Genomic DNA, 288,358 nt, shown 5'->3' on the forward strand with positions numbered 1-288,358 from the left:
AAACTTTTCTTATGTATGCTGAAAGGCACAATGAAATTGCCAAGAGCACTCACAGAAATCATAATAGAGTTTTTATATTTTTCATTGAAACAATCTAATTAAAGGGCGCATGTCAGAAAATAATATCATAACTGCTAAAAATGCTGCTAAAACTTATCTCTTATTCTGTTTTAATTCAAGTGCTTAGTTTGGCTTTTACACATCATTAGTGGAATAAAACTGTGTTTTGAGTTTAGTACATATTTAATTTGAAGTGCTGAACTATTTTGCTTCAGTCTATTCTCTTTACCCACCCCTGAATATGCTTCACTATTTATCTCAGTTTCTCAGTTAAGTCTTTACAGCAATATCCATTCACTGGTAAATACAAAATTGAGCACACAAAAAGATTAATTTTGTAAGCACGTGGGGAGCACAGAATATAAAGTTCCTGTTGTAAATTTTTCCCCAAATGAGCCATATTTTTCCTGTAGTTTTGATGAAAGTGTCAAAAGTCTTGTTTTCTGCCATCTCAAACCAGCTGGCTTTCTCAGCCCTGCAGGGTGCAGTGCTGAGTGTACCAACTGACTTTGCAGACTAAAGCACCTGCTGTGATGAGTCACTTCTACAACATTCTGCAGCACAGCAAAGAAAGTTGATCCAATATTATAATTCCATCAAAGTTTAAGGAAGTGTCATTTTCAGGATTTATGTTCCTTTGACATGGCAGTAAAAGCATACAAAAAGTTAAGAACATTTATCCAAAGGTTACAATCTGTCACTGTCATATAGCTCAAAACAAGAACTAAAGCTAATTTAAATTAGAGGCCAATATTTTGAATTGCATGACTATAAGGAATCTTGAGAGTAAATTATTTTGTGCAGAGGTAAAATAATTGTGGATCAAAAGTGAAGATATTTAAATTGTGACAGTATTTTTAATGTAATTAGAGTATGCATACATCAAAATTGAGAATTTTAAGGGTTTTGTTGGGGTTTTTTGTTTGTTTTTATTTGGGGTTTGTTTGGTTTGGTTTTTTTTACTTCTAAAAGTATCACAAACCATGGGCCAGGGTGGTAAGGGATGAGCAACTTTGATTTGAGACCATTCAACAAATTCACTTCCTTGAATAAAGTTATCCTATACAAGTTTCCATCTGAGTCAAAGACATTATCCAAACTTAGAAAAAAAAAGCCTTGAGGCTACTGATCAATTCCATCAATAAAAGCAGGATTGAAGGTTATATAGATTTTTACTATTGAATAGTTAGCATTACTAGAGCTCTTCAAAATTTATAAGAGCTTTTTAGTTTTGAAGACTGAAATGCTCATAATAATGTGAAGTGCTCTCATAATTTTAAATCACTCTATACTGCAGATTCCCAAACTCTTACTACTGCTCAGTTTCAGCTGCTCATCTGTTATCACCAATATGTTGGTTTAGAAAAGTGGTGCACTGCCTTTTTTCACCAAGTCTCAAAACCTCACTCTAATCATAGGATGAAATTAGCTAGACCTTATGAATGATGTCCTTAAAAATGCAAAAGCAATAGACCAATAAAAGAAGCCACTCAATGACCTTGATAGAAACTTATTGTCTGAAATAAAAACACAAATGTCTTGTTTTATGAAAAAAAATCATATTTTTAATATGGAAATTAAACAAACTGGAATACACTTAGCTGTAACATTCTCCTTTCCCTTGTTAATACAAATATTTTTGCAAGCAATCTACTATCAAGTAGCTAATTGACTCTTCTCAATTCAAAAAATATGAGAAATGACAGTGAGAGATGTACGCTAGTATGTTAAGAGCGAGTTTACAGGGAAACCATACAAAACACTGCTAAAACCTGCTTTCTCTTTACCTAAATGTAGAATCAAAGATTCATTGAGGTTGGAAGGGACCTTTTGAGGTCAACTAGTCAAATTTCCCTGTTTGAGCAGGATCAGCAGGTTGCCCAGGAGCCTCTACAGATGAGATAAATGGGCTGACAGGCACCTCACAGTTCAACAGGGAAAATACAAACTCCTGCATCTGGGGAGGAACAGCCCCAGGCCCCAGTCCACAGCAGCGAATGACTTGCCGGAAAATGGCTTGGCAGAAAAGGACCTGTGCGGCCTGGTGGCACCAAGCTGAAGGTGAGCCAGCGATGCACCCTTCCTGCAAAGGTGGATGGTAGTTGTAGCAGGCACAGGGATTGCAAAGGAGGCCCCGTGGAGAGCAGAGGCCTAATGATAGGAAATGCTAAGTCATGGCAAGCCCCTGTCTTCTGCCTTTCGAACCCCTGCTTATATCTCTGTAAGCCCATAGGTCACTTCCCCTTAACCCCTGCTATTGGACAATTTCTGATCCCCCTATACCCTATAAAACTGTTTTAGCCTGGTTCTGTGGAAGAGCTGTCACTGGGACCCTTCACAGAACACCCAATAAAGACATCGGTGCGGAAGATGATGGTATCCTAGGATGCGTTGAGGAAAGTATTGCCAGCAGATCAAGAGACGTGGGCCTTCCCCTCTGCTCTGGATAAAACATCATCTAGAGTTGGGTGGGTGCAGCAGAGACATCGACATACTGGAAAGAGCTCTGAAAAGGGGCACAAAGACAATTGGAGTCTAAATTATCTCTCCTATGAGAAGAGGCTGAGAGCTCTGGGACAGCTTAGCCTTGCAATGAGAAGATTCAGGGGGGAGCTTATCAATTTTTATGAATATCTGAAGGAAAGGTGCAAAGAGGATAGAGCTGTGCTCTTTCCAGTGGTGCCCAGTGACAGGACTAGAGTCAATGGGCACAAACTGCTGTACAGTGGGTGTCATCAGGAAACTGGCACTGGGAGGCTAAGTGGGCACTGGTATTGTTTGCTCAGAGAGGCTGTGGAGTCTACACACGGAGAGAGTTGAATGCTGTCTTGACATGGTCCTGGGCAACTGGCTTTAGGTGATCTTGCTTGAACAGAAGAATTGTGCAAGATGAGCTCCAAGGGTGCCTTCCAACCTTAACCATTCTGTGATTCTATTTTTAAGCACTAGGTCCCACAGAGCACCTTTTCTTCTTGTATCCTTGATCTACTTCTGTCAGAAAGCTGTCAGTACCCTCCAAAAATCTTCTAGATTGCATGTGCCCTGCTGTGCTGTCCTTACAACTGTGGGTAAAATTCCTCATGAGGGCCAGGGTCTGTGGACACAAAGATTCTTTTGGTTGTTTGAAGAAAGACCCATCTATTTCTTCCTGATCAGGAAGTCCATAGCACATACACACTGCAACAGCAGCCATATGCCAGTGTAGTGTCCTCATGTTATCTTTGTTGCATTCAACACCAGTGAATTAAATTAAATTCTTTAAATAAAGAAATTAATGTAAAGAATTAAATTGATCACTTTAAATTAATCTGAAAGCATATTTTTGTCTCTGAATTTGGAGGAATAAACAAATGTAGCCATGGTTGATTGGATAAAGGAATAAATAATAAAGTTAAGAAACACCTAAAAAAAAAGTGTTTTTTTTTCTATTTTCTGATTCAGATGGAACTCTGAATGGCTACCACTATAACTTTTTAGTCTAGTCTCATAAAAATTAGGCCCTGAAGATTTGCATTTGCTTTTTCTACAGCAAGAGAGAGGTAGGTCCATACTGGCAACCTCCTGTTGGGGAAGCTTTTCTACTGGAATGTCTTCTGGGCTAGTGCAGTCTCCCATTGTACTTCATTCCTGGGCCTTTGATGAAGTCATGTGGCCTTGCTTAAGGTGTCATTTTTAAGAATGCGGTCTCACTGGTTGGATTGCTCATGTGACCCTGAAATACAGCTGCAAAATTGACTGGATATACCTCACATAATTGAAGAGATATTGGTTTGCAACTAACTTTTTTGGGTTTTTTTCCCCTGTGGAATTATCATCTTGTTTCCTTAGAGAATAATAATAAGGGACAGTGTAGTCCCACATCATAACCAAGGAGTTGCTGAAACAGGAAGAAAGTAATTTGCTACCAGTGAGATTCAGTGTGCTTATGACTGTGTGGCGTACAGCACTCTATCTGCAAAAACTGAGGGGTTTAAACATCGTGCGCTTCCCTTGGGCACTCAGGTAAAGCAAATACCCATCCACTTGAGTTTGAATTGTAGGTTTCATGGAGGTTTCCCCAGAGCAGGTATTGCTCAGCTTTAGAGGGCAACTGCACTCATATTCCCCCTAAACTTCTACCATACAGCTTCCATGCATGCTGAAAAGTAGAAAACCCCAAGAAAATGCATCATTTCTGCTAGCTCTGAAAGGGTTGACAGTTTTGAAATGTGTCAAGTAGAACTTAATATTTAAATGCTGAATTTAGATACTGACTAGGAGAAACTGAGACAAATTTGATTCCCTCCTCATATGCACTGTCAGGAAATACTTAGTGGTTCATATGCAATAGGAATGGAAATGAAAAGCTTATTTATGTATCAGAATTATTTATTCAACACCTTCATTTACAGAATCTGTATCTTTATGCCTATGGGTGTGTAGAGATTTTTCACATATGCTAACAGGTCTTCAGTAAAATGTAATCTGATGAATTTTTACAGCATTGTAAAGTGGAACAAAGAACATTTTAATGGGCAGTAGGTTCACAGCCATTACCAATGCATGTTCTTTCATCTTCTGCCAGCTTTTAGGGATCAGTGTGGAGACATTTGTAGCTGCCTTTAGTGTTAATGCATATAGCAGAAGGATGGCATGGTGGATTAATTTCATTTTCACATTCATTGATGTCTGCAAAATAAGTACACACTGATCAATAACAATTACAAATTACAAAGGGATTACTAATTTCTCATAAATACTTTTTACAAGGATTCATAAATGAAAGGCATTGTACATTTTCAATGAGACAGATGATAAAAATCTGTATTGTTACTGTTTAAAGGACAAAATACAGGGTTGTTATTGGTTTGTTTTGATTTTTTTTGTTTGTTTTAAAGCTGGAGATGATGAAAAAAAATGTTGCTTTCATAATCCTCCAAAAGCCACAAATGGAAATTGGATGAATTTTCAAAAATGCAAATCCTAAACTTGAGAGCTCTTCTTGCATGTGTTTATGTCCTAAGATTTGACTTTATTCTCCATAAATGTTTTCATCCTGTGCTCTATAGACATAATGAAAATAATAATGCAGACACAGTTCTGTACACGTCCACACATGATTTTGAGAAGTCAAATTTTCAGGTTAGCTTTGGTTACAAAATTTATAACCACAATTTGTGATATCCCTGCAAGAATGGTTGTTTCAAGATGCTATATAAATTCTGTAAAATGACAATATCCTAGCAGAATGTTGAGCAGATAAACAATTATCCACTGGAAAATGTGCATACACATACTGTTCTTGAGGTCTTTCAAGATCTTTCACTCTCACTTTCTGGTTATGCGATGAAATGGTAAACAGCAGTTGCATATTTTTTGCAACTTTCTTCTTTCTATGTAATATTTACTTGCATGAATGAATTTAGTTGACTAAAAGTAGGTGTCCACCGTTATTTTAGGTACTTTCCAATTGATTCTGTATATCTGACACCTTGTTTAATGTTTCTGACCAGTGGACCTGTGAAACATTGCAAAACCATATGTAGACAAGTAGTCAAGTCTTCAGTGTTTTCTCTTTTTGGTTTTATTCCTTTCCTTCTCTATCACAATGTTTGATCTACTACTTCAATGCTAGTAGTTATTTTCAATCAGTATTAGAAATTGACCTGTATTTACTGACTTAGTTTATCATTGTCACTGAGACCACTTTCCATCATCAGAAATAGGATCAGCCTGATTCTCTCACATTTTAGTACAAAAAAGTAGCTGTGCATAAAGATAGTTGTCAACTAAGATGATCAAAAGACTAACATGGAGGAAAAAATCTAAAATTTCAGAACCCTTAAGAAACAATAACTTTCATAACACTTCTTTGAAGCAGGAAAAGAATCTGTTGTTCAGGATGAAGATTTCTGTGTATTACTCACTTCAAAACTAAATTTTGAGTCAATGTTCACTGCCTTCATCATCATCCAGGAAAGAAAACCTGCACCTTTGCCTGCATTGTAATTCAAATGTGCCAATTCCACTTCTACAGATACGTAGTCATGCTCTCTGCTAAGTAACTAACACTTCTTCATCTCACTAAATAGTGCATGTCAGATCTGACCAGTCTACCCTGCTAATCAGAGAGCAATAGTTTACTAAATAAAAATAGTCATCTATCAGGAGTATGACATCACTTAATATAAAGGAAGGTGGCATATTCTAGCACTAAATGACTTCCTGAATCAACAGAAATGATTTCAGTCAAAGCCCAAGTTAGTAAGTGGGAATTAACAGCTCTCAGAATCCTATGCTTTTGCCAACAAGCCACTCTGTCTTTTCCAGAGCAGCATATAATTTTGAAACCATCTGCAGAAATGCTAAGCTCTATCCTCCTCATTATATTGCTTGATTTATCCCTAATTTGCTGAATATTTAAAAGAATGGGAACATATTGCACAGGCATGTGTGGAACAAAGTGCTTTCTACTGTAAAACTCAAGCAGCATCTGCATAAGTGGTTTTTGATGGTTTTTCCTTTAATAAAGGCATTGCTTTTTTAATATATGCAGCAGCTTGTTTTCCTATAGCAGATATACAGTCCTTTGTTTACATTACTGAACATATTAAAAGAAACTAGGACAAGGAATGATTCACTCATTTAACTTATTTATTTCATTCACTGCCAGAACATTAATCTATTGAAAAGGTTTTATTATAATTCATTGAACAGCTTTATTTCTTTATATAGTATTTATGTGGGAGGAATTCAGTGGATAAATAGGGTGTGAATAAAGGAAAGAGCTGCAAATTTAATTTGACTTTTTCCATACCAGGTATACAATTAGAATTAAGAGCTTTCTATTCCGCTATCACAGAAATACCGATAAGCAGACTTTATTGTGGATGAGCTGCAGCACTTGCACTCAAATTATTTTACCACCTTCCATAATACATTCTGAAACACAGCCTTTTTGGGTTTAGTTTTCTCTCATGTTCTTATAAAGCAGAGGAATGTGAATGTGCACACACACGCACACACTTACATATATTCATATATATGTACACACAGCGCCATTATAAAAGCACACATTTGAAATGTGAAGAGAGAATTTGTTCTTCATAACATGAAGAGTGAAAGTCTTGAATAATTTGCCACATTCTCTTTCTAACCTATTCTATTAAACAGTAAAAGGCAAAAAGAAAAGAGAAGATTAAAGAATTATTAAAATAACAGAAAAGATTTCCTGTGAAAATGTGCCAGAAATATGTCCTTTTGCTGAGTTTTTCACCCGCTCTACTTTTGTACCTGCAGAAGTAATTAACTTCTGGCAAATCTTTTCACAGCTATTTGGGAGAGGGAGGTTGGACATAAAGTGATTATTAGTTTCCTTAATTTCATTTATTCACTTCACAGAATGTTTTTTTTCACTATTACTAAAATTATTCGGATGACACATGACCTAGTGGTGCATAGTTCAACTTTTATCTAGAGTATCCATTGAAACAATGCCAGAAAAATGACAACTATCTGTCATGCTGTTATGTTCAATGTAGGAGGAAGCAATGTATAATTCTGATTTGCTGCCTTTTTCCTCACTTTCTCCTCCCCCTCCCTCCCACTGGTTGTTAATAGACTTGATTTTTGCTTAATCGGGCAATTTTTAGTGCCATTTTCCTATCATCAACTTGATTGCTGAATCAGGATGGGTAGAAATTGAGATAAATTGAGATAGAGATTCTGGGAGAGGGTTTCACATTTTTGTGCTATTACACCTATAACCCCAGGATGCTAACTACAAGAAAGCATAGGAGTGAATTCACATCTGATGAGCTATGGTGGACATTTGATGTTAGAAAACTCATAAATAAATAAATAATAATAATAGATACCTATACAATCTGGGGCCTCAAAGTTCCATCCTTTGCTTGTGCAGGTTAATTGTTCTTCTCCTTGTAACTGAAATCCATAGTGACATGTATAGGTCACTGTAGATTTTCCAGATTCTGAGCAGTATACAAAATCACCATTTTCCACACTCTTTGGTGTTCCACATAGTTCATCTACAAATAGAAAGTCTGTATTACAGGCTTTTAAAACATTAAACATTTGATATCCCATGTCAAACTATGACATCCCCTTATACTTACAAATGGATGGTATTCTTCATTACTGTTATAAACATTACCTTCAGTGAAAATTTTCACATGTTTTAAGGTGATCAAGGCTTTCATTGTTCATTTATGGAAAAGAATTTATATGGCATACAACAGGTTTGACTTGTGATCCTCACAAAACTAACATTGCAACATAAGAAGGACGTGGACCTGTTGGATCAAGTCCAGAGTAGGGTAACACAGATAATCAGAGGGCTGGAGCTGGAGGGGCTGGAGCACCTATCCTTTGAAGAAAGAGGCTGAGATAGCTGGGGTTGTTGTTATTGCAGCCTGGAGAAGAAAAGGCTCCAGGGAAACCTTTTTGCAGTCTCCTAATTTAACCAAGTCTTTTCAGAACGACTGGCACATAATTTTTACCAGAACCTCTTGCAGTAGGACGAGGGATAATGTTTTTAAACTAAAAGAGGGATGATTTAGATTAAATATAAGGAACAAGTTTTTTACAAGAGCATTGTAGCAGCAATCCCCTGAACAGGGAATAATGAGCATTGACTCCATGATTGCAGAAGGCTGATCAATCACTTTATTGTTACTGCTACTACACTACTCTATCCTATACTATATTCCACTATATGAAAAACCCATAACCCTTGCCAGACAGCTTTGAACTAATTGGTCAATCAATCAAAACACCATCCCAGAGTCCAATTAACAAATCACTCTTTGGTAAACAATCTCCATAACACATTCCACATGTGCACAACAACAGGTGCAGCAAGTAGAGATATGAATTGTTTTCTTTGAGCTTTATCACAGCTTCCCAGGAAAATCCTGGGAGAGAATTATGTCTGCCTCTGTTCAGAGAATATGTCATTGCCACACAAGAGTGCTCAAACACTGGCGCAAGTTGTCCTGAGAGGTGAATGCCCCATCCCTGGAAATATTTGGATTCAGATTGCACAGGGGTCTAAGAAATTTGATATAATTGAATATGTCCTTGGTGGGACATAATTGATATAATTGAATATTGCAGGTGAGTTGAACTAGATGTCTTATAAAGATCCCTTCCAAGCCAAAATGTTCTATGATTCTATAATCCCACTTCTAAGTGATAGAAATACTAAAGGTCTCACCCAGACCAGTAATTTAAGATCTACCAGAACCAAGGTCAGAACTTCAACTGCTCTTTACTGTCCCTCCCCTCCCCTGCTCTCTCCTCCCCTCCCTTCCCCTCCAAAATGATTGGTAACTACAGATTACCTTCCTGATAAAATTCTTGCCAAGCTTCTAAATTCATCCCAGGTATATTGTTACAATGCTTAAAATCCTGTGGAAACTTTCCAAGTTGAAAAGCATCTGCTGGCACTTCAGAAATTCCTGTGTTGTCACAAATCACGCGGGACAGTGAATGTTTTTTGAGTTCCTGCTTTTGAGCTTCTGTGAAAACATCATCATTTTCCCACCAAAATCTGGAAAGAATAATATAAACTTTTTCTGAAAATATCAAATTCAAAGGGCTGGCTATTTTTACTTACGCAGTAAGTAAGTATGTTATATAAAAGACCAAAAATAAGAATTACAGTAAAATAGGTGAATATAACAATAAGAAGAGTAAATGCCATGACCATACAGAACCAGTCATAAAAAGGCTAGTGTGAGTCTGATATGCTGGTCAACTTGGGTCTTGCGTTAAAGCCAACAGAATTGCTTTTCATTGATTAAACTTGTCCACAAAAAAAGTTACAATCCTGAGACAAAAACTTGAGACAGACTTGATTGGACTGGGTCCTTACTCCTATGCACACTGATATGTGCTGTTCACTCATAAATTGTTAAAGCATAAATTACAGAAGACTGAGAGGAGTAATCATAATAGATTTCCCCATACTAAAGCTTTTGAATTCTGCTTGCTCTTACTGAATGGTTGCTAGGAAAACAGGTATTGTTGAATGCTTCTCTGGTTAACTAGGACCATTTAATTTGCTAAGAAACCTGTAGATATGCAGATTATTTATAGCAGAAAAACATAAGACAGTAGTTATGTTTTTGATCATACAAAAAGTAAGCTAAGAGGACTGTCTGGAATAGACAAGACCTGTTTATTTTTGTCAGGAGTGTGGCGTCAGAACAGAGGAACCAGTTGGTGCTACAAAAGTGTATTTATTAAATGGTGACATTATATAAAATATATATGTATGCCTACACATATACATTCAAAGGTTAAAGGAAAGAAAACAATGAGGGGAAAAGGAAAGACAAACATTTGCATATAAAGAAGTATCATTAATGGCAAAAATACTTCTGGAGAGCTTGATTTAAAATCTCTATTAGTAAATTAAATGGTGATAAGCACTGCTACACTGCTTAGTTCCCTGTGGTGCTCAGGCCAGGCCAGTTAGGATTTTCCCAAATGCTAGGCAGGATTTGGGGTAACATGCCTGAGCATAGTCAGCAGTAGAGTATGGGAGTGATCACACTATAGAAACTGAGTTCAGGTTTAACAGAGGACTTATGATTCATAATACAGGGGGCTCACGGCTGAGGCTTCTAGAAAGTCTGTGAGGTTGTGGGTTTTTTTTCCTGAATAATACAGAACAGCAATATTGACTGTGGACTCTATGCAAACCTGGCACACGTGCAGTATTTGAAGATTTTTATGAGCTGCCTGTAAAGGTGCCATACAGATGGGAAGTCTGATAGTTGTGTTTGTGTTGTGGGGAGGATGAGGACTGCCAGTGTGCCCTAGGGTGGCTTTTCAAGGCAAATTGGATCCTGCTGCCAACAGGAGCATATCTGGTGGATAAGGTAAGTGCATGTGAAATTTTGGAAAACTGGCTTTATTTGTAGGCCAATAGTTACCTTCAGAAGCCTAATTTGTTAAAAAACCCATCCCACTTTGCCTAAATTGAAGAAGGAGGCAATGTACAGAACCAGGGGTGGAGCGAATGTTCCATACCTCAGCAGCACTGTGTCAAGAAATGGGGAGAGATGGGGGGGCTAAAGGGGAAAAAAGAAAGAAATTCCTCCTATACCTCGCCTGCACACTGTTCCTAAACTACTCAGAGCATCCTGAAACCTCTCTCATTATTCCAAGGCCACTTCCTATAAACAAAGCTATCAAAGACATTTCTCCACTCAGCTCTACATCTGTCACATCCCCTTTCATGTACATTAAAACCTATTCTACTTTCATCACAAAATTCAGTTTTATCTACAGGCCTAGATGAAAAATGATTTTTTAATATACCAAAGAGATAGGTGTTTACTTTAACAAACATTTTGGTTTATTCCATTCTTTCTGCATCAGGTGACCAAATCCCTTTGCAAAGTATGTCAGAACTTCAGAAATTTTGCCCAAATATTTCAAATACTGAGATTGCAAAAATGTTCAGGGGAGGAAGAGGTGGAAGAAGGCTGATGGATCAGAAACAAGTTATTTCAGGTGATGTGGTTAAGAAATTGCCTGAGTAGGTAGAAGAAAACCTTTTATTTTTTGTGAGATTACTGAAAAAATGATTTAGGGCTATCAGAATTCAGAGTTTAGATGACAATTCCAGGTAGTCCTGATTTCTGAACTTAAAGAATACATTAGAAGAATTACTTTTAAATCCCTGCATACAGACCTGTCAATTGGGATATCTAGTGTATGCAGTGTCCCTGGTGCAGTTATAGGTAACACCCAACACTACCTGGCCAGATGCTTTTCCATTATTATGTGACAACTATAACGTGTTGTTATATACTTCTAAATTCTCTTAGGTGGTTTCTTTGTTATTAATGACAGAATACCATTTAATATTTAAGTTAACTGCCACAAACTTTGTGGCAGAAACCTGGGGAATTCTTTTATTGTTAGAGCTCTCTTTTTCTCAATTTGGAGTTAATGTATTAAATTAGGCTTATGTTTATTTAATGCAGGTAGCATTATAAGACACTGAATGTTAAGTAACTGTGTAAGGTACTGAATAATAGAATGGAGGATGAAAAGACTTCCATAGATACTCTTTCCTCAGATAGGGAAAACTATGCCTGTACAATTCAGAGGACTTTCAACCATGTTTTTAACACAGATGAGTAGAATGTTTGTTGTCTATACAGTTTCTGCAAATGAAATGTTACCTTTATGATTAGCATTGCTTTTTCTTGTGAGCTAATTAATTAACATTTTTTAAAGTTCAGATTTAAATTCTGCCTTGGATGATTATTTCCATAATGGTTATTTTCCATAACAGTGACTTAGAGGAGCTTAAAGGTCATTGTAAGAACCAGAAGTACTTAAACACCCCTGCTAGCATGGTGTGAGCAGTTTTAAATTAGTTGTCTCATGAGATCCAAAATTACTGCCATAAGTACATGACAGAAATAAAAAAAGTTTGGTTTTTTAATTGCTTCATGAGCAGAAGCAAGATATAAACTGCTTCTTGTGCCCCGTTGTGACCTAAAGCTGCATTCCTCCTGCTTTTCTGGTATGAAGGATTGTACTGGCACAAGATCCTGGTGGCACTTGTGCAGGGTTGGTTGAACTGATATCCTATGCTGTGTCCAGTGAGGTAACTCTGGGAACACTCTGCAGTCCCAATTCACATAAGGGCAAGTATGTGGTGTTTTTATTATCCCCTCTATGAGGACTGAATTGCAGCTTTTTCCTATCCCTTCTGACTTCGCTGCAGTTGCCAAAGAAAAATATTGAGGTTCTTCCAGCCCCTGAGCCCAGTGCAGCCCTCAGGGGGAATAAATCCTGCACAGTCCTACATCCATCCCTGCAGGAGCTACTGGCCCCTGACACAATTAACTCCTGGTGGCACCTTGCATTTTCAGCAGGAGTGCTCAGCTGGACACCTCAGTACCATAGAAACAAAAAAATTTCATGTCATCTGTAATTGAGACTATGTAGCAGCCAAAGAAGAATAATCAAAAGCTCACCTGACAAAACTGAGGGAGCTAAGACAAAAATGTGCAAGGGGTAGAGAATGATTTGTTTGAAGCATATTTAAGTGGCTGTAAAATCTCCATTGCTACTGCGTTTCTACACAATTTGACTCGTAATAAACTCACCGGTCACCATCCCTTAGTGCTTTCATTTGCTTTCCAATTATACATGCAAACAGGGGACCAGTCCTTGCACCTGGAAGAAAGTCTTCCATGAGACCACCAAGCCAAACATCAATGTTGTTAGGATTATGGTACAATTCCATGATTTTTTCAGTGACATTGGGATTGGTTATTACTGTATTCAGGTCAGCGTGAGTTTCCAGTTTTGGCAAGCCACAGAATTCTCGCCATTCATTGTAACCTGCAAATGTGATGTTTAAAGGAAGATTAGATTTGTCTGTTAGACATGATATATGAAATTTAAAAATTTATGAGGACTGGATTTTGACAATCTTGATCATAGTCATAGACAAGTATAAAAAAGGTCTACTATTACTGATTAAATTGATGAGAGAAATTATGGCAGGCTCTGAATTAAGGTCCAGCAGTCTTTCTCTAAGAAGGTTTATCCATGGTCTGATGGGCTATTAACTCCTTGACTGTTAGTTCAATCTTACCCTGGGCTGACTGGAGTAAAAAATGCAAAAAACAGTGACAAACATGTAATTATTCTCAAAATGCAGAGTGTACCTAACTAAGCCATCTATAGCACTCCTGAAGACATCTGTCAACACCTTCTATGGTTGGTGGAGCTGGTGAGGCTGTGCCTGAATTGACCTATCCCACAGGCTGAGGACAGCCTGCTGATGGGGAGTGGCTGCTTCAGGCAGAAAGCCCCACTTCTCACAACTGGTTCCAGCTGGTTTTAATCTGGTTTTAATCTCAAAACTGTCAAATACTTTCCATCAAAGTTAAGAATATTAGCAATGTATATTTTAAAAGAGCCTTAACTGACTTTTCTGATTACAAAAGCTACTATTTAAAAGTTTACGATTACATCGCAAATATAAGCAGTTATACTTCAGTAAGCAGTTGGAAGAAAAACTCAAGAAAAATCAATAGACCTGGGAGTCCATGATCACGGCCACGTTGTAAATTCAATGACGATAAATCAAGTGAACCATTATTGGACAGCACAAACAGTTTTTCTGTTAGCTCCTCATTCAGCAGTTGATCTTGTACCTGTAGTTTTGCTGGATGTGCTAGAAGACCCCTTATTAAAGGATCCAAGCCTCCTTTAAAAATAAAAAAAAATGATGCTATTATAGCATATATGTAAACCATTATAACTTTCTTAGCAAATGTGAATACATATATGTTTCCATGTTTTTAAAACATTGTCCACATAGGTTTTTACATTCAGACACACACAAAAATCTCCTTTAGTTTAAAGAAAAAGTAATTGTGGTATGAAGGAGGAGCTTCATCTTCTTAATAAATTCATACACAAAAAATTCCAGAAATGTCTTCATCATCACTCATCTTTCTATTGCTGATATATCAAACTGGCTTGATCTGGAGAGTAATGTTCTTCCAATTTAGTCAACTATTTAATTGAGAAAAATAATTCAAGTTCTTTTTAGTGCTCTGGAACCCAGTCAACAACTTTAAAAAATGATTTAATTAAATAAATGCTCCAATTCCTAATTCAGGATAAGTTTCTTTGAAAATGTTATAGTATTCTGGGGAGAAAAAGACCAAAGAACAACAGAAGCAGTTTAAATAAGACCATACCTTCTTTAATGAGTCTCCAGGGACTAAAGAAAACTTGATGCAAATGAAGATTTGGGAGTTCAGGATCATCTAAATACTGTGGATTCAATCGCCTTACTATTGGTTGGATTGTTGCATGACCAAAACGAAAAGCAGCTGTTGAAAATACATTAGAAACTGTAGGATTCACTGTGGGATCATAACCTATATAAAGGCCAATATACAGATTAAAAGCATCTGGACCAATGATTTTGGGAATGTAATCTCTTAAAGTAATAATCTGAAAGAAAAGAAAAAGAAACATATTTCAGCTTTTCTATAGATGAATAGTAACTAATCCCAGGTGCTAAATGCTTTTTTTCTTCGTTCATCTGTGCCCAAGCATTTGGCATAAGTAAGAGCAGTATTACCTGGAAAACAATATCAGTCTTATTTTTCCAGCAAGGGGACAAATGACCAGAGAGAACTGGTGGTGCAGCTCAGAGCAGTACAGCAGTCAGGCCCTGTTAGATCTTACCATAGATGCTAGACCAAAGCCTCCTGAGCAGAGATTACCAGTGCTGCTCATTTACAAACCACAGGGGTAATCCAGCTCACAGGAGGTGCGTTGAGATTAAAAATGTAAGTTATAATGGCCTTAAAAATGGCAATGAAGGCAAGAAGGACTATAATATCTTTCAAGAATGCTTTCTAATGTGAACAGATGCTATTTTCAGGCATATGTTTGTGACACAAATCCTTTTTTTTTTATAATTTGAAATGATGAGGCTTTAAAATACTGGTGCCCAAAATCTCCTTGTAGACATTTTATACTAAACTTAAACCAATTTATAGACTTCTAAAAAATACACTTCAAAAATGAAAAGACTGATAAACACCTTCTGTCAAATCCTTTTATAATGTAATAGTATTATAGTGGCATGGAAAAGCATAGGAGTAATCATGACAAAAGGAAAGAGGGGAAAATATTCTAATGTACCAAATAAAATGAAAAAGCATTATGGGTTAAAGATTATGCTGAACTCAATAAAGCAATATGAGATAAATATGAAGCATAATGAACTCAATAAAGTACCTCATAGATTCAGTATAATATGCAGTAAATATACGGACAAATGTACTTTGAACTTGATATAGTGCATATTGAAAAACTAGCTGGCATAAAGTGACCTTATAAAAAAATCTGTATTTTTATTGTAGGCACAGAGCACAGACAAGCAAACCTTTCCACAATTTGATCACTTTCCTCAGAAAGTAGAGGTTTAGTTTTTCAGGTTAGGTTGTGCAGTGAACAAAATATATAAAAGACAGTATGTTAGAATCCCTTTTGCATCTCCTTTAATGCAGCATATGAAACAAATGAAATTATTGCAAGAAACTAATACTGACACTGTCATTTGAAAAGCTAATCTTTTGCTTTATTCATAAAGGTTTTGCAAGACAGCAGTTCTAATTTTAGATATAGTTTTTACAATCAAAGACCTCATGGAGGAGTAGGTTAGTCATGGATACAAAAATCCTGGCATGACTAATTATTTGGCTTATTTTAAATGAAATCCCTAGCTAAGCTGCTCAGAAAGGCCAGACTCCCTGAAGGAAAGGGCAACTCAGATTTTCCATTTGCTCCAGAGGCAACGTCTTCATTTCTAATTGCCTTGATAGGGAAAGAGGCGTTGCCATTTCAAGAGACAAAAATTAAAAGGCTAAGGGTAAAAAGGGGTCTCATGCCTGCCTCCCCTCCCCTAGGAGAGGCATCTGTTTGATAGAAACATTCAAAGGCTAAATGAGGCTCCATCAAGTAGAGGTGAGTTTTAGACCATACAGGCTAAAGTTGTTACTAATACAGAAGAATAAAATACTGCTTCTGGAAGATGCCAAGAAGCCCATATGAAATGGCATCAAGCATTTGTGTAGTCTCTGGATGTGGACAAATTTGTCTGTGTGAAGTCAAGGAAAGGCTCACTACAGGTTCCTACAACTGACTTACATATAAATTTGAAAGAAGATGTTAAGAGCTGACAAGCATCAAAATTATTTTTGTTAAAATTCTTTTGCATGCAGTTCCTTCTCTCAGATAATGACATAAAATGTTTATTTGCTTGCATAAATAAGCACATTTTCTTTCAATAGAGTAACACACTTTCTTTCAGTAGAGTATTCTTTCTTTAAATGAGATTCTCTTGTGGAAACAAAGGAATGTGCTTGTTACAAAATATGTCAATAAAATCAGACAGCAAGCGACTCTTTGGGAAAGAAATCACAAGCTAGCATAATGAATGGCTCCATCATTTCTGGCTTACTTTGAGTCTGTTTGTTAAAAAAATGTTAACTTTTGTGTGTTTGCAGGAGCATTAGGAATGTATGCGGATATCCTAAGTCTGAACCTGCAAGTTACTGCATGGTCTCAACTCTGTCACATTTATGAGATTAGTGGTAATCCAGATTCCTCTTAGGCTACATTCATCACCTCATAGCATCACATCCAAACTCTGCAGAAGCCTCATGAAAAAATTTTAATCAGTCACATCAATATTTCTACTATCTCATGACAGTCGTTGTTCCAACAGTTTAATTTAGTGGAAAATTATGACAGATGAGCACTGTGTTTTAAACAGAGGCCCATATGCTTGATGCTTTAATATGACCTTTTTATTCTATATAACCATATATTAACTGAGAAATTAAGATCATTTAAATGCTATTCATTTAGTCATACCAGAGAAAATAAAACACTAATTTCTTAGCAATTCTGCCAATAATTTGGTAAGTATCCAGATAGAAACAGCATCTGAGAGTCAGAAAAGGCTTTGTATAGATTTTGCATCATATCATGAATCCCATGTGCACTGTTTACAGAAAAAGTAATTGAATCCTGACCTCTAAACAATAGAATACTGCAAGTCAGTCAGGATATTACTCTTAAAGGCAACACTCATTCAGAAGGCAGAATTACAGCTAAACATTATTGTCAATTAGATGTAAAAGATCCAGAAATTCTTACCACTTTTCATAGGGTTCAGGAGACTTTCCTTTCAAAAGCCTCTACAAGTATACCCCAAAGTGGGTGGGAGTGGGACACAATGGTTGGAACAGGAAAACAAAAAAAAAAAGGTTGGACGAGTGAATATAAAAATATGTGAACCACCATAAGGATGAGTAAGGCCAAAAGTGTGTCTTGTCATTGCCATTGGCCAGCTGTAACTGTAGAAGAATGATATCTCATTTGAGATAGTGTAGTGTCAATTAAATGAAGCTTCAGCACTTGGAAAAGATTGCAGAAAAAAATAGAGAACTATCAAATATAGCAATGATGTTTAATTCATTAAAGTGCTACGCATGGTTAGTTTGCAGTTCTCATTGAAAATACTAAAGGATTTACAGATGATGAAAATGATGTTAAAGTCCTAAACTATTGGGTAAAAGGTGATTTTACAAGAGTTTAATTTTTAATAAAAAAAATGAACACATTATTATAGTTTTGTTAATAGTCTAAACGATACACTTTATAAACATGAGTTCTGACATTATTCAATACATACTATTTTATAAGACATATTGTTTATCTATTTATTCTTTATAATTTCAAGTTCTGAGAGGAGCTATCTAATAATCTAATTTCACATCCAAGCAGTTAATTTATATAAGTCTCAGAAGAGAGACTTTAAACCACTTTCAACCCATGCCTTGGACCATGTAAGATGCTCAGAGAACACAAGCAGATGCAGAAGGAATCGAAATAAACACCTACATGTACACTGAAAACTAAAAGCAGTTGTCACCTAAAATTGGGATTAAGTGGGAGCAACTGCATTCATTCAGAGATCGTTCTCTGGTACTAAATCTGGTAATAAATCAAAGAGAATTGGATTCAGATTGATCTGCAGAAGTCCTGCTCCATCTGATTAGTGCCAAATAATCCATGTTTCATAATCCAAATGGCACATCGGGGGAAACTGTCTCCAGAAAGAGCAGCATAGGTGTGTGCAAACTTCGTATGTATGAGATAGTAATGTTAAGACTAGCAGTTGCATAATTGAACATTTTTTCTTCACATATTAAATGACAATGAAAAAATGTTTTTTTGCACAAAAGATGAGGTAAATAAGAATATGTGTCTTTAACACTGTATACTGCAGTATATTAACTTTATAAAGTTCAGCATGTGTCATTCCCATGAAATAGAAAGGACAGCTACTACTCCTTATCAGTGAAACTGTATAATGCAGCCAAAAAAAACTTGTTTTGTTCAGGATATCAACAGACAATTGTTATGTTTGCTAACTTTGGCAAGGTTCTATTATCAAATACTTATCACTAGAGATATTTATGGTGCCAGAAAAACATCCAGGAAGAAAAGTATGGTCTAAATAGGTTTTTTTTTTCTTTATTCTAGAAAGAAGAAAAGGCTTTTTTATTCAATTCTCTATAATTACACACCCACAGGGAGGACTCATGCTTGAAAGTATTCCTTCTGCAAGAAGAGAATTTTAGAAATGTCTAGCAACTGAAACAAAACTTGATCATGGAAATCTCAAGGTAAGTTCAACCAGAGCTGTCATTAGTGTGCCAGTTAACATACCACACTAATAGAGATACTCCAATTATCTGTCCTGAATGAATGTCTCTAAACCAGCTAGAGATAACTCAAACCCATTTCTAATGAGCCACAGGCAAATCTCATTAGTCTGTGATACCAGCAGAGATAATGAGCAGTGCTGATCCATGCAGTGCACAAAGCTGTTTCTTTCAGGCTGTTATGTTTGTGGTGCAAACCAGAAGGGTATAAATGCACAGAGATCTGCTTTTGGACTTGCAATTTTCTTCTAGCAAGTATTAACAACTATTCTGACTCTTCAATGCCATTCTTTTAATGAAAATGGCATATTTATGGCAGAGGAGCTGACTTGGTTAAAGCAAACAAAAAGCCAAACATTTCAAAAGAGTTGACTAAAAACAATAAAGTGAAGTATGTTACTTCTCTGAAGTTATATGGCTTTGAGTGCAAGTATTAATGCATTAGATAATGTAGGTGGTTTCTTAAAGGAAAAGTGCTTCATAATCTATTCCACTGTCTAAAAATTGTGGCAGAAAAAAGGAAAATTTTTTTATCGGAAAAGTGAAGTTTTATTGCATCCTTCCCTAATTTATCTTGAAAAGAGTCTCCTTTGGTACTGAAAACAAAATATACTGTTAGAATCATAAAACATGTCTAATGTAAGCATTCATATGGACTCTTCTGTATTTTGCCATTCTTATTTCTCCTGCTATCTCCTGTCAACAGTAGCCCCTGATGTTTGTGCATTATTACTTCATTGAGAACTTCACTGGCATTTTTACATGGAGGATTTATTATTTATTATATACCTGTGAGAAAGTAAACATTTTGTACATTATATAAATACAGAGACGTACATTACTGTTAAACAATTTCCCTTACCAAAAAAAAGAAAAAAAAAGTCTGAAAAGGCCTCTTTTATAGACAAAATAGACATTGGAGTTGCCTGCATAAATATGTATCAACTGTCATGAAAATCAGAGCACTAAGGTGCCTAGACAGACTAAGCACCGGGACCTTGCATTTAGAAAGTGGAAAGCAAAACCAACTTTAAACATGCCATATTTGAAGCACCGAAATAGGTGGGAAAGAAAAGGTAGCGTGATCTCAAAAAGCCCTCACAGAAGCATGTTTGAAGCTTTGTGAGCTCTCTTGTGAGACATCCACTGCAGTGTGTAGACAAGCAAGCCAGCAGCCCACCTGATGCAGAGCGCCGACAATTTTGCGTGTCTCTTGGTAGACGGTCTCGGCGCTCCAGTGGCCATTGATGCGTTTGAGGGCTCGCGCCAGGCGGTTGTGCTCCCGCAGCCACAGCGTGTGCATGGCAGCCAGGGATGTCACCTCGCTGGAGCGGCCGTCCCCAGCCAGAAAACATTCCACCCTCTCACCTCCGCCTGCGCTTGGGTCCTGCGCACAAGGGGATGGGATCTGGTCTGTAAAAGGCAGGTATTCCCGATGGTTATCATAATACTTTAAGTTTACTCTAAGAAGGCCTTCTTTGCTTGTTAAATTCCTCAGTTTGTTTTCAACAGCACGGGTACTGCCATAGACTGTAGAGGCATCAAGGAAAGAAGTTAAGCCATTGATCTGTTGTCTTGTATTTAGCACAGATGTATTTCCAAACAGAACAGCATGATCACCAGTGCCGCATGCGGGAGATGAGCGGTAGAAGGGCAGGCAATCCATCCCTGCAGATAATGTATCATTGGTGGTTACCTGCATACAAAATAAGGATATTTTCTGAGGTGAGGAGAACAGCTGTGGATGCTGAATTGAGTCTTGTCTAAATATTTACCTTCTCTCTCTCAGTTTTTCATTGCTCAGACCTCATCTACAGGAGTGACATATTCTAAATATGTATAGATTATTTTCCTTTAGACTGAAGGAAAAAGATGAATCTTTTTTACACAGAGACAAATAAACCCCAAAACATTTACTCTATCACAAGCTATTGATGTAATACATCTACATCTAAATGAGTCTGGCTTTACAATGAAAATTCATCATAAAATGTATCAGAGTGAAGACGTGAACATCTGGTCAAATTCTGTTCTACTGAAGAACAACTGAAACAGCAGGTTCACCTGTTTGCATCAAAACATAATGAGTTTCAGTGTCTGAAGCAGTACTCTGTAAAAGCTTTGGTTCAATACTGAATTCTAATCCAGCTTCCTAACTAAAAAGGACAGACGTAAATATTCATTCTGCTTTCTGCCAGTCCCCCACAAGTCTTCTGCTGCATTATTTTGCTGCAACAGCTGTCTTACAAGTACTGAATTCTGACCATCTTTATAAAAAGCAAAGGCTGAACATAGACTTGGCTAAATGAAAGATTGCCCAGTCCTTTATTGATTTGAACCCCATGCAGTTGAGACACTGAGGTCAAATAATGAGGTTCAAAAATCTGACTAAGAGAAAATAAATGTTTTGTACAGACACCTGAGCTAACCCTTATTTGTATTCTATCTGCTTGCTTTTCATTTTTCAGAACTCTCCGGCAGAAGACAGTGAATGCTGCATATGTGATGTAATTTCTTCTTCATTTTTCTAATATTGCAGAGATCAGTCTGCAAAGATAAAACAGTCATTAAATTGGGGTTAACAGTAACAAAGCAACTTTGGAGTGAAATTAATTAACTTTACCTCGCATGTTAAACCAAGTAAAATCTTCTTGCTACTGAGAGCTCATGTCAGTAGAGATTGATAACAACAAATCATTTACATTAGGAAATGGTTTAATTTTGTTTGGTAAAGAAATTCTACCATTATTTCTTCATTGCCTAGGTTTTAGCAAATCAAGGTAGGTTATGTTTGAAGAAAACAAGTAATTTTTTCTACTGATTTTTGAAATCAGTAATTTCTCTGTCTTGTGTTTTCTATTTAGCATTTGTTATTATGTCTTTTGCTATTAGTGTGGCTTCTTTTTCCCTTCAGCTGGTAATGTAAGCAGGTAGCTCATCTCATAATACAAATGTCTGAACTTGACAGCCACAGCCCTGCATGTGTTTGAGTGTGTCCTGCTTCTAGTCATCAGGAGATATTCCAGGAAGAATTCAGATATCACCGAGAAAAGAATGTAGGAGATGCCTTTATGCTGTTAAACAGCAAGGCTCACAGCAAAACATATAAACACTGAATAAAGTTCATACTGTATAATCTTTATTAAACTGCCTCTGCAATTTCAATTCAATCTGTTCTGGTCCCAGTGGAGAAAAAACAGCAGTAATGAACATTAAGGGACTGGCAGAGCTGCATTATGCTGTCTTTTCCCTTTTCATAGGATTAGTGGTTTGCAGCCAATAGCTGAATGTATAAAATAGAGGTTCCTTCTATTATTATTTAGAGACATTAAAAATAATCTGAGTGAAAAAAGAGACCCTTTTCTGCTGAAATGGGTACTGAGTAACATTTTTTTTCAAAACGGATTACTGAAATTATTGTGATTCTTTTTTGTGTATAATTCTAGAGGGAAAAAATTGCAACAGAACCCTGATTGGCCACAATAGTTTTCCTGTATAGCTGCATGTTAATTTAAATTGTTATTATATATGCATGGTCAAACCTAGTTATGGTGAAATTCTTCTATGTGAAGGAAAATGAAAGGAAATAATTGTTTAAATGTACTGCAATATCTAAACTGTTATTTCAGTTAATGAAAAATCTTGCTTATTTTGAATTCATCCTGTGGGAAATGACCTTGTAAATGGTTTTTTTACTGTAGATTTTAAAGCAAACCTAGCTTATGGTCTCTGAAAGTTTGAATAAAAGGAAAATAATAATGCTTGAAGAAGAGTCTATGATCCCATCTGACAGCAAGCTGCTGCTTCTGAAACAGAAGAAGAAGGCAGGAACTCACTTTGCTGGTTGTTGAGTGTAGATGACTGATCTATTTGTAGCTGAGACAGTAACCTGTCATGTTACATGTCACATTTTTCAAATCACCTCAATTTTCTGTGGCTCTGTTTCTTTTCCACCTTTTTTTACTAAAAAAAAGAAACCTGCAAGCTTTTCTGGATTGCATCATGATAAATGTATGTGTTGTGTCTATCTTAGCAGCAGCAGCGTAATTAATACTGAATAAAGTCAGTAGCTCTCTTATGAAAGCCTTTCTAATGCTTCTTAATGTCTCAGCCTTAACCTGAAATAATAATCTGAGGAATGACAAGTTTTCTCTACAACCCTGTTCTGCATGTCAGGCTGTAATAAAAGAAGTGTAAACTAAAGCTAGTGGATTTGGGGTTTTTTTCCCATTAGAGGACCCTGTAAATATACAGCAAAAAGAATGTTCAGTCTCTACCAGAAATTACAGGCTCTATGTGAGAATTTCTGAGAGAAATTCTATAGCATTTATTATAAAAATATCCGGAACAGAAAATCACAATGGTTCCTGAGAACCTGTGAATCATTTACCTACGCTTCCTATTAATATCAATGCACTATTGCAGCTTTTGATCCTTCATTGAATTGCACTGACTGAATGTTTTCTAGGCAGATTCCCTAACCTGTGCAGTCAGGAGCCTCCTCTCCCTGCTGAAACCCCCAGAGAGGATGTGCAGATGCAGGCACAGTTGTCCTTTTCTGTGGGTGGATTCTCCTTTGGGTGCTGCTTTTGTCAGAACAGCAAGAGTGCAAACTGCAGCCTCTGTGTCTACACTGCTGTATAATATGCTATTGATTTCACTGCCATTGGAAACCAGCCATATTTTCTTCATACACAAAATTAATGTATAAAACAGACTGTGGCAGTTTTCCAAATATTTATTATGTGGAGATTTATTTAATTAAAAATTCTGAAAGAAGAGCAGCTCTAGAGGGTAATAGCATTTTGTTTCAGTGTTCAAAAATTAGCTCCTCTGGTCACATTATTTACTGCATGTACTGCAACAGCCCTTTCTTTTTCTGAACATATAAAACAAAAGCAAAAGAACAACCATCTTTGTATCTGTCCATCAAAGCTGTGAATAACAGGTTATAACAAAATGGAGCTGAAAAATTAACCATGTAAAGGGGTCACAAGTTTGGAAATGTATCTAATACTTTCAGGGTTGTGATTGAATTTCTTTGTATGTCCCCTGCCATGGCCAATCGTGGCTACATTGAAGGTAGCCTTGAGCCATCCTCCTGCTGGGCTACACTGCTGAGTAGGAGGAGCATCCAGTGCTACATTTAGCTATACATTAAATATTCAGTGATAGATTTAGTACATGTGAACATGACTTGCCTTCAAGAGCATCCTTGAAACATGCTCTCTGAACCTCATCACAGCTCCAAGCCAGAAATCCAAAGTCTGTGCCTCGTTTAGAGCACTGAAGGATCCACTTGCAAGTCTATGCCATATCAATCTGTGCACCTTTTATCCCTCTGCACTGAATGCCTCTACCACATGAATAATGTTAGCCTTGGAATCTTTTTTAAAGATCTCTTATGTTGTCTCCTTTTTAAAGTAGATGGAATTTCGAGACTTGAATTAGTCAGGGTTCAGTAATTAGACTACTGTGGTCCCTGTGATCCACATTTCATTCAAGTTATGGGAAACAGTATGAGTCTCCTCTCAATCAAAAAAATCCATGTAGTAATAAAAAAATGTGGGGGTTTTGCACTTAAAAATCAATATTAGTCATGCTATTTCAAAGAATTTATTGTAAACACAAATGACTTTTGAAGATTTTTGCAGTTTTACAGCTACAAAAAACAGACTTTAAAACAGGGAGTTTTATGTTTAATATATGTTTTATAAACATATATTATGATATATGTTTCAGATGGATCCATCTTCACATCATACAAAGCACTGCTGGTCAGGGAGTGGATGTCCACCCTCGCCTCTCTGGGTAAGACTTTAGGAGGGGGAATGTTTCTATGAATATTACTTAAAAACATAAACAGAAAAAAAAAATCATGTCCCAGATGGAAATTTGAAACACAGTAAACTAGAGATTTTTGTCAGAACTATGGCATACTTTTAGTAATCAGGGCTGCTCTGGCTGATTCAGGTTACTCAGTGCTCTCAGTTGCTCACTACCTGAAAGAATGGGGTTCTTTAAGAAACCTCTTTTCTTTTTGAATGCTCTCAAGATATGTTTGCAACTTTCAAAAGTCCACATCTCGAGGGTGAGAGGGTCTAGATTTACTTGCCTGTGGTCAAATTCTAGTAATTTATTAATTTCACTTAACCTTCCCTGTATTTTAAATTCTCCCACCATATAGAAGACAAGCCACCTTTTAACACAACCTGATTTGGTTCTCTTTACAGTTACCCAAATATTTTCCTCTACATTTAATGAAAGGGCAATGAGGCACTTAAAGAAAAGGAGACTGTGGAATGTTTATCAACTGCAACTTGCTGGGGCAGAAAAGGTTTTCTATTCTGATAGAAGCCCTACATGGCAGTGCATAGAAAAGCTGGTCAATAATCTAGCTCCAACAGTAAGTAAAGCAATTTAGGTTGCTCTGACTTGAACATTGCCAAGGGCTGTGATGAGCATGGGGCTTTCCTTTAGCCTGAGTTGGACAGGCTGTGCTTTGAGAAACAAAAACATGGTTTTACTTTGCTACCCAATTTTTTGAGTGAAAGAAGGACTATACTTTTAAATTAAGTGATCAAAATTACAGTATCCTAAATTTATACCTATTTATGTTTCTTCTAGCCCTCTAACAAGCTTTGAACTCATGTTTTCCATCTGCTCAAAGCAAAGATGTGATATATGTAGGTTTCAGCAGCTCCCTGGAGATAATTTTTATACATACATTGAAAAGGTAGCTCTCTTTGACAGTTTGCATTAACTGGGAGAATTATCTTTGCTTTCAATGAGTAACGTTAAGATCCTTTCATTTTATCTGGCTGAAAATGTAAATGACTACTTTGCTATATTCCCAAATGGAACTCAAAACCTCAAAGCATAAGAACAATAACATTAGGAGAGACTAGTAAGGTTTCTCTGCAGCATAAACCTTAGGTTAAAAAATGATGTTTTTATTAAGTACATTAACTATAGCTTATTATCTCTAAAAAAAAAAAATCAAAAAATTAAATATTTACCTGTTTCAGTTAATAGTTGTATTGTTTTCTATTTTTCTATCATTGTCAATTCTAATGTTTCTTGACTTTACTCACCTATAGAGCCTGGAATTTCTCTTGAAGAATTTTAGTTGGAATCTTACCTTTATTGGAAAACATGGATTTTGTTTTTCACAAGTCATCTGGCACTCCATCCCGCTTAGGAAGGTAGTTCTACTTGTGCTCTGGGGTGTGAATGCAATGTCATGGTCTATGTACTGGCCCCATACCATAATGATATCAGAATACAGGCTGTCTTCAGTAACAGCCTCATTAGGTACATGAATAATTTTTCTTGTTACTTCACGAACCTGAGAAAAGAACCAATTTACCTTGAGTGTTAAACAGTTTTTACTTCTCACAATGTGAGAAAACACTACAAAGTAGGGGAGACAGTGATAAAATCTATCTTGCCCAACTTTATGTTGTAGAGTGCTTCTAATGGTTTGACTAAAACCAAACTAAAACTAAAAAAAGAATCCAATAACAATATAAAATCCAGCTTCTACCAGGTTCTTATTTCTGTTCAGGAGCTGACACCAAGGTGCCACAAACAGCTTCAAGGACGTTTCAGCTGAGTTTTTCTATATGTTTCCCAGTGAGCAGTGTATCTTTGATCTGTTCCTTTCCAGACAATTTTGAAAACCACACATCTATTTTCGACACTCCAAAGGTTTTCTTTCTATTTATTCTGTTTTCTCCTCCTTAAACAAAAGGATTTGCTGGAAAATCTCAAATCACTGTTGATACTCAGAAAGTCTGAGAGGCTCTGTATGTGAATGAAAGAGCATATGCAACCCAGGACATGAGGTAGGTTGCGAACACATGGTAGCAGAAAGTTCAGCTTCCTTTTCCCAGGTGAGGAGAAGCCAAAAAAATATTTCTGATGCAGTTCTGTGCAAGATGCACAGAGATATAGATGCTCTCTGAGGAGGAGCACATGGAGACATCTATGCTACGTGTCCAGCCTATATTAATAACCAAGCAAAACGATAAGGGCAAAATCAGCACTTAGTTTGTGGAGATGTTAAGGGTATCATTGTTCACAGATTCCTCCCTCATGCTGCAAAATATTCCCTGGCAAATAGCAGCTGCCTTGGAAGTCAAGCAATTGAAAGGGCAGCACATAAAATCGACTAACAGAGCCTGTAATAAAAACAAGGACTATATAATGAATGTATAAGGAAGGTTCAGTTAAATAGAATTGGTAAGGACAACATGGGACTTCTTAGGAACATCAGGATTTATACTGAAATAGGTGAGAGCAAGCTAACTACAGCTCATCAGGAATCCAAATTTTTAAATCAGTGTTTTAATGGCTTTGGTGGCCACAAATGTTTTTTTGAAATTAGTAAAATTTTTTGATCACTGTTTTGCTTTATAGTAATCCTCACACTTATCTAGCACTTTCACAATATTTTCACGTTACTTTTGAAAGAATATAGTCAGATAGCTAAAAGTACAAAAAAAAAGGAAAACCACTTAGGAAAATAGCTTTACCTATTTTGCTCCAAAACACAGCAGAGAACCTTGCTGATGGTCAGACATTGATGATCAGATTCGGTACAGTTATATAATCTTTTTTTAAGAGAGTTTTGCTTTACAAGAGTGTACCCTAATGAATCTAGAAAAAGGCAGTTTGTACTATCTACTGGAAATTTGCCTGTGTAAATGTCAGGTTTTTATCTCTGAGTGCTAAATTGTGCAACTTAGAGACAATGTTATTTAATTAATAACACGAGTTGTAGGTGACATTAACACTAAATTCTCCTGATTATCCTTATTAAACATACAATGGTTAAAATAGCAAGACTTTGAGTCCATTAAAAGTCAGGTTTCAAAGCAATGATGACAAATCACAAATTGTAAATCCAGCCCAAATCATTGCACACTGCACTGGGGAATTTTTCTCCCAGTCCTCTGTGCAAATGCTCTTTTTTCAAACTTCCCTCTATGGCAGGTCTGCTATTTTTTAAGTATATGAGGTGCTATAATCCATAAAGATTGCAATACTTTCTAAGATCAGTAAGTTTGACAAGCTAACAAATGAAGTCATGATTTGACAGCAATTCTTGCTCAGTTAAGGCTTGCTAGCCTATGAGGAATGGCATACATGCACACACCTACACACATGCTAACATGTCCCTGGGCTTTATATCTGTTTAGTTAACATCCAACATTTTCCCCCTCCTTCCCTGAATAGAGGTGCCATTATTAAAACAAAGAATCATAAAATCTCTGGAAAATGTAGGCTGGAAGGAAATTCTGGAGACCACAAGGTGCAACTTCAAATTGAAGGCAGGTATTAGGTTATTAAGAGCCCCATGAAGACAGATCTTTGGTATGAGGGATATGCCAGAAGTTCTCTAGGCTGGAATCCATATTCCATCAAAAACTTTTTCCAACATTTATTATGCTCACAACAATTTCTTGTTTCAAGACTAAGTTCTCTCTGGAAAAACTTGTGACCATTTCCTCTTGCCATGGAAGCATGCATCCTTGTAGGCCTCTCTTATTTCTACAATTTCATCGCAGGAAGGTCAGAATTAGGTCCTCTGTGCGCCTTTTCTCTACCTGAGCAATCATCACCCTGTGTCTGCTGGCTGCCTGGTGCCTGTCAGGCCAGGCATTTGGCTGGCTCCTGTCCTGCCTCTCTCCCTTACAGCACTCTGGAATACTGGGCTGCCCCTCAGGAAGGTCAGTGCCCCCTGCGCTGCTCCATGGGCTCACCCCAGCCAGGGGCAGGGAGCCTCTCACCATGGGGCTGAACTTGTGCTTTAGCAAAGCCTCTGGCTTCTTAACCGAGCTCCACAGATACTTCCTTTACTGATGCAAATGGAGGTCTGGGGTGGCAGGTGTGATAATGTGTGTTTCAAGTGATCTGGAGGTGCACTTCCTCACCGAGGGGAGCGGGAATCCATTGTATCGGACACTGGGATCCCATCCTCGAGGCTGGCTGAGGCCATCCTCATAGGCTGCTGGAAGCCACCTAGCCAAAGCTGTGTTGGATGCCCCCCATCTAGGATGTTCCCTGTGAAGAGAAAAACAAAATGAAAAATCCCCCAAAAGCAACAGCAGCAGCAGAACCTCTGAATAAATAAAATAGAGACATACATACATACATACATACATATATATTATATTATATTATATTATATTATATTATATTATATTATATTATATTATATTATTACATTACATTATATTATATTATATTACATTATATTAATGTTCCAAATATAAGACCAGATCATAAAAATAAAATAATATGAAATAATCATCAGTCACAGAGCAATATGCCATTATAATAAGATGTTCATGTAGCAATCTTTGAAACGGCGTAAAATACTTGTCTTCATGCATGCCAATATTAATTTTACTCAAAAGGAAAATAATGAAAATCTAAATTGCTAATGAATTATTACTATTTTACTCGTTTTTATAACCTGTTTACCTTTTGACATTTTTTAAATACTTGCTGGGAAGGTGAGTTCCTGATAGTGGCCTCATTCCCCATAAAGTCAGATATACTCTCAAGCACCTTTCATAGCATCTCTAAAAGGATGTTTAAGAGCAACAAAAATGCTCTTTAAAAAGATGTGTTAGAGCAACAGAGAGGAAATAAAAACTTAGGAAAAGATGAAGAAACACTTCAGTGTGAAGGAAAAGAAAACCTAAATGAAAATTGGACACTAGTCATAGAGAAGAAATCATTTAGCAAGACCAAAGGAGCCAGGGCTGAGGAGATGGGAGCTGAATCCAGTGGCAATGCTGCCTCTGGTTGAAGCTATGCTAATTTCTTGGGTCCATCTATGGGAGAGCCTGTGCACAAGCCTGGTCACAGAACTATGCTGCTACGTTGTCAGCACTAACTGCAGTGTATTTTTTCCTCACAAAAAACTTGCTTTTCTCTGAATGTCACCTGCCTGAGCACATCTTGGCATCATTGCATACCAGTTTGTCACCCCACAGCCAGCCTACCTGGAAGGGAGAAGGGCAGTAAAAAAGTGTAGTCTAACGTGTAAAAGTAAGAGGGTAGCAAGTATCAGGTCATATTTAATTTGAGGGTCAGCAAATGATTGTTGGTGATTTCTATTTATTAGTATAGTCAGTGAGTCTTGGGTTTGACCCAATTAATTTTCCCTCTGTCATGAGTATTAGAAATTTTAGGATTTGTTCTTTTTGCTTATTTTTCAACTCGTCCTGTTCAATATATTTCATAATTGTTAAATAGATGTCAACACTGAAAGGAAGAAATTATTTTTTCGCAATGCATACAAGTTGACTAAAGTTGTAAAGTAAGCCACAAAGAACCAGAAATATTTCTGGAATATTGGTAGAAATATATAGTGTTAAAACATACATTTACATATCTATCAGGATGCTAAACAATTATATTAATTTTTCATTGATCTCCAGCACACTGAGGAGACTCAGTTTGCCAAGCTATATGGTGCTGTAATGCACTTAATTATCCACAATAATTCACACTTGAAGGTTGAAGTATGCTTTAATAAAGCATTCAAATTAGTTACACTTGATTTGCCTTTATTGGAATTGCATAAAATACTGCACATAGTGTAGTGCTATTTCACTCAATTAAAAATAATGAAATGTTAATGTAACTGCTTAACTGGTGATTTTTCTCCTGATTGCTTTTGTATTTTAGCAGATCACTGGAATGCTACTTTAGTAAAACCCCTCTCACATGCCTTTTTATTATTGCATTAAACATGTTAATGTTTCGGAATCTTGCTCGAGATTCCGGTTGGTTGAAATAATGAGATTTTGCTACCATACAGCTTTATAAAGTACCCAAATTTGATTACTATATATTCTGTTTATGGAAGGTGGGAGTTTTCATTTGCTTGTGAAATACTGGAATTGTACCATTTGGATTTTGTTTTGACTGCCTGAGAAGCAACCTGGAGTCTTAAGCTGCCATTTGCTATCCAAATTTTTATCTTTTGAATCTTATTTTAATGTTCTGCCTAGTTTCAAGTAGATTGAATCAATGCCATATGACAACTTAATAATTGGAGTTTGTGATGTTTTAGATTTGCTGAGCTATCATGCGTGTAACTTCTGGAAACATGGGACACTTCTGGAAAATAAGCCTGCTACTAATTGAACACTGAGTTTGCATTGAGGTAAAGTAGCTAACTAAAGGAAACATGTCCATTCCTTGTTCTGGAAGTCAATCAGGATTGCTCCTTCTTTCCACTGGGTGAGCCATACTCAAACTTCTAACTGCTGGTACTGCGCCTCCAGAGTGAGCATAACATCCTTATCTGAGAGAATGGTTAATGACACAACAATGAAATAGAAATGCTGCAGATAAAATTCCTCCCAGACGCCCCAAATATTAGGTGTACAAAAAGTAAGGTAGTCATGGAACAACAGGTCCATCAAGCCAGAAGGACAGACAGTTTCTGGGTGCCATCCTGTCATTTCATTCTGTTTCTCACTACCAGGAACAGCCAAAGATGCAGCCTTGCAGTAGACATATAACTCTGAAAGCTCTGATGAGGTGAAGCTAATTGCACTGTGAGAGTCCCTTCCTTTAGTACCTGTAATTCCTTCACCCTTTGAATTCCTTTCATTGTACTGGACGCTAAAAAATACCTAGATCAATGCTAGCTTGTTGGGATTAATAAATGGGGAAAAAACCTCTTTGGATTTTCCTTTTGTTCCTTTTTCTTAATTTTAAAATAATGCAATTTTATTTTGATTGTTTAGGCAGAAAGGAAACTAAAATCTGTTAATATCTCTTACTAGTTAAAGAGGATAATATCTCTGCTGGGAATGCCTGATGTTATGTTGATATTGTCCATAGAAGGTCATGTTTATGCTATTCTACCACATTTTTGTTCTAGGAAGAGCACACTAAAACAAAGCAATCTCAGTGCTAAGGAAAACATCCTTTGCAATTGATCTTATTTGTCCCAAACATGCAAACTGATTTAGCAGGACATCTGTAAAGCATTTTCTTGCTCCCTTCTAAACTAAAAATTTTGTTTCTAAATTTCACTCATGAAATGCAGAGTTTCATGATCTATAGTACAGCTGTAGATTCAAACAGAGTGAACAAAAGTGCAAATGCAACATAGGTCTTGATGTATTTTCTGCCTGACAGTGGAAGCTGTAAAGCAAGTAAAAGCACAGACTCGTATTTCATCTAATGTCTGAAGTCCTCAAAGCTGGCTTACATCATAGAATATGTTATTTACATTACAGCGTTATGGGCTTTTTAGGCTGATGTATTTCAGTAGAACTAGAGGTATTTCAAGGGGCTCACAAATTTTTAGACTCAGTTAAGATCTGATTCACTGTTTTCAACTCCTTTGGTTTTGAAGGGTTTTTTGTCACCTTACACCTTTTACATTTAGAGCACAAAGTCTAAAATACTACCAAATATGACTAGTGGGTTTATGTGGTACAAGCATAAAAATGTACGCAGTAGAACAGAGTGACTACAGACCAGACTCAATAAATCATATTTACCCTACCCAGCTTTAGATATCAGACTGAAATGCTTGTACACATCCTAGTATTGCCAGCCACTGAAGAGAAAAAGGTCTTTTACGTTTACCTATAGCAGAGTGCTTCTCTCCATCACTAGGGAGAAAGACTAAACAGCCACCCTGTAAATTAAGAGCTTCATCCACGTTGTCTGTGTTCAGCTGCACAAATCTTGGCCAATGTATTCAAGCCCTGATGGAGATGTCAGTGAAAATATTGTACTAGCTGCTAGTTCAGACTCCAAGCAACTCTGAACATGCCTGGGGGGAAATTATGGATATCCATATAGTTAGATTTATAACACTGATGCATATCAGGTTGTGTCCTTTCAGCAAATAGTCTGTCAGGCATGTTCCTTGCAAATGACTTGTGATGTAGCAAAACAGATTCATCTCATAAAATCAGACTCACTGAATAATAAAACTGCAGAATTGTACTGTTCTTTATTCACCACATTGCAGAGTACCTTAACCTGTACAATGATGAAGGCCTTCCATTTTCATCTCTGTATCACTTCACTTGTAAACTTACAGCCCAACTTTCAGTTTGTGACCTTAGGTCTATGTATCCAGAGGCTGCTGAGTAGAAATATTGTTTACACTTGCACTTAAAAGGGCCCTCATTCTCAGTTTTACACTCATTGCATTGGAGGGTTCTGAAAAGACGAGCACATCTATTGTGTGGGGTTTTGCAGGAAACAATTGCCAAATAGATTAGGCAACAAATAGATACTAGTTATAAAAAATATCCACTAAACATATAAAAACAGATAGGTAAAATTAAAAAGAACACCTAGGACTTTTTGATTCATGCTTTCTAACTGTTAGAATTGTGGGAAAATAAAAAAATATTTCTCCTTGGGAAGTAATATTGTTTTCCTGCTTTATATAATTTTATCCAATTCAATCAAAAATAAATGCTGGGTTAGAATTAAGTTTGCATTTTATATTGAAGAAGGAATCTACTAAATCATTTCTCTCTAACTATAAAGTTCCTCACATAATCCTAGAAGCTTTCAGAGGGAAAGCCTGTTTACAAAAAGTAGTGCACCAAAGTGTAAATGATGAGTTCTTCCTCCAGGAACTTTCACTGGCACCTCATTTACAGCCACTGATTAACACCAGTCCCCCTTCACCAATTTCCTTGGAAAAAGTAAACACAGCTTCTTGGGTTTAAAGAATGGGAAGGAAGGATATTTCAGGACACAATTTTTATCATACATACCTGTTATTGCAGGCACCAGTGATGAGTCGATATTCATTAGCTAAGCAATTATTTGGACACTTTGGTGGCAACATATAAGGCAGGCATCCAGAAATTTTAGCAACCATAGTGAGCAGATCAGCTGATAGATGATCTGAAAGGAAGAACCCAGACAAGCAATTTGCTGTATTGGATTTAGCTGCTAGAGTAGAAAAGGCATTATTGTCAGCTGCATCTACAGAATTCTCCCTCTTCCTCGGAAAGAGCACTTAGTGAGAAGTGCTGCAAGAGGCTGTGTCAGGGACTTAGAGGAAGAGCTGGTTTTATTGGCTGATGCATAGAGAATGAGAAGAAAGAGGTTCAGCAATAGCTGAGAACTGAGGTTGACCCCCTTGCTGCTTCCTTCTTTCCCTGTGTTGTAGTCCTTTACTTGCATGGTCCTTGTGTTTACAACAAAGCTGTAAAAAATGCCATTCAAGGACAAAAGTATATGCCAAAGAAGAAAAATGTGTGACTGGAAAGTTGCAGAAATCTAAAGACCTTGCAGCTGACTATAGAATTCAGTGTTGAGTGGAAGAGAATCAGAATTATTAGCTGGAATTTGGAAGCTAGGTAAAGTCAAGTCCCTTTGTACCAGTAGACAGCACGTTATAAATATATTTCTGATACAATCCAAGATGGGTCTCCCAGTGAGCATCTGATGATGAGGGACAAAGCCACACTATAGTGTAAGCTGCAGAGAGCTGGTACCTATTCTCACCTCTGCAGGTATGGAAATATGTGTGGCCAGTGGGAGGTGGATGTACCCATGAAATAGGAGCAACCTGGGCTAGAGGAAGGTGACCCTGTCATGGCAGGGGGCTGGAACTAGGGGGTCCCCAAGGTTCTTTCCAACTCAAACCTTTCTACAATTCTATGAATATCCTTCCTGAACTCAGAGAACCCTTGACATTCAAAGTGGCTACAATCATCAGGTGATGAAAAAAGAGGGTAGAGGTAACATACAACTGCCCCTGTCTCCCCACTGGCTAATGCATGCCACCCAGTTCTGCCCATTCAACTCTGAAGTAAGCTGCTTTAGTCCATTGTTCAAACCAAAATATTAAGCCACAAAAACAAAGAACAAAGGTTCAAGAACCAAATCAGCTCAAAACGTGTTCTTCTGAGCAGTTAGAACCTGCACAAAGCAGTAGTGAGAACAGAGGGAGAATAGGTTGTTGGACTGGCTGCATAATCTTGTCATTATGTACTAGTAACTCGTGCCAAATTTGTGAAGAGAGCTGTACTTCTATGTTAGTTCAGGTTCAAAATTATACTCGGAGCCCAGATCCCCAGTTATCTGGGCTGCCTAGGTAGAGACTCATATGTTTTCTTTAAAGTCAACTTAGTTCTGTAATTCATGTAAAACTATTCTGTTGTGGCACATAGACTGTACAGTGTCTGTTCACATTCTGTTAACATTGTTTCAGTTCTGAAAATTAGCAAGAGCTTTGTGCACTTCTGAAGTTTAGAAATCCAACTTCTTTTGTATCGCACAGCAAAAAATAATTGCATCTGTGTACATGTGTGTGTATATAAATATATGCACAGACATATATAGATAAAGATATATTTTTACTTCTACAAATGTCCCATTAGTTTACTAAACCAGATATTTTTGCAAGGAAATAAAATAATAACTGTGGTGTGTGCTTTATGTTTGTTTACAGCACTCTAATGCTTCTATATCTTGGAAAATAATGTTCTAATACTAAGATAGAACACTTTGTGTAAGTGACAGAATTAAATTATAGGGGGAAAAAGTCAATGGCTCTGATATTTTGATCCTTCCAGACACCAAACAGACATCTTGAAATTCATATCTAATTAGCAGCAAGTATTTCACTTTGACAACATTGAACTTTCTCTTTCTTTCCCCATCTGATATGAAAAACCCCAGTTTAAGTGGAAATAAATCCACTGTACAACAGCAGTGCATTATAAAATTAGTTTTGGACATAAGAACATATATTATTTAAAGAGAGATATGCATATGTTGAGAGGAAGTGTGTTTGAAAAGGCCAGTGCCATAGTGTGGTAGAAGTTCAAGCACTAACCCAAACTGCAGGGGAAGACAGACATTTCACTGCAAACAATACGCTTGCAACACTGAGGATATGCAGGCTGATTTATAGGCAATACAAATACACAGTCACAAGTCCACAGAGTCCCAATAGTGCAACACTGCTCTCCTCAACTGTAACACCACCCACACTCCAGCAAAGAAAAATGTAAACCTATCTGAGGTGTTTTCAAGAACAAAAGAAAGTGAAAAATAAAATAAAAGTGAACTTAACTGAACCTTAATCTAAAAGACAGCATTCAACAAATCAATAGGGTGGTTTGCCAATGTCAATACACTGTATTTACCAGTTGGATGCAATGAACGCTTGTGCCTCTGGCAAACTTTTTGTTTCAGCATCTGAATTGACATTTCCATTCGTTCAGCTGCTTGGGAAATCTCTTGACTCTCTTGTTCAGGAAATTTTGAGAAAGCCAACAGTAAGGTAGGGGTTGCTATTTCACTTCCTTGGATCTTTCTATAATTGAGAAAAATACAGAAGGTTTTGCAATGTGTATGTTTTTAGAACATTTTCATAACAATAAAGCTGTCTGTCCTGGATATGTTGTAAGTTTAAGGTATTTAAGGTATTAAGGTATTTTGATTGAAGAGAACACTGAGAAAGCAAAGAGGAAGGCTGTTTTGTGACCTTGTTCTGCAAGAAAAATTCTAAAAGAGAAACTGTGCTTCTGTTGGACACACAACTAGAGTTCATCTTGTGGGAAGTCTTTAGGATGAGAAAGAAACTTTTGGGGTGAGCAGAGCCTGCAGCACCAAGTGAAAGACCTTGTGCAGGACAGTCACAAAAGAGATCTCCAAACTCCCTGCTGTGAGTAGGTTTTGCTTTCATGTAACATTTAATACCCAGGACCATCCTCAGTCAACTTCTGAGCACCAATTCTCTTTAAAGTCTATATATCCACATACACAGTATTTCAAAGGTAGCTTAATAGTCTGGTGTCTGGGGTAAGTGGTCTCAGTTTTATTCCTAATAAAATTTCAATTCCTAATTGAAATAATCATTGTTAAGCATTTATCTTTAGCATCTCTTAGCACTTATCACGTTTAAGACATTGACCAAATTATTGCCACAATTACATCACATCTTGTGAGACATATATATCAGTATCTCCATCTATTACATGAGGCAGTTGAGCCACTGAAAGCTTGAGACTTATGTTTTCAAATTTTAAATGCCTTAGGATTGTCACCAAAATACTATCACTAAAACCTTTGAGTGACCTCAGTCTCTACATATAGAGGGGCAACAGTTCTTGATATGTTCTGTCTATGTAAACAGTTAACATTCACAGAGCTCTGCAAATCATGACTCATTTTCAAATCACAGAGATAAGTCTTTAGGGAAAGTCTGTGCAAAAGTGTGGGGATTCTACCCTGTAAAACTTAGATGATGTGTTCCGAATTTTGGAGAGAAATTAATTTTGTGTTGCACAGAAATCTAGTCAGAAAATGGTTGAAAGAGCTCATTCTCATACTGTAACTCAAGCACAAAGGAACTTTCCCCTAATTTGTTGCCTATCCAAGACAAATATTTCATTTCCTTTCCCTTATCTTTTTTTACATTGTTGTAGATGAAAGGGGAAATATGCAATTCACTTTAAAAGTCCAATTGAAGGCAACAGGGTTTGGCTCCTGATGCCATAGGAGTTGTTCCTGTCTCACTGCACTGGAAAAACATAATCAATGTTCAAAAATAGTTCCACAAAAGTATGATTTTTGAGGTATTTAGTTCAGAAAAACATCCATATTTATATTTGTGTTATTTATTTCGTCCCACATTTTAGAAGAGCAACTTATATGGTGATAATGCACAAGGTCCTATTGGATCAGATTATCAGTGACATAATCATAGAATGGTTTGAGTTGGAAGGAACCTTAGAGATCTCCTGGTTCCAACCCCCCTGGCATGGGCAGGGTCACCTTCCTCTAGATCAGATCCCTCAAAAGTAATGGAGGCAGTGATTTTTTGATTATATAGGTGCTCAAAGAAACAGAAAGATTGGCATCAAATTTTTTTGTTACGAAAGCTTTTTTCCTGAGTACATTATTCACCTCTTTTTTTACCTTTTAATTTCATAATGTGCAGCATAATCCACCAGACTAGAACCCTTCTGGATAGCCTTAGTGATGCAGTTATCTTCAATTTGTTCTCAATGGGGAAAAAACAAAAAGAAAAAAAGAAAGAAAGACAAATATTTTAATAAATAGCGTATTTATTAAAATATTTACAATTAGAAAATATACAAGTTTCTAATATAAAGATACCATTTTTGCCCTTTAAAACCAATTCCATATTTTATTCCTGAAATTCATGTTGCGGCCTCTGAGCTTTCTAAAAGCTAAATAATTCCATAATTTATAAGACATGTGGATTTAGATTTCCTTGCTTGAAGTATAAATCCAGTTATGAACATGTCACATAGGACCAAACATAATAGGTCCAGCTGAAACATGCTGTGTTCTCTGTATGCAACTGTGTTCCTTAGGTTCATTTGTATTTTTCATCAAACTGTCCTTGGACTGACAGGACAAACCTGACCCTCCTTCCCAGGTAATATTAGCTGGTCTGAGCCACATAAAGAATTCAAGTCCATATTCAAGCAAAACTAAGACCTGGGATAGGGCCAGTTCATGAAAACCCTATTCTCATTTCTTCACCTGTGTTTAAGGGGAAGATACATGTGAACATAATAATACTTCAGCTGTGCTATTTTGTATAATGCTATTATGAAGCTTAGCTTATCCCTCTTTTGTGTACATGTTGCTTTATAATAAAAGAACCAGTCATGTTTAAAGTTCAACTGCTTTATTTCTGTCTGAATTTTGTGGGATGGCCCATTTTTTTCTAGAAAACAAATAATAAAAAATAATAACCATCATTTATGTACAATTGTTCATCTTTTATGTACAATTTAATCTTAGGGGAGCATGTTTTATTTGTAGTACAGTCTGTGCTGTTTCTATCATCTATTTTTTGAATAGGGCATTCAGCTCAAGGAAGAGAAATGTGTGATGAGGAGTAATCTCTCCTAGACTAAATTATACTCTACTAAAGTTTTCAGTATCTAAGTATAGCATAGTTATTTCTCTTTTTCACCTATGCATAATAAAATATTCAGATGATTCATTTGGTATTATCATTTGGAATTTCACTACTTCTGAAAACCTTTCTGAGTCTATGTTAAAAAAGAAGCGTGATTTTTACAAGCCATACAATAAGTAGTTCTTTTAGAATTTAATATAGCATATTTTTGAATTACTTTTAGGGGGCTTATCTCTGAGAAATATAACATGCTTGAAGTATTGCTCATTCTGTGATATTGATTCATGCTCTGATGTAAAAGAGAATATCCACTTGGTGTACTTAAATTCCATTGTCTCTCTTCCTTTCCTTCTAAGAAGCATGAATTTGGTACCTATACCATGTCTTCAAATACGTGGTTCTTGAGTAATAAGCATTATCTTGTACTGTTTCATCAGACCAAGAACACTTACTATACAAATAATCACATTTCATCTATTCTATTTATTTATAGTCCATGTATATTTTATATATTGGTGCTTTCCTGTGTCTTAGGGATGGATATAAAAAGGAGGGAAAGGGACTTCCTATATCACAGGATGATAGCCAATGGTTTTAAACTGACAGAGAGCAAGTTGAGATCAGATGTTAGGAAGAAATCCTTTACTGTGAGTGTGGTGAGGCACTGGAACTGGTTGCCCAGAGAAGTTGTGGATGCCTCATCCCTGGAAGCATTGAAGGCTGGATTGGATGAGGCCCTGAGCAACCTGGGCTAGTGAAGGCATCCCGACCCAGGCAGAGGGTGTGGACCTAGATGATTTGTAAGGTCCCTTCCAACCTAAACCATTCTATTATTCTTGGATCCATTTTGTATTAACTAACATACAACATAATGTGGTCATTTTAGACCACATCTTTCCAAAAAATTTGTATGGTAACTCAAAGTAAAGAATCCAGTATGGAAAGAAAACTGGGTCTCCTGTTTTCAAGTGATAGCAAAAAAAAAAATTCTTATAAGAAATAATAGCTTGGGAATTTAATTTAATTATATTTAATTAATTAAATTTAATTAAATTTAATTTTTTTGCATATAATTTTATTTTATTTGTGATTCTACACTAAATTCAGGTGAACAGTTTCCAAGGGAATCATATCACCAAACTTTATGAATCAAGCATACAGCTGTATAGTATGAGGTTGTGGTTTGAAATACTGTTTCTTTACTATGATTGCCCTAATTTCATGTAAAATCAGGTTCTGCAGATTTCTTTTAAAATTTAGTCTGGCATCTGCTACTCTTCTAGTTTATTAGATTTAGCTGATTTAAACTGAGCAGATGCAAATGCTGGTAAAAATTACTAGATTGAATTTTTTGAACATAATGAATAAGGCAATCTGAGATGCTCTAAAATCCTCTGGGTGCCAGCAGCCAACAGATCCACAGGAAAGAAGCACCTTTTGGGACAGCAGGAGGGTGCAGGTGGGACATCCTATGGCAACTGCCTCTAGCCCAGGATGATTAGCAGATGGGGAAAGAAATCCAGCAATCCTGCTTGGCAATGCATCATCTGACACAGGAATGCCACAAAGAAAGTAAAATCACTCCTAGTCGAAGCAGTGATTGAGATACCCTACACAAAACAAGTTTTACTTACTGAGTTTATGAAACTACAATTTAAAAGAACACCTCCATGGAATAGTTCTCAGAGAAGCCAGATAGCGTATTTTGCACACAAAAGAGGTTGAGCTATACTGCTGGTGCTAAACTGTCTGCAGTGTCCCTGTATTTTCAGTTTAACAGTAAAAATAAGAAAGTAATAAAGTAAACATAAGAAAGTAAAAATACTGTTACTTACCAAAGATGGCGTCTTTCCCTGTTTGAAGGAAAGAAAAGAAAACAGCTGTGAAGGCTATAGCTGCTGAAAATCCCAAAATAATGAAAACTTTCATCTACAAGAAAGAAGAGATAACAGTTGAAAATACATATACATTAATCTTCTAATTATAAGCCAGACTATAAATAATTTTTTGTATATGGCAAATTTTACTTTAAAATTAGATTTTCAACCATGTTCTGACTATTTTTTGAAGTTCAAAGTAATTCACTTTCTCTTTTCCCCTTCCTTACTTATTACTTTTCTTTTACATTTTCTTTTACATTCTTTTACATTTTGAGACGCTTCTAGCACAATGATACACATAACTTTATTTTATAACATAATACATTCTCACAATATCAGCAGCACTTAGCCTATACATTGGAAATTCAGCAGCATTTTACCTCCATTTGTTTTGAACTTCTCTGTGCACAAGACTGATTTGATTGTAAATTAATGATTGCACATAAGTTAATAAAGTGGCCAAACATACCAATTAGTCAGACCCTAATCTATGCTCCTATCCATAGATTACTGTGCTATCAAAGCAGCACAGTGAATCTGCTCACTCTGCTGAGGAGAGCTGCATTCTCCATTTCAGCACTGGTACTCTGGCAGTGCTTACAGCAGTGCAAATATATAAACTCTCCAAGAGGTATCATTTTTCACATGCCCTGTATTGACTGGAAATTGAAAGATTTGAAATATTTTTAGCTCCATATCCTATCAAAACTAAAAAAAAAATCAAGTCTGAAAATTCAGAGAAACTATATTGCCCATAGAAATTCAATATGAAAACACCCCTTCCTTTTACATTTCATGAGTTAATATAATGAATTTCTTCTGGAAAATGTCAAGCAAAAGTTTTATTGTCTGACCTTTTGTCTGCTGAGGAGATTATCTTCCACAGTTCTGTACTTTATCGATGGCAGTAACAGTTCTGAATTATGAAAGCCAAGTACTTTCCAGGGGCCCAGTTTATGCTATCAGCTTTATGCACTGGTACTCACTCAAGCTTTAGCAGTGCAAATTATTTCAAAATCTTTTTGGCCACAGTTGTGTTCCCACAAAGCAGAAACTGACGTTAATACTTGAGTTGTTTATTTTTTCCTGCTGGGAACCAACAAATTATGTTGTCAGTTCTTACATCAGAATTATTTTCCTGAAAATGAGAAGGAAAATAAGTTCATATTATATATATTAAAAATATATATATACACATATATTTGCCATGTTATGCAGTAAACCAAAATATTTTTCATTAGTTGTTCTTTTTTTTTTTAAATTTATTTGACAAAAAAGCAACTTTATGTCCAATTTTATGTGTGCTATAGTTTGTGCTTTACCAAAACAACCATTTGGAATTCAGGTGCTAACTCCCAGGTTGCCCACCAACTTCCTTCCAGCACTTTTTCTCTAGCTATTTTAATTTAGTTACACTTTTCAGCACTACTGCTTCTTTTAAACTCAGTAGTTTGACCTAAAGAATCTATTTGGCTTTTTTTCCATTGTTCTGTAGAGGCAGAGAGGCCGAGATGAGATCTGGAGTCAGTACTGAGGATTCCCTCATTCACTCTTTGCTGGCCACACCAGGGGATCACTGGGTGGAGCCCAAGATCAGAGTTTGGTCACTCCAGAGGGGACAAGGTGGGTTGGGGTGGGTGGCAGGGAGCATCCTGGAGCTGGAGGCTGTGGTACATGGTGGTGAAAGGAAACCTAGGAGCATGTAAACCGACTGGAGGACAAACTCCAGGATGCTGTTACAGCAGTTTGGGAATATCATCCATAACCTGCTCACTGCAAAGATGAGTGGACATGGTTAAGAAGAAAGCACAGAGCCAAGGGGAGCAGACCTCTGTTGGGAAAGTAGGCTTATGCTCCCTGGCTGGAGGATTTAACATTGCAGGCAAAGAGTCAAACTTGCAATACCTCTTCATCCTGTTCCAAATTGCAAATTGTTTATTATGTTTCCTCACATAAGAAATTATAAAGGAGATTGAATTCTGAGGCAGAGCTAAGTATTGAGAAAAGCAGATCCATCCCAAACACCTAATAGAATAAAAAGCTTGCACTATATCCTTTCATATACTTCACAAGCACTACAGGTTTAATTTCTGAGAGATGAGAGACCTCCTTAAAGTGAAAAAAAGGTTTGATTTTCTTTGCTGTTTCACAGTCAAAAATCAAAGCTTCCCCATTTAGTTCAAAAAGAGCATAATACCTACATCAAGATTTGTTTGAATGAGGTTCTCAATATTTGCTCATTGGTTGCAGTAGAAGTATTGGTCAACAGTGGGCCTTAAATGTTTACAGACAGTAAATTTGTCTATGATGAAAAAATGGAATAGCAACATTTGTTTTGTGTTTTCCTGAGTATGAACATTTAACTGCCCACTGAGCCACAAACACAGTTTTAGCTAAAACCTGTGCAAAGTCTTAATTACACTGGACTCACACAGACAGGAACAGCTGAATTCCTATTCTTACTGGACCTCATTCAGAATCTTGTTATCTAAATCTGATTAAAGAGAATTAAGAGGGTAAAAATTAGTTGCTCAAGAACAGCCTTAATTTTTTTACTCTGAGATTCACATATTGCCATTGTAAGTGCAGAAAATTTCAAGGAATATCCTGCTGAATGTACCCTCTTTGTTCCAGATTTTCTGTTATCTGTCTGTCTTAAGCCATTCTTCCTGCAGAAAGGGTTTCAGCCTTCATGCCCAGCAGTGAATCTGCACAGATCAATGATGGTCTAAACATGGAGTACAAGACCAGTATAAAACAGTTTTTATGCTAAACAAAACTCTTGAGAATAGCAGAAGTTAACCTTAACCATATTAATATTATTAAATTTTAAATTGACTTGTTCAATTTGCTATATTCTCAAGATTTAAATCTGCACATGAAGACCAATGCTGTATCTGTGTCCTTAAAAGTTAAAGACCTATAAATCTCTGAGTTGATAATAAAAAATAAATTCTATTCAATGAAATATCTCAAAGCAATAGAATTTCAGATTACTCACAAATATGAATTTCTGCAAAGCTACTATGGTATTTAGAAAAATTAACTCATACTCAAAATATTATGCACTTACACAGATGATATTTGATACAGGAAACAGACACAATTCTGTAATCTCAAAACAACTTACATTTGCACTGTAGCAGCCTGCAGCCCTGCCAGGCTCTCTGAGGCATCATCAGTTCTTACAAGCATTGGATTAGAATGAGAGACATCCAACACAACTCTGTGCTGCTGCAGGAGCTATTTTTGATAGCAGATTACACCATTTTATAGCATTTAGTGACAATCCTGGGGTCTAGCAAAGCGTGAAGGACACTGTTAATATGGATGTCTAATCTATAATAGAAAAATTAGTTTCTAATCTCTTCTGACTTTTAAAGCTCGAAGAACACTCTTGCAAGAGAAAAGGCAAAAAGTGCACATAACTGCACAATACTTCAAGAGAAGGAATTTTGCTGAAGTTCCAGCTTAACAACATAGAAGCAACAGCAATATGCCTCATTTTAATATGCTGAGCAAAATATCACAAGTCAAAAAGGCAAGAAAAGGGTGAAAGAAAAGTAGGATGATCAATTTAGCTGGGTTTCAATGATGCAATTTCTTCTACTTACTTTAAGTACTTAAGTTTTTTCCTGAAATCAATTTAATTTTATTAGAAAGTTTTGTTTTTGCTATTGCTCTCTTTAGATAGAGAAGACCTTGTAGAGGTGTCTGAAGCCAGAAATGGGATGAAGAAAGAGAATAGGAACAATCATTCACTGCCTATTCCAGCAGAGAACTAAGGCTCACACAGGTTGAAAACAAACAAAAAAGTACTGTTATTTAGACAACACAAAGCTATACCATGAAACAGCTTGTATCTGGTAAAAAATTTCATGTAAGTTTCATTTAAATGTTTTCAAACTTTTATGGAATAAAAATATATAAAGGCCTGTGAGGTACAAGATTTACAATAGGGACTCCTGAATCACAAATTAAGTATGGCTGGAATTTTTCTTATCCTATTTTTTAAAGGCTTCTCCTAATGTTAACTATTGCTTGTGGGGTTTTTTTGTGCTTTGTGTTTTTCTTTCTTTCTTTTTTTTTTTTTTTTTTTTTTGTTTTTTGTTTGTTTGTTTTCTTTTGTTTGGGTTTTTTGTTTGTTTGGTTTTTGGGGTTTTTTTGTTGCTGTTCTTGTCAAATAAAAGATATAATGCTAAATAGTTCTTAGGACTGGCTGGCTGGGCAGGCCCAGAGGGTGGTGGTGGATGCTGCCACATCCAGTTGATAGCCAGTCACTAGTGGGGTTCCCCAGGGCTCAGTACTGAGGCCAATCCTTTATCGATTATTTGGACAAGGACATTTGATCAGCTAATTTGCTGATCAAACTAATTTGGGTGGGAGTGTTGATCTGCTGGAGAGTAAAAAGGCTCTACAGAGGGATCTGGACATGCTGGATCAGAGTTAGATTTGGTCATTACATACTAATTTTAGTCTATGATGCTGAACTCATGTTCTCAGGTAAATAATTTTTCTCAGAAACAGGTGGCATGTAACATCTACAGAAGATGAGATTATCTTGTTAATATGTTGATTCAAACCCCAAGTGATGTTTTATCTCATGCAAGCAAGCATTAAAATCTCTTAATTACAGGAAGAATCTCTCAGATGCTCTGTTTTAGAGTAACCCAACTTGCAGAAAAAAAACCATGTAAGTTAAATTTAACTGCAGAGAAGAACCCACTCAATTTCTTGTGTCTGAATTCATGCGAATCCTGTATATCACTGTTTGAAAACTCTGCCTTAACTAATGAGCAAATTATGATTTATGTGAAAGGATGTGGAACAGATGAACAATTTTTAAGGTCTATAGAAGGTCTGAAATTCAGTGGCTTGAATCACAAAAACTTTTCCTTCTAAAATGAGACAGAAAATTAATCTTTCATCTTCACAGAGCACTAGTTTCAGACCAAACTCAGACTCTTTCACACAGATCATTTTAATTGCAAACTTAATGGTGAACTTTCTGCCTTCTTCCAATGCATGGCTTCTTGCAGAGACTGCTGCAATTTTGTATTATGAAATCTATGTCTTGGATGGATGTTTAAGGATGGTCAGTAGATACACCATATGTCATGTAGTCATAAAGCTGATCAAATACTAACAAGACATGTACTTTTGTAACTTAGGAGAAAGCAGAAATGTATTTAGCCAAACAAAAACAATGACCATATAATTAAATTATGACAGATGAATTTTAATATTCAGCCTGCTGTGAATGAGGCTCTCAGCATGGTTAATGACAAATCCACAAAAGAGTTTAAAATTCCAGAGAGAAAACTGGGAAGTGCAAATAGTGACAGTGATTCATTACCATACTCAAAGGATGGCAGATGTTTCTGTCCTTCTTTTGTAGTGAAATATTTCCATGGTAGGAATCATGACAAATGGATATCTCACTTCAGAAGTTCTTTTGATAGTACTAGGATCTGGGCAATGTCTTTGACCTCCTGCCTCCCAGGACCAACTTATTGGGAAGATCCTGACAGTGACAATGTTTGCATTTTGTACCCATTATTTAAAAGAATAAAAAGGTGGTGTTGTCAAAATGCTCAAGAAATGTGGTGACATCTATGAAGGAAGAGGAACAGGGAATCATAATGGAGAGAGAATCTGCCCTGCAGATCAGTGTGAATGCTATATCATGAAGAGCATTTTATGGTAGTTGTGTGTTCTCAACAGTTCTAACGAGCTGGGTCAGATATCTCAGTAGGACAACATCAGTACAGTCCTTTCTGAGGAGTGTTACTCTCTGCACTGTCTGAAACCAAAAAGCCTGGGCTTTTTTGGGATGTATACCATGCCCAAAATGAGGCATTACAGATGGCTGTGATGTGGAAGCCCCTCTGTAGACACAAATGTTGCAATAACTTGGAGAGCAGTGCTTGAATTCCTCCTCAGACTTAAATGCTTTCTGCTGTTCTGCTTTAGTGACCTGCCTGGTAGGTGCATTTTCCCAGGTATGGCATTGACTTTACAACTTTATTATTTAATTTTTAATTATTTTTTTAATCAATTCAAAGAGAAAGGCAATGATAGATATTAACATAGTAAAAAATAATTTTGGATTTGGAGTCATTAGTTTCAAAAAAGGGGGAGTAAAGGGAAACAAACAGCCAGTGATGTTTGCTGATCTCAAGATGACCACCAGCTCATTAAATGGACTGTTCACTAGACACATCCTACATTATAAACACATTTTGTTAATTGAAAACCACATTTTAAATCTGATGAGTTACTCTTGAACTGTTTCATCCAAATTCATATTCACTCAGGCAAATGAGTATGCTTCCAAATTTCCATTAGTCTGTCACAAATCAGAAAAGTAAATGCTCTGAAGAAGTTAAATGAAACATTCTTCATGAGTGCTGATATTAAGAGGTCACAAAGCACTACTCTCTGGAATATTTAGTGTTCAAGTGAGCCTTATGGCTGAGTAATAAAAACATCTTGGCTATTTGACGTCATGTCAAGCTTCCAAAAATCTTGAACTGTTGTTTTTAATGCCCTGATGGGTTCAAAGCATTCTGTAGCTAAAGTACATTTTAGAAAACTCTCAGACTGTGCAAACAGGAGATACTACAGGTTTCTTATTTCTCCAGATGCAAAAGGCACATAAGAATTAATAATCATGCAGCATTAAATAGCTGCTAATAGCATGCATGAAAGCTATCACATTTAAATGAGCATTAATAAGAATCAATACTTTGTGAAAAATAAGCTGAGGTTACTAAATGAGTGAAGGAACAGGGAAGAGTATGTGTATGTATTTGTATGTAAACATACATAAAACATATACACACATACCCACACAGATAGACACACACAGAGATAGACACAACAAAAGAATACATTTTTTACTGAAGTATTCATACCTTAACTGAGGCAAAATTAATAATAGAAACATTGTAGACTGACAAATTAAAAACCCCTTTTTTAATACAGTCAAATATAAAGTGGTGTCTGGAAATAAATTTTATAGACAATAATTGTGATAAGAGAATCTGGAGAAGTTGAGGCTCAGGAGAAAGAAAAATATATAAAGGAATCATTTATCACTGATTCTCAACAGACTTTTCAGGTGAGTACTCTGGCAAGACAAAATAATGTGCATCCCTGAGATATAAAAGGAAAATAATAACAACAGAAAAAACAAAAAAAAAACAAACAAAAAAAACCCCAGCCAAACAAATGAAAACAAGAAAACCAAATAAAACCCCTTGCTGTCAATATTTGGAATTAGTAACTCTGCTACAAGTTCATGATACCCACTTTTGAGACCCGCAGACTGTGAGTAAGCCTTTACAATGTGAGGCTTAAAGAAGTGAAGGTTCTTGGTTGGGTGTGAAAATGCTGAAGTTTGGTTTTATAAGTGGTTGAGCATTTACACTTTAAAAAAACAACAACTGTAGGGAGCAAGTTTTCATTTCTGCAGAAAAAGGTGTAAGATGAGCTGTACTGGAACTAAACATCTCTGGCAATAATAAAAAAAAAAAAATCTCCCAAATTGCAAAAAAGTAAAAACCAATTAAAAATTGAAAGCGGTTACAAGACAAGGGTGCACAGTGAAGAAGAGAAGAAAGAAAGCCTTCTCTAGAGGGTCCTGACCCCCAAGGCTTGCCTGAGTTCAGGGCTCCTGCATACAATACCCTTGGGTCCCAGTCTCCTGTCAGACCAGCTCTTTGTGAGAAGGAGAACAAACCCAAGAATTTACAGAAAGAACAGCATTTTTTTCCCCTTCCACCCTCACCTCCGCAACCACCCCCATCTTTTCATTACTCCTCCTGCAGACTGGTGTGCAGCCCTTACCTGCTGCCCTTCCTGTGCTCCTGCCCAGCTCCCCAGCCTTGCTCTTCTGCAGGCAGCAGCGAGCTCTGCCTGGGCATCCCCCTTCCATGACCACCAGTCTGGCTTCTTCTCTGCACAGCAGCTTATTGCAGGGTATGTAATGGTAGGTGGCATTTAATCGTGGGTAATCTGGGGTGGGTAATCTTGTCTGGCAGATCAGCTCATTGCTCTAAACCAGCAGGATGCTTTTGCATATAATTGTAGGCACCACAGTTAGAGAACCATCTATGTCAGTTTTCTCTAACAATGTACCCCTCGTTTCTCCAGGCATGCACTTGATCCCTGATGCACAAGGTAGCCCTTTCTTCAACAACAGAAAAACCAAATCTATGCACAATTCAGATCAATGGTATTTGGCAGCAGAATTTTTGCCTCCTGAGAGGATCACAGTTCACTTGAGAAATTATTAAATTTGTGTTAATGAGGAATAAACACTTGAGTGAAATGCCATTTCATGGCAACTGGCTTTTGTAGCTGTAGCCTCCTGGCAACATGTGGTCCAAAAAAGAGTTCTAACCTTATTTCATTGGACTGCTTAATGGCCACAAAACACCCATATATGTTACTGTAATATTAAGGGCTGTAAGTCCATACCATGATTTTACTGTGAAAATGGGCAGGATTTTGATTTCCAACTCCTTTTTCTAGATTTCAACAAGGCCATCACAAATTAAAGAACTTCTTATTCACAAGGCATGCATGGAAGACATGGATGCCTTTGTCTGGTGCATGGTACCAATGCAAAAGGAGCATATGTATACCTGTGTAAGGTTGTACATACTGGAATATCTACAGCTTCATGTGGTGAAGATTGTATATAAACACTGGAGTCCCTGAAATGAAAAACTGCTTCTGCAGAGTGAATTAAAGGTGCGTGAAACACTACAGATTCCATCCGTACTACGGGAGATCTCCACATCCGGATGAGCGCAGTTACACAGCCTGTAGCAAACAGCATCTGGCTTGTGCTAATTCTTCAGCCATGCCCAGAGGCATTTCAGCACACTAATGACTGGCCTGGGGCAAAAATACATCACAGAGAATTTTCACAAATTTACCTTAGAGGCAGCAATAACCCAAGTCCCAGCCATTTCCTAATATAGTTTAGTTTAATTTACTTGTATGGGAGCGATGAAAAGGTCTTCACTAGAGAAACAGCTTGGTTTATAAAGGGGGCTCTCTGATCAGTTTTTCAAGGTGATTGAATGTGGCCACTATGGAAGACAGACTCTTAACTGTGTGATAGAATAGTACCAGGCTCTCCTGATGACCACTCTGAAGGGCAAAATGAACTTCCCATAGCTCTAGCAGGAGGACATGATCAATCAATTTGTTTTGGGTATCCATTCATGAGTAAGAACACACTGACAACAGGACCAGTAGAAGCTTTGGGACTGGACAAATATAATGTAATACTCTTGAAGGACCATGAATAAGAAATTACTTCTCTCCCTGCAGAAATTATTAAGTAGGGTGTGAAGTTGAGTGTGTAACTCATATAGACATGTTTATAATCTTCATATATAATTTAAAACCAAATCATATTATGACAACAGGTAGCTTTTTTCAATATACATATATCTGAGAATGATGTCCATATTCTCTTCTCCCTGAGGCACAGACAGTTTTAGATCCTCACCTTTTTTTTCAGTTGCTGCATGTGATAGCGCCCAAGTACCTGAATTTTCATTAATAAAAAGTCATCACATTTGTGTGGCTGTGCAAGAGAATGGCTAGTGCAACACCAGACCTAGCAGTCTGTGACATTGCCTCAGGGCTCATTCCCACAGGTTGTTCTGACTCCAGCCTGTCTGTAACAGATGAATGCAGTGGGCTGTCCCCTGTTAACAGCTACTTGGGCAGAAGGGAGAGCTATTCCCAGACATGGAAAAGTAATGGAGAGAAAAGTGCTGATGAGTGCAAATCTGGTATTTCATGGAGATTTGACCACAAAGAAGTGTTGACTGCTCTGAATTAACTGTCACCTCTTGAGATCTAATCTCACAAAAAGAACAGCTTCATTTCCCCAGGCAGTGAACACATCTACATTTGCCTTATTACATAGATGACTTTTATGAAAGGTTGCAGAAAAGTTGCTACATACACCACTGACCTATCAACATTAGCTCAATATGCACAAAGATGCTAAATACACCACTGCTGTATCAACACTAGCTTAATATGAACAAAGTTGCTGCCCCATAGCAAGCATGTTTTAGGTAATGTGATGTGCTCTGACTCTTGGAGAGAGAGATTAGCACAGGCTGGAAAAGGCAGATGGTTAGAACAAGGTACAAGGTGGCAGAAAGAACAGGTGGATCATTTAAAGGGGGAACACACAAAAATGGTAACAGCAATGGGCAGAAAAAGACATAACTTTCCTGGAATTCTGCCTGTGCCAGTTTGCAGTAATTATATGGCAGAACAAACCTGCCAGCAGCAATGTTTGTTTTCTGTACAACAGCCAGGCTGTGGTATACATAATTAGCAAGCAGATGGCTAAAGCCCCACAGGGACCATAGATTGTGATGACTTTTGCACTCCACTGCTTGTGCCATAACATTCTTTTTAAAACAGTACATGTGCCAGGTCTGGGTAATGGTTTAACAGATGCCTCACTTTGGCTGCAGGACAGCAGATGCAGGAATGTTTCTCTGAGAGACATGGAGGAGATGTGCATGAAGCTGTAGATATTCCAGTATGTACAACCTTGCACAGGTATGCATATGCTCCTTTAGCCCTGAGAATGCCAGAGATATATAGATTAAATGTGGGTATTCAAGAAGGAGTAGTTGCAGGAAACAGAGAACTGAGCTCTTCCCAAAAGACCCCAACACTTTGTGGCTAATCCTATGCAGTGAAATGACCAGTTTGCTGTTTTGGGTACTGAAGACTTTGAATCTGAGATCTGGAGGCCAGGTGTTGTTTAAAAAAATGCTGGAATGCTGAAGGGGCACGGGAACACGGTCTCGTAGTTGCATGGCTCTCTTACAGAAATGTGAAAGGTCCTCAATGAAAAATGTTATTAGTAACATCCTATGTCTAATACTATTTTTTCATATTTCAAAATATTTTGTATTGATCAACTACAGTAATTCTCAAAAATAAAATGCTCAGAGAATTAAATAGGTAAGAATGAAATGACAAAGAACTGTTATTCAAGAGGCTTTGCATATGTTTAGATACAACACTTTTGCAAAAATGAAGTTGTGGTCTGCCATTTAAACCTGCTTTATGAGTCAGTGTTAACCTGACCCATGTGTGTAAGCCAATAGGTTCAGGCAATTTAGCTGTCTGCATCCATACCAGACTGCTCTCACTTTGCTTTTCCTCACTAGTTTTTGTTGAAACCTTTGACAACTTTCTCCTCTTTTCTTTCCAGCTGTATTTGATCTCATTTATCTCCTGAAGTTTCATCTTTCTGTGTTCCCCACATTGGTCAAAACTTTCACATATAACTGTCTCATCCTTTCCTTAAAGTGAATACACCTAATGTCTGAGTTGGATAAGAGGACAAATTACAACATAACAAGTCTGAAAATTGATAAGATTTAAGTATTGTGGACAAGAAATTAAAATATGAGACCATGCCCCTTTAAGATCCTTCCTTCCAGCTTTGATGTTTTTCTATTACTTTTGAATAATTTTATGCTTGTAAAAAACTTGTATCAACTTACCTGCATCACCAGGAAATGTCTTTCCTGACAACACCTTTTGACCCAGCTCTATTCAGAGTTTCCATCCTACTTCCTGCTCCCTCACCCCAGTAACACACCTCCAAATGCTCAGTATTAATGTCTGAGAGGGAGCATCCATGTAATTCTCATCCAGAGGTACAGGTATTGGCCAATATTCCAGGCAAGAGCACCCTCCCTACACTTACCTCTCCAACCTTTACATCCCTCAGTATCATCATGTATCCCCCTCTTTCAGATCTCATTCTATTTTCACTTTCCAGCCCTTTCCCATGCTCCCATCCTCCATTTGCTCAGCCTTTCTACCTCCATCACTCCCTCCCTCTCCTTCTCCCTCTCTGTTTTTCTTAATATTTTTTGTCCCTACACTAGTTCTTCTGTTGTGGATCTCTTTTAATTGTCATTTAACTATTCTCTTGAATTCCATCACAATTTTGTATAGAACAAGGAAGGAGTTACGTGCTTTAAAATCCTCTCTGCTGGGTAGGCAATAAGTATTTCATGCAATGGGAGTTTCCCAGATGGCAGAGATTCAGGACAAGTACTCCTGAGCTCTTCTTGCTCTACTTTTGACACCACCAAGTAAAGTTCCCCCTTTGGATGCACAAAAGCTGCACCTGAATCATTAAACAAGGCTGCATATGAACAACAAGGTCCAGCTCTCAGAAGAGAAAAAAGGAAAACCTCTTCTCTTTGGGTACTTAAAAATTAACAGACCCATTTCTCTGTCAGGTGCAATGCTGCTAGCCCAGTTCATAGGCTGGAGTTCAGACTGAGTACAATCTAGTTTAATGAAAAACGAACTGCGGAGAACAGCTTCTTTCTTTTGCAAAAATCACTAAGTTTGCAACTAACACCAGCTAGTATTAAAAATCATAAGAAAAGAATAAATGCTAATACTTTAAAATTTGCCACTGTCTTAACATTTTTTCTGCAGTTGAAAAAACCCCACTTTATTTTCCCAATAACCACGAATTTTCTTCTCTTTTGAGGTGCATACTGCAGAAAGTAATTCAGCTCTGTCATTCCAAGCATGAAGTAGAACAAACCACCTGAAATAGTTAGAATAATTTAGTGCAATGCAATTACATCTATTGCCTGTGAAGCACAATTTAGTACCACAGGGAAGTGAAAAAGTCCAATATGTCATAGTAAAATGCACTTTAGCTGCACATAAATGAGACCTTCCTCACATCTCTGCATATTTCTCTTTGGAACCAGAGCTCAGGGCTACACCTCCCCAGATGACTGCCCTGCCTGCTGGGTTACCAAAGCTTGCACCTTCAGCTGTGTTTGCTTTCCCTCTCCAGGGAATCTGCCTCCTCTCCTCTATAGTGGCACAACCTTAAGCAGGAGCCCAGAAAGTGCTGTTGTTCCCAGCAGCCTCCTGAGACAATAGAGGCAGCTGTGGTATTGCACTCAAGGGCTTGGGCACATGCAAAGAGAAGTCAATGCTTAAGGAGTACAGAACCCCCAGCTGCCTGCCCTGTCCTTCCTGCCTCATTGGTCCCTCCAGGCTGGACACTGAACTTGACCTCTGAGGGACTGCTGGACCTGAAATGCCAGACTGGCACCCACAGTGCAGGTACACACTCTCCTCTGCTGCCTCTGCTCAGGGGTAGCCCTGCACAGAGAAGAGGTTCAGGCATGCATCTATAAATTTCTCTGCTCTAGGAGCTCACTTTCTAGAAGAACATTTTCCCCTTGGGCCCAGTGCTGTAACCAATGGGCAGTTAAATGTTGGTGTGACACTGCCTTTCCCCACCTGCCAGGACATAATTTAATGGAAATTGCAGCTGCCATGTCATCTTCTGGGGAGTCTGACTGCACTCTAAAATTGCACTGTAGCATTGAGGCTTTCTGCTGACCAAGCAGCCTTCCTCCCAGCTGGCCTCTGCCTACATGGAGAACATATGAGAGTATGTGGGAAATTTGGGGTATTAAAGATGTCCAAAGGTTTATACTCTCCATAGACAAAAGACTTTTTCTGTGACTGCTTTTTCATTCTGTGCTTTCAGATTAGTTGTCTAAGTCCTACTTCTGATTCAATTTTGTGAAACTAGGACAACTCTGGATTCAAAGACTAAAAGGAGGGGTGACTGAAAAGTGTTACCTTAAAGACAACTTATAGGTTGTTTTTGATGACACTGCTATGGTCATTATCTAAGACAGCAAGCCCAGCTCCATTAAAGCACACACTGTTTTTCTATTAGGTTTAAATTCAGGATTTATACGTTTCCTTCTGAATATAACTGTGTTTTCTTCTTACAAGCTAGATATACTAGAAGACATTAAAAAAGAAAAAAACCCACCCTGTTTATAAAACTTTTCTGAAGTCTCTTTTTCCAAACATCTGCCTGGTAGAGGTGACTTGGTCCTAATGTGCCACATTTTTTCTCTGTTAGCAAAGCAAGGCACAAATCTAGAAGAAATCTTAGATTACAAATCTGAATTATGCCCAGCTTTGAAGGCTGCAGACATTTTGTTGTTTAGTACTTTTCAGTTCAGATTTTCAGCACTAATCTCTCACTGAAGCAAATGTATACTGTGGTCATTATGCCTTTCAGTAAATATCAACTGGCTGCATTTAAACCATGGAAAATGGAAGTGCTTCCAATTCCTTGCTATGTTCCCCTCTCTCCATACCTTGATTTCCATGGCCAAATTGATCTTGTTGACTGGAGGAAGATGCTGTGGCAATGTCCTTTTGCTGGCTGATTGCTAAAAGGGGCTGATCATGGCTCACACCTTGGCTTCCTCACAGCAACTAGATCAAGCCAACAATGATTTAGTGAATTAAAAGGAAAACGTGACTAAGTCCTTCACTTTTCTAATTCCAAAAGCTTAATTTTAAAAAGTAAGAAAGCCACTAAAATCACTGATGATAAAATATAAAAAATAGCTGCTTTCAAATACATTATATTTATTTCATAAATGACAAAACCCCCCACTAATGAGCAATAAATTATTTATTCAAAAACATCTATACAAAATAACACTCTTGGAGATATACACTTTTACATTTTTAAAGTGCATCTCTTCATTGCTACAATATTTGATTTGCTAATTTACACTGTACATTCATAATTTATAAAAAAATAATTGGTGAATGTTTCTCCAGTTGGATGCTAATAACAGTGACAGGGAGCACATATTCCATTGTAGAAATCACTTTTGAAGTGTATACATTTACAAACCATTCATATCCAGATTTAAAGACGATACTGTGACAATAGCAAGAGTATCACTACAAAGTGAATTACAGTATACTGTACGATAATAGATTCTTGTTATAAAAGGTTATTTAAAAATGCAAAATATATACACTCTGCCTTTATATTACTTCCTGGTTTAATTTTTACTACTTATTAAATCCCTTTCTGACTTCCTGAACAGATAAAACTACAGTAATTTTACACTATGCAAATCTATAATCATGCACATGTTGAGAGGCTGCATTTCCTGTAAAAAAGGAACAAAAGCAAAGCTGCACATACAAAAAATTGCTGCGTTTCAGATGTCTTTTTTAATTTGCCTGAAATACATAAAATGTGTAGTAAAATATATAATGAATACCTTTTAAATGTGAAACACCATGAGTATGAAAAAATTTTGTTAGTTTTATTTTGATCATTACAGGGTCACTTGCAAGTAATTCCCTATACTAAGACAATAACATATATGAGCTCATTTTGTTGCATTGTGTCCCTCAGTACTACTTTCCTCCAAAAAGGAAAGAAACCTGCAATATGCAAAACCCCAAAGAGCTTCAATAAAAATTCAACTACCACATGGCAAAGATGAACAACCTTCAATCTTTATGTGTCTATATAGAATTTTGACACCTATTTAGGTTTGGCTCTAATATGAACTCCTGAACAAATGCATTTTTAGGACAGAGGTAGTGAACTGTCAGGAAACATTTAATAAAGTATAGTTACTGGCTGCAATAGAGTATACTAATTCAAATGTTCTTTTTCAAAAAGAACTTCTGAGATCACATTTAATAAAGTTTTAAAACTGAAAATCTTGTGCCAATTACCTGCTGTAGATCACTTTTTTCCCTATTCCATATACTGCACTATACTTGATTGTTCAAAACTTATGTCAGTTACTGAAGAGAAGATGATCTTTCCCTTTCAATAAAGATTTGTAGGGTATGAATGAGAACAAATGGCAATTAGAGGGGAATACCTGAGTATTAATGTCACCACTGACTATTTAATCCTAAAGCCCTGAGTTCTTAAGAAATTCTGCCAATGCCCATTGACTTTCAAAGGCATATCTGGAAGTGGTTTGAAATATTTCCGATAAAGTGTCTACTTATCTTTTTCTTCTTTGGGTTAAAAAGACATTAAAAGGAATATCCGAAATATACAGCTTTTTTCCCATGAACAACAGTAGCCAGGAGTCAGACTTATGCCACACTAAGGATTACTGATCAGAATATGAACCAACTCTGGACATCACTGCCAATGGTGCTCATACACTGGAGAAAAGCACTGATTTCATTAAAAATCTCCACACTTCTCCTCCATCACATGTTCTTGCAACTTTTCACCAAGAAGTGGCAATTGCCTTTCACTTTGCAAACAAGATGGCATGATGGAGGGGCGGAGAAGCAACAGCTGCATATTTCAAACAGATTATTTTGGGATGGAAATTCCCACAGATGTACTGTGAATACTGATACAAAAGCACATGTAGGAATGCTCCTAATACAAACTTCAAGGACTCATAAAACTATTTTTTTCAAATAAAAATTCATGTAGCTTTCCCTTCTTTTCACTTAGCACTTTCAGTAAGAATAAAGCAATCTCAATTTTTTACAGCTAAGTATAAACTGAGTTACACTGAGTATAACATCCTGAGAACCTTAAATTCCTTACTTTAAATCTTAAGTAATTTATAGATTGTTATCTCTATCAACATAAGTCATTGGTCATGTTTTTGTTGAAACATGGCCTAACTCAACTAATATACTACAAAATATGCAAAAATAGTTAAATTAAAATTAACCTCCCCAATGTAATTGCAAAATATTTCTTTTTTTTTTTAATTTCTAGTCAATAGAAAGATAAATACAGCTCTGATCATCTAACATCATAAATTGCTATTCCCCTTAAAAAAACATGGCTTTTATAACAAATATCCAATTTGTTCATGTAATGGAATAAAGAGAATGCAATAAGCATGAATAATTAATCATTTAAATACACCTGATAACGTCATGTCAATGTAAAAATTTGAAATAACTGACATCTTGTATTGTCAATATAGTAAGCTACCAGAATATTCCAAATAGGGCTAAAACTCCTATCTCCATCTGTCTTTGAGAGATTCAAGTATTCAAAAATATTGGTTGTAAATAAGAAGTTTTGATTAAATTGATTAGAACACAAATTTGATTTCCAGAGTCACTAGACCAGATATGAAAAAAAACCTCAGCCATTCAAGGATGCTCAGTGAAAAATACAGAAAACAGCAGTAATACATTTAGTGAACAGACACCTGCCATGGGAACAGTGAGTTCAGAGGAATGAAATGAGAAAATATTCAGTGGCCACCAGTGATTTGGCCTCTTGGAGAAGGGAACTGCATCCTCTGAGAGAACGTTTATAATTTTCTCCAAAAGGCATAATTGATATTATAATCTTAGGAATAGGGCAGTGAATTATACATTTACACACTTCAAGAAGAGATATAGAAAGTACTTGCACTTGCAAAATCACTCACAAGCACAAAAAGGAAACCAAACCCAAAGATTTCACTTTCTCTGAGAGGACCACTGTTCCAGAACAACTGAGCAGTTTTCTGCTCACACTGTGCAAGTAATTGTTGAATAATTCTCCTTTCCTGCTCTCCACATTTGTAACCATGTATGCTGCCTACTCTGGTCAGCATAACAACTTCTTAGGACTCAGCATATTCCCAAGCTCCTGGTTCCATGCTGCTCCAGTTGAGCTCATTAGTTTGCTTTTTGGTTTGTTTGTTTTCTGTTCACATCCCAAGTTTTTCATTTGAGAGAGTATTTTTACAGTTTAAATATATTTTCCCCCACTACTGAATTAATATTTAAAATTACTTTTAAATATCAGTGGTGTACCTGTTTATAGAGCAGAGCTCTTTATTTCAAACACTGCCGCAGCTATTATTCAACAGCAGTAAGTTGGTTGTACATAAAAGGTGGTTAGAAGCACTTATATGTGCTTTTGCAGAGCTTTCTGTTCTACAGACAAGAGCCTTGTGAATGCAGCTATCTCATTTACAAGATGGTTTTTATGTAAATTTTGCCTTTAAGACTGTAATCACATATTGTAACACAACTACTCGTTTCTAACAAAAAAAATTCATTGTGTAAATATTAAATGTTTGCAATTAAATGACAAGTCGCTCCCATAGACTGCCCTCTATTTATATACTTAAAATGAGCCCATTGTTGCCTTTACAAGGTGAACAAGAGACAACTGCACAAATTCTAGGCAGTGAATTAGCCCAGCTCGATGTCTTCGGCACGAACAGGCACCGTGTTCAACAGTGGTGGGTGCTGTGATCATCATGGCGATGAAAAAGCTGAGGATGCTCAGCCAAAATCATGGAATCATATGGAACCAAGACAATCAGGGTCACAAAGAGGAAAAGGAGGAAAAGGAGATTTAGGCACCACTCATTTTCAGTACTTCATAACAGTGAATTTGCTTCTGCCCTAATCTGCAGTATGGGAAGTTTTAATGAAAAAAGGGCATTTCTCTGTTTCTGACTGGTTACCCCTAAAGCTTTGCTGTTATTAAATGAGAAGAACTTACAAACATCTCTATAATCCAGGGCCTGTTTTCTGAAATGAAGCATGGTGGCAGGAAAACTGACAGGCTGAGAATTCCCCAAGTGCTGGGTCCTGGAGCTTCAAGTCTCTGCAGTCTGGACTTGGGCAGATTGATTGCTGGTTGAGAGGTACTGCCAGATGCACAACAGTTTTGCTGGGATGTGCAGAAACAGAAATCTACTTGGTTAACTCATCCTAGTAAGCACTCCTCCAAATTCAGCCTATAATTAGAGTATCAGAAAAACCTTTTTTTTTTTTTTTTTTTTTTTTTTTTTTTTTTTTTTTTTTTTATGTGGAGGCAGAACAGTTCAGCTAGGAAAAGAAGCCAACAACAAAAGTATAGATGACCAAAAAAGTGGAGGAAAAGAAATCAAATTAGTATATGTTTCTCTAAAAAATATTAAACTTTCTTCTCCTAGTAACAGTTGAGAATTATACCTTTGTTTCACCCTGTGAGTGTAGAAGACAGGCTGAGGCCACGCTTGATTTCTAGCACCTTTAAACTGCTTGTAATCCCATTTGACTAATTCATGGAGGCTTGAGGGAATGTAGAAAATATTTAGGAACACTGTGCTAAATTAAAGGGGTTTTTTCCCCTTTGAGATAGCTTTTAGAAATATTGGAACCATTTGGGTGGGAAAAGAATATTTGCCTCTTTCTATTTTTTTGTTTGTTTTAGTTTTGATTCAAGGAAGGAAAGCATTTTTCTTCTAGGTCTAAACATAAAAATCCCTCACTTTCAAGAATCGGAGACAAAATACAAATGAGAAATGGTGGCTCTTTGTTTTCTGATGTAGGAATGAGGGAGTGAGCAGGATGAAGGGCCTCCAGGAGTATGTGGTGATGGCTCTGGATAAGGACACAAAAGAGTCAGGCATGCATTTAAAGAGAGGAACATAAGCAATGATGCAGCTGAACAGACAGGTTTTCTGAATGACCTCTCACATTTGAAAATGTGACAATACTACAACTTGAACTATGACTTTCCTACGCTGCATAATTATGTTGCCATCAGTACAAAACAACTCATTTTTATATGATTAGAAATCCTTAGAGTTTCAAAACCTAAAGATGGATTTCAATAGACTTTTCAAGTACATCAAATGTGCTTAATTTCTTCTACTCTTAATGCAACTACTTGCTTGCACTCACCACCCTAAGAATATCTTGCAGAAAATTTCTTATATTTTTGATTTAATTTCAAACCCACCACTGAAGCACACTTCTAGTGGGGCTGATCCATTTGACCTGAGAAGTCCAAGGATAGATTCACAGATAAGCAACCATAGGTAATCAAGCTATTACAGCTTAATGACAACTTCCACTCATCAACTGAGGCACAGCAATCATTTATATGCAGACTCCTAGCCAGCTGGAGTTATTAACTGAAATATGCTCAGAAAACAACTGTGAAGGTCTAGGAATTAAAAGTGAATGCCTAATGTGAATAGACTGTTGTAAAATTAGCAATTTTCATTAAGGGTGATCTAAATAATCACACATAACACTAGAACTGCTGGATCTACTTCCCACTGCAAGACCTGCTCAGCAAGGGGGAAGTTGATTATGGAACTCTGTTTCTTGAGCTTCCTGTGAAGAAACCCCCAAAGACATTTAACAGTTTCGATTCTCACTGTTCTCACTAACTAGAGTTCACAGAGGGTATTATATACATATGAGATATATATATATATATATATATATATATATATATATATATATATATATATACATACATACATACATACATAATACATAATATATAATATATATTATAGAGTAAAATATAATATATATATTTTATATATATATATATAACATATAACATACAACATATCATATATATATATATGTTGATATAACTACAGTTATATCAACACCTAAGGAAGATCTTGCTTGACCAACGTGATGTTCTCCTATGACAAAGTGACCAGCTCAATTGATGAGGGAAAGGCTGTGGATGTAGCCTAGACTTCAGTGAAGTGTTTGACACCATCTCAGAAAAGCTGGCTGCTGGCAGCTTGGAGGGGTAGGCTCTTCCAAGAGTAAAAGCTGTGTGTCTGGCCAGGCTCAGAGAGCTGTGGTGAGTGGAGCTCTCTGGCTGGCAGCTGTCACCAGTGGTGTTCCCCAGGGCTCGGTGCTGGGGCCGCTCCTGTTTAACATCCTTATTGAAGACCTGAACATTGGGCTGAGTCCACCCTCAGTAAATTTGCAGGTGACACCAATCTGGGTGGGAGGGAGCGTTCATCTGATTGAGGAAGGCAGGAAGGCTCTGCAGGGAGACCTGGACAGACTCCATCAATGGGCTGAGGACAACTGCAGGAGGTTCAATAAGTGGAAGAATCCTGCACTTGGGTCATGACAACCCCCTGCAGTGCTACAGCTTGGGGAGGAGTGGCTTGAGAGCTGTCCAGCAGAAAGGGTCTGGAGGTGCTGGCTAACAGCCAGCTGAACATGAGCCAGTGTATGCCCAGATGGCCAAAAGGCCAATGGAGTCCTGGCCTGTGTCAGCAAAAGTGTGGCCAGCAAGGCCAGGGCAGTGGCTGTCTGCCTGTGCTCAGCACTGGTGAGGCCACACCTTGAGTACCTTGTCCAATTTTGGGCCACTCATTTCAAAAAGGACATTAAGGTACTGGAGCATGTCCAGAGAAGGGCAACAAGGCTCATGAAAGGACTAGAGAACCTGTCCTGTGAGGAACAGCTGAGGGAGCTGGTTTTGTTCAGTCTTGAGAAGAGGAGGCTCAGGGGGGATCCCATCACTCTCTACAACTCCCTGAGAAGAGGCTGCAGTGAGGTGAGGGTCGGTCTCTTCTGCGGTGCCTGCAGTGAGAGGACAAGAGGAGATGACCTTAAGCTAAGACAGGTGAGATTCAGATTAGATATTAGAAAAGAAATGTCACTGTTAGGGTGGCCAGGCATTGGAATTGCTTGCCCAGGGAGGCGATGGAGTCACCATCCCTGGAGGTGTTTATAAGAGGCGTCTGGATCTGGACCTGGATGATGTGGTTTAGTGGTTACAGTGGTAGTGTTGGGTGGGCAGCCGGACTTGATGATCTTGGGGATCCCTTCCAACCTTTATGACTCTTCCTTACTCTGGTTTAAAGCTCCGTGTCCTTTTTGTGGGTGTTTAAAATGCATGTTTTGCTTGTTCTTTGTTAGATGGAAGTTGATCTCTGATGGAGAATCCTTCAGTCTGCAAATTGCAAGTAGATGCAGTGAATGCTGCTGGGTTATACTGTCAGGTAGAGTTCAGCTTTTAAAGTCTGATATATGATGCTTTAAAATGACAGAGACAAGATGTCTGTCTACCCAAGAAATTTTCTGAAGAGTTGAATTACTCTGGGAAATTCCTTCCTATGTATTTTTTACTGGTCCCTGGCTTTTCTAGGCGATAAAAAACAGCCAGACACAATATGTAGTTATGTCTACATGGTTTGAAAAACATTTTAATATAAAAAATCCCCACATGCCTGATACCAAAATGCCCCCTCTTCCTTATGCTATAGAAATGTTCCTAGTTTTTGCAATATTTAATGAAACACCCATTTCCTCAGCTGCAATTTTATTTGCAGTTCAGATAATTAAAGTTGAGTTCCACACAGTTCTGGCAATTTTCAAATTCTAGTGTGAAACAATAGTGTAGAGTAACCTGCCCATGTATGTACTTGTGAGTTTATTTCACACAGTTTGAAGTCTTAATTTTTGATTTTGGATGGTGTGTTTTCCTGTCACAGAGACATAATTCTAGGTGTGTTTTGAATGTCAGGATTAAAAGGAATGTGGGAATAAGAAAAATAGGATGGAGCATACAACTTATTATTCCACATGTAACTTTTTTCTCATTTTTTTCAAAAGGGAAAAAAAAGGAAAATTAAGAGAAAAAAATAACATCAATGAAGCAAATTGCTGGAGAAAACTACAGAGTTTTTTTTTTCAGGCAATTGAATTTTTTTCAGACCAAGAGATGAAAATGTACCTGTGAAAGAAAAAAGTTTGATAGATTTTTTTGAAAGAGCTGTGACAAATGAACACAACATATAATCTTTCAGAAAAATGACCTTGATAAAATGGCAGTGGTATGATAAATCTTGGGGTAGTGTTTATTCAAATTAATATCCACCAATGAAAATTAAGAAACTGATTAGCAAACATTAGGCAAAAATGGGACTCAGACAAAGATTACCACACAGGCATTTGCAGCCTATTGGGAAAGTAGTGCAGCTTTGGATGGTAGAGAATAGACTGTGCTTATTGAAAATAATTGAAAAAAAATAGCATCTATACCTTAGCTACTTGCCTGTATTGTTACAAAGCAAAAGATGTCATGTCCCGCTGGGATAACATTTTCTTTGAAGGCAGAGGCAGAGGGGCTAAGCAATTCTGAGTGAAAAGGACCACTTGGTGACTGGCCATGCTATTTAAATAAAGAAAAAAACCCCACAAAACCTATGTGTCTTTAAGATAGATTAAGTAAAATCACATTAAAACATGCCACATAAATGGATTTACTACTGATGAAAGGCACATATTGTTGAAGGCTGTATAATAATTAGCATGGGAAAGACCTACTACACTGCTGTGCATACTATGGCACACCAGATAAAACTGAAGTATGGTACAAGTTTTTCCAAGAAGAAAATTAGTAAAAAATCTGCATGATTAAAGCAGAGAAACCTTATTTAGATCCTTTTCATGTGACCATCCAGAAACTGTCTTTTTAGGGATAATTTCCTGATTGCAATTGCAGATATTTCTCTACAGTATATAAAACACTGAGTGAGAAACTTATTAAGAAATTAAAAGGAAATTAAGAATAAAAATAGTTAATGTGGCAACAAAAGACACAGAAGCACTTGGCTTAAAATAATTAGGATGACAAATATTGTAATGAAACAAAAGAATATTAAGAATATTTTCAGCTTTTAGTAAAACTCTAAAGTGCAAAAGAATACAACAAGCAAATAAACTCAGGAAAATTATTTGCAGGACTGGGAATAAATTAACTCTGATTGAACAGGAACCCAGAATCTGATGCTGTCATAAGAGCATTTTTACCTACCCTATGGAGTGAGCTAAATGAAATTCTACAGTGTCTTGGTCCAAAGAAAGGTAAAGGGCAAATTAAATACAAGTTCGGTTATTAATCTGATTAATTTTCCTTTCAATCTGCTCTGAATATCCCAAACATGGAGAGAAATAAATCTCTAATAATATTAATAATACAAATGCCAATAAAAATCATTGACTTGAATAATGTATTGAAGCCCAGGAATGTCTGTGAGATTCAATTCTGAAGTCATTTGGATGTTGCTGTTTCCTACTTCTCTCTGGCTGCACATATTTCCTCTTTTGAGTTCTGTGAAAGCATCAATATATCTCAAGCAATATGATGTGATATGTGCTAATAGCTGCTGGGGCTTTTGTGGAAGCCACCATTCTTTTTGTTTTAGGCAAATAAGGAAAATTCCTGCCTTCATTCCAAAGATTCTTCATAGTATTGAAAACAGTTAGAGTACAAGACAGATGCAAGTCATGGCACTTCTCCAAGTCTTAGTGAGAAAAACTTAAGAGCAGCTTTTTCCAGTTCTATCCAGCAATAAAACACACTGGTTCAGTAAAGGACTTCTACTTTAAAAGACAGGGAATGTTTTATCCCTGAAACCAATTTGGTATTCATATTCACTCCACCAGGGAATACTTGTCTGTCTTCTGTGCAAAAAGAAAACAGTGAGCTGATTATGTACTCTACTTATGGATGTTGTAGTGTAGTAATTTAGCTCAGTTTTGAATGTTAATTGAACAAAGTGCTTAGAGATACAGTAGAATGTCTCTAATATTTTTTTCATGAGTAGCTCTGTGTTCCAAGAGTCAGTGCATCTCCTGAGACGTAGAACTCATCTATGAATTAATACAATTTCTACTGTATTATTTTAGAAATTTTTTCTACTCTGCCCCAGGTAGTAACCCATAGCTAGTAAAACAGGCTAAGACCTTTTCTTCCCTCTCCTCTGTCAGTTAAATAGGATGACAAAATTCTGATTTAAATTTCATTCACTTCAGCATTGTTTTATTTTATTTCCATAATCCTGCAACATTGCTCATGATTGCTACTTTTATTGTATTGGTACATAAATCTGATATTAAACCTATCTATAGAAAATTGAGCTGTCAAAAATCTATGTGGTAGTATAATTTGTTGATGGAGAAAGATGCCTTCTCAGAACATTATTTATTCCACTGGTTTTAGGCATCTATTGCAGTATGGAATAAAGCACTCCTCAGATTTGCTGGTTTCTATCCACTGGGGTTGAGACCAGATGATTAACACAGACTGGACACCTAATTTCTACACTAATTCCTTAATAAATATTGAGTATGACATTTCCATCATAGTTGGGAATTTAGTTTAGAGACTTGTAAGAAACAGTCAGTTAGTAGCCTAGAAAGAGAAGAGAAATAATGTTCCAAGAATAATTGGTAGTGAGGAAAGAAAAATAAAGTTCTTCCATTTAACTTCCTTTCCCTGCTTGGTTGTCTTGCAATCCTAGAGACCTATGCAGCTGAGATGCTTCTGCCACTCACACCTCCAGATGTGCAGACTTGCACAATAGATCATGTCTTTGCACTGAAAAAATATCTGTGGTCCATTTAAACTAGAGGTCGGAGTACCCGCATAAATGCAGCTTGTACAGGGCATTGTGACAGCTGCTCCAAAAAAAAGATTATGGCTTTCAGCCCAAATAGTTCTGATTTTGATTCCCTACTGAAAAGTCAGCAGTGTTTTCAGCAGGAATGAATCCTTTAAGTGAACATGTAGGCAGCTGTGCACTGAGGGAATATTAGAAAAGAAAAGCATTTTGGTTTCTCTGTTTATTACTTAAAATCACTTACCTTTGTTTCAGGAAAAGTCCTGTATACCTTACTGGGACTTAAAACAGCAGTGGATTTCGGCTCACGTCCATGGAATTTATGACTTCAAATTTCATAAAAATATTTTACTTAAGAATTTTTTTTGTGGTTGAACCATATTAAAATACATATTTTGATTTCATTTTGCATGCTGCACAAATCTGTTTTGCACTTAGTAAATTTACTACAAGGCCTTTAGTTCACATAAGATAATTGCTTGTCTGCATGCGTCAACACAAATGTACCTAAACATTTTGAAGCATTGTTTAAAAAAATACAATTGCATAATATATTTTACATTTTTTCTTTGCAGCCTTTAACTCTTCCACATCCATAGCTCAATAATAGCAATTCAAAGAAAGAGAACTACACTGAAAGATAAATTTCTTGATGAAGTCAAATGAGTTCCAAGAGGTGTTTTTTATACCTAAGTGAAGAAGTTTTTTAGGATTTCACAGTCTGTCTGTCTGTCCATTCCTCTCCTACTTCCATTTTTTTCAGTGCTTTCTCCCATTTCTCATGCACAGGAAAGAGGGACAGAAATCACCACTTTGCCTCTCAAGAGAGCATGGAGAAAAGTGCTTCCTTCCTAACTTTCACTCTCTCTGCTCTGAAAAAGCTTACTGGACGACACAGGTAAACTATATTAAAAGAAAATCAACAACAGAAGTAAACAAAAAGCAGAAAAATTGCACTGCCATTAGACACACCTCACTTTGAGCGCTGCGACAGAGGAGATACTCAGGTGGGCAGGAAAGTGTTACAAAATACTGACAGCATTTTGATAGAGGCATTTATAGACATGTACTTAAAACTAAATTCAGGCAATTTTAAATTCTGCTTAGGCCACTGCAAAAATCAGATTACACATTAAAGGTTTTGTGGAAAAAGCATGCCTTTGTCAGAAGTTACTTATGAATTAATGTATTTCAGATATAATACAGAATTTTAGATCGATGGTTTCAAAATTTGGCATAGCTTAGTCTTCCTCCCACAGAAAATTATTTTTTAAGCTTCAGGCCTACTGGCTCAAGGTTAAGAATAATTTTGAAATAGTTTTTCTAAGATCCTAACCTTAGAAAAATTCAGTCAGATTTCCATAACTTGAGCTTTGGATCAGCACAGCCTCAGCCTCTCAGACGTTATGATTACAGGCAAAAATAAAACAAATTATTACAGCTCAGATTAAGTCAGTGAAATACTCTGGTAACATCTAAATTTATAATTAAATTGTCAGATCTTGTTTATTATCCCTGAGGCCATCTGGCACACCCTGGCCATGTTCCCTCTATTAAATGCTCTGGTGTTTTCAACAAGGTAGCACAACCATGCCATGCACTGAGAACAGAGCTGAGCTGACTTTAGCTTGATTGTAAATAGGATTTTTTTCAACAGATTTTAATCATGTTAGAGAAAAAAATTCCAGAAATTATATTAACAAATCATCAGTATGATTCAAGTCCAGTGCCTAAGTCCAGGCTGTACCACTCCTTAATTTATAAGTCACTGATGAGCCTTGTTCTAATTTAAATCAACACTTCTACCCATTTGCTCAAAATCACTTTTGTAGATGGGATAATTTTTAGCCTTTTAACATAGTCTTGAGTTTAAATAAAGGCATAAAGATAATTTGGACATACAGAGACTGTCCTGTTTTTACTCATTTCCAATCAAAAGTTGTATCTTGATTTTGTGATGGGGCCCAATTTTGTAACACTATGTTTGTATGCTTCCTTCCCCAGTCTGCTGTTTATGATGCTGCTTCCATAAATGGTTGTCTTTTCCTACTCCATATTCAATTCTGCTACACCTTTGTCACCCTAGAAAAATATAAAGGAAAACTATGCTCAAATACATAATGAGATTGTAAGACTAAAGCTTAATATATCACAATAATGTAACAAAGAATATAAAAATTTGTTTTATGATCTCATTAGAAATTAAATATTTGACATTTGAAATGCCTAAAGCAGATGTCCTATGCCTCAGCCCACAATTCCTGAGGGGTGACTGTGGAAGGTTTCTATCAGCAGATATAATTGTGAATCCCAGTATTTTCCTATTTTGAGGTGTTTTGTCAGCTGAAATGTGGTGCAGGTACTCAAAACATTGACAGAGAAAAATATATGCATGATATATGATCCGCATTCTGCAGGCAATGATGAATTTATATGCTTTGACAAAGAAACTTATGCAACGGAACAAATTTGGAATGCAACATTTTCAAATATGAGGTGTATGACTAAGAAATACAAGGTGCTATGGAAGTTCTACACAGCCTATATAATAGCTAAAAAACTAGCAATCCATTAGCTTTTCCCAGCCTCTGGCAACTGTCTCAAAAAACTGGCCTTTAGTCCCTGCCTCGAGAGTGTTGTAGAATGTGAAAGAAAGGAAAAAAGCAAGTGAGCTAATCTTGAGCTTGATCTTCAAGTTCCTCATTAAAAATATTTTTGGGGAATTATTTCTAAAATACAATCCTAAATTTCAGATGGTAAATTTATAAGAATTTTTTCTCTAATATTCCTTGAGATTGATTTGAAAATGCAGAAGAAAACTACTGTGTTGCAAAAACAGTAGCTCATCAAAAGACTGAAAGAATTTAGAAATTACATTAAATAATAACAAAATTAATTAAAATCAGCATCAGCAACTTCATATAAGAAATTTGAAAGTGCTAACGGAAAAGTGCAGTATCCAGTGGTTTTGAAAAAAAAATCAATAATGCTCTTTTTGAATTGCAGAACATTTTTTGGTGGAAATGAAAGATTATTTAATAAATTAGGCCTAATTTATTTTAAGGTTTTATTACAGTAATTGGGGAGATATGATAGTTTATGATTACATGATTCTTAAAACATTAAGTCTATATGCCTGACTGTAGTACCAGTTCAGAACTAGCTGGTACAGTTTTCTACTATAACTAACATTGAACTTAATATTGAACTTGGTCTATGAGAAAATATTAGAAAAACAAAACTGAATTAATTCCATAATTCTTTATCCTACAGAAAATGTGATGCTTCTAATTATTCATGCTAATAAACTGAATTGAGAATTGGTTGTAATAAAGATATTATAATGTAAATGCTGTAATTTGTGCCTGTTAAAACCGCAGTAAATACAATGAGCTGAAAATAAAAAAGAAAGCTGAGAATTAAATGAAACATTTTCAATAAATGCATGTTGAAAAAAGTAAACTTTTGAAATTATTTTCTTGAAATCAAATTATTATAAAATTGAGATTATGTATGTTAAAGATACAATAATGGCTATAAAAATTTGTTTTAAAATAATTAAAATATTTATCACATTTGCTAAATACTGCTTTACCAGGAGTTAGCATGCCTCAATGCAAACAACACTAGAACTCTAAACAACATTGGAATTACAAACAGAGTCTGCACCATTCAAATTAATTTCTCTATGGATAACACTTAGAAACACGTGGTCCTCCTGGCAGGATTAAATCATCTGCATCAGGCACTTTATTTGTACCCAAGCTTTAGGTGGACAGAGAAGCATCTGTTTGAAGCAAGTCCCCACTGCAGTTTGAAAAGACAGATGAAGAACTGAAGGAGAGAATTTAGCTGACTAAACTTAAGCACTGACTTCATGTAAAAACACTCCTCACTTTTTTTTAAAAAACTCTTTAAAAAGAGGTTTTAAAGGCACCAACCTCTTTTCGTTAGGCTACAGTAACTTTAGGTTGTAACTTTATCAGGGCACCTTCTAACACTCCTAAAATTTAGGGAGGACTTTGATGAATTCACTCCTTATCCATGGCTTCTACTTAAGACACTCTACTTGTTCGATTTTGATTGTTTTATTTTCTTGATGCTGCCTCAAAAGTACAAGTGAGAAAAACAGAAACTCCTATCAGAATAACCTGCAACATCTGGTATCACTTACAGGGAATTTGCCCTAAGATTAAACGTCTTCTTTTTTAATAATTTTTTCAATTGCAGGATGTATTATCTGTTCATTTAAGATTATGATTTCAGAAGGAAAGTTAGGCATATATCAAAAGTAACACAATATTTTTTCCTCAGCAAGGACAAAATCCACTTTTCTGAAATAAGAGTCAAGGTTAAAGCTATAGGAAAAAAAAAGGCAGATGTCCCAGTAAAATATTTATGTTTTGTTATGTTCATCTTATCTTGGAAGCATGTTTCTCCAAATAAAAGCTGTTCCCAAGCATACAGAGCATTACATCAAAGGATAGGTGTCAAGTCAATCTATTAATGAATAAATGAATGGGTCATAAAAGCTTTATTGAAAGATAAGAAAACCCTATGGCAAGTTTCTTAAAACTGAGTGTCTATAGTCTGGCTGCTGAGCTGAGTCTAAAGCTCTTCACAGCTGATACACAAATACACTCTTAACATTACCTTGCAAATAGACTGGGGCTGCTGAGTATTCTTAGAGCCAAGTGTGTGCTTAGCTATGTTCCTAGATCTAAAATAGAGTATTCAGTGTTTTGCAAGAGCTAAACTCTCAGGCCTTGAAAGAGCCCAATCACAGACCTACAATTTTCCAAGGATATAGAAGGAAGATGAAAGTTCGATTCCTACAGCGGTTGTCTTCAATAATTTCCTCTTTTCTACAGTGAAGACTGTAGTAATTGTCTGTATGCCCAACACTTTTCAAAACAGACTTAGAGGCCAAATTTTGGACATACATTTTTCAAATGTTACTCCACATTACTATGTAATAAGGGGTAGAATGTGTCATCATGAGAGCAGAAATCAAAATTACTCTACAAATATTCACTTGGAATTTTAGGTCAATGGTGAAGATACAAGCTTTGACTTAGTATTTTTAACTCATAGATTCAACTCATATTTTTAACTCATAGATTCAAAATATTTATCAGATTGTGAAAACTCTTAACATTACAGATACACAACTAGAGCCTTTTTATAAAATCACCAAGTTGCAATATCGTGAATGAAATAACTACTTTTGTTAAGAAAATAATTTATTTTCCATAGTCACAACATATAATCTAGTATCAGTTACTGTACATATATTTTCTTGCAATACTCTGACTGTCTATGAATACTGGATCCACAGATGCCACTTTTGCTGCTATAAAGGAGTGAATACAGTGTAAAACTGCCGTCAGATCCTGAAATTCAAGTTCCTGAAAGAAGTAAGAGAAAAAAGAGAAAAAAAATGAAATCAATTCATGTTTATAAACATTTTATATGAATAAAAGAGTAGACTAGTTAGAAAACAATAATGGCCTTAACATGAAAATTGAATTTTTATAGGAAACTGTAAAATTAAAATTGTTAAGAATAAAATCTGTATATCCATACCTTGTTCACTGACAGTGCTGTGTGTCAATTTAGTTTTCACTCTGTGATACTTTATTGCTTACATTGTACTCAGCTTGTACAATGAAATCAGTCAACTTGAAAGAATATTTGAATATTGCAGCATAGAATAATTCAGGTTGGAAAACATTTTGAAGATCACTGAGTCCAACAATTAACCCAGGACTACCAAGTCTACCAGTAAACCATGCCACTAAATACCACTTCTACACTTGACATATTTCCTGGGATGGTGACTTCAGCCACTTCCCTACATAGCCTGTTCCAATGCTTGACAACCTTTTTGGTGAAGAATTTTTTTCCTAATATCCAGTCTAAACTTCCCCTGGCACAAGCTGACCCCATTTCCTTTCATCCTATCCCTTGTAACTTGTTTCAGGCAGTTATAGAGAGTGGTAAGACCTTTCCTGAGACTCCTTTTCTCCAAGCTAAAAATCCCCAGCTCCTTCATCCACTCCTCAAATGTCATGCCCATCCAATCCTTCACCAACTCCATTGCCTTTCTTAAACTGAAGGGCCCAGAACTGGACACAGGACTCCAGGTGTGACCTCACCAGTGCTGAGTACAGGGGACAATCCCTGCCCTGCTCCAGCTGGCCATGCTATTGCTGATCCAGGCCAGGATGTCATTGGCCTTCTTGGCCACCTGGGCACAATGGTTCATGTGCAGCTGCTGTCAACCAGCACCCCCTTTCCCACCAGGGACCCTTTTCCCATGTCCTTCCCCACCAGGCACCTTTCCAGCCACTCTGCCCTCAGCCTGCAGCACTGCCTGGACTCGGCCCTCGGCCATGTTGAACATTATTAAAGTATTTGACAAGTTAAGGCTGTTTGAGAATCATGAGGTATCAAGAAGGGTAGGGTGAGGGGATCACATCTTTTGTCAGCCTCTGAAGGAGAGATGAGAAGCCAGAGGCAGGGTGAAAGAAAAGGTGAAGTCACACCACACCCTAATGATAGAAACAAACATGGCGGGTATGAAATTAAGATGCCCTGATTCACAAAGAAAGGCAGAATTATGCCTAAACAGTTCTCAGATTCACTTGACTTTTTACAACATATTTCATCTTCTGTGCACAAATTAACTTTCTTTTCCCTATGAACTCATACAGTAATAGAGGATAGTCTGACACAATGACATGCAAATATAACATAAAAGACAAATATAATGTAAAAAACACATTCAATTTAAGTGATACCACTATGTGTGAAGTCTGTAGTTGGTAAATATATTGTGGGAACCCTTGAGACAATTTTTGGTTTGAGCAGAAGACTATTTTCAACAATCTGTTGGCTAACTAGTTTGTTGAGGCACACTCTCTATGCTTGTTTTTAAGCAAAAAGCAAAGCACTGGACTTCTGCTTTTTCTGTAACAGAATTTTACAGTATGTTCTAAACAAAATTGGCCCAAACAGAATATTTGGAATTCAAACTTACTGTCCCAGTAAGCTCACCATCACACCATTTTGCTATCCACGGCCGAGTATTTACTTGGCACAAGTGGTCCTACTAATGAATTGCTCACTTGTATTTGTGGGACATGATTTTGTGACCCTGTTTGGGGCACAACTGGGAAATTTTTGGGAGTGGAAGGACCTGCATGCACAACCTCTTCAAGGAGAGACCAGGGCTGCCCTGTGCCAGATACAGCAGGTTCTAGCCAGGTCCAACCAATAGGCATGGCTCAGCCCTACAGTGAGACGGGGCTGCATCAGGGTAAACATAGGTAACAAAGGGCAGAAAATTCCCCAAAAAAGTAACAAGGCATGTGAAGTAGAGTGTACTCCATGGCAGAGCAGGTAACACCCCTGAAGGGATTGAAACTGATGGAGAAGCCATAGTGGAGCAGAGGAAATTGTGAGCGTATTTGAGCCCGTGACATCTTTGTCCTAAATTCTGGGGGCAAAAAGCTCCTGTTTTTTCCATTTTAACTGACATTTGAGGAGCAAATATGGGAGGAGGTATCTTAAAATACATTTTATTGACAGCAGATGTTGACTTTAAATATTAATATAAATTAATATAAATACTTCCAGGAAAAAAACCCATAATGGCACTATTTAAATCTCCTTATCTAAGTTTAAGAAAACTAAAGTTATATACACAATTATGATTATTAATGAAATATGAAGTATGAAATATAGGCTTCAATACATAAGTTTTGGCTCAATCAAATGTTTTACATCTATTGAAATTCCGTCTTCAAAACCAAGGAATTAAAAAACATGACCATTCCCATGAATCTTAGATTTGCTCCAAAATCAACTGAAATCACCCAACAATTTCACCTTAGGTTCTGACATTTAACACCCTGACAAAACACAGCCAAACAGACTGAGAGAATGGAGCCCTTCCCAGAGTTCCTATTTCTCTTCTCCAGCTTTATGCGCTTCCAATCGATAAACGTTTATAGAGATAAGCGGAGGGAACATAACACAGACTGTGGACAGGATTTCAGACTGTTCTAACAACATTATTTGGAGAGCTTTGGGTTTAGTAAAAGGGCAAAGACAGGAACATCTCATCACTGTGAGTCAGTTTTTCTCAATGTTCCAACTGCAGAGACCTCTCTGTTTCCATCACAGTTCAGAGCATGGATCAAACTGCAGTAGCCTCTCCTCTGTATCTGAGAGAAGTTGTCTAATCTCTTGTGAATAACCATTTGAATACTAATATGCTCTTGTTTCTGGAAGATACAATCTACTTAGAGGTGGAAGACCAGCAGTAACACTAAATCTATGTTTTATGTGACAACAACACTATTTACTGCAGTTAATACTGCAAGTTCCCTATTTTTGGATTATTTTCAAGAGTGGTGCCAATTTTGAAAGTTATTACAGAGCTGAAAAGCAAAATGTGTGGCATATAAGCACTCCTCATGCAGTTTAGCAGCTCTTCCACACCTCTTGCCTCTCACATCTTCACTATTTTATGATAGGTTTGTGCAGGAATGAGCAATCCTCTGGGATCATAAAACAAGAGCAGAGCTCTGGAGATGTTATCTTACAGACCCTGGTTAGATGTGGCCACCCATGGTGGCATCAGAAAGGTGGGGCTCATCTGAGGCCTCATGCACCAGAAGCTTCTAGAAATGCAGCTTATAACAGTAGTATTTGATCAAGAAGTCCACTAATGGGGTAAGGCTGTGGAGCTTTGTGTCTGAAGGATGTTCAATGCCTGTTCTGGCTGCCTTTGCAATCCTGCAGCCTGCTAGTCAGGTGTAGATAATGAGGAATAGTCACACATACCTAAGGATAAGCTGGGGTAAGGATTTGCTTACATGTTGATTACAACAGGGAAGGGGGAAGAGGGGTTAATTTGAAAATATGGATTTAGTAAAAGATAAGGTTGGCTTTCTGACTTGGGAAAATGTAGCTGTTGCATAGTCTGAAGACTGGGACACAATATGTCTCTTGCTATCTTGAATATAGTTTTATAGATGGAAATGCAGCCTCTTTAGCTTTGAAATGCAATATGAATTCTTCCTAGAAAATAACACCAATGACACTTCTTTCAAACAAATACATTGCTCTGACAGTTCATTTTTTTTAAAGTCTCTGTATTCAGTCAGGCAGATGAGTAACTGATCATTTTATTTGTGCTTTACCATCTAACAGCACCCTTATGTTTGCTTTCCTTATCTGAGTTTGCTGCTTTTTTCTTTAATTGAGATTGTCAGTTTTTAAGGAGAATCTGTGCATGTCTAATATTTCAATAACCAAAAATCTTTCAGTTTACTGTATGTACCATAATAAGTAGATTAAGTACAACAAGGGCACTGGAAGGAAGACACTGGGAGAAGAATACAAAAGATTGGATTAAAGCAGTGGGAGGACAAGACTGCAAAATTTCCTGCTGGTACTGAAAATACAAAAAATGAGCACAATGCACTGACCTCCTTCACTGCATGTGCACAGCCAAGGAAGAAAAATATATGTTCTTATTTCATCCACCCACTAGGAGAGTTGGATTTATTACATGTCATAAAGAGCTTGACAGGCCTGCTGCATTATTACCATGCATGCAATTTTACTGAGAACTTCTGAGAGCTGTTGAATCGCTGTTTGAACAAGACATGAGCCTGTATCACATGAAAGGCAAATAATGGAGATGCTGACAGATAGTGTTGTGCCCTGTGCACTTCACGACTTTAGGGACACTGGTAAGTCTCAGTGCATGTTATCTGTTGACCAGAATAGAACTGTTACCACTGTATTGTTCAAGATATGTTTTCCAATCAGACTGATTTTTTTAGTTGTTGAGGGTTTTTGATGTTGTTGTTTGTTTGTTTCTTTGTTTGTTAGTTTGGTGTGGTTTGGGTTGGGGTTTTTTTTCAGATTAAAAGCCCAAATAAAGATGTTTTAGCTGCAGACAACGTCAAAGTCAAAATGGAAACCAGAATTCTAAATTTGATTCTATATCTCAGCAAATATAGCAGGGCTTGGTTGCCATATCATGGATGAAAAGAATATGCAGGGTTCTTAAGTTATCTTCTCATAATAGACAAGAAATTTATGAGAACAAGCAACATCTAGCTGAGACTTCAGTATGGCTCATAACACTCTATTGACCACAGTGGTTTCTTATCTTTCTTCAACAGATATTTAAGACTAAGAAAGATGAAAAGAAAAGGGAAATGCTCAATTCAAATAGGCTTGAAAAAGTCTTAAGACTTAAAGACTTAAAAAAGTCTTATTTTTCAGATATATAGCTACAGTTCAGCGAAGGGAAATAAAGCATCAGTACAAACATGGATGTGTTGATCTTAGTTTTTTTCTTTTTTATGAGAAACCTTGACATTTTGGGTAAAGAATATCTACTATTACTAAGATTACTTGTAATTTCTCAATACTAAAGGCAGGGTAAGTTCAGGGAAGTACTGAAGTGGGAAACTATAAGAAATTGTAGGGAATATGAAGAACCTGAAAGAGAAAAAACTGACAGGAATCTTTTCCTTATTATCTTCTTTCAACAGAACACTTTTTAAATGGAGGAATGTACCGTTCACCTAAAACTAAAGTGCACAGGAAGAAGTACTTGGCTTAAGATTTAGAAGCCAAAATAAGAGAAGAAACATCACATCTAGCTACTAAACAAGACACAAAAATAGAATTCCCAAGTGTGATTTTATTTTTTTACTCCCAAGAATTCATAATAATGTAGAATTAAATATAGTTTGGAAAATTCTTTTGCAACCTTGACTCTCTGTTTTCCACCAAGGGAAAGTAAGTCATCTGTATCAAGCTTCTTTTGTGCATAGTGGCTCATTTGCCCAAGAAAAATGTAACTTCTATTATTTGATAACATTTTTATTTCTTGTTACTGGCTGCATTTCACCATATAGTACCATCTGGCCCTATGAAATCTCTTTCAGTGCAATAAGCAGAGGCAACTACTGGATTATGAGTATTAGTGCTGGGCATTTTCCAGCCAGCCTGTAACTCTCAAGTCTAAGAACTCATTCCAATTACGTGGTGGGCATACAGTTTATGATATATATCAGTTATCTGAAGTGGAGATGCTACACAGCTGTGTCCCAGTCCCATTAAATGTGAAATCCTAGTGGCTACATTGCACTTTGTAGAGGCAGTTGTAAAAGGTGTAATCACTGAAATTCTGATAAATCCTCAGCTACTCTGTATCAGCCTTTCCTCTGGCCTTTAATGAACTTTTCCTGGGATCTTGCAACACATATGTACTTTTGGGTACACAGATATCAAGAATTCTGTATGAACTAATCCCATATCGACTTCCATCTGATACTTTGAAGGTGAATTTTGCCAACTACAAGAGGTTTTCATTAGAGCTATGTAAAAGAATAATTTTAGTGTTTTAGCAAATCTGTCTCTTGAACAAAATTTACAGCAAAATTATAATAAAGATTCACTTATAACAATTTTACAGATAACTAAATTTTCATAAAAATATTAACACTTACAATTTTTCTATCAAAGAGTAAAGTTGGATAAAACCAATTACAAACAAGCTAACTTGCACAAAAATAAGAAGAAAATAAAATTTTAAAAACTAGATTGTTTGCTACAACAAAAAGAGGAACTATACAGTATTAAAGTAATAAAATGCCATCACAAGCAATGGAATTGCAGCCCTTGGCTAATCCCACACAAGGGCTATCTAAAGATTTAATGCACAGAGATACACAAAGTAGTTTATGCACGAGTACAATCTTCCTGTCTGACCTGAAACAAGTTATGTAAGCTCTCAGCAACAGATGATCACATACAAAATGAAGACAGTAGTCCTTTTTTTGTCTCCAAGGTCTACTGTGAGACATGAAGTGGAAATGACCTGCTACTGGATAAATTATTATGTATTGTACCTTTTGTAACAGATCTTATAATATCTTTCACAGTAGAGCCAAGAGGCAACTCAGGTCAAGCTTGCTGATGAAATCCTGAATAATTTACTAATACAGATGTATAAAGAAAGATATATTGCATGTACTGTAACTTTGTGACAAATAAGGAAGGTTATGGACTTCTTCCTTACAATTATTTTAAACATTATAAGGATAGGTAACATATATCTTTTGCGTATGGTCAGTATAGAAAAATATTAATTTATAAGTGACTTTAACCTGTACAACTCAGGTAAGAGTATTTGGAAACGTTCACAGGTCTTCAGATATTTTCTCTTGTTTCACTGGCTTTTGTCAACCAAAAGCCAGTTGAACCACAGTCTCATCTTCCTTTTCTAGGTCATATCATGCCGAAGTTCTCCTTCTTTTTAAAACCACATAACTGAAAAAATGTCTTTTTTATTCAGCAGCAAGCTGGGGATCAAATTTTATTTTTACATTATCTTTTATAAACACAATTTTTAGACATTATATCTACTATAGGTTGACAGAAAAACTTCAGATAAACTATCTTTCTGAAAAAGTAAAATACTATCATAACACAACGTAATAACTGGCTTGTAGAAATAGTGCAATAAATCTATGGGTATTACATTGCTTCCGTTTATTGTGGAGTTTCTAAAGAATTGGCAAAAAAAGATAATCTGTGATGTGTTCACCATATCTATGTCCCAGTAAATGGGATTTCTGATGCTTTGACAGTAATTTTATGTCATCTTTAGCTAAATTGAAAAAGAGGATGTTGCTTACCTTAGTCTCAATTTGTTTGGTGTCTGTATTTTGAAAAAGCAGCTTTACTCTTGTTTTCCCATCATCTGATGAGCCTTTAAGCTGAGAGAATTTAAACCTCCACAGCACATTCTAAAGAAAAAGAAATTTGATTAAGGACTCTGCTACATGTTTTTACCTAGAACTATAGAAGGATGATCAATATTCATGTACTAAAATAAAGCACTACAGCAGTAATGTGGTGCATGATAACAGGCTCTTTGCAGAGCAGTTAAAATTAACACTTGTGTACCCTTTGTGAAAGCAAAATATGCAATATTAAAATTCATTAATAAACTATTTTGAAAGTCTCTGAGATAGAAATGTTTCAATTGCATACATCACATAAAGTTGGCAAAAGCTTATTCCATAAAGATCCATGAGGACATTTGTATCAGTTTCTTTAGGAATACAATTCCATGCCGTATCTTGATTTTTTTTGTTTCAGTTGGCTCATTTGCATGACGTAGATAATTGTGACTTACACAGATATTGCAAACCTGAACTTACTGATGTGTGAAATGTGGTTTGAAGTTCTCAAAAAAGCTATAGAAATGCAAAAATATTATTATTGAACATAGTCTCAGAAACCACAAAAATGTGTCCTACATTACATAATGCTTTGTAAAATATATGACTTTTAAGCTTCTTGGTCTCCCACAGGTTTATCCATGGCATCTTAGTAGTGCTGGCAAACTCTAGATTGACAGATATGCTTTAATATTTATGGAGATATTTTGTAAAAACAAAAATTGGGAAATTATTTTTGAAATCAAGGTTATTTTATGTGAGTGTTTTCTATTCATCACCTGAAAATGCATAATTAAAGAAAACCCCACAAGCTAACCAACTTGCACCTGGACTTTCTGTTGATGTTTCCTTTAATACTTATGATCTCAATGAAAATTCTCTGCACATGTTGAAGTGTGCTTCAGTTCCCGGACACTGCTGAAGAAACACAATTTAAATACTTGGGAGCTTATTTCAAAAGCATACATGGAAAAAAGTTTGCTCTGTTCCATTTTCCAACATGCCTCTTCTCAAAATATTTTTGTTAAGTAGACCAGGGCTACCAGTGGGCTTTAGAACCCTATTCACAGTTTAAAATGCAATGTCCTATAAAAAAACCTATCTCCTGGTTCCTTGCAGACATAAGTGTCATTAAGTTCTTAGAGAGATATAACAGATGAAGAAAAACTGAAGTATGCTACAGCACTGTGATGGTGCTTAAACTTTACATTCATGAACAGACTTTAACTGGGTCCAGAGGGCCTAATTATAGCACCTGAAAAGTGCTAAAAGCTTAAATAAGTTTGGCTCTAAACAGGATAAATGAATGTTTGCTATGTAATAACTGCTAAGGTGGAGACAAATCAAGAACTTAGGAACAATTTAGTAATAATAAGCATTGCTGAAGTCATCATCTCCCTCAACAGTTGATACCAAGTGGGGAAGAAGAGAAGCAGAGAGCTGGAAGATGGCAGAAAATAAACGCACACTTTGGGATCCCTTCATATTGGAGGTGTGGCTGGAGGCACAGGATGGGGAAGGTGAACCTACCAAGCTGACAAGATAAAAAGAATCTCTGCAATGAGATAAAAAGCGGATGCAGGCTACAGAAGTAGTTCAGTGATGAGCCCAAAAAAGATAAAAGCTGAATGAATTAAGCCCATCAAGAGCCTGGAATAGAACATGCAGGAAAAGAAACTCTTCTAGAAAAGTTCTTTAAAGGTATTTTTCTTGTTCTGAAGAAATGAATGAGAATATGGGAGAGACTAAGCCCTGCAGAGGAGGTGCTGTTCCTGAAGGAGCCACACTGGAGCAGTTCATGAAGAGCTGCAGCCCATGGGAAGGACTCATGCTGGATTCTGGAGGGGCATCCCCTGTAGAGGGGACTCCATGCTGGAGCAGGAGAAGAGTGTGAGAAGTTCTCCTCCTGAGGAGAAACGAAGGACAGAGACAACATGGGGCGAAGTGACTACAGCCCCCATTTCCAACCCATCTGTGCTGCTGGAGAGGAGGAGATAAAGAAATTTGGGAAGCAAAGAAGTGTGGGGGGAAGGTGTTTTAAGATCTGTTTTTTATTTCTCATTATCATACTCTGATTTGACTGGCAATAAATTAAACTGATTTGCCCAAGGGGAGTCTGTTTTGCCCACGATGGTCACTGGTGAGTGACCTCTCCCTGCCTTCATCTGGACCCACAAGCCTTTAATTGTATTTCCTCTCATTTGCCTGAGTCATGACGAAGCCAGGGTCAACCCCCCACACTCCAAAGCAAAAAATTGTTGTCCTTTTTGTTTCAGAATTTGTAAAAATAAGGCCCTTTTAAAATTGTTTTTCAAAGTGTAAAAAAGACTGCTTTTCAATGACTACATGAGCTGGTTGCCCAAAATTTGAGATCCAGATTTAGAATCATAGAGCAGACAGGGGACTAGCCTTTATTTTAATAATCCTCTTTGAACATCAGCTGGGGTGTAAGAGCATTCTTTAACTCAATAGAAGACCTTATTTTTTCATTAAATTCAAGAAAAAGAGAGATTCTTCAGTAAAATTTCTGTGTCCCTAATGAACTGTTAATTTTCTGACCACTTTAAGAACCTTTTTGCATTGGTAGGAAATATTCTAAAATAGCTATGCATATAGGAAAACACAGTCAACTTCAGCTGGCAATTATGGGAAGCAAGATGAACTGCAGAAGTCACCCATTACTGCCTCTCAGGCTTGAGGATGCAGAGAACATCTCCATTTCTCACACAGACAAAGAATAAATGTACTTGAGCTCTCCAGAATTTTTACTGTTTAGCAATGGAATTGGTCTATCTGCTGGTATTCTCTGTTTCTCCTTAGGTAAGCAACAATAATTCATCTAAATCTTCCTCATCATCAATAATGAAGGTAGGTACTGTGACACAAAGTCCTATTAATAGAGTAAGGTTATAATTTTAAAGGTGAGAGTACGTGCAGTCATTCTTCACATTTAAAAGAAACCCCTTCTATACATTAGAGAGCTTACTTCTCACAGTTAATTTGTGGTTACTTGCAAAATGCAATTGTGCAAGAGCAGGATTCCAGAATGCAGTATCACCTGAGGGAGAAAAGTGTATACTATGTTCTGAAATTTTATCCTGCTGCATGGGATGCACACTTAAATAGTCTAAATTTTCATGCAATTTTGGTCATTATTTCTCTCAGTAAGATTTTGATAGATTTGAAATTTGGGGGCATTTTTCATCCCAAACCCACAAAATACCAACATGCAAAAACTAGATCCTACATCAGTATTTCAAAATGCAGTGTGTTCCCTCTTTTCTCAGAATGATTGACTGAATTTTTAAAAAATATTTGAGAAGACCAAGTTTCTCCTGAACAGTTCTATTAATGCAGAAACATTTTTTGTATATTTGTTTTCTTCAAAAAATGTTAAAATCCACTAAGAATAATATACATTAAAGTACCACTAAGTTATACAGAAAAAAGTAGCATTATAGACAGGTCTTGGAAGATGGCATGTACATTAGCCATTCTCTGTAGGCACTTTCTGTATAGCCACTCTTTTGTAAGACAAGTGCATGTAATCTTTTAGATTCTCACTTTGAAAAACATTTGCCCTTATTCTGTTTATTTTAGACATGACCTAAATTTCTTATGATGGAAGAATAATTAATCCTATTTTATGTTTGTAGCTTCAAAACAAATAGAATCAGGCGACATTTCATTTTTTTCATGACTTGTAATCTTTTATAAATCTTTAAGTTTCTTCAATAAACCAAGTTCTCTGCTAAATATAAGTTTCCTTTTCTTTTGTTACTTGAAAAGGAAGATACTTTTTTTATTTCTTTCTTCAAAATGAATCTTTACATGCTATACAACTAAAATCACCCCTTTGAAGTCCCAAACTGACTACATTTCAGTAGGGGTAAATAAATAAATAGTACAGTATATTGGAAGAATAAATACAGGACATAAACATAAAGAAAATGCAATAGATGATAACTTCAATAACTATAAAACAATTCATTGTTATATTTTACTTTTCTTTTACTCTTACCTTTGTTTTACTGTCAAAACAGGTAAATCCTAGAGCAAAGTCGACTGTGAAACACAGGGTATCCCCTTGCCAACTGCACATATATGTTTTAGACTGAAAAAAAAAGGTATGATCTTTGAGAGGACAACCATCACTGTAAATTATCATATTCAGATAATATTTTATGCAGGTATTTTTGGCTGGTAAGACACTCAGCTGACAGCACTGGTACATCTTTATATTACTATGTTTGAAAATGGTCAAAACTTCTGACTGTAAATCAGTGTCCCATCTGCCAGCTAGACATTAACTGCAGGTTTTTTATATTCAAGTCACTCTTCCACAAAATGAATATATTCTTGAAAACCAACCCTTGCAAAATGCAACACAGAACACATAAAACCAGATCTGACTACTCTAAACTGCTTAGACCTGAACCATTAATGACTTCTGATGTCACTTCCAGCAAATGTGCAGGCAACAGTGCCTAAATGTTTAGTCATTGCTATCTAATTATAGAAAAGTGCTCTGCCTGCTTGACCTCTCCATCTGATTTAAACTTTGTAGAGAATCTTTCTGTTTTACAACACTTTTTAATTTGGGTCTGGTGACATGCTGGCACAGCCCTATGCTAAAGTTAGTTAATGTAATTTCATAGTAAGACCTAATAGCTATCACATCTTGGTTAGCACTGATACCTGCCAGACACTGCTATCTATTCACCAATTCCATTAGAAACTTTCAGATTAGAAAGGAAAAAATTTTGTTTTATTAACAAAACTCAGAAGTTCTGGTGAAATTTGTGAATAAGCTTTACAGTAAAAAGTCAGTTAACTCATTCCAGGCATTTTAAGGCAAACTAACTTAGGTATGTGACAGATTCTGGAAAGACATGAGTGAGATTTGCTGTAACATGGAGCAGCCTGATGACATTCACTGTTGACAGCCATAATAGCAAAAAGCCCATTGCCTTCAGCAGAAGTAGAGATCAGATCCTGTATCAAGACTTTTCTTGATAGGAAAGATCATTTTTAAGGTTATACCCTTGTGCCTTATGAAATTTAGATTTTTTTTTTTTTTTGTTTCTTCCAAAGAAGCATTACTTCATTGTCATTGATATATCATAAATCTCAATGTTGCCTCATGCTTAGACATTTGTTTACACAGAAGTTTTGTATCTGGATAGTTTCTTTTAATTAAAAAAAAAACAACAAAAAAACCCCAAAAAAACCCCGACATCCTTTTACATGCAAGAATTCCCTAGGGGAGACTGAAAGCATTAATAAAACTTGCTTAAAATGCAAACTGCCATTTGAATTGATTTTCTAAGAATTTTTAGTATAGTCTAAAACTTCTGGATGATTGTAAAGGTTTCCTCACTCCAGTATTAATAAAAAAAGTTCGTTATATTAAAACAAGCATTTTTGAGTTACAGTTATGACATTTTAAAAAGGATTTTGAAAGGGCTAGGAGTAATATCAGTTTATAAGTGCAGATTAGTATTATAATCATCTCCACAATAATGGAGATGTATAATATTTCTGAATAAATTAATTTGCTCATTGGTGTTCAAAGATTGTATTATTTGGCATTTAAAAATATTTCAGTGATTGATTTTCAATTAGAATGACATTTACATATCCTTACATTTTATTCAGTAATTAAAAGGTGGCATTAAGCACCAGCCATAACTTATTCTCCATTATTCTCCAATTAAAAAGGTCATACTAGCTGAGCTCTGGCTGAGCAAAGCAATTTTTAAAACTAATAAAATTAGATTCCCCTAATGGGTAAGCATCAAATTGCTCAGCCACAAATGGTGAATACTAAAATGAACTGTGCACAAATAATGATCTTGGAGTACTTTAAAAATATTCACTATTGGGAAATAATGGAACCAATTTTGAAATTATTCACAAATACTGGAGAAAAACATAATATGCTTCATTTTCACCATTATTGAAAATATATACGTGTTTTGTACTTACAAAACTCACAGGGTTTTCTTTACAACAGAATTAGTTTGTATTTTGCCATACAAATTTAAAATCCTGCTTCTGGCATCTCCTCAGTGACTTTGAACAGATTCTCAGAAAGCTCTATGGTAAGAACCTTATCTTGACTCATTGACTCTAGGACAGAGCCTTATTCCTTTCCATTTTTGCCTTTGGAATAAGCTTCCCATACACTTGCAATTGTGATCACCCTTGGCTATCTACAAAGATTGTTTACAACAATTGTGGAAATTTAACACAAGAGGTCTAGGTTCAGGTATCTTTAAGTGAATTTGGGAAAGAAAAAGCAGCACTGAATATCAGCCAGCTTGCTAAGTCTAAAAAGTTTAAACAACAGAGAGAAGAAAAGGCCTCACAGTGCAGTAGATAAGAAAATTGTAGTATATGACCTAGATCAATCTATGATATTTTCTGAGCAATGTAAAGATACACAGAATATTATATTTTAATAAAAGACAATAACAAACTTTTACCTGTGTAATGTTCAGGTATCAGCATCTCAATGTATATTCTTTTAACTCATAAAAAGATCATTAAGTTGATAACACCACTGTTCAAATACCAAAAGAAACTGTATCTGACTCATTTATGGCAGAATTCCTCAGACAGCCTGCCTGCTGCTGATCAGAAGCGTGACTCTTATCTATCTCTGGCTCTGTCATTTGTCCTCCAAGACACTGAGAGGGCTTAATAGTTACAATGACCACACATATACACTCATTTTCATTCCTACAGACAGATTTCCCTGAAATAATTCAGCTTTGAACTATGCTTGGTGGTCAAGAAGCATCCAGGCATAGCACTTGGTCTATGCGGTCTGTGTTGTCCATGGTCTAGTTAACAAGGTGATGATCAGTCTGGTTGGACTTGATGATGTCAGAGGTCCTTTTCACCAGTTTTTACAAATGGGCAAGGACATGGGACAGTTTGTTTCAGCACTCTAAAAGACTGACATAGGATGCTGTCTAACAGTAAAAGATGTTACAAATATAAACAATGACAAGCCAATTAATTCCAAAACCAGCTTTTATGTTTATGAGTTACTATGACTCTTTCCCTCATGGGAGAGAATGTGTTTGTAAATAGATCAGCTAACACAAAAAGATGGGCTTTGAACTTGGTTTATGGGTGTCAGGGACCCAATACAAGAAGTGAGTAAACACTCTAACTGCAAAGTGAATGCATGGGAAAAGATTACAAGAGGGATTTATTTCCACTCAGAGAGGAGAGCACCAATATACCTCAGGTATGTGTGAGAGACAAAGCCTGAGGGACAAACAGAAAGAGGAATCTCTTCATGGGGAGTCACCAGGCTGTGATGAGGCTGAAGCACAAAGACTGGGTGCAAGCAAGCACCGCTGCAGCCCAGACACAGAAGTCAGGGGAAGAAAAGGCAGGAATAAAGAGGAACCTTTCTCTTCTTCAGCTTCCTTCTTTGTGTTGGTGTCCTTGTCCCCTTTCAGCTGAAGTGCGATGGCAGAAGGCAGCATGAAGGCCCCCTGGATCACAGAGAGGCCTTCTGATTTCTCCACACTTGTTGGTCTCCCATGTAGGGTAAAGCCATAAGTATATTTGGTTTCTTCTGGGACTGGGAAGTCCAAAAGCTTCCAAATAAACCATGACATGCAATAGATTTTTTGGCAATAGACTTTTGCTGGAATATGAGTTTATTGCAGTGCTTTGGATGGAGGACTTGGATTTGCCCATGTTCTGCCACAGGCATCCAGTGTAGTATCTCTGGATTCTTTTTTGAAGACACAGAGTCCTTAGTGTTACTTAATGATGGGGGATTGTATTCTGTCCAAGAATGCTTTTGTTTTTCAGTAAAATTATTTAAAATCAAGATTAATAACAATAACTTTCAGTTGAGATAGCATATTCTGAGATCATCAACAAAGATTCTTAACAAAAAATACCATTTCACATAATTTTTTAAGAATCAGGGCACCAACCTTTTCAGTCAGTACTCATTTTTCTAAGTTCATGGCAGTAAGTTTTCTAAGGATCTAGTGAGACTCAGTGATGCTGCTCATCTAAGTGTAACACAGAAAAATGACACAGTGTATATTCATTTCAAAGGATATTACTTTTACAACTCTAATGCTGTTGGTCCAAAAGTCTCATCAGATTTACAGTTTCAAAAATTCAGCTGGTGATTGGCTACATTGCAGTTAATTATTTTCTTGCATGAAGGAAGCCCTCATTTTGCTTTAACTATGGCACTGATATGCAATGTATTCATTAATTTTGGACTCAGCCATGTTGAATGAGCAGGAATTTTAGTGTTTTTAATCAGCCAAAATGCAAAAATAATACCTACCTTCTAGTCTAAATGAATACAAATTGGGCATGTACATTATTTTGCTTGTTTATTTTCCATAAAGCAATTGGAAAGTTGGCAGCACCATTACACTTTCCTGCTTGAACTATACATTTTCCCTGCTATGCTGTTAACTACTTTATAGATAAAGATATCCATATGCTCTAAGATGAGCTGTAAGGGTTTATTACATGTAAATGGGATCACAGACAGTATTTCTCACTATACTCATGATATAGAATTTAACACACATTTTCTAAAACTAAATTCTAACCAGACAGGACAGCATTTAGGCAATAGCCATATCTATGCAGTGCATCTACTGCATGCTGTATTCACTTACTTTAACTTAAAGTATGTGCTATGCTTCTGGAAATAATATGCCATCAATGTAAAAAATGCTAAAATCTTTCTGAAAATTTGCCTTTCCTTAGAAAAAGTATTTACATTAAAATTAAATTATACTATGAAGCCAAGGAATTTATTTTTGGAGTAGAAGACTCCAGCATTGCCAATTTGAACTGATAAAATTTTAGCATCCTCCAAATATCACTTCTATTTGTTTCTTTTTACTTCTAAGACCAAATCTATCACCACCTTACATTTAATATTTTTCTTCATCTTTCTGCCAAGGAACTGAAAGGAACTTTGTAGGACTTGTCATAGGAACTCAAATGCATGAAAGAGAGAAGGACCTAAATGATGTGTTATTTTATTCTGCATTAGAAATACACATAATATACACCAGCATTTAAGATATAGTGACAGGGAGGGAAAAAATTATTTGGAACACAGATTCTTGCATTAAGACTTTATATGGCAGCTTTTTAAAAGCTTCTGAATCATAGAGGAGTGACAGGAGTAAGGTGTCTTAATGCATCCCAAGTATTTACAAAAATATAGAGTTTGGCAAAAGCTTTAATATGGGACCAGATATGTCAAAAAAAGTATTTTTGAAAATTTCCCTTTTAGCATTAAAAAAATCCAAGCAGGGTATGAAAATAAAGATAAGAGCAACTAGAGTTATTATGGTTGTACTGGGAAATATGTATCAGCCCACACATAGAAAGAGTATTAGAAGGCAAAATTAAACCCCTTAATTCTGAACACAGCCTGCAAAACCTCCAAGAGTCTTTCTGCATAGAATGAATAGTGCTAAACTGAAATGTTTTTAAAACCCTTGAAATAGCAGAATCACTGAATTAAAAATGTAGATGCTTTGGCTTTCTCATATCTAAAAAATTGGGTTTTTAGCATAAAATATTCTGTATATAGTCTTTTTTTTAAAAAACAAAACTTTCAGAACATAAGTTTATAAAGTACACCAAAAGCATTGTTACTCCGAATTCACATTATACATGAGAAAATGAAGCAACAATGAAATCCATCATTCACCAAAGGCATGAGAGTTTTCAGAAATTTCATCTAAAAGAGACTCCCAAAGCTCAGGTGTATTCCTGTTCCTTATATCAGTAAAAAAGAATCAGTGGAATAATTTCAGTGAGAGTGATCAAATGAATATAATCTTCACTTAAAAACCACGGCAGATCCACTTATTTGCCCATACCTTTAAGGAATTCATCATGTCACAATTAAAATGTTATAGAACTTTGATAATTATGGACAAATACAAATAAAACCACTTCATCTAAACAAATGAGATCTGATTTAAAATCTTGTATGTTCCTTCAAGATCTGCTGTTCCTGCTACCAAAGGAATTACATCTTAATATCCTAAAATGACTCTTTTTTGCATACCTTGTTGGTATTATGAAAAGTACATTCTCTTATAAAAGATGGAACTGTAATCTGATGATTTCAAGAAGGTTATAGTTGTTGTTTTAAAACATTTATGTATATTTGTGGTTCAGCATATATGTATACAAGAGACACTCTGGCACTAAAAGTAAGATTTTTCAAAGGACTCAAATGATGGCTCATTATATTTTCACTGAATTTTAAAGAAAGTTTCTATTTATTTCAGTAGAAGTGGGACTAGCTCAGTGCTTTAGAAAATAATACCTGGGTTTAATACATCCATGTTTTTAATGCTTAAGATACTGCTCAACTTGAAACTTTTCCTTTTAGGTCATCTATTGAAATAACTATCTGATCTATTTGTAATTTTTAATTTTTAATGCTTATGACATTATAGCAGCTAACAGCAAAAATGGTTTGCTTAGAAGAACACTCACTGGACAGACTGTCTTTTCAGAAACTTTCAACATCACTGAGATAAAGCATTAAACCAGCATTCAAATATTAGGATTACATTAATGTGGGATTTTAGGATTCAAATATTAGGATTACATGTACATTTGGGATTACATGTACAAGTGAACTTTACTCCACAGGGAATTGTGTTCCTGTAGGAAGACTGAGGTGAACCTGTAGGTTCAGCTATTTCTTGGCAAGACAGATAATGCAGTGGTGGATGCCAACTTTTGGCCATGGCATTCTCTCTGTGATATGAACCCATGGCTCAAGTAAATCTGACACAAGAAAAGACTTGCTGCCCTCTTTGCTGAACAGACAGAAAATGGCTTAAACTGGTTGTAGGAAAAAGCAGTGAGCAAAATGGATGCAGGAGGAAAAAAATCTACGTGTAGCAACTAAGAAATGGTTATCTTCTAGCAGGGAAAATTCAAATTGTGTTCTTTAGCCTTTGCTTATGACAGAAAGAGATTGTGCTTCCTCCTCTCTGTGTCTGAGGAATACCTTCATTGTTTTGCAGCAACTCATTTTTCCATAAGGAAAAGCAAGAATCAACAGTGACTTCAATGTTAAGCGTTTCCTACATGTTTTCCTACATTTCCTATTTGTTTCGTACATGTCCCAAGCATATTTTCATAAATCTGAGGCAGATTCTCAGTGGTAAACACAGTAATCAAGCTGACACTACTTGATTTAGTAGAACCAGTAGACCACTACTGGCTTACTTCAGCAAAGACAACAATGTCATTCTGATGCAGTTTGTTATTACATAATAATAAATATTTTTCTTCTCTGGTGATCTGTAAATTCTGGGATTTCACAGTTGAGAAGGGAATTAATCAGAAATATCATCAAAAGTCATTTCTGAGTACACAATTCAGTTGTGAATCAGTGGCACTTTTACTGGGATTTTCTTCTGCCTGATTCTTATAAATGGTGGGTGGAGAATGACAGGGAACACCAAAATTAAAACCATAAAATCCAGCATCAAAGTTCTAAGGTAATGTTGCTCTATAAATTTGAAGTTCCATGACAGTAAAATTCTAAGGTAATATTACTCTACAAATTTGAAGTTCCATGACAGTAAATTCTTCGCAGCAAATTCTTGACAGATTTAAAAGAATCACAGAATGGTTTGAGTTGGAAGGGTTCCAAAATGGGCCCACTGACCGTAGGCAGGGACACTTTCCAGAACACCAGGCTCATCAGAGCCCTGTCCAACCTGCCTTGGACTCCTTCAGGGACGGGGCATCCACAACATCTCTGCGCAACCTGTTCAGTGTCTCACCACCTTCCTGTACAGAATTTATTCCTAATAAATTCTATGTAATCTAAACGTGCACGTTTTCAATTTAAAGCCATTCCCACTTGTTCTATCACTATGTGCTCTTGAAAAAGTTCCTGTCCAGTTCTCTTTTGGTTTCTTCCTTATTCCAGTCTATAAGATTCTCTAGAAAATAATAACAAGCTTAGATTCCCATGACATGATTTTTATCTAAATATTTGCATTTAGAAAGAATTATATGTAATATAAAAATATTTAGATTTATTATTTTAATATAAATAAATGTAATTTTAAGAATACATTATATTTTCAGAAATAATGGTAATTTTATATTAATCATGTCAAAAATACAGAATATAGAAACAAGTTTGAGTTCAATAGCCTTGAAAATTGGTATATTCACTGTTTTAAAAGTTCTAATAAATGCATTGTTTGATTTTCATCTGTCATGTGAATTGTTGAATTATTAATAATTATTGAAAATGTATTTAATATTAATCTGCATGGTTCTCAGAACCTTTCTTTGTGTTAGAGAATGGTGAGTTTTTTGCATCAGTGTGGAGATGAATTAGAATCTAACACCATTTCTAAAGGTGACCAGTTATATTGTAATTGTAATTGTAATAAGCTTTCTGTGCATAATGAAAACAATCTAAAACTTAATTGTGTAATTAAACTGAGTGCTTCTTGTAACAAACGGGAGAGTATCTTTTAATGACACTATAAATCTCACCTAATCTACATGCTATTTAATATCTCGCCTGAATATAAGGAGAATATATCCTTTGCTTAAATGTTTGTCTCAGAAATTAGTTCTGAAATTAGCATGTGGTGACATTTCCATTCTTAAAGGGACTCCTACATATAATTTCATGTTTCTTATATGCTTGGCAATCATCACAGAATTAAAACAAAAAACAAAAACCAAACACCAGGCCAACAGTATTTAATATTTTTGCAATTCAATACAGTATTTGCAGCTCACAAGGCTTACACTGTGATCAACCAATCATGATTTATTCAATCTCTCAGGTCACCATGAAGAAATAATAAAATCATAAATGTCCAATAATGGATCATAGAAATGACAATTGCTTCCTATCAAGATCACCTAATATCTGCTAGGTTTTGTTTATTTCAGTGGACTTCTTTTGGCTCAGTCTCCGAGAGTGGTTTAGTCTCCTATTTCTGCACTTAATTCCCAAAGATGCCCAGAAACAATGAGTGTGTTTGTTTTGATGTCAGCCTTACTGAGAAAGTCAAAGTTCAGAGAATCTCAAGAGTCAGCTAGTTGGAAAACTTAGGTAAACTGAGGTAGACAAGTGGAAACACAACTGAGCAAGTTCCACTGGGGATACAGTCTCTAAAATCTATTCTGATTACATCTAACTTGAATTGTAGTAAGATATTTTCAAAATGCCACTAGTGAATGACTAGAAAGCACATTTTGTGAAATGCTGCAGGAAGGAGACACAGGAACTGAACTTCTTGTAGGCAGTCTTGATATGAATATCACAAACTCTTCTGTTTTCTCTAAATCCAAAATCTTTAATTGAACTTGTACCTTTCATGCTAAAAAAATAGTTTCAGAGTGGGCTAATTCCACATTTCCGTGTAGCTTGGTTTCCATATGCTGGGAATGCAAGGAATCCATAACCCTGACCAGCACACATCACTATTTATATTGGTGACTCGTTGAACACTCAGCATTAGGCAAATATGAAGGCATGTTGATAAAATATGCATTGAAATTCAGTTTACAAAAAACAATTATTTAGAAGCCATTTGAGCTTCTATGTAAGGGATTTTCTCCATCTGACTCCTAATTTTGAAATTATGAGGAATTTATAGTTATCTCCAGTGGACAAAGAATAAATGCCTAACTAAATTAATTTTAGCTCTCTGTTGAGCTGCTCAAGATATGGGAGCTATTTATCCATTAATTTTGTGAAAATGTGAAGTCCGAAAATATCAGTGCAATTTTGTGCAGTTCTTTCTTTTTGATCTTTCATGATTATGTGGTTTTACACATCATAGAAGCAACAATGTGATTTAAAATATAAACACTGCTTTTCATGTTATGAATCAATTATTGGTTGTGACTGGTTAGTAAGTAGCATGTATGCATACAGTCACTATTACACTGTTATTTTGTACAATATAGTCAACTGAATGCTTTTAAAGGGAAATTATGACCAAAAAAATGGTTTCCTTGAAATGTTGTTGAAGTCAATTGGAAAGAACTTATTCACTTCTCTATGTCTTAAATTAATTGTAGTTAACCCTTTAAGAAGATTTTAAATAAAGATATGCATCTAAAATTATGAAATGGTCTAGAACAAACAGCAAGCAGATGTTGTAATGAGGAGGTTGCACTGATTATTTGCTGAGCTGAGAAGGAATGATGAGAAAGAAGCATTACATGGACAAGTTTTATAAAAAAAAATTTAAACCCATAAATCTTTACTAGAAAGTCAAGAGGTGAAAATCAACACCTGTCAACAGTATTCTGAAAGGATTTGTATAATGAACAATATCTTTTTCATGGAAAAAAACTTCATTTTCTCAAATGAACATATTATGAATACATTAGAAATTAATTCAAACTGATGAACTAGCAAAATCTATGACAAAGTATTATAAAGAAATTTAAAAGATGGATAGAAGAGAGGATACCAAAGATAACCAGGACCAGATAATTAATGAAAAATAGTCCATCAAGCAAAAAGGCAAAGACATATAAAGCTGAGGAAAGGTTATTGAGTTAATAATTTCTTCAAAATAGTTATGTGACTTTTTGGTTGATTGGTTGGTTTTAATAATCAACAACATGACTACAGATTCCTTACGTACTTTGTACCAATCTGCCAGAAGAAGACAGAGTGTTTAGGGGGAAATGTTAAAGTGCAACAGGAAGATGGTGAACTAAGCATTGTGCAAGCTATGTCATTCTCATGTCTGTCACCTTTTTTAAGCATGGAAGACTCAAGTTCACAGAGGAAAACAGTAACTAGCTGGAATAACTAATATGCAAAAGCAATTAATTGTTGCTTACAAAACAAAACAAAATTACCAATTGTGCTTATCTATTATATAATTTTAAGGAATTTTCATCATGGTGTTTTAGCAGCACAATATTTGTAGAAATAAAATTAAGAGTCTAATGTGGGAATCCCATAGAAACGAAGCTCTAGGTCTGCATGCACAATTATTCCCAATAATTATTTTTGCTTTGTCCAGGAACAGACATTATCTGTCTGAGAGCAATTCTGAGTCACAATGATTCTGAGTCATATATGCAGCACCAAGAATCCTTCTATAGAGAATGGTTTGGTATTAACTTCTCAGAAAAAAAAAAGACATATTAAAAATGCATAAAAGAACATAAAACATCCACAGAATATGTGGCTTATGTTAAATGATTTTAAAAGAGGGAAAGTGCAGGAAAAATGCATCATACATTTATGTTCATTATAAAATAATTTTGGATTTCCAATTGTGCTAACTGAAATAAGTTGGAACATTCATTAATCTTCATTTGTTTACTTTGCTTGCTTTGTTTACTTTGATTTTATTAGTATTTATTTATTTTATTTTATTAGTATTATTTTGATTTATAGTAATGTATATTCTTCACATGAGGAACCTGTATCATTCCAGGAATATGAATTTTACTGCTAGAATTTTTCTATATATTCATATCCCTGACTTAAAAAATAAATAATAATTGTATTTCAAGGGTTTATTTCTCTGTTGATATTAGTCACTGAATCATGGAACAAAATGGAAAGAAGTTAACTAGAAGCACTTACCTTTAAGCATGGAAAATAATGAGGCATCAAAACTTCTTGCTTATTCTGTTATAACTGAATGAGATCCAGCCTATTTTAATCCTTGGAGTAACTCACATTAAACAAATATTTTGTCCAAGCAACAAAAATGGTTTCAATACATTTGTTCAGCTGTATGAGGATTGGAAAGAATTTGCAGCATCTTCATCACAGCTGGAAGTATGAAGGGAAAACTTTCTTTTGTGTTAGAATTGCTAGTGAGGAGAGTATGCAACCATGTCTTATCACTATATACCCACCACAGGTACTTTAGAAACGCTGTGGTAGATTATTTTCCCATTGCATGTTTTTTTTTCAGTCTCCTGATACTTCTTTCATTTGTAAAGAAGATTCCTCTCCTCTGTCCTCTTCCAGCCATCAAACAAAGCTTACATGTACAAGGTTTCAACATGACAAAACTGTTGGTCCAATTTTTCTACAGCTGATGGTAAAATACATTACTGTCACTCTTTCCACTATTCCAGTATTCTCCTCCATCCTCCTACTGAACACAACTGATCCAAATCATCCCTTTGAGATGTTTCTGCATTAATTTAATAACCATATCCAAGACTCAGATGAGTCAAAATAATTTCCTTTGGAAAAACTAGTCTGAGGCAAAGCAAGAATACTGATTTAGAAATTTAAAAAAGACATAATTGAAAACAATGTGGAATAATATCCTATGCTATTGACAAGACCAAGCTGAAGGGTCAAAGAATTAGTAAGAGCTCTGGAAAATGTACCAATCTCTTAGTTTTTAAGATTTTCTGCACCATAAAAATCTTGGAAAAAAAAACCATCAGAAAAATTACCTAATATGAGCATCATTTATTTATCTTGCACTGTTTAGGATGTTCCAGGTGAAACAAGCATTCATGCTGGGATTTGCAGGAGGTAATTTAACTTCAGTATATGACTGAGAGGATTTCATTGCCTATCTTTCACTATTGCAATGCTGACTTTTATTACCAGCCTCATGGAAATATTTTTCAACAACACTTTTTCTCTCTTTCAATTGCCTTTCTGCCTCACTTCTCCTGCATTTTTATTGCCCTCATCTATCCAAGTTATGCCATCAGCAACTACAATAGCTTTTCTAGGAAAAAACCCCATGTATTTCTAGTACATGGATTCAACATCTGTTTGTTTGTTATCATTGTCTGCAAATAGATTAATTCCACCAGGGTCACTGAATTTCAGAGTTTCTTGGTAAAACTTTTGTAAACAATTGCAGCTAGAAATAGGGATTTAAGATAGCTAAAAGGGGAGCAATATTGTGAGGGGTGTTTCTTCCTGCTTTATTGCATTCTTTCTGTCATCTACTGCTGCTGCCATTTTCAAAAGAATTGTAAAAGAAAGACATAACACCGGCAGATAAAATTCAAAAGGAGCACTGCACCTTAGCATTTCTCTTCATGGACTGTGTAAGGACAGCATCTTCTCAGAAGTACAGCTCTTATTATAGAAACACCAAATGCAAAGGGTATGTACAGGAAAGGGTTAACAAAAACTCACAGGCAAGATCTTAACTACACTCTACATCAAACAGGACCAAGCTCCATTTAAATAAGAATAGCTGAAATGGCACAATGTAATCCAACAGCTGCCATGAATCTTGCCCAATCATTTATGAATAAAAAATAATTTCCAAAATTCTCCAAAAGAAAGAACTTTTACACACTGACATACCAGTGAAAAGCTTGAATTTTCTGGGTACTGGAATGCCAGTTCTTTTTCTAGGACTTGAAATATTCTATGTAATATTAAATTGCACCTCATTCATGCTGCTCTTGACATTGTTCTGAAAAGAAAGGCACTCACAACAGAATTTATGCTTTGAATGGAGAAAGAAAATAGTGCAGTAAAAAGACTTTTCACTGCTGGAGACTGACCATAGTACTCTGAACTCTACTGACATAGTAGTTTACAGTAAATTTGGATGTATCCTACTATGTGAGAGAAAATGAAGACATAGGAAACACATATGGAGACTTGAGCACTATAATCAAGATTTTATTTGAATTACTTTCCTGGAGGTTTCAGATAGGTTAAACCACAGCTGCAGGAAATTTAATGTATTTTGTGTGAAATGAGTCTAGATGACTGATTCAAATGACAAAAGATCATTCCATAAGCAAAGAATCATTCCTTAATTTTAAAGATGTAAAGGAAAAGCAAGCTTTGAGATTTAACAATAAATATTCAGAAATTTAATCAGATAAAGAGCCAACTAATCTGCGTGCTTGTTATACTTAATTTCAATCATGTTATCTGGTTTTATATGGATAATATATATAAGGATCAATATTTTCCTGAAGAACTGCATTCCTTCTCAGGAATTCAGTACTTCGAACTGTTACAAAATATTTTTGTTCCTTCATCAGTCCAAAGAGACAAATAGAAGGGTTCTAATTAAGTACCTTGTAAGAACCCAGAAACCTGTTTAGAATCCCAGAGATCTGGAAGTTTAGACAAGCTGATTAACCACCTGCGATAGGACTCCTGCTCCTTGGAATCGTGTTAATACAATGCTGAGATCCACTGTTCTCAGTGTTTCAAATGTCTTTAGGAGGCTCACAGGGCACTGGAAACCTGAGCACACCAAATCAAGTTTGCATTTGCGTTAAACTGTGCAAATGTATTTTTAATTGGAGGAGGTCTATAGTCTCAATGAATACACTCCCCTAACATTCTTCCAGTTCACTTGAGAGTATGGATCTAGATTTACTAGCCAGCAGAAAGTGAAAATCTGCTGTTTAATTTTGAGAATTCACGACTATTACAAACTTCTTTTCACTTTTATACTGTCTTCAAACTCTTCCAATGTTAACAAGGCCAATCCCAATTCACAATTAACAATATAAGAGCAAAATATTTCTTTGAATACAGAAGCATTATGTAAACCATATAATATTTACCTTACATGAGAAGAAAATTAGCTTTCTGGAAGAAAATGTTCAAGTTGGACTAAATAAACTTCTGAGAGTTTTCCAGTGGTAAAATATATTAATTTCCAGTTTTTAATAATCAAGGTGAACTTACAAATGATTACTTTCAATTTTCAATCTGTCATAACATGCTCATTGACTGGTATTACACAGTCATTGTCAGAAAAATATTGATGTGATGATGAAGCTTTCAGAAGCCTTCATTGTATTAAATGTACTCAGATCCTTAGTCATGGAGGACATCAATTGAATGAAATTATTAAACATACAAATAATTCAAAATATTTTATACTTATTTTGCAGATTAAATGACTTAAATTGTTCACTACTTACCCCTGATCTTTGAACTTCCAAGAAAATTGCTCTTTGGAATGATTTCTCCCACACTGCCAATTCACTGCCCAGCTCTACGTTGAAATAGTGGCTCTTGCCATGACCAACCATGACACTGAAACAATACGGCCTCTGGTCTTCAAGATCAAAGTCCTGGTGAATACCTAAATACAAGTTTGCTTGTAGCCAGCAATCATCAGCAAGCCAGAGCTGAAAGATATGTTTCAGTATGTGATTCTTCATCTGGCAAAACCAAACAACTGAAGCAACACTGCCTTCTGTAAGTGATGGGTACTTGGATATACTACGCCATTATGTCAACAATTGTGTTGAAGAAATGTTCTAGGAGTTAAATAATTATGTCAAAGACAGCTTCTCTCTTTGCTTCTTATTTGCTTTATTCCCTATCTTTTAATCCATGCTACTCCTGCAGTCCCAAAGTACTGTCAAAATTACCTAAGGAATACATCTATAATTTAAAGGGAGTTTGTGCAAATACATTGCTTACAGTGAAAAAAGAAGGAAACCCCTGAATGTTTCAATACATTCCAGGAGCTGTATACCAGCTCTACAGGATACTATAATTACTCCATTCTACTTGGATTCCAATATGTGAAACCCCAAGGAATGCAGTAATTTTTCAAGCACCCAAGGGCTAATTCTAGAAATGACAACAGGGGAATGTCCTCCAATAGCTGTCAACGCTGTTGTGTAACTACAAGGAGACTGAAACAAGATCTTGCCATCACCTTCAAGATAAAGCAGAGAAAATGTACATTAAACTTACATAATAAAAAAATATACCTGCAATACAATGTTTTGTAAATGTAAAGAAATTAATACAAGAAACTTCCCTAATATTTCAAGACTTCGTTGATTAACATAAATATAGAGGAAAATAAAACTAAATTAAAAAGATACAACTTATACATCTAAGTACTTTCACAGCTTGAATTTCCAAATTACACATATCTTTGCTTTTCTGTTTTTCAGATAGAATCCTTCCCTATCCCCATTTCTCTCTGATATCATGGGGCAGAAAAGACTGAAACTCCAAAATAATTAGCAATGATTCATGGGGCATCTAGGGAGCACCACATATTGCCACTAGGGTACAAAGCACTGTGTTGTCAAAATTGGCCCTGCTACTACCTGAGGAGAAAACAGATGTGATGAAGCTCTGTTATTTTACAACACTTCTTTGCACTGTTGAAAAGGAAGTTGAACAAAATTCCTGCATATATTCTGGTGTTCAGCAGCTATGGAGTGACAGATATTACATGTGCTTCAAGACTCAGTGCTGCATATCCTGGCTTTTAGACTACTATATTAGCATTTTTTTAAAATTTTCATGTGAAAATACCAGACAATAAAAGAAAATAAAATGTTCTTAAGACAAATGACTTTTAAAAATGTACAGGATCACAGTAAGAGTTTGAATTATGAGGCAAGCTATAAGAATAAACACATGCAATGCAAGACATTACATTTCAAATCATCTGGCTGTTACCACCAAATGAACAGAAATATGCAAAGGCATATTATAGATATGAATTTTAATTCACATATTTGTGTATTTATATTTATGTATACATGCATCCAAATCTAAAATATATCAAACATTCTGTTTTAAAATTTAAGTTCCATATTGGATTGATATTTTCCCTGTTTAACTCTTGCATCATAATAAACATAGATGAGAAGTTTACAATTAGGTGTGTAACAAGAACACTTCTCCTTAAAATCCATATTTCGTGAGAAGATACAAAACACACACTCCCACAGTTTTGCACTAGTTCTAACCAGCATTTCTGAAAATCCTTAAGAACCCCCCTCCCCAAATGGCAGCTTTTACAACATAAGCCTATTACATCTAATGCAGAAACCTTAATCTCTTACAATTTTTTGGATTTCTTCTGTTTGCCTCATTGTCATTTATACCAAAGAATCAACAGAAAAGAGGTTAAGGAGTTCAATTCGAGCTTTTGTACTTTAGCTTACTTATTCATGAAGACTGGCAATTAGGCATTCATTTATTAAAATGTCAAGAACATTAAAGAGTTGAACCATGAGTAGTTTATTTCCCAACTTCTTTTTCTTAATGAAAAAGTATTGCAGAAGCTGCAGAAAGACAGAATATCCTTGAAATTACCATAATATTCCAGGAACAACTGAGTTTTAGCAGTAACAATTATAGGAGAAAAACCAAAACCAAAACCCAAGCCACAGGAATATCTTCCCAAAAGGCTTAATGTCTATATATTTCATTGGTGCCTGACTTATTTATGAGCCAAAACTGAAATTATAAAAAATATGAAAGAGACTAAATAAATGATCTGTGACAGAACATCTACTTTTTGTTGGTATGTTAGTGATGGGAAGGACCTGAATTTCCCCATATGTTCCCAGCTGGAGACATGGTCACATAAATTAATGCCATGACTACAAGAATATGGCTCTCCTCCTGTGCTCTAGCCCTGAACTCCAGGACTACTGTTTTCCTGGCATGGCACTGCCAAAACACTTCCTTCCCATGCCCTGAATAACCTGCACCAGAAAAAAACCCCCAACAAATAAAAAAAACCCTACAACACTAAAAAAACCCCTACACACCCCAAACCAAAGCAAACCAAACAACCCTCAAAAAGACCAAATCAAAAACCTTAAGCACTTTTGCTTCAGTGCAGGATCTGTAACAGGTAACAGCAACAACCTGCCTTTTCCACCACATCAGTGTGTGGTCAAAGAGAAACAGCAGAGAAGGGCAGCAGCTGGTGAGAACTAAAGGTGAGCTTTAATTTTTCACTGAAATACTATTTTATCTGAAAAGATAGTTTTTTTTGTGTGAAAATATTCTTTACTCTCCTAGGCAAATAGGCTCTCACAGTAGCCTTATCTCACCTGAAAAGGTTTTGTTTTTGTTGGAGAACAAAATTAATCTATCTGATGCATTTTATTAAACAATATATTCCATAAGCCAATTATTTCCATAAAGTGCTAATATTTTGATGCAAATCTTTAATTGGAACAAGCTAGACAGAAAACATGGAGTTTTTCTAGTTGGGGGAAGAAAATTAATTCTATGGGAAACAAACATGACATGTTGCCCTTTATAAAGAAAAAAAACATTACAATACTTGATACAACAATCAATACATATGATACAACAAGGACATAATTTTATATTTTCAATTTCAAAAATGAAAATATCTTTATATGGATCAAGAATTACAGCAAGAGCATTTTTTATCATGTTTGCTTGAAAATCTGACCCACTAAGAAAAAACTAATATCATTATGCTTAGCAATGTGTCTCACTGATATTTCATATTGAAGTATCATATTCAGCTCTAATACTGAAAACTTTCTTCAATAAGAAAACATGTTAGTAACTTGTTCACTTGGAGCTTACCCCCTTTTCCATATTTTCTTATACTTCCACAGCTAATGCCTTAGCAGTTGCAAATAGCTTTTTATAAAAACAGATGAACTATTTGAATACTAGTTATTCCTAGTTGAGATTAATTTGAGCTTATCATCAACAGGAAAAGGTTAACTTTACTAAATAAAATCACTGGAATAGTTGGGAAACCTACCTTGTGAATTTTAAATAGAACCTCACAGAGGTTATAGATTTTTTCAGCTCGTACCCAGTCTAGTGTGCTCACCTATAATATAAAAAAAATTATTAACACATTTTTAATTTGAAAATCATGTTTAGATGAAAAAAAAAAGAAAAGATTTCACCCATCATTATTCTACTGGATCTTTTAAATATAGGCATATCACTACATTTACTATTCAGCATTTAGAAAAGACTGCAAATAGTATTAAATTTTCACAGAAACAGGAATTAAAACGTGTTAAATAATTTACTTCTTCTTTTCCGAGTATGATGGAAATGTCTTTGTAATCTCTGTGGTTAGTTACATAAGCAATTTTATTTCTCAAGATGCTAACACAGAGAACTCGGTCTCAAACACAGAGTCATTCAGCTTCATGTCTAACTATGAAAAAAATCTTACAATCAATACATCAAGATGTATTCCAAAATTCAGTTTTGAATTTACATGCACTAGGGAGGCAATAACTCAATATTTATTCTAAAACTGGAAAAGGACTATGTGACTGCAATATTTAAAATCAAGGAAAATATCAACTGCATGTCAATAATATGAAAACACCTATACTTTCTTTTCTTTTGATTTCATTACCTAATCCTGTTGACATGACAGGCTGTTAAAATCTAAATAGCAAGAATGACTGAAGTTTTTACTAAAATTCTACTTCATGATATGATGTGATAATCTGTTTTCTCTTAAAAACAGCACCCACCCTATATTGTTCAAGAAAAAAGAAAAAAAGAAAAAAAGAACTCACACATAGGAAAAATTCAATGGGAATATGTATCATTTTTGCTTATATGTTTTAGTGCAAAATCCTAGCTCTTGGGGAATGCACAGGCGTGGCTGCATAGACAGATGAAGGATTTGACTAGGTTGCACCTCTGAGGCTTTTGGCATATGGAAATAAGTATTTTGGTAACTTTAATAGTAACTTGAATAATTTAAAATTCTAGGGCTTATACAGCTTTGTCCTATTCCCACATCCCAACCAAAAGGAAGAAAGCAGAAAGAATGAATTAAAATAATTAACATAAAGAAAAACTTTTCTGTCAAAACATTTTCAATCACAGATTCTTTTTCTCTGTGTTCACAGTAGCACATAATTCACCTTCAAAAAATTTAGTATTTCTCCTGATGATTTGCATGGAGATGTCAACATGTTTTGGTTCTTTTAGAATTTATTTAATGTTTAATTTTCAAGTGTCTTAAAATTTTAAGCTGTTGAACAGAATTGTAATAACTTGATGAGATTCCAAACCAGTACAACACTTACAGGACTCTAATGGGACTTCTGTGAGTTATGAAATGTAACTTCAGGGTCCTTTGGAGGAGTAATGTGAACTTGGTGTTAGTTTCCTTCTAATCTTATAATCTGAATTAATTCTTAATAATCTAATTATTAAAAACTAAATCTAATAATCTAATCTTCTCCCAACTTCTCTCAGGTTTAGATTAGTTTTTTCAGATTATTAAATTTAGATATTATGAATCACCAACTGAAATGGGACTGAAGAACTCTAGAAATTCTAGCACCACATCTTTTCAGGATATAGAGGGACTCACATTCTAGGATTCTCCATTTCATCATTTCTGTATCTTAACAATCAAATGGCAAACATTACTTGAACACAATACATCCACTACAATATATAAAACAGATTACGCACTTTATTTTACTATGAGAAATGTTTCAAAAATTAAAGCTCAAAACATTACATACAGGTAATTTTAAAGCTACATGATAAAAGCACATAGTACTACTTAAACTTTTTCAAATTTAAATCTGATGTCAGCTGGTTTAGAAATGTAAAGAAATTCTAGGTACTAACTTGTCCTCCCATCCCTTTATAAAAAGGCAGCAATTTTTAAAGACATATCTTTCTGTTTTTTAGGTTTCCATTTCTACTTATTTTTTTCTAAGTCCATCCAATATTTTATTTGATTTTTGCAATTTAATTATTGCACAAATAAGAAATAACCTAAGTTTTGAAAGAACTGAAACAAAGGACTTATAAAGTTAATTCATAGAGAAATGTACATTTTAACAGGCTCACAATAGAGTAAGCACTGCAAGTCTTTGATTAATCTTATGTCCAGAAAAATAGTTTGTACTTTGATGGCTGTTTTGAAAAGAAAATAATTAAATAATACATGTTTTGCCCCATTACTGTTGATACTCCAAAGGGATATTCATGCTTCTTCAAAATAAGGTTTAGAGTAGAATGGAGGCTAGTTTATTATTTGGTCTTGAATTTTTCAAAGGGAAAGGATATTTTCCATCTCAGATAACAGCAGGAGAACCTTTTTTGCTCTAAGTGGCTAGACATAGAAGCATAAGCACTGATTCATTTGTTGTTTATGCCACTGGCTTTGGTGACATAGGCTATGACCTGAAACCTGTTGAGATATGAATGCACTTTTATTTCTTCATATCATTTGTTTTGATTCCTGAAGATTAATTTTAACTGCTGGGGATCTTTGCACCATTAATGATGGATGAAGATGACACTGCTGTGCCATTGAATTTACTCTGAGTACTTCAGATTTCTTCCCATTATTCCACACATCTCTTTCATCTTTTGATGCTGTGTAACCTCATATGACTTTTTCAGCAGAGGCAGGCAGTGATAGTGACAGCTGCTGTCACCTATATAAGCCAAGGTTTTCTTTACCTGTGTCTGTCAGAGAAAGGTTGCCATACTTAGAGAGTGAAACAGTCTGAATACCACTGCGTGCAAGGTGCTCAAAACATAAAAAAGCATGTTGAGAGGAATTTTAAGGAGGCAAAATAAACATATTATATACTAGAATCTAAACAGACAGCTGACATTATTTATAGTTTTATCAGCACTATCATAGCATGTCGAAGTTTAAAATGTTACTGTTACAGACTGCTTTACTTTTAAAACCCCACAAATAACCATACAGTCCTAGTCAAGAAGAAAACCTGGAAATAATCAGGAAAGTTCATGAAAATTGCGATATCCTTCATTTGATTTAAAGAATGTTCCAGTTTATTGCAGGTTATCCATCATCACACATCTAATAACTGGGTAACAAGTACCTAAGATAAATGAGATACCCAAGTATATTTCTTAGTCAATAAAGTAGTTTTTCCTCATTATTTCCCCTTGGAATTGTTCCTGCAGGTATTCTATAGATTGCAATTTCTTGGCATGACAGTGTTATTATTTTTTATGAAGCATTTGACAAAACATTTCAAACAGCTCCATTCAGAATAGATGACTCAATGAGACATGCTTGCATTCATATGAATTTAGTTCAGACAGTTTCAGGAATAGCGTCAAACTGCATGAGAGTTTCAATTAGCATTCAGTAAGTTTCTACTTTAATTCGTGTTCATCTACTATATGAATTTATGACCAAGAGGAGCTGAATGTTGTTATCTATATTACTGGCAGACCACTTCCATAGCTAACCCAGTTTAGTACATGTTGAGTAATTGGTTCTGCAGACATTTAGCTATATTAATCCTTTCAGGAACATTGCAAAACTAAGACATTTGTAAACTCACAGGTAAAGACTGAGCTGATCAGAAAGATAATAAAACCAAACAGGGTTACAAAAAATAGGAATCTGAAATTACAATTCCAAGTCTCTTATGAGAGACTAAAAGAGGTATATAGAGTTACAAAAGTTCCAAGTGTTGCAGAAAACTTTTTACTTTAGCATGTGTTTCTGCAATTTCCTCATGGTTTAAAAACAGGCATTACAGTGGAGTTCTGAAAATAAACAAACTGAAAAAATCTAGCTTTACATACACCAGGTGACCTTATCATCAGTTCAAACTTAAATTCCAAATATATTTACCTTTAAATATGTGAGTTAATAATTGGCTTTTCTTTAAAAAGTTATTATTTAAAATAGAGAGAAAACAATGAAGTTAAACTCATTTTGACACACACAGTAAGCAATTAGCTCATGAAATTACGCTCTGTAAGAGAACTCTGGAATTATAAAATAGGTGTTGGAGTTCTGGATGCTGAGAATTTTAGACTTTCTGTGCTGACAGACTCTGGCTCCCAAGAGAGCACTGCATTTGACCTGAGGCTGTGGAGAAGGCTTCCAAAACTGATTGATAGCACTGAGATTATGGGTGTGTAGTTTGATTAGAAGTGTGCAACATCACAGGGTGTAAAACTTAAGAGTTTAAGGTTTTAGAATATAGTAATATATATGGAAAAAGATGGAGGTTTTAGGGCAGAGGCTGGGGGTCTTTCTTCTTTACCTTCTTCCTTCTTCTGCATGGGTTTGGGTGGTATTTTGTAATTGGACAGAGAAGTCTGCATTACGGACTTTGAGTGATTGGTTATTGGGTTAAAAGTGAAGATAATTTAGGTGCCATTCCTTTAATTGGATAGGTTAGCCTTAAAAGACCTTGTAAGAAATGATAGTTAGCCATTTTGCACCTTATTAGTGAAATACTGCAGAACTCACTACCTGTGAGACTGTAACATAGATAAGAAAAAATAAACACCTAAGTCTGAACACAAAATATAACCTTGAGTTCCTTCAATCCTGACCTCAACAGAGGCAGAGAAAAGAAGCCAAGAACTGGCAATAGGCATAAAAGACTTTCATGCCTGCTCTGAGATCACCATTAAATAAAGAAATATGGTGTGAATGTAAAAGAGAATCACTGAAATCACTTCAAAAATCACTGAAATCAAATTAACATAACATACTCTTGGACTTTCTCTGAACACAGACTCTGATTCTAGAAGTCTCCAGAGGCCCCCAAAATATTAAAAATATTTGAATAAATGTAAAGGAAAAAAATTGAAGTGCTGATAATATTTATTACTGGAATACTGCAAAGGCTGTATTATCTGAGAATTCAGCAGAATCATCCAACCTCCCTAGAAGTACTAAAAAGGTCTAAGGAGAAGATGAAATACTTATAGGTAAAGAGTAATTAATTTCAATCATCTTTTCGCTCCTTAATGGAAAAAAAAACAAACACAAACAAAAAAACCCAAGAAAACCAAGAATTTTTTAAAAAAAGATTATTTTTAGTATTTAGAACTTATATGACAGCATTAAAAGTACTGCTTGTATATTTAAAATTACACAAGAATAATTTCTATTGGTTCAGCCGTGTTTTTCAGATATTCAGTTTTTAGAAATGGGTCACATTTCTAATATAGCAGTGTGTAAATGAAATCTGTAAATTTCTTAAATACAATCAGATAAGCCACTTCAGGGATGCAAAAGGACCCTTATCTGTTAATCACATGATCCTTGATATTTACTACTGCAGTGAAGCCTCGACATTTCTGGAATCACCATCTGAGATATTGTAGCAATAGCATATAAATAGAATATTACTTGCCATAGTGATTTATTTCATAGTAAAGTATCCATTATTTTCCACAATTTTCTTTATTTTTGCTCATATATAACTATGTTTTCCATTCTTATGAAAATGAGCAGCTGTATTTACAATCATGCCATCTTTTACACACAATGAAATAGAAAAAGAGTGGAAATTGTACTACATCCTTTTACAAGCAGTTGTAAAATTATGGATAAAGATAAGTTTAGAATTTATAGGTCATCTGCTCTGTGCACACTATATTGATACACTGATATGCAACTGATTTAGAATATAAATAGCAATAGCAACATCTCTGAAATAAAATGTGTTAAATTTGTATCTTCTAGAGATCAAGTCATTTGTATTTTTGTGATTGAACAGTCTTTCTTTTTAATTTTTTTTTCCTGCTTAAAATAGTAAAAAAAAAAAAACAAGCCTCCATAGGAGCAACAGTAAGAGCAGTAGCATCCAATGTCTCTAAAAGAAGTGAAAGAACTCTATTCACAGTTTTGTGGGGGGAACTGTGTTTCCAGCTACAGAGCTGGGACACGTGGCACAGAACCAGCGCAATGGGAGCTGTCCAGGGTCTGTCAGGGCAGAGTCCCTGCCAGGCAGGTCCCAGCTCATGGTCCTGCAGTGGATTGACCTTGTCACACAGCCAAATACCCACACAGCCTCTCACTAACTCCCCAGTCCCCTGCTATGGGATGGGAGAGACAATAGGAAGAGCAAAATCAAGAAAACGCATGGGGCAAGAAGACAGCAGTTTAATAAGTGATGGAAAGGGGAAGAAATCAATTCATGCAAAGACAATCGCACAATGCTCACCCCAAGTAGAGCAACGCCTAGCCATTCTCCAATCAAAGGCTACTTTTGAAGATCACATCCTCATTTTTTATTGCTGAGCATGATGGTTCATGGTACAGGATATCCCTTTTGCTCTGTGTAAATCAGCTGTCCTGGCTCTGCCCCCCAGCCTGTCCCAGCCCCAGGCAGTTTGCTGGGTGAGCAGAGAGAATGGAAAGGCTGCACCAGCCCTGCTCAGCATCGGCTCAAACAGGGCTGTGTTAGCTCTGCTTTAGCCCCAAGAAGAAACCACTGCCACACGGGCTGCTCTGAAGTGGTGGCCTCCCTCCCAGCAGGGCCCAGGCAGGAGCAGGGCAGCCATGGGCACTGGGCAGCCATGGGGACAGGGCCAGCCCCAGCTCGGGGCACCAGCCGTGTCCCTGGGAGCAGTGACAGGCTGAGGCTGGGCTGGACATGGGCCCCTGGGTGGCCCTGGCTTGTGGGACCATGGCTGGGCAGGGCTGTGGGGCCCAAGACTGGCCCTGCTGCCCCGCAGGGAGGGACATCAACAAAAGCCAGGGCTGGAGGTGGCCTCAGGAGAATGATGATCAGCTTCAAAGCTTTAGATCCAGGTTTGAAGTCTCCACATAGGAGGTTGCTGGAAACTATGAATTTGGCCTTTAGTTTTGGGGGGTTTTTCCCTTGATGAGAGACATCTGGGGCATGTTAAAAGAGCAAGAAAACCGGTCAACAAGTTTTATGATTTATAGACTCTTTCACATTTGCTGGTGCATCATAGTATTGAGGTGGCACAAAACATTGATCAAAGGGATCCCCTTGGTTCATTTTTTGAAAGCCAAGGATCCTACAACAAAAATTTGCAAAAGGATAATAGATTCTATCAAGTAATTTCTACTAGCAGTCATCCCCACTTGCCTGTTCTTAGTATATTGCTGAAAATGGAAAATGAAGTAGTTTATCCCAAATTAGTATCATATATATGTACAATTTTAATGATATCAAAAATGTGTCTTAGAAACAGGTCTGAAGACAATAATTTAACTTTAGGAGGAATATAATTCATTTGGTGTGTTATTTATTTGTTTAATATTTCTGGATATTACATTTTAATTATATTGTAGTAATTGTATCAAATTTTAGTTCCTTGGCTTAACATATGAAACCCCGAATTTTCAGAGGGGGACTCCCCCTGCTTTTCCCACATGTGTTGTCTCATTTTAAAAAGAATACTATTGGCCATTTAAGAATGTTTGAAATTAATTGGAATCATTGGATTAATAATTTCAATCTAGAGAGGGGGAAATTTTACTTATTGCATTTCATTGAGGTTCACAAATAACTTTTGAAAAGTATGCACTTCTCAATGGTACTGCAGAGAGTACACATATAAAAGATCAGATTTTCTTTGGACCAGCCGACAAAACTGGGAGACTGAGCACCTTCTGAGCAAAACTGTAGGCAAGTTGTATAATTGAAATTTCATGCTAAGTCCACATTTTATTCTTTTATCATTTGTTTAAGGCAAAGGTTTTCTGGAAAAATTAAATAAAGGATTACATGTGGTAAGTATAGGTAGTTTTTAAACATTTTTGGAATTCTACAGCTCATTTCCATTTCACCCTTCTAAATTAATTTTTAGAAAAACATTTTATAAGGCACCTGTTGTGAAACAGAATTCTTGTAATGAGGTATATAAATGATCAAAGCAAGACTTGTCCAAACTGTATGCTTAGCACTTTGATCCCTTGCTTGTGTGAAAAATCCACAAGTATCATCCAATGTATGGATGGTTTATTTCATGTTGCATCTTGTCTTTCAGAAAGCAGAGTAACTACCAACTCATTACATCTACAAAATACCTTAGAATAAATAAAGGAAGAAATATTAGGCCTCACCAACCAAAATAAAACCTGACCTTGACAACTTCAAAAACAAAGCATACAGCAAACTTTTCAGAGGACCTTGAAAGATGCTAAATATCTACAGTTTATTGAAATTCAGTGGCATCTGTGACTTTAACTTACATTGAAATCTCAGCTGAAAACTTTGCTTGATAAAGGAAAACAAATGCAGATGTAACAAACAGGTTTCCATTTACAATGAAACTGATACAAAAATATCAATTTTTTTACCGGTGGAGTGCTGAAAATGTAGAAGGATGAACCCTTCAGGGCCAGAAACTTGAATTTGTAGAGCTGAGATGAACCAGTTCCTTCAAGCCTCTCATTTACCCATCCCATGTGTATGACCTGTAAAAGGAAATTGAAAATTAAAGTTCTCTTTCTCAGTGGATCATGGTTTTAGTAGCATGGGATACATCATCTACTTCACATTTGCCTTGCAACCATTTCCATATTCTTGAAGCATACAGTACAATGCCAGTGTGTCAGAAGTCCTTGAAGAGACTTAAACTTGTAGTACAGGTAGTCTGAATCTTATCTGAAATAATCCCTGTTTTAAAAGCCACCTAGGCAGGTCAAAGCAGACTCTCATTTGAGCCAGCAGAAAATCTACATGTACCAAAGTAGTTCAGTAGTTCAGCAGTTTATAAAACCAGAATACCTTATCTATAGCAAACTTGGACATACTGATATTTCTATTCCACATACCTCTAAAAAAATACCTCTAAACAAATCACTGAATTTATCTGAAATCAAACAGCTTTCATCAGGCTCATGTTTGCAACTGTTAAAGTCTTTGTCACACTCGTTGTCTTTCAGAGTTTATACATTTTCATATATGCTTTATCACATTCATGTTTTCAAAGAGTTAGGTATCAAATCCAGTAGGTAGACAATGTTAGCAGTGTTACAATGCATGCCTTTATTTTCCAGATAAATTAATGCTAAGAAAAAATGAAATGGAGAAGTAAGATTGCATGCTTCCTTTTTGAGGCAAATACAAATTTATAATGAAATGCCATAAATAAGAATGCCATGGTATAGTAGCAGAATATCATAAATGTCTTTACTGAAAAATAACAAAGCAAAAACATTCCAGGCTCCATTTTGCATAAATTAAGAGGAATATATTGCTCTTGAAACAGGTACTTAAATCTAGAGTGAATCACCAATCTGAGTGTACAAGTATTGCTGAGCAGCTTGCTCATTTTCAACTAAGGCTACACTTACAGACGGAAATGATTTACAGGGGGAAGAAATGTCAAAGCCCTCACTAATAGTATGGATGAATTTTCATACCTATATTATGAAGACCTCACAAATTGCTTTCTAATGTTGGTATTTAATGTATGAATTATGTCTTTTGTCAATCAATTTATTAATAAATGAATAATAAATCAGTGTGTTGAGCCAGACAATCCTTCACCATACTGTTCTTCTGAGCTCCAGGACTGACATTTTAAGGAGATCTAAAAAACTGCAAAATAAATACAATAGCCCTTCCAGTTCTTGATTTGCTGTTCTGTAAATTGAATAATTCTCACCAAAACATTGTTTCTATAGTAGTCAGCAAAAGTGTTGAAGCAAGATATTCAGACATCACATTACTTAAAATAAAAATAAAAACTGTTGCTAGTCTACTGAGATGATAATATATTCAGTTTATCAGGGTCTTAATATCAAATCACACAGACAAAAAGAATTATATCCAATATAGTTTTAGGGGGTTTTACTTTCTTTCTACATATCTTTCCTATTGACTGGTTTATTTAATGGTCTTTTAGATTTCAGAAATGGAGAAAGAATTATTATTCAGTTCAACAAAATCTCTGTGGAACAAAAGCAAACAAGTGTTGGTACTTAATTACAGGCTGTCTGTGGCTTACTGGGTTACTGAGATTTTAATGTGATCTTAGTATGTGGGTGGGAATGTTAGTCTGGGATAAAAAAAAATTTGTTTATTTGATTGAAACCTGTCATTTGAAGTTTTCAGGAGTGCTCACAAGGCATTATACTACAAACTGTGCCTTCTCAGCACTGATTTCACTACATCATACATCATTGATATATTATTAAGTTTCTAACATGCTTTAATACACTTTCCAAAAGTTCCTGTAAGAAGAAAATGAGCAATGGCACTCATTACAAGGAGATAAAACAAGTCACTAACAAAATGTAATCCAATCATAGCAGATAAATGAAAGTTCTTATTTGCACTTATTGTTTTCCTGCAGCAATAAAGCATCTAGATGCTGCAATGACTGGAAATTTAATGTGTTAAATTTAATAAAGCAGTAAGTAAATTTTGTATGTAGTATTTTAGGTAAATACTTATGAAAAGTAAGTGCTGCAAAACACTCAGGAGGGAATTGAAGGAAGAAAATCAAATAGATGTCTGTGTATGACACCTCATACAGACAGATACACTTATGTAATTCAAGTGGGATAAGAATCTACAAGAAATGCTAGACTGACGTGCAAGTTAAGAACCAGTATCATACCATGAGGCACACTGGAACTACAACAAATTAAGAAAGCAAAAAGAAGTACATCTTGAGGCATCTTAAATCATTTTGTGGGAGTCTTTTCCAAAACAATGGTAGATGGTATATTTTGAAGAAAACAGCTACTGGGGCAGGACTGGGAGGGGGGGGACAAGCAGTCCTTACACATACATAAAGTTTAACTAAAAGCAAAATAAAAATAAAATATAAGATTGTAATGCTGTAAGTTTTGATATATTACACTACTGTTTTCCATTTTACACCAGTTGCATTCAGTTATGACTGAATGGCTGCTATTCAAAACAAAATGTTCTAGAGAGCAAAGCATAGAGGAACTTAGAAATTATGACACAAATGCTCTTTGTGCTTTAGTGAAGAACAAAATTTGTAACTCCAAGCTGGGCACAGTTTGAACACCACAAATAGCAACATATCCACACTATGCTGAAGGGAACTATGGAGATAGGCATGTACCTGAATTCATGCATTTTCCCAGGCATTGTCTACCTGGGCAAAATTTAGATTACAAGTCCTTTTGGGTAGCAATGAGAGTTTCTTCTCTTTGTTTTCTTGTTTTAACAGAAGGCTGGTAAATTGGACCTGATGCCTCTCACCTTTACTCATTACAGCCTTCTTGTTCAAGTTAGGATCCAAAGCACAAAACACCTTCTTGAAGACAGCTACAACCAGTAAATTGCCTTATGGTTATGCATTCTTATAGCAGATCAGTAGCACTATTCATGCAGCAGGAATCAAGCAAACTAAAGAAAAATGAATGTCCTTCACAAATTTTTTTTTCTTGTATGTCTGCTTTGTATTTTAGCAATATTACAACAATAAGTGGAAAAATAAAGAAGAAATGATTTCAAACTATAGCTGTTTATCTCACAGAGCATCTATACCTCACAGCACTGCATATCAGCTGACCAGGGGTTAAAAAGCTCAGTGTTTTTAAGTGATTCTTGTTCTGTTAAAGTTTTTTCAGTTGTGAATCTGAAGTGCCAGAAAAAGTCTCTGAAGCTAATCAAGGCAATTTCATTAGGAAATAAAAGCTGCCCTCCCACATAAATTAAGTCAAAAAATCAAAGAAGATCTCAATTCTATCTCTATGTGGTCTCTTTATGCTTAAAGGAATTTAGTCCTGCTCCCTTTCTACAGGTGTAAGTTGTAAAATTATAGTCTTCAAGAACCTAACTTTCCCAGACTAACCATAAGGATAAAGTAATTTTATTCCTGTATGTTATATTTTTAGAAACATTTTTCTCTTTTTTGAGAAAAAAAAATAGAAAGAGAAGTGGAAGAAAAAATGGTATTTCAAGAGTAGGTGCAGGGCTTCTTGCATGCTGCAGGATGAAGTCAGGCAAACATGTCCATGGCACAACTGCAGCAGCAGTTTGGCTCTGAGGAACAATGAGAAAACCCTTCATATTTGAAAAGCTTCTTATTTAGAACTATGATTTTATAATTATACAACACAGAGTAGAAAAGAGAAACTTATTTCTGAGAAACTAATTATCCTACCCTCTCAAAAATGCAGTAGCCCTGATATGTATTTTGTTTCTAAAAAATGCTTCCTTAATGTTCTCAGGACCTCTCCTATAGTGGAGGCTGCCTATTTTCTCTCAGTAATCTATTCTAGCACTTTATTTCTCATGTCCAGCATGAATCAGCCTCACTGTAATCATAATTACTGCCCTTTCCACTAAAGACTCAAATGGTTTTCACCTTAAGGTGGAAGAATTAAAAAACTTAGTTCACAAATGGCGCAAAAATAGACGAACAAGGATATGTAGCTGGTGTAGCCATCATTCTTCGCTGCTTTTCACATGTTATTCTCTGAGCAAAAAGTTATCATTGTTGAATATTTCTTTCATACCTCTGTATTTTTCTCAACCTGTCCACAGAGGCCACAGAAAACCTCTGGTCAATGCCTTTTCAGAAACACAGTGCACAAAATCAGAGGCAGTATTCTGGCCAAGGCCTTACAGCAACAGGAAGGCTTCACATGCTCTGCAGTAGCTGGCTTAGGTACAGCCCACAGTGCCTGCCTTTCTCAAAAGCCACCATGGTTGTTCTGGCATGCAGGTGAGCAGCCAGCATGGTCTGAAGTTAAACAGACAGGTAACAGTGTGAGAAACTGCTGGACATCGCTCACAGTGTGAAGGGAGGAGTTGGCTGAAAGCTGAAGCCAACAAGGGGGTAAACATCAATAAGGGGGCAAACCAGAAGGTGAAATACACTAAAAGAAAGTGAATAATGGATGAAGAATGCTAAAAGATAATGAAAAAGGGGACTGATTTGCAGACAGCTGTGGTGCTATCACAGATTAAGGCTGAAATAGCCAAATGAGCACGTAAAATTCAGAAAAAATAAGGGCCAATGGAGAAGCAGTAAATTGTGGGTGAATTCCTTATTTGCAAGGAGAAAAAGGGCAGGGGGAAAGGAATATTACATATACCAGAGGAATGCAAATTTTTGGGGTGTCTGTTGGTCAACCCTGTACCTGATTACAGCATACAGACGTAATAATAAACTGTAATAATAAACCATAGTGGTAAGTCTTAAATATGAACCCGTTTTTCATATTATCTCTATCTGACTGGCTTGTGCAGATAGGGTCATCTCTGAGTTCTAGTAAAACAATGGGGGATGAACCAAACTTTTCTAAAAGAATTTATCTCATCCAGAAAACCATCAAGCCTTTTGCAGCAACAACCTCTTCAGTTTTTTCCCAGTGTTTTACATATACTTAATTGTTCTTGTATATATGCCATGTACTAATTGGCTTCAATCCTGGTTTTCAGACTCACTCTTCAATAAGGCAAGATCATTCATATGTTTAACATGGTGTTTTAAAGCTTAATGTCTGCAAAATTAGTAGGCTTACTTTTGCTAATGCACCATAAAGGCAGTATTCAAGGGAACTGGATCTGGGTCACCTCTTCAGCACTTCTAGTCAATATGTCAGTTTGGAAAGTGAACCATCTATACCTAATATTGGATTATCCAACAAAATCTGTACAACAAAATCCATATAATACTTGTTTAAAATATTTTAATGTCAGAAGTTGTCAAAAACCTTGCTGGAATCAAGATATGTTGCAGCAACCTCCTGTCACACATCCACAGGATTTACATGTTCACAAGAGAAAATTAGATTGGTTGTCATGATTTGTTATTGAAAAATCCTTCAGAGCAGTCATTTATCATCTTTGTGCTCCACACAGGTATTTTGTTTATTTATTTCAAATTTCTTTAGAGGGATTGAAGTCAAATTGAGTAGTACCTAATTTTCCAATTTCTCCTTCTTTATTCCATTAGCAACCATAATGTTTGCCCTTTCCTAATGTTTAGATATGACACTTGGCAGACACAAATCCCCTGAAATAATAACGATAAAAGTTTAGGTCTTTAAAACATAAAAACTATCCAGAAAACAAACCAAAAAACATTGCAAGTATTTTTATCTGTACAGAGAGAGAATTGGCTAATTTACTTTCACAAAAATTAAAAAGCAATCCAGCAGCATGTATTTTTGAAAATTGAGTCCCAAATTTAACAAAGAATCAAGTGCTTTCAAATCTCTAGAGTATTATAATAAACAATATCAAGCAAAATGAAAAAGTTATGATGTTTAGATGCTGTGTGTTTCATCATTAACACAGGTTACAAAAAGAACCAGAGCTTCAGCAGAGCTACTTATTAAATGCCTTTCAAATTTGTGTAAACCTTGAATATTTCTTAAAACCTTGTAGTCCTTGACTTGGAGTAACTATCATGACATGTCCTAGTATAATTAGAACTCGCCAAACAATTTCCACAAATAGTCTGGGATTTTAGCTTTGGTGGAAATAATTTCCAATAGGCAGTTTAAATGCAAACACCCTACTTTGGAGGGGAAAAGGAATTTAAAAGTGTGGAAGTAGCCAGACCAATTAACTTCATAACCTGGTACTGTCAATATAAATTGATATGTTTAACAATATAAACATATCAATAATAACTACAGCTTCTACTACCTTGCCTAATACCTCTAACTTTGGGTCATAGACACACAGCAAAGTCATAGAATCAGAGAGTCAGAATATTCTGAGCTGGAAGGGATCCACAAGCATCATCAAAGTCTAAATTATGGCCCTTCACAGGCTAAGAATCACCATATTTGTTTGACATCTTTTGGCAAAGACACCCATAAATAAAGCTGGTTTAGACCCAAGAACCAATATCTTCGTCCTTTCCCTTTTTCTTTATTTAAATGTGTACAGAATTCATTATGTTCTGGAGATTCAGTTTGCAAAAAAAAAAAAAAAAAATCAGAGGCAATATAAGAGACAAAGAAGAAAGCCAGGTTTAACAAAGTAATTTTTTACATTCTTGATAACCTTGAATCCTAGTTTTTTAATGGCCTATGAAAACCAGAATCTGAATGAATCTATCCACATCTAACCTTCACCCTTTGTGAAAGATTAAGTTGGACTCTAAAAGCAATGAAGAAAACTCACCACAGGCAACACAGTAATGAAACTCTAAGGACCTGTTTAATTCTTCAGGAATGTCCACGCTCAAAAGGAAAGATAAATTTGCAGCTATCAAAAATTTTACTTCAAGGCAGGTCTTCAAGTGACCTTCAATCTCTTAAGGTTATCTTTCCTCTAAATTTTAAACCAATTGCCTTAATAAGAGCTATTTGGGTCTGTACAAACATTATGTAACTGACACTAATAGGCTCCATTAATCTAGGTCAGAAAAGGTTCTCTTCTGCTTTCAGTTATCATTGCCAAATTTTATATGATGCCTTTGTGATATATGTATCTGAGAAGTCACATTTTGATTGCTTTTAAAGCAAATTTTAACAGGATATGTAAAGTCTGAGTTGATCACAATTGTTCTTTTAATATTTTTATGTTTTCTAGTTTTGTTTACTTGATCTGCCCAAATTCATTATAAACTTTTTTTCCTCACTTTTTGGCAGAGAACAATCCAATGTTTGTTGCTCTCAGTTGTACCTGAAATTTTCAACTTCTGAAATTAAGGTCCTAATTGTCCTTCTTTTCATACTCAGAATGGAAAAAGTGAAATAGATTTGTACTGCCTAACTTTAGATGGTAGGCTGAGGCAAGTCAAGATTAGCAAAAGTGACTCCTCCAAAGGATGATTTAAAGCGCTGATACCAAGTTTCACACTTGCACAGTTCTCTGGAACAGAATAGGTTTCTGCACTGATTATTTAGGCAGTTTATGGAGACTAGGCAATTAATTTAGGAAATCAAATTATGTATCTAGTGATATGTATATAGTTGTATAACTGTCTCCAAAATTTTTTGAAAATTGAGGGAGAGTATGTCTTCTTTTTTTTAACTGAACTCATTATGTGTATCCAAACTGATAAGGAAAAAACTTTGAATAGTTACTAAAGCACTTGCAGTAGATAGTTAATCCAATAAAAGATATCCAAATCCAATACCTTTTCCCCGGGCATTCATAATCACCTGGTTTTCATATTGGTTTAATTAATAATTAAAAGTCATGACAAAGAGAGCAATTAAATCACAGAATTATAGAACAGTTTGGTTGGAAGGGAGCTTTAAATGTAATGGAGGTCAACCCCACTGCAAAAAGCTGGCACATCTTCAAATAGATCAGATGGCTCAGAGCTCCACTAATTTGACCTTGAATGTTTCCATAGATGGGGTGTGCATCACCTCTCTGGGCAACTTTTGCCAGTGTTTACTGCCCTTAATGTAAGAAAAACTTCTTTTTTTTATGGCTAAACTAAATCAACACTCTTTAAGTTTAAAATTAGTACCTCTTGTCCTATTACAATATGTTCTGCTAAAAGTTTGTCCCAGTCATTCTTATAGGCCCCCTTTAGATACTGAAAGGATTCAATAAAGTCACACTGGAGCCTTCCCTTCTCCAGGCTGAACAGCCCCAGCTTCCCCAGTCTCTCCTCACAGGAGTGATTTTCCATCCCTCTGATTATCTTTGTGCCCTTCCTCTGGGTCTGTTAGAGCTGGTCCATGCCCTTCTTATTTTGGGAGCCCCAGGGCTGGATGCAGAGGTAGAGGGGTCTCACCAGAGCAGAGCAGAGGGGCAGAATCACCTGCCCTGACCTGCTGACTCTACTTTTGATGCAGCCCAGGACACAGTTGGCTTTCTGCTCCCCAGGTCCTCCCTGCCCTTCAAGGGCCTTATCATAGCTTCTAGGAGGATCTCTTCCTTGATCTTCCCAGGAACATGGATGAGGCTGGCAGGTCAGTAGTTCCTGGGCTCCTCTTTTCTATAAGTTTTAAAAGTGGGTGCAATGTTTCCTCTCTACTTCTCACCAGGGACTTCACCTGACTTCTATGACTTTGCAAACATGGAGAGTGGCTTGGCAACTACATCAGCCAATTTTCTTAGGATTCTGGCATGCATCTCATCAAGTCCCATAGACTTAAGCATGTTCAGGTTCCTGAAGTGGTCACAATCTGATCCTACAGTGGGAGGGACTTTGCTCTCCCATCACTGATCTTGCAGTCCATCCACTAGGCAGTTTTAAAACTGACTACATGTGCATGCAAGCTCTACAAATCTTCCAACTATGTAATCACAAAAAATTTTAAAAAATGGATAATATAATGGAAATCTTACCTGGTCAGAGGGAGAACAGCATTTATTTGCCATTTTCATCTATGAAAGAGAGAGGGAAGAACACACAGTTATTGGTATGCTGAAGAGTTTCTGTGATGGAATTAGCATAGATTGACTTAGTTATTGAATACTATATTAATACTTCCAAATTATATTTGTAAGAAATTTTATCAGTCAGTGCTTAAATAGTAGATTTTTATTATTATAGCAAATTTGCAAAACCAAGGACTTGAAAGACAAAAGCTTTTAATCAGTTTTCCTTAAATACCTCAAAAAGATTTGCCTTTATGAATTTAACTTTGCCAGTCTGAGTGAAAATACTATATTGTACTGTGGACATCTCACTTAGATCTCAATTAAACAATTGCTTATGCAGATTCTTAAATGATGTCTGCAATTAAGTCCTTGGACCATAAAGTGTAAGATGTATTTACAGATGAAATGAAAATTGCATGGGCTTTCCTGTCAGTTTACTCTTCAAGACAAAGTTTTTTCTCTTTGTTTAGGTAATGAAGAGTTTTGATCATTTTGATTTTTCTCTGGCAGTCATAGTTTGCACATATGAGTGGTGGACAAATACTGAAATATATAGTACACAAATACTTCCTTAAATGTAACATTTTTTAAAGTGCAATTTTATTAAGTGTAGATAAGAATTTAAAAAGAAATATATTGGAGTGTAAAACCAGGCTTCCCTACATTCTAGGAGGAAGCTGAAAACTGTCCTAGAGTTGATTAGTACTTCCAAAGGACCTTGTTGTCAAAAAGCTTGTTTTATTAGAAATGAAAAGTTTGTGATGGAAGACCAAAACCCTACACCTGTGAACAGGGAAAACTCCAATAGCCATAGGAAATGAACAGAAGAATTCCAGGGCTATTGTTTGTATGTTGGGTACACCAGATTTTTAAGATCAAACCTGTGGATGTAACTCATGATCATATGGTGATGCCATTGACTGCTGTGGTGGGTTGGCTCTGGCCTGTAGCTGAGCACCCACATAGCTGAGCACCCACATAGCTGCTCACTCCCTCCTCCCTCCCAGCAGGAAGGGTGAGAGAATAGGAAAAGCAAAAGTAAGAAAACTTCTGAGTCAAGATGAACAGAGCTTAAGTGAAAGAAACAAGAAAAATTCAAGTGATGTGAATGCAATCACTCTCTGCCTCCCAGAAGCAAGCTTCAAGCAACAGCCACCTTGGAAGATAAACCCACACCTCTTTTCCCCATGATGTCATTTCAATTGCTGAGCACAATGGTGTGGAATATCTCTTTGCCCACTTTCATTCAGCTAACCCATCCATGCCCCATCCTAATTCCTTGTTCCATCCTCTGCTGAGGTGGGTGGCGTGAGTCAGAGAGAAAAAGTCAAAGCCTTCATTCCATGCAAGCACTGTTCAGCACCAATCAAAACACTGGTGTGTTATTAATGCTGTTCTAGCCACAAATACAAAACACAGCACCTGCTGATACAAAGAGAGCTCCCCCCATCCCAGCCAGGCTCAGTACACTTGTATGGGCCAACAGACTTTGTGTCATGGTAATGACACAGGCCTCAGGATGTGTCAGGGTTTATACACACAAACACACACACACACACACACACACACACACTCTCTTGCAACTAACAGAGGACAATAACAAATCATTGTCCTCCACAGAGTGAAGTATCTATGATCATAAACTAAATGACCTTAGGAAAAAAGGCAATGTGGAGGGGTAGGATGACAACAGGAGTCTTGACGGTATGGACAGAGGGTGATAGCAATGCTCAGGGCTGCAGGAGGTCTCTAGTCAGTCCTAACCCATCATGGGCCATCAGGGTTTCTTCTCCCTCACACACTCACTTTTGCAGCCCTTTGGAATTGAAGTGTGCAGTTAAATGGTGCAGATGTGCTGGTGGGTCAGACAGCTGGGGGTGACTGAGGGTCTGAGGTAGAGGTGGCCAAGCTGCTGGGAGCCGGGGTCATCTGCCAGGCCTGGCTGTCACTTTGGGCTGTGTGTTGGGAGATCCTGCCAGGCTCTTGAAGTGGCCCTAACAGCTCCTGGCCACCCTAGAGGAGGAGCAGGGCCCACCACAACAGCAGTGGGTCACAGGCTGCAGGGCTGGCACCCCCTGCTTAGCACAGGCAGGGAGCAACCAGGAGGATGGAACTGGAATTTGGCTGCTAACCGGACAGAGGGGCCCCAGCAAGGCTCCTGGCAGATCATGCACCAGGTGTGCCTTCCTCAGCCTGGCACAACTGCAGGGCTGCACTGTTCTGGAGCTGGTCTGGAGCACTGGCTGGGAGAAGAGTCCCCCATGGGGCCCCATCAGTAACAAACCAGCTGGAACTCAAGAACCTCACTCTCTAACTTGGTTTAAACAAATTGGTGAAATGGCCAGTGTTGCAGAAGGAAGCAGTCACCAGTCTGATTTGGTGGTGGGCTTAATCCTGATAGAAGAGCTGTGCAGGACATAATGAAAAGTCACCTGGAATATTTCAATGTCAGTAGAAATGCTGATACACCCTGCCCATAGTCAGGACCAACCTTTCTCCTGTGCCTCAGACACAAATACAAACACAAATTAACTACAGAAAAACCATGTTAGACACACAGGAAATATAATTTCCTTTCAGGTGTCTCAAAGCCATACTCAATAATAATATTACTATAGCACAAACCAGTGCAAGTAAATGGGTTCAGATGTGCTTGGAAAAAAGTGTGTCAGACTGACTATGAAGGTTTTCTGCACCAAGCAGGTAGAATATTTTGAAGAGCACCCTAATAACCAGCTCAGCTTCCCATTGGAAAGGATAATAGGGAAGAATGTTTGGACTCCACAGTTTTTCACTGCACAGGCAACTCATTCCCTATTCTAAGCAGGATGGCTGCAGCCCTGATGTTGCTGTGGGGAGAGGAAAAAGATCTGCTTCTATATCATATTACATCCCAGTGTCACAGGGCTGAGAAGTAAGAACTCTTCACTTCACCCAGCACCACGTGTGCCCTTCACATGTCTCCACAGCTGGTGCAGACAGGCAGGAATACAAATGGGACACATTTACCTTGCTAGCACTGCAGTATAGAAATGTGAGCTGGACACAGCAGGGGAACTAAAACAAAAAACCCGGGTCTGCAAAGACTGCAGGCTACTTGGAAAAGGAACTATTAAGCAAATTGTAATTCCTACACTCTGTTCTAAATGGATACATACAGGGAAGGACCTAAAATTATTCAGAATCATTTACCTAAATCTAAATGCCTCCCAGGCTGGGATTTACTTCACATATAATATACCTTTATCCTCTTTCAGGAAAACAGTGAAAGATCTTCACAGGCACCTATTTTTTCCTGGCTGTATTAGTATCCTATGTGACTGCTTATTGCTTGACCAAGTTTAGGGGATGTGGGTCCTATCCCTACTGACTACCCTTTACAACCTCTACAGTTTGAACTGTGGTACTTTCAACTGGAAATTTTGCATTTAAAACAAGAAAAAAGCATCAGTGAAGAAATATTATGCATTCTCACCCTGGGAATAGAACCATTTGTATAATCATTGAGGCAGTCGAATTTGTATACTGCTTCCTACACACAAGGATTTTGTTTCCATCTACATGTACCCCAAATCTGCTGTGTAAAGAAAGCAAAACCTCCTCAATTTTCTTTCTTTTTTGTTAATGTATCTTTAGAGCTCATATTTCATAAGTCTCTCCCTATTACAACAGACATTTCACACAACTGCAACACAAAATATCCCCAGATACGTGTTTACATGAAGAAATAAAAGAGAAGGTTTACAGACTATAACATATACAATTAAAAAAGATGTCATGGGTATCAATGTGATCTGGATTAATAACTCCACTTTAATATCAAATTTTAAGTTTCTACCATCCTCCAATGAAACTGCTGAAATGATTTATAGAAATCATAAATAATGTTTAAAGTGGAACAAGAGCATCATAACTTGTTCTCTTACCTGCTTATGACCTACTCATTTATTTACAATTTTTTTTAAACAATAACACCATTAAAATTTACTGTGAAAAAACCACAAAACCTTGAGAAAGTTTTATATATAAGAAACAAATCTCTACAATGTAAATGAACTGACAGCATTACATTTAGGTGCTTCTACTGATTAAGACTGAAATTATGCTCAGTGCTATATTTCACAATAATTAAGATCCATGAGAAAACCTGCTGTCAATCTGAATGGTGAAAAACAGAGAGAGAAATATATAAATTATCCTAAAGACCTTTCTCCTAGAAAGTCATAGCCATTATAGCACTGTCACTTCAGCCTACAAAGAACCCTTCAGCTGAAGAAATTAAGAACAGGAGCAGCGAGAAGCACAGGCAGAATAATTTATTTCCTGTGCTTCTTATCCAATCATGGAAGATTCACTGCCAGTTTCTGTTACTCCTCTTCCCCCAGTATTTTCAACTGCACCTCCTTCTGCAAGAAAAGAGGTGTATGAAGAAATAAATCTCAGGTGCTGATTCACCTGCATTTATTTCTGCCAAGGATAAATGCAAAAAGCTTTGAGAATATTGAAAATGAGGATTGAATCACAAAGGATGATGATAGAGTAGTTTCATGCTGGTAGAAAAGTATGTGAAAAAACAGAATATGTACAGAGAAATGAATAATTTGGGGCAAGGGTCCTCAGAAATGCATGTTGCTTGTAAAGCTGACTGTAACTAGATTTTCTGAGCTAAACATACAAAGCATGTATCAGCAATGAGGGCTGAAAAGATACTCTTAGGCTTTTCTCCACATGGCAGCATTCTCTGTGCTCCTCTGTCATCTAAGAATTAAGTCCAGGCTGGTACCAGAATCATTATTTCTCATCTGCCAAGTAACACTCTTTAAATACGTACAGGGACAGCACTCCTATGCAGTGACAAGTTCTCACATCTCCACTGTTGAAAGATGACTCCTCCTATACACTTGATCCCCAGAGAGCTTGCCTTTGTATAGAACTTAGATGTTTCAGTAGTACTTCAAAAGAGTAGTCTGACATTAGCAGGAGTGTCACATTGTGGCAGAGCTATTTTTGCACTACCTACACTAGGACTGTCTCCTGGCATCAGCAGGAGATCTGACAAAGAGCTGCTGAACTACTTTATTAGGGTAAAATAAAAAAAAATAAAGTATATTAGGGTAAAGTGATACAGGAAAGATTGGGTGCACTGTACAAAAAAATCCCTATTAAGAGCTCTTTAAGAACTAAAATTCTAAAAGAAATTATTTAAAATGTCATGCAAATATGTAGGGTAAAAAGTGTAGATAAGTGTAACACAAATAGGCACAGTTTAAGTAAGAATGACTAAGGTATGAGAAAAGTAGCTAAAGTCATTAAACCAGTACCAACAAAACAAAATGTAAAACTGTGTGGAAGTAAAACATGAATAATGGTAAGTACTGCTTAAAAACCTCATAGTAGCTCAGGTAAGGATGCTGACATTATGCCAACAGTGTTAGCAAAAGAAGTCCATTGTGACCATGTATCTAGTAATTAACTTCCATACTGAGATGATGGTGTGGGACAGAATAGGAAATCAATAGTTTAACTATTTGGAGAAGCAAGTACTCATGAAAATAATCCATAACCAGATAAGGAGCTCTCTGAAATAATTTTTGAATGAGTAGTGATTATCTTTGGTCCTGGCAAATGGGGAGACACTCTACAGGAGTGGAGAAGTGCAGAGACAGGAAGAAGCTCTGAAGGAATAACAGATACATTCCCCAATGTCAGTGTCAGAGGGACAACAAAAGGGATTCTCACTGACTACTTCATCTCCCCTTCTGATGATCAATAATTAAATAAATGCTCTGGCCTGACCTTTCCAGTTTTACCACAGGCTGCACGCCTGACAAAACCTGGAAAGCCACTGTCCAAGCAAAAAAGTTTACATGCTTCTCATATGAACTTATATGAGTTTGCTTTGTAACTCACTAAGAACACAAAACATGGATTTCATCATGACTGTTGCTTCTCAGGTCCTTCCTGGGAACTGCCAGTTATATGAACATCAGATGGACTACTTTATTGACAGAATTCAATAGAAAAAGATCGTGGAGAAGACTAAGAAAGTCCTCAGTTCTTAATAAAATATTGCTGCTGACAGGTCACAGCACAGTGAAGATACTGTGTCAGAACACATAATTACTGCACATAGTCCTTTGGAAAAAACTGACTAGCACCCTATGACTAACAAAAGCTGCCTGCATTTGTTTTTATTCTTATTCACTTATATCATTGGAATGGCTCTTATTCAGTGAATTTCTCTAGAAAGAAAATAAAAGGCTTAGTAACTATGAATTGGAATTTCTCTAGAAATATTACCATACACTTTCTTAGAATTATTACATAATAATACCATGTACATTATCTGAGTCACTAAATAGTATTTGAAAAGAACACGTCATAAGCAAAAATGTCTGATTTTGACAAGGAGATTGTTTAAGCAATTGAATATTTTAAAAGAATTAATGGAATAAATGAACTATTATGATCAAATGTGATTCATGTAGCTTTTGAAGAATAGGAAAACAAATTAAATTTTAAGTCTGTTTTAACCAACAGACTTAAAGATTTATGTTGAAATTTAATACAAATTCTTCACAATGTAATCTGGAGACCTAAGCAACAGTTCATTTAGAGTACAAAGCACAAATAAAAGTCAGGCTACTAAATCATATTTTACGAAAGAAGTTAACAGACTATGCACATGTAGAGAAAGAAAATATTAAAACCTGCACAGGCAATTTTTTCAGGGACAGCTGTGCTATTGCATTTTCATCACTGAATTTTATCATTTTTTAAAGACAAATATACTTTCAAAATTGTACATTATTGAGTTCCCTATTTAACTTCATCATTAATTCCATAATTATCAATGTTTTTTAGCTGCTCTTTGATGGAATAATAGATGTGCTGTCCAAATAGTAATTTTCTGTTTCTCTGGGGACCAGTTAATACTTCCATTTGCAAAGACAATTGTTACTTATTAATTTACAGGAGTAACTTAAAATAGTATAGGCATCTTTATACTTCTAGGAAGTGAGATGGAATAATGTGTCCTTAAAAATCAACTCTTAGACAACTCAGAGATGTAAAATTACTCTCTCCAGTAAGTCTCAGTAAATCATTCTTCACTAGCTACAGAATTTTCACATGCTTGTTTCAAAATAAACAAATCTAACAAAGAGCTGCTAAACATTACTTTATTAAGGTAAAATAAAAAATAAAAAGCAACAAATGCTAATTTCAAGCATGGTTTAACTACAAAAATGTGAAAATGAAATATTTGGTCACATCTAAAGCTCTGTGAAATGACCACTACTGATACATATTTTGACCTAAAAATCATTAAAATGATAAATGCAATCTGATTTTCTACTGGTTTCTGTTCTATGCTAACACTGCAAGCCTTGAAAACTTCTTGATACTTTTGATCAGGCAGCTCTCCCTATTTTGTCCTTTCTCTTTTTCCTCCCCATACACAAGCATTTTATATATTGTACTTAAAGGTGAATTGTTTTTTACCTTTTGAAAACTAGAAATAACTTTACAATAGTATGAACAAGAAAATATGCAGAAAGTAACATACATTTTGAAGTGTCAAATCACTGATGTTAGTAGACATTGCTCTCAGCCAGTCAGCACTCTCCTGGGCTGTATAAAACTGAAGTATCCCAGTACTAACTCCATCGAGTGCCAGCACTTCAAATGCATTAGATCTGCAGTAAGAAGAAATATATCCGTAAAGGAAGATATGTCAGTTTTCTGAAACTGCCCAATATTTATCAGTGTTCAAGTGATTTTTATGCCTTTTGACAAGTTTTTGACTGTTTAATTTACCAATCAATAGAAAGGCAACAAACCCAAGGATAATAGGGCAGTACCAAGAGTAACAGATACAAGAAATATTTTCTCTGTACCAATATATACAAGTGCTGATGATCATTTAATTCCTCTGGGTATATATATTATGTTCATAATTATTGAACTTAAGGTACTGTATTCAGGAAATATGCACTGGGCCTTTTTAAAGACAAAAATAGTGTTTTTTAAAACCAAAATGCCAATTTTATTTATTGCACTTTGGCTTCATTTACTGGGAATGTATGAAGATTCAAAGCACTGTCTTCCTTAGCTTCCATTTCTTGGATTCCTAACGTTTTTTTTATGTAGTATTCAAAGCAATGCTTACTTCAAGCACTCTTATGCCATAGGAATTTGAAAAACGTTCTTAAAAGCTTCTTCAAAAATTTTCCCTAGTCATCTCAAAACAGCATTGGCACAGGCTAATGTGTAACTGCATTTTGTTAAATTTTAATGCAACTTTTATTTACAGCAACTTTATTCTGAAAATACCAATGCTTTCCTTCCCTCACTATCTGCAGTAAGTAAGGCACTGCATATGTACCTTTGAAATTCCCTACACCTGAATGGTGGTGGGATATGCTTTTTTAACTCTTAAAATTTTCCTACAGGAACCACAAAAGCTCATTAACTAGTGCCATGAAAGTACAGTGGTCTAAATTTAAAAAAAGTGACACACAATAGTTGCAAGAACTAAACTTCAGAAAGACAACCAGATTATTTAAATGCCTATGATTGCCAGGAGAGTTAAATTTTAGTTACATACTATTGTGAAAGACAATTATAATTAGCTCAATGATTTTGCATACATTTGTTTTGTGTATAGTATGGAGAATATCACCACCACCTTCTACATTTGTATATTAGATATTTATACTTATATGCTATATTGCCCCATTTTTGGTACCAACCTAGAAGAAAGCTAACTAATGAATCAGAATACTGCTCTGTGAAGTTGCTGAGTCTTCCTGGGGATCTTTGATGTAAGGTAAAATCCTCTACTGCTTAATTGATGACATATGTCAACATTCTAAATGACATGTAGTGGTTTATGTGCAGTTATTCATTCCTGACTTAGAGAAAAAAGTTATTAACCTAACCTTTGTCATTTGTAGGGAGTTTGATGGTGAACATGAATACTGAACTCTATATACTTGCTAGAAAAGGACTACCCATTATACACAATATAAATAAAACAATGTATTTGAATAGATATATGTGAGATGCTTTGCTTTTAAAGAAGCTGTAAAGCATTATATCTGCTGTTTGCAAAAATTAACATGCTTGGCCTAAAGACTTAGATATGTATCAGCCAATTGTCCATTTTTCTTTCATGATTGAATAATCATGGGAACTACTAAAACTTTATGGCAGTGGCACAATTCTGTGTAACTTTTATTCCAGTAATCTCTTTCACCTCTTCAGAAAGAAAAAAAAAAAGATTAAAAAAACCCTTTTATTGCCTTCAAGTAAACTGAGTAAAATAATCACGTCCCAAACATATTGTTCTTTTTACCTAAGGTTCTGACATAGATCCCAACAGTGCTGTAATAAAATGACTTATGGTATCATTTCCTCAACATCCCACTGAGACAGTGAGAATCTGTCAGCCCTTATGCATTGATACAAACTGGTGCCTGCAAACAGACTTAATTTAATGCTGTGAGGAGAAGCCCTTCACAACGCCCAGCTTAGGTATCCCATTCAAATATCAAAGCTAAGATGGTAGGATCCTTACACTGCAAGAGGGCTGTCCAGAGCATTTAAGAGAGCCAAGCAATAGTATGTGCTCTCCATGGAGCCACAGGGTGTCTAGATACTAACTCAGCCTCTGCAGACACACAAAGACCTGAATGCCTTATTCCAGTGGCACAAAGTTCCCTATGTGGCTGATGAAAGATCACAGAAGGGAACTCCTCGGTTAACAATTGAGGCAACCAAAACAGGCAATCAAAATTTAAAAAAACAACTTTTATTATAAAAATCACCGAATATTTTACCATTTGAAACAGGGTGCTGGTGATAGCGTGGATTACACTAAAACTCCTTTTTAAAATATAGTGATCAACTACAGACAGTTAATAATATTCAATATTCATCTAGAGATCAAACACTTCACTAACATGACATTTGCACAGAATCAAATAGGGTGTGAGGAATCCTGCTAGTCCCTTAGTCCAGCCTCCTCACTAACTTTCTTAAAATACAAATCTTTTCCACAGGAACACCAAAATTGGACACAGAGGGAGCTACCTCAGGTGTGGCCTCAGGAATGCAAGTAGATGAGGACAGATGAGAACAACCATTTCCCTTGACTATGTTATTGCTAACACAGCCCCTTATATGGGACTTCACCACTGAACCTGTGCTCAGCTGGCTCCTGCTCAGTGAGGAGTCTGCCAAGGTCCCCAGGCCCTGCCTGCAGAGCTCGTTCCCTTGCTCCAGCACACGGACACCAGGACATTCTTTTCCCAGGGTTCAAGGCTTCTGATGAGCCAGTGGTGGTCACATTGCCTGGCACACGAGACTGAGACCTTTGGGGCACTGCTGTCCCCACTGGGCTGGCTTGGCAGGAAGGTGGTTTTAGCAGAAAGCAGTTCAGCGTAAATGACATTGGACAAAAAAACAGCCAGTGCTTTTCAAAGTTTATATATGCCAGTCATGGTAGTAACACGGTGATTTTGCCCTGAATCTTAATCAACTTTACTACAAACTTTACTTTATTTCTTGCTTTCAGTTACAAAAGTTTCTCTCTGAAGATCCCATAATATATTGATATTGTTCCATGTACCACACTGTGTTCTAAAAAGCATAGTGTGCAGAAGGCTACAAGTAAAAAGAGATATCCAAACTAAAAACAAAAGCTTAACAAAATAAATCCTAAGGCTTTTGTTTTAAGTGAAACAATCAAAGCAAGCACCAAGATGGCATTGGAATTCACAAGAAAATAAATCCTACAGGCTTAAGTGACATGCATTTCTCTCTGCCATTTCCTCAAAACAGAGAAAAGAAAAAAAAGACACAACAAAGCACCTACTCCTGTTAGCTGTCAAGGAGGAGTTTTCCATTTAATACCAAATAATAAGTTTGAAAGGTTTCAAGATGCTATGAAGTTGCTGTAGGTTTTTATTTTCATTGTTGGTTTGTATTTCTTTTTTCCCTGAGGCCCTAAGATGATTTTAAAACACAGACAGAGGAAATTTCTACATCTTCTGTTACTGAAGTTATGCTACTGACTACTGCAACTAGAGCAAGAACTTAATATTTGCATTTCCTAAATACTAGAAATTTGTGTTGCACTGCCATCACATTTCTTACTTTGAGATTTTTCTCCTTATCTGTAAATTTGTTTCCTTCAAGCATTTCTGCTAAGGAGCATGAGGCACCATTTTCAATACTCAGTGTCTTTCTATCTCACTTTCATGGTGAAATTATGAATAGATCTGCATTCCTGGTCTCTTCTGGAGTTTGTTTATGGTATTAATTTCTTGTAATAAAATAAACACTCTTTGTGAGCATGACAGTCAGAATAACAGATAAGACTTTACGTTTTCTTCTTTCCATTGACACATTCAAACAAGTACTACTAATTAATATTAGTAAGGAAATTTTTCCATACAAGCAGTTTGCTGCTATAGAGGTGTTAAATCCAAAGACTTTTCTAAGATAAAAAGTATTTTCAGTGCCAGCTGAAATGGGAAGAGCTGAACTTTTACTTTACTGAAGGCTAAGAAATCCAGCAAAGCATATATTTTTACTTTTTAGTATCTGCAGCATGTGAAGCCATCTCTCTTAGACTTATATAGGTATTTCATTATATAGATATTTCTACAAAAATCTAGATGTAGGCTTGACTGCAACTCTTTCATCTTTACTACCATGCTGATACAGACAGATGGATTTGATCAGCTTTGCATCTTCCCAAGTCCTGAATCAGTACTTCCTCCTGTTTGTATAATTTTTTTTATGTTTGAGCTAGTTTTCATTGCTTTTGTTACAACATTTTATTGTGGCTTGTTTATAATACTACACGGCCCTCTTGCTAGAATATCTGCTTAGACTGAAGTTCTAAGGACTATGGGTATATCTGAGTGGAAATTCTCCAAAAGGAAGGATGTGAATTACTTAATCTCTTTGAAATATCATTTTAGAAGTAATGGGATTTTATATTGTAAATGTCACAGAACCTTGGACCTTACAAAATGCTTAAATGTGAGCATATAACTGCACTATCAACAGAAACCGTGTAGCTCAGAAGATATCAAAACATTAAACATAAACTTAATTGCATTTTATGTTTGTGGTTTTCGGGGGAAAATTTTGATTCCAGTATTGTAACTTTTATTTTCATTACAGTTATAGAAACCAAGTAAGATAACTGAAGTAAGGCAAACATATATACTATATACTTCTACAGATATTTTCTAACTGATGTGTCAGAAAACTGTGAGAAAGTTCATTTAGTTTTGTAACTCAGTGTGCTTAATTTCAAGATTTTTTCAAAATGGTTCATTCAATTTCTTACTTTTCAATTTATTTACCTAATTAAAGGAATTTTGTTATCTTACTGAAATGATAAATGGAAAATATCATTCTTCAGAAAAAATCTGTTAGAACCCAGTGAACACATTACAAAAAATTAAAAACACACAATACTTTGGAGTAATTGCAATGGTCAGAATACCAAGAAATAAAAATAGCACTAAATCTAATTAGGTTGTTTTGTAATTGACATCACAGTTACATGGGCTCATAGCTACTGGGCATGAATTACTTTCATTCCACTCACTATTTCAGTCTCCCATATTCGAAATAAGCATTTTTTCTTCAGTCTCTCAACTCATAATGTTCAAGATGTTATATGTATTGTACCTTTACTCAAAGCTTCTGCCAATACACTGTATAAAATAATTATACATTACTACCAGTATCAGCTGTAAGGACTAAAAATAGTAATATCTGCATTTCCCCAAATAAAAATTACATAACAAAAATGAAAGACTACAGTGCATGATCTGTATTCCTCACTTCTAAAAGACTACCTATCTTTAGTTTTCTATCTTAAAAAAGAAAACCATCTCAAACTAGAATATGAACCACAAATTCCTTTGGGTGAGAAAAACTTACTGATATTATATCTCTGTTAAGCTTACATCACATTTATTGACCAATTCAATCCTCAACAGTCAAAAAATGCTTCTATTGCCAACTAGCAATTAAGAAATTAAGACTATTCACAGCAATAGCATTCTCACTACATTTATATTGCCTTACTTCTCACAGAGAAAAATTACATTGATGGATTAGTGAGAAGTCTAGAATAATAAAAGCAGTAGTGCTATATAATAAGGGCAAATGAATAAAAAAATGATGAATTTCTAACTAATCAAAAAGACTAATTAGCATGCTACATATATAAATACCTTCAGACAGACTCCAACCATATCAAGAATGTGAAATACACTAATTCAAGCTGATTTCAGTAGTTGATACAAAGTTTAATCTTCCATTGAGAACAGGAATGACATCTACTATGTTTCTTATCTTTCCTTTAAAATATTCAGAAGAAATTTTTTTTGCTTTTGTTTTGTGGTATTGATAAACATATTTCACATGCCCAGTGTGCAATATTTTAGCCATTCCTTTATATGGAAGGAAAATACCTATCCCATTCTCTCTTGTTTCTGTTAATGCATATGGTGTTAACAGAATTAAAAATATATGAAAAAAATATTCTTGTGTCATTAAGTCACAGTCTAAAGACTTCCTGTGAAAAATACAATAAAAAGTCAAGTGAAATGAAAAGCCAGAGGCAAGTTGCCTTTCTTTTCACATGAACAACAAATTAGAATCAAACAGATACATGTGATCTTGGCCATCTCATGACACAGGAGTATGCTGAAAGTATGCCTTTTTTTTGGGCAAAGCTACTGGAAAACTCAACTGAACTACAGAAGAATTTAAACTGCACAGTTTAACCACAAAGGATATAATACAGCCCAAGAACATGCTGGATACATACAAGTTATGACAGACTCATGGACTCATGTAGTACAGGCAAAACAAACATGCTGTCAAGCCATGTATGAAAATAGGCTCCAAATAAATATGGTAAAATTAGGAAATCAGTCAGAAGGATCTGGGATCCATTCAGGGGAATGAATTTGTGCTCACTCCAATGGCTTTAGACTGATGTCTGCAATCTAAAAGGGAACAAAGACAGGCAGATGTGGTTGAAAGCTGGATTTTTATCTAGACTGATCAGAGGTTTTATTTCATGCAGAGCAAATATTTGATTTTAGAGAGTAATTACAGAGGACATATGTTGGACACTATACATATATGAACATGGGGAACATGGGGAAATGCAAAAAGAGGATATGAGTTGGATAATAGCAAAAATACATACATGCATTTCAGTACATGGTAAGAAGAGTCTGGTGTCCTCAGGCACAAAATCCCACTTTTAGTAAGAATATGGGAAACTCCTCATCCACACTTAGCCTCAAGGCAATATCCCTTTAATGCTCATATAGATAATTTGTTGGTTCACCAAAACAAGCAAGGAGCACTTACTCTAGAAGTAAAGTATCATGGGATGACAGTAGGCTTTATGGCATTAGTTCATACTCCTTCAGAGTGTATACAACAATAACAAAACACCCACTAATAACAGAAGAGTGGAATATATACTAAATATATATGGGAGTGAGATACATCACAAGAGAATATGTCTCTCCAAGACTAAAACTGAAAGCACTAAATTCCTCAGATCTTACACAAAAAACATATCTGTGATGGGCTGATCCCGGGCCAGCAGCCAGGAATCCACACTGCCATTCACTCCCCCAGCCCTCTCCAGAGGCATAGCAGAGAGGATTTGAAGAAGAAAAAACCTCATAAACTGAAATAAAGGAAGTTTAATAAATAAACAGAAGTGGGAAAACCCCCATCTAATGAAATTACAACAAAGCAAGTGATGCAAATACAACCACTCACTATCTCTCACAAGCAAAATGATATCCTGTCAGTCTCCACGAAATGGCTCACTTTCCCCACGCCCTCTCTGCTCAGTTTTTATTGCTGAGCAAAGATACTGCACATCATGGAATATTCCTTTGGTCAGTTTGGTTCACTGGTCCTGCTTATGCCTCCTCTTAAATTCTTGCCTACCCTGGGTCTATTTACTGTGTAGGACAGACCAAGAAAAAGAGAAAGCCTTGATGGTCTGCAAGCCCTGGTCAGCAACAACCACTATACTGGTGTGCTATTAATACTGCTTTAGTCACAAATGAAAACACAGCACCATGTGCACTACTATAAAGATGAGCTCCATCTCAGCCAGACCCAGTACAAAGCTGGAGCCGTTTTACTTCAGAGAATTCTCAAAATTCACATGCCACTCTTCTGGGAACTGGAATCCCTTGGGATTTCTCCATCTAATGTGTAAAGTACACAGCACAGGAATGAAATTTATCAGGGTGGTAACTGAAGTCAGAGGTTTAAATGTTCTGTCCTCTCCCATTTATCCTTCATATTCTAGAACACTGATGATAAGTTGATGCCTAAATGTGAACACTGAGATTTTTTTATTTAATTCACTGAATGTCTAAGCCTTGAATGTGATAGGTCTGTGATAGGTTGGGCAAGACTGGACAGCAGAACTTGTTAGTTGAAGTAGAGAGGAAGAAAGTGGTGGAGAAGTGATGAGACACTAAGTTGAAGAGAATTAAGAGTCCAAAGAAAGTCTGTGGAAGAAGCTAAAACTTTTCTGGACAATTTATTATTCACGTGTGATGCTTTAACACAAAGTCTGGGAGAGGAGCTGCCAACTGCCTTAGAAGATGAATTACTGTAAGTTAAAGCAGCATATCTGTCCTACTAGAAAAATAATGTGTTTCAGGTAATTTTGAGGAAACAGGTAAAAAATCTGGCAGAAGTCAAAAAAGGTTTTCACACGAATTTCTAGTACCTCCTCATAGCAGGTGACCTGTACATTGATTCTTCTATAGAGATTCCAATTATCTTCTTAATATGGATTAAAGGCAAATAAAAATAGGGCAACCCCTAAAGACCATGGAAAATAAGGACAGTGAATGAACTCCTGCTCCAATCCATATGGAGAACTATGGACTGCTTGGCCTACAACTACTGGTAGATTTGAGAGAGTTGCACCACAGAATGGTTTGCAGAAAAAGCTTATGTATTCTGCAATGTGTAAAACTTTCTCAAGCATATTATTTATTGACGCTTTATTAAACTTCACTTTTGCTTTTATATTTCCTGAAGCCCAGTAAAATAGCCTCTGACATTCTATTCCACAGTTTATTAACCATTAGTTATGTCTCTGAGATGCAAAAAAAAATCTATGATCAAAAATCCAGTATTTTGTACCATGTACTTTGCCAAAATCTCATCAATATGAATTTCTTTATGACACTGATAAAAGTATATCTACATGACATGATAGCACAGGCATGATGATTATGCACTGTGTCATCATTTATAATGATAAAGGGGAGTTAATTGACAATATTAGAATTGGGGAATATAGAAGTATCCTATTAGGTATACTGAAGGAAATGTAGTAGCTTCAAAATTCATTCAAATAGCACCAGGATTAACTTTTGTGCTAGCTGCTGATGCTAACTGAATTCCCAAGATACAACAGATTATAGAAATGTATTTGTAGGAACTTTATCTTATCTTTGGTAATCACCATGAATACCATTAATCTTGGGAGAAGATGAACTGCATAGCTTTTAATAAGAAGAATTGCATATCTCCACTCAGGTCCTGTAAAGCCAACAATCCACAGCAAAACACTTTGTACAGCTAACTAACCCAGTGCCTCCCCTTTCAGATTACAAACCTTAATTTATCTGTTCCGGTTTTGTACCTCGAGATTCGAGCCATCGACAGAGGAACTGATAAGGTGTCTAGCCAGCGCTTCTCGTATTTTGGTTCATTAGCTATGGGTGAAGAAGGTGATGATGGAGCCTGTGCAGAATAAATGAGAAACAGTAGGAGAGCTTAGAATACAATATAGTGAAAAACCCATGAATATGCATCTCTGGCTCTGTTTGTCTCAGAAGTGAATAATCATCACAATAAAAGTATTCAAGAAACTCAGAGTGGAGTAGAGAAATGAAAGCTCGTATGTTACCCATCTTGATATTTTGCTCTTGGTGCAATTTCAGTATTGCTTTAACATTAAACACATCTAAATTTTTGTTAATATTGATAACTGATACTAGAAAGTAAAGAGCTTTCAGCCATAAATACCATGATTTTATTCTAAATGCAGCATAATATACATTTGTAGTTTAAATTAATTTGTTCTCTATGACTCTTCTGCATCCTTCTATCATCAAGATAAAAGGATATAAATAATATCCTAATTAAATACTACACTAGAATATTTATTTGTGCATTGTGCTCTTATATAATTTAGGAGTAGATTTAAAATTCTTATTCCTGTGTTATCATACTATAGATGGATGACTTTTGAAATTTTATCTTTGAAGTCTTTCTTCAAATGTCTCTACTAGAAAGGCAAGAGTTGAGCATTTCACTCTTGTATAAAGATACCAGTAAAATTTACACAAAGTTGGCTGAGAAAGATTTACAGACATATACATTTAGGTCAAAGTTAGGCATTTGTGCTCTTTCCGAACCAATTTTTTTATCCTACACTGAGCGGAGAACTTTCCAGTAGAAAACAGAGTTGAAAGTTAGTTATTTTTATATCAGCTGTTCATAATCACTGAGTAGTATTTATGAAAGCAAAGAAACCACAGAATGACCCAAATTCAGTTCTGTTCTGCCAGGTGTTCAAAACCCATAAAACTTACACATAATAAAAAGCATTCTAGGAATGATCTGTTTCTTTTACTTGCTCATAAGGATTTAGGATTACATTTTCTCCCCTAAAGCCCCTTCTTACAGTCAACAAGGGCTGATCTATTTACTTCTTTAAATAAATCAAAATAATGAGTTTCAAATTCTAACAGGATGACTGAGACTTAATGACAGAGTATAATTTCCTAGTAAAAGAACAAATTGTAATGAAATTGCTGGAGTTGGTAGCACAAAGGAGTGTTTTAGACAGAATTTATTTTGGGGACAAGAATTTCATTTAGAGCATTTGCTATCCCCTAGAACCACACAGGTCTCATTTGACTGAGATGTCCTGGTGTTTTTGCAGTATGAGTATTTCATAATCAAGTACACACACTAGTTTTGTTTTATGAAATTAGACACAAAAGGCTCAGGTGAATTTAAAATCTAGAATAAATTTATTAGTATCAGAATGAAGAATCTGACACTTATTACAGAATTCTGCATGAACCAAAATAATTGACAGAACCCCATGCAATCTGAAGTTGAAAAGGATCAACATAATCTAACATTGTCTGTCTGGAAACCAAAATGTCTAGGAATAAAACAAGACATTGTTTTATTCCTAGACATTTATATCAAGAATAGAAATACTTGATTATGATCACTGAATCCAAGAATGAGAAAATAAAGGAACAAAAATTCCTAGAACAACATCATTGATTGTTCCCACACTCTAAACTCTCAAGATGCAGAAAACATCTAGACAATTTAAACATAAATATATTTTTCTTGTGAGCTATTAATTTTACTTCTTTTAACAGGTTATTGAACATCCTGATAAATATTCTGTAATATTCTAGGTAATTTAAGAGCATTTGGCAGGGAAAAAAAAAATTAGTAGGTCACATAGGCAATTTAATGTTTCCATTTGAGTCCCTTGCACTTCAATCAAATGCTTCAGTAGGTTATCAGCATAAAGAAAAAGTATCTCAATGCAAGTAAAAGCTAGAATTTTAGAAAATGTACATCACAGCTATTCATTAGGTTAATGAATTGAAAGGGACAATCGGCCAACATCACTTGGTCAAATATCTATTAACCCCAAAGCTATGAAACTGCAGCATAGAAATATTCATGTCAAAATACTAAACTGTTAAAACTGCTAAGAACTCCTAAAGCAAATGGGTCTTCCCCAGACAATTTCAAAGATTTGATATTTGAAAAGTACACTAGAAGGAATATTTTTTTTTTTTTCCCACGGTTCCAAACTACTTATATCTGCAGAAACCCTACTGCATGATCTGAACATTAATGGCCAAGAACAGCAAAAGGGTATGAAGGGGTCAAGCTAGTCTAAGTGTCAAATATGTATTTCTTATGAAGCCATACTCTACTAACCAGTTTATTGTAGAGCATAAAGTTGGAATTACTCCTCTTCATTTTCTTAAGGGCAAACTAGGGAATACATATGTCCATAAGAGCATTGCAGAGAAACAAAATTCTATCATAGGACCAGCAGCTCATTTTGTTCTATTTAACCTGTAATCTATGAACAATTCAATCTGAGACTCCGTGATATATTCTCGGCAAAACACAAGGATAAAAATAAGAAACTGAGAAGGAAGCAAGTAAAAAAAAACAAGAGAAAGCACTGTCTAAGAATCTCAATATACTGAATGAGAGATAAAAGAACTGCTAAAAATATAGTAGATAAATTTATGCAATGATCAATGCAGGCATGAGCAATGCACATGAAGAAAAACAATATTAACTTTTCCCACTGTTATGGGGTATGAACAGGTGATTACAACTCAAAATTTAGATCTTGAAATTTTTTTTTAACAATTAGATAAAGATTCATTGGTCTGGAAAAGAAACTGCAGAGAGAATTGTATGACTGAGATATGTAAAAAATAAATAACAGAGAAAGGGGTTAAGAAACAGTGGTTCACTTGGTATTTTCACATAAGAAGCAGGGGTATTGATTAGAAGTAAAAGACATAGGATAAAAACAGAGAATGAATGTGTTAGTCTATATAACAAACTGGTTCAGGAAGCATCTATGTCAGAAGTCACAAGAGATGCAGGAAATATTCCCAGAAATAATTGTACATATTTCCTCTGTTCTTGCATTCTCTTGAAGGCATTTTCTGGGAACAAGCTTTTTGGCTGGATGGTTCTTTGGTCTGACCCAGTGTAGTGAGCTGGCTGACCTTCAAGGCATTTCTCCGCTAAACAGCTACTGCTGCTCATCTTGAAAACTCTTCACATCATTCCTCCAAAGCACTAAAATAGAGCTCATCTCTGTAATCACAGCTTTTATGCTCTTGATCATTTCATACCTTCAGTTTTCTGCTGAGGTCACCAACAATGTTGCCAATTAATGCCAATTTGCTTTAACACCTGCCCATTAAGAAATGGATTGAACACAAAAACCTCGTTTTTGACAGAACAGTGAACAAGAATCAAGTTTTAATGACACATAATCACTACCTACCTGGGACAGCTGTGTACTGCTGACGTGGAGGAGGGCCTGACTCAGTATCCCATTAGCAATCACTGACCTATGAATGACACTGTAGGCAAGTGTTTTAGGCTTTCTTAAACAATTATATAACTAGTCATTATGGTGCAACAAAAAAGTCTTCCAAGAGGTAGAATAAGTTCAGAAAGTCCACTACTAACGGGGAGATGTAATCACATATGTCTCTATAGTTAAATTTCCACTAACAGCATAAGAAGGAAGGGGAAAAGATCCCAGCTGGCTGGGACTGTCAAATTTTCCTCTTTTTGTGCCATATAATTCACAGAGTTTGGGAAACTCAGTTTCCCTTTCTTTTAAACTGTTATTGATTTTAAATCTCTGCAAAAAAAATATCATGTCATCAGAAGAAAGTCTTTCTGAACCTTCTCTAGTAATTCAATTTCCAGCTACTTCTAGGGCCCTCCCTTGAAAGCAGCCACAGTGTTATTTTGAGTTGATGCAGCCTTTTCCATTAAACATGGGCTTCAGGAAGGCTGAAGCTGGGTTAATTTACTTGGAATCAGAAATACTCAGGGTCACATTATTCAGCAAGATTAAACTTGGTTTTAAATGTATTTTTAATCTCATATTACAGTGTCTGCTTTGCAGAAAGACAAATGATGCCCCATCTTTGGAGGCATCCAAGGTCAGGCTGAATGGGGCTTTGACCAGCAATCATCCTAAGTGCTACCATGTGGCACATGCAGAACAACCAGCTGATCAGGTACAGCCAGCACAGGAAAGGCAGGTCCTGCTTGACCAGCCTGATCTTCTATTACAAGACTGGGTGTATGGGGGAAAGCCCGTGCATGTTATCTACTTTGACTTCAGTAAAGCTTTTGTTACTGCCTCCCACAGCATTCTCTTGGAAAAGCTGGCAGCCCATGGCTTGGAGAGGTGCACCCATCACTTGCTAAAATCTGGCTGGATGGCTGGGCCCAGAGAGTGCTGGTGAATGGAGTTACATCCAGCTGGGAGCAAGTCACAAGTTGTGATGCCCAGGGATCAGAATTTGGGCCAGTCCTGTTTAACATCTTTATTGGTGATCTGGAGGAGAGGATCAAGTGTACCTCCAGTCAGTTTGCAGAGGACACCAAGTGGGGTGGGAGTCTTATCTGCTGGAGGGTGGAAGGAACTGCAGAAGGATCTGGACAGACTCTATCCATTGTATGAGGTTCAACAAGGCCAAGTGCCAGATCCTGCACATGGGTCATGATGGTCCCCTGCAGTGCTACAGGCTGTGGGCAGAGTCCCTGGAATGGTGGAAAAGGACCAGGATGTCCTGGTTGACAGCTGAACATGAGCCTGGCTGTGCCTGGGTGAATAAGAAGGCCAGTGGCTGGAGAAAAGGCACCTCTGGGGCATCCTTATTGCTCTCTACAATTACCTGAAAGGAGGTTGTAGCCAAGTAGGGGTTGGTCTCTTCTCTCAAATAACAAGTGATAGAACAAGAGGAAATGGCCTCAGTTGCACAGTTGCACCAGGAGAGGTTTAGGATGGATATTAGGGAAAACTTCTTCACAGAAAGGTTGTCAAGTGTTGGAGCAGGCTTCCCAGGGAAATGATTGAGTCACTGTCCTTGGAGATATTTCAAAGGTATATAAACAGGACACCTAGAGACATGGTTTGGTGTTGGACTCGGCCATTCTTGGTTAAGCTCAGGTTGGATTTGATGATCTTAGATGTCTTCTCTAACCTAAATGTGTCTATGATTATACCATTTTATGAAATAAGACTCAAGTGTGCCATCCATTAGGAAAAAATATAACCTTTTACTGATAATTTGAACTTAATCAATTTTCTGCTTTAGAGGATTTAATATTTCAAAGTACATCATTAAAGCCTTGATCCTGTTCTGTAAATTTATATTTCTACAGAGCACATGTAAGAGGTATGACTAATCTTGATTACTGCCTTTGTCAACACTGGTTCAAAAAGAGATGATAATGATGATGCTGTTATTTATTTCTCAAAGTAATTTTTGCTGTTTCCATTTTAGTGAGGATTGCTGAGAATTTCTGAAAAGAATATAAAATATCCCTCTGTAAAACATGTATATGAAAATGGTAGCAACATTAACATATTTGATATTTATATATTGATATATTTTTATGATGTAAAAACAACTCTGTGGTTTGAATTACAGAAATATAAAACCACAGAATATCTCAAGTTGAGGGGGTCCATAAGGATCACTTGAATATCTTTTCCTCACAGGACTACCTAAAATTAAATCATATGACTAAGAGTGTTTTCCAGACATGCCTTAAACTCTGAAATGCTAAAATAGCTTGGCATAGCTTCATTGACTGAAGCTATAACTGAAAACATTGGCCATTAAGTTTCAGTGGATTTCATGACAATCTCTTAGATTAGAAAATACTGGCTTTCATGCATCTTTTTGATGCCAGCTGGAATGTGTTTTGTCAAAGCTCTGTTACTAAAAATGTTTCAGCATACTCAAAAAACAGTCTTCAATATAATATACTTTTCAAATGGACAGATTTGTCTTACACTTATTCTAAAAAAATAGAATTAGGATCACATAATTTCTTGCAACAACACCAGCAACATTCAACTCAGAGTGAATTCAATGTGGTCTCTCTACAGTTTTTAGTCTGGTCTGTGATTGAAATGTATGTATATATACATATATTGGCAGGTTGATTTTCTGTATATCAATGAACCTATCTGCCCTCTGTATGGCTGAGTGTTTGCTAATACTTATTACAGGGACAGACAGAAAGCAGGGGCTTTCCATTGATTGGAGAAGAAAACATGACTGATCCATTTAGCAATAAGAATCTCACATTAGCTCACTTTAATAATTTAACAACAAAAATACCAAATTTATAGCCAGAAGTAGAGACATGAATAAAACTCTTGTGACGCCCAGACAACAAAACAAATTATGGTGATATCTACTGTAGATAGGAGTCAGAGCTTTCAACTTGTCTCAGAATTCAGAGGGATTTAATTACGATATCAAAATACCTGTGCATCCTTTGATGCAGCATGAATTCAGAAGAGGGTCTGTATTTATTTATTTTTAATGGAATTCATAGATGCAGGTGCACAATTCTGTGACAGTTTTAAGAAGACAGTAATTATCTGGTAAAGTATGCATCACCAAATCATTTAATAGATAAAGGCTTCTATAGAGGAAACATGCTCTTTCAGGTGAAGTAACAATTTGAAGTTGTAATATGATGTCTTCAAAATTCACTGAAAGCACCTTTTAATTACACAGCTCTATCTACAATATTTTAATTGACAGATGCTTAATTAAATGGGAGGAAGGTGAAAAAGCATGTGAAAAACTCCTCCTTTCCTACCAGAGAAAATAAATACTTTTCATTCTAATGTTGCATCAGATACATGCTTTTGAAATATAATGACTGCTCTTTAAAATATGTAATTCTTTTTAATTAATACATGAGTTTACAGACACTGAGCACCTATATATAATGTTTACATAGAGACTGTATAGCAGTACTTGCTGGGGACTTACACTGCTTTCAATGCAATAGCTATGCATTTAAATCAATTGGATTACTATTCTACCAGTGAGGAACAAATGAAAACCCTTTCAATTATATAAATTTCTCTAGAGGTGATTTACAATGGAAATATTAATGAAAATTTCATTGCATCTGTGCTGCTAGGTGCTAATACATTTTTATTTTTTTAATGAACCAATGGCATAAAAGCCTGAGTAAGATATTTTTAGAGAATACATATGGACTATTTGTCAGAATCTTGCACCTTTTTCTTTAATTTGTTTCCCTTGAGCTAGTATGTAATTGGTTTCTGAGTAACCTCAACAACCTTGCCTGGAACACCTTTCCAAATAAATTCTTCCTTTGGGGGTAGGGGACAGGGACCAGACTAGTTTATATCAAATCTCAGCACAAAAAGTAGAAAGTAATTATGACTGCTCAAAAACTACAATAGCAGTCAGAATTCAAAACCTAACATTAAATGTATATAAGGAAAATAAAAGATACAAGGTTGAGATCATTACAATTTTACACTATAAATGCAAGTGTACCAAACTTCAGCTGTTAGAAACAGCTTTTGGCAGCCTTTTATATCCCCAAATGGGGCATGCTGTCCTTGCTTAGAAAAATTAGCTCAAGGTTTGGGAAACTCTTTGAATTTCACACAGTCTGCACACCCCTCAGGAAAAATCTGAGCCTTGACTCTTGCTTCTCTCTCTGAGATCAGTGTCAATTTGTTGCTGGAACTTGTGGAAAGACACTGGATGTAGCTTAGAGGGAGAACTTGTAACCTCAGTTTTACTCTCTGTTTTCTCTATAAACCACATGGATGTGTACCTGGACTGCCAAGGTTCACCTATGCTAACATCAAATAAGTTTTCTTTTTTGCTGCTGCTGCTGCTGCTGAAAACTTGAAATGAGAAAATTCATAAGAACTGTAAAAAACAATGTATTCACATGCAAGGGCTGTGTATGGGGAAAATATATGTAATTAAGAACTAAAACCAGATACCTAACAAACTGGAGAATTTCTGTGCAGAAGAAATGATCAAGCTGATCAAACAAATGTTAATTTGATTAATCAAATACTAGAAGAAATAACTCTGCTGAAAGGATTAGCAATGACTGTGGACATTATTAAAAGGAAAGGATGAGACTTTTAAAGATACTTTTTATTCACTTTATAATGTCATAGTGTAAGTCCCAATCAACTTTAATCACAATTAGAAAAACAGCACTTCTTTACAGCTAAATCTAAATGTAAACAAACATTTCAATCCAAAAGATTTTCCTTACAACTCTGCTGTAGTAAAGTAGGAAGGTGTTTAAAAGTTTTCTTCTAGCTTCTATTGCCATGATTTCTGAGAGATATAATCAGAAACAGAAAATCTGGATTATCGTTCACTGAGTCATTATAATAATTTAATATTTTATTAATTGAGGAAAACTTATTTGCAGTGTGTTCATCTCATTTCATAAAGGTCTTCAGCACAGCAGAAGTGCAAACTGCTGAAGTGCAGCTGGCTGTGTTTAATCTGTTTTATCTTTCACTTCAGCAAAAAATGGAAGACATGGTGACAATTAATGAGTAACAATTGCGTGCCATTATGTGAGATAATTTTGTATTTATTACATTAATCATTTTATGAATTTACTTTGCCAAATAACACTGGAAGTCAGTTCAAAGCTACCTTGCTTTCATACTATATGAGAAAATAATGGATTTTCAGATCGAGAATTGGCAGAGGCAACTGAAACCATGAACACGTGAAATCATTCCAAAAGAAAGGATATTGAACTGAAATTCTGAAGTTTCTCTTCTTAAAGCAAGCTACAGAATGATTAAATTAGCTTTAAGAATGGTGTGTTTATATCGAAATGGAAGACACTACAGGAATATTCAAAAAAGCAAGAGTATTGAAGCTTTCATACATAGGACATCCATTCAGTCTCAATTCAATGTTCTGGTCAGACATTCCCCAAGGGTGTCCACCTCCCTGTCTTGAATCCCCTTCCCTTTTTGCCATTTAGTGCTTGGGATTGAGTCATATAATTTTCTCACTCTGGAACTAGGACTACCATAGACATTAAAGATGTAGCATTCTACTGGTCCCATCAAGAGCTGAGCATTTGTATTTTTTCTTTTTTAAAAACCTGATGATGAAGTAAGCAATGTCTTTTTTAAAGCAAAACTATTTAACTCAGCAGATAAAACAAAGGCATCAAAGAAAAATATTTTGAAGCTGTTTAGAAAAATGTGCCTGTTTAGCTTAATCTAACCAACTAACCTTAACATACACTATAAAAATTAGAATTCTCAAATTACACAAACACACAGGAAACAACAATTTATTCTGGTCTCACTTCACTTATCAGAACACCATTTTTAGACAATTCAGGGAAGGTGGATTCTCAAGCAAATGAAAACATAGTATATCCTGCCTTTGCATTGTAACTGTCAAATTATCTCATGGTGTCTTAAACAGTCATTTGTTTTATTTACAATATTTTTCTCCAGAACTAATTTCTCCAAAAACCTGTCTAGGATATTTGGACATCTGGTAGTAGATCTCTAAAGCACTTTCTTCATTGTTTTAGAGTTAGAACTCTCCAGGAAAACAACCTGTACTTACTAGCCTTGAAACCACCTCCTTTGTATGTTTTATGTTCCCTTCTGGAAGCTTACATTGTGTTCAATAAACTACTTATAAGGTACAGATGAATGTGACTGCCACTGTCAATTGCTGTAGCATTTGTCACAGTAGTGACCAAGCACAAAATAATCAGGTGTGAAGAGAGCACTCCGGCTCATTTCTCTGGGTTTCAGAGAACCCCGTTAAAGTGCTGTACTGCAAACTGCTCTGATATTACAAAAGATGTATATAAATCCTGAAGATGGTATCACATCACATACAGCAGATGCTTCACAGCAGAGGTGACAGGGACAGGTCCAACAGAGGCAGGACAGCACCAGAACTGAAAATGGTACAATCCTATTAGGCCGAAAGAGCTTGCTGCTAAGATGGCTAAACTACCGCCCCTATGCTACAAGCCATCAAAAATGACAGCTTGGTAAACCTGGAGTAACAGTAATTCTTTAGCTCTCAATCCTGTCCTTTCCTTTACATGGTGTGCTTTTTGGAGTAGAACTTCCACCTATAAATATAGGTGCATTGTCTATTATGGCATGGATCTGAGTGTGGTTAGGAAGGTACATAAAACTGCAATGCAAACTTGCAAGATGCAGTGTTCAAAGTGAGTCAGATCTCCCCTACCAGGGTGATGTAAAAACAGGATTTAAATATCATTAGTCTTATTAGGCAATAGCATTACAGGAAATGTCAGTTCTGCTTTTACTTTACCATAAACCTGAAAATATTTAATTGAATAAAATAGAAATGTTCACTAGATGGTAGTTGAAACACATTCATAACCACTTTTCAAGATATGATCATAGCTCAGTTACACTCACAGCTAGGGAAAAGTTTAACCATACAATGCATCATCTCAACATCCAGTCATTCCTGCTCAAAATATGTAGGGCCTTGCTTTTGAGTTTCACAATAAGATTCTAGCAATTTTTCATTTTGTTTTCTGTGAAGGGAGATCATGAATTTTACAATCTATGATGTAGATTCTCCTGTTTATTCCACTTCCAGGTCATAGTGTCTATTTTATACATAGCTCTTCACATGAGTTTATGTCAGGCTTCAGAAAAATTAAGTGCTGTATAAAATCAACCCAGTACCTTACTATTACACCTTTTTTAATTTTTGTTTTTCTGCTTACATTTCAAGCCTATACCCAGTCTTTTGAGTACTATCTTGTGTGCTGACTCTAAATTACTCTGTTACAAGTCTACAAAACTCCAGCCACTTATTTATATTTTTATAATATGAGAAGTTACAAGTATGCAGTTCCCAAAGCAGTCATAATGATTGTTAAAAATGATCACAACACACTCATTCTAGCATTTAGTAGGCACTAATTTACTAAAATGTAATAATGCAATCACTACCATAGCCCTTTTCTTATCATGTAAGCTCTTTGCAGAAATGACTTTCTTTGCCTGCAGAGAACCTGGTGGACAGGCAGAGCAGAATACTGGATCCTGAGGTTTGGATTATTTAGTAAGACAACAGTACAAGGCAGTCCAAATTAACAGTCATCTGGATAACTGCAAACAAATAAACATGAAACCTTTTGTATCTATGACCATTTTGGTCACCAAACACTGAGGTACAGGTATCAGCACAGAAAAGCATATTTCTATTTATTTATTTATTGTACATTATGCCTTTATACTATCATACATGAATATATGTATTTTTAGCAGATGAAAACAAGCTTTAAGGAGTAGTATTGAGAGACAGTGGTTGAAGAAGTGCAAAGCTTGAGAGAAGTACAGTAAGCATCAGACAATTTTATTACTGTCTGAGAAGAAAAGGGAAAACAGAGGAGAAGCTTCTGTCCATTCAGTGTGTCTTCTTTCTCTATAATTTAATATCCAACTGAAAGACTAGAGCTGAGATTTGTTAGGCGTCAAACAGGTTTTGAGCATGAAGATCCATGTCCTTGTACAGCTAGTATTTACATCTTCATTACTGAAAGGACAGCACTCTTACTTGCTAAGACACCCTATGTTCTTTGGTGACTACCACTTTTCCTGGAGAAAAAGTTTTTTCTTTTCTTTCCCCACAGTGCTGCAATTAATTTAATCACAGTTGTTCACTACAGAAAGAAGAACTGAATATCCTCTGGGTAAAAGAAAGAGACATTTTTTCCTCTTTTATTTCTTTCTCTTTCTCTCCCTATCTTTCCTATTAAAAAAGTTTTCTTCAAGAATTCAACTTTACATTATTTTCTTAATTTCACCTGCATTTCAGCATCTCCAGCTGGATTAAATTAAACAGTATAATGCAACAAAGTATAACAAAAGTTCACATGAATTCATGTCTAAATAATGATTACATCTTACTGTGCTCACTCTTCCAAATGTCTCAGCTGTCCCAGAGTAAAAACCTAACAGTTCATGGCTGTGTGTTGTGGACTTTGTAAGTACAGAATTTTACAGTATAAGCACTTAAAAATCAATCAAAGCAAACAACAAAAAAACCCAAAGCTAAGTTAGTCTTAGTCTAGCATTTTGAAGCTCAAAATGAGAAAAGAACTTATAAAGTTCACATCCACTATGCTTTTATTATTTATTTGCATACCGTGTTAGTTGAGTTTCCATTCAAATGTAAGCCACTGTCAAAGAGAGGTGATGAAGTTCCACTGCTGTGATCACTTGATGGTCCAGGGGAACCTGGAAATCAGTTAAAACAAAAAAACTGCTGATGTTAAAAATATATGTATATATCAGACAACATCTATTCCAGCTGTAAAACACAGGAAGAATTTTTAATATAATTCCCCCAACCAAGACAGAAATACTACTTGTATTTCAGAAAGTCAGACAATTAAATATCCATATGCTATATTTAATGTCTAGAAATAAAAAAGGTTTCTAGATGTCATCTAAGAGGGGCTGTGCTCATGGGGTCTTTTTGTGTGCTTAACTGTCTTCAGGATTAAGCCTTTTTTCACTGAGAATGAGATATTCAAAACAAGCAGTCCTTGTCTCATCCTTAAGTGATACTTAATCAGTATCTACAGATAAAACCATGTCAAATTCTGGGTTTTTTTTGTTGGCAGTAACAAAGGAGTCGAATAGATAAAAAATGCTGTGAGACCTGTAGGTAGATATTTCCATGTTATGACATTTTGCCATGACATGAGATGGTGTAGGGAAGGGAGATGCATAAGAAGGGAGCAGGGGAGGCAGATGCTACTCCTGATGATGTGCTCATGGTGATGATATGGGTTGATGGGAAGAGACAGTATGATTGCAGTTACAATGAACACAGCACAGCACTAAAACTGCCAGCACAGCAGCTGGTCTGACTGAATGCTGGAACAAGTGCCTGAGCCTTCTGGGATGGCTGGAGTAGCCAAAATACTTCAGAATATGCATGCACGCACTTAAATCCTGCCTGCAGTGTGATTTGGGAATTTCTTTATTGCATAATGCAATTGCTACTTAGCTTTCTAAATGTGTCATAATGCTTCATGACTGGAATTCCCTTTTGTGCATGGACTTGTGAAAAACTCTTCTTGAAATGGGGCGCTATTCTCTGTAACTCCAGTTTATATATTGCATTAAGTCATAACTATTTTCCATACACCTTATTTGCTTCTTTTCTCATTACAAGAATGAATATTTATAGCAAGTCATTTACCAAAGATCACTTGACTCACAAACCTTGGTTTCAGAATCTACTGAATGGCTACACTGAACATTCTAGAGAGGTGCATGTAAGCTCTTGTGGAGGTCCAGGTTCAGTTCAGGAGAAGGCTCATTTCCTAAGTTCCTTACATGTCTGATCATACCTAGCAAGTTCTTTTTTTTTTTTTTTTTGAGTATGCTTCTATTGAGCTGCTTTCTACTTCCAGAAATGGTGCTTTATGGAAGCAGTGCCATGATCTCGGGCTCCCAGACAAAGATGCTGCAGAAAGTGAGATGCTCCTGGTGAGAAAGCCAATCTCCCCATGACGCACAAAGAGGGCACCAATATTGCTGGACCTACGTGAACTACTTGAGAAGGTGGCAGCCAGCTTGTGTAGTGTGTACTAGGTCTTAGTGGCAGGGGTTGATGGGCTGGGATGTCTCCAGAAGTGGGGAATGGTTGAGGCTGCCCTGGGCCAGGCACAGACAGATCCAGCCAGATCCCACATTACCACTGGGCCCTGGAGCTGAGCTGGCAGCACCTCTGGGAAACTATTTAACAAAGGGTAAAATGCAGAAGGGTGGAGACAATAGTAAGGGAAAGAGTGACACAAAAATCAAATGAACCTCAAGGTCAGTGAAGAAGGTGATAGACAATTTATTTGTCTTTGTTTCTCATTGCCTGAATCTATTTTAATAGACAATACATTTGTCTAAGTTTTCCCACATTGCCTCTGCTTTGGCCATGATGGTAATTAATAGCTAATCTCTTTTTTGTTCTATTTGTACACCACATTCTGTTTGAGAACAGGGAGTGAGAGAGTGTCTGAATGAGAGTTTGGCTCTTAGCTGAGGTTAACCAATGACAGGCAATACAGTTCAAGTATGTGATGTCAGTCTACAAGATGAGATACAAGTTCTACTAGCACTGTCATAGTCACAAATAAATATGCCCAATGACACAGACACTACTGGTAAGATGCTGCTAATTTGCCAAATTCATGTTTAAGCTTGGACATAGTTATCCAAGGAGCAGTCAACATAATTTTAGAGTTGTCTGATGATCCAGTAGGAAAAGTAAGAAGACACATGAAGACTCATTATAAGAAAAACTGACAATATATTTTCAAATGCAAATGATAAGCAGTAAACACTGAAAGAAAGTTTCTAGCATGAAATGTATAGTTCAGCTTAGTAGAGGCCTGTCAGGTTGGCTTTTCACAGGTATAAAAATCTAGATTAAATGAATGACACTCTTCTAATGGCAAGGTCTAAACTATGACACCTACGAGTCTGCTGAAAATAGGAAAACACAAGTATATAGTTGAGTGCAATTTAAAGAAATAAATTCTAAATCAATCCAAAGAACAGGACACATTTCAAAACTTTTTGCTTATTTTGGAGAGAAAATAATCTGCTAAAATAAACTGGTGCAAAATTATTAATTTGATCAAATAAAGTGATTTATTATGAACACTTTTCTACTTGCAACACTGATGACAACTGTGCAATTTGAATATTTTATCTGATAATCAAAAGAGCCCCAAACTTCCATGATCTGTATTGTTCATACACTTTTTAGTATTGCTACTGTTAAACTACTCAGCTGTCTCAACATAATTCTGCTGACAAAACAAATAAAAACAGTAAAGTAATTAATGAAATATGCGTAATTAATGTTATCCATTTGTTTGGTAAGTGTCCTTAAAGTAACTTTCAGTGTAAATGTATGATTCAAATGTTTGCAAACACTATTTATTGTATTCAGGCAAAGCTTCTATTGAAAAACTTTCAGCTATCACCCATGACTGTACTGCATCTTAATTATTTTTTCAGTTTTATTTTGAATAAATTATACATAAGAAGCAAGGGAGTATGCATTTGATTCTTATATGTTAAACAGTAAAGTAGACAGACAATTTTCTATTTCTTCCTGTGAAGTACTCAAGGATTGAATTTCTATTTCTGTCACTGTCAGCTTATTACAAGAATACTGCAAAGAGGAAAACAAATTACTCCCATTCACTAATTTCCTCTTACCTAATGGGAGCTTTAAAAATGATGGAGCTTCCCTGAGGTATTGAACTGTGATGGTAACTTCATCGCCAGCATTTCGCAGTAGGTGTACCTGTCAAGTGTGACAAATAACAACTACTTTAAACCAAAGAACGATCAGTCATGGAAAGCACATTACTTACAATGAAATCAACATTTCTGTTGATCTATAATAAATTCAGTGTAAGCATTTCTGGCTTAGAATGTAGAATAGTTGAGGATCCAGCCACATCAACAATGGAAAAGAGTAGGCCAGACCAGTAGAACAACCTGAATAAATAATTTGCTGGGCAACCTGATATTACATACCAGCTGAACACAACTTCCACTAACTGATTTTATAAAACTGACATAGGATAGTAGGGAAATATGTGTCTATGTAGATAAAATACATTAATTTTGTCTGTATACAAACAGAAAGATATATGGAAATGTATTAATACATCATACATATCTTGATCTTAAGTATTTGGTTTGATTGATTTGGGTACCAAGTTAAGCACACTTTTGTGATTCAAATACAGTCTTGAGTTTTGTGTCTTTATTGTCTGTAAGCATTTGTTAACCAAAAGGGAACACATACACACACACACACTTCTAGACATGTTTTAAACCATCAGAATTCACTTTGGGGAATAGCATGCCATCACATAAAGTATTTTTTTAAATGCAGAACTACACATATTATCTCTGATGGAACTCAGTTCCTACTACAGGGCAGAGGTGTTCCCCAGTTTCATATCCATGACTCTCAGGAAACAGGTATTGTGTTTGGTTTGCATGTGGCCTGTACACAGGGCCTGCATATCCCTGACCCAGTTTGTCAGAAATGGATGCTACAGCTTGTGGCCTCTAATCTGAGCACAACCAGAGCATTCATCCTCCAAGCAGAAAAGGAACTAACTGTAGCAAACTGACTTATATAGACACATTTAATGGTTTAATGTGCTGGGAGGAAGCTGGTGGTAGTGTTGTTCCAGACCACTGTGTTAGCGCAATGCCACGTTGGCCAACATCATGAGATGCAGGATTACCTCAAACATCTTAAGTTTTCCACTTATGTACATAAAATAATGCTTACACCAGAGACTGATGTATTTGCTTGCATGAAAATATCAAGCTTATGTCTGATGGAAACCAAGAACCCTTTTTCTCTTTTTTCTTCCACCCCCATCTCCCCCCTCACTCAATCTGCTTTTAAATGATTTACTATGAAAAATACAACAGCCAGTGCTGCCTACTCAACCCCAGAAATATCAGTGTTGTGCTTTTGGGGACAATTGACTATAAGAGAACCTGAGGTCTCACTGTGGGGAAAAAACAATGTGGAGAAAAATAAGATCACTGATTTCTGACTAGACCATTTGAAGATGGTCACAACAGGAGGAAACAAGAATGACAGTGTAGCAAACTTTGCATGCATTTTTAAGGTCATAGAAAAGTATGTTAGGGCTGCAAAGCAAACCAGTGTGTCCTAAATTCTAAGGTGCAAGAAAACTATGTCTCTTGAATTCCTCTGCCCCTTATTTCCTACAGAAAATTTCCTATTTCCTAGTTTAGACAATATTTATTATTCAATAAACACTGAAGATGACTGGTAGCTTTGCTAGTCTCACTCTACTGTTTCAAAGATAGGACAACCCTCCACTCTTACAAGGATATTCCCTTCCAAATTAAAAATGTCAGAAAGTATCAGGGCAGGGAGAAGTCACAGTTGGCAAAAAAATACAAGATCCTGTTACCAAGTGCTGCTGTTCTTGTAGTACCATTTTACTTTTAACTACATGGTAAATCTATTAAAAATGCCAACTTTAGTTTATGATCAGTACAGAAACAACAGTTTTTTGCATAATTAAATAGAAAATTTCAAACCAAACAGATTTTAACTGTAGTCCTGATATATCTAATGGGAAGAAATATAAACCAAATAAAATTAATACTGAGAATTCACTTTTTATTCATGATTGCCTTTTAAAATAAGCTAAAGAAGTGAAGAAGTTTAAATTTACCTTTGGAACAACAGGAAAGAATTTTAATTTCTTAATTGAAATAAACCTTTTGCAAACAAAGAAGAACAACTATATTTCCTCCTAATTAAGCAAGGAATGTTTTCACACAAACATTTATATTTATCAAGAGATGAGAGGAGACAGCATGACAGATTGCCTAATATACTTTTGGAAGACATCATTCAAATTTTACAAAAATAAATCCAAAAATTGTTGGAACAAAACAAAACAGTAGACTAGAAACTGTTGCAGAGTATGAGATTTAATTTTTTATTTCAAATTATACTTTTAAAAGGAAATAACTCCAATATTAATGATTTGGTTTAAAATTTCCAAGCATCACTAGTCTCTTAAAAGATATTCACACCGTATCATACTCCCTGAAGCTGCTTAGTATTCTTTGGGTAGTGCCTGAAGAGGCCAGAGTGTTGAACCACACACATACTAACAGAACTAAATCAATTTCAGTGATCACAAGAAGGTCTTAACAGTCAGAAAGTCACTAAATAATGCACTGCTCTGTGATGCTGAAGCTTTTGCAAAAGTCCACTAGGTCCAAAAAGACAAATCCAGTATCTTTGGAGTAACATTCACTGCTACACTGTTGTAGTAAAATTATTAAAAGAGAATTGCAGAAGTGAGTGGGTTTTGTTGTTTTCCAAAGGTTGATTAAATGCATTTAGTGCAGCTGACTCTGTGTGTCCGTGTTCATGCACTTACTCGTGTTCATGTGTATAAAGGAAAAAAGGGCTTCAGCTGAAAAGCTTGCTTTTCATGCTGGCTCCAGTTTGCAGGCTTTGCTTATCTCTAAGAACATTTATCAGCCCAGGGTTTATTACGCTTCTCTTTCTCACATGCATTTCTTAGGAACAGAACAGAGAAAATGTTAAAAATATAAATAGGAGATTCTGTATCTCAACTAAGTACAGCAGAGAGTCTGTAGAGAAAAATATTACTCATATTTTAGAAAAACCTAATTACCTTTGTCATCTCATTTTTACTGTCAACACCTAGTTAAGGAAAATTCTATATACTTCTATGCAGACAAGCCAATGGCACAATGCAAAGCTGCTGGCATTCTTTTTAAATTCTGGTTCTTTGTGTTTACTGTGATTTGATCTAAATCTTCAAACATATCTGAACATTATTATTCACACTGCTCAGAGATTTAGAAAAGGTTTTGGCTGTTTGAAACAGGTTCTGTTTTATTAAGAACAGCACTTAAAATTGAAAATGAGAATGGTTTTGGATGAATTATTTCACCCATATGGCCCCTCAGCCAATATCTGTTCTGAGTGCAGAAGTCAAATCATTTTACTGAGGCCATTTAAGAGATTCAACTCTAAAGTATTTGGTAATATATTTTCTAGAAATCAGTAAAGATCTTACGATACAAAGAAATCCTCATTCACAGATATGAATCCCTAAATACAAAGAATCTGGATGATAACCTTACACTTTAAACATAGGAAGTTGGATAAAATTAATCTTATATGGCATGCCTTGAAGAATATTTAGGTACATAAATGTGACTAAAAGTCTGAAGCAAAAATTCTGAAGTAGAAGGATGTGAACCACCTGATGAATGCCTGAGCTTGAGGTACAAGCATTTCCCAAATAAAACACTTGAAATTCACACGAAATGCAAGTTTTGGACTTGAAGAGTATCTGGGTGGAATGTTATTTACAAGCCTGCAACAGAGCAGATAAAAAACTGAGATGTGATAAAATATATGACATAACATATCATAGTAAAAAAAACAAAACAAAACAAAAAACCCCAATGAAATATAGAAAACTGAAAGTTTTAAAAAATTCTTCACTTTTCAGACAGAATGATAATGTTTAACACTTAAAATGCCTCCTAAGCAAAAGTATACTTTGAGGCACTTTAGGAAACTTGGCAATTTCAGCTCAAAGCATACAAACAGGGCTAAAAAATCTGGTATTGTACTTATCTGTCTATGAGTAAGCAAGGGAGATGTGTGACAGACACCTTGCAGTACAGGTAGATTTTAAAATTATAGTAGACACAAAATGGCTTTAAAAATAGTTTTTAAAATTAAAATTGGATTGCAATTCATATTGGAAGACCACAAAGCAGAATTAAGTCAATTCAAGAAACAACGATTTCTTGTCTCTTTTCCAATGGTCAAATATGGAATGGTTTCAAATAAATATTTTTGATTCTTCTTTTCCTTAGCATTGCACTATTCAGTAAGCAATAATCTCTTTCTAAATGCTTAGCTGGCTAATACAAAGCAAGCCTTTGTATCTGAACAATTTATACAAATATGCTAGGAAAAATGGCAGTCAATGTAGCCTTTGGAAATTTTCACAGATTTAAACTTAACTGCAATTCATTAGTTTACTCATTTCTTAATTCTAAATTCTAAATTAAGTAATTTCATTACTTAAACTTATTAGTTTACTAATTTCTAACTTTTCTCTAATTTCTGCCTATAATATAGTAGAAGATATTTTACAGATAGCTTCAGTATCAATTTAAACAAATGCTGCTTCTGTATGATATAAATACCAGGCATTATGAACAAAATAATAAATTTCAATTTTGTTTTCATTATTCTGTACATATTTTTCTATTTAATTAAACATTCTAGTGTGTAATTAGAATTGTGTAAACAATGCTTGCAAAACTGGAAGATCAAAGGTGCTGTTACATGCTGTGCATTGGAAAATAAATTTTGAGTCGACTTGGCTGTTCCCTGAAGCAATAAAAGTTTAAATAAACTTGCTTAAGGATATCTATTACCTGAAACATGAAGACCCATTCCTAAAAAAGTAAAATTTTCAAAAAATTCCAAGAATATCAGAACATTAGGGGGACTTCTCTCTGGAAATGAAGGTCAGTCTCAACTGTGATCAGTGTGCTATAAACAAAAAGGGTTCAAAACCACAGAACTCAAAATTAAAGAATAAGCAGTATGTTTTACTGCTTATCTGCTGTTTTGCTTTACTTGTAAAAAGAAAGAATTGTCTCAGGTATCAAAAACTCACAACACAGAGATACACATATCTGACTACATGTGATTGCAAAAACATATGGTAAAGTGGAATCAGTACCCATAGAATTGCAAACATTTCTGTCACAAAAACCCATTTCTGCAGTCATTTTCAAGCAAAGAAATTGGAACAACCTAACCCTGCAGGTTCATAATCTTCAAGTATATATAGAAATTTTTCTAGATGATACTTAAGTGGTTGAGTTTATACAAACTCTAAGGAGCACAGATTGAGCTAAAAAGACTAAATGCAGGTTTTCATGTAGCCATTACTTTCCAATTTTCTTTGTTGTTTGCTTGTATCTGTAACACCTCCACAGCTCTCGGAAACAGATTTTATCTGACCTGAAGTTTCTGAGGAGAGAGGTATCCACCAAAAAACCCTGCCATCGTTTAATGGCAACGGTATAAAACGATGATAAAGGTAACTTCAGTTGAAGAATTGGCAATACTGAATAAAGGCTGTCTTGTGCTATCAAATGTAAAAACAAAACCAGAAGGTTTTGAAGTTGTCAAACCCAGCAGGTCATATGGGTTTAGAAATTGCTAACAATTTGGACATTTCTTCCTTTTCTCACAACAAACTTTTCCACAATGATCCCTTTGATCTAGGTCTTCTAGCCTACTCTACAGTTAATACAGGATTAAAGATAGGAAGCACCAAGAAGTGCTTTTGTTGCCTACACATTAGCTGATGAAGTACAAGCCAGAAGACCCATGGAGTGATCAGTCTAACAGAGTGCCCTGCAGTTTGAATCAGCCACAGAATTTATTTATAATCACTCATATGTTCATTCTTTCAGAGTTAAAGAACAGAGGCACCTAGAACACAAAAACATTTCTCCTTTACTAAACTCCCTACTGTTAGAGAATAGATTGTGGGAGAATAGAAATGGGGCTATGGCAGAGCCTCATCCCTAATGGGTGCAGCTGTGTAAGACATGCATTAAAGAAGAAGTGTGGAAAGCTGATGTGTATTGACCCATCACAAAAGATAAAAGAGCATGCTGGTGCTATGCATGTGAGAAAAGAGGTATAAAAAGTGGTATGGGGGAATAATAAAGGGCTGATGCTTGCCACCATTTTCGGTCAGTCGTGTGTCCACTGCCACCTTACAGCATGTAGGTGAACATAAAAGAATAAGAGGAATACCTGCAGATAAAGTTCAGCACTATTTCACAGTAGTAGTACCCCTCTATGCTAGTCCTTAATGCTTTTGTTTCCCCAATTCCACAGACATAAAAGTGCTACTATCAACATAAACCTGCAGATCATCTGCAATATTCAGCACAAATCAGGGAGAAATCTTTTTTAGGAAAAGCCCCATAACTGAAACTTCTTTATACTGTCTCAGGACTGTAATCCTGAGAACGATTATAGATCTGTTATTGATTCCCTGTACTTTTGCTACTGCATTCAGCTTCAGAATAGACTGCCATAAAGTATATTATTTTATTCAATACTAAAAATTTCCTTCACTGGGAAAATAACATGCTATTTGACAAGGGGAATGGCATTCAAATCCCACTGTCATGTTGCAATCTCCTAAATTGGTCTCTCTTCCCTCAGAGAGCTGATTACAGTCAGAGCCATAACTGTATAAATACAGGGCTACACTTTTTCTTCCAGACATTTTTGTATTAGACTTTTTGATGCCTAATATCATATCAGACAGAAAAAAAAAAAAAACACCAAAAAACCCTTTTGATTTTCTAATCCAATCCTTTAATACTTTTGATGCACTGTGGTAGAATATTTGCCATTTGAAGTGTATGAATACACTTCTGCTCTATGACTGTTTTGTCTGCTCTCTACAATAAGGAACAAGCATAGGTGCTATTATTCATTCTCAAGTCAGCAGCTAAACAAATGCGTCTGAAATATCAGTGATACCTATAAGATCCATTCACTTATTTAGATCCCAATCCTATTAAATCAATAACTTTTTGAAGAGAAACAGTACTTATGTACAATATATACTGTGATCTCAAAGGAGTAAATCCCTCTTGTGATCAGAAATACACCAATTTTATTAATGAGTTAATTTTATGTGGTTGTAAGGCCTCTATATAACTTATATTTCCCTTTCCATTAAAAAAAAAAAACTTTAAAGACACAAAATAACTGAGTTTCACTTATGTAAACAGCCTAAGTCTAATCTTTCACAAACATTTATTTAATTAATATTTTCGGAATCACCAGGGTGCACACTAACTCTTTATTAGCCTGCAGCTATGTTATGTTGATAACATTGAGCTAGAGCACTTCAAAATTCTCTATACCTTGATGAAATACCGAAGGTCACCTAATATAAGGCAGCAAATTAATGAAAAGCAGTAAAAACTGTATAGATAGGAAAAAGAAGGTGTAAAAGAGAAATGAGATGGAGGTGATACTGCTTAAGTTAGTTTAGTTTCCACTCTGAGATACTGCTCAGAGTGGAAACTGAGCAGAGTGACTAAAAGGAAGAGATAAACTACTTTGGGCACAGGAATAAGGATCAAAGGAAGCAGGAGTCTTCATACTCATTATCAAGGATAACAAGAGACATATTACAATATTGTTCATGAAGCTATGAAGTAGCTTTTTCTTTTCCTACCAGCACTTTCAAAGACAATTCCCCCCAACCTCCCCACTGATTTACCCACAGATAGCTTACACCCTTTTGTTCTTATTCCAAGTCCCTTTTTTATTCACGTATTTAACCTACCTCTATGGTACTCAGTTTTGTACAGGTGGGAGGTGGAGGAGGAGATGGAAGAAAGTGCCCCTCTACTTATGAATAAAGTGGCTGGTATAATTTCTCATAAATCCTTTGTACGTCTTTCACCACTTATTAAAGAAATAAATAGAAATTTAAAAGGGTTAAAAGAAAGGCCTTTCAAAAAAATTTTTAAATATCTTAACTCCTTGTACCCTTAGAAATTACTTAAAATTGTAGCTGTCCAGCCACACTGTTGTGCTTTACCTAAGTGCTACATTTTGCATCCACAGCTTAACAAAGATTTCAATTCTTCCTAAAGCTCCTTTGTGTGAGGTACCTGAATTCTTCCATCAGTTTTAATTATAGTAATTCTGCTTTTGTGCTCAAAGATTATGCACATTGGGAATGCTCCTAATGCCAGAGTACTTGCTGCTACTCTAACGTAGGAAATGAAGTTCCTGTGCAATGATGGAGGTAAAATAGCAGAGCTGAAATATGAACTACTTAATGTAAATACTTTCTTAATATATTTAGAGCTTGAAATAAAGTTGATTTCCACAATTACATTACAAAACCTTCATAATATTTTAGGCATAAATTTTACGCAGGTACTTATGTTACTCCAATTAAAAAAAAAATCTTTCTCTGAAATTTTGCTATCTCCTACAAAAGCACAGTAAGGGAGCAAATGGATGCAAATTTAAATGGCAAAATCATGCTTTAAAGCATGTGAGTTTTATCATTTGCATGTGAAAGACACTGGAGACCAAAAGTATCCTATAACGTGTTTCTTAGTGAGAAATGTTGCCAGATGCATTCAGTGAGGAAATAATCACACTTCTCAGAGCATCTGGAAACAATGAGGATGAATTGTACATTCCACAAAGTTGTAAAATTATATTGCAATTTGATGATTTGAGGTAGCTTTATCTTTATGCGGTGCTGGGATACAGAATACTTGTGGGAAATTAGCACCTGGAGAAAGGAAATTAAATTCAGATAAGTTTCATCCAAACAAGGTGAAAAACTTTTTAAAATTATTTGTCTCACTGTCATGATAACTTCTGTTCTGCTGTGACTAAATCTCCATGAAAGTAGCTCTGGAAAATTCTATGGGGTAACTGAAAGAAAACTACGTCCTGCAAATATCACATATTAGCCTTTTTGCTATTGATGTTTATTTCTGCCCACCTACATAGCAACAGCAAATTTTCTGAAGTACACAGTACTTAATGAAAGTCACTACACTAAACTCATTAATAAATGCTGCTCAATAAAAGTTGGTTCATTTCTCCCAGTTCCTGCCTCAGGTCTGATGCATGCAGCTGTCCTGCAGATATATATTCGGTATTAACAGGTATTTGCTGTCCACATTATAGATGACTAAAGCATTCTTTTAGAACTGACTGAGGCAATGACAAATGAACAATGAGAACTACTACTAAGATACAGTTAAGAAAGTAAAATCTTCAAAAGATTGATAACTTTTCTTTGGTGTGTCTGTAGTCCTATAAATATATAACAATGCATTAACTAAACATAAACTTCATGAATTTTTCATGTGTAAAGAGCTTCTCAATGAAAAACAACCTATAGAAATGATGCAGTTTCTTGAACAGCTGTGTGCCAAAACTGCATTGTGCTTGAAAGTAACCTACAAACAGTTCCAATTCTATATGCTCACACTGGCTGATACCAAATATGTCTCCTAATAATAAAGCAAGGGGTTGGTCTGAGATCATTTCAGCAAGCTCCCTGTTAATAATACTTCTGGGTGATTGATTTTACCCATGATGTTTCTGTTCACACACCTTTAGGTAACTGGAGATGCTCTCATAGTCTGGAGCACATCAAAACCTTAAGCCACTCAAGATATGCTTACTCCACGCCCTAAATTGTCCATTTAAAGAAAATTATAAAAGCACCATATTGAGAAGACAATATGTGTAATCAAAAACAAGATGAAGTTTCTTACACAGAAACTAGTCATAGAAAAATTGATATTTGGAATCCTCTTAATGTCTTTTTGAATACCTAATGACAATGTAGGTCAGTGTTGGAAATTAGCTAGAGTGAGAAAAGTATAAGATGCTAAAGGTTTTGGCTTAAACACTAAGTAGAAATAGTTTACTATAATCTAAAACATCTGAAAAACCAAAAGCAATCTACGCAATCTAAAAGCAAACCCTGGAAATTACTGAGAAAATGTGAGAGCCATGCAGTTGAAGAAAGAAATCAAATGGTTTCATGACATGCAGAGGAATCACACAATGTTCACATGAGGTGAAAAAAACTCAGTTTCTGGTTCTTCTGGATCTGGTTTGAATTACCCTTCTAATATTAATAGAGTATTTCTTTTATGCTGAGAAAACAAAAAAATTGCAGGACAAAGGACGAACTATTCAAGTAAATCATGCAGAGCATTGCTAAAAGTACTGTGAAGTTTCAATATTACCATTAAGACAGACTTCCAAGAAATGAAACATACACACTTTGTCTACACAGAAAAATAGTCATTTTTCCTTCATTTAATATCCATTTTATACTTGTTGTACTTGAATTACACTCTTCATTTTTTACTTATGAACATCTTTTCTGTTGGGTGAAAAATCATGTTCAAACCAAAAAGTACCCCACAGGAAAAACTTCAGAAATTCAAGAAGTAACTTGAAGCTAATAGTCAGTCTAGGGTCAGAAAGATGCGTAGGTCAGTAAGGGCACCTATATATGTTAGTGTAGCAACTACTTGGGCAACCTAGCTAAAAAATTTCCTTGAGCTTTGATCTGTATTGCTGACTATTTCTAGCAGTAATCTTAAAACTTCTGTGTATATCAAATAAAAACTTTATTTTTTATTTCTCTAAATGTCATAAAGCTGTTGCCTCAAATATTAATGAATTACGTAGTCCAATATTAACATGTGGTTTAATCAACAGAGCACAACACTGTAATTTTCACATTGTAAATACATATCTTAATTTGTTTGAAGATTAATTATTGCAATAAATCAATAAAATCTACTTATGTAGTCATATTAGTAAGATATTATTACACAGTAAAATTTGTAAATAAATTATTTTTTCTACTTCTCAAGCATCTATCTGAAAAGCTAGTTCATAGTTATTTTTATATAATTATAATTTTTATATATATAATTTCATAATTATTTTAATAATCCATCACTCTAACTCTATGTTTTTTATTATTTTATTAGTTTTGATGTATTTGTTGAGTAATTAACCATTATGTGCCTATTCTAGTTATGTATTCTCCCCTGTTTTTCTATTTGATCTCTTTTTTTCTGTTATTATATGGATAAAATTCATAGTGTGTGCTTCACCATTTGGAACTGAATTCCAGAAGAACCTGAAGAGAACTTCAATTCCAAAATAGCTAATTCACAAATGAAAATAAAATCTCAGTATCTCAATGAAGATAAACAATTTTGAGGTTCAATCCTTGTATCTCAATTAATCAGCCTAATGAAGAACATGTTCATCACTGCCAGCCAGACATGCCAATGACACATTAAATAGCATTACAGTAAACATCTTAAGTATTAAATACTTAAAAAAAAATTACTATTGACTAAAACCTGTTTAAAATTCTGAAAATCTAAAATTATTCATTCTGAATAGATTTTCTGTTTTAATGGCTAGATTTTCTGTTTTAATGGATATTGTTTATTTAGCAATTTCTTTTGGTGAGAATATTCATAAATAAAAAGAAAAAAATGTTTCCAAGTACTTTCCTGCATCACTGGGCAAAACTCCAAAGAGATGAACATTTGTGTGGAATACTAAAAATGTGTCAAACATACTAATACTATGAAATACATGAATAAGATATAGTAAGAAAAAAATAACATGCAACACCTAATTTTCCATTTTTGTATAACTAAACACCCTCTCCTGCATTTTCTAGTTAATGGAAATAATCAGTTTATTAATCCTCGAAATAGGATTAATTTCATACAAAATTAAATTTGAACTAATCATAGATTCATACAAAACAGTCTTCAAGTGAGATTATGTAGAACCCTGTCCAATTCCCCTTTGAAAGGCAACAGAGATGGTTTTTCATCACATTTCCTACAATTTGCTTATGGTGGAAACAAGCAGGTACTCTAGTGCATTTCAGCAGAGGGTAGTGCTTACCTCAGGGACTCACAAAAATCTTTCTGAATCTAATTTTTCTCTTTCAGTAAGAACAGGGAGAGAGAAGCACTCAGACACAACACAAAATGCCAAGAAGTCTGCTCTGCTCTGTGATTATCAGGTGGGCCAAGAAGATGCTCAAAGGGCTGGAGCACCTCTCCTATGATGGCAGGCTTTGGGAGTTGGGGTTGTTCAGCCTGGAGAAAACTCAGGGGAGACCTTCCAGACCCTGAGGGGGCTACAAGAGAGTTGAAGAGGGACTTTTTACAAGAGAATGTAGTGATAGTTCAAAGGAGAACAGTTTTAAACTCAAGAAGAGGAGGTTTGGAGTAGAAATTAGGAAGAAATTCTTTACTGTGGAGATGGTGAGGCACTGGAGCAGGTTGCCAGAGAAACTGAAGATGTCCCATCCCTGAAGTGTTCAAGGCCAGGCTGGATGGGACTTTGAGCAACCGGGTGTAAAGGAAGGTGTTCCTGCCCATGGCAGGGGCGTTGAAAGTAGATGATCTTCAAGATCCCTTCCAAATAAGCCATTTTCTGACTCTATGAATCTAAAAAATTCTGTTGAATCAGAAAACTGCAACCTCATGTTTCATTTCCTTACACAGTTTATTGTATTTATATCTTGAAAATTGAAGTCCCAGCCAAAGAACACCAAGTGGTACACTTTTGTGAACTTCAACCAAAATACTCCCTTATCTTTGCTTCCCTCTTTCTCTCCACTCAGGAGATCTGACTGCTCCTTTCCTGTTATGCACATTGACAATCTGATTAGCCACCAGGGAAAGAAAATTAAATTGCCTCTCTGATACACAATACAGAAACTATATTAATCTCTGAATCAACATTTTCTGCATTCTCCACACCAGTAGACTATTTCTAAAAATAAACTTAAGTTTCAAGGAAAAGAAATTATTTTCAATTTTCAACACTTATTGTATTACCTACTACAAAAGCAGAATTTTTCTTGGCACTGATTCTGAATTATTTATTCTATCCATACCCTTAGCCAGAACTAATGTGTGATAGTGGCAGCTTGAATAATTGCGGAGAAAAACAAATTCTAGTATCAGAAATGAAAAACAGAGAGCTAGTTTGTTGTTCAGTTGTTGCTGACTGAGTAGCTAATTGTTTGGTTTGCCCAGAAGTAATCACCTTTTAACACTGCTGAAGTTCATGGCTCAAGAAACAAAACTCCCCATTTGGTACAATCAGGACTAGCTAACTCCATAAACATCTCAGGAAGGAAGATGGTAGGTAGCAGGCAGAACACACTGGCCTCCTTTCCTAAAGTTCCGACATTTTGTAGCCTTCTCTCCCATGAATTAACCCCAATGGGTTTTAGGTCTTTAACACCTGTGAGCCATACTGATGCACAATTACACTTAAGCTTCAGTTTTGTAAAAGAAAGGTTTTTTGAGTGTGCTGACTGTGTGCACCTCCTCACATCCTGCAAGGGTGAACTAGCAGACATTCTAAAATGGCAGAAAGTAAAAAAAAAACAGAGAAAAAAGTCTGAAAAAGGAATGCCATTGTGAAACAAACAAAATGAAAAACTGAAAGAAAATTTTTGAAAGCATTTGTTAGAGTTACAATTTAAAAAATAAAATAAACCACAACAAGACAAACAAACAGAAAAAAAACCCAGAAAAAAACGGTTCAACACCAAAAAAGTAAGAAACATATTTGCTTCTGCCCCTTAATGCCAGATGCATATAGAGCAAACCAAAAGAATGACTCAATAACCTTTGACAGGCTTCCATTGTATTATGTTAACAAGGTTGGGTAAACTTGAACCCAGAGTGGATTAAGAATACCCACGCCTCACTAATGAATGTGTTTTGAATAGAAGGGCTGGAGCACCTCTCATTTAACCTGAGTGACATTTAGGGCATCCTTTACAGAGAGAGAAGATGTAGGCATGATTTTCAAAAAGAAATGAGTTCTTCATCCTTAACCTCCTGCTTTTTGGACAATTACCCATAATCACTACATTTCTATATTACTAGCTTAATATATTGTAACAAGCTTAATATGTTATATACCTTCTTCCTTAAAGCATTTCCTTCATATTGCAAACCCACAATGTTCAAATAAAGAGAACTTTATCTCAACCATTATTTCATAAAAATGCAAAGACATAATTTTGATAAAAGAAGAAATAATAAATCTTCCATTCTCTGAGGAGCTTTGCCAACAGCCCACCTCATCTGATAGAAACATTTCTTATGTCTACTGCCTGACACATTCTTCTAACCCTATTCTCATCATAGTAACAGGCTGTGGTAGTAGCAATTATGCTTAATGCTTCTACTGAATTCCCATGTACAGGGAAAGGAGCAGCACTATGCATTTCTCTCTCATTCCTCATCTCTGTTGTGTTACACTGACAGTTCTGGACCACTTCTTAGTTTTTACAAACAATTCTTAATGGAAGTAGCTTACCATTTTCTGAGGAGTAGCTTTCTGGAAGTTTAATTTTTTTTCTGTGCAACAATAACACAAGCAGCAGGAGGGCAGTTCACCAATACACAATAGATCTAACTATTACTGAGACTGTCTCTAAGAGAGTCAGCTTGATGGTATTAATCAACACCAAGAAAAGGACTGCAAGATCATGCAGCTGCACTTTATCTTGACCTAGAGAGATCACCTTCAAGTAATAAAAGCAAGTTTAGTTCCTTTGCCCATGTAATTTCTGCCCTGCTGATAAGACTGCCAAAGCCCATCTCATTTATGGTTGCTACAGATGTTATTCTGAGATACTGCTCATAAACAGGCAACAGGGGTAGCAATTTTTATCTATAAGGCCTTGCACTGCAGACCAGAAAAGCACTGCACATCACGTGAATGTGAACTGGCTTTGTCCTCATATGGTCAGTCTGATAAATGAAGCAAATCTGTAAAACCTGACCACTATTCAATAAATTATTTTGTTTCAGGTTAGACCAAGCATTATGGCAAATTTGATTTCAAAATGGAATTAAATAACTGGAAAAGTTTTAATAATCAAATAAATTATAAGCCTGATAAATAGCACTGTCTTTATAGTAAAAAAGAGTAAATTCATTTGAAACAAGATCAGAGACAGAACAGTTTGGACATAAGATATTTTGTACACCAATAAAAAATCAAAATGGAATGACTTACCACTTCTTCATGGGTAGCACTTTCTACATTTATACCATTAACCTAAAAACAGATACAATAAGGAGAAAATGATTTGTAATGCGAAGTTATTTACTGAAATAAAAGCAAGTAAGAAACAAATGTCTGTGGAAAAAAGCAAATGTTTACTCACCTGTATTATTGCATCTCCTATAAATAACATTCCTGTCTGTTCAGCTGTGGGATTATAGAAGGAGTAAATTTTAATTGATAGTAGTACTGAAAAAATGCTATATTCTCTTCCAGCAATTGTTTTAATACACTCTTCATAATCCTCATTTGAAACTGATTTGGTCGTGAAAATACCAATGGCACAGCAATCACTATTCATCCAAAATGGTAATGGACTCCTAGCAATTTTAAACACATTAAGAGAGCTACTTTCCAAGCATAAAGAACTTGTTTAGTATGTAATACAAATGTCAATTCTCACTAATGAAGGATTTCAATAAATTATGTGGAAAATGTGATTCACACTTTTCATTATTCTTCCACAAAAGGGAAACAGGGACTGCTGTAATTAAAGAGGTTGTGACTAGAATTTAATACAATTCTAACTTGAAGTTTGAGTTAGTTTTGTTCTAAAGAGTAACATTATTCTGATCTACAATTTGCATATTTCCTGCCTTACAGAATTAATGGGGATAATGTCATGTTGAAATTTCAATCAACTCTCCATAGATACAAACAATGTCATTATTTTGAGGTCTATTCACTAACTTTCTAAATTTTAACTTTTTTTTTTGTTGGACTTTGAGGATGTTTATCTCATGAAATGCATAAATTAATTAAAATTAAGGCTCTTATCCTTAAAAGACTGATAGTATTAAAGAAAGCCTATTAGTCTTATACATGACCTTTACGGTCACACCTTGAGCCTTAGAAGAATGCCATCAATGTCAACAAAGAGAGTACTATGAGAAAAGAAAACAGAAGTAAAAAAGAAAGGACTGAATAGAATATTCTTGATTTCTGCAATTTAGCTGTTGCTACTGCAAATGTGCCTTTTTTACAAAATAGCACTTTTAAAAAAATAAATTGTTCATCACTCTTTTGGCAGATAAAAATTACAGTTCATTAGTAAATACTTAGGAAATATTTCTCTATGTATTTTAAAAATCATGATACAAGTTGCATTGGAGGTCATTACCCCACTTCTCATCCTACATTTTATTTATTTATTTTATTATAATTTTTATTAGCTTGCATAGAAAAGACATCTGTGTACAGAAATTTAAGGGAATTAAAGCGTTTCAAAACTGTCACAAAGCAATCAGAAGTAATCTGTTCTGGGTACATACATTGGTAGAGGTGATGAACATTAGTGTGGGCATCTCAGTAATAAACTTCTATTTGAGATGTTAGTAATACATACACCAATAGTGGAAAATGTGAACAATTTTTAATTCAGGGCTTATGTTAGGGCCATTGGACTGTTTTAAAAAAGTGGAAGCATCTTTGAATTGGAGATAGAAGGAAGAGGGTGAGTTTGAAATTCCAGTTGAGGCAAAGAAGAAAAGGATGAATTCAAAGAATGCATGCCTTGTCCACAGTGTCTGATTGACTCAGAAGTGAGTGGAGAAATCTTAAGCATTCTTTGTATCAGCAAGCTGCCATGGTTTAACCTTAGCTGGGAACTATTTACCATGCAGCCATTTGCTCAACCCTCCTTTCCAACCCCATTCTTCTACCCCATACTAGCCCCCAGGGATGGGGACAAGACTTGAAAAAAAAACATAAAAACTTGTAGGTTGAGACGAGAACAGTTTAATTTTTGAAGTATAATATAATAATAGTAATGGAAAGGAGACAGTGTGCAATAAAACTTAAGAGAAACGAGGGATACACAATACAATTCCTCATCCCCTGCTGACTGATGCTTAGCCCATTCCTAAGCAACAACTGGCAACTCCCAGACAATTCTCCACAGTTTATATTCCAAGGATGATGTTCTATGGGATGGAATATTTCTTTGCCATGGAATATATTTTTGGCCAGTTTGGGTCACCTCTCCTGGCCACGCTTGCTCCCAACTTCTTGTGCACTTGTTTGCAGGCAGAGCATGGGACAGGGAAAAGTCTTTGATTTAGGGAAAGCACGACTTAGATAGAACTAAAATATCAGTGTGTTATCAACGTCATCCCCATACTCAATCAAAAACATAGCACTGTACCAGATACTAAGAAGAAAGTTAATCCTATCCCAGCTGAAAACCAGGACACAAAAGTCACGTGTGAAGAGGCAGAAGAGAAAGAGGTCATGAATCAAAGCAGTCAATGATGAGGCTCCTTATATCCATACTGTAAATTTCAGGGATTTTAAATGAGATCAGACTGGTCGTCCAGTCTAAGCGCTCTCAAGTGAAGAGAAGCTGACCAAGGAAAATTAGTACAAAAAACTTTCTGTTTTGTGGACCTCTAAGCAGCCTATCCTAGGGCACACCAGTGCCACACTGTGGGGCACTCCTCCTGCCAGTAACAGCTGCAAGAAGTCCCAGCAGGCAGAAGCAGACTTTGCTGACAAGTACTGCAACAGTCCCTGAAACTGGAATCAGTGCAGAACCTGGACAGCAACCAAACAAGGTGAAACACAGGGACAGTGTGTTCTCAGCCTCCTTGAGGAGGAAAACCCTAACAAGCCAATCCTCAGATATTACTCTGTCTGTGCAGGGGTCACAGTTGGATTCAGGCTCCAAGCCCTGCAGCAAGGCAGATGTGTTTGTTTGCTCTCCAACAAGTACCAGTCAGCTGATCTGTGGGCCACAGATGTGTAAGGACAGCACATGGGCAGCAGCAGTGCTGCTTTCCTGAGGCCCTGTGCTGTTGGCTCTGCTGGGCAGTCAAAGCTGCTGTTGCTTTTGGGAAGATCCGCTGGAAACAGCAATATAGGAAAAAGCATAGTAAATAAAGAGATGTGGAAATGTAAGAAATTAATTTAGAAATAAATTTCTGTAAGAGGTGGCAACAGAAAAATGTAGGGTAAGAAAGCAAATCATCCTGAACCAGAAAATGTGTGAAATCTAAGATCCTGATGGAAAAGTGCATGATGAAGATTTGTGGGCATGTAGGTAGGTATTACCATTTTCCTGGATCTTCATCTATTTGTGATACACTGCATAATGACACAACAGCACAGTTGTGCAGTATTGTCTAAGTCTTCTGAGAAAAATTCTTCATTGTAGCAAAAGTATAAGAAACACTAGTATTCATGCAGAAAAGGAAAGACTAAATTCTAGACACAGCTAAAATTCTTGAATTAACACTATTTAACAGCTCAAGGCTTAAAAAGGAAAAGCAGTGATATGAATAGGTATAAAACCTCAAGGAAGAAAACTGGGTAAATGGAGGATAGTAACTTGGCAGCATAGAAGACAATTCCCTTGTCTTCTATGGAGCAGTGGAGGCTGAACCTTTCCCCCAGGACTGTTGGCTACCAGATCAGCAAAGACCCATTGCCCATTCCACAAGGATGATGAATACTGCAATATCCCCATCCACCTCATGTGTGTTAGCCAATCAGTTTTATAGTTTAGGAGCACAAAGCAATTATATCCTGCTTGCAGAATCTTGAAAAACAATCAAGGCTGTCCACATAAGCAAATGAGAGAAGGAGCATTATGTGGTCAATGCCACACACTCCATGAACTGAAACAAGTATAGCCTTTGGGACAACCAGACAATTTTTTCTAGAAGTGGATTATGCTGCCTACTAAACCAATAAGCAGGACTCCTGCTGCTTGCTGACATCTCTCTGATGAAAGTCTCTGGGTTTAGGCAATGGTCTATAATTTAAAATCAATGATGGTTACTCAAAAATACATTTGTCATACATGAAATTGTAGAGGGTGTGTCACTACAATGCAGAATTTACAATATAGTTTAGAAATATATTAGAAATAAAGTGACTGGAAAAACTATTTGGACAGAAAAAGTCAGTCCTGTTTCTATAAGGCATATTTTAAACCTGAAGACATCTATTGATGTTTCCATGAAATCACATTCTCCCTTCATGACAAAAATATTAAGTAAAGTCTTCCACACTTTATCAAAGTTTCTCCCACTGGCAACATTCTCAAATGCAAAGGTGCTTATGAAAGGCTACTCTAAAAGTATCAGTCATTATGTGTAAAATGAAGCAACACTAAAACCAAAATACTTCTAAAAGAGCTTTGCACTACCACAGAACATATAACCTTATTCACTGAAAAAGTAAATGCAACTTTTTCAGATTCCAGTTTGCCTCTTGAAGTTTTACTTGAAAAATAGTGCTACATCACCTTTACTCTTCATCTTAAGTAGCTTTAAATAGGTTTAATGCTGATTAAATGCTGTACCTTGATTAAATTCAAAAGTAATACTGAACAAAGGAAAGCAGGATGGAAACCTAAAAGGGCTTATGCTTAAGTAATGGTATGAAAATAATCACTAAAAAATCTAAAATCTTATTTTTGTGTATAATAGATTTGAAAAATTTTCCCAAATGTAAATGATCCATCATTCTAATCTCTAAAAAACCCAGCCTCTCTTAAGCCATGAACTATTAAAATTCTTTTGCACTCAGTAAGAAGGGAAAAGAACCAGTAATTCTGGCTTTGCTTTGCTTACTTTTCCTATCCACTAAGACTGAAGAAAGGCTTTATCAAATTTTCCAAAATTTCCAAGGTAGTGAAATGGTAAATTTACTGAACAGTCTCTGGAAATACTTACTTACAACTACTTAATTGATGAACATCTCTATGCAGATTTGAGTCTCTAGATAATCTGATGTCGTTATATTTTTCAAGATTAGTCACAGTACATATTTTCACTCAATTTTTGTTGAATTCCTGAATCACGCAAGAAACATTCAAGGTACTATGTCTTATGACAAAAAATGCTGCTTAAAGCACATGGTGAGCTGCACTGACTTCATGGATTTCTCAATTCACAAGCTTAACATTAAACATATGCATAAGTATTTAAATGCATGAAGAAAATCCAAATAGTTAAGAAACTGGATGAAATTAAGAGATTGGAAAAAATAGTATTAAGGATGCAAAAGACAACTTCAATATATCCAGATATACTTTTCCCCTCCTCTTCCATGAACTGGACATAATTACACTTCTGACTGTAAAGATACAACTGCTGCAAGCAAGATCTTTAATCTGTGAATTCAAACACAATTATATCAACTCAATTATTGACAGACATTGGACCATAAATACATTCTTCCTAGGTTGAATAGAAAAAAAAATTCCTGAATCAGAGATCAAAATACTTTGCTTTTACTTGTTGATCTTCAATCGTTCATTAAGATCTTCCTTCTGTTAAGAGGTACTGCCTTTCACAGCCTGTCTAGTCTTGAGAAGGCAACAGTTAAAAAGAAATCAAAAGTGTTAAGAATGTTCTCCCACGCCTTCTGAAAACAAGTTTAGAGATGGAGGCATAGGTCCATGAGAAAGACAATGAGTATGTTAACTTCATATATCATAAGCTTTGTAATAATGATATATGAAGTTAGCATATCAAAGATAATAAAAGATTGATAGAGAGTAAGATTAGTGCTAAAACAAAAACCTGAAGAAATTTTAAAGTCTTATTAGGAAACAATATCTAAAAATTAAACACCACCCAGCTTCAGCTGCCTGATATTCTAATGAGGCTGTATGTTCTAATGAGGCTGTATGTTCAAAGATGGCCTTGTAATCAGTCTTCACCTTCATTAGCACAGGGTGTAACAAATTTTTGATTCATTCTGGCTTCCTTATAAACCTAAATACCTCTTTTATGCCCTTAACTCATCCTTAATATTGAGCTGGCTGGCTCAGTGGAATGAATCTCCAATGCTGATGGAGCTAAGGTGACTACAGCTGCAGGGATGAAGAGCATCAGGTGTGGATAGAACCATGCTGTGCAGCTCGGTGCAGTCTCACATCACGCCCACCAGCTTGTTCAGACTGGGCTGGGTTACTGTGCTTGTGCCCTTTGGTGATGAGTCAACACCAAACCCCAGAAATATACCCATGGAGGAGGTATCACAGACAATTTCACACCGAAACATCTTTGGCATGGGAAACTGTTAAAAGTCTTCATCAAACTGATGCCATGTCCTCCAGACAGTCCAGGATGTGATATTTGAACACAGTCTGTGTTTGCAGAGCTCACGGTTTTAAGCCAAGGATGTTTTAGTTGCTGAATGTCTGGTGTTCATTCCAGTCCTGGACAGCATCAGTTAGAAATGGACTTAGCATAAAACAGAAGATTTTTCAACACAGCTGAACATGAGTTATGAGTCAACTTTTGCTACAGAAGGAAAATGCATTCAAAATAAGATTTTAATTAATTTTGGCTATTAAGGGAGATTTTTTTGAAACTGGCACAATGCAAACTAATCCTATTCCATTGCACTTTATTAAATTTTATTTACATATTTTCATCAAGCCTCATGAGCTGAATCCACTGCTCTGCTTCATCATTGCTGCTTGTCTGACTTCACATATTACACGAGGTATGAGCAGAACTTGCAGCAGTAGTCAAATTATTGCAAGAGGTCTCACAAAATGAAAAGTTGCATCAGATGAAAATGTGATTGTCAACTGGATAATTCTGCAACAAAACAGTACTTTATTGTTTCATGCTTAAACAACCAGAATTTCCAATATTATATGTGGTAAATCATTTATACATAGGATGAACTTAGATTTCAAAATCCATTCATTTTTACAACCTCCACCATCTAGATTCCACAAACTCATAAAGAATCTTCAGTAATTAAAAATGGGAATACACATTGCAAGATGTAAACACACGAAGTCTTGTACACTTTATCCACATACAGCATGTGGAAGATTCCCTGCAGTATTTTTTAGTTGATCTAATCAATTCACTGTACAAGAAAACCTGACTGATATGATTCCTTTGCAAGTTCTGGACATTACATTACATAGCTCTAAGAATAGAACTCTACATTTATTTGACTGGAAGTCCACAGCACTATTTGCCTTAAATAGATTGTTAATATGATTTTAGCACATATATAAAAATATAACACACCTAGAAATTAATAGCAAATCACCAATCAATGTACAACAAGTACCATGTACTCCATCTTAAGCCAGTTTCAGAAGGAAAAAAACAAACCATTATTGTATCAAATTAAATTTTAAAAAAATCCAAAACCCAAACCAGCCTGAATCAGGCTTATAGAACATTACTTGGAAGTTTCAACATCAATAATTCTTTCAATAATCTGGGAGATTATCAGCAATGTTGTTAATACCCTGAGTCAACTGATGATTTAATAAATGGGTAGGAAAACCACCTGATTTTGGAAGTGAAACTATTTCCTATGGGATAAAAATTACTCTGTGGCTAATTATAGCATTTTACTCTTGAGTTTATAACTCTACATTATATTTTAAAGTTTGCATTTACTTTTTCTCATTCTGACACAAAAATTTCTTCCCTCTGCAATTAACTTTAGCAAAAGTTTTAGAGGTAGGAAAAAAAATTTAATCTTTGCTAGAGTGAAAGGCAGAATGAACAGAAAATATTTAAAAGGCCAGACTTGGTTACGAGTCATTTGAATTAGCAAAACTTGCTCCAATACTGTTGAGAAGGACGTGCTCAGGAAAAACTCAGTGTATTTTTTACTGTGATTTGCAATACATCAGTCTCCAGCACTAAGTTACCAAATACTGTATTTCAAAAATGTAAAGTTATGCTCTTTAACTGAGTTTCTGTGTATGCTTCAGTGAACTTGTTCAGGAAAGAAGAGAGATCTAGAATAACTTAATTTGAAATTTATAAACACAGGATCACAGCTGAGAGGTCAAAACTATAAGAATAGTATTTATAAGCACAGCTGCTATGGATGTGCTTCTGTGAAATTATGAAATGAAATCCGATTGAAATGTTCATCCTATTTCAAAAACTGAAGCAGAAATGCTGTCAGCTGATGCTTAGGTCAGTGCCAACAAAATCACTTATCCAATGTTTGAAAAAATTAAACAGTATAAAAATAGACAACTAATTACTTTATATGGGTAGCAGAAAGGTTACTGAGATTTAAAAGAGAAAACAATAGGGTTTTTTTATTATGCTTCTACCTTTGGAACTAAAAATAGTACTATATCCATACAAAGTAAGGTTGTAAACATTATTTTATAGTGTTGCCATATAAAAGGCATTAAATTTCATGAAAAGTATCAAAAACTATCAACCATTTTAGGAAATTCAGTTTTTTAGTTATTAAGGAGAATTTTACTCATGTACATTCAGGTATTTTACTCAAGTACAGAAAAGAGTGAAATGCCTGATAAGAAATTGCTTTTTTAATCAGGTAAATTATTTATTTTCTAATGTTACTGCACAATAAAGCCTTTTTTTTATTTTTTAAATTCAGTTTATTTTCTTGAAGCAGCAATGAATCTCACTGCTTAACTAAAGGCCACTCTTAAAGCCAGCCAATCAGTTTCACTGTTACTAGCACCTTGTGAAATGACAGTCCATTAGTGATTTATCTACATTACGAATATACAGATTTTCAGTCCAAAGCTTAGTTTTAGATAAATCTGCACCGGTCTCATCTCTCTGTCATGGATAACGCATTATATTAACACATTATATTCTCATTACATTAATATTATATAGCACATTAGTGTCTCATTATATTAAACTTCTTACAGATATTCTTTTCTATGTAAATACATTTGTATTTTGGTATGCATGTCTGTATCAACATATATATTATATAAATGGAGAGAGAATGCACATATTTATAGAACACATCTTATTTTCCCTTAATCCTTTGCCAGATTGTTTTCTCTTACATTAAATCACTAGAATCTAAAACCAGAAATATTGCCTCAATGTCACCTGTGAGATAAATTTAGACATGTTCTCTTACTTAATTTCCAGTTATGTATAATACTAGAAGAGTAACACTGTTAATAGCCCCTGTTATTATCTTCCTCCTGCACTGAATAACAGCACCTCTCTGAGATTTGTGAGATCATATATATATTAAAAAAAAAAAAAAAGATTTGCAGTATAAGAAGGTTGAGCACTTCCAAAATTCTTCTGAAAATCTTTTGACACATTTTAGAAATATTTATTTTCTGGAAGAAACAAGCAAACAAAAACTCCACTCTATTTTCTCTTGCACAGAAATTCAGTAACTGGAATGGAGTGCTATAAGCCACGTGCTCCAAAAAGCATTTCTATCTCAGATCTCTGATCTTTAGCACCTGCAGCAGTACCTGAATCACAGACTCACTCAGGCTAGAAGGGATGCAGTAGCTAACTGGAACCTGCCTGACTACTTCCTTCATACCTTGCCAGGTGTGTCAATGTCTTCATTCCATTCACTGATCCAGCCAGGAACATTTCATGTGGGCTTAGTGTGATACAGCAGTGCCCCTGGTTATAATCACTACTGATTTTGGAGTTTCCCCAGACAAAAGATTATAAGATCTTAAAACAAGTACATTCTGAGGAGTGATTTTCAAATTTGAAGTAAAAAGCTGACCCCATAAAATTGTTGTTGCACTTGTTTCTCTACAAATAAATACAGATAAAGAACAATTACTCACAATGTACAAAACTTCGAATGTAAGTATTCTATATACAAACTCACTACTAACCTTGGTTGAGAGTACTATGCCCTAAGAGAGCAGGACATAGCTTTCCTTGTTTGTTGATTAATTTCCTGAATTACTTCCCTTCGATCTGAATGCTTACATTAATTTATTGTTATTATTTTAATGCACATTTTCTTGGTATTGTTATAAATACTATGTATTTAAGGAGCGTATCACTATTCCATATACAGTAATACAGTTGATATAAAAACACCTTCTCTTCCTCACTGCAGAAACAATATTACAAAAAGAAATGTAAGTACTGTACACAGGAAACTTGAAGCAGTGTTTCCAATAGGATACAGAAATACAATAATCCATTCAATATTCATTAGGTATCAGATGAAATCAGGTATTCCTTTCAACTACAAAAAGGACCCCCTGAAGAAGATGCAGAGGAGAAAAATCAGCACAGTATGTGACCTAATAAGGCATGAGTCTAAACATGGCATTAATCAAATGTGCTTAACTTTCATTACAGCAAAGCAGGAAAAGAGCCTGATGAGTGTAAAAGATCATGTCAGTGGCTTTGAGACCTTTAAGGAGCAGGACATGCACTGAGGATCACAATCTTTGTCTTCTTTTGAAGGAAAGGTTACATGAAATGGTAGATTTATACTAGGGAAGAGAGGAAACACATAGAAGCTTTGGAAGACAACAAATCTTAAAATATGTAAAAGAATGCCTCAGAAAACAAAAGAACAAGCTTATCCCCATGTCCACACCCATCAGAGAACAGAACACAACTTTGCTTTTGGTCATCCAAGACCTTTAGCAAGGTACTGCCCACCCACATGCAACTTTTCCTCACTAAAGAGCCCCTTTGCTTTCCAGACCAGTTCTCCAACTTGCCAAGTTCAGTTTCAGGTCTGAAAAGGTCTCCCAAAGGTTCCTTTTGCTACATAAATATCTATGTAATACTTAACCAAGATAGACTGTACTGATTTAGGTGTTGTGTTATCTTCACTACAATAAACATAACAAATTACTCTCAGGGGGCACCTAGGCACAGTTAGTCACAGAATCACAGAATTTAGTCATACCATATGGTTGTGAATTACTGTGTGGGGAAAAAAAAATTGGTTTGTACTTTTTCTATCCTTTGCATTATGTAAGTTAAGTACATCAATATATTTCCTCTATCATACTTATGTTTTTGCAAGTCACTTTAAATATTTTCTTTATAACATAACTGTCTTACTGAAATAAAAACAGATTTCTGGAACTATTAGTATCTACAGTACTACATAAATAAATAGCATAAGTTACCTGCTTGGTTTTTAAATATTTTTGATATGACGACAGGCACTTTGTGCTCAGCACCACCCTGTAAGAGAGAGATATTAACCATGAGATCTCAAGACTGAAGCGGTCATACTGAAATTTAAAAGAAGAAAAGAGATGTTACCCATACCTTTATGCTTAAGCCCAAGCCACCAACTGGTTGTCGACGAAGTGTAACAGTTCTGTGCTTTAAAAAATTGTAGAAAAAATAAATTTAGGTGAAAATACACTATCTGAATGAGCATAAAAGATTTTCCTAGGCCTTCATTTACTTAAAAAAAATTCCTAGAAGTAGTCTAGAATCTGAATTATCAGTTCTGAAGTATCATTCAATATTGATTTACAGGAACTTAGTTAATTCTTTATCACAGAGAGCAGAACCTGTGAGTTGTGTATTCAGACTTTAGTATGCTTTTCTATCTCTGAAGTGATATTCTTCCTGAAAAGAAATTTGTACATACTTTTCCTTTGGCAAGAGAAAACTATATGAAGAACTCAGATATGTATATTTTCATAATTATTGTGTATGCATACTTGTTCTAATTTTTCAACAAAAATACCAGTGCTTTCTATATCTTCAGATCCCTATATTTTTTTGTAGCATATGCTGAAAAACTTTTAGTGATAGTCTACTTCAAATGTTTAATTTTTTCATTTCAGTTTTAAGTATGTAAGGAAGAAAAACCTTTATCAATATTTTTCTAGAGAAACCTATCATATGTTTAACAGTATGCTGAATTTGACGTTTCAATAATGTGTAACTCATGGTGCCTGACAACATAATAATAGCATTTCATCTGTTGACAATAACTATACAGTTGATGGGAACTTTTTTGGAACATGCTGAACAGTAGTGGATAGAATCTCATATTTACAGTAATTCCAGAACATACAGGATTAAATATTTTTTCTTTCTCTGTACATTAGAAATAGTATACAAGATTACTCGTGTATATGTATACTTTCTCTCTGTATGTTTTACAATTTCACCAATTCAAATAAACATAGATTTTTATTTTAGTAGCCAAGACCAGAATCTTATGATAACAAGCTCTTTTAATATATATAGCTCTTTTTTTTTGTAACACTCATCATGCTAGACATATGTTCATATTGACTCAGGGGAAAACAAAACAAAATGTATCTGGAATTTCAGTTTCATTTTAGGTGGATTAAAATAATCCTTATGGTAAAAAAAATAGGAATTTTTTCATACATTTTCAAAATTGCTTCTGTTCCAATGAATACTGTACTTCTCCAATCTGTGCTAAAAACTGAAAACTACTGCATTATGAACATGGCACCTGACATGTGAAAAGATTTATATGATTAAATTTCACCTGATATAATGCAATTTCTTTGAAATCTGTGCAATTTTTTTATAGGTTTTTTCTTCATTTAAAACTGCATCATAACTTTTTATCAAAATTATCACACTCGCTAGAAAAGTTCAGATCCAATCCGAATCAGAATACATCACTAACTTTAAATTCAGGGACTCACTCCCAAGAGATGCTTTCCAGGAACTAATGGCTGTCTGCCTACTTAATTCTTCTTTTACTCCACCTATACTCACACCTTGAAAATATATTATCCTAATATATCCCATCACAAGGAGAAGACAATGGAATACATATTTTCACATTTTTGTTTGCTTTAGCATGATCATACAACAAACAGAAAGCTGCAATGTGAATAGCTTTAGAAGTTTTATAAAAAAGACAAATAGGGAACTACTTATTGGCATCTTATACTTTCAAATAGAGCTAACATGCATTTTTACATGATTGATAGACAGTCCTATAAAGCAACCAAGGCATAACATTGTATAATCTTGATATTTCTATTTAAATAGTTCATAGTATTGCCTATTACAGGTATTCAAATATTTCCATTAAAACAAGATATTAAACTCATACTTAAATGATTCCTACATAACAGCTAAGTAAAGGCTATGTTTAAAAACTGCAAAAACTTTCTTCTTTTCAAGATATTCAAATTGCATAGTAAAATGCTAAAAGCTGAGCATGATTAAGTATCATGATCAAGATAATTTACATAAATTTATTTCAATTTTATGATCATATATAATTTGCTATGACTAGAAAAACAACTTTCTTCCCCTGTTTGGCTTTTCTAAGGAAACACTCATAGCTGCTGTCAGAAAAAGGACAGTTGGTTCAGTAGACTTTAGGTCTGAATCAGTCCTGAATTTGTTATGCAAGGATAAAATTTCATGACTATGAAATTTGGACTGAAACCCACAGTAGCTTTGCAAGTAACTATGAAAGAAAACTCTACTCCAAAATGTCTTGCCAAAACTGAACTGTAATGTCTGTGGGGAAATAAACAAACCTATCTTTTTGTGACATTAATGTCATGCACATATGCAGCTGAAAACCCAATGTGTATGTCTCAGTCAAACAAACAAACATCTTATTTCACTTTTTGGTTGCCTGCAGGCTAGATATAATTTTTCTTTCCAGATGAATTTATTTATGGTTTTAGAATGGAGACAGACAATAGTACCTGTGTTAAAAAATAACAAAAACAATGCTATAGTTGACTGTGTAATTTCATTTCATTATAAGCAAGGAAAGCTCTTTAGACAGTCTTACTAATTATAAATCAGAACAGCAAAGCTGAAATTAACATCTTTTAAATTAACCTTTTTTGCTTTTTAAATAGCATTTTATTTTGTTCAATAGTATCTACAGTTTCTTGAAATTCTTTATTCTCATGGGTTCCAAAGCACCTGATGTGTACCCTGCAACAATCACACTTTACAGGTGTGCTACCAAGCAGAAGCAATCATGTACCCCCCATGGACAAAAGTCTGTTTTGTTTCCTGTTTCTAGGAGATTACAGGGCAAAGTAGTACCCCACATAAAACTTCAGGATGCATTTGAATATACAGAATGTAAGAAATAAAGCTGTAACTGGCAGGATACCAATATGAAATATTCCTGTATTTTTGAGATCTTTTATTGTTGCAAGCTGTGAACTGGTGAGGCAGAAAATTTCAGGAACTCCAAGAATGACGTCAGATAGGGAATAAATTGAAAAGCAGATACAACAGAAAATTTTATCCGTATAAGATGCAGACACCATTCAAAAGAACACTATTACAGCCACTGTACAAAGAAGAGACAACTTGGTAACAGGTGCAGTGCTGCTTATAACACCTGAAATGAATAATGCAGCTGAAAAATTGCTATACTTTTATAAGCTGCAAACTGAAAGATATTTACAAATATGGGGAAACTATATGGTCAAATATCCATCTTTTAGGTATGAGGTAGCTCTACACAGAAGACTTACTAGATTCTGTTAAAAAACAATGATGAGAAAAATTTTATCTCTGGGAAGGTCGTTTATGTCTTGTTCTTTGCTCATGTGAAGGGGTATTACTGGAGCTTAAGGGGCAACATGATAAGGCAACTGCAGTGCTTATTTCTGTTACTGTGTTTTAGGAAGATTTTATATCCACCTATAGGCCAATGCCTACCTAATATGTCATTAGTACCAGGTTGTTAACACCCAGGATTGATACTTGTAGTAAAAGACCTCTCATCAGAAAAAAGTATCATATTTATCTGTCTATCTATCTATCTATCTATCTATCTATCTATCTATCTATCTATCTATCTACCTACCTACCTAAATGAATAATATACTATGGGGATTTCAGAAGAAAATCTGCTTGAAGCACTCCAAAATCATTGATATAAAGAGACATTTTTGAAAAGAGACTCTGTCTGTACAATATTTTACTTTTCTGTTCCAGTCTGCATGAAAATATTAATGAATACAAATATTATTTCCAAGCATCAAACTGAAGTACACAGCAGAAAAGCCTGGGGCACTTGACACAGTCCACAGCTTCACTGACCAATGACATTACAAGGGTAAATTCCTGGTACCAACTCCACTTGTTAGCCTGAGTCTGTGCCCCTGGGCTAAGAGTAGTTGGGCTAAGCTCTGCAGTTATCAAGGGGTGCTGTGTGCCTTATACTACTTGAGACAGATATTGGCAAAAATGGGTCAAACAATTATTATCAACAGGAATGTTCATAACAATGGCCACACCAACAAATCCCATGGAATGTAAGGGCACCAACAGGCTCAGTACAATGACACATCATCAAAATTGCCAATTAAGACAAAAATCACTGGTTTTCTCCCAAGGAGAATAGTCACCTTTTCTTAACCCAGAAAATGAACATGGATATGTGTTTGATAAATAGCCATGACCAAACATGGCCCCATACTCAAACCACAACCGGCCATTACCTAAATAGATAGCAGACTATTCCTTAAACATAAAAAGTGGACAAAGAAGAAGATAGGAAAAGGTGAATAAAGAGAAAGAAATCATTGCTACATTGTTTATAGGATTTTTTTAAAAGTACATTTATTCCAACTTCTAAATTTGCATCTGGTATTTATTGAAAGAAGTAGTCTCAGAAGTTCTCCTTACTTGTTGAAAGTAACATGTCAAATTAAATACAGATACTTCATGGCAGGTTTGCAATAGAAAAATAATGCAGTTTGCCACCCTTGGGAAACATACAGGGGAAAGGAAAAAGCAAAACAAGTGCAATAATAAGACTTAAAAGAGAAGCCTGTGACCTGTCCTGCATGGATGCAAGGGAAGAAACAGTCTGATACCTGAAGGGGTAAGAAGATAGTTTGTTTTGGTAGAAGATAGTTTCACTTGGGATAGAGTTAGCTTTCTTGTTACAACTTAACATATCAGCCACATGTTCCTTTTCTTAGCAACTCTAGACAGCGACCATGAGGAATTTACGCGTTAGGAAATGACTGAAGAAACAGATCTTGTAAGAATGAGAGAACCAGTAAAATGTATCATTTAAAGGCAGTAAAAGGCAGACCTCCTGTTGGTTGTTAAACATGGAAAAAGATGAAAAGAGGATGTGGTAAGCAAGAATATGCTGAAATACTTCAGGAAATTTTCTCCTCAAGATGGGGAGTGCCCATGAAGAGGGACTTCTCAGCTCACAACCTCCACCTCTCCAAATCTTGAGCTTCCTGAGTGAATGGTTCAGCGTGTATTTAGCATTTTTTCAAATAGATATTTCCACTTCTGCTCATACAACCCTCACTTATTGACAGCAAAATTCCACCTACCCAGTGGCTGGCTGCAGGTTACCATGCACCTACTGGCTGACTGTGGCAGGAGTCACCCCCCCTCCTCTCTATCACAGGTAGACAAAAATCAAAATATTATTTTAAATGTGAGAGTTTGAAGCTTTACTTCTTGCACTGCACAGGTTCTCATCTTCTCCTAAAAGGACAGGAAGAATGCACTAAAAATTAACTAAGGCATGTCAGTTGATGTTCAGTTTTGTATACAGTCAAAGCAGATCTTTTCATGTGCTAAAACAGACCTGGGACATCTGCAGATTAAATATAATAACATTTTCATCAGTTTACATTATTATCTTAATGCAAATGTTATATTATCTTATTACTGTAGGTAAAAGTTGGTTGGTTTTTGTTTGTTTGTGTGGGGTTTTTCTGTGGGTTATTTTGGGGTCTTTTTAAGGGGAAAGTGTTTTTATTGGCAAATTTCTGTGGAGATTTTAGATGAAAATGAAGTCACTCATTTTGCTACAAACCTAGCCAAGCTAAGGGAGGATTATACAACAAAATCCAAAAACAAAACAAAAAACCCCAAACAATTTTTCTCACAGGTGTACAAAGAAAAAGCATCAGACAAAAGTCACAACTTGCAAGAAAGGAAATTCCAGCTGAGCATAACCATAGGAAAGAACTTCACACAGGTAAGCATCAAGAGCTGCCCAGAGAGCTGGCAGCATCTCCATCCTTTGAGATAGTCTAAACATGAATGGACAAAGCAATTTGGAAGTTATCACCACTTTCAGCAGCGGGTTGAATTAGACAACCTCAAGAGATCCCTTTCAAAATAAATTATTACATGATTTATTCTAGTTAGGAAGACTGACAAAGCCCAGGGTGTTTTATTCCTCTGAGGGAAGGAATCATATTAATGAATGAAACACAGTCTCAGTATGACTTCAGAAGAATCCTCAGGTACTCCTCCACTGAGTTGTCAAATATTCAGTTTGGGACAAGAGCTTTTTTCTGGCAAGTGGTGTGAAAAGATCCCAGACTCTTCTCAGATACAAATTACTTCAATGGAGATCATCTAAAAATATGGATTTCCAGAGTTACTAATAACACATATAAGGCCCTGTGTATGATAATACTTTAGCCATTGAAAATTAGCTGATTATTTTCAATTTAAAAGTCATCACATAACAACAAACTATAACTAAATCCTGCCAGAATACAGCTTTTCTTTGAGTAAGGCCAATCTGCATTCAACTTTGCACAGCATTTCACAGGCTGGCCATAGTGAAGATGAACAAGAGAGGTTGAACCCATCAATATCCCAAGTACTGATAGTGGAAAGCCTCATGCTTCCATCACAGTCAGACAGTTTGCTCCTAACTGTTGAAAGTTTTAAACTGCTACAAGATCTCTCACAATGTGTATAAGCCACAATTTACCAGTCCTGATACTGTCGTATCTTCAAGTGTAATAGATTTATTGAAAATTCAAATAAAGGACACATATTTATGTGTATGTGTGGCTTATCAACATTATGATGCCTTTCTTTTATCTTGTTGGTATGAGTACTCACCCTTAGCTGGACTCTTTCCACATTTCAGGATGAGACTGAAATGTGGAAAGAGTCCAGCCAAGAGTAGACTCTTCCCAGGGGTCTTTCAGGGGTATTCAGTGTCCTTTGCATTCTTTTGTTCTATTTAGCAGTCTTTTTTTAAGCTACTTATTCTTTCTATCTTTATTATTAAAGTTGTTTTGTCATGCTGAAAAATACTCATATTTATTTTGTGATGCAAACTTCTAACTGTTCTCAGATTGGCAGCAAGACAAGCATATGTTCTGTCATACTAAAGTTCCTAAGGAATTACTTGATAGCTCTCTTCTAAGCATCTAGGTCAGCTTTCCAGAGCATGGAAAACAACTAACAAACGGTTAAATAATGTATTTTCTCCATACAAGTGATCTTAGTTTCAAAGGGAAGACTCTTAATCATTTACTTGATGCTTAAAACAAGATATTAAAAAAAGATAAAAATTGTTTATTATTCGCTTTAAAAAAAAAAAAAAAAATTGGACTAAAATACCACACCAGCAATAGTAGAACAGGTAACATTCTTCTGTGTCATTATTAGCATCTGAGGTATAAAGGAAAAGCCATAGAAATCTCATCAGGGATCTGAACAGTATTTTCAGACACTGTTTCTATTCTTTTAATCAAAAAACAAGTAATCTTGCTGCTTTTCTTCCTTATTCACTTACTTTACTTCATACTAAGACACAGCTTGTGAAGCTGGAACATGAAGTACCCAGCATACAAAGGTTTTTGGTACACTAATTCTATTAGACTCAAGCCTCTGAGGAGTCCTCTTCCAATCAAAATGCCATCCACCTGCATTCAAAAACTCTTTGCCTGACCCATGACCAATTCAGAGACAATTTAGCTCTGTGAGAAGGACAAATTTTGATAAAAAAACCCAGATGGATTTCTGCTCTTTTTCTTAGAAAAACAAAATACAAAATAAAAGAAAGAAAATGCTTATGAAAAGAGAGCATAAAACTGTGGACTGTCAACAGGAGAAGGATGAAGCAATATGCATAGAAGAAAAACAAAGAATATTAAGGTTGAGGTACTGTATGTAAGAAATGAATTTTAGCACATAAAATGAGAAAGAGTCTAAGTCCAGTAATAGCTTCATGGAGTAAAGTTTAAAAAATAATGCCTCCCTGGTTATCCTTTAACTAAAATTGATCATTCTCTGTCATGCACTTAATTTATTTCTGTGAGTATTGTTCAACTTTAAACGTGGAGGGAAAAACATCTTCTGTTAAAAATACTTGACAGGTAGGGAAACTGTCTATTTATTTTCAATTCACCATTTCTGTCAATACTTTTGTATTCTTTTGTATTCTATGAGCATTCACCAATTCAGAGAATCACAGAATGAGTCTGTTTGGAAATAACCACAGTGGATCATGTGGTCCAATCCCCTGCTCAAGCAGGGACATCCCACAGCATATGGCACAGGATTGTGTCCAGACAGTTCTTGAATAATTCCAAGGAAGCAGACTCCACAACCCCTCAGGACAATCTGTTCCAGTGCTTGGTTACCTGCTCAGGGGGATATGGTGAGAGACAGTGACAAAAGCCTTACTGAAGTTGAGGTTCAGCTGTTATCCATCCAGGTAGGTGTTTCATCATAGAGGTCAATCAGATTGGTCAATCATGATTTACTTTTAGTGAATCCATGCTGACTATTCCTGGTGACTTGCTTGTCATCCATGTAGATAGAGATGGCCTCCAAAATGAGGCATTCAATCACCTTTCCAGGGATTGAGGTGAGGCTGATTGGCTGGTAGTTGTGTGGATCCTCCTCCTTTCCCTTTCTGAAGACTGGGATGGCATTTGTTTTTTTCCAGTCCTCAGGCATCTCTCCTGACTGCCACACCTTTTCAGGCATGATCATGAGCAGCCTTGCTGTGGTATCCGCATCCCTCTCAGCACTTGCGGATGCATCCCATCCAGGCCCTTAGATTTGTGGATGGTCAGGTTTACCTAGGTGTTCTCTAACCCAATTCTCCTTGACCAAGGGAAAGTTTGCCTTCCAACAGTCCTTTTTCCTGGTTTCTTGGGTCAGAGATTCCAGAGATCTCATCTTACCAGTGAAGACCAGTGCAAAGGCAGCATTCAGTAATTCTGCCTTCTCTGTATCCTTTGTTATGAGGACCCCTCTCCACGTAGTAATGGGCCCACATTATCCTTAGTTTTCCTTTTGTTACTGATGAATTTGAAAAAGCCTTTCTGGTTGTCCTTGACATCTTTGGCCAGATTTAATTCCAGGAGAAACTTGGCCTTCATTTCATTCGAACTTACTCTGACAACCTCTCTACATTAATTCCAAGTGGTCTGACTGCTTCCATCTCCTCTGCATTTCCTGCTTACACTTGAGTAATGACAGGAGTTGCTTTCTAACCATGCAGGTCTCTTGATCCCTTTGCTCAATTCCTTGCTCACTGGGATGGTTTGTTCTTGAGTCTGGAAAAAGCAATCCTTCCTCCTGAAAGGCCTTTTCCCATGGGAAAGAGGATCCCCTGAAGAGGCTAAAGGTAGTTCTTTAGCCCTGAAGAGGCTGAAGGTTACAATTTACTTGCTGCCCTGCTTCTCCTTGTTCTATACTGAACTTCATAATCTCATCGTTGCTGCAGCCAAAGCTGCCCCCAACCTTCACATCTCCAACAAGGATCTCCCTGTTTTTTAGTGTAAGGTCAAGGGGCACACCATTCCTTGTGGAAACCTCCACTGTGTCAGAGATATGCCATCAGTGCTTTCCACGTTCCTCCCATCCTGTTTGTGCGTCATGGTGCTGCTTCTCCAGCCATGTCAGGGTGGTTGAATCCCCCCAAAGAACCAGAGCCTGTGGCTGTGGGGCTGCTCTGGGCTGCCTGTACAAGGCCTGGCCCACTCCCTCCCCCGACCAGGGGCCTGTAGCAAACACCCTCAACAGCGTCACTCTTGCCACTCTGCCCTTTTACCCTAACTCAGAGGCTCTCAATATGCTCATCACCCACCCCAAGGCAGAGCCTGATGCATTCCAAGTGTTGCCTCACACAGAGGGTAACTCCAGCACTGTGATTCTGATGCACCCATACACTTACATACACCCTTTATCCTTGAAATCTGAACACCCCAAACGTTACACCAAGTCATGAAGACTTGCTTAGAACACTAGAATTTGCCAAGTTTGAAAATCTGAAATGCATCTTGATGGAATGATTGCATGTTTAGTATACAAATTTAAATTATATAAATATTTATAAATAGTTATATAGACAATTATTTTCATTAGTGTAATATTGTATAAAAAACATTGTAAAATATTACTTCCCTAATTAGCTCCAAATCCAGAAGGATATTTAGAGATACTTAAAAGCAGCTTGTCTACTGTGAAAAAATTTAATACCAAAAAGAAAGCAGCTGATTTTACATTATTTTATCTATATACACCTTGAATTTCAAAACTATGTTTTTCTCTCATTACTCTCTCATCAAGTCCAAGATTGCAGGAAGTGAAATGGGCTGAACTATCATTACATTACAGTGAGCCAGATAAAAAATTTCTCATCAAAGGTGAAGCTTTCTCAATGCTTGAAAGTATCTCTTAAATGAATGGCAAATGCCAAAATATGAAACAGGAACAGACCTTGATGATGGTAGTAAAATGCATTTTATAGTAAGAGTCTTTTATGCTTGGGTAGAATCTCTATTGCTGAAAGTCCCACTCATCACAGTAGCTTTAGTGATCACTGATGTCTTCGCCAGTCCTCAGCGTAGCATTCAGAACTACACTGGACCAGCAGAACTAAATATTCACAGCTGCAAATTCTGTCCTCAGTGTTCCTCAGGATTAACCTGTCAGTAAAAGGGAGGCTGGAAGCAAATGCATCCCACAAATGCTGACCCATGTAAGTGGCTGAAGAAAAAGTATTACCACAAGTAGAAACAGAACTTTTCAACAATTTTCCATTCAAATATCCCACCTAAGAGGAAAAGTCATTCTATGTGCAGTTTTTTTCTCCTCCCATGCATTTGAGGTGAATACAAAAAGAAGGCCAAAGCTATTTCTATTTTTGTTGAAAATGAACTAATTTGATGAATGGCCATGTGTAAAATAAAGATTAACTAGGAGTACCTGAGAATGAAAAAGTACAGAGAAAGGAGAATAAATCAGTAAGACAATGTGATCATTTATGACTGCTATAGCATTGACTTTCAGGTTACAATTTTCTATTAATATTTTGAATTATACAGAACAGAGATGAAAACTATTCTCTTTAACCACTTGAAATATAAACCATTTATCTCTGGAATTTCTGTCATGTAAATGTAATTGTAAAACTTACCAAACTCAGCACTAGACAACTACCAGCTATTTCAGCCTGATTTCAAATTCTGCTCTTGAGCTCCTATGTACTAGAAAGTTATACAAGATAAAAAAATGTTTATCTTCATGTTACACTCAAATTGTGTTCATATTAAATGATAACAGTCCAGAAGCTTTTATTTTGTTCAAAATATAATGCAGAAAAAGTGAATATGGCCATGAAGACAGTTTAATTCATTTTTCTCATCAGTTTGACAACAGAATCCTGTGAGGACTGCAGATAACACTTTAGAAAAGGGACCTTGAGGATATCTTGTAAATAACAGAAAAATAGATCAGACCCTACCCTAAAATTTTAGTTTTCAGTGTCTCCAGTGAGACAACTTAGGGAAAATAAGGATAATGTTAACAATGTTTTCCAGGAAAGGGCAGCTTGGCAGAACTGCCCACTCTTATTTCGCAATAGTGTGAGGTAGGAAAAATCTCTTCTGAATGGGTGTCATACCTAGAGCCACGTTAATACTTTGCAATCCTAACCTAAATTACTGTCTGAATTATACTTGAAATTCACTTACTTTTACACATTAACACTACATATACAACCAAGAAAAACTGTCTCTTCTTGCCACAGTCCTGGAAATCACTTCTTTCAAGGCTCTACCCATTAATGTGATCACTACTGGCAATGAAATGCAACAAAGAAACTTGGACTCATTTTATATGCAGTGGCTGCATATCCCAGCTATGCCTCCTCTGCAAGGTCTATAACTTCCCAGAATTTATTTCAAAATTCAATTCAAAGCTTGCTTCCCTGCCTTGTCTTTCATCAGGAAATACTATTTAGGGTACTCATAAAATGTAGGAGGCAAAAGGCATCAAAATCAACCCAAATCTTGCTTCTAAAAGGAAGAGGCAGACTTCTGTTGTTCAGGGCAGGTTTTTGTACTGCTTTAGGTTGGACATTGAGAATGTTGGGTGGGGGGTGAATTGCTGTATTTTGGGTGTTGATCAATACATACACAGATTTGATACAATATTTTCCCAGATGCACCTAGCTTATGTTAATTCAATCAAGAAATAACATACATAATAACGTATGTAGGATAAAACTGTGATTCTTCTTCTATGAGATGCATACACAACATATTTAAACACCATTGAGTCCATAACAATCATGTATAATTATATGCACAAATACTATATGCTGAAGTCTCATTATGTTTTACTATAACTCTTGCAACTAGTTTGCATACAACTTATCAGCATTACCAGCAATGCCTGGTAAAAAAACCCAAACAACTGTGTTTTTTCATGCTTCTCAGTGAAGCAGAAAGTATATGCAAAGCTGATGAATGAGGCTTATACTTATCTCAGCAAACCAACCACAAGTGGACATGCCTGTCACCCATCAACCTTTTAAAACATTTTAAAGAGCAAGTCATGTTCCACAGAATTCCATGGACAGGTACTTAATGTTTTGAATTGCTAAAAGCTATTGTAAATTATTTTATGTGTGACAGTAAACAATTTAAATATTTACTGCAGCAGGAATGAAATATTTGCATATTATAGAGGCAGACTCTCTAACATACTCACATACACACACAAAAATACCCATTATATGCTTTTTTGCTTCTAATTCTTAGCGGAGTATCACAAACCCACTTGATGTCCCCAAGTGCCAGATTTAAAGTTTACAGGATGCAATACAGCAAGCAGACAGAAATACTCTCCCTTGGTCCACTCTGAGGAGGCTGCCATGAATCGTGCACTCTAAGAAACACCAACAAAGTTCATGAAATCAATTTTACTCAGTTAAATTACGTACATGTATTCCAAATTCAAAAACACTGTTTATATGAGGAAATGAGGCTTATACTTATCTCAGCAAACCAACCACAAGGATGTTGATAACTTAGACACCCTTGCTGTACTGCTTATGCAAAACATCATCAGTTTATCTAGTGACATTACCAAATGGCCACACAAAAGGTTCCTCTATAGCTTGGAGGCACCACAGACTTTGAAAATGCAGCATAACTGAATTTTCATTAAAAAAAGCACCACATACGTGCTGGCGCTGATTAAGCTCCATTTGTGCCTGAAAGAGAATTACAGTGAAATAAGTGCCCATCAAGTGTTCTCTCAGTCAGCTCAATGCCCTTGAACAGACATCCTGTCTGATACACAAATGAAGAAAACTTTGGTGTATCAGTTTACTCTTCAAATGCTTTCACTGGGAAACACTTTTCCCTTTTCTCCCATAATTTAATGGCCCAGCAATATTTGGTGGAAGGATGCTTTAATCTTGGTATTTAAAGATGTTTTTTGGTTCTATTAAGATTATAAATGCCATCATAAAGTATGTACAGCACTGGTCAGAAATGCAGTTTTTATACTTCTGAATGTAGGTAGCACAGAAGAGCCAAGCAACTGATAATTACTTGTACTTGTTACCCAATAAAATCTCTTGCACTCCAATACAATAAAGGTGTCCTCTGCAGAATTCATTAAAGTGGGCAGCCAAAAGCACAGAGATATAGAAGCACTTACATTTGCACTGTGATCACTTCCACTAACACAGACGACATCTTGTTTTTGAATTGTTAATACCTCTTTTGTAAGCTTCAGTCGGATGTCATAAGCATTTTCAGATACTTCATCATACAACAATGCAATACCAGTTTTAGTCTGCAAAAAAGAAAGGCATACACAAAAATTTAAGAATATTAACATTTCATAATGGTGAAAAACAAGCTCTATCCCATTCAATAAATAAAAAGCATACAAATGGGCATTATTTGTATGAGGAAAAGAAAGAGGAAAGAGGAAAACTGGTCTGCTTTTCAGTCTTCAAATGGATTAGACATAAGAAGCCTCTTTTGTACAGGAAAATACAGGATAAGTGGTCTTTGAAGTAGACATTAATATGCCAAGAGTAAAAAAATTATAAAATTTTCTCCATTGTATTGTTACACAAAGAAGTGTTGCCAATAATGATGTAATGATGTCCTGTTTGACTTTATTTATACAAAGACTTATGAAAATATATTAGAAACAAATAGGTATGTATAAATGTATGTGAACACATTTTCCATTTTTGGCAAGAAGCGGGGAAGTGAAATATTGCTCTTGCCTGGAATATGTTCATTCCAGTCTGTCAGAAAAAGAACTGTTCCCTTCAAAAAAGTTGCCATTAAGATACAGAGTTCTGTTACAGTAGAAAACTATGTTTTCACAATGTAAAACGTGATTAAACCCAGTTGTTGCAGAATTTATTTTGTTTAGGATAAGATGAACATACATTTCTTAAGTTACACCATCACTGGACTAATAACTAGTAAACTACATAGGATAGTCAACTATTTGGTATAAATAATGTTTTCTCCATTATTAGTAGAAAAGAAACTTTAATTTCTGGCTTATTCCCTTAACATTCATTCAGATATTCATTAATTCATTCATTACTCCCTTAACATTCAGTCAGATATTTCCTCTTCCAAACAAAAACTGTGGCATTAGGACTGCTTGTCCTAATTTGTCAAAATATGCGGACAAATGAAATTTCAAATCTTTACATTCATTGCTCAGAAGACAAAATCACCTGTTCTGAAATGAATGATCATATATAAAAGTACTATTTGTTTATTAATTTGTAATGTATATTACAGCATCATCACAGCACTGCACTTTATGTAAGTGAAGAAAAATCAAGCATGATTTAAGTTTTAGCTGCAGTATTTTTTTTAAAAGAAGATTTAAAATGAAGTTGTTCATCTATGTTTTCTTAAATGGTAGATGGTATAAAAAAGAGAGTAATGGAATTAAAGAAGAAATATGTCCTGTATGCTGAATGAAAGCTTAAGGGATTTAAAAATAACATTAAACATAAAAAATTAGCTTCATAATATTTCTATTTCTATAAAATGAGGGAGCAAGGTCTGTGGTGATTGCCAATAAAACCTTTCAATCTTTAAAAACAGAATCAGGTTAAGCTTAAGGCACTTAGGCTACACTTTGATGTAGCTCTATGCTGCAACTGAGTGTCATAACCTCCCTTACAGTAGAAATAGAAAATGCAGGCTAGACAGAAATTAGATTTATTCTGCATTATATACACAACAGTTGTTTAGGTTAATTGTTCGTGTAGTTGGGCTATCCCTGAGCTCAAAGCAATTGTCCCTATGTAGGTCACTTCTGCCATTCAAGACACTGAGATATCCTAAGACCTCTGCGCATTTAAAGCTGACACAGGCTTTTTAGGACAACCAGGTCCTTTTCTAGCTGGAGGCAAGACCAGATTTCCATGTTTGTAATGAGATACAAACATTGGTCACATCGGCAGACATCCACATGTAGGTATCTTCAGCCTGTAATGGATGTCATAAAGGGTTTACAGTCAGAAATCACAGAACAGCTTGGGCTGGGAGGGTCTTTAAAATCATGTACTTCCAATACTTTGGAAGAACATCTTCCAATAAACCAGATTGCTCAAAGCTCAAGATCCAACCTGGCCTTGAGCACTTCCAGGAATGGGACACCCACAGCTTCTCTGTGAAACCTGTTCAAGTGCCTCACTACCCTCACTGCAAAGAATTTATTTCTAATATGTAGCTTAAACCTATGCTCTCTCAGTTTAAAGCTATTCTGCCCTGTCCCATTACTACATACCCTTGTAAAGAGTCCTTCTCCAGCTTTCTTTAAGGGGCCTTTAGATACCGGCAGGCTGCTCTAAAGTCTTTCTGGAGCCTTCTCTTTCCCAGACTGAAGAACCCCAATTCTCTCAGCCTGTTTTTGTAAGAGAAACCCACATCTAAGACAGCTGTTTAGAATCTGTCCAGACAGCAATGAGCAACAGACACCTCTGAAGCATGATTCTATCTGATCTCTTTTATACATCCATCTAGAAGGGAACAAGTGAGTCATAGCTCTCTGAACTATAAGGTAAATATAAATAACAGCTCAAATATAACTGTCTAATTGTGGGAAGATAAACCTATTCAGTGTTTGCTGGGTATGTCTAATCCAATATTTATTTTTCCAAGACTTTGAGTCTTTTCACATTTTCAGCATATGTGAATGTCTTATCAACACATTTTTGTGAATGACAACATATGAAAACTACGCCAGTACCATCTGCCTAGAAGCCATGCTGCCAGCAGGAAGTATTTCCAAACAGTGGAACTACAGACTTAAAAACCCACTGTCCCTGATTTTTGCTGTTGTTCAGATGTTGAGCATCACTGTCCAATCTGGACTGGTGACCACTGTTACTTTTGCTGTGTACAGAGCATGCTTTACAGAAACACTGCAAGAATGGAGCTCTGGAGCACTCTTTATACAGCTTACACACAGAACAACTCTCTTGCTAGAAATTGTTACATATGTTTAGAAGAATCCCAATGAAAAAAACTCTGAACTTTCGTTTGTAACAGATGATCAGGTAACAAATGAAATATGCAGAGTGACTTGTTAAATAGTTTAGCATTTGCCATCACACTATTTCAAATGAAGTCCCACTGAAGCTCATCTATTACTATTAAAATCCAATACCTACACTACACTTCATCTAACTGCTGATGTGATCCAAGATGACGTGCAGCAATACCTTATTTGCTTTCAGAATCAATAAGATTAATCTGCATTTCTCTCAGCCTTTCAAGTCAGCTTTTTTTTTGACCAATATAAATAGCTTTGAATCAAAGTTCAGCACATTCCCTCGTTCATTCTTTGTTTTAAAGAGATACATTACTCTAGCGGGCAAATCCCAGTCCAGACAAAGGGTTCTTCAAATAAGAAACTTGAAATGAGAACTTAGTCTCTGCATGTATATGTATACCCTACATTTTAACTAGCTAGGTTCATCTTAATTTCTCATTTAAAAACTGTCTATACAGTGGTCATTCTATGTAACTGATATAAAAAACTGAGGACTGAAAAGTCAAAATAACTCTTTTAATTATATAGTATTGTTAAAGCTCATAAATTTTGTAATAAAAAGCATCCAGAAAGTTCATAGGGAGTTGCATCTCAACAGGATTTTAATGTTTATGTTGAGAAGTAGGGGAATACGAATTTAAATTCACTTGGGCAGAAAAAGAAATCAAATAGTGATTTTCATATCTCTTAGTTTTCTAGACACTGGCTTCAGGAAGAGGAATGTGTGGGTGTTCATGTGCATGTTCACCATGTGGTGGGAGGAAGAGAGACGATCAGTAGTACAAACATCACGGTAGTGTCGCAGACATTTCTTCACAGAAATCCTTTCTTTCGGATTTCTGCGTCTTCTGGAGGGCAGAGGCCTCCGAAGAGAAGGTAAACAATTATTATCAGCTGCTGTGGAATGTAACGGGATGCATCTTGATTGGCTCATGCTTCTTGTTTATAATTAAGGGCCAATCACAAAGTGTAAGCCAGGGACTCAGTCCTTGGGCACAACTTTGTTGTAGATTCTTTCTTTCGATTCTTAGCCTAGCCTAGCTGCTCTGCTAACCTCTCTCTTTATTCCTATTGGTATAGTCTTAATGTATTATATCTTATATTAAATAAATTCAGCCTTCTGATTCAAGAAACAAGATTCACCGTGTCTCTATCACCAGCAGCGACCCACTCAGGCGCAGTAATATCTGGTGACCCCTTGTGTGAGAGCAGAAATTAATTTGATAAGACCAGAGGAGCAAAATTGCTGCACTGGGTAAAAATCCTGTATGTGTAGCATTTGATGGTTGCTTTGAAGTGACCACAAAAGTGGATTCAAGCCAGGAGCTGAAGAACTGAAGATCCTGATTTGGACAGAGTTCACAGCCAAGGCTGACCACAACAGAACCTTCTTCTGGAAAACTATCAGGAAAGATGATGGAAAAGAGCAGCAGACCTGTGGAGCTGGCCAGAGCAAGCTGGACTCTTTCAAAAGGCACTGTGGACTTTTCTATCCCTGATGAACCAGCCCTTCGTAGCTTGTGGCTGTTCGTATGGCAAACACATGCCTTGCCAGAAGAGATTCAGTTCTCCCCTTCACAGGAGGAACTCATTGCCCTCTGGCAACATTGGTGCAGAGAAGACGGATTTTTTCTGTAAAAAACAGATCTCTATAAATTCTTTAGATGGGCAAAGCTTTTGGGGTTCTTTACCGATGTCCTATATGCTTTAGATGCTTTTGTCTGGGAGTGCATGGACTCTATTTTCCAGTTTGTCTGGAGCCAGGGACGTGTCCTGCCTTCTATCTACCCAGCATTTATAAAGCTTTTCCCACTTCTGAAACGCAGAGCAGCTATCTTTCCATGGATTTCTAACTGCTATGCGCAAGCTCCATTTCCACCATCTTTGGCACAAGAGCCGGTGGGGGAGGACATTTTGCTTCCCAGCCCCCACTGCTTCGCGGTGGGGGGGGCTGAAACTTCGCCGGGCAAAGTTTTTTTTACTCTTTCTCCGGAGCATGCTCAGATGGAGTTTTCTCCTTTCCCCCCTTCTCTCTCTCCGGGGGGATGGGAGGAGGCGGCGCTCAAGCCACAGCCGGCCTGTAAGACTCTGCCTCCTTCACACATGGGGGCAGCACCGATCTCTGAGGTTTCCTCCACGCCCCTTCCAGAGCCGTCTCGCCAGGAGATCCCATCTCCGCCTCTCCAGGCGGTCCCGCCCACGGTTTCACCGGCCTCCCTGCCCCCGCAAGAGCCTGTGTCTGAGACTGAAGAAGAGACAGTACTTCCGGTCCCTGAGCTGTTGCTAGGCAATGACGAGGATGCGTCTCCAGCTTCCGGCTCAGCGTCGGACACGGCAGAAGAGACAGTACTTCCGGTCCCGGTTGAGCTGTTGCTAGGCAACAGCGATGCTCTGCCGCTGCTTCTCCCGGCTCCACTGTTGCCGTTATGTGCTCTGACAGAGACTGCGACTGCGCCTCCGCAGCGGACAACAGACTCAGCGGCAGAAAACGGCGTTGAGCCCACGGGACCCTCAGAGCAGCCCTCGGCTGATCTTACAGTAAGCGTGATTCCCTCCCCAGTTCCGGCTTCCCCCGCACTGCTTCCACCGGACGTCCCAGCGGCTTTGCCGTTGTCGGAAGCTCTGCCCTCCGTGTCGGCAGCTTGTTCGAGCTCCGACCATCCCGGACTGGCTGCTGTAGCAGCCGCCCCGGCGGGGGGTCTCTCCTTTGGTGGAGGGGGCTGCCCGCCAGCTGACTCTGGGGGCAGCCTGCCTGCCTGCGTTCAAGATCAGCATTCTCGGCGGGTTGGGGAGTGTTTGGTTGGTTGCTGTCCCATGGAGGCTGCCATCTCTGCCACCCCTCTTGTGCCCTAGTGGCGAGGCGCAGGTGGGTTCTGCCGAAAGTTCTGCCTTTGGTCCCCAGCCCGCTGGGGGTGGTGCCGTGAGGCAGATGGGAGATAAACCCGATGCATTGCAGAGGCAGATGGCATTTCTGGAGAAGGCTTCTATTTCCTCACTGCTGGCATGCCTCAGTGGTATTGGGGAAAGGAAGCATCTCACTACCCGGTTTGGCCTGGGCCGTTGGGCTCAGATAGTTCCTGGGCTGGCCCCACTGCCTGGCCTCCTTATGTTTTTGGGGATTCTGGTTTGTCCTACTTGACCTGGTCCCCCTTTGTGAACCAGTTTTGGGGTTCCTGGTCCAGCATGGGCCAGGGCCCCCAGGGCCTTTCCTTCTCTGGCACTGCTCTGCTCGGCTGCTGCTCTTTTGTTTTTCAATAAAAAAAAAAAAAAAAAATTAAAATTAAATAAAAAAGATTGAAAAAAGCGGCAAGTAGCTCTGAAGCATTGAAGGGCCAGAAAGGACATTCCAAAGTTGTACAAACTGTTTAAAAATTGTGTTATGACTGTCAATGGTTTTTTGATAACTATTGATGGGATTCTTTTTGCAGCAAGTTATTTTCAGGACCAAAAAGGACTCTCAGATACTCCAAAGGAAACAACTTCGGTTCTGGGACTGTTCCTGAAACTCAGCTGGATGGACTTCAATTTTCTTTGCATTGTTTTTTGCGTTTTCTTAGATTGTAGGATTGTTTTAGTGATTTGTTAGTTATTGTATATTCTACAGGTGAAGAAATTTCCTGTTCATTCCACATCAGCATTCTTCTTTTATTTTATACAATTTAGAAAGGTGAGATGTCGCAGACATTTCTTCACAGAAATCCTTTCTTTCGGATTTCTGCGTCTTCTGGAGGGCAGAGGCCTCCGAAGAGAAGGTAAACAATTATTATCAGCTGCTGTGGAATGTAACGGGATGCACCTTGATTGGCTCGTGCTTCTTGTTTATAATTAAGGGCCAATCACAAAGTGTAAGCCAGGGACTCAGTCCTTGGGCACAACTTTGCTGTAGATTCTTTCTTTCGATTCTTAGCCTAGCCTAGCTGCTCTGCTAACCTCTCTCTTTATTCCTATTAGTATATTCTTAATGTATTATATCTTATATTAAATAAATTCAGCCTTCTGATTCAAGAAACAAGATTCACCGTCTCTCTATCACCAGCAGTGACCCACTCAGGCGCAGTAATACGGTAGCTGTGACTTTTACAACAGCATAGACACTGCTCTGTTTTTGAAAAAAAGAAAAAACCACAAACCTATGTTCTCAAACCAGCTCAAAAACTGTCAATACCACAGAAAACATTCATCTCTAGAGAAAGGTAGAACAGCAGATGAATCTTTTTATCAGTTTTATTGTTGACTACTTAAGAAGGTCCCTAGCTAATGTACTTGCCTTAAAGCATTCCCTGGTTCAGCACAATGTTTTGGATCCCACTCAATGTAACATCACTCTTTCAATACACCATATCTGCAGTTTAAAGCTCACAATTGTAAATTATGTTTCAAGATAGGCATATCTACAACAAACTTCAGTCTTAGTGGCAAAAAATACTTGTCTTCACTGCTATTTTATTTTGAAATAGCTTGCAAAAAAATTCCTCTGCATTGAGTTACTTTGGTTCTCCAGCAGAAAACACCATTTGCTGATCCTTAATAAATACATCCATAGCTTCAAGGTCACTGCAGTTCAACTTTATCTGCTAAAATTCATTCATAAATGACTTTCCTTTACTTGTAAATACAATTATTTAAGCACTATATTTGAACTTTTTTCCCATTGAAATGCCACATTATATTTCCAAACTAGTATTTTACCAGCAGCATTTATACCTCATAGGTCTAGTGATAAAATTCTCTAATCCAATTTAATTTTTTTAAAATTAAATTAACTCTTTGGTATACTTATAGTTGGAAAACTTGCTGAAGACACATAAGAACTGGAGTCACTGATTTTTATCCTTCATCATTTAAGATTAGGAAGAAATAGAACTTCAGGCAATCCCACATAGTGACCTGAGCACTACATTACAGCAGGCTCAAATCTACTTTCTCTCTCACAACTGGTTTGATGTTTTCTACAGCACATTTCCTATCATAATCAAAAAAGAAAGATACTTTCTCAGAGAAATTAAAATTTAACGTATCCTTGACTAACATAAAAAGATTTAAAATGGGATAAAATATAAAGGGGAAAAAAGTGCAAGGTATTACACTATAGGAAGAACAGCCATCTGTATGGAAGAAGAAAAGCTCTTCTTCACCATGTCTTAAACAATGTTAACAGGTATGTAGGACTGAGAATTGGCAGAACAATATGGGCATCAATATTTTGTTGTTGCAGTAAAGGCAAATGCTTTTTTCACATTATTTCCTATTGATTTGTTTTTTCTGAATCTTACAAGACAGTACCTAAAAGTACAAATAAAAGTAAAGCTGGGTACTAGAGAAGGTTCCTTAAACACTGCTGAATGTGAGGGAACAAAATTTCACGCCCATTAAGTAATCATCACCAGTGTTGCATTTAATACATCTTAGTATATTGTTTCCTTTTATACAGTATTATGTCAGTGTTGTTTCACGGCTACACTACATCAAAGAGGTAATGAGCTAAAAAGGGTCATGAAAGAAACAAAAAAATTAAAAGTGGTCAGAGATCTGTAAAATAGGATGTGTAGGTAATTCAAGAAAAATTCAGGTTATTTTGTTTCAAGACAGCATATATGAGACCATAAGAACAGTTTTAAGTACTTCATAATCTATTTCAAATAGAGCAATCAGGAAGAAAATAATTCAGAAATTTCCTCCTTTGAACATATTCCGGTTATGAGGAAACCGAATTCCTTGAACAGAGTGCTTGGATGAATTATGGACATCCATCGCTAATAGATTCTGAGAGAAAACTGAACAAACATCTGCCCAAATGGTATCAGTAATCCTCTCACAGGGCAAAATCTCAGAAAAGAAATTCTCCTTTAGATCTACTTCATGCTAATATTCAAAATTATGTGACTTCTTGCATATGAATGAACTTCTGAATCCAGGAGAAAACTTGACTGGATTTACAAGGATACCCAGAATGAATAACTTGTAAATGCCATAGGATGGGTGAAAAGTAACTATTAAGGCCTGAAGAAGTTCATCACTTAGGTGCCTTGATAATGGATGAGTGACATTTACAACATGTGTAAATAATCATAATTTTCATAGCACTTAATCTGAAAGACGACTGTAACCTAAGAAGAAATGTGCTCATGTCTTTCATGATGAAAAGACAATTCCAGGCTTAAGGAGCCTTGAGTAAGAGCACAAATACACACTTTTTAATGGACCAACATGAGACAAATGGATAAGGCAGTAGATAAGTGAGAGCTGTAACACATCTGTGGAACACAGAGAATCAACGATTCCATTAACACCACAAACACACAAAGAACAATTAATAAAACTAAAAGCAGACAGAAATAAACTACAACTTGCTGAAATCAGTCATACAGAGCTCCCTTAGAGAGTATATTTTTTCCTGTAATAACACATGGAGTTGTACTTATTCTCAGCTTTAACATACTACAAGTTTTACATCTAATGAGACTGTTTCACAAATGCAGAGACAAAAATACTTAACCTCAGTACTCCTTCCTTTAACAAATTTTGACTATAATGATAATGAAGCCATTAAACAGACTATTTGGAGGATAGGTTATGGTTCCCCAATACTATGAGGGTGAGGGGTTCTGCATCTCAAAAAATGTTGTGGAGGAGAAATGGTACGGATTTGTCCCATATCTCAGAAGAGTAGTTCAAGACTCCTCTATTAGGAGAGAAAACATCATTTTACCATCACATGTAGGAAGGGATCTGGAAATGTATGAAGCCCAGCTTCAAAGCGAGGAAATTCTGTGACCAGCCCAGGTGAAAGCCTCTAAGGATGGAGGCTGTTCCCCACTGCTGGGCAACCAGCTCTACTGCTTGTCTGTCCTCATTGTGTCCCATTCCAAGTTCTGCTTATTGTCTCCTGTCCATCCAGACACCATTACAAAGAGCCTGGTTCTATCTTCTTGATCTCCTCATTGACATGGAAATGCTCCATTTAGGTCCTGATGAAGCCATCTCCAGGCCAAACAAGCCCAGCTCCCTCACAGGGAAAGTGCTTCCAGCCCCAGTCAGCTTCCACAGTGAACTTTCTCTGTATTATCAGCGCTGTTTTTGTACTGAGGGAATCTAAACTGCATACAGTATCCTGGATACAGTCTAACAAGCATTGGGATGAGAGAGACACTCCTCCCTTAATCTCCTAGTTGTGCTCCTCCTAATACAGCTCAGGATAATGTTCACTTCTCTGCTGCTGGCTCAGCTACAACTTACTACCCATCAGGACCCCCCGAGACTCTTCATATGAGCTGCTCCCCAGACACACAGGCCCCAGTCTGTATCACTGCCAGGGGCTCTTCATTCTGAGGTGCAGGATGGGGCACTTGTTGGACTTTATGAATTTAATTCATTAATTTCATGAATTTCTTGGCAGTCTGTTTGTTAGCCTGCCTAGGTGTCTGTCCATGGTATAGTGACTGCACCCTCCAGTTTGGTGTCATCAGCAAACCTGAGAACCAAGCCCTCTGAGCCTCCTTCCAGGGCACTGACAAAAATGTTAAAGAAGATGGGCCACAGGAGCCATCTGAAAAACACCCCTTGCCAAAAGAATCCGGACACAGGATACCCCATTAAGCACTACCTCCAGCCTGAGCAAGGAAGCAGTTGTCCACCCACCCATCTAGGTGGAGGCTACGGCAAACAAACATATTTATTTCCTTATACTAAAATTTATTTCCCTATACTAAAATACTACTAGTACCAATAACAATGTTCATAATAGAACTAATTCTTTGTTTTAAGACACAAATGCATAAAAAAAATGTTATTTTCAAAAATTCAGGAAAAAAACATCATGCTTATTGCCACTATCAGGTATCTTTCTGCTCTGAAGTACCACTGCCCACTTTCAGCAGTGTCCAATTCCCATGTACAGAAGGATGCAGCAATGCCTTTACATCCATTAGACCCAGCAGACCTGCCCACCCATCAGAGTCCAAGGGCCAGGACACACCTACAGCCATGGCAGGGGCCACAATCCCCCTTCCACACGAAGCCCCACACGCTGTCCCCCAGCAGCTGCTTCTGCCTCCCTTCCCAGAGGAGAAGCCTTGCAGCTGGGAAACAGCACCAACACCAGGACTGCTGCACATGATGAAACCTGTGGCTGCCCCAGTGCTCCAACCCATGCACTACTGCTCATCTCTGAAGGGAAATATTTCAAATTAAGATAAAAGCAAGTTAAGTCGGAATTTCATTCCAGTTGGAAAGAAACTACCAATGTTAATTTTTAACACTGGATTATTTTTAGTATCACAAAATCAATAAAACTCCCCATCTTGTAAACTAGAATATTATACAATCAAACTGATCTATTAGCTACCCAACTTTTATGATTTACTGGGAACATACACAGCTTCTTTCAGCTGCTATTCAAAATAAGCACACCCACAAGCAAATGCACAGGAAATTACATGAAAAATACCACAACTGCTTCATAGCCTTAGTAAGAAGCTAGTAAAAGTACTTATGTTTGTCATACCATTTTTCAAGATGTATAATAGATCATGCATTTTTATTAGAGCTGTAACTCCATTTCAGAGTTTCATAATGTTCACAATCATTCTCAGTGAAGAAAACCACAAATTTCTGACAACTACTTTCAGAAAGGTGATTCACATTCACAACAAAGCTAGTGAAATATTATTTGGTGGACACTATTGATTCTCATGTAAGTCAATTAAGACCAAAGACACTGAATTAAAACGTACTGTAAATTTTAAATGCACTCTTTGATAAGAATCATCATCAGAAATAAAGATGGTCTAAACTAGATATTTAGGACATATTTGAGTGAATTTTTCCCAAAAACATTGACTACATCTGAAATTTGCAACTTCAATAGCACTGTTTTGATAAAGAAATTCTTACATTTGCATTTATTAATAACAATCCAATACTATGGATTGACATTTCAATATACACAGTCGTAAAAGGTGTATTAGCATTACAAGCCTTTAGAAAATTTTACCTGCAGCATGACAGCACCACTTTCTAACAACTCAGCCCAATTTTTCCTAAACTTTCAAGGGCCATACTGAAAGTAACAGAAGTTTGAAAAGATGCTTTCAGTATATAAAATTTAAAAGCCTATTTTGTTCCTTACATCACCACCCATTCAATAGTAAAAAATAGCCTTAGGGATACATATCTGCTAATAACATTAGCCTTGCAAGAAAAGTGATTAACAGCTGGCTCACAATATCTTAATCAGTAAGCACTAATATCTTGTTTAATTACTGCAAGTTCAGTGTACCATGAGCTAATAAAATATGATTGATTGTTGTCATTCTCATGTACCTCTCAAAACATCAGACACAAATATTTGAATTCTGTATTGCACATTTGAAAAATGAACTTTCAGGATGTCATGTCAGAATAACAATTGCCTTCTTAAAACTCTAACAAATGCTAATAGAGACATACAGTTAAATATGTTCTAAAAGAAATTCTAACCCAGAAAATTGCCTAGTTTTATTTTGATTTAGATAGTATCTTTAAAAAAAATAATTAAGAGTATAAAGAATACAAAACCTCAGAATATAAAGATGCTCCTATGCTTACAGCAGTTTCCTACCTGCCAAACAAGAAAGCATAAATTTCACACTTCAAAATAAACCACTTAGCGATAGCTGGAAAAAACTCACAACATTCCCTTTGGAGATTATTTACGAAACAGATTATCAGAAAATTACTGTGATTATTTCTATTGCTGATACCATGAATCTTAACCTAGTGGGGCCTCAGCTGATTAATAAATATTCCTGTTGTTGTATCAAATGGCAAAAGAAAAAATCTAAAATCACAATAAAAACACCTCACTCATTTTCTCAACCTAGAATAGCCAAGAAAGAGCACTACAAAAGCATCAATTTTTATTTTTTTTAATAGAATACTAGATTTTGATGCATCCTGCTTTTGCTATCTTTCCCCTTTTGACTGATACAGGTCCACCACATTCATTCTTTTTCAGGCTTTTGCATAAAATTATTTGTTTTGTTTTGTTTTGGTTTGAGGTTTTTTTTTTTCCTGTTAAACTGTTGTGTTACTCTGACAAAATCAAGAAGAAAGCCATATCTAACTGCTTAATTTCTGAATAAAGTAGAAAAGAAAACAAATTCAACTAGGAAAAAAGTACTAAAGCTTTCTGCAGAACGCAAAAACAAAGCAAACAAACAAAACAACAACCAGAACAAATTAATAATATATAACCAGTTTATATATAACCTTAAGAAGTGATCCTTCAGAAACTGGAAGTATATGAAGAAAATACCACAGAAGATACAGGAAACCTAGGAAAAAGTGAAGGATTTTTGCAATGCCCAGTAACTGAACAAAAACTGCAGGTAATTTAAGTATTGAAAAATCAATTATTTATTTGAATTCAGACTTCAGACAAAGATTTCTTAAGACGAAGAATATGTATTCTAAACCCCTTTTCAAAAGCAAGAAAACATGTAATCAGGAACATCAAGTAGAGATACAGATTCAGCTCTCATTTTAAAAAGATAGATTGTCTGGGATGAATTAATGTTTGTCCAGAATTCAAAGAAACGGCTATTTTTAAAGCATATACAGTCTAGTCTCATTAACATTAAAAGGAACAAGAAGATCAGTACTAAAAAATAAAAATCTGGAACTGATGCCAAGTCTGATTTTGGCAGCTGCACATAAAACTTGTTTCATATCTTTCTCAATTTCAGTAATTTGCTGATCAACAACCAGTACGTACAACTGACTGATCCACTGGCCCTGTAACCATTTGACTTAAGCTTTAGGAGGTGCATCTACACATTTGGATGCATATATCACAGAACAAAAATAAAGCTAGGAAAAGAAACTAGGTAGGAGACAGTCAAACATTTCTGAGTAAAAAGTATTCAAAAGTAAGATGCTTGACAAAAGAGCTGGACACTCTAGGGTTTTGGTGAAATGTTGCCAAAAAATCTGTATTTCAGAGTGAATAATGTGCAGCAGAATTTAATTTTATCCATTATCATCTTCCAGTGTCATCTGTCCCTTGATGCTGTTGGTCACAGAGCACTGGACAGCCACAGTGTTTGACTAACACAAGGAAAGTCTCATTCCCACAGGCTGGGGGTAAAGCTGACCTGCATCACCCACTGCAGACCTTGGCAAAGATCGCTGAGCAAGCTCTGATGGACTCTTAGCTCAGCAGGGCACAGTGAGGGCCTGGGCAGGGCCTCTGCTGGGCCTGTCACCGTGCCCCTCCATGTGTTTGGAGTGTCTCGGCTCAATCTGGCACAGCAGATGGCAGGGGACAATCTCCCGCTCCTCGGGAGGCTGGGAGGGCGGATAAGGCATTCGCCTTGCACAGATGAAACACTGAACAACGATGGTGAAAGTAAAGGAGCAGACTCCTGTCAGGGCTATAATCTGGGTTTATTGGAGGAGTAACAGCAGAGAAATCCACACCCCAAGGAGACATCCACCAAAAAATCCAAAGGTAGGCTGTACAACAGTTTATAAAGTGGGGAGAATACAGGGGAGGGGCTCACCCATCTACCAATGAGGTTATACAGGAGCGTGGAAATAGGGAAACAGGCAGTTTGGGAGAACCAATAAGAGTAATTCAGGGGAGGGACCCCAGTGCTTGAACCTATCACTCAATGCCCCTGGTAGAAGATTCTAGAGGAAAGGGATGGGCTGCTGAGTTATGGACAGGACACTGGGGAGGAGTTGAGGGAATGACAGCATTTTTCAGGGTGCAGGGGGTGGAGGCAAGGAGATTGGAAGGGAGGAGGAGGGAGGAGGCAACTGGGGCAGAACCATTTCAACAGGGCGAAACTGGAACAAACAAAAGTGCTAAACTTTACAACAGAACACAGAGGAACACAACACAACACCTGACGGTGTGGGCAGAGCAGGCACCTGAGGAGAGGAGCACCAGCTCCTCCAGCACATGTGTAACAGCAGCAAGTCAGGCAAAGAGAGCTCCTGCATAATCAGCAATCAGTGCTCAGCAAGGCGGAGCATTAAACACAAGTCAGCTGGCTAAGTGACACCAGAATTTTTAACCCAAGGATTCACAAAATCTTATGATAACCCTCCTGGCCCAGAAAGGTATTCATGAGAACAACACAAGTTAGCTCCTATCCTGAGAAATGGCAGGAGAAAAGGATAGGACTGAGGGGATTTATTTTAAGTTCAGAACCTGGAACCAAAGAACTAAAACAGACTCAGAAAAAAACCCTGACAGTTAAAGGAAGAGAAAACAGAAATTTAAATTGTTCCTTTCCAGACAGCATCAACAGCATCATGAAGTCATACCGGTACCATGGAAGAATTACTGTCAGTTTATTCCAGTGGTATTTCACATGGAAAGGCTGAAGGAAGTAATGTCTGTGAGTGCACAAATATTTTGGTGATGAGACACTTACAATACAAATTCCTTTGTTGTGTATATTTGAAGCATATTTATGAAAGGTCTGTGTTCAGAAAAGGTGCATGACCTTAAATACACTATCAATAGTTTCAGTTTTATGCAAGCATACAAGTCAAATTTGCAGGGTAAGAAACAGGATTGTATTGTGTAGGAAACCAGGAGTAGAGAAATGGATGTAAAAGGACAGGAGAATAGTTGTTGAGATAACAAAACTTACTTAGGGAAGAAGAAGAGAAGATTTAAAATAAGAACAAAAAACAGTAAGAGAAATTACCAGTAATAAAGAGGAAAATATAAAAATGAAAGAAAAAGAATATTAAAAAGGTAATTTCTAGAAATTGTATGCTTAAGAAAAAGAATATCTGTCCACTGAAAAACACATCTATCTTTTGCAGCAATGATCACCATAGGTTATTAATCCATAAAAGGATCTGACATATTAGCTCTACTCAGAGTATTAAAAATGTGTGGAAAATGTAAACAAAATTTACAAAACCTGTGTGCAATAAACTTTTAAATATCCAATATTTAAAAGTGCAGCTAAACAAGAAGCCATAAAACACTGGTGGTAAACAGGTCCTGCCTGAGGTTTACCACTGCTTCTCTCACTGTCACACAGCCCTCTGGGATGACCATTAATGGAACTTTGCACTCTACTACTTCCTTCTCATGTTGTGCCAGCCCAAAGATGGATGAGCCAACTTAATCATCAATGATCATTGCTTACCTAATTCCATTTTCACTGCCACACCTATACTTATATGTGTTTTATATCCCTTTTACATACTGCCATACTTTCTATTACCCTTTTTCTGCACAGTAGAAAACAAGAAAACTATGTGCTTTTCTAAGGAAGTGTTAAGGGGACAAACAGTGAGAATATTACTGTTTCAGTCTTTCTGTGACATACTGGTTTCAGCGGAAAATTTACTGTGCTTTTTTTTTGCCTTTTTTTTTTTTTTGCAACACCATAGCACATAAAGCATCACATATCAGGATTTTCTGTTTTGCAGAAAAGGATTTTTTGATTAGAAGGTGCAGTATAGGGCACCTCCCCTGCTCCTGCTTAGGTTCTCTTCATTACATGAATGTCAAAGGCTTACTTTAGCCTTTGTTACCCTCCTTTGATTTCTGTACTACAGGGATACATTTTCTGTGTTCAGATGATTCTCACTGGTGTTCATGGGCCATTAAAAATCCTGGGAGTAATCGTAGATAATCTCTCTCCATTGCTTGTAGCTGAAACTCAGCTATTATTTTATTCTTATAAAAGAGGAACAGCATTCTAGCTCAAATGCTCCAAAAATCCTAGGGATTTAATTTTAGTCCCAATGAAGCTGAAGTCAATTGAAAATTCTCAGTCAAGTCAGGCTTTCATTGTAAAAATAATTAGTTTAAACTTTGTCGCAAATGTTGACAGCTTTTCAAGTTGCAACATTCATAGCATAGTCATTACCATAGCTATAAAAATTCATGTAGAAGGACATTTCTCAGGATTCTGCAGTTTTCTTGCATAAATCCACCTAAACCATTTTGTCAACTGCTATCAAGACCCCCCAAACTATGCTGGTTTTCATACTCATTTAAAATTCCTTCAAGTTTCTGAACAAGAAAAGGGTACAATTACAAATTATAAACATATGCAACATCATCATTTAGAAATGAAAATGACACCTAAAAACCTATCCAACTTGTACTGTTTTAAATTCCACTATTTCCAAAGCAATCTATATAACAAGGGCCAAATTACCTACTAAATACTTCAGGTTAATACAATGAAAGTATTTGTTAATAAAGAATGAAGAAACAATCACACACAGATGAAGCTTTAGTAATTGTGTTTTAAAAAAAGACAGTGAAAACTGAACATAAAAATGAAAACCTAATCATCCAGTACAGGAACCTTTCAAAAAAATAAAGTTGAACAACAGAATAAATTTCTATGGACATGTTCCAAAAAAAAAAAAAAATGAAAGAGAAAAAAGGATTAAAAAAAAAAAAGGAAACCAACAAAAAACCCAGTCACAATTATACCATATAATCTACTTAAAAATATAAAAAAAATCATATTAGTAGTCCTCTTTATTGCTTGTTTTCCTGATTGTGCTAGGGTTTGTTTCATTTTTTAAAGAATTATCAATTATTAAAACAAAAAGCAATGTGGATCTTTTATTCTGAAATCTGTTTATTATTATAAGCATGGAAATATTCATGCTTATAATCATATTCATTTTTCTGCTCTCACAAAGTGAGGATGTTTTGTTTGTTTGAGACTGTACACTTAATAAAAAATTCTCAAATTTACAGGAAAACACTAGGACAGAAACACTGACGGGCTAAAGATGGAGGGGGCTGCTGGAGATCATCTAATTCAAAGCCCTGTGCAAGTCATAGAATTACAGAATGTGAAGGGGTTGGAATGGACCTTAAAGATCATCTAACCCCAGCCTCTCCCTCCACAGGCAGGAACATCTCCCACTAGACCAGGCTGCTCTGCTCAGGATGATCATGTCCTATCAGGTTTTGAGTATCTCCAATGATGGAAATCTTGGATAAACCAATGTGGGACCTTTTCCAGTGTTTGACCACCCTCCCTGTAGTTAAACAATAATCCTCATTCAACAGAATTTCCTGGGTTCCAATTTTTGTTCATTGCCTCTTTCAGTGGGCACTTCGAGAACATTCTGGCTCAGTCTTCATTGCCACCTGCCAGCTGGGAATTTTTCCACGTTGGTGACTGCTCTGAGCCTTCTCTTCTTTAGCTCTACAGTTACAGCTTTCTCAACCTCTTCTCATATGTCAGATGTTCCCTTGAGCTATTTGGGCCTTTTCTGGACTTGCTCCAGCATGCCCATATCTCTCCTGCAATAGGAAGCACAGGACAGGACAGGACTCCAGATGCTGTCTCACAATGCAGTGCTGAGCAGAGGGGCAGATTCACCTCCATCCGCCTGCTGGCAATGCTCTGGCTAAAGCAGCTGAGAGCTGCTGCCTTTAGCCACAAGGCTGCACTGCTGGCTCAGTTCAATTTGGTGACATTTTCTGTAAAGCCGCTTTCCACCCTGTCAGCCTCTACTACGTCTAGAGTTATTCCTTCCCAGGTGCAGGATTGTACACTACCCTTTCCTGAACTTCCCCTCAGCCTGCTCTAGCCAGTGCCAATCCTCCTGAAAGGCAGCACAGCCATCTGATATTATGAGCCAGTCCTCCCAGCTTTGTACCATCTGCAAACTTTCTGAGGGCTTTCTCTATCCCAACATCCAAGTCATCAGATGGCAAACAGTACTGGATCCATTATTGATTTCCTCACTATGGCACTAGTGACCATCATCAACTTGGACTTCATGCCACAGGTCACAGCTGGTTTTGACTGTTGTCAGTTTTAAATTGCACCTCCCCATTCATCAAGAACATACTCCATCAACTTGTCTATGAGGATATGATGGGAGCCAGTGTAAAAAAAATTTGCTATATGCAAGATAAACATCTAGTCTTAGACCCACATCCACCAATCCAATGACTTCATTAGGGTTGATTATGATGTAAGTCAGGTGAAATTTCCCCAATATAAATCATTGCTAGTCTTCTTGTCTATCACATTTGGAAGTAGATTTCCAGGTGAATTTGCTCTATTAACTCTCCAAGGATCTTGCCAAGGATCTCACCAAGTGGCCCCACTTTGGACCTCCTCTAATAGGTCCACATCTTTCTTGTGCTAGGGAGCCCAGCACAAGATGCAGCACTCCAGGTGGGGTCTCACCAGAGTGGAGCAAAGGGACAGAATGCCCTCCCTTGCCCTCCTGGCCATGCTGCTTTGGATGCAGCCCAGGGTGTGGTTGGCTCTATGAGCTGCAATTGAACACTGTTGGCTCATGTCCAGATTTTCTTCCTATCTCAGGTGCATCCTGTCTCCACAGGACCTCATCCTTCAGCCAAGTCAGCCCTCCTTAACATCAGCTATGTACATTTCCATGCACAAAGATAATGTAAAATTAAGTCTATGGTGCAGACAGAAAGCCTTAGCACTTGCCCAAGTCCTTAGTCATCATCCCACAAAAAGAATATAAAGGCTGCATGAATATCTGAATGCTGTATGAATATCTGAATTTTGCAAAGCAGTCTCATGGATTTATTTCAGTAGCTTAATTATAACACAACAGTGGCTTACTGGGGTGGGTCGGATGGGAGGTCAGATTGAGTGTGTGTCAACTAATGTATTTTAAATCATTTTAGGGGATTAATTTAAAAACAAAGTGAATGTCATAAATTTTAAATAACACTAACCATAGTAGGGTCAGGTTTTACAGTCAAGTAGGAATCTTTCCCTACTCATATATAGACAAATTTGTAAAATCACTGTAATTATTTCAGTTCTTATGGGGATACATGTAATGGCTAGAATGAAGAGCTGTCAAATGTCTTAAAAAATACAACAATCTGAATGTATTTACATCAAATGGGAAAATAAGGTTACCTGTAAAAACAAAATAGGTGATCTAACAAAATAGGTGACCTTTCAGTGACTCAAAACTTGCTCAAGGCTGAACTCAGCAAACTACTTAGGTATGTCCCCAGGATTTAACAAGAGGACTACTGAAGTTAGCACAGGCCACCAGTGCCTAGCTGTGTTTGTCACACATGGGGACCTCCTCCTCGCTCTGCCCGCAGGATCTCAAGGGGGCTTTTGGACCATGACAAGTCCCAGCAGACTGTGGGAAGTACCACATGCAGAGCAGGAGCAACCACACCTCCAGCCAGGGATGGAAAGGTGGTGTGTGTCAGTGGGGATTGTTTAGAAGTTTGTTGGTCATACCAGTAGTGAAAGGATAAGGACAGACAAAAAAGAGCAAACCTTAGAAGCAACCTGTACTTATGGAAGAACAAGCCTTAGGCTAGAGAATATAGCCTCTAAAAATACATGAGTGGATTAATTGGCTGTAAAATACTTCAGAGTGTTCAGAGGCTCTGTTCCATAATTTTGCACCCCATCTGATGGAATGTTCACAAAGCTAAGGTCTAACAGAGAGAACAAATGGATAGAAAAGGGGAAGGATGCTGAAAGGAATATCAGTGACAAAATGCAAATAAATGGCAGATCACCAGCCTAACAGGCACAGATGTGAGAGGTCAAGAGACCAAAAGAACTAAAAAAGAATAGCATAAGCAAGAAAGATTAAAGCATATCTTGGCAAATTAGCCATTAAAGATAGAAAAAATAAAAATCCTGAAAGATAGAAAAGTCATTAGAAATCAGTAAAAACCAGACTTTATAAATTGCGAAAATCTGAGAAAGTAAAATAAAACCTGAATGAAGATAGGCTTTTAAAATTATGACAGTTGCCATCAGATAGCAATAGAGTGCAGCTCATGATACCTCAGGCCACTGATGTTAATTAACAAGTCATGGAATAGTAGGAAAATTCCAAATCACTATTGAAAACACACTGCTGCCCTATTTGCATAAGCAAATAGGACATTCTAGGTAACTACAAACAGATTAGCAGGTATTATATACAAGTAAAATAATCATCATTCTCTGATTTAACACACTGGAAACAAAGTCACCAAAGTTAAAGGAAAACCAACTTCCCAAAATGACTTTTATTTCTTGGAGAAATTCACAAGTCAGTTTGATAAAGTGAGTGCACAATGGAATTTATTTATTCTATACATGTTGATAAATCTGAAGTGACCTGGTAAATTAAGTGGTTCCATGAGCCTCAAAGCTGATCTTGCTTGGTTTTACAAAGATTTCTATCCAATATTCTCATAAAACCCCTTTTTTTATGTTCCCAGTTCACCATGTTCTCCCTTTCTAAGTGTGTTCCAGCATTCCTTGGATTCCACTCCTTCCACAGGACTGGGCAAGCACTGGACACAAGAACATGCACCAGGGTATCCATGAGAGTAAGTGCTACCAGCCACACCACAGCCACAAGAGTCTTGTAAATGCATTTTAATGCCCCTACTGAAGTAATTAGTTCAGCTTTCTCTAACAAGTTAAATTTTTAAACAGGCTTCACAGTACACAATTAAACAGTCACCAAAGGAAAACAAAGGAAAGTGGAAGGTGGACAGTTAGATCAATGGACTCAAAATCGGCACACACAGCTAATATTTAGGTTAAAATAAAAGGCTACCAAAGTGCCTTGTAACAAACAAAACTTAATTGAATGATTAAAGAAGAAAAAACCTTCATTGGGGAGTTACAATTTAAAAGTGTGATTTTTGATAATGGATATAAAGAGCCATATTTCAAAGAATATGTACAGAAGAATCAAAAAGATACTTTATGAAGAAGCAAGTTAAAATGATTGCCCAACTCAACATTGCAAACCAATGCAACATATTATAAGATATCTTTCCTTTAAGTGATGGCTGAAACTACATAGTGCCTCTGCACAGCACAGGTATACCCTAGAACACTTCAATAATTTATGCTGTTATGTGTTAAAAAATTAAAAGTAGAAAACTTAGAAAAAACTACAAAAATTGCCTTCAAGAATTTAATAAGGAGAAAAATGTGAACTTTGAAATTTTAATCTATTAATCAATAACAATAAATAATTTGATAGGGATATTTATCTAAGTATTTTTTAATTAATGGATATTCCTGAACTCTTGAATGTGTGGGTTTGTTGTTTGGTTTTTTTTGACTTTGGCATCCTTTTCATTTAATGTTAATCAGTTTCCCAAAATTGTATCATTACATCTCTCCAGTCATCTAAAAAAATTCTGCCATAAATTCTCCATTAAAAACCATTTCATTTATTGATTCAGTTATGGATAGTTAGATAAAATTTTGCAGAGCTTCACAAAGTAGAAGATGCAAACAGGAAAAAATGTTCCTATTCAAATTCAATAGCCAGTTCTGTACATTTCATACAGGTTGTTTGTCCTGAAAGCTGCATTTTGGTGAATACTGACTATAAAACCCTGGAACTGAGGAGGAAATTTAAAATGAAAAAAGTTAGGCACTTGAATTTGCTGTGTCCAGTGCCTTACTGCCTCGCTTACCAGGGCAGACAAAAAATATCCAAGTGGAAGGATACTAATGTCACTCTTCTTCATAATTTCAATTACACAAACATTATTATCCCATTACTGCAGGAAAATAAAAACTCCTTTAACTGGTAATTTTCTATTCTGCATATTTAAATTCACCACTCAAGATGTCCAGCATGTCCTCAAGGAGTTGGCAAGAGTCCATAACCTGAAGCCAAAAGAAACAATTTCCTGTGAAAGAACAAAAATCAAGCAATGAGACCCTTTCTCATTCCTCAAATTCCTTGAAAACCCATGTGAAAAGTGCAACTCTCACTTGTCTGCAATACTGAGGGAAGTTGTATCTTGTCTGTGCTTCAGTTGGCTGCTGACTGCTATTACAGCCATTAGCCTTCAAAGCACCTGGCTTTTCTCATGGGCACAGGGATCCTCCAGCTGCGGAAGGAACAACAGCAGGTAAGCCAAGGAAATGTATCACCACTCCATTTTTTAGTCGGCACAAGGAGAGCAGGCATAGCAACCTGGGTTTATGCACAGATGCTCCCAGATAACACCTATTACCTTCACAAGCCTTTAGCGAAAAAGTCTTTTTCATCAACAAACATCATAGTCAAACATAAAATGTAAAATGTAGGGAAAAAAAAAAAGGAAGAAAGAGTCAAGTCTTTGGAAAAAAGAACCAAGTCTTTGGAATGGTTTGTTGCATAAAATGCATTTAGTGTAGATGAATTTGCATTATTTGCTTAATTTAAAACTGCATTTTCAAGCAATAGTTTCTCATATTTAAAATGAACCATTTAAAAAAGAAGACACAAATCCAACGAACGCTGTGGGCTTTCCGAAGTTTTCAGTTGTGCTTTGCTTTCATGCACACAAACACAATAGTAACATAGTACAATATCTGAGTATGAGGGTAATTTGAGAATAATTATAACATAGTCCAGAAAGAACTCTCAGTATTTAATGCAGTTGAATATAATTTGAGACTGTACATTAGATTTTTTTCACTTGATCAATTTGTAAAAGATCCAACTAAATCACAAAGTCATCCAAAAAATATAATGAAGACATTAGAGCAAGTAAAAAGAGAACTGTCAGTATTTCACTGCCACTGTTGCAGCACTGTCATTGTCAGCACTCACACTCTTCCCTTCATTAATCTTCCTCCATCTAGAATGAAACACTTGGATTCCCCTGTCTTGCATCCATGCATGGTGACAGCACTGTAAAGCCCTTGTGCCTGGCGTCCTGTATTTTCACAACCATTTGCATTTTGTTCAAAAAACTGTATTAGAAATTTCTAATGGACTTATTCAATACAATATTATTATAAGCTAGTTGTCATATCATTTGGACACATGACATTGTCATCTCATCCTTCTGTGCTTGTTTTACTGCCCTTTCTTACTGTAAATCTCCAGTTGGGATCCCAGGAACGTTCCCAGGAACAGAACCGACACCACAGAAATCTCTTACGCATTAAGATTTTTCTTAGATCAACATTAATTAGCCTCATGATATTTGTATAAATCCAATATTCCATTGAAAGCACTTTAAAGGGCAGTGTCCTTTCATGATTCCCTATTTGACCAGAGATCAAAGTCCGGAAACTACCACTGCCAGCACCACAGTCGAAGCTTTCCTTTCAGTGCCACTCTGCAGCAGGACACTGCTCTGCACAAATTACACTGCAGTGATAGCCCAACTGGATGGCATTACCTACATGTTTTAAAATTACATGCTATACTGAAAAGGAATTATTTTGTCATACATATGGAAGAGCTCACTAAACTAGTCACATACACTGAGCTTGAGTGCCTCCAGCAGTAAATAAACCAACAGATTCAAAGAGTAAGAAAGGTATTTGCATAGAAGTTATTTTGTTAGCAATATAGAAAGGAATTGTAAGAAAAAGTTATGTATAGACTGCAAAGAGCATAGTGTATCTTCTTGGAAAAGTGTACTAAATCCAACCAAATCACTCTTCTATAAAAACATCACTAAGAATCTAAGAGACCATATGCAGTATTTGATATAAGTCTACAATGAAAAAAACATCTTAAATCCCAATACAAAGTTATGTGCTGTGGCACAATACAATAGACAGACTGAGTATCACATACTGGCAGACTCTCTATATCGCATTTTTTTCCTTACGAACTGTCGATACTAGGATTTTCAATGGTCTAATGTGAAATTAATGCTGCGTTCTTCCAATTAGGGTGAGCAATACTAATTATATTGGATTGTATCACAAACTTGGTGTTTTTAGTGTTTTACGATCTAAAGTTAAAAATCTAGCACCAGCAATAATAACACATAAATACAATAATATAATTCTGCATATATAGAAAAAAACCAGTATTGTGTGCTCACTGTATACCCTGGCAAAAAGTAAGATCGCTCTGTGTTTGTGTTTTACAGGAATGCCTGAAGACATTTCAGTATTATACTGCATTACAGTTCACAGAAATGCAAAAATAACAGTTTCTGTTCTGGAAAACATACTCTGCAACACCATTAAAGCTGGAAGAAAGAAAAATATCAACAAATAATGAATAAATTACTATCAAGAGCATCTCCTAAATTATACTACCTCCTCCACATCAACTTTGTCATTACTGGAATGACAACATGGAAAGCCTTTAATTTATTCATTCATGTTATCAAATTAAAACTTGCTGAATCAGAAAGCACGATTTAAACATATTGTACTCCTACCAAAACAAGAGTGGGTGAAAATGGCAATAAACAGCCTGGGAAGCAACGGAGAAAGTTCAGCCCTAGTCTTTAAATGTCTTATTCCACAGGAACAAAGGACTGAACATTAAAACTCACTGTAAAGTCTCAAGCTGTACTTCTACATTAGATATACCTGTCATCTTCACCAATTTTATTTCAGCAGTAAAAAATTACTTTAAAATTGTCCCTACCAGTCACAGCCTGAGTGCTGCTATTCCCAGCATGTGAAGACATAAGTCTAGATAGGAGTGTGCAGTTTAACAGCTCCTCCACAGCAGTTTGCTCACTGTGGTCTACCACTATCCTCAAGTAAACAGTTATACTATGAAAAGAGATAAGACATTCATCACACTGCAGACTGATGATGAGACAGTTACTCTGGAATAAATGAGCCATTTTAAATGCACATACTCTTTGCACCTTTGAGATAAAAAAAAAAAAAAAAAGTTCATTCAATGGTAAACAATGGTAAACAGCTGGTTGCATAATACTTTCACTAGAACATAATAGGGAATGTTTAGATCTTTAGCATTACACAGTAGAAACAACCAATGCTGGTGTTCTCAAATATTATTTCATCCTTTATCATTCCAGATGTAACCACCCTTTGCAAAAGACACAATGCTATACCAGGCACTATTTTAAAATAATTTATTTACAAACCATCCCTTTGTTCATATTTGGCATCTCCACAAACCATAATTAACAGCCCTATTTTTGACATAGGTGTGAATGCAGACATGTAAACTCCATGAAGAACCTCTCCCACAATACAGGTTCATAGAGCCTCCAAAAACCTACATAACCCAGACAGAAATTAATTATTCAGCATTTGCTGGATTCACCAACAAGTTATCTAATTTAGACCTAATAATGTGAGGCTCAAACACAGAAATCAGCATCATTCAGAAGATGATTGACAGAAGAGAATAAAAGCAGAAACAGAGCAGCCTGACGGAGGGGGGAAATGAGCACATTTCAAGGTCAAGAGAGCAGCTCAAGCTTGTATGGGAGCAGTTCCTATACACAATGAAGTTGTAAAGAGTTTCTGCACAAGTAATTTATAAAAAGCATGTCTAAATGTAAAGTTTTAAAAATTATTTTTGGTTTTGCAATAACAGCATAAAACATGCAGAGGTTCTTCTGCATAACTCTCCCTTTGCATGCTCAAATAAACTAAGAAGCAGTTTTAATTTCATTTCTGGTAACTGATTGTTGCAACGCCTCATTAAGGAAAAACCCCATAATACAAACATGAAGTTTAACTTCACAGAACAATCTTAAAATGCCTTTTGTTTCACCATCCAATCAATATGTCTTCATAATCCTTGAAAGATACATGTGGAAATTTTTGTTGAGTGTACACTGAGGACTTGGGATCCTGCACATGGCAAGTAGTTTATCTGTTTAAATTTATGGAAGTATTCGATTTTGAAATTTTATTTCACATTTGCTGTGTAACACTGGTGTCACTACTGTCAACAGCAATACCCTTACTGAGTCACAGTCTTGCTTTAAGGATGAATTTTGCATGAATTAAGATTTTGCCATTGGGGGAGTGGGGAGGGAAGCTGTTTGATTTTAGGTATATTTGCTATAAATGTATCAGTTTGTTTTGATGCTCATTTTACAGAAATCACTCAAAAGGTACTTACTGAGTTGTGTGTGTCATCTTCTACCCTCCCTGCCCCCCAATCCCCAGTTAGGCTCTGATTTTTAGTAAAGTCCAATCCCTATTACAAAAAAAAATCAATATTGAAGATATTGCAAAGGTGAATATGCAAAGGCTTGTAAAGTCACAAGGCTATACTCAACTGAAAAAAAAAAAAAAGCTGAGTCTAGATGGAGCCATCTGACATAGCAGATATCTGTTAAGGCATTTCTGAATGAATCAGGAAGTACTTGGATTTTTACAAGATCACATAGTGTTAATATATATACATATCTATATTTAATTTCATATGTATATGTGTATATGTGTATGTGTATATATGTTCATGTGTATAAATAAATTCATAATTCCAACAGAATATATTTTCTGAAGAAATCAAAGTGGATTGGCAAAAAATTTAGACCAGAATGTGATCTTTTTGAATTCTTAGGTGTGGGAGACCTCTTTTTTGCTTTTGAGGTTCAGAACATGTTGAACCCAAATAAAGATACACCAGAGAGGTGAAACAGAAACCCTTGAAAAAGGCAGGTTTAGCAATCTAAATCTTCTAGAAGCTGTGATGCCAAAAGTATCAAAATCCAATTTTCAACATCTTTCCTTGAATTTCATATCTTAAGAATTGCCCCAGTCTTTTGATCCTTGCAAAATATAATTATACTAACTCTCTATCCCCATTTACATCTTTTCAGAAAGAAGAGTAACCCTGCACAAAGCAAAGTTGAACTATTATGCCTACAGATTACGGTGTCACCCACGTTTAATTGAATCCCATTTCTTAAAAAATTCATTCCTTCTTTATACACTTAATACACTTAATTTGATGTTCTTTATTGGTAAAACAGATGAAGAGAATTAATTTTGTGTATTTGAATTTCTTGTGAGCCCCAATCTCTGGTTCCATGGTGTTAAGGGGAGACAGTGGAAAATACAGATCAATTCAAGAGGCAGCTGAGGGCACTACAAGTGTAGTACACTTCAGAAACTCAGCTCCATTTAGCATGGTTATGAAGTTTGCCTCTAAAGCAGACAATATAATGGAAACCATAGCAACTGCTCAACTATGGCAAAAGAGGCAAGAGCATGAACTATAAATATTCAAATTGCATGCAGCTTATAATTTTGCTTTTAAATATATGATGAACAGAGAACTATTTAACTTTATACATACTTTATATGTTTTTGTGTAATTTCCACTAATGCTGAAGTCTCAAAGTTTTCAAAGGCTTCTGAGGCAGACACAACAGCCACAGTGCAATGAAGAGGTGGCAATCAAATTATGAAAATCTTATCCATGAGTCATACTAAATATGTTTTTATAAATTAGGTTCTTATCCTATTAACACCACACAGCACAGCTTAGACACTCCAATCAACACTTAGGTAAGAAGTTAGAGTTTCTCCCCACCAGCAAAAGCAGCAGTTCAAGATGCCCTTCTCCTTCACCTTGATCAAATGCTGTAGAAGATGAATTCTTCCTCTGAATTTGAACTAACTGCATTTACCTGGCCTCTCCTAGTTCCTCAATGTTCTAGAAATAAAGAACTTCTTTAATATTAGGATTTTGACTGCATTATTTAGAAATTACATGACAAAATAGCCAATTGCATCTCTACAACAGCTTAAATGTATCTAAAGCAAGAGGTATCTTTCCTTTTCCAGTTCCGCTTGCATGTTCTACCTTCTGTTTTGCATCATACTGCTAGAATATCACTCAAAAGGTTTTTTAGGCTTAATTTTCAACAAGACGAATGCCTTGGACTGGACCACCAAAAGTTTTTACAACTTGACTGCAATAGTGATCTCTGAAAATATCTTCATTGGGTAAGATATTATGTTCTCAGATTCTAACATAAAATTTTTAAGTTTTGGTTTTTTTATTTTGTGTTTTATACAACTTCAGTTGCTTTAAGAAATAAAATTTAAGCAAAAATTAGAAGAATATAATCATGCAGGTTGGGAAAGCATCCTGCATTCTCCAGATGCTGACCACCACAAAATGAGACTAATTTTCTTTTTACAGGATGAAATGGCAGATAATCTATTTTTACAGATGGCAATTCATCATTCAAAGGTATACAGGATTATTCGTTTATCTTAAGAGAAAGCACATTTATATTCCTAAATGAGGATTGCAAATAAATGAATTTGGACTGAAATGATGCACTATTTTTCCCTGTTTAATCCTACAGATTAAACAGATTTTCTATTTAGTAAAAGATACTAAATAGAAAACTGGAACTTCTATTTAATGCTCAGTGTGAAGAGTTTTCAATTCAAGACGTAGCATTATCTTCAAATCATAGAATCACAGGATATGCTGAGTTGGGAGGGACAGGACACACAAGGATCATGCAGTCCAACTCCCTGTCCCCAGACAGCACTATCCCCAAGAGTCCCACCATGTGCCTGAGAGCTTTTTCCAAACCCTTCTTGAGCTCTGTCAGGCTTGGTGCTGCCACCACTTCCCTGGGGAGCTGTTCCAGTGCCCAAACACCCTCTGCGTGAGGAACATTTACCTGACATCCAACCTAAACCTCCCCTGACACAACTCCAGGCCATTCCCTTGGGTTTTGTCATTGTCATCACAGAGCAGAGATCAGGGCCTGTCCCTCCTCTTCCCCTCACAAAGAAGTTGTAACTGCAGTGAGGTTTCCCTCAGTCTCCTCCACACGGAACAGACCAAGTGACCACAAGTCACTCCTTGTACGGCTTCCCCTCAAGGCCCTTCACCATCTTTGATGCCCTCCATGGGACACTCTCTAATAGTTTATATCCTTCTTACATTGTGGTGCCCAAAACTGCACACAATATTCAAGGTGAGGCTGCCCCAGGGCAGAGCAGAGTGGGACAATCCCCTCCCTTGCCTGGCTGACCCTCCTGGCTGCCAGGGCACTGCTGGCTCATGTTCAGTTTGTCAACAGGACCCCGAGGTTCCTTTGCATGGCACTGCTTTCCATGGCACTGCTTTCTCATTCTCCAGTCTGTCTGTACAGCCAGGGTTGCATTCTGCCCGTGCAGAATCCAGAACCTTCCCCTGTTGAAATCCATACATTTGGTGATTGCTCAGCCCTCCAAGCTGTTGAGATCTCTCTTTAGAGCCTTCCTGCCCTCAAGGGAGTCAACAGCTCCTCCCAGTTTTGTATCATCTGTGAATTTGCTCAGTGCCCTTTCAAGTCCTGCATTCAAGTTGTTCATGAAGATGTTGAAGAGCATAGGGCTGAGGATGAAGCCCTGTAGAACCCCACTAGTGACAAATCCCACTCTGATGTCTCCCCATTCATGATAACTGTGTCTAATCCATGAGGCAGCTGCTCACCCATTACATGATGTGGATGTTTATTCAGCTCTGTGTTGGACATTTATTCCAGAGGAAACTGTGAGAGGAAGTATTGAGAGCTTTACTGAAATCCCAAAAGATGCTATCAACTGGCTTCCTTTGATCAAGTAAGTGGTTTACCTTGTCATAAAAATCAGGTCTGATTAGCAGGACTTTGCTGCCATGAAGTTTGCTCACTCTCTACAACTCCCTGAAAGAAGGCCAGGTGGGAGTCGATCTCTTCTCCCAGACAACCAGCAACTGGATTAGAGGACACGGTCTTAAGCTGTACCAGGAGAAGTTTAGGCTAGACGTTAGAAAAAAGAAAATTACAGAGAGAGTGGTTGAGCATTGGAATAGGGTGCTCAGGAAGGTGGTGGAGTCACCGTCCCTGGAGGTGTTTAAAAAAAGACTGGATGTTGCACTCAGTGCCATGGTTTAGTTGATAATGTGGTGTTAGGTCATAGGTCGGACTTGAGGATCTCCAAGGTCTTTTCCAACCTAGTTGATGCTGTGATTCTGTGATTCCGTTCCATCAGAGTACCGGCCAAAATATAAAAATGGCCTTTCCCTGGTTTTTAAAATAAAAATTTTCAGGTTCAGTAACATTTATCTACAAGTTCTGTTACTTAAGTAAATAAATTGATACCCCAGAACACAAAACATGTGGAAATAATTCTTCAGTGTAATGAAGTATCGCCAGCAATTCTTATTATTGGTTACTGTCAGACCCACAACAGTTCTTTCACTAAATGCTCACTTTTGACAGGATTGGCTTTCTAAATATAACCTATTTTGAAGTACACTCTGTCCTCAGCAGCCTTCTCTTTAAGTATGTTTACAAAGAGATTCTATCAGATGAACGAAACACCGCAGCATATACAGTGATTTGACATCTACGTGTCCAGTAATTAAACATATCCATAAGTGTTCTAGAAAATGCCTGCAAGATAACACCTTAAATTGTCAAGAAAAGCACCTCTGAACACAAAAATTTTAAATCTTTTTCACAATACCTAATTCGGTACAGAATTAGCCCTACACTCTTAAAACACCGTATGCAGTTAGACCTGAAGAGAAATATCACTTAATTCTTCATCTAAAAGGCCTCAGATACTTCAACACTCAGATTCTGCTCAATAGTTGAGTTAAAGGTTACCATTAAAATTGAAGTAGATGACCCTAATCAACTTACATCTGCAATCTGCTTTAATTTGATTTACAATTCAAATAATATAAACATCATGCTGTTTTTAAGTACTCTTATCCATTACTTTTCTCTTAATACTCGTACTACGTTACAGACTTCCTTATGTGACGTATCACACTCACCTTTCACTCACATTGTCACAATAATCTACAATGTAGTTCTTAAACATTATTGTAAGGATGTCTACCTACTATTGTTTGATCACTAATAATCCTGATTATACATCAGACATATCATGTTCTCAGGCAAGAGTCACTCAATAAACCAATCCATGATATACCTCTAAATTACTTGGCTATAGCACAGGAACTTTAATGGCTGGCAGTTCAGCAGAGTTTATGCTATCTTCTGCCAGTAAAGAAAAATCAAACTTCTTTTAGAGGAATATAGTATTTCATATTAAGGACTCATTACCTGTGCTCCTGAATCAATGTAAATTACTATCCTCTTGCTATAGAATGATAAAAGAAATGGCCTTCATTAAAGAAACCTTTTCAGAATTGATGAAGCACTTATTCTTCCAACTTTAATATTCTCTCTATGCTCAAGACAATTAGGACTTACACGCACAGAGGGTTATTTCTCTTTTTGTTTGCCAAGACTGCCAAACAGTAACCCATCTTGACTGAAGGGGGGATTTGGCTGCCTTTACTAAAGTGTTGTACTCAAAACCTTTCATCAAACTGGAAATTGTTCTTTGCTAACAAAATTATACTGATTGCATAATGAAACTGGACTCTCTTGATGGCACAGACTATAGGTAATAGCAACACATATTTATACCCATTTGTTAAATGCAATTTCAAAAAATCATTGGCCTGCCTTCACAAAGTGACTCGGAGACCTTGATTTTAACCTGTGTCAGTTTTCAATTTCTTTTTTGTATTTCCCTTGCACTCTAATTGATCCTAATATGCAAACTCCTTCACAGCTTCCTCTTTGATCCCAGTGTTCTGAATGAGGAAGAATCAGATATTGTGCAGACAGTCAACAAAACTCAAAGCTTAGTTCAAAACTGTAGCCCCCTGAAGTAGCCACACAAAGTGCTAATTAGAAAAGGCATTATTATTTTTTTTTTCCAATACTTGAATTTTCACAGTACCTGTTCACCATCAAGGCAGAAACAGTAAGATAAAGACACAGACCGCTTAAGACACAAATTTGACTGTTTTATGCTAATACTTCCTGCCTCGTACTCATAGATAAAAGGTTGTTTCTTATCAAGTTTATCCAATCTTCTGCCTATCTCATTTTCCTGTCTCATACTCCAGTGAGAGTCTGACCCTTAAGGGTGATGAACTGGCAGTGATCTAACAGTTGGGAAATGCTGACACACAAGGTTTCTGTTTCTACCTAGTGTAACAGAATGTGGCTTTCAGAGTCTTGCAGTGGGTATTTACACATATCTTTAATACACTAAAGACATGATTCTGGAGAGTATTTTTCTCCAGATCACTATAACACCAATTTTTTTTAATAGTAAATTTATGAGGGGGTAATGGAAATAAAATAAAATAATGAATTGGAATGAATTGGAATTGCATTCCAATTATTGTATATTTCTATAAATGTATATTCCAGTATTTACACATGAACACAAATATATATGGTTTTGTGCCTATGTATACACACATGCATATATATATATATGCACGTGTGCGTTTGTGTGTGTGTGTCTGGCATGGTAATAAAGCAGAAGGCCTAAGATTTTTCTAGTATATTTACTCAGTCAGTTTACTGTGATGAGTATCATGTTAAGAAATATGCAATGAGTATCCAAGTCTGTTAAACCACCTGTACTCCACTTGCACTTTTGCAAGGATGTATAATTCATAACTAATGCTGCCCTACATATAATCTTTTATACTTCTCTCTGTTTACTGCAAGCAATTATTTATTTCCTTCATGAAGATTTGGAGAGACTACTGTGTATGTAAAGTACCTGTATTACCTTCCAGAGGAAGGTAATTGGCAAGGATGATCTCCTGCTCTGACTTCACTGATCATACAAAGATACAGTACAATTTACAAAAGCAGTAATTAATGGACAATGTAAACACAAAACATGATTAAACGCATTATCATTATAACAGCAATTGCCTTACACAACTTAATTTGGTATTGACCCTGTTCTTATAGATAGGAAGTTAGATAGAGCTAACCTATCAGAGATGTCAGTAAAACAAGTAAATAGAAAGCAAGAGACAAGTCTTAGAAAACATGGCACAGTTTACTCAAGGAAAAAGGTATGAAACAGAGAGTGTGCTTGGGGAATTCCCCAAAGGATACTCTTCTGCCTAAATGCTCCTAAGACTGCATTTATAATTTATTATAAGGTTTTTTTCAAAGAATGTTGGTAATGGCAGAGGGATAGAAGACAGCATCAGTACAAAAAAAAAGTTTAAAATTCCTCTTGCTCAATGCAATTTGTCAAGATTTGGTACTATGTTAAGAGACTACAAATGTCAAGACTAGAAATATTAGCATCTCCATGTCTCGAAGAGAAGAAATGCTACACAGAGTTCCTCTGAACTATTAATGTAGTACACTCACTGCACAAAAAATGTCACAAAATGACTGCAAACTGGAGCATGATAAAGATTTAAAATTGTGCTTAATTCTAATGAGTTCTCTTCAAGGAGGACTGAATTAAAGATAAGAACATTACAAGGAAATAGCTTGCTGTGCAAAGCAAGAGAGGAAAGAAAAAGAAGACAGTTCCTCAAACATGGCTTAAGTTGAGGGAACATGTGAGAGGCAAGATCTAGTCATCACAACAAGTGATACAGAAAAAGCAAAAAAAGGCAGCCAGAATTAAGCCTATAACTAAATAAACCTACCAAAACTGTTTAAAGTGTAAGTAGGAGCAATTGAAAAGACCCACTGCTTAGGAAGTTTTCTTCTAATCAATCTTCCTACCTATTCAAATACAGACATATTCAAATACAAACTGTCAACTTTTTTGCAGTGTTTATAATCCCTGGCAGAAACATAACTGCCTCTAGTACAACAGAAACCTCTCACCAATTCCACTAAATGTCTGTGAGCTGGGCAGAACAGTGTGCACCTCTGAGGACTTCAAGGGATTTCTTGAAGGTTTTATTCTAAGAAAAATTGTTTTCAGAGTTCTTCAGTTTAACCTCGTATCAACAAGAACCAGTTCCAAATTAACAAAAAATATTTCTATTTTCACCAACAAAGTCTACAATTTTTAAAAAGTTATTATCTGACTTGAAGAAGCAATATCTGCTAATAAATAGAGGTTTCATTTTTGGACACAAAACATTTTATAGTAACATCTTAATGAACTACTATGTGAGGATACTCAACAGATGTAACAGTAGGCAACACTGAATATACCACTAGTTAAAAAGAACAAAACATTACACAGAAACACAGAATAGCTGGAAAATATTTACCATGGATTATAAGTCAAGTATAATTCATTAGTCTTTATTTTGAACTTAAAGAAGAAAAATACAGATAAAATTTAAATACATATTCATGGATGCTAGAGTGAAAAAAATAAAAGAAAAACTCCAAGGGTTTTTTTTACTCCAGGATTTTTCAACTATTTCCTAATCATGAATACTTAGATTTAGTTAATAAAATATCATAGAATGGTTTGGCTTACAAGGGATCTTAAAGATCACTTAGTTTTACTCCTCAACATTTTTTATTATTTTATTAAGAGGAGAAACTAGAACTTACACTCTAATTCTACACAGAGCAAACCAAAAACTTGCCAAGTAATATAGTGGCCATATAACTGTCAGTGTAGTTTCGAAACCTAAACATTTTTAAGTTTTAACTAAACTTGTCTTTTCTTTCATCTAATAACTTACCTTACACTAACACTCAATCTTCTCTTTTAGTTGCAATGTTGAGAGGCTGGCAAACAGAAGGGATGGTATTCACTCATCTGCAGTGCATTTGTCAGTCACTTGTTGGCAAAAGCCTCTGATTGCACTGCTCTGTCCACATTGGTTCTCAAGTGTTCCTCCAACGTTTTTCCAGAACCTGGATGCAGTTTTTGTAGAGATCCTATGTCATATCACACACACTTTTGACATGATGATAACAAGAACTCTTCTAATTTGTAGATATAACACCTGAAACACCATTTGCTAATTCTATACATGCTATTGGTGATGTCTGAAAAGAAACCAGCTGTCCTGGATCCCTCTTTCCTCCAGGAACTGCATCCCATGGTATGAATCAATTCATGCTGATCCCTGACATAACCAACAGATTCTGGTTGTTGTTTATGTTAGAGATCGAAACACGAAAAAGGATTTGATCTTCATGAAAGCAGACAAAATCCTTCTTCAATATCTCACTTTATCATTTTCCTTCCCATAAGATTCTTCCTCATTACTTTACCTTTATTTCACTGTCATTCTACTCAAGAGAAGAGATAGTTTGAAAAAAATACATAATTACTCTGCCAGCTTCTCTCAAGCTGCATGACCAAAAGCCTTAAAGATTTTCTGCGTTCCCAGCAAGAGATGATAAACTTTACTCTCCGTCCCTTACCAATCTTCACTAACCCAGTGAAAATTTTACTATCTTTCAGATCTGGTCCAGATTTAAACTAGACACTGATTCCAGAACCCTCCTCGGGTGGAATAGGAGGAAGTGACAGAAGCTGACTTATCAAGCGGAGATATAAAAACTGGTAGAAGATTTTTCTGGTAAAACCTTGTGTCAAAGCATTGTCCAGAGACATCAAAGATAATAAATATCATAAAGACAATTTTGCAAAATGGCAAATTTTCCTGTATCATCAAAGTTTCATTTTGTTCGACAACAAGGGAAGCTTATTCCTTAGAACTTCTTAGAACTCCTTAGAACTAGGAAGTTTTGTATCATTGTAATTCAAACTCTTCAAATTTCAACTCCCTTTTTTTTTTCTGGGAAAATTAAAACTAATTCACTGAACTTCACCACTGAAAAATGTTTATTTATAGATTAAAACATTCTCACTAAGAAAAGATGACACAAAACCTCTGAATCAATAGGACATCTTTTACAAGGAAGGGCTGAGAGAGTTGGGCCTATTCAGACCTGAGAAAACACGACTGAGAAGGGACCTCCTCAAAGTCTCCCAATGAAGGGAGGCTGTCAGAGGATGCTTCCAGGCTTGCCTTGATGGTGCCAAGCAATAGGAGAAGAGGCAATGGGCAGAAACTGATGCACAGGAGGTTCCACTTGGACATGAGGAAGAACTTTACTGTGAAGGTGACTGAGCACTGGAACCAGATGACCCCACCATGGTCCCTTCCAACCATGCTGTGACTCTGTGGTGTGTGACATGCTGCCCAACTTGAACATAAAATCTCTGACTATTCCTGTCTGCATAGAACACAATACCATAAGACACTAAGTGTAAAACATTTTTGCTAACTTGAAAGGCAAGAAATAAATTCAGACAATTTTTTAACAAGAGAGAATATGGAAGTAAATTTCTTAGCAATGACTAATTTCAAAAATCTGGTTACTTAAATGATTGCAACAGGTACTTAAAAGACACGATTTAGTATATATTTTCCTCCTGTTCTTAGTCATAAACAGAAATATCTGTAGGCATTCATACATATAGATATACCCACATTTTAAATATTCACAGTACATCTGTTTATGGCATATGAATATTCATAATGAAATTACAGGGATGCTGACAGAGAGATGTGTAAATGAAATAGTTTCTCAAAGATATGAAAGCAGATAGTATGCAGAGGTATAAATACACTGAAATTTCTGTGCTTTCATTGGGACTGCTGTCTACTGAGCCTATATCACTTCTCTGTACAAGACAAAGCCTCAGCTCTTCAAGTTAATAAATGCATATGAAAACAACCATTACAGGTTTCCATTGCTAGGATATTTTGGATAGAAAATGAGAAATTCCCCAACACATACAATAAGCTTTCCTCGCTAGGACATTTTAGAGATGAAAGGGGAAATTCCCTAAAACCTAGGTTCTAGCTTCACATAAAGTCAGATTAATTTCCTGTAGGATTTTAAAGCCTCGAAAAAGAAAAACAAACAAACGAACAAACAAAACAAAAACCCCAAAACCAACAAAACTTCAAACAAATGAAACAAAACCCAAACAAAAACCCCCACAATAAATCCACAATAAAGTCAGAGAGCTGGAGCACCTCTCCTAGACAAGCTGAGAAAGCTGGAGTGGTTCAGCCTGAAGAAGAGAAGGCTTCAGGAAGCCTTTATAGCAGCCTTCCCAAAGGGGGCATACAAGAGAGTAGGAAAGGGACATTTTACAAAGGCAAGAAGTGATTGGGGAAGGGGGAATGGCTTTAAACTGAAAGAGATCAAGTTTAGATTAGATACTAGGAATAAATGCTTCACTGTGAAGATAATGAGGCACGGCAGCAGGTTACCCAGAAAAGCTGTGGCTGCCCCATCCCTGAAGGGTTCAAGGCCAGGTTGGATGGGGTCTTGAACAGCCTGGTCTACTGAAAGGTGTCCCTGCCTATGGTAGAGGGGGTTGGAACTAAATGATCTTCAAGGTCCCTTCCAACCCAAACCATTCTACGATTCTAAGGTAAATAAAGATCAATACATGTTGCAAATGTAATAGAAAAGAGAAATACTTTGCCTGACAGTTTCAAACCACATTTAGTCTGATAAATGAAATGGATACAATTAGATAATCATAGGCTTACTTATATATTTAGCATTGATATCTTTCTTGAATATATCCGTTTTTGAAGAATTGTTTTCAACTCTAAATGACTCCAAAATAATTTAAGTAAACCTCACATGTATACTGCCTCAAAACCTTTAACACCTAAACTGAAATTGAAATAAACTTTTAATTAATAGTGTAATAATTCCACACCATAACAATAAAAAGTATATTTTTCTTTACATTGATTTTCTCTACAAAAAACATTGAAAGTAACAGATAAGTCTCATACTTGCTTGACTGACTTAAAATTAAATACCTGGATCTGTTCAGAACAAAAATTAATGAAGTTTTGCCAAAAAACATATTAGGTTCTAAAATTGCTATTACATGCCATGGCTGTTGAGCTGGTAATGAATTGGTGCGCCATCTCCTCCAATTCTGGGGTTGTTATGAAATTCATGCATGTGAGAACAGTCTCTACTCCTGAAGCTGAAGTGTTGTATTACTCAACTGCAGAAACAATAGTTCTGAATAGCAAACGTAAGATCATCCACCCCAAACAGCACACAACAAATGACACCAGTCTTACTCTGCAATCTCTCTTCAACTTCCAGTAGTAAAATTCAGGGCATCCATTTGACATAGCACAATTTTTACATGTAGTTCCAGTCTCTGGATCTCTGAAGTGCTATGGAGTTGAGGAACTGCCTTACACACAAATAAAGAAATTCAGAACTCTCAGCAGTAAAAGTCTGCAGAGAATATGAGCAAGTTTGTAAGATTGTAACAACAGTGGGTTAAGGTGAATACCAAAGGGCTTTTCATCAAGCCCTGTGCAACATCAAAATGCCGCATCAACTCAGCAAGCAAACAAAAATAACTAATTTAGAGAGCAGGTAGTGAACTTGGGAAATCTGTCATCACAAGGGTTCTCCAGGCTGACAGCATTATCTGCATTATCAGTATTACTGAAAAGATAAATTGGATACAATAAAGGAAAACAGCTTCCAAAGTTTGAATATGGTTTAGCATCTTGCACTGTCCCTATCAGAAACAGACTGGTGGGGTCAGACTGCAGCTCTGACCTCAGTAAGAACCTGTTTCTGTTTGAATTCTTAACTTCTATTTTCTTATCTTGCATTTGAAGTGTACTTAGAGGCACTGCAAATCCTGGCCACACAAAGATCAGTTTCCCATCCTTGACTTCTGGCCTTCTTTGCAGAGAGACTGTCAGAAAAGCCTGATAGATAAATTTTGCTACAATATCTAAGAAGTGAGCAGCACTATATGAAGGACTTAATTCTATAATGCAGCTCACAATAGAGAAACTGGCAGCTTATCTGCATCAGTGTTTGCTGAGCCTAAAAACACCACCACAGTACTGTAGCAATGCTCTTTGTGACATCCTGACAAGTGATTTTCTAACTTGAATTTAGGCAAAACCAACTTCAGTTGTCAGGGTTGTTATGTCAACTCCTGCAAACAGTTTTCACAGGATTCATTCAACCAACTGCGTGGCAACTCTGTGCAGCAGAGGTTAAAACCTGTAAGGAACTGATCAGCTTGTACAAGCATTCATATCATCTACTGCTTATGTTACCTCACACAGAGACCTATGTATCAAATCTTGATCCTCAAGCTGTTCTCCAGGCTGCTTTATCAGATTACTTTTTAGTCTCAGGAAAGTGTTCCATGCGGGGTTTTCTCTGAGAGCATTACTGCAAAAGAGGACAGGAAGCCTGCTTCTCATTGAAAACTTTGCAGAGACAAAAGTGTGAGAAAGCTCACATAGTCACTATAATCCTAATTCCTTCCAAGAAATGGGAAGTTCATGACAGCCAAAGGCAGCAGGAAGGAGCAAAAAGTGCCAGTTTTATTGCTGTGGGTTGGACAGACTTAAATGTCAATTAGATAGACACAGATAAAGCAAGAAAGTAAAATATTTGAAAGAAATTATAAAAATTACTCCCCGTACTACCAACTATTCAGTACAGAAAATGGTTCCATTAAAAACATTTGACTTCATATTAATTATTATTCTGAAAATGCCAAATGCAACTCCATGAAAGCTAACTATATTTAAAAATGTTTCAAAGATGCCTTTGAAGAAGAAAAAAAAGTCAACCAAAAAAACCAAACAAAAACCCCAACCAGTAATGCAAGAGAAATAGAAACATTCAAGTTTGAATGTTTCCACATTGAAGAATATAATTTTTTCAAGCCATTATTAGTATGCTATATAAAATTTGTGAGGTGTTCAAGTTTCCACAATAGTCCCTTTGTAGAAGAAATATCTCTGTGGATCAAAGAAGACTTTCTATGTGAAAGCTCTGAACTTCTGCATGACAACATCAGAAAAAGAACAGAGTCAATAACAAAGATGTTTATTAAAGATAGGTTTTGCTGAGTAACAAAGCGCCAATGAATACGAATTTACCACCTTTCAATAGTCCATCTCTTTTCTAATTTTTTTTTTTTATTTCAGTTTATGCTTATGGCATACAGTGTAATGTTTTTCAGCTGGAGGTAAGATGATTACATAAATTTTGTTCCTATTTGTAGTACAATTCACAAAGTCTCCACAGTAAATCTAATTTGCAGCAATTAAATCATTGTGAAGATTGATTATTTCTTCTTTTTTTCAGAAACTCATAATTCTCAGAATATTCAGAGCACAGATTACATTTCCTTTCTCAGCAAATATTCCAGCCCTGCAGGATACTGTTCACATTTTCACTTGTTCCACTGAAACAATAAACATTTTACAGGGTCATTTTATTCTCCCCTAAGTTTGCACTGACGGGTTCCATACTGTTTGCCCCCTGTATTATGTATATTATCCTCCTAAAAGCACATCTATGATATTATTAATTCTGAGTAACATACCAAATCTATTGGTCTTTTCGGATTACTGCAAGACACCCTATGTGCAACATGTATAATAACTGTAGCTATAAAATACTTATTACAAGGAGATTTACTCACACCAAAATTCGATCTGCATTACCAAGAAGTGATACTAAATTCCCTTACTGAAGTAACCGCTATGATAAAGGCCACTAGGAGTGAAGCAGAGATTAAACATCAACATGAAGCAAAAATATTGAGCAGAAAACTGATTGCCAATCTTCGCTCAGGTCTTAATGCAAAACTCAACAATGTTCCAGAGATGCTTCTATATATACCTATTCTGGCTTAATACTGAAATTTCATAATGAATACACCAGATGATACCAGCTTGCCCAGAAGGAAGATCCTTGTATCATACTGCATAATAAACATTTTCCACAACATTTGTCATTCTCAAATATTTAAGAATACTATGTAGAAACTGCCTGCAAGGATTTCCATCCCTCTTGCAAGTAAGTTATTAATAAGCAAACCACTTCCACCGGATCCATCTTCACCTGAAACTTACATGATTGTACCTCTTTTCCAGTTCTTACCACACACAGCATGAAGTAAAATTACTAAGATGTGATCAAAACTGCAAACAAGCTAAAAAAATCCAACATGTCATTCATGGTATAAAAACATCCTACAGTAGCTGACACCACAACAATGCACCATGTAGCTGCTCGAAGATGCATAGAACATAGGCATGAGTACATGTCTCCTGTCCTTCCACTACAGAATGCTGCAAAACAAAACTTAAACAATCTCACACAAACTGTTTCTGTTTGTTTTGGGTTTTTTTGGGTTTTTTGTTTTTTTTTTTTTTTTTTTTAATATACAGCCTGCATTGCATGCAAAGCAACTATCTAGGATGCTACTAAGGCATATACAAGTCTGTACACATAACCTGTGGCCAAAACCAGCAGCTTTAGGTAAACTCCCACTTTTTTAAATATCTGATTACCATTTTGTCTCTTTTTCTCAAATACTCTCCCTCCTCACTGTATTTTCCATTTCTTCCCTATCCCCTGCAAGCTCTCACTGTCTCCACTGCAGACCTTTTCCACCTCTTTGACTATTGGTTACATATTCTCTCTATATATAGTCTTCCTTTCTGAGTCCAGCTCCACCTACCTTACAGAGGAATTATCACAACTGCTTGCCCTGTTCTTAATATCTTTAGATAGCAATGGAGAAAACTTGTAAATTAAGCCCATGATGGCTAGCCCTGCTAGTCATCCAGATTTACATAAAATCATGGCCATACATCAAGACATACCGATATTTTAGTGAATTTAGAGAAGACAAATGTGACTGCACAATATCAACTGTTTATCAGAATTTTTTCTAGTACTCCAACACTTGATTTTTGAGAAAAAATATACTATGACTATATCCAACTTCAAATATGTTTAGACCATATTATAGCACACTAAACCAACACTACTTGTAAGTCAGTTGCTCTATGGCAGAAAGCACATGAGGCATATTTAAAAATGATTGTCAATGCAATTATTAAAGGTAACTGCACATAACTGCTGCACAAATTATTTGGGTTTCCCTAACACACTGACTTTTACAAGGATTTGGCCCATAAAATACCCTTAAGAAAAGCTAAAATATCTTTCCCATCAGGTTTCTTTAACCATAAAAGCTTTCTCATTCGTTAAGAATATTTTGTTTCTCAGTCTTTGATAGAAGTGCCTAAAGGAATCTGGAGAAAACAAGATGGAATATTGCAAGCACTTTTTTATAAAAAGTCTTTCCATAAGGTTTTATTAATAGGTAAGTAAATTACAATTTATGAATATTTCCTGAAATTATGAGCATACCATGCATAAATTAATTAAATATTTTAATGCTAGCAAACAAAGCAGAAAAAAACCCCAAAACACTTGGAAAGAACATGGTAGTGTTGTGTCCTACACAAATGCAAGATGGTGAAAAAGTAACAAGAATACACCACCAAAAGTGTCCCAAGCACTGCAATGGGACACTCAGGTAAACAAGACTTCAGGATTTAATTAAACCTTGTTTGGTGGCAGAGGCAGTGTAAGAACCCAAACCAGCTCTCCAGTCCCCCCAGTCTACAACCTCTTCACTTATTTCAATGAAACTTTCTATAGGGACAGGTTGCAAATGATCTTAATTACAGGAAGTGGTCAGCAAAACTTAATTCCATCTTTGTTCCAAATAAAACAATGAGAAACTACACCCTCATGCTCATATTATCCTATTTTTATATCTAGGCACATTCCTTCATAGCTGTGCTGAAGTTAAGCCAAGTCTGAGCTACTGTCTTGGAATTTTTTCAAGCATGTCATTGCACAGCCAACTTTCCTGCTGTCTTTTTCCACACAGCAAGAAATTAACTACAACCAACCCAAACAGAAGAAAACAGATCATGAAGCACTTAGAGATGAGGAAAAAAAATCCTTTTTACTTTCTTGGTCTGCAGTTCCACATACCATTTAACTTTAATATAATAGTATGCTTTATTATATTTTATACCTTGGATTTTTTTCTTGTTTGAATTCCTAAAGCCAATTTTACTTCATTTCAAAGAGTTCAATCCCTCTGTGATCAGTAACTGAACATTTCTGAGCTGTTTATAGCTCTGGGATATGTGTGTTTCATCTTCTGTACTCACAACTTAATTGCTCTGCTGTCACTCTCTACGGCCCTGGTCCTCTGAGCTATACCTTTCTCCTGTGGTCATAGCTCATCTTACATGGAGTTTGCAACTTATTACACTATTAGTCACAGAAGTGCATGAGAGTCTGTGGGAAAAAATGGCTTTTCAGCACACAATCCTACAATACAAAGCTAAAATCAAAACAGATAAGGGAATAATTTCTTGGTCACTATGCAATTGCTATTACAGCTGAAGAAGGCCCAGGTAAGCCTAAGAAAAGTGCAAAGTATGCCTGACAAGCCTCCTCAGAAAGCTAAGTAAGGCAAGACAAGTCTCTAGTCAGTGACAGACAATGAAAATATTTCTTGTGATATATGGTATGAGTTTGCTACCTGAAAAGGGTTCCTGGTTTGGAACCAGCAGCTCTGGGACTGCAAATAGCTGGTCTGTAGGCAGAGCAAACACAGAAAATTACACCAGACATTTTCAGCAGTCCTGCTGGGCCAGAATCAGCCCTACCCACTTTTTGCACTGGAGCTCTGTTAGATGTCCCATAGCTGTAGTTAGCTGGATGCACATCAACCCCTGGCCACTGGGTGTAGATCTATTTTTTTCAGCCAATATTCAAAGCTCAGCATCTATTCTGCCTACAACACAAACCCCAGAGCACTTCCAGCTTTAATCTCCAGTAACAACCAAATTTACACATCAGGTTCACTTTTTGATTTTATAGCCTAAAGTGGGAATGTTTCCATAATCAAGGCTCTCTTCCTACACCTTTTTTACCACTGGTGTCTTCTGAACGAATTCACCTTTTACCCAGCTATCTATTTGAGAGTGAATCAGCCACATAAAATATGATAAATATTTCTTGATAAAGACACAGGACACTACATTTCGTTACTAATAACACTAATTCATTCCAAAATCCTATTGGAAAGGTCTGACAACAGTCAAGACTCCTGGAATAAAGAAATACATAATGGGAGATGAACATCTCCACTATTTCTTTGAAATAAAGTAAAGGTCAGGAATCGTACACATAAGCAGGTGCTAAATGAATCATTTTCCATATGAAAACACTGTTCGAGAAAACAATTTTTAAAGGCTGCTCTTAATACAGCAGGTTTTCATGTTTCAGTAATTTAATTTTATCTGTTAGAACCATGCAAGTTGCCAAGGATTAAGTTCTTTCCTTCAGCATAAAATGAAATGTATTTTACTGAATGCCTAAAGCCTTTCTACATTTATCTGTTATTCAGAGGAATTATTGCTCAGTAGTCAGTGGTATACACCATTGCACATGTAAGTCAAAAAGTGGGCTCTGAGAGGGTGCACAGTCCATAAATTTGGATAAGAAATGATAGAACAGATGAAAAAAGTTACATTCTTTTGAGAAGCAAATATTTTCACTATTGGAAATGTATTCCTCCAGATGATCAAATGACCTCATAATCCCCTGCAGTAGCACAGGAGACCTTCCTGCTCTCAGTTCCCATGCCAAACACTAGAATGAAGTACTGCAACACCATTAGATAAAAGCACATACAGATAGTTCCTTTAGATTTCAAGACTATTTAGAACTTTAAACTGACATTTAGAACTGAAAAAAAAAATCCTATTAGAACACTTTTTTCCACCCAATTAGATTTACTTTTTCATCATTTTCTTTTCTAGTTCAGAGATTTTGCTGATGTAAACACAAGCCATATCTTGACTGCCCTGCCCATACACACTCAACCATAAAAATAAATTTTCAATTCTTAAAGCCTTCTCTTTACCTGTCTGCTCTTTATGTCTACATGCTACTGGTTTGATAAATGGATTCTTCAGTGTTTGCAGTTTTCTAAGCAAGTAAAGAATATTTTGCTGAAAATATAAATTGCCAGCAACCAAGAGACAAAACAAATTCTATTTAAGAATGGTATTTATTCACCCATCCCCACACACAATTGCATCATGTTTCCAGAGGTGGCCTTTCTGAAACCATAAGCCCAGTAGTGCCTTACCCATAAATTCCTGTTACTGCACAGACAGCAGCAACCAAGGGAAAGTCAGACCAGGACGCTAGCAAACTGAAAAAAAAAAATGAAATGAACTTATTTTCTACTGGAAACATTGTAAGCCTCTCTAAGTCAGGTGTGATAAAGGAGCATCTGGGATTAGATGGCTTGGAAGGAGAATGACCATGCTGGGCCCACTCCCTCCCATGGGAGGCCTTGAGCAATAGGCTGAGTTGAGTGACCACACGGCTCAGCCTGCCTGACCCACTCCAGAGTCAAGGCACAGAACTGTGTCAATAAAACCTCTGGAGGTGCCCTGCGCGATGCTGAGATTTTAGTAGGAGACTATCCAGCATCAAGCCACCAATTCAGGTGCTGCTCTGTCTAGCTAAGCCTTGAAAATCATTCTGGGAAAGGTGTTCCATAGCCTTTAAACAAGCTGCTCTCCAGCTGCAGTACCCCATCCTCCAAGGGGAATTTGCTTCCCTGCTCCTAAGCCAAACAACCCAGGCTGCATTTTGCACCCTTGTTATAATACCCAGTAGTAGTAAGGTGATATTGTCTCCATCAGCTTGGCAACTGCCCTTCAAATACCTGGAGGCAGCTACTAGCTCACCCTTCTGCTTCATCTACACCAATGTTTAGAAGTACAATAGCAACACAATTGATATTTCTCAGGAACTTGAAGTTAGAACCTTCAGAACCTGCCTGCTACAGAACCTAGGAACTTGTAAGTTATTTTAAAAGGTTGGGAAACAGCAAGTCTAGTAGTCAAAGATACCAAAAAAAGAAGGTGTGTATCTCTCAGAGTAAAGGCTGCACAGTGTTGGAAGAGATTCCTGCCAGAGACACGTGAAAGCATGAGGGCAAACAGCAGAATAACTGACAGCAGATGGTTTTAATTACTGGACAGTTGAACAAATTACCCCAACAATTTTCTCCAGTCACACAGGCTGCGCCTCCATGGGGATCACCCTTCTCCACGCTGCAGAAGCTTTTGCTGATTTCTCATGCCTTGCAAAGCCTCCCCCAAGATCCCCTGCAGAGATGCAGCTCTGCACTGCAGCTAGAGTACGGCTGTGCTGAACATACTGCAAAGCCTTCGGGCAGTCTTTTCCACTGGAGTCACTGGTAGAGTTTTTTAAGTAAGAAGGAGTAAATAAACACATAAAAATCATTGTTTGAGATAAACAGACTTTATATTAAAAAATTCCAGCTCTAAACTTTGCAGAAGAGCTTACCAAAGGGTATAAAAGCTCACAGTTTAACTGGTAACTGGAGCAGGTGTATCTAAAGCGCAGCCTTATTTTATCCTTTTGGGAGGAAGAGGACACTTCTACCAAGGCATAAACAAAAGACTCAGCACGTGTTGCTATGCTGGCATCTATTTCAGGGTCTTTGTCACAAAGTGAGGTAAAATTAATTTCTGTAACATAATTTACTCCCTATAAACTCAGGATCAAATGATAATTACTGTTAAAACCAATATTTAATGAGAGATTAAAAATTCCAAATCTGAGCTGAGTTTATGTAATTCAAATTAATATAGTATTAACTATGTAGCATGTACTAACAAGTTTGAGAAAAGTACTTTCCTTAAGTGTCATTTGATGTTCTCTTTTTCCTGTGAAAGCTCTGTTTACATGGCAAAGAATGGTTTGTAGCTAAATCTAGAAACACCAGATAAAAGTGAAATCTTTGCAGCACAGACTCTGATATTTGTTATTCTAGGACACTCTGGGACTCCTAGTAGGAGGGAGGTGATCCCTCAGTCATCTCTTCCATGGTAAGAAAATTTCTGAAGGAGTAGGGAATAAAGGTTAGCTGGCAATTAGCTCTACTTGTTCTTATCTTTTGCATCCCCACCAGTCAATTTCCCTGTGCAGAATTAGAACAGATTTATTAAATTAGTATTCTTTCACAACCTTCTTGCATACCAGACATTTTTAAATTATAGCAACTTAGCTGATATTCATAAGAAGTAAGATTCAGATATTCTAGTGAAACTAATCCAAATTAATTTTTAAAGAACAAAATAGATTAAGAACTTACATAATCACAATACATTACTTTTAGTATACCATCAGAAATATAGTAAAGATAATTTTTATTCTTTTGTATTACTGTATTTTTACTGACTTCACTGGTATGCAGAAATAAAATTTTGGGTCACTAACATTGTAAGATGTGACATCTCTGAGAAGAAGTCAAGAGACATGAAATTACATTTATCGAAAAACATAAATTGGATAATGCTCAAAGACATTACTCATTTTAATTCACTGCTTGATTCTTGTTGCCAAAAAAAAACAATATTAATGTGATGAAATTTTTAGAGCATCATAAGGGATACTGGATAGGAAAAACAACTGTTGTAGACAAGAGATGCTACCCTTCCCCTCTAAGAACAACTATATCAAGGGGATTTTTAGTATTGTCTAATTTACTACAAAGTTTTACATCAAGCTTGCAAAGATCAACGACACCAATTACTGCATTAATCACAGTAATTAACTGATTCAGTTATTCAGCCAAAACCTCTTGAACCCAACATCACTTTTCCTTAAGATTGCAAAAGACACATAAAAAGCATGTTCTGGGTACCTGAATTTAGCTTCTTTAGATTCTTAAATGTATTCAGCCATTTATGAAATTCAGAATATGAGTTGTTTACATTGAATTAAGGCTATATGAGATTCCAATACTACTATTTCCTGAGTAGCATAATTCTCCTGTGGTTTCTATTCCACTGTATGTTTTGTGGAAATAAAGAAATAACTCAAATCCAAGAGCTTTTACTGTTTCTCCAGAAATATGAGGGAGTTCCAGGACAAGGCATTCCAGCACGAATGCAGAATCCACTGCAAGCACCAAGTGCCTCTAAAGACAAAAGAGTCTGTTTTTCCCTGCTGCAAAGCTCTGGGATGCCATGGTAAAGATTAAGATTGGAACAAATTAAGGCATCCAAGTATTTTCTGTTTGACCCCAATAGTCCTCTACCAGTCAATTAAATAATCTAAACATTTTGGCCAACTAAACTACCCCAGAGAGAAGGTTAGTGTCAAATAGCCAGCAGCCCTCTCAGGGGGGGATACAACATTTTTACTAATTGTTTTTTTCTGAAAACAAATGCACCAACACGTCAAATTCAATTCCTAGGCTTCTGGCTATTAAACTGAGAATTTTAATATGATCAGAAAAACATCACCCTTGTGTATGAACAAAATCTGCTTAGCACAGAAATAGGAGTTTAACACTCTGCAAATATTTTCTATAAACAATATTACTAAAGATCAATCAGAACCTAATGGGAAAATAAATATTATTTTAAGAGTGCAATGAAAATTTTTAGTTGAATACAAAGGTTGTCAGAAGCCAATAATGTGCATTTGTATTACTCTCACACATGCTTTAATATCACACACCTCTTCTGTTTAGGAACACAAATGATGTAACAATGGAAAAATTCTATTTTCACCATACTAATAAGATTTGTTATACTTATGAGTGGTATCATACAGAGCCTAAATCAGGTTAAATATGAATAATACAGTGCTGACATTTCATGAGAGCATACAGAGCAAAAGCTCTCAGGGACCTTCCCACCATTCCCAGAACAAGCTAACAAACACAATGGGATAAAAAGCGAAAAAATCCAATGGAGCCACAATGATCCTCCATCACTGAGGCCAGTGGGAGAACAGCTCAGTTCCAGCCTGATGATCTATTTTACTACTCAGAAGAGGAGGCAAATACACCTGTTGTGTACTGGGGATGGCTTCTGTCCCAGTGAACTTCCACAGGATAACAGATGAAGAAAGCTGCATAGTCCACACCAAAACCAAGCCCAAGAAACCTACAGAAACTCTTGAGAGCAGAGGCCTGACCCATCTGATTAGAAGCATCTCCTGGGCCATCTCACCTTCCTGCACCAGATGTTGTCAACAGCATAGACAGGTGACACACTGGCAGAAATCACATGTTATTCAAGCATTTTGTTTGGGAGTTACAAACAACATCCATAATTTATACATTTTTCCTTTACCACAGTAATGGTTTCTTTGTATTTGTCAATCCATATCTTTTCCACCATATTATTAAGCCAATTGTAACTCTTGAGGAAGGGGATTTTAAGTCCATGTTTACATCAGCTGGTTTCCCTTGATAAACCACATAGGTTACCTTTCATAGAAGGACAATAGCTTTCACAAGCAACACTTTTCATTCATGAAGTCCTGCTGGCTGTGACCACTGATTACATTGTCTGTAAACATATTTCAGTATCTCCCAGAATAATATTCATAATTTTACCAGCTGCTGAAGTGAGACTGATAGGCCTGTAGTTTCCAGGGTCATATTTCTTGCCTTTCTTAAAAACTGGGACAAGTCTGACCAGCTTCCAGCTGGGGCCTCTCTAGATTCCCAAGACCATTCAAAAATTATTAAGAGGGGCCTCACAAGGACACCAGCCAGATTTCTGAGTAGTCCTGGATGAATCCTATCAATTATCTTTTGGGTGGAAATTGCCCAATGTTTTAATCTGTTTAGAGGAAAGCTGTTTAGAAAATATGCCAGGTGGTACAAGAACTTCATCTGTATTTCCAGGTTACTTGAAATTGTTTTCTTACTTGAGTGCTAGAACATTTGAGATAAACACTGAAATCTGATCTTTCAAAGAAGTTCTATGTCTCTCCTTGAAAACGATCTAGGGTTTTCTAAAGCAGCCCTTACATCTACATCTACATTGATGCCTGTGTTTCAAAAGGATGTTTGAAGCAAGAGAAGGTTTTATGAAGATGCTTATATACACTGAACTCACTTTGGAATGAATTCAATGGTTGCCTCAAGCTTCTCACTGTTATAAAGACACAAATTATGCCAAGTATCAAAATGTAGCATCAGCAGTGCTAGATAAGACATCTTACTGATCTTAGATTTTGTAATGTAGGAACAGCTTATTTAATTCCTGGTGCTTTATCTGAGCATCACCAGTAGTATAGAGCCATATGCTAAATTCAGACAAACCTTTGTAAGAACAAAGTAGCACTTAACTGATGTAAAAGAATGCAACCTTTCTCTGAGAAACTGAGTCAAAAAGATATTGCCATTCAACTAAATAAAGTCAGGTTTCATTTGAGAAATTTCACTGTCTATTTTTAGTCATTTTAGCAGCACAAAAACCTAGCTCAGAAAATTTAAATGTTCATACGAAACTTTGTTATCTTCAAAAATAGCCAGAAACAATGCTAACATACTGTGCATCTAAGTGCAAAATTATGGTTTACAAGACACTCTACATTAGCATCCATACTCTGAAAGTTAACCAAATATCTTAGAAGAAGATGCAAGAAAATTTAAAATTAGTTAACACATACAATCCACTTTCTTCTAAAAATGCTGCTGTGGAGATTACTGGATAGAGCTTCATTGCCTTTAGAAGAATTCATTGTTAACTCAGTCTATGTATTCCCATTATCTTAAAAATACAAGAAACAAGGGCCAAACTGGTCTGCTTAGGGGCAAGACTGAAAAGAATTAGCTGTGCACAATTACAATGATATTAACTGAAAAGAAATTAAATTTGCCATGCAGATCCTGAGTTCCAAGACTGTAGTAAGATACAACATTTTCCACTAGCAACAGAAAATTAATGTGGTCCTTGCAGTACACAAGGTATCACAGAATCATTTTAGATAAATTCTCTTGGCTTCCCAAGTACAACTTTCAAAGTGTTTCACACTACTTACTTCCATATATTAGCACCTATTAAATCATGTGCATTACTTGAGATAAGGCAAATAAAACACCACTTAATCTTTTTTAATCCATTCTCTGGTAGAAAAAAAAACCAACAACATGGCTTGGCATTATTTTCATCCATGCTCCTCAGTCTATTGACCATAAGATCTCAAAAGGTAAGTGAAGACCAAGGGCATTGCCTTTATAATTTTACTCAAGGAACACTAAGCAGAAAAGTATTCAGCAACTATTTCTACAGAAATCTAGTTTTTCACATCTCACATTTTGTTTGTTTTTATATGCTCACCTAAGAGATATGATTGGGCAAAAGAACCATGCATCAACATTGGACTGCATGACATAGTGCCACAGAATATCATCTAATGTGCTGCAGATCACCTCCCACATGCTCTTTCATCCCATTAAATGATCTGTTGTTAATAATAATAATAATAATAATAATAATAATAATAATAATAATAATAGTTGTGCTTCTAAAACTTGTAAGTAGTCTTGGTATTTAAACACAAAATGGTAAAGAAAAGTAAAAAAAGATTGACATAGAAGACAACGCTCTTCTACCAGTTCTTTCTTCCATTCAAGAAAAGGTGCCTACAGAAATGCACATTTCTTCAAGAGGCACCAAAAATGTCAGAAAGGAAAAGGCTACAATAATACCTACAATTGTCTTAACAATTGTCTTAACAAAGAGTAAACCAATACATACTCAAAGAGACTTAATTTAAATTAGTTAAAAAATATCATGTGGAACACATGGATATTCATCATGTGGAACAGAAAGAAGATCTTATTTTTTTTTTCATTTAATTGGTCACAGTAACAGCAGAATCTAACTTACAACACAATTCAAAAGCTCCAGGACTTTTTCCCCCAAACCAGAAGTAGTTGTCATGTAACAAAAGGAACCCACTGTACATCTTGCATTAGTGGTCAGTGAAATAGCTGGTTATTAAGGAACAAACAAGTATGTAAAGTGAAGAAAGATTATTCTCTCCTATAAGGCATGAATTCCTTTCTTCAGTGTCAAAACAATTAGAGACAGAAAATACTTGTGAATTGCATTCGTGCTACCAAAATGATAGAGTTCACAGTATCTATCAGACATTTAAAAAATGAAATAACCCTTTGTCAAAACCAGTATTATTTTCACCATTGTCTGGCAAAATGGATTTCATCAATTAAAATATATAATCTAGAATTAATGAAAACTCTGCATAAGTAGAAGTAAATTCTCCACAGAATTTATGATCAGATTTGAATATGACACATGGACCCATTTTTTTCTCTTTTTAATGACTTTTAGTAAGCTTTAGCTTAAACAGACTTCTTTTATGGCTCTATTTGTAACTTCCCTGTAAAGACCATGCTCCAGCAGGACATGCAAGGCCACAGTCAGCCTTCACTGCAGTGACCATGAGACAGTGGGGTTCATGACCCTGAGAGGAGGGAAGAAAGCTGAAAGCAGACTGTTAACACTGAGCTTCAGGCAAGGCTTTAGCCTGCTCAGAGATCAGTTTGGAAGAATTCTGTAGGATATAGACATGGCAAGGGAAATCCAGAACAGCTGATTGATTTTTCAAGGATAACCTTTTCCAAGCTCAGGAATGGCTGATCTGAAAAGCAAGAAGTCAAAGGCAGCAACATGCCTGCAGGGGTAAATTAGGTGTACCTGACTGGACTGAGACAGAAGAAGGAAGTATTCAGAAGGTAGAAGCAGGGACAGGTAATCTAGAAGGAAGAAAAAGACACTTTCCAAAGTTTAGGAAAACCAAAGCCCCTCTGGGTATCTGATACTAAGAGATGCTGAGAATCTGGGACTATCCAGCCCAGAAAAAAAAAAAACTCATGGAACCCCCTCAGCATATACAGATACTGAGGGGTGCAGCAAGGAAGACTGACTAAGATCTGTAAGAGACAAGAGGCAACATGCACAAGTTGAAATACTGAAATACGACCCACAAAAGGAAGAGTAGAAAATAATAGGATAGTGGATAGTAGCACAGTGGACTGTGAGGTGGACTGAAAAGCAGAGGCTGAGCTCAAAGGGAAGTGATGAGCAAGCAGAAGAACTTCCAGCTGTAGGCCAGTCACTAGTGGAATATCCAGGAAGTAGATACTGGGACCAGTACTGTTTAACATTGCAATTTATGACCTGGTAATGGGACAGAGAACACCTTCCAAAATTTTGCAGACTATATAAAGCAAGCAGGAAGGGTGATAAAAAAGATATTTCTGTTTCATTCAGATGAACCGTGAAAGGCTGGAGAAATAGGTCAACAAGAGTTTAATGGAATCAAAAGAAAAGTGCTCAGTCCTGGCAAGTAATAACCTCATACACCAATGCAGTTTTGGAGCAATTGCTGCTGTAAAGTAACTCTGCAGAAAAAGATCTGGAGCTCTGGGTGGTCATGATCAAGGACTGTGAGCCAGCAATACACCACTGAAGTAAAGAAGGCTGGCAGCAGCCTGGGCTGCATGAGGGAGATTGGTCTCTGCAGGTCAAGGGAGGTGATGATTTCCCTCCCCACAGCACTGGTGTGACGTGGAAATATTGAAACATGAAAATATTGAAACAAGTGCAAGGAATTGCACAAAGAGACAGACAGCTGTCTAGCCCAGAGAAGATAAAACTCTGGTGACATCTGCTCAATTATATATAAGTGCCTGGAGACAGTAAAGAAGACTGGTCCAGAGAGATCCAGAACAGGCAAGAGTCAATAAGCACAAATTGAATACAGAATACTGCATTTAAACATCAAAGAAGCTGTTTTATTGACAGGATAGTTGAACACCAGAACAGGCTGCCCTGGGAGCTGTGGAATTTCCACTCTGGGAGATACTCAAAACTTAACCAGCCACAGCCCTGAACAACCTGCTGCAATCAATCTGGTTTGGAGCAGAGGGGTTTGACTACATGATCTTCAGGGGTCCCCTTCCAAAATGAAAAGTTCTGACATCCTTTTTATTATGTAGGTGTTTATTCCGTCTGTTACCAGTTGAATATGCTTAGGCTAGAAACAGTATTTTTTTAATCGGGAAGCATGATTTTTACTATAGCACCTATGGTATTTTGAGGTGGAACACATACTTTCTATATTGTCTATGAATATTTAATATATCTTTTATATAAATTATTCATTTAAAAAATTTTTCTAGGATTTTCAATCCTAGCCTTTTTGAAAAAATCATGATGCCAAAAAAGAACTCTACAGCTACTGCTTTTGAAATCCTCTGTTACATTGACCTTAAAAGATGTTGGAGAGTTAAATCTGCAAGGAGAGTTTGCTCTTTAGTATATAACAATTTTTAAATATAAATTCATTGGGAAAAAAAAAACAAAACAGTGACATAGACCTATTAACCAATGTTTTGAAAAATACCAGTTTATAATTGTCAGCCACCACTACACCAGTTATTTCTTTGTTGTTTACAGCTATCAGATTTTTCTCATCTTGAAGAATATTTCTGTTGTTTTCTGTTAGAGATCTATAACTTTACCTGCAGAAAACAAGCCTAAAGAAAACCCTTATCCAAACAATTATTACATATTTTGTTGCAATTCAAGAGCATGTATGTTCTTAGCATGAAATCAAATAACAAGCATATTTAAAGTGACAAAAATGCAGTAAGTTACAGAAGGCCTGTCATCTAAAAGAACATGGCTTTAGCCTGAACAGTAATGACAGGCTGAAATGATCCAAGCCAGGTACATGCTAAAATGGATGACAAACTCTAAGAAAAGCCTGTGACTTCCCAAAGCATATTCATTGTAACAAACAAGCCAGACTGGGACACGGACAGAAATCATGCACAGAAATTAAATGTTGCCTTGCTCCTTGGCACAGTTTGGCCTGTACTTAATAACACCAGCAAACACACCAGAGCAGGTCAGGAGACAGCAGTGACCAAAGACTGTGTCTGACAGGGGGCACACGTGGGGCAGAAAACCGACCGGCTGCTTTTGACTGAGCTGTCATTTGTCCTTGGGTAGCATCCTCATCCTCATCCTTTGCATCCCTTTCTGCTCAATACTTTCACCTCATAACCACAGAAGATTCAGCCCCGCACACAGCTGCATCAGCCCCAAGCATGAGATATAAAATAATGAATGTAGTATCTGTCATTCTTAACAGAAACTGTAAGTCAAAAGTGTGCACTAACCACTTAATAAATTACAGAGCTAATTACTATTTTTAACAATTTTTAATGATATAACTGCTATCAAAAAAAACCCAAGAAAAACAAACCAAAATCAAAACAAACATCCAAACAAAACTGCAACCAAAACAAACAACAAAAAATTCCAAACCCCACGAGAAAACAATCATCTATGCAATATTAGTAACACTGCCCTTCTGTGAAGCAGTAATGATAATAAACTGAAATTATAATCTTTAATATGTTATATAGCTCAATAAATGTTTGCATGTTATCATTTAGATTAAATGTTAAGAAGCATTATGCTCCTTATTTATATAAAGCCCTTGTTAGAAAACAATTACATCAGAAAATATAAAATCTAATTGCAACATATTGAGAAAGTATATCATGCTTAAAGATTATAACAATGAACCAAACAATTTTCAAGTATCAGCATGACAATTTACCCTGAAGAAATCTAGCAGGACTCAAAGCTAAAAAAAAGCCCAAACACAACAAACATAGAATGCTAGTCAAAACAGAATCCACTTGCATGTTTAACAGCTCATGGAGTTTTCTTCAAAACCCCAGTTAATATTAATTAATGTATTCCAAGTGTTCCAAAGTCACTACAGATCCAGACTGCTACACAGTTTACTTACTCATTTAGTAAATGCATTCCTCAAAACTGCATCTAAGAATTGGGCTAGAAGAATGCATTGGCTGCATTTGCAATTAATGTTTTATTGAGGAAAATTCCAGCCCTTATGTTCTACTTCATTTTAAGAGGAGTTTGTAAGCAAGGATCACTTTTTAGCTCTCAAATAAAGCGAGATATGCATATTTTGACAAAAAGGGAATTCAGTTTACCAAACAGCTGTGCAAAAGTTCATCTGCAGTGTCCCTTTGCCAATCAGGGGCAAGATACCTCTCATCCTTTAGTCTGCTTGCGGACATTTTTATGCAGTCCCTACAAAATATTTATTAATATCTCTTAATTAGGCCAAATATTTCTTTAGAGTCCTTTAGCTCAAAGAAATTAAACATTCCACTCCTGTACCCTGAACAACACAAAGTAGGATACAAATCCCCCCATCAGCCTTATGCTTCCAAATCTGTCCCTTCAAATAACAACAACAACAATAATAATAATAGTGGTAATACTACCCCAATAGTGGAACTTACATTCTGAAGCACAATATACAAGTCTTTCTTGTCTCCATATTAGCTGAGCAACATATGGCACAGGCATTATCATTCTGAGATTAAAGGAACAGATGATGCCTGCTGAAAACCAATGAATACAATGAAGCATCCATTACAACAATATATATTCAATCTTTTACATTTAAAATAATGCCACTCCTAATTAGCACCACATGCTTCCATGTGTTACAGATGCCATTCTAACATAGGATTCTCCCATCACTATGTTATACCACCTAACTATAGGCTGTTATCTAATTCTATAGGACTCCTCCCTTTCTTATTATCACCTGCTATAATTATCAGCTCTGTGAACAGAATGGCACTTCATAAAGCCCTTTGAATATCTGAAAACTACACTGTAAGTCTAGAAGATAGAAAAAGCCTTATCTATTGCTGCAGGGATTATGAAACCCAGAAACATGGTCTTTTTATTGCTAGTACAAGGCTCAAGAAAATAGTTTGCAAGCACATTCATAAGGACTGCTCAAAGTATCCAACAAATACCTTTAGTCTACATGATCTTTAGGAAAAGAGTGTGTTATCCAACAAACTAATTAGTCAAGAAACAAGCTAGACACTGTAGTTTTATTGTGAGTGGCTGATTAAAGTACAAGAGTGCCTTGGGTTACAATGAAAGGTATAACCAAAAAGTATGTATTCTATTACCAGGTACATAAGCTGTTAAAATGGGTGGTGTCCTATAGTCCTTTATCTTCTCCATCACTCAGTCCTGATAGCTGCCTCTGGGGAAGCAGCAGCTACCCTGAGGGGGCCATCTCCACTAGTGGGCCATCAAGGTGACTCATTACATCATCCCACTGTGAGCTGCCCTGCCCTTGGGGGAGGAACCAAACATTCCTACCTGTATGTAATCTGAGACCACAGCAGCACTCCTGCTGGACTCACAGAGGACAAGAGCTCCTTAACTACCACTGGACATCCAGAGAAGGGTCAGGCCTTGCTAGAGGATCACCCAACAAAACCACATCCACCACCCCAAAAGGACTGTAGCCACGCTTTGATCAGACTGCTACCACCACCCTGACCAACAGGGTGTCAGGTTATTCTGACTTAAATCAGTGTTTCTGTACTGTTAATTTCATTTTCCTATTAAATTGTGATTCTGACTTGGAATCTCTCTCAAGATATTTGTGTTAATTCCTCCTGATGGTTTGCCTTCAAACCGGACCAAAGAGAAATATGCATAACTCAAGACAGTGTTAACACATGACACCTGTCCTGGGTGGCTGGGCCAAGAGACCTGAAGAACGATCCAGCGCAGTCAGAGCTGATCACCTTGGAGTCACTTTTTCCAGGCTCTCGTCTCAGTCCATCCTGGTCCCAGCTTAAGTTTTGCTTCATCATCCTTCCTCAGTTCAGTACATCAACAACAACTATTTTCTCCTAAGGCCCGAGCTCCCAACCTGCAAAAAACTGATCTGCAACATACAGATGAAAACTTAGCCCCTCCATATTCAGACTGTATGTATTTATCTTGCCCAATGCTTTTCCTGCTTTAGCTGGAACAAGCAACAGCTGACATTAAATTAGTAGCTCACACTCTAAGCAGTTCCTAATGTGTTTCTTCACAGGGACACCATAAACAGAGGTGAGGTGGGCAGGTGCCTATGCACCTCTAGACCTCTCCTGGGAGGAAGCAAGAGATTTTAATCAGTGACGAGCAAACCCTCAGGACATGTTACAGAGAAATTTGCTGTGCCAAAAAAAGATGATGTTTGGCTTCCCAGCTTTCTGACTGCGGCGCACCACTTCCCAGTGAACAGATTCTGTTAGGCAAATAGGAGTTCACTTGCTCCAGTTCCCCAGCCAAGTACTCTGCAAGGTCAAGAGTGCAGTCAGCTCTCAGTCGAAGCTGCAGCGACATTGCAGAAGTCTGTGCATAGCATATCTAGTTTGCTGGCTGCTGCCCCTAGTACAGCTTCCATCTAAAAACTGTGTCTAGACTCATGAATTTAATGTGCCAGAACTGTTCTCTGGCCTGGATCCCTCCTGAGAGCCCATGTCATGACTGTTAACCTTTCCCTCTCCATCCCAGACAAAGAGGCCTCACTCAGCTCCTCAGGTTCTTGCTAACCTGTGATTCTGCCTGAGGAGGCTTTGAGTCAGTTGTAGTTCTTTTGGATCAAACAATTCTAGGCTTCATGGTGACATCCCAGTGTAGACCACCAAGGTGCAATGCCCTGGAATAGTTATCACTGCAGCACGATGCTGTACCTTGTACCCAAGCAAGGAGTAAGGTGTGCATGACTTGACCAGATATCAAGACACTGCCTCTGCACTCAGCATTATACTCAACAAAGCAAAAAAACTAAAATGACCTTGCCTGAAAATGTTGCTAGCTTACAGTTTTCACCTTGATTGTCATTCTGTTTGGTACTTTTTTATAACACTGTTATTACTGAGCTAGTGTTAAAAATAAAAGTAAATACGTAAAAAGGCAGCACTTTTCAAGGCCATATATAAGGCTTGAAAGTCACAGGGCGTTGAAAAGGAGGATAGTCTACATCCAGGTATAGTGGCATCACCAGCTGAACAACTTCATTCTCTGGCCTGAACCCTCTACACTGAGAGCTCATAAGCTGTAAAGAGACAAAATGAAACATTCACTGTCTGAGTCCCATTAACCGCCCTTCAGCCTCCTGAATCTAGAAAAATTTCAAAATGGTACAGTTTTCTGAGACAGTCCAGGAAACTGGCTTTTGCCTTTCCTTTAGAAGGTCACAGAGAACATCTACACTAACTGATGGTGTTTAGTCTCTGCACTTCTAAGGATTTGGATTTGTTTTAGCTGTGCTTACTGTCATCTACCATTCTGGTGAATACTGCCCTACTTGTCCAGGTTAACATGGAATGGGTGTTTACAACCAAGATCTAACAAACAACAGAATCAGCCTTGGCAATGGCCAGTCCCTGAGCAGGTGGGTGAACACATTCATGGGACCATTCCCAAGAGATTTCACCAGCCTGGCCACCCCAGGGCCACTGCAGGCAGGGACAATGTCACAAATGCAACTACAGAAATGGTGTAATGATCTTGAATTATCTCCATTGCTTTGGAATAAGAAAACTGGGGGAAAAAAAATCCTAAATATCATAAGGAATAATTTGTTCATATTTTAGCTAGAAATAATAAAAATTTGTTACATTATTAAAGATAATTTTTCAAAGACCAAAATCATGACAACTAATAGTTTTAAAAAAATCCAAACTCTAGTATAAAAGACAATATGCACCTCTTGACAGTCCTACATAGTGACCCATTCCACAAATTAAAACTTGCAATGAAAACAAATATGGCCATACCTTCATCAACACCCAAGCAGACATGCATTCTTCATCCCTTTTAAAACCATCAGTAAATCCCACCAAAGTGTGAATTCCACAAAATGTGTCCATCTGACACAGACAAGGCACCTGGAAGTCTACACAAAAGCAAACAAAACAGCTTACACTAGTGTTGTAATGTAAGGAGCAGGTGACAAACTAAATAATTCAATAAATGAGTTTTTCTTGACATTTTTATTTCATTTTTTTTAAGTTTTGAAAACAATTCAGAAAACCCCTTTGTGTCTAATCTTGCTATATATAGAAATCACTGAGGTGCAGTGACAGCAAAACCCACTTAAAGCTCTGCAGAATGAGGTATTACTGCAAACTTGCTCAAAAAGTAAACTCTACTGAGCATTTTCATAAAGATCAGAAAACAGTCAAAATCATACATGCCAGTCCAGAAGAATCTGTTTGATTTTAACAACTGTTATGTTGGAATATATCCCAGGGAATCATTTTAATTTCATAATTATGGAGAGCAACAGAAGTGCTTAACTGAGAAAAGATTTCCAAAATATATATTTTCAGCACTCAAGGCATGATTTTGAATATAAGCTCCTTCAAAACATGTATTTGGTATTGTAGCCAAAAATGCTGCCTTGGAATGAGTAAAAGCCAATACTTGTGCTCTCAGTGAAACGGGAGAGAGCAGCTTGAGGTAGGTTGGCTCTGAGAAGCACCACAACATTAGAGTGGCTCCAAAATGGCTGGAGCATTCTTCATTTCCCAGTAGATAATTGGTTAAAGGACACTAATGTATCTGTATTGCTTTGGGGGCTAAAAATACCAGACTCAGTTAGGCTGAGCAGCTCTTCAGCAAACTGCCTTCTCTTCCATCAAAAATTCTTCAGAAGTGTAATCCAGACTGGCTTTTCTGAGCAATACTAAGATGCTAGAGACTGTTGGTGTGTCAGCATTTACAAATAAGTGCTGTCTCTAAAGCCTGATCATTTTTAACCTTCAAAATTTCTTCTCCTAGTTTCAATCACACTGTTTTGTTCCCCAAAGAAACAGAAGGCTTTGGTCTATAGTACATGGAACACACAGTTCTAAATTAGTTGGAAATAAGAATCTGAACCTTAAATACACGGATGTGCAAAATATGCTCACACAGACAGACTCAAACCAAAAAAATATTTAGATTAAACAAATTTTTGTACTTAACAACTGATAGTTCTATCTCATCCCAGTCACTTCTCTTATCACTTTTCCCTGCTATTTTTCTTTCTTTCTACCCTGCTTATCTTCATATTCTTATCAGTAATCCAGATAAAAATTCAAATAACTACTTTTCTCAAAATCAGTGATAACAATCTTTTTCACTCAATTATTGTCTTTTCACTTACTGACAAGATTTTCCCTATCCCTCTGTGTGTAGAGTTGTGTGTTAATAATCACTTTGCAGTGCAATGATATTTAATCATTTGTTCAAACAAACCAATTTAAACTAGAGAAAATATTTTCACTTTGTACAGTTGGCTGAAATCAGGTGTACCCAAATCAAATACTTTGGACTAATCTATCATAATATATTCCAGATGAAAAGAAACCTGGTTTGAGGTCACCAATTTCTTTATTTTATCTACTCCCAACCATGTCATGGAAAACCATGCATGTCTGGTTCCTGTTTAGAACTGCCATCCTGAATAAGGACTTTATTCATTCATTACAAAATCATTCATCTGGCACAACCATCCTCTTTGTTTCAGTTTTATGTATGATTAAGCTAATTCTTGAGAATTCTAGGGAATCAGTAGTATTAACTATTCTATTAATTTAGTGTGGTATATAATTCAATATTTTCACACATTTCTTATGTAGAATTTATTTTATAATGTGTATGTGTATTATTCTTCTTATGTATCTTCTTCAACATCTTTTAAGGGGTTCTGAGCAATGCAAGAGAAAAAAAATTATTTGTTTAGAAAAGTACAGTGTAACAGCTTAATGGTTCTTTTTACATTCTATTTATTCTATGTATTTATTGGTTCTATTGCTCTCTGTATACTCTCTCGTTTATTAGCCCTGGATTTCTTTTAGTTAATATATAATATAGAGTTAAACATACCCTATTAAGTATTCCCAGCCTTACTTTGCAGCTGTCATGGTTTGGCATGACAAGAACAAGAACAGGTTTGGCAAGAACAGCTGAAGGAATGGCACACTGATGTATCTCATTATTACATTTAGAAATCCTAGGCAATTAATAGAATAATTTTCTTTTTCCTCTGGAGGTTTGACTGTTTTCAAAAGAGAAATGAAGATAAAAATAAAATTAATATATTGGATAAGGCATTTTTCATTAGGATTGCCTGAAAAGACTGAACACGAACTCAAGAATCCAGAGCTTAGGTATATACAATGAAATTTTCACCTGGGATAAAAATCATAGGAAAAAATAGCAAAAAGACTTACAAACAGACTTTCTTACTGAGAATATATTTTACATTATACTGTAATTACTTCAGGCAATAATCATTCAACAACCAACACAAACATTTCTAAGTTTCAGTGGTTTCATTCTTTTAAAGTCATGCTGAAATTACATTTTTAACACTGACAGACAATACTTGGAGATCCATAGTCAAATCTCAAAAGTAGATCAAGAACGTATTTCTCTTGTGGTCATGTTCAGCATCACTTTGAGGCTGCTCTCTCAGATACTTCAATACTGCATTCACCCACAGCTGTCCCACACGACACTGACAATTAAAAGACAACATACGGGTTTGCCCACCTCCAGTGCAATCCTTTTAACACAAAGATTTTCCCCTGCTGAAAATGGAAAAAAAAAAGTAAAAGTGGCTTGCTTATTCTGGTTTTCAAAAAAACATGGCATATATTCCTCAAACTCTGAACACAGACAAAATAGCTGCATGAGCAAGGCTACATGAGCATCACTCCAAGCTGTGTTTCAGCCCCCTGATTGCTCAGACTGCAGGTTTACAAGTAGGTACATTACAGGTATGATTTGTCTGACACAACTTGCCTTTGTGATTAGCTGCACTTTAAAAATAATGGAGCTTCAAACACTGATATTTTTGGAAGGTTTCTAGGAGTGTGAAGTTTGTGAAAAAAAAAAATATAAAGAAACATCATCCTGTCAGAGATTCTGCATTATCCTTCCTCTTGAAGAGAAGGGCAAGTTTTTATAGGAGGCCCCACAAATAAGAACAATAATTGAAAACATACAAAAATAGCATGCAAGTTTCTATCTTTTCCTCTTCCATATACACTACTGTAATTAAATATTGCAGCTCTCTTTCTTTTTGAGGTTCTTGGCACCCCAATTCCTTCCCCCAAGCATGTTGGAAACATTCTCTTTAAAGGTTTTTGGTTTCCTTTCATTCTGACTTCCAAGTAACATTAAAGATTTTCAAACCCTTTTGTCCTTATTCTTTACAGTCCTGTTTTTTTACCTTCACAAACTCAGCCACTCAGACTTCTGTGCAGCCTCTCCCCCTGGTCTGCTCTGACAGAGCAGAAGCAACAATACACTGTTTGCATCCATGAGCACAAATATCATGTATTTTCCTATCTTATTCACAGGAAGGTCTTTCTGAGCAAAGCTGTTATTCTCTGTTGATGACCAAGAATATTTGACTACTTTCACATTACTGAATCCACTCTGTGGACATTAAATTAAGCATGAGACCCTGAGCTAATCTAAAAATAATGTGTAATCCCCATGAGGATTTACAAAGCACTGCACTCAGGCAAAATGATCCAAATGGCACATGGAAGAGAAGCCATTATTTTGCTTAGGAGAAAGGGACAAAAAGTTTGGAGCAGTGTGACAAGCCACACCTTAGGCCCCCACCTAAACTTTAACTGAACATAGTAAGGGGAAGGCTTATCCTTCATCAAGGGGAGTAGAAAGTAGATTCATAAATTGCTCTGGCTCTACTCTTGGTCATACTAAGATGTACCATTGAGAGATTTACTGTGAGGATGGGTCAAGCACTGGAAGAGGTTAAGAAGCTGTGAAGTGCCCAGCCTTACAGATATTCAAGACCTGACTGGACATCACCCTCAGCAACCTCCTCCTGGTGAGTCCATTCTAAAAAAGGGTTGGGCTTGGCAAACTCCAGAAGTGCCTTTTCCAGCCCAGTGGTTCTGTGACTCCAAGAACTGACACAGGCTGCCTGAAAACATTCACTGGAATGTCTCCCCAGTGGGTTCCAATGGCCTTCAATTGAAATGTCTACAATGAACTCCTTAGACACCTCCTCTTTCTACAACACTTCTAAATCCTGAATCTTTGCATCATTCTTTTGTCCTTTGTCTTCTTAAAAGGTTTTGTTTACAGGCCATTAAGATTAAAAAATAACTACTCCCAAGACCATATAATGAGAAATTTTCCTTTCCATACTAGAATTTAAAATCTCATCTATGAATGCATCACTTGGTAGTGAAGATCAGATTTTTATGGTGTTAACATATAAAGAAACAACATACAAAAAATTTTAAAAGTAACAACACCAAATATAAACAAAACTAGTGCTGAGCAAGCAACATGAAAATGCTGCTGTATAACTCAAGTAATACAAGCAAATAAACAGCTAGGAATAGACATTCATTATGTATCTCGATGCAGAAAGTCTTTTAATCAGAAGTCACTCTAACTCAAGCATGGAGTTTCCAGAAATCTGACCTACTTTCATTTTTAGAACAATTTGTGTAATGTGCATACATTTCAATGCCTCATATTTAAACTTCACAATGCAACCTAAAATTTGCAGATTGACTTAGAAGTTTGCAAAAAGTTGCAGAGCAATATGAGAACTTTTTTTCTTAGTTTTAATTACCTATGATTACATTCTGCTGTTGCATATAGGTGATGAGCTATCTTAAAAGTGTTGAAAAGTCAATAACAGAAGACCTAAAAGCAAAGCACTATTGTGAAATATTATCTTAGGAAGGATGAAGATGTTGAATTTTGTGTTTGATTGATAGAGGGGTCACATGAAAAAATGCAAACTAGCAATTTTCTTCCACATGCATGTGTTTTTATCATTTAGCAAACTAAATAGAGCCCATGTACTCTTTCCCCAAGACTCAAGAGAGACTGTTTTCCAAGTTGCATTTTGTGTCTTGATGAATTTTAGAGAAGGTAAACTAGCATCATAAAATCTGAAGGAAATAAAATTTGAGCAAACCAGTTGTTTGACTGCATTTTAGTTCCACATAATCTCGACAAAAAATTCCAAACAATTATATTTAGAGATTTTGATAATGTCACAAAGGCATTTACATGTAACATGTAATGATACATTGATGGTTTTATAGAGGCCTCTGGAGATTTTATAGCAGCAAGCATTAATTAATTCTTCCTGACAATTGTTACACAAAAAATACATTGAACAATTTAATGCTCCACAGCTTCTCATTGTGCCTCTTCTGGTTAGCAGCAATCCCTTCAGTTCCTGGGGTTCCATAATCCCTACATCTCTGCCATCTCCAGGTATTATCAGTCTTTGTGGCACCTGCATGTTGAACTTCACATTTGACTGCAGCAAAATCTGCATTGCTCCATTTTATTTTCCATTTATGCAGAATCCCAGCAAATAGCAGTTATTTGTCTGTTACACTTTTATACTTTCAGACAGTAATTAAATTTTCGTATCTGAAACTTCCTTGTCTAGCAAGATGGCCAATGTTCCTTCATTTTCACAAAGCCAGAAAACATTTTGAGAACATCTGCATATACCTCTGCTTTCTGAAAATCAATGTTTATTTGAATCAACACTAAGATTTATACTGATGTTAAACTGGCTTTAGATCAAATCTGCAATGTTGAGTGTATTAAGCATCAGCAGTCGCAGATATCTAATCTTAACATTAAACATAATGACTTGTGAATACTGGAATATTTGGTGTTCCATCTTGTTTTTTGCCTTTGTAGTTTATGTTGTAGTAAGAGAACCACTGGTCGTTAGGAAACAGACAAAATCATAAGCATTTATAGCAAGTGAAAAAAATTTAAAAATATGCTAACTTTTGTAATAGTCATTCTTTTAATTTTCCAGGTAGAAATATAAAATCTCTGAAACATTTAATCTAAATATACAAAAGCCAAAGCAGAATGTGTGCCAATGCTATGTTTTAACTGACTTAAAATTAATTTAAAAGGAGCATTTTCTTTTAAAACTGACTGAATAATAAAATATTTGTTCCACATTCATCAAACAATATAATTTTGCATGTTTAAACTGTTTTAAGTATAACTCAGCACATCCAAACTTCTATTCTGAAATCAAATTCAGTGGTGTTTGCAAGCATCTTTAAAAATTGGTTTTCTCCTAAAACTGTACACTTAAAAAATGGAAGTATTTAAATTGAAGAATGTTGCTAAACATGCTTTCCCTTTCTTCTATAAAAATGAAAGTTTAGTAGAAAATACATAAATAAAACAAAACCCTACTCTTTAGATACCATTTAACATAAGTCCTTTTGGAGTTGTCCAAGCTGAAAGAAAACCAATCCAAACACCTGCCTTGCGTGAAAAAAAGCATACTCTTGAAATTTCTTTTCACTAGAGACACTGAGTTGTCAAAGTTATAGACTAGTCATACAGAACAGAACAAACAAAAATCCCTCCATGCCTTCTCTTTTTAGCTCATAGTTTAATATTTTCATCAACATAACACAGGAGCTATCTTGGCTTATTTTAATTCACCATTAAAGAAAGAAAAATTGACAACAACCCTTCCTGAACTGAAAAAGGCTTTCCTTTCCAGGAAGAAAAAGAAACAAAACTGACAAGAAGTGACAGAATGAAGTTGTTTGTCATGTCATTCCCTGCGATAGAAAAAAGTGTTTTTTTGAGAAAAAGCTTAGTTTTTAAAAGCTTGCAAAAACTTTAAAAAACCTTTTTGCTGACATGAACTAAAGCAGGTTCAGAAACAGAGTATTTGTGAAATCAATGTAAAAGTACTGGTTTCTACAGCAAAAATATCAAATTATTCCTGACAGAATACGTTGTAAGGCATTATTTTGGTGTGTGTTAATAGAACTATAGCATCACTAAGGTTGTAAAATGCCTCCAAGAGCATAGAGTCCAACCTGGGGCACAAACAGTTCTCTATGAACTTCTCCAATGTGAGTCCATCCCATGAGCAGCAGCTCTCTGTGAACTGCTGCAACGAGAGTCCATCCCTTGGGCAACAGCTCCCCCCAGACTGCTGCAGTGTGGGTCACTCTTCCATGGGGGGCAGTCCCCTAAGCACAGGCTTCTCCAGCCTGGCAGCAGGGCCCCTCTCTCCACGGGCTCACAGCCTCCTCCCAGCCATCCAGTTGCTTTGGTGTGCGCTCCTCCACAGACTGCAGGTGGATCCCCATGGGCTGCAGGGGCACAGCTGCCTCGCCACGGTCCCCGCTATGGGCTACAGGGGAATGCCAGCTCTGGTGCCTGGAGCACCTCCTGCCCCTCCTTCTGCACTGGCCTTGGTGTCTGCAGGGCTGCTCCTCTCATGTTCTCACTGTGCTTTTCTCTGGCTGGAATAAAAACTGCTTCTACAACCTTTGTTTTGATTTCTTCCTAATTACGCTATTAACAGAGGGGCTTCTGCCACCTCCAGTTCGCCCAGCCTTGGCCAGTGGCACATCCATTCTCAGAGCCATCAGGAAGGGATTCTCTCTGCTGGACATGGTGGAAGGTTCTGGAAGCTTCTCCCAGAAGCCACCTCTGTGGCCCCCCGCTACCAAAATCCAGGCTATGCAAACCCAATGCATGTGCTAATGGGATGGACAGAGCTTAACATCATTATGAGGAATAATACTGATCCCAGTAAAAACTAAAAGCTTTCACAGGAATAATGTGAAATGTGTCGGCTTTCCTTTGTAACATGTTTAATCTCTGCATATTTTTTTTTTCAGTTTTCTGCTCTTTAACACCTACCCGAGGACCTCTGTCAATTAGGAGCAGAGGATGATTTCATACACTGCACCTTTCTTCCATCTCCTCAAGAACTGCGTTGATGGAAGACAAGAAAAGTAATGAATTATGCTATGCATCTTTTTATTGGACTGTTTTGTGAAAAGCAAACTGTTATTAATATTTTCCAAAGTATTTCTTTGTGAAAATATTAATAGCATGAATATATATTTTCTTGTATAACATGTACGTTCTACTACTTTAGCACTCTTGAACAATACAAAAATTCTGTTTATTACAAGCATCTAGAGGATAACTCATAAGCCTTGAGATGCATATTAACAAGTTTTGCCAAGACTTTCTCCCTCTGTTTTCCCAAAAAGTACTATGTAGCTTCCTTTCAAAGAACAATTTAAATATAAAAGGAAGTCTCTTTAAAGCATTATTCACTAGAGAAATTTGTTATTTGCTGTTAAATGAAAAAAAATGCTTTCTATTAATACAAAACAAGAATATTTTCATAACTAATTTACTTTTGGTCATAATATGGCCTTAAAGGATTGCCAGAGGTATTGCACTTAATCATAACAAATTAAGCCTTTCATTGGATTTGCAGGAAAAGCCTGAGTGACAGCCACAATAGTACAGCATTACAGAAATTGAAACATTCATATTTTTCATCTTCTTGGAAAAGTAAGACTGACCCATCAAAAATTAATTTAAATTATTCTATTTTAAGCTGATTAAGACTCATACCTGGAGCAGTCAGTTATTTTTCTGTCTACGCAATATCAGAAGGACAGTTCACTAATCAAAAAGAAATCTAATTAAATGGACGAAGAAGATAGAGAATTCAGTAAGAAAGATATTTAAGTATCTTCCTAAGGATGTGAAAAATGTCCAAATGCAGTACGTGTCATCAGTCCCTCATGTGAAGTCCTTTATAATTCGCTTTCACACAACATCTAATTGTTTTAGAGTCTTGAAAGCACTGCACACAATGGGCTCATGAGGCAGAGCACTGCTTGCTGACTCTTTAGATACCCAGACAAGGAAGGCAAGGAAGGGCATGACTGCAGGCTACCAAGCAGGCAGACAGGAACTTCCTCTGCCTTGCTCCACAAGGACCTGCCACAATATGGCAGGGATATGATTAATTTCAGAGCCATTCCCAAAATTCAAAATAACCATGGTTTTAGTACAAGCACTAACATGGCTCTACATAAAAATTTTTGTAAGGGATAAAAACCTGTGATGAATAAAGCAGTTAACTCACAGTTCTCTGAAGACACACTGGGCGAGCTGCAACTGTTCAGCCTGCAGAAGCAAAGGCTCCAGGAAAACCTAAATGCATCCTCAAGGGAGCCTACAAGAAAAGCTGGAGAGGCAGTTCTAAATGGGTATGCAGTGATAGGGAAGGGGGGAATGGCCTTAAGATGAAAGATGGTAGGCTTAGATTAGAATCCATGAAGTACCCAGGCAATACCTTCACCAAGGGGGCAACATTCTCACCTCCTTTTAAACAGAAAGACTCAAGACCCCTACACAGCTATTACCAGATTTGATTTTTAAAGCTCTCTTCAATGATTTTCAGACACACAAGACTGTCAAAACTGATATAACTGTTCAGTGTGAAAAACACCAAATTATTTGACAGAAATTATATGCAAGGAATACTGGAATTTTCCATTGTACAAGAGACAATGACTTGCATGTTTTGATGCTCCTTTTGCAAAATTAGTTCATTCAACTGCACTTAAATTAAGATTCCCACTGTTCATCTCTGCCAATCAGATGTTGATTGCTACTGGATCTCAGTAACATGTTCTGGTAAGATATAAAACATCTTGATAGGAAGGCAACAATGGTTAACCATACAATTTTTTCTGATGTCTGCAATGGCAGTAGAAAATTTATTCTTCACATTAATTTTGATCACAAGTTCCAGAAGGCAATAAATCCAATTTTACCAATAGAGAGTTCTTAAGTAAAAGATATGACATTTAAGGTTTATTCTATCTTTAATTTTCTTCCAAACAAAAATTCCTTCAAAGTCTTTCATGTTAATAGCACTGCTGAGAGGTTAATCCTAAAGGATGCCAACAGTATCTGGGAATGTAATTGCCTATGAATGTCTGTGCACAACAGGAAGACAGTGAGAATGCAGGCTCTTCATGCAGCCATGAACAGGACCTCCCTGTGACAGTGGCAATGAACTTCTGCATCTCACAGAGGCACCCTCAGACACTTAATGCCACCACAGTCTAAAGGTCATTTCTTGAAAATGACAGGTGAAAAATCTGCAGCTGTACATGGCCAATGTGGGAGGTATTGGTGGGAAACTTTTGATGGCATGTGAGGAGTCCTGCAGTGATATAAGGACATAGTTGGCCAGGGATATTTTCAACAAGCAGTGTTAAAGGAGAAGTAACTGATGGTGAAATAGAAGAAACTCCTTGCAAATTACCTTAAATCATCTTTAATTGTATTGAAATTGGGATTATATGACTAAGACAGAAAATAATGAAGTGCCCTAATTGTGCCTCAAGACATTTAAATAGAAATTGTATGTAGGGCTTGTATAAATGTCACTTTATCAGATGTTATAATTTTCATCAAAATTACTCTTTTAATTGTCTTACTTCCCCTGCTCCCCACAAAAGTGCAGCTCCCAAATGACTATGTGAATATCAACCATTCTTATTTCACTTCATGAATAATAAAGTTAATCTATGGATATACATTTAATCAGTTAGAACTAGTTGAATTCTAAGATGTGTCTTATGGAAAGAAAATGGCTCCCAGGAAACACAGCTTAAAAACATGCCCTGCTTCTTTCAATAGCCTTGAGCACAAGCAATTACCCAGCAACTCACTGGGGAAAGAAGACAAATAGAAAAAGTTTGGAACATTCTTGCTTCAGTTGCCTAAAAACTTAATTCTTCCTAAGAAATTATTTTCACTTATCAACCTTTGTCTCTTTATCTAGTTGTTACCTAACTGTGTTAGTATTACTTGCAAGTATTCTCCAAATAACTACAAAACATAAGCACACAACCATCCCTTAAACTTCTGATTTTGTGTTAGCTACTACGTAGTACATATGTTAAGAAGTCTCTCTAAAGACACTGAGCCACCTTTAATTGTTTATGTAGAGTTTTAGTAAAACACTTTGAAGCTAGACAGCAACTCTTTGATCTTTAAAAGCTTAAGTGAGACACTCAAGTGTATATCCTTAAACTTGCAGTTAATCTGAATTAAGACTCAAAATGAGGGAGTGATTCACTTTTCAAATTAATCAGACATCTTAAGATGACAGTGGCTAACTGATTAGTGCCCAAAATATGTCATTCTTATAGAGAAATAAATCCTAAGAAACATTTAACCTGTAAATGTTTTTTATTGGTAACATTCTGATATGAAGACCACACTCAATGAGCAATTCACTCATAGACAAGCAATTTCAATTCTTCTTGGAGTCAACAGGCACTGTACTTAACAATTCACATGACAGAGAGATTTAATACTTTCAGTTTTGCTCTCAGAGCACAGCTAAAAGAAGGCAGTATTTCAAAATTACATCACTGTGTTTCACCTCAATGAAGAAAACTCCACAATAACTGAAGAGCGAAATGTAATACTAGGTGGGGTTTTTTTTTCTTTGCATAATGGTGGTTTGATTTTCTCCACATTCTTTCCAAAAGGAGAGGCATTTGTTCACATCTTTCCCCTTTCACTTCCATAAGTATGTCCAACTGTACTCCCACCACAAACATACAGACACACACACCTTTTTAAAGTGATTAAATCAGATACATCTAGGTTTGAAGAAAGATGAAAAGAATATGAATACATTCCTGATATTTCAGTAACATCACAAAACACTCTTCCTTTAAAAGGACAACACACTTAGAACAGCTGTTCTAGTCTAGTTAAAATTATGCTTGATAGTCTCAAAAAAGGACACAGAGACACCTGGATTTACAAAGAGACTGTGGTTAAGCCTGAAAAAAAACACAACTTAGTACAAGAAAGGGGAGCCTAAAAGCATCCTGCTGTGACTCAACTCTTCATGCAGGGTTGTGGACCCCGCAGTCTCTAATCAGTGTAAGAAGGAGACAAATATGTTAGACTTTGCCAGGCAGCTGCAAACCAAGCCCCCACACCCACCCAGCCATCCAGCTGAAAGTGCAGAGATTCTGGCTCTCTTCCAGAGCCCAGAACTTGAGCAAAGTCTCTCTACTCCACCATATGAGAAGATCATGTTTACTGCCTCATACCGAACAACAGGAAAATTACAAAAACATTAATTTTAATATAGATTCTAGGATCCTGTGATGCTAAAACATAAAAACAGTTTGGAAGAAGGGAGAGTAGGGGTCTGTGAAACATCCAGCTTAGAATGCTTTTGAGTCTTTCATCTTCACTTGGCGAAATGTCACAGGACTTCTCTCAGATGCATTTAATAAACCCACACCTTCTTAACCACATTCCTCACTGTGAGTGAATGCTGCTTGTTCTTACATGCAACATGGGACAGTAATCCTGAAATCCTCAGCTTAGTGTCAGCACAGAGCCAGCAGCTGACACTTATGTGTGCTACTGATGGCTTACATGCTCAGCACTGGCTGTAGTCTTCAGCTTTTAATCATACCATGACTGCAAAGCCACGCTAATAGAAAGTGGAGCCTTCAAAATTAGATATAACTCCTTAATTTGTCATTTATTGCAAAAGTCCTAAGGAGTTGCTTCAAGTTTTCCTCTGTTATAGCTAGTCTCCTACTTTCTCCTCTTTATTTTAACATTAAAGGCTTATGAGTCTGATAGAGGGAGATAAAATAAACACCCCAATTGATTATTCAACCAAGTTCCATTGACCACAGGAGGTTATGGTTGCACGCACAGCACAAAATATAAACTTGTATTATCAATTACACGAAACATTATTCATACTTACACATAACTGATTTCAAAATATTAATAAACTTGAAAGTGAGAACTATATAGCTTCTCCACACAGAATATAATGACTAAGTCATTTACTATCCTGTGAGACGCTTTTGGGACCTCTAGACTGCCGGCTGACAGTCAAGCACTGCAATCACATGGTGTAGCTGTGGCCTCAGATTCAAGATTTCTGTGCTGCATCCGACAGTGGTAAGGAACATCTGTCAATCCAGTGCAAATACAGATGTTCTCTGGATCACACTCTTAAAAAAGAAGTTTCAAAATAACATAGAAGCATGTATTGTAATCATTGATCTTCTTGGTGGGAGAAGAGTTGGTAAGACAGTATTGTCACAGATATTACTAGGTTTAAGAATTCATTTTCTGCTAAAAAGAGTGAGATTATATATTCTAGTGTAGTTTTCAGCTAACTTTGGGCTCCAATGACAACCAAATATTGCCCTATATTTGCCCTAACCTTTCTCATCTGCATTTTCCACCTCACAGCCTATTTCATTATGAACCTGTAAATTTTCAATTTAAAGTGTTACTACATATGGAAACAATTTGAAATTACCAAAAGAGATATGTCATATTATTTTTAAATTATACCAGTTTCAACTATTTAAACCCCCCAAAAGTGTTGCTTTCTTTTGAATTTTGGTCAAGTTTCCTCCAGAACACAGAAAATTTGCAATCAAAAATCACTTCTTCACGGAAATACATAGATTAAATACTTTTCATTTGACTCTCTATCTCCAACTACTGTTGTTATTTTATCAGACCCTTTACTGGGCAGCACAAACACATTAGGAAGAAAATTCTGGTGGTAGAGATGACAACTATTTTGTAATGTACCATTACAGATTTGAAAGAAGATCAGAATCAATTAATTTCATTTGTTCTTAATGACAGAACAAGAGGCAACACTTCAAGCTGCAGTAGGGTACATTAGCCGCCCTACCAGAGGAAAAAATTACACTCACCAGATCATTAAGCAAACTGCCAAGTGAAGTTACAGACTCATTATCACTTGAAACATGACACCTATCAGAGAAGCCAGAAATAATAAATTTGCCTTGCCAAAATGGTAATGGGTCGTCCATAAATTTCAGAAGAAATACATTCCAAAACTAAAATGGCTTGATTACATTACCAGAATTACTTGTCTGTATCATTTTGTTTAGTCAGTAAGAAAGAACATGAGAAGTGCTACAGCAAACAGCCTCTTGAAATATTACTTGACTGGCAGTGTATTTAATGAAGCTTTTTGTTATAAACCTTCACTTCTTTTCTTACTGTTTCAAAATTCATAACTTTGCATAACATAATGCAGTTTTGGGCAGAAAAATCAAATCCCTTCAGTTTTTTGCATGGATTTTCTGTACACATAAAACACCTTCTGTCACCTGCTGTACACCTGCTTGTCATTTATCCCACTCTACATCTTATGTGAGGAAAACCATCAGGTAGGGGACTAAACACCGCCTCGAGCAGCCCCTGTGGCAGTGGCAGGGGCCTGGCTGTCACAGGCAGCTCTGCACAGAGGGCACTCAGTGTCCAGGAGCTGCCTTTGCTCTGGCTGCTCCCGAGGGGGCAGTGAGCTGGCACAAAGGGCGTTTGGGCATCAGACCCTCTTTGAGAACCAGGCAAAGGGGCCACACAAGGCCAAGCCAGGAAGCCCAGACAAGTTCTGAGGAAAGCTAGTGCCAGTGTGGGTCAGTTTGGGGTAAGGGGTGTCAGGTTGGGCTGAAATGGGCCCCTGAGCCTTACTTAAGCAGGGAGGCTGCAGCCCAGTGATGTTCCCAGAGTTCAGACAGTCAACCTCCACCATCAAAATGCATTGGTTCTGGTTTTGAAGGCACAAGGCTTTGTGAAATGACTGCTGTAATTTAGATTTTACATTCTGGTTTGTTTCTCAGCTTTAAATCAAGTTTTATTTACCACTGCCAGATACTTGTGAAAATTCAACCATTTCAGTAGAGGCAGGGCAACCTCTGTCAGCATGGTACAGCTCTTACTGTACAGAAACGGGCCATGCTTAAAATGAGCATCTCTGCAGATGTCTGCCACACTGGGAGGAGGCTTCCTGCCAGCTTTAGTGACTTGAGTGAGTGACACAGAAGTCAAAACGTGAGAACTGTGAAAACATTAATTCACTAGCATGCATGCATTAACAGAGCAAATGAAATTAGCAAGGACAGTAAAAAGCACTGCAGCAGTGACAAACACCACACTTCCTGATTTGCAAGCACTGTCTTTGAACAGGTTTCCATAGCTTAGGAGAGGGAAAATGAGGCCTAATATTTAACCCTAACACTCAAAAATTTTCTTACAGACATCTCAAGCTACACATTAAATAGCTTTCACAGACAAAACATCAAAAAACATGCACTGAGGATTCAACGAGAGTCCTCTTCCAAACAGAAAAGTCATTGTCAGGCTGACAAAGAATTGATCTTGGTCCAGAAGGTTGCGCACTTCACTTTCAAGGATAGCCCAGAATAACATTTTGTAAAGACCATGAAAAGGAAATACGTCAAAAATTAAACGATAGAATCTTGAGCGTAGAAAAATGCTAGCTGTGAAATAGCAACTAAAGTTAAAATGATTGACAATTTAGCAAGGCTCTTTTTTTCTTCTTAGATATTAAAGTTAATTAAAATTGGTGAAGTCATCAAGTCATTTGTGGCTTATCCTAAATGTAATATAATCTCATCTGAAAAGCATGAAATTGCTCTGCCTATATCTATTACTTCAATTCTTGGTAACTATTATAGTCATTCAATAATCCAATTACTAAAAATTACATTGCAGAAGTAGGTCTATGCAATAGCCAAAATAGAAGAGAGTTGTGACATTGTCTGCACAACATTAATTGACCAAAAGAAACTTATTAGGTAAAACAAACTGAAGAAAGCAAAGCTTGTTTTGACTTCCCACAATATGTATGTCTGAAAGTCTTCCAGCAGAACACTCTATGAAAATATTTTCAAATGCAAGAGTCAAAATGCATATTGAATCTAGAATATAATATTAACATTTGCTTTCAATGCAGTTTGGAAGGTGCTGTTTGACATCAGTAAATACGCAATCTTGGATGTTGATCAAACAAACATCCTAATATACAAGAACAGCATACTCGTCCATATAAAGCTCCATTTTCTGGTGCCTGATAGGAAAGGGTTTCGTCTAATCCTCATAAGTATACAGCCACAGAGATTCAAAATTTGCATGCAAGGAAAAAGTTCCCAGAAGAAGGGATATTTAATAAATAATGGTATTCATCATCTATCTCCACTGGTTTAAAATCTGTTTTCAGTTCAGAGCTTTTTAACACAAATAAATATTTATCTTAACTTTATAAACACAAGGAATACTTTACTTTGGCTGGAGTCTTGCCAAGATGTCTGATAAAAATCTAGCATCTCAGTGTCAGCTCCGGAATCTAAGCCAAATCCACACACATTAAGGGAGAAAAGATGATATAATCTGAAGAGCTCAAGGTTGCAAAAGGTTTGACTGAAAGAGTGAATGGAGAGTAAATCAAAACTGTTTCACTGTCCAAACATTTCCAATCAAAATTTTAAATGCAAATTTAAACTCCACTAAACTAGATAGTGAAAATTTGCAATATGAGCTCACCTCACAAAGAGTGAGTTTAAAAAAATCATTAGCTGTTATGCAAAGTTAGAGAAATGCTAAATGGGTAAGACCCAACATTTGTATTTATTCTGTTTTACGTTTATGAGGATGCGACATTCAAATGAGCAGGTCACTAAGCCAGATGGAAACCTACTGTCACTGATGTTCACAGCCAGCTGGGTTCTGTGCTCTGATGGCCCTCATCTACACCTAGAATCAATACAACCCAGTGTCCTCACCCAAAGCTACACAGCACTATCTTTCTTCATGATACAGAAAAACATACTAGAATTATCCTAAAAAAGTTAAGACCATTCCCAATTTCCTTCTTCACTTGTATTTACAGAAGAGAAACACTTTACAGAACACTTAAAACAGTACTATGAAAAAAAAGCACGGGGGGGTTACTTTGCAGATCATTGGAATATAATGATCACACAAATAACTTTTCAGTACATATTTCACTATATGTAACTAACGAGTTTTGTAAAATCCATATCCAATAAAAGAAAACCTCTCTAAACATTAATTATCATTAAAACATTTATCTTCCTTTTTGAAATTATGAAAAATCTAAGGCAAAAATCTGAAGTTTTTGAACAATTAACTTTTCAGAAGTTGTTGATATTGTTTTCTTCTATTGGTCTGGACTAAAAAGCCCAGAAAAAATACCTGTTCCCATACATTTCTTTAAGGTATTTAGTTTTCATAGGTATCACAAATGAAATCTCTGTTTCATGGAACATGAAAGCATATTCTCTGAAATTCTTACTAAGTGCAAAGCATAGTCTGGCTCTTTAAATCTTCAGAGCTACCAAGAAGTAGTGTAAACAAAGAAAAAAAAAGAATATACAGACTCATGCACAAGGTAAAATAAGACATCATCCCAATTCTGACAGATTAATTATAAAAGTTCATACTGATTTATAAATTGTGCACCCTCACTCAAGCTAACACATCCCACAGAAACTGCACTTGTGTGAATGAGATCCAGTGGATCTAAAGTTACTGTCATAAAAGTGTAACAACTTATGTGGAGTGAAAATTTAAAAAAGAAATAATTAAGCTACAGTGCTAATATAAGCTGTGAAATAACTGCAGATGTGATTTTTTTTTAATTTCTACATGGAATTTCATAAGAAAAGAGATCTGTTTACTGTTTTATTGTTTGAGACAAATAAAGTATTTCAGTTACATCTAGAAAATGATGACAACTACAGCTATGGAAGAAAAAAAGTTTTACTGAAAATAAATAGCATGTTTCACTTTTTCATTTTTCTCAGAAATCCAGAAATTCAAACAATCCCGGGCTGCATCCAAAGGAACATGGCCAACAGCTCAAAGGAGGGGATTCTGCCCTTCTATTCTGCTGCTGAGACCCCACCTGGAATGCTGCATCCAGCTCTTGGGTGTCCAACAAAGAAGAACATAGACCTCCTAAAGTGAGTCCAGGAGAGAATCATAGATATGAACATTGGGCTCCCCACAGAAGACTCTGGGGAAACCTGAGAGCAGCTCATCCTAAACCTATTCCCCAAAAGAGTGCTATAAGAAAGCCAGACTACTGATAAGGGTTAGCATGTGTTGGGGTTTAGGATTTTTCCATTTCATCCTTTCTCTTAGGGAATTTTCTCCCTTTTTGTTGCTAAGAAACAATAAAAACTGGTACTTAAAGAGAGACAAAAGAAGTAACCACAGAGAAGGAGGAGTAGTCCAGCTGGCTTTACCATCCTAGCAGAGGGACATTCTCCTGGGAAGGGCAGAGATATAGGGAGACTTGGCTGGGGGAAGGGGCTGGGCGCAGCTCCCAGCCCTCTCACTGTCAGCTTTGGAGGAGGATGGTTGAGTTGCTCTTACTGAGCTGGAATTCCCTGCCACCACCAGAGCCCAGGTCTGTCCTGCTTCTTCTGCCATGGGGGAGCTTTTGGTCATGAGAGCAGACCCTGAACTGGGACCTTATTAACACCCTAGCTCACTAAAAAAGGGACATTAACCATTGGCTGGGGTGCCTCAGGGGGAACCCCGAGATCTGGAGTCCTTTCCCCTTCCAGAGAGCCTCTTCCTGTCCTGTTCAGGTACTGGACTGCCACTACTCCGCCCCCCCATGCCTCTGCTACTAATCTCAAGGTTTTTTCCAAGACCAGCTCCTGATACAGCTGCGGAGGCTCTGATACATCTTGTCTATCACTCCAGGATTTTCCACATCTCTGCCATTCAAGCTTAACACTTCTGAGGCTCCTTTTGCTATCCAGAGGGGGCACCAGGATCAGCTGCCCGGGGGGTTTGTGAAGGAAGCCCCTTCTCTCCATTTCTGCCGGCTGCGCCCGCCATTATCGAGTGGGGAGAGACGGCCCAAACTCGCGCCACAGCGCCCCCTGCAGGTGCGGGGGAATCACTGCACTGCCCTGCCCGGCCGGGAGCCACCAGCGCCCCTGCTGGCTGTGCCCAGAACTGCTCCAAATGGGAAAGTGCCTGTGGCTGAGAGAGGGGCTGTGGCTGGGACTCTGGTTCTGCCTGTTGTTCCTGCTGTTGTTGCTGTCTTTTGTTTGCCTTGTTACACATACTAGTAGAGAACTGCTATTCCTTTTTCCATATCTTTGCCTGAAAGCCTCTTAACTTCAAAGTTATAATAATTCAGAGGGAAGGGGGTCATATTCTCCATTCCAAAGGAGGTAACTTCCTTCCTTCCTAGGCAGACAGCTGTCTTTCAAATCAGAACAGCATGACAGGCCAAGAGAGAATGTGTCACTGTCACATTTTCTGAAAAATCCCTTCACCCAGGATTTTTCTCTGAGAAGCCTCAGAAAAGGGAAACAATTATTATCTCATTTGATTCTCTTGTGTTTTGCTTGTCTGGAATGTGTCTGGACATTGTTTACCACAGATGATTGTTTCGTTGGATTTCTGGTGTGTTTTGACTCAATGGCCAATCAGTGCCAAGCTGCGTTGGGACTCTGGAGAGAGTCACGAGTTCTCATTATTATCTTGTTAGCCTTCTGTAAGTATCCTTTCTGTATTCTTTAGTACAGTTTAGTATAGCATTCTTTAATATAATATAGTATCATAAAATAATAAATTAGCCTTCTGAGAACACGTAGTCAGATTCATCATTCCTTCCGTTGTCTGGGGGCAACGGAAATACAATAAGAAAGGACTTCAAGTGGAAGACAGTAGATTTAGATTACTTATTAGGAAAAAATTCTTCACTATGAGGGTGGTGAGAGCTTGCTCAGAGAAGCTGTGGATGCCCTGTTCCTGGAAGTGTTGAAGGCAAGGCTTCCACACCATTTTATGATTCCATGATATGAAAATAAAATCCATTACTGAATGCTGGAAGTTTCAAGCATTTCATAAATCAATTGCTGCAGAAAGGCATTATATGTGTCACATTAAAGAAAGAAGAAATCAGAAGTATAACATTACCTTTCAGAAGTCTCCTAAAAACACTTTCTCTGTCTCACTGCTATATATCCACTAAGTTAAATCTTACTGTTAGAAAACACAATATTCCTAGCTGTTGTTTAGTAACACAGTGTACCATGGCCATTTTACCATGTGGCTTTGCTGTTCTTTGTCCTCCTTAGATCTCCTTCTGCCTTAATTAATTTTATATTCAGCATCTTCAAAGGAACAAAAGCTTTAATGTGACCTTTCTTTTTTCCCCTTGACAAAATTCAGACATTATTATACTAATTAGTACATTATCTTAAAAGAAAGTAAGTACTGGATACCAATTCTGTAATTCCATCCAGGTTATCTTACTTGCATTTCACTTCTTGAAGTACCACAGAGAGGCATCAGGTCCTGGTATCAAAGTACCACTGCAGGGACCCTGGAGATATCTAGTGCAGCCTTCTGCTCAAAGCAGGGTCTGCTGTAAGAAGTAGACCCACAGCCACTACCTCCTGACTCCAGATATTTAAGTCATGGCACCTATCCAGATCATAATGTACCTGTATCCTTGCTATAAGAATACTGTAGAAGACAGTTTCAAAAGTCATACTAAAGTACAGGTAAACAAAATCTGCTACTCTCTCCTTGTACACAAATCCCATCATTTTATTACAGAAGGCAACCAGGTTGGTCAGGCATGATCTACCCTTGCAACACCGACTGTTCATAACCACCTTCTTCTTCATACACTCATGAAATCTCTGTCACATTCTAAAAGGATCCAACTCCACAATATTGTGAGAACCCAAGCTGAGGCTGCCAGCCTGTATTTCCTCATATCTAACCTAAGGTCTGTTATTAAGATTGGTGCAAGGTATGCCTTTCTCTGTTTATCCAGAACCTCCCCTAAAGCCTATAGAAGATGATAGAAAGTGGCCTTGCAAGGACATCACTCAGTAGTCTCAGCACTCCTGGATGCAGCTATATCAGGTCCCATGGAGTTCTTGCAAGGCAACTGTATTTTGATCCTCACCCACTGCTGGCAGTTCTTCTTTTCAGACTGCCCTAAAAATCAGAGGCCTGGGACACCTGATAGCTGAAGACTGAGAAAAAGAAGGGACCAAGCAGAACCATGGAATCATTTAGGCTTGAAAAGGCCTTTAAGATCAAGTCCAGCCGTAAACCTAACACTGCCAAGTCCACCACTAAACCATGTCTGTGAGTGCCACGTGCGCATGTCTTTTAAATAACTTCAGGGATGGTGACTTCTCCAGGCAGCCTGTTCCAGTGCTTGACAACCCTTTCAGTGAAGAGCATTTTCCTACTAGCCAATGTAAACTTCCCCATGTAGAACCTGAGGCCATTTCCTCTCACACTAATTTGAGGCCTATTTTTCTCATTACAAACTATCTCAGCTTTGTGTCGGCTTTCACCTGCCCTATTCAGCAACAGTTCCACATTTCCCTTGTTCAGCACTTACATACTAATAGAGTGATGGAAGCTCTTCATGTTGCCCTCAGTGTCCCTTGTAAGTCTTAACTCCATCTGAGCTTTGATTGACCTGATGGCATTCCCACACAGCCATGTAATATTTATAAATTCCTCCTTTGCAGTCCACCTCTGCTGCATTTTTGCATCAAAGCATGGTCATGAGATAAACAGTTTCTATCCTGCCAATTCTATTTGACATTTTGATTATTGCGACAGATATTCTTGCTCATGGAGGAGGTCTCTTCATGACGTTTCTAGTCTGTCACTCCACTCTGGCTGGAGAGATGGTTGGACCTAATTACCTACAAATTTCATAGTGAAATAAAGTAATCTCACACAGAGAGGTTAAATCAAAGTAGGACAGAATGTAATTACTGTGTTTATTAGTATGAAGTTACACTAAAATTTTACATCCCTTAGATCCAGAAGTTTCCTTGATCAAGAAGATAAATGCTGCGGCCAAATCTTGACTTAACATACACTAAAACAATGTCTGCAACTGAGGTTTCCTTTATTCTCTGTCATAAAAGAACTCTGATAGTCAAAATACTCTGAATAAGAATAGAGACAATTAAGAACATCGTAATCCTCAAAACTGTAGTCTTTGCCAGATTTTCTCCTTAAAGTAATAGATACTAAGTGGTAAAAGACACACTTCAGAAAGATGGCATTCATCTGCTTGTGCTTCTTCATCTCTTCTTTTTAGAAATAATTTTTAGAATTACAACTGGAATGCATAAAGAACACCTTCACCATGAAACTGCAAAGGAACAGATGGTTCAAATAACTTTGTTCATCTTTAAGGATGGAGATCCAATGAAATCTAAACCTGAACCTTGGATCTGGGACTTGTGATACCTAACACATCACCCAGATATTTTGGAAATCTTACTTTCAGGAAGCAGAGGCTCCCAGCTTTAACTGATAGTTTTTAGGTCCAGGCTAGAAAATCGGAACAACCTAAAGTACAGAGACACATATATGTGGTTGTAAGTAGCTTAATATTATGGCATATCAACCCTGTGTGGTGGTTTGACCAGAAAGAAGGGGGAATTCTGGGATGTTGTGGTCAAACCAATGGGTGCTTGGATTTTGATATTGGCACCTGGGGTAGCCAGTGGGATTTTGGACACACCTCCGAGAACACCCAGGGGTTAAAAGCAGAGCTTCGGGCCTGGGAGGCTCTCTTGGGACTTCGAGGGACAGAGGTCAGAGCTCTCCCCCGTTCAGCCGCTGCCGCTGGGCAGGGGAGGGGCAGCCCTGCGGTAGGCCTGGGCCTGGACAGACATGGGAGTGAGGAGGCCCTGGAGGATGGAAGGGTGGAGGAAGAGCCCCAAGAGACATCGGACAGCCTTTCCCCCCCCCCCCCCCCCCCCCCCCCCCGGAGACAGATAGAGAGAGAGAGAGTGCAGCCTGTGTCGTTACCTTGAAATTCAGTAAACATGTGCTGGCAGCAGGCAGCCCGGCTGAGGAGATGGGGGGGGGGGAGGGGGGGGGTGCAGCCAGGAGTCCAGCTGCCTGGAGGAGTTTTTAACCCTTTTTGGACAATGAAAACCCTACAGAACATTAACCCTTCCTAGACGTGTGATAAGAGTGGAGGAGGACGAAGGAAATGAACCAGTGATGGGGGTCTGGACCAGAGAGAGAGAGAGTGAGAGATGTTGAAAGAAGGGAGAAGATGGAGTGGCATTTTATGCTGGACTCTTTTGTGTAGCCATGGACAGAGCCATGTTTCCGTGAGATATAGAGACTGAGTCCAGGGGGAGAAATGTCCCAGTGCCAGAGAAGATTCAGTGTGGGTACCCCTCGGCCCCAGGGGGTATATAAAATATGGGGGGGACGGATGTCCCAAAGGTGAGAAGGTGAGATACTGTGTTTTTCTGGAACTGGACAAAGCATCCTTAAAAAAAGACAACCCTGGAAGCAGCCCTGATCCCTGTTCGGTGGTAAGAGCACCGGAACAAGGACGGAAGAGGCCACCATGACACATGGAAGGACTCCCTCTCCTCTTGGGGAGCTGAAAGTCTGAGAAATCTGAAGGGTGGTGTTGGACCTAGAATTGGTGATTTTGGAGGATGTATTGTATTGGGAATTTAGGGGGGAGGAGGGGGGAGAGTGTTTTTTGTGAGGTTTTCATTTTCCTTGTGTTTTTTTTTCCTCTTTCTTTCCTCTTTTGTGTGTAGTTTAGTAATTGTTTGTGTGTAGCTTAGTTAATAAAATTTTCTTTATGTTTAAGTTTGGAGCCTGCTTTGCTTATTCCTGGTCACATCTCACAGCAGACACCGGGGAGAAGGTGTACTCGTGGGGGCTCTGGATTTGCCAGGCCCAAACTATAACACCCTGAAAGGTTCCTGATTCCTGAATCACAAATTTGAACTTTAGTGCAGAAGGATGAAAAAGCAATTTAAGTGAAATTATTCTTCCATAGAAAGACAAAATAAATGCAATAGCAATTAATAATTCTATTCTTACATATGCCAAGCAAATAACTGGTAGATCTGTGGACCTGGTTGTTGTGTATAGCTCTGAATACTCCTTGTAGAACAAGCTACACAGAAATCACACAAGTAGCTCTAACTCAAACATTTAAACTGGTTATCACTGTTTGGTTTGAAAGACAGGTGTCTGCTAAGGAATGCAAGAGCCTCCCTTGGAATGAAAAATGTAGCCCACTTCCCTCTGAATCATTGTAATTTTGAAATTAAGGGGCTCTCAGACAAAAATATGATAATAGGAATAACAGTTCATTACTGTTATGAATGTATAATAAAGCAAACAACAACAGCTACGGCACTAACACCAAACAGAGCCCGGAGCCCACTGACAGCCGCGCTCTCGGCCGCAGCGCTTTCCCCTCTGTTGCAGGTCCGGGCACGGCCAGCAGGGGCGCTGCTGGCTCCCCGTGGGCGGGGCAGGTGCGGTGACTCCCCCGCGGCTGCAGGGGGGCGCTGTGGCGCGGGCTCGGGCAGCGCGTGGCCATGGCGGCTTGGCCGAGATGGGAAGGGACAGAAGAGAGGCTTTGCCTCACAAACCCCTGGGGCTGCTGATCCCGGTGCCCCAGCAGGAACCTCAGAAGCAGCAAGCTGGGATGGCAGGATGTCTCAGCAGGCAGGGGGTATGGGGCTACTGTGCAGCGAAAGCTCAGAGCAGTGCCAAAAACAACAGTAGGGGCGGGGCAGTGGCGGCCCGGGTCCCAGCAGGGCAGGGAGAGGTGAGCTCAGGATCCCGGGCACCCGAGCAGACAGGGACAGGTCCCTGCTTTAGTCAGGTGGGTGTTCATGAGGTCCCAGTTCAGTGGCTGCTCTCATGAGCAGAGGCTCACCCCACGGCAGAAGCAGCAGCTCTGGGCTGGGCTCTGGCAGCAGCAGCGAATTCCCTTGCCCAAGCAGCAGCTCCAACCATTCTCCTCTGAAGCTGAGAGAGAGCCAGCCATCAGCTGCCCCAGCCCCCATCTTTTATCAGCCCAATTCTCTGGGCATCTCTGCCTCTCAGAGGGAAATTCCCAGATAAGAGTGAGAGAAGTGCAACATTTTAACAGTTATGATCAAACGCATTTTAGTGCTTGCCACTCTGCCATAGTCATTTCATGGTACTCTTGTACATCTTGGTAGTGTAGGCAGCAGTAATTCCCACCCACAGAAGGGTACCATATAAATGGATTATTATTCTGCTTATACAGCAGTTACTCAGCATCCAACAAAACTCCCAGATCCCAAAGCAGGAGTAGACCTTTAAGTCATAGGTTACCCTATACCACCAGTGGAAAAGTTGGAAACTATTAAATATTGAAAAACTAAGGCAAGGTGTTATGTTTCAATTAATTGAACAAGTCATAAAAAGTATCTGTAGAAGTCATTAGTAAAAGCACCTTAATTTCACATAAGAACATGAATTAGTTCCACAAGATATCTGATCTGTAAATATTAAGCAAGCTGATGAAAGACTGTTTAGACTGCAATGTATAACTAGTGTACCTATTTTTTTATTCTGTGCAATAATGTTCAAGATGACAACTTTCCATTATATTTAAGTAAGAAAATACTTTCCAGTATTTCTTGCAGATTATATATAGAGAACACAGAATACCACTTTGATTTTTCAAGTCACATCCAATTAAATGTAAGATAATTAGTTCTCAGTGAGCAGAAGCCCTCCTAATGAAACATCGACATCGCAAATAAAACTCAAGATTATAGTCAGACTAGTCAGTTACAGAGAAATATTATTCTTAGACCTACATTATGTTTCCTTATCTTTCATTTTGGAGAATGTTTTGATTACTTAATTTAAATGGAAAAGATCCCTTCTCCATAGGGACAAGAGATTTTCAATTTATATTGATAATACTCTCTTAGCTGGCCTCTATTTACCAAAGTTTCACAGAAATCCTTAAAAAATAATGATGCTCTGCAAAACATACATTTTACCAATTATAAATTCCATTGAAATAGGAATTTATAGAATGTCATTATGTTAATCTCACACCTCAGTGCCATAAACTGTGGCAATAGGTTGGTGGATTTGTTTTAGTTTTATTTCTTAGTTCTGCTTAATATGCTGGGCTAAGCCGTTATTTTTTTAAGGTAGAATAATCTGCCTTGCGAAAAAACATTTTTATAGTTCTCCCAGAGCAGACAACACTAATTGCTTAAAATTATACAGGAAGCACTCTCTGTACTTCTTTGTGGCACTTGGCAATGAATCACATATTGGACTAATAGAGGGGAAATTTTATAAATTTTAAAAGATGAAGGCTTCATTTTATGCTATAAATTGATGGAACAAGAGATTTTTACAAAACAGAATAAGGCTGAGCCTGGTCGGATTAAAATGACACTGGTATTATGAGAATTAGAGAGTCAATTCAAGCAGGTTTACTACATTTAGGTATTTTTTGTCATGAAAACTTCAGCCAGTTGACACTGAGTTAAGCTCAGCAACATTCATAAAAGTCTGTCAAACTGCTAAAAGATGTAAAGAAGAAACAGAGACAGCAGAGATATAACTATGGACTTTCTCTATTACATGAAAATACAAATATTCCATTAAAAACAATCCAGTTCTCCCTGAGGTCTAGGCAACACGTGCCTGCCTACTCACCCCTTACACATCCATTAAATTTTTATAACTACCCTATAATGTTTCTGTTAGTAGGAAAAAAAACTCCTCTGTTCATTTTTTCATTAACAGAATGGAGGACAAATGGAGGACCTACAAGAATACAAGTTCAGCTAATGAGAAAGTCTGATTTATTTTTATTAGATCTACAGCAAAGATTTGAAGAATCTAGTGAAGTACAGAATTAGAGGAGTAAATAAGCACAATAGCACATAAGCACGATTAGTCACAATAAACTAAAAATAGAAACGATGATAAAAAATCCCAATATCAAGTCAGCTTGTCAGCTGTGGTTGGTTTGGGTTTTTTCCTTACAGTTCATACACATTTTCTTCCCTCTTTCCTGACACTTGAAAGGAATATTCTTGAAGATTTAGTCACAGATGGGTCCAACTGCTACAAGACTACCCTCAGGAAGAATTACAAATCTAATTTTTGTTTTCTTATTCAAAAGGTTTAATTACAGGTAGTAAAAGTACAAAGAACGAAGCATTCCTTCAAGCTACAATTTATATTATCTGACTCTCTGTCACAAATAACAGAGACGTTCTTGGGATTATGCATAAAATCAGATTTAAACTATTTCAGGGTAAGCTGAACCACTAGGTTGATGTGGTATCATTTTAAAGATGAGAAGACACAGTCCTAAGCTACACCAGGGGAAGTTTAGGTTGGACATAAGGAAGAAGTTTTTCACAGAAAGGGTGATTGGGCATTGGAATGGGCTGACCAGGAAGGTGGTGAGTCACCATCCCCGAAGGTGTTTAAGAGAAGACTGGGTGTGGCATTCAGTGCCATGGTCTAGTTCACAAGGTCGTGTTGGGTCACAGCCTTCATGATCTCAAAGGTCTTTTCCAAGCTAGTTAATTCTGTGATTTTGTGATTTTGACAACTCAGACTTCATACTTTCTTCCTGGGCCATCTTCCTAAACCCTCTACCTTTAGGAGTATTCACCTATTTCAAAGCCAAATATGCTTAAATCAGGCAGTTTTTTTATTGAATTAAGCAAGTTTTCTGAAAAAAATGTTGCTTTTCAAAGTTCTTTGAGAACAACATATTCTGCTGCATCCTCAACTTTGATTGTTTAAACAGAGTTGTGACAATGCCATGCTTTTGTTAATGTCCTGTTTAACAAAAAACCTACAGCTGTTAAAACTTCTGAATGTCTAATTTCAAGGAAGAAACTAATTTTTTGTAAATGGAAGGTACACTGACTAGATTTAAGTCTCAACTTCTGAAACTTTATAAGTAGAAAGTTTTGTATCAAATTTTATTTGATCGGGAGCAAAGATGTGTAACTCTAACCAGTGAATAAATTAGCCCATATAGAATTTCTGCTATCCTTCTCCTGATACTATGGAAATGACACTATGGAATAGAGTGATAAATCAGCCTTAAACTAATGTCAGTCAATGATTTCATCTACAGTACATTTCAGTAATTATCCAATGTAAAATGAGTGTGAAGTTTGTCTTAAATATATGAAAGAAACTGGATGTTTGTGTAGAGTTAAGATTCAGTGGGCTGAAGTATATCTATTGACTACAGGTTATCTGAAGACTGAGAAGGTTTTTGTTTAATGTTTGATAACCTTGAAGGACATACAACTTCTATAGATCATAAGAATAAAAATTTCTTGCCTTATAAATTGTAAATGGTACTACCATAACACATACTTCTGTGATTATCAGTCACAGAAGTAGAAAAAGTATCATATAGCTAGCCCATGTGTAGTACAGTCCTTGTCAGAGAATAATGTCTTTTTTACCCCTCTACTTTTCAGATATTATGAATACAGACACATACAGCTATGCACACATGTTCCACTAGAATCAAAGATTCCTTTAATGATCACAAAATCCTGTAAAACAGGCTTGGAGATTTTAGAAAGTAGAGTTACTCTTCAAAGCACACTAGGAAGTCTAATCCTTTTATGTAGTGTATTTTTTCCCTTATTATTCAAAAAAGAGCATTCTGTTTAGCACACCCAGCATATGAACCATATGATGCACCAGATGCCTTAGTAAATAATTCATCTCTTATTGAAAGTACAATAAATAGTTGCATAAAACTGTGTGACGATGCAACTGATAACTACCCTTTCAAAACCAGAAAAAGAGGAGATTTTATAAAGAGCAATAGCTATATCACAAAACAATACTGTCAGACTGAACTGGAAACATATGCTTAATTATGCTTCAACTGCATTCTGGAAATGAGCACACAGCCCAGATTACTGCATATCCTTATATTGCTGCTCCATCAGGGCTCATGAAGGGTGGCAGAAGAATGTCTAAATGCTGCATTTACAATGCCTAAGACAGCAGGATAGGTTGAGAAAGAGAGGAAAAGACACATGACATAAGATTGTAATGCCTGCTTGAAGTGAGCATTTTACTGGTATAGAAGACACTGGCATTTTATTAACACAACAACATCTATGAGTAATTCCTAAAGCCTTTCTAAAATTGTGACTTAACACTGTTAAGATAGGATTTGTATGGAAAGACATGCCTGTGAATGTCCTTGCAGTATCTATGTCATAGTTGCAGCCAGTGAAACAAATGAAAAACCTATCTATTTGCCTGTTGATTTAACAGGCTTGCTGGAGAGGAAGATGGCAACACACTTGTGACAAACAGCTTTCAAACATGCACGTGTCCTCATGCTATCCCATATGTGATCAATTCTTCTGAACTTTCCTCCAATAAACTTACTATCTGCACATGTACCTAGATGAAAAACACAGCCTCTATAGAGGAAACAAAATAATATTCCTCACTATCTCCCATTTCATTTAGCACTGTTTTGAATGTTATTTTTGTTCTTCTCTATTTTTCATGTTACATATTGTAACATGATGTATCCATGTTCATGGTAATCCTAAACAAACTAGTCCTTAGTTAGACAAGCAGCAGCAGCCAATAAGTTAAATGAATGAGATTTCTCCACAGTCTACATCTGTTACTAGATGGGACAGGATAGTGCATGATATAATGAGAGGAAAAAGAATCTAATTGAGATACAAAAGAAAACTTTGAATAACGTTCTCTACATAATATATGGGGAAAGTTTTGTCAGGTATTCACAAAATGTAAAGTACTAAAAGACAATTTCCTCAATCCAAATTCACAAAGAAAACCCCAAAACCAACTCAAAACCTTAACTGAAATCTCTTTCCCTCAGTTTTTCCACTGATAAAAGTAGGAACAATAATGCTTACCCACTTCACAGAGTGCTTTGGAACTTATCATATTACTATTTACATTTTCTCTGGTGTACAGATAGATATTAACATCAGTGAGTAAGAACCAGTGTAGAAATGCTGTCCACCAGCATGCACAGTGTAGCCAACACACTGTTTTTTTACTGGCTGGGTGAGAACAGACCACCACAAAACAGGCTGAGCCACTCTGAGCCCCACTTCAACTCATTCCATTGTAGTCAGGCCTCCTGCAAAACCTGGGTATAAACAAGAATTCCCAACAAAAGGTAAAACCAACAAACTATTGTTTTGTGGTACAGAAAAATCATCAAGAGCTGATGATACAGATTTGACACCAAAAAGTTTTGATTCCAGATCTGGGTAAGACCACTTCTGTGGTCCTCAAAAAATCAATTAAGCCTAACTGCTGCACCTCACTGTAACTACTGCTTTCGATCAAGGAAGTGCTATGGAATTCAGCCGCTCAGACTCTGGGAAGTCACTGTGCTTACAGTGAGGATGTTACGCAGCCATGAAAAAAAGCTACTCCAGATGCACTCCGTGCAGCAAATTGCATTACACAGAATTTGCCTGTTTAGGGAAAAGTTTTCTCCTTAGCTTTTAATCATCTGGTGACTTAAAATTCTTAGATAAGCTTTGCAAAGGTAAAAATCACAAAACAACAGTCATGAAGCAGTCATTCAAGTTTGGCATGGTGGAGGGAAGCATTATAAGGGTAATGATTTTAGAGCACGAGCATGTACAATGCCTCTTTAAACACAGTACAAAAACCCTTGATGTTTTGCATTGATTTTTCTGCCCACTATTTCTCTAAATATGAGAAGTGCATTTTGTCCCTACAACAATCTGAACTTCACAAGGAGATGATAAATGAGATAATATTGATTAGATTGTGCTAAAGGGTTCCAGCTTTTCAAGGTTATATCCTTTAGAGAGTTTGTAAATCTCATTATAGAAATCTGCCTGTTGATACACATAAATAAAGAGTGGCAGAAGGGTTCCAGTATGACAGCTCTCACTGGAATCACGCTGTTATTCAGACAGAAGTTCAGACAAGCAAGTACAGAAGAGCTCAATAGAGTAGAATCAGCTTCCCTTTTTCAAAGAAAACAGACCAATAAAATTTAGATCGGAACTGCTGTACGAGTATTACTGACAAAGAGTGTCTGTAGTGAAACACAATCATGGGCCTCAGTTGGCTTTAACTGTCAGCTTCATCTGTAATGTGAAGGATGAGTAAGTCCACTAAATTGTTCCAACTAGCTTTACATGCAGTTCTTATAGTAGATGAATCTTAACTTCAAGAGAAAGTCAGCAAGAGCGTTTTCTTCCTTTTGGTGGTGAAAAAAAAAAAAATGTCAAAGAGCACACCAAAAAGAAAGTGCAATAATCTGCTAAATTCCCCTGGAGTTCTGCATTCACTCTCAACTAAAGGAGAACAAGAAGAGGCACTTAAACTGGTCATCTGATTTTTAAAAACTTCAGATTTCTCCCTGAGATGTGGCAGGAGAGAGGGGGCAGGTAGGTATGTGTGAGGTGTGGGGAAGAGTATATACTGAAAAGAAGCAGGGGTCCTTCTGTCCTGATGGGCAGGAGTCAGCAGTGCATGATGCCAGCCACAAATGCTGACAGTATTAGCCACAACAAAGAGCAATCCATATAATCATTTCCCTTTACTTGGCACTCATTACACTGCACCCAGGTTTGGGCGCTGCAACACAAGCAACACTGACAAATGAGAGCAAGTCCCATTCAAAGCCTACTGAAATGGGGCAGGGGCTGAAGCACTTCCCCTGTGACAAGTGGCTGAGTAAGCCCAGCCTGCTTGAACCTAAGGAAGTAAGGGCTTCGAGGGAGGAGCTAACAGCACACTCCCAGCTCACCAGGAAAACAATCCAGTCAGGGAGCTGCTTGCACAGAGAGGCTGAGCAGTTCCATCCTTGGAGGTTTTGAAGATGCACTGGGAAAAGCCCTGAGCAACCCAATCTGAATTCCACACGGTCACTGCCTTCAGGGGAAGGTTATGCCTGTGGACCTCCCAAGGTCCTTTTCAAACTGTATGAATCTGATTTGTGTTGCTGTCTCCATTATTGTGATGCCACTGACAAGCAATAATATGTGTCAGTTTTGTAGGAACATGGTCATGCTCTGTTCCTTTCTGCTGACCTCTGCTACCATTTCTATTCTAAGCAGTCTCTGAACTCTCAAGTGAAAGTGATTCTATTTATATTCATCTCGTAAAACGCTTAAAACATCAGAAAAAAACCCTAACTACAATAAGAAATACAGATCTGACCTGTAAAACGAATATCAATGCTCTTCTTTTTCTGAGCGGCAGGCGGGCACAAGTCTTATTTCCATTAAGATCTTAAATCCAGAAGCTTAAATATGGGGTTTTTATCACTTTGATAAGTGTTTTCATGAAGATATGTACAGGTAAAAGCCATATTCAGATTTGGTTTGTGAAAGCAAGGAAGCCAAGTGAAGGAAAATGAAACGTTTGATCACTCTGATATTTAGTAACTGTTTGGTAAAGTCTTTAATAGAATCTTGAAACTATTAATTTCACAGATTTTTTTTTTGGGGGGGGGGGAAACATCTTCCCAAATAAGTGGGAAGACAAAAAACTTTACAGTAGAAAGTAATTATTAGGCTTCACACAACAGAGTACACAGACACCTCCTCCCTGTCATGAAGTTCCACCATCTGTTATCTAGTGTTTGCCATCCCCAAATCAGAAGACAAATTCTGTTCACTGTGCAGCAAAAGTTTCTGAAATCAGCTTTTGACAAGCAAGGAATTTTAATAGAAAATGAGCATCTGTGAGAAAAAGCTTCAATTAGTAAGTATATCCTATTGATTTGTATTGTGGCATAGATGGATCTTGGAAACAATCTTGAAATCCATGCCACCTCAGTAGTGATAACTTCTCATAAAAATCAGAGGAAAATTGAAGCTTCTGACAGTAACATACAGTATGACTGAATGGATCCCAAACTTACTAAAATACTGGTGTGGAATAAAATAGTGATCATCTATTTTACAAAACCGTCAAGATTAACTGCTGACCCTGAAAAGACAAGGAGAAGACAAGACACAGAGGCTTGTGGTAACATGACACCTAGTGTTCACTTTCAGGAAGCTTCAGTATTGGCGGGTGCCAAATGCTGAAGAAACATCAATGCCCCACGACCTCCTTCCAGTAAAAAGGTAGATACTTATACTAGCATCTCTAAGCAAGGGCCTAAATACACAGACACAGTGAAAACTGAGAGGAGGAAAGGAAAATCTGCCTGTGCTGCACTTGCCCTTCCTACTGAGTACACAATTTGGGTAACTGCAGACAAGAGTGCTATCCAAACAAGTTTTATGTTGCTGGCTTTTTTTCTTTGGGTTTCTGCTGCAAAAAGAAACAGTCTACCTATTGATCTTTTTCTGGTTGTATATGGAAGCTAATAGAAAACTGGATCTACTACATATAATATGCCCAAGTTTGAGAGAATAGTGCCTTAAAAAAATAAACAACAAAAAAGGTCTATTTCTACATAGCAATGAACTGTACATTTATTTCTTCTTTCAAAATCGTGATGTATCAACAGTACAAGTGCCTCTTACATTATCATTCCCTTCCAAGTTTCTAGCAACACAATGAAAACCACAGTAACTAATGCATACTAGATCAATGAAACCATAAAATCCATGTAAGAACACGGCACAAGCACTCTAACATAGTAACAATTACTAAGAGATATGACCCCTTGAGTATTTCCAAGGGCAAAGGGTGAAAAGGATTATGTGAGAAATTTGAACAAAAAGTTCACTACAGATAAAGGAAACATATACTGATTTTTGAAATCAGATGAATAAGAATCCATGTCTGATACTGAATGAAACAGGTGTTTCATTACACTGAGATTGGCAAAACTTTAAAGACAAGGTCTGACTGAAACTTTAGTTCTACAGAACAAAACATAAACAACTGCACTTCTAGAAATTTATAGATACATTATATAGATACATATAGATACATGCATGCAAAACAAATTAGTATTGTATTCCAGATCTAGAATTGTCTTTAAAAGTATGCTGAGTTATTTTCCAGGGGATAGTATTTAACTGCTATCCTTCTGAGGAGAAAAAAACCACAAAGACAACCCATCTATCTTTTAGTATTAATATTGTCTAGCTACCAGAATCCCAAACAATTAATTTGACTCAGCAAGCAATATTAAGTAAACACTAACTACTGTTATTATATTTTATTTCTGAGAAAAATGCGCACACAGTCAATACACAGGCATTAAAATACACATTTTTCTTTTAACAAGGTAAACAGGTCTAGATTCCAATACTGCTAAATAACTTAAGAAGATGCAAGTCAAGCACTTGTCACACTGTGAATTATAAATCAAGTTCTTATTTTTCAATACATTTTGAGCATAATTTTCTTCAGAAGTTTAGTATGTGGCATATCTGGGGAGCCAAGCAATTATGAACTCACCTAAATAAATATCTGCCATAAGATGTGCCTATTTAACTTGAGTCTAAATGGCTCTTTTTCTAAGACTATTTATTAATTCCTTCTTTCAATCATATACCTGTATCAGAAACAGCCAGGAAAGTGAGGTTACATTTGTCTGTTTGTTGCAAACAGACAGCTTACCAAAGCCTTAGATTCATAGCACTGTTTCTCACTTAGGGTCAAGGTAAATTGTGTAGTCAAAAGCCTTTGGTTCCTATTGCTCTTGTCCAAGAGGTCAGCTCACCATTCATGAAGTGCCTAGTTTGGTCCCAGGCAGAAACTCCATGAGTAACAGCAGAAATGGCATGTCCTATTGGTCTTAAACATACACATTTGACACAAGTACAAGAATACCAGTCATAAATTTCACCTAATGATAGTGATTATCCCTCACCTTTAACACTGAAATATCCTGAACTGCCATACAACCTACTCAGCTGCTAACATTTTAGATAATTGCTGCACAGATTATTTTTGCAGTTCCTGAACAGGTCTTACAAATTAAGAACTGTGAAACAACTGTAAAAGACAGAAGATTCTACAGTAGCCTTAATTCCATTACTTCTTTTTGAATTATAGAAATTCTAAAAGCTTAAAGGTTAAAATTAGGCATCTCCACACACACAGTAAAAGACAGATGCAAATACAGGCTTCAAAAGCTTCTCAGACAAGACAGCAGTTTGTTTCTGCAGATTTATCTGCAACTGTCAGACATGCTTATGATGACAGGTATCCTCTACCCTTTTCTTCTACACTTGAATTTCCAAATATTACTTTCATTTTTATGATTACAAAAGCATGAAGTAGTTACAAATTCACTATGAGGGAGAACGTTTCTCTAAGTCAGCTTTCATGCAGCTGAGGCACCTTCTAAACAACACTCTGGATAAAACATCAGGAAGATAAATCCAGTTTTTCTTTTAAAAATGGCAAGGTTCTGGTCACCGAAAGAGCTCAAAGGATAGGGGCAGAAAAAAAAGTTCATTTTAGCACCGGTACATATTTTATATAAATACAATGAGTAATTTTGTACCTGGTGATCGAAAACGATTGCAATGACGCTTCAACAAAACAACTTTACATGCCAAGAAGAGCGGCGTGTTAAACCACAGAGTCTGTAATGATTTTAAAAGGTCCGCAGGGCAGACCTACTACATTTTATATAAACCAGGACAGTGGAGAACCGCCGTCAGAGGGCATCATTCATGAATGATTTGCCAAATACACTGCCGTGAAGTAGCAAGTTATTTTCTAACTCCCTCACGGGCTTCTCCTAAAAGTGCATGAGGTGCTCAATACATCCAAGTAGTTGACCTGTGGGGGGGGGGGGGGGGGGGGGGGTGTTGTTTTGGGGTTTGTTTTTTTATTTTTTTTTTTTTTTAATTTATCGCAGGCTTACAGCTGGGTTTCAAACTGAGTGATCCAGCGCGGACCCCGGGAAACTCGACCCTCATGCTGCAGCCTGTCACGGTGCGCTGAACATCGCGGCCAGGATCAACCGGGACACGTCCCGCCCGGCCGCGCTCGGGCCCGGTGCCGCCCGGCCGCGGGAGGGAGGCGGCACGGCATGGGCCGTCCCGCCCGGGGAGCCGCGGCGCAGCGGCCCTGCGAGAGCCCCCCGGCAGCCCGAGCCGACCCCGAGCCTGAGCCGAGCCCGCACCGCCCCGTTGCCGTCCCTCCCGCAGGCGCCTCCCTCCCGCCCTCCGGGCAGCGCCGCCGGCGGGACCCTGCCCCCCCCGCCCCGCCGCGGGAGCTGGCACCGGGACGGGCTGAGGGGGAGAGTACTTGCCCAGGTGGGGACGAGGAGGCTGCCGGGCCGCTCGAGCGGTGCTGGAGGAGGCTGCTTCCCCGCCACGCTCATCTCCTCCCATGCAGCTGGCGTAGTCCTCTCAGTCGGGCGGCTCGGCGGGACGCGGCGCCTCCGGCACCGACTCCCAAGCGCCCGCCCCTCCCAGCAGCGCCGGCGTCCCGGCTCGGTGGGGCAGGCTGGCTCCGCGGGGCAGGCTGGTTCGGAGGGGCAGGCTGGCTCCGCGGGGCAGGCTGGCTCCGCGGGGCAGGCTGGCTCCGCGCTGCCCTCCGCCGCCCGCGGCCCGGCGGGGCGGGGTGGCACGGGGGCGTTCGCCGAGGGCTCGGAGCCGGGAGGGAAGAGGAAGGCGGCGGCGCGGCGCTGGCTATTTAACTTGGCTCTCGGCCGGGGGAAGGTGCCGCTGCTCCCGCTCCCCTCCCCTCCGCGGCCGCATCCCGACAGCCGAGCTCTGGGTGCTCCTGCGAGCGCTGCCGCTCCTCCCCGACACCGCACGGCTCCGCTCGGCCCGCCCGCGCCGCCCCGCGGGGCAAAGGCGGGCGGGGGCTCCGGCCTCCCGCGCCCCTCGGTGGGGCAGGGGCGCTGCTGCTGCTGGGGAAGGTGCCCGACGTGGGGTGAGGGTGCTGCTGCTCCGAGCGCAGCCCCTCTCGCCTTGTCCGCGCCCGTAGCGGGCGGCTGCGCCTCGTGTTGGGTCACAAGCGACAGCAGCACATAGCTCTCGTTCTCTGATCTCTGAATCAAAACCAATAGCTTGGCATTCCTCGAGTATTCTTGGTACCCTTGGCATTCCATAACTCCTGGCCAGGAAAAGCCCCCAGTCCTAAAAATTGTCATGAGATTTTTCTTTCCCATGCGTCTTTGGCTTTCATCCAATTTCTGACCATCAGTTTTGGGGGAGCTTCTTGCAGTCCAGTGATAGCAATGTTGAAGCTGATCCTAAGGCAAAAAAGTTCATCCTGGTCCTTATCATACTACTTTATTAGGAGACTATTATTTCAACTCTTAAGGGGAGAGAAGAGAAAGCTTTTAATTTTTCCTATCAGTTGATTTAAAAGTATGTGCTCCATGCACACAGCTTTCTGTTTCCTTACCTAAGTGTAATTTGAAAAGGCATGTCTGTTCACTTTTGACACCTCTACCTTTGTCATGCAGAAATAGATAATCAAAGTATGACTGGACTATTGCCTAGATTTATTATAAAGTTACTTTTAGAGTTGGGGTTTTTCCCCCTGCTAAAGCACATGAGTAAAGCAGGAAAGAAATATGCATCATCTTTCTCTTGGAGGTAAATCCATACAAAATATTGTTGGTCACTGCTATACTTTACCCCAGAATGAATTCTTCTCTTCCCAGGTTTTCCTGGTCAAAAAATACCTGACATTATCCCTGTTTACCATTTGATCTTTGTACATACCAGAGCCCTGGAGAAGATGGGGAGGGGTGGACAAGAGAGCAGTTTGCCATGGGATTTCATTTGTTCTCCAGTGCTGCACAGGACGCTCCACCTGTGCCTGAATTGTTGTATTTACCATGCACAGACGTGTGAGGTTCGACATGCAGCAAGGAGTCAATGCCTTTCTGCTAAAGAGCTGGAGTTTGTACTCAAGCCAATCTGCCCCAGTCCATCCTGTGCATGAAAAGGCATTTATCTCACTCCATGCCTGTAGAGAAGTGCATGACAACACACCAGAGTGTGAAATGTTGGAAGAGATGAGAGCGGGCCACTGCCTCGCATGACCATCCAAACTTCGGTGTGTGCTGTGAGAGGTATGAGTCTGCTTCAAGACAGCCAAAGAAAGCAAAGCAATGCAGATGAGCTGCACTGGCTTTGGAGGTGGGCTGCCCCAGGCTCCATGGGAGCTGCCAGGAGCCAGCAAATAACAGCAGCAGTCCTGGTGTTAGTATGGATAATAGTTTTCCTGTGACTACAAACTTGTTGCCTCATCCAGCATTGCTTCTCATGGTTCTTCTTCTTCTGCCATAAATATGGCATATAAGTGGGGATTAAAAAGTGGAGATACAAGTTAGTGTAAATATAAAATAAATTACAGCTGTATGGTAATGTACAGGGAATATATATGGGAAAT

General features: G+C 36.8%; 2 protein-coding genes across 2 annotated transcripts; both read right to left on the bottom strand.

Annotated features, from left to right (window-relative positions):
- Window positions 1–4,627: 4,627 nt before the first annotated feature.
- Window positions 4,628–41,217, bottom strand: TPO (thyroid peroxidase). The gene is made up of 13 exons (XM_059468782.1): window positions 41,124–41,217; window positions 38,310–38,394; window positions 36,533–36,702; window positions 34,145–34,277; window positions 29,300–29,429; window positions 26,503–26,709; window positions 20,542–21,057; window positions 14,808–15,066; window positions 14,138–14,308; window positions 13,197–13,434; window positions 9,402–9,610; window positions 7,917–8,087; window positions 4,628–4,728 (listed from the first exon to the last, which is right to left on the bottom strand). Exons 1-13 carry the CDS (start codon window positions 41,215–41,217, stop codon window positions 4,628–4,630), a joined length of 2,484 nt encoding a protein of 827 aa, XP_059324765.1.
- A 30,231-nt stretch (window positions 41,218–71,448) lies between these two features.
- SNTG2 (syntrophin gamma 2) lies at window positions 71,449–190,525 on the bottom strand. The gene is made up of 16 exons (XM_059468749.1): window positions 190,343–190,525; window positions 176,927–176,983; window positions 176,782–176,839; window positions 166,024–166,067; window positions 165,873–165,914; window positions 150,815–150,902; window positions 147,723–147,814; window positions 135,512–135,639; window positions 126,365–126,494; window positions 118,762–118,800; window positions 109,857–109,973; window positions 101,550–101,621; window positions 97,954–98,163; window positions 83,027–83,119; window positions 78,958–79,068; window positions 71,449–71,631 (listed from the first exon to the last, which is right to left on the bottom strand). Exons 1-16 carry the CDS (start codon window positions 190,523–190,525, stop codon window positions 71,500–71,502), a joined length of 1,596 nt encoding a protein of 531 aa, XP_059324732.1. The 3' UTR covers window positions 71,449–71,499.
- Between the last annotated feature and the right edge of the window lie 97,833 nt (window positions 190,526–288,358).

The sequence above is a fragment of the Ammospiza nelsoni genome, chromosome 3 (genome assembly GCF_027579445.1).
Source record: "Ammospiza nelsoni isolate bAmmNel1 chromosome 3, bAmmNel1.pri, whole genome shotgun sequence".
NCBI classification, from domain to species: domain Eukaryota; kingdom Metazoa; phylum Chordata; class Aves; order Passeriformes; family Passerellidae; genus Ammospiza; species Ammospiza nelsoni.

Excerpts from the sequence above, each read along its gene's own strand:
- TPO (XM_059468782.1), bottom strand. The coding sequence starts at position 41,217 with ATGAAAGTTTTCATTATTTTGGGATTTTCAGCAGCTATAGCCTTCACA. Across the intron at positions 38,395-41,123 it reads AGGGAAAGACGCCATCTTTG|AACAAATTGAAGATAACTGC; the intron begins GTAAGTAACAGT and ends TTCCCCATTGAG. Across the intron at positions 4,729-7,916 it reads TGAGGCCCCAGATTGTATAG|ACATCAATGAATGTGAAAAT; the intron begins GTATCTATTATT and ends CTTATTTTGCAG.
- SNTG2 (XM_059468749.1), bottom strand. The coding sequence starts at position 190,525 with ATGTTAATATTCTTAAATTTTTGTGTATGCCTTTCTTTTTTGCAGACT. Across the intron at positions 176,840-176,926 it reads GCTTGGGCTTAAGCATAAAG|GGTGGTGCTGAGCACAAAGT; the intron begins GTATGGGTAACA and ends TCTCTCTTACAG. Across the intron at positions 101,622-109,856 it reads ACATTTTCAGCACTCCACCG|GTGAGCACACTAGACTGGGT; the intron begins GTAAAAAAATTG and ends TTTATATTATAG.